General features: G+C 44.2%; 4 protein-coding genes and 1 pseudogene across 5 annotated transcripts; 4 read left to right on the forward strand and 1 right to left on the reverse strand.

The window, feature by feature from the left end:
* Positions 1-9,597: 9,597 nt before the first annotated feature.
* On the forward strand, positions 9,598-216,846 carry Sik3 (SIK family kinase 3). Of its 2 annotated transcripts, XM_048417531.3 has the most exons (25): positions 9,598-9,885; positions 114,296-114,412; positions 117,591-117,654; positions 142,531-142,692; positions 166,936-167,060; positions 167,536-167,659; positions 186,567-186,685; positions 187,183-187,293; positions 187,537-187,680; positions 187,933-188,010; positions 188,137-188,246; positions 190,332-190,485; positions 190,742-190,897; positions 194,357-194,427; positions 196,598-196,741; positions 200,367-200,517; positions 201,121-201,246; positions 201,563-201,648; positions 202,064-202,173; positions 202,974-203,313; positions 204,085-204,980; positions 212,078-212,241; positions 212,894-213,026; positions 213,761-213,931; positions 214,714-216,846. In XM_048417531.3, the coding sequence occupies exons 1-24, from the start codon at positions 9,613-9,615 to the stop codon at positions 213,916-213,918; spliced, it is 4,116 nt and encodes a 1,371-aa protein (XP_048273488.2). In that variant the 5' UTR covers positions 9,598-9,612; the 3' UTR covers positions 213,919-213,931; positions 214,714-216,846. The 2 variants fall into 2 exon arrangements, with proteins under 2 accessions (XP_048273488.2, XP_048273489.2); XM_048417532.3 differs by lacking the exon at positions 196,598-196,741.
* Positions 147,970-149,105, forward strand: LOC148122335 (POU domain, class 5, transcription factor 1 pseudogene; annotated as a pseudogene).
* Positions 216,847-221,306: 4,460 nt separating the features above from the next.
* Apoa1 (apolipoprotein A1) lies at positions 221,307-223,120 on the forward strand. The gene is made up of 4 exons (XM_048417095.3): positions 221,307-221,401; positions 221,597-221,658; positions 221,833-221,989; positions 222,461-223,120. Exons 2-4 carry the CDS (start codon positions 221,616-221,618, stop codon positions 223,056-223,058), a joined length of 798 nt encoding a protein of 265 aa, XP_048273052.3. The 5' UTR covers positions 221,307-221,401; positions 221,597-221,615; the 3' UTR covers positions 223,059-223,120.
* A 2,677-nt stretch (positions 223,121-225,797) lies between these two features.
* Apoc3 (apolipoprotein C3) lies at positions 225,798-227,961 on the reverse strand. Its single transcript, XM_048417096.2, has 4 exons — positions 227,863-227,961; positions 227,270-227,337; positions 227,028-227,151; positions 225,798-226,086 (listed from the first exon to the last, which is right to left on the reverse strand). Exons 2-4 carry the CDS (start codon positions 227,322-227,324, stop codon positions 225,966-225,968), a joined length of 300 nt encoding a protein of 99 aa, XP_048273053.1. The 5' UTR covers positions 227,325-227,337; positions 227,863-227,961; the 3' UTR covers positions 225,798-225,965.
* A 5,070-nt stretch (positions 227,962-233,031) lies between these two features.
* Apoa4 (apolipoprotein A4) lies at positions 233,032-235,420 on the forward strand. Its single transcript, XM_048417373.3, has 3 exons — positions 233,032-233,189; positions 233,463-233,589; positions 234,267-235,420. Exons 1-3 carry the CDS (start codon positions 233,141-233,143, stop codon positions 235,255-235,257), a joined length of 1,167 nt encoding a protein of 388 aa, XP_048273330.2. The 5' UTR covers positions 233,032-233,140; the 3' UTR covers positions 235,258-235,420.
* Positions 235,421-258,852: the final 23,432 nt, after the last annotated feature.

Consider the following 258,852-nt stretch of genomic DNA (forward strand, 5'->3'; position numbering starts at 1 on the left):
GCTGAGTTAGACCCTTGTAACCCACCTAAAGGTGGAAGGAGAGAACACAAAGTTGTCTTCTGACCTACAGACTAACCGACAGACACATGCATGCACACATGCACGCACACATACATGCACGCACACATGCATACACGCACACATGCACACATGCATACATGCACCCAAGCACACATGCACCCAAATACATTAAATTTCGAAGTAATTAAGATTTTAAAACTAAATGTTTTAATTAAAAAATATTTATTGGGGCTGAGGAGATAGCTAAGTTGGTAAAGCACTTGTCGTGCAAATTTGAGAACTAGAGTTCAAATCACCAGATCCATGTAAATGTGGGGTAGATGTGGTGCCCACCTTTAATTCCAGTGCTCGGGATGCTGAACTAGGGAATCTTCAGTCCAAGCTGACCATATAAACTGTGAAGCTCGAGATTCAAGAAAGCCCCGGGGGCTGGAGAGATGGCTCAGTGGTTAAGAGCACTGACTGCTCTTCCAAAGGATCTGTTCAATTCCCAGCACCCACATGGCAGCTCAAAACTGTCTGAAGATCCATTTGCAGGGGATCTGACACCTTCACACCAATGCATATTAAATAAACCATAAAAAATGTTGATGCAGGGTAGAGAGCAACTGAGGAGGATGCCCTAGTTAATCTGGTTCTGAACTGACAAAATGCTTGAGCTAATGAGAAGGGAAAACCAGTGAATATATACCTTAAAGGAGAGGCAAAACTTCAGACAATGCAAGTTCAAGAGTAGGCCATGACAGCAGGCCTTGCTAAGGAGCCTGCAGCTGGGTGGAGAAGGGTGGAGTGAGTAGGAAAATTGAAACTGAAAGCTGAGGCTGGGGCCTGGCTGCAGGGTAATGCGAGTGAGCTGACCTGAAACTTCGGACTCTGCCAAACAAGGAATTCACAAATACTTGATGTCTGGAAGTCAGTAGAGTGAAACTCAGTTGCTAAGGTTGATTTAAAATCTGAGGGCAGTAGAGCAGTGGTGGTGGCAGCATATGCCTCTAATCTCAGCACTCTGGAGAGGCAGGTAGATCTCTGTAAGTTCGAGGTCAACCTGGTCTACAAAGTGAGTTCCAGGACAGCTAGCGCTACATAAAGAAACCCTGTCTTGAGTAAATAAAATAATAATAATAATAATAATAATAATAATACCTGAGAACTGCATGTTTGATATCTACCTGGGGTGGGTTTCTATGATCTAGGTTCTTTGCAATAGGGCTGCACCTTCTCAGGATTTTAAGCTAGGCAAGGCTGTTAAGGATTCTAGAGCACCCTCAGCACAGGGTTCATTGATGAAGTCTCAGCATACCCTACGCTTGCAGTAAAGTTTTTAAAGTACATTTTTTAATATGGTTCACTTATTTTTATGTGCATGATGTTCTGCCTGCATGTATATCTGTGTCAGATGCCCTGAAAATAAACTTATAGTTGTGAACTGTCATGTGGGCACTGGGAATTGAACCCAAATTCTCTTGGAGAATAGCCAGTGCTCTTAACCACTGAGCCATCTCTCTAGCCCTTGCTTTGTTTGTTTGAGACAGCATCTCATTGTGTAGCTCTGACTGACCTGGAACTCACTATGTTGACCAGGCTGGTCTTGAACTCACAGAGATCCACTTGCCTCTGTCTCTGAGTGCTGAGATGGCCACCAAGCCCCACTCAGTTTTCCCTTTTTGATGCATTCTTGCACCTAGTATGTTTGCATATGTGGAAGTCAGGGGACAACTTTCAAAGGAGGTTCTCTCCTCCTACCACATGGATCCCAGGGCCTTCCTTAGTTCCTCAGACTGGACGGTTGAAGCCTTTACTGCCTGAGCTCACACCTTTAATTGAACGCAAATTTTAATTCGATTGGACTGAAAATGTGACAGAACTATTGCCTAACACCTATAAAATCCTGGGTTCCAGCCCTAATAAGGCAAAACAGCAATAAAACTCTCAAGAACAGATGCTTAGAGTCGGACAGGCCTTTAATCCCAGCATTCAGGAGGCAGAGGCAGGCATATTTCTGTGACTCAGAGGCCATCGTGGTCTACAGAGTGAGTTCCAGGACAAGCACCAAAGCTACACAGGGGAACCCTGTCTGGAAAAACAAAACAAAATAAATAAATAAATAAGTAAATAAAAATCAAAAAAAGACGTTTACTAAGTAATAAAAAGAAGCCAGGCAGGATGGCTCACACCTGTAATTCCAGCATTAGAGAGACTAGGGAAGGAGCAATGCTTGAGCCAGACAGCCCTACAGAGTAGGAGCTAAACGAAACAGGAAGTGCTGGAGAGATGGTTCCACAGTGAAGAGTGCTCTTTCAGAGATCCCAAGTCTGTTTTCCATCATCCATACGGGCGTTCTACAACTGCTTGTAACTCCAGCTCTAGGAAATCCGATGCCTTCTTCTGGCTCCCACAGGCCTCGAACTCACAGAGATTTAGCAGCCTCCACCTCCTGAATTCTGGGATTAAAGAGGTGAACTCCCATGTACCCTGAATTCAGGTTCTTATGCTTGTGCGGCAAGCGCTTTACCCATTATCCGTCTCCCTATTAGCCACTGTACTTTCTTTCGGGCCACAAAGAAATTCTGCTTCCTGCAGCCAGCTCCAGTTGGATTGCATCTTTCTGGGCTTGTGGTTTTCAATTGCCTGAAATTTAAATAGAAAGAACTAGACGGCCCTAGTAAAGCAGAAAAGGGTAACACGTGTACTTCAGGCTTCTACCAGCAGGTGTCTCTGCAGACAAGGGAGAGGAGTCCTTTGCTTTTCCAGTTTTACTGGGGCCTGACAAGTAGCCAAGAGACATAGCTCAGCTCTTGCAGAAGCTGGTCCCAGCAGCAGAAAATGTGCTTGGCCATCAGCTGGAAACGCTGGTAGAAGACCTGAGTAACAGCCGCGCGGTGCAAGAAGCCGAGCATCAGGCTTAAGCGGGAAAACAGGCGAAGATTTGAACAGGAATACTTGGGATCCAGAGGCAATTCCCAGGCAGGTACTGTGCACTGGAGACACTTGGCTAGTACAGAGGTGAAGAGAACTAGGTGCAGAGCCAGAGACACAAAGGAAAACTCCCAATATGCCTTTATTTTCTGTGAAATGTCCTGATTTCCTAGAATCTTAGGTACGCTTTTATATTTAAGAAAAAGGATCTAAATATGCAAGTCTTTAGCTGGGCATGGTGGCACACACCTGTGATCCCAGCACTTGGAAGGCAAGAGGATTAGAAAGTTAAAGTCATCTTGGCTACTTAGTAAGTTCAAGGAGAATCTGGGCTATGTAAGACCTCGCCTCAAACAAACCAATAAACCCTCCCAAAAGACTGGGGACATGTCTCATTCAGCAAAGTACTTGATATATAAGAATACCAGCCAGGCCTGAGTTTGTTCCTGTAAGAACCCACTTGGCAGTGTACAGTTGTAATTCTAATTCCGGGGAAGCAGAGACAAATAGAGTACCCATGGCTTGTTGGTCAGCCAGTCTAGATAAATCAGCAAGCTCCAGGGTTTCCAAGAGACCCTGTGTCTCATACAACAAGGCAGAGGGAGAGACTGAAGAAGGTAACTAACAATGCCCTCTGGCCTCTACACATAAATGTGCACACAACAATACACAGTAAATAAACAAATAATAAAACAAAACCAATATGCCCAAACTTCTCCAGGACTGGTGGGACAAGCTTGCACTTCTCGAATTCAGGAGGATAGTAAACTTGAGGCTAGCCTCAGGTATATACCAAGACACCCTGTTTCAAAAAGCCAAAAACAAGCCCTGGGTGACAATGAGTGCCTTTAACCCCAGCACTCTACTCTGGAGGCAGAGATGGGAGGATCTTTGTAAATTCATGACCAGCCTGGTCTACAAAGTCAGTTCCAGGTCAGTCATGGCTAAATAGTGAGGCCTTGTTTCAAAACAAAAACATACACAAAGCCCAAAACAAAATAAAAAACATTAAAATATTAAGTATTATTAAGTAGTTACACTTTTCATTTGGGCAAAAGAGGAGAATTACAAAGGATAGAAAAGTTGTAGTTTTTTTTGTTTTGTTTTGTTTTGTTTTGTTTTGTTTTTTCCTGGAAACAGGGTTTCTCAGTAACTATGTAGCCAGTCCTGGAACATGCTCTGTAGACCAGACTGGTCTTGAACTCACAGAGCTTCACCTGCCTCTGCCCCTGAGTGTGGGAATTAAAGCTGTGCACCACCACCCAGGTCTGCTTCCAGTCCTGCCCAAGGTTCAACCAGTCCTGCTTCAACTTTCAGACTGGGTGTCACTGTGCCCTACAGGTTTTCTAAGTTTTCATGTGATTGCATTAGTATTCAGGCTCAGTATCTTCCTCTAGTAAATGAATAAACCAACCTTTGGGGGTTTCCTTGCTGGTGGTTGTTTTTGCAGTGCTGGGAGTATATACAGATCCAGGCCCTTACAAATGCAAACGCAGTCTCCTCACTGAGGAACATTCCACCTCCCAACTTTTGTTTTTTATAGAATATCATGGAGTATTCAGTAGGTAAAAAAAATCTATCCAGGCAACTTTTTCCCACAAACATGTATGTACCTTATGCTGAGGTTTCCTCATTGATCTACTCTCAAATGTTTATGCTATAAAACCTTTTCTTAAAGTCAGGCATAGTAGCCCAGGTAGTAAGTTCCTTGTTTCAAAATTAGCAGAGTAAAAACACAGCAATGTTGGGTTTGAGAGATGGACTTCCTGAATAAAGTGTACATGTCAACTATCTGTTACCGCGTCAGCTGTTCTCAGAGGTGTCCAGCGACTGGACCCTCCTAAGGTCCCAGAGATCTGAAAATCTATGAGGCAATATGGTGAGGATACACAGAGGCTAAGTGTATCTTTAAAAATGGCCAAGCAAGATAGGTGTGGTGGGGGTAGCCCTTACAGAGGAGCTGGGTTTTTTTTCCTAGCATGCACATGGTTGTGGCTCATAACCATCTGCAACCCCAGTTCCAGGAGACCCAATGCCGTTTTCTAGCTTCTGCAGGCACATAGGGTCCATATACACACTTGCAGGCAAATACTCATAATATTTTAAAATCATATATATACTGTCTGCAGGATCTTACTACGTAATGTAGGCCGGCCCAGAACATATGGCAACGCCTCCTGTCTCAGCTTCCCAAGTGCTTATGGACCACTCCATTCTTGGCACAGGTCCTCAGATTTTGTACCATTTATAGAAGGCAAACGTCTTTTCTTTTTGAGATGCCATGAATTGAACTTTGGATCTCATATATGCTAGGCAAGCACTCTATCACAGAGTTATATTCCTGTCCCTCAATTTTTTCAGTTACATTTGTTCTTTTATTTATTTGTTTGCTTGTGTGTTTGTGTGTGTCCTCCTCTGTAAGCCATGGTACACATGGAGGTCATCAAACAACTTGCAGGAGGAGTTGGTGCTCTCCTTCCACCATATGGATCCCAGGATCAAATAGGTATCATCAGGCTTGCCAGCAAGCACCTTTACCCCTGGGCCATCTCCATGGCCCCCTTCATGATTTTATTATCTATGTATATAAACTTGTGCACCTCGGGAGCATATGTATACCATTATTATATACATACCATGGCGCAGGGTGAGGCCAGAGGACAACTTTTAGGAGGTAGTTCTCTGCTTTCACCCTGCTGAGGCAGTATAGCTCTTAAAATTACCGGCCCTTGAGCTTCCAGTGGCCCGCCTGTCTCCGTCTATTATTTCACTATAGGAGTGTTGGGATTACAGGTTCGTGTCGCCACATCTGGCTCATGCACATGGGTTGCTGGTATGAAACTTGGGTCGTGAGGTTAGCACGGCATGAACTTTTCACCTGGTGAGCCAATGAGCCATCTCACAGGCTTTCATCTGTTCTACCATCTTTCTGTTTTATCATCTCCATCAAGAGTGCCTTGGTTTGGGCTTTTCAGGTTTTGACAACCAGACAGAATGACATCACATTGGGGAAAGCTTCATTTTTGTCCTTGAATGTACCTTTGTTGTTTCAGAAAATGAGTAGTTGGATATAGTGGCTGATTATGGCTATTTCTTTACTCTACTATTAAATGCCATTCATGTCTCTGGGATTTCAGCAACCCAAGTTCTTCCTCTACAAAAAGCAGGGATACCCCTACTGCGACAATTCAGGAGGGCAGTGATGTTCTCTCCTAGTGAAGAACACCCTGGGGGTGTTTTATAAGCAAAGCTGTCACAGGCCCTTCACTGAGCGGTATTGTCTGCTGCTCAGATACTTCTGATGCCCCTGTCTTGCTTCTAGGAACCCTCAACCCCTCTTCTCCATTGCTGTTTCAATCAGTGTTCACTTTACTATAACAAATACACAGGACACTCAGCTTCTAAAGAGAAGAGCTTGCTATGGCCCTGTTTCTATTGGGCCCATGTCAAGGAAGGATAACATGGAGGAAGCACATGGCAGAGCAAAACTCTTCACTTCATGGCTAGAAAGCAAAACAAAGAGCGAGGGAGGCTAATTTTCTAATCCCACAATTCCTTCTAAAGGCTTGCTTTCTGATCACCTAAAGCCCTCCTGCCAGGTCCCACCACATAATAAAGTTTCCACAATCTCTCAATAAAGCCAAGTTGGGGACCAAGCCTTTAACATATGAGCCTTTAGGGGTACATTCCAAATGAAAACTTCTATACTAGGTTGAATGCTAACTCAGTCACGCTGACATAAGAAAGACATTTTTCCTCTTGGCTTCTTCCCTCATAAGGATTATAACAATCGGGGAAAGAAGCCCCAGACACAGGCTCAGGAGTTTGATTCCACTTCTTGCACTTTCTTGCTTTGTGACCTTGGACAATTCCCTAACTCCCCTAAATCCCTCCATTTCTCCTTTCCTTATCTTCAGAATTCAGATTATAATATAATGTCTCTCCAGAGGTTGTCGTGAGGCGTTTTCTTTTCCTTTCTTTTGTTCTGAGACAGGGTTTCTCTGTGTAGTCCTGGAACTTGCATGGGCCTTGAAGTTAGAGGTCCGTCTGCCTCTGCCTCTCAAGTGCTAGAATTAAAGGTGTGTACCCCCACTGCCCCACTTGTTGTGAGTCTTAAGTGATTTCATATGTGTATACTGTGCAATTCAGTGCCTGGCAAATTGTCATTCTTCTTCTGTGGTGTTAAGGATTGAACCCAGGTCTCTGAGCATACCAAACATGTATTCTACCACAGCAATGTTAGCTCAGTCTTTGGTACTCAATAGTCTTCATCTAAACTATTTTTATTTTTCTTTGGTCACCTTTGATGAATTTGTTCATGACTTCAGTTTTTTTATTTTCTTCTCACCTACCTTCTGGTCCCATTCCACAAAGGTAATGGACATACATGACACAGTATCTGGCTATCCTACACTCACTGCTAGGGAACCAGCGAGATAGGTCCCTTTGGAAACTAAAGCAATGCTCCATTTTTTTCTAGGACCCCTCAATGCTTTCTTGGTGGGGGCAGGGGTTGTGGGGTGGAATTGAGATGGGGTGGCAGGGGTGGGAGGGTGGGAAGAATATAAGAATTAGAATAGGATGAGGCTGGGGATGCAGCTCGGTTGGTAAGGCCGATTGCATGGTAGAGTATGCACAAAGCCCTGAGTTTGATAACCAGCACCAGGTAAACAGTCAAACAGGTATATACCTGTGAACCCAGCACTTGGGAGGTGTAAACAGGGAGAGTCACCCATTCAAGATTGTCCTTGGTCACACAGGGAGTCTGAAGTTACCTTGTGCTAAATGAGACCTTGCTTAGCTGGGCATGGTGGCCGAAGGCCTTTCATTTCTGAGACAGAGGCAGGTGATCTTTGTGAGATTGAGGTCAGCCTCGTCTACATACCCAAAGGCACAAACACTGACAAGAGTGGTTTCAGTACCAATTCTCAGGCTTCAAGAGAGAAAAACTGTTTATCTTGGCTTCACCAGCACAGCTACCCCTGCCCCGGAGGAGATAATTCATTCTAGGTCTAGATCCTAGAGTTATTGGCTTTGCTAGAGGCAAGTAAGGACCATGAAGTGGTAAGGGTGGCTGGCCACACCCATTCATTCATCTGGGATTGAGTGATCTCACTTGATGAATAGGTTTAAGCTGCTAAGAAGCAAGGTCTACTTCATCCTGTCCTTATTTGCTTGTAAAGGAGCCAATTAGTGTTAATTGTGTTGGCAATTTGAAACAGCCACCAGGGAACTGATCCAAGTCAATTGTGGGCTGGCCCCTCCATCCCATCCTAGTCCCAGCCATTACTCATGTTGGGCGGGGAATCAGAGCATTAGGAGATGTCCTCTGGTCAGAGAGAGTAAGTACGCATCTCCCTTCTCACATACCCAGGGACCTGGATGTCAGTTTTAACTATTGCACAGGCAGTGACTTGATAATACTCCTGTGCCTTGGCGAGAGTGAGGGTAGATGAGCAGTGAATACATGGGACACACTTTAACAGAGGAATGTTCACAGCCTTCCCTCCTTTCCTAACAGGCCAAAGGCTATCTCTCGCCTTTATAGCCCAATTTCCTATCTCCACCAGAGGCAGCTAAATCAATCTACTTAATAAGGAAGGAGGAGGGGGAGGCTTGGGAACAGCCCAGGATGTGGAATGTCAGATAACTGGAGGGAAGAAAGAGGGATATGAGTTTTATTGCTGGGGTTATTAATTTGATCATCTTTAATGTCCTTGGAGAGTCATTAGTAGGGATGGAATTTATATTATTTACTTATTTTGCTTAACGGAGTGCTCATCTTTAAACATGACATGGCTCTTGAGGCAATGAGCATCAGCACCTCACCGGTACTGGCCCGACGAGAGAAAAGGAGTGCAGAAATTCTGACAAACATTGCTATAAAACTGTTCCGAGACGGGGTGGGGGTGGGTGGGGGAGGGAGGTGCAGGAAAGAAAATGACGTACCTTTTCTGGCCCTCACCCACCCAACGACTGGAATGCTTGTTTGGGCTAGGTTTATCGTCCTTGAATATGCAAACTCTAACTTCCCCATTCTTCTGTGTTCGCTGACTAGTAGGTTGTACAAGGTGAACTGGGTTTTGTAAGAGTTTTGCTGAACAATTCCCCTGTCTTGCTACCAACTTGGTTACAGTTGCTTAAATACTGTAGCTATTCCTGCCTCTGTGGCCTCCAGGGCTAAAGTGGGACAAGGCTGGTATTTTTGGTGATGAGGAAATCCTTTTAAGGGAGGTTTGGTGGTGACTGAACTGGGACACAGGTCAGAGCAGGGATCCCATCAACGAAGCAGGGGCAGTGAGGGGTTCTGGTTCTGGGGTGTTTCACCCCGTATCCCAACCTCGCTGGACGCGGCGGAAGCTTAGAAGTTGCTGCAGACCCTCTACCTTTTCACTGTCCGTTCTCCAGAGGGGGGCACTCGGGAGCCGGCGCCTCAAGAACAGGGACCCACGCGGGAAGGTCGAGTTCGCCCGGTGAGGTCACGGTTACCATGGCTCCGGGCAGTGACGCGCGTCCGCACGTGACGCGCGGTTGCCATGGCGCCGGGCGCCCGGCGGCGCGGGAGCCCCGCCTCCCGGAGTGACGTCTGTCGGCAACCCCCCTCTTTCGGCCCCCCCGCGCCCCCTCCCCCCCGGCCGGCTCCCCGCGGCCCCGGAGGTTTCACTGCACAACAAGATGGCGGCGGCGGCGGCGAGCGGAGCTGGCGGGGTAGCCGTGGCCGGAGCAGGGGGAGCGGGGCCGGCCGGCCGCCTGCTGCCTCCGCCCGCCACGGGGCCCCCGGCAGCCCCCGCCGCTGTGCCCCCGGCCGCCGGCCAGCCGCGTCCCGCAGCCCCGGCCTCCCGCGGGCCAATGCCCGCTCGCATCGGCTACTACGAGATCGACCGCACCATCGGCAAGGGCAACTTCGCTGTGGTCAAGCGGGCCACGCACCTCGTCACCAAGGCCAAGGTAGTGGCTTCAGGGACCGCGCGACTGCGGGCTGCGCTGCCCCGGGGGGCGTTGCAGGGCGACCGGGCCAGGGGACTACGTGATTCCCGGGGACTCGGGTCAGGGTCAGCAGTGGTGGCGGCTGGAGAAGGCAGGGACCTCACAACGGAGCGGGCCGGGGGTGGGGGAGAGCTGGGCTGCTGGGCACCTAAGGGGTCCTCGGGGCTGTGCGCAGGGTGCTAGGGGGTGACTGGAAAGGAGGCGTTGGAACTCTCAGGGGGCCGGCGGACTGCACACCAGGAAGACTCCGGAACCAGCAATTAGGAAACCATCAGAGAATGAGGGCAGGGGCATATGAAATGTAGACCACAGGATGGGGGAGACGTTCAGCTGGCCACCTCAGGTTTCCCAGTGGCTGCGGGACGTCTGGGGCACGAACTGAGGGTATGCAGTGGGTGCAAGATACGAAGGACCTGGCACCTAAGGCAGAGATAGGAATCCACGTTTGATTATTTAAGACTGATAGATGGTGTCAGTTGGAAGCCTGAGGAGCAGCACACTTGATTATTGGAGGAGGCAGTGAAGAAAACGGGGAAATACGGGGGGAAATGGAAGGGACCCATGAACAGATGTTCCAAGGATCTGGGTTTCTGGTGGCATTAGCTAACCAAGGGTTAAACAATTTAGGATAGATGGTTTGTTGATTATTTTTTTGTTGTCAGAGGGTCTGGAATTGTGGGCTTTGTAGAGCCCAGGGTGGGTTTTTCGGTAGGGATTGACACTAAAGAATTATACTCATTTGGGCCCTTTGGTTCCCAAGGGATTTGAGGAGCTGTAGTAGTGAAATTGGCCAAGGTCAATTAGGAAGCCATGTATGTATATACATAAAATATTTTTCTAACGAAACAGAGGGAGCACTTTTACATAGCCTTCTTCATCGAGAGCACCGAGGAATTCCTTTAGTTTTGATGGAACCCACAAAGCCCATTTGAGTTCCCAATTATCCTTTGCTCAATACGTCACTTGAATGGATACTTTTAATGGAGTCATTCATTATATTTAAAACAATAGCTCGAGTTTTTCTTCAGCCTGGCTAATGAAAAACCTTTACAGCTCCTGCCGTTTCCTACCCAAGCCACACCAGTTCCCCTCACCTCCTCGCCCTAGCCGCTGGTTATCCTCGCCTACCTTGTTTTGGCTTTTATGGTAGTCACTCCCTATCTGGGCCTTGTCTCCTGCTTATGTGCAACCTGAAGTTCCTTCCCTGGCCTCTCTTCTCTGTCAAAGACGACTTAGGGGCCCTTCTTCCTAGGGTGGCTGTGGAGGAGTGATTGGTCAGTTTCACTTCCTCTGGTGGGACCCCTGCAAGCCTTTTTTGTCAGTTTTTACGAGAGGGCCTCAAGTCTTCCGAGCCAAGTGACATACTCAAGTGGGCCTCTCCTGTTGCAATCCCTCAGGCCGGCAGCTGGAGTTTGAGGCTGCTTCTCCTTACCCTCTACAGTGTGTGAAGTCCTGTTTACTGTTGACCAAACCAAGCTTGTGTTTACAAACAATATGCCTCCGTCCTTGTCCTTGTTGCCTCTCCTTTCCCCTCTGCTTCTGTGATTATTTTGCCCTGACCTCTGGGAAATGGACTCCACAAACATAATTGGTTGTCTGGCTATGTTTTCTATGATTTAAAGAATTTTGAATCTTCCAGCTCTTAGATATACCAAAATATTGATTTAAAAAAAATCTATGACAGGCTGGGTTGAGTGTCTTATAAACGTAATTGCAAACAGTTGATTCTTGGCTTTATATATAAAAGGGACATTTCTGTCTTCAGTAGTCAGCAATGCTAGTGCCTAATTATGGTTGGTCTGGCTGCTTTCTAGTGTGTGTGTGTGTGTGTGTGTGTGTGTGTGTAGAGTTTTTTCTCTGAGACCTTGGTATCCTTTAGGACTGCAGCCTTTACAGCACTGACTTGTTTATGGACGGGTGTCACTGTTTATGTTGGTTTTTATCTTTGATCGTTTGTGGTGTGCAGTTATGCAATTGCTATGTATGGAAATATTCAGACTCGAGTGAGGCTGAAATGGCCAGGACAATGAGTTGCATGTGTGGGAGAGAGCACGCCAGCGTCTGTTTGTGCTTCTGTAGCAGTGTGCAGTGTCCTAGCTCCAGTTCCAAGCGCCCTATCTTTTTGCTACTTAAATGACTCTGACGACATGAGTGAAGCTCAATTCACAAGGAGCTGTCATGTGCTCAGTGTGAACCGTGGCATATTTTGGCCTGCTCCCTGCTTATCTGGATTCATTTTGGAAGGGGTCCTTTGACACTGACAGCTGAGATGTGCCCAACAACTGCTGGCATGCAGTGTGATGGCCTAGTAAGGCCATCGTTTGGTTATATAATGGCAGGGAAGGTGCCTAGGTACTAGAAGTTGCGGGAGCTGCTGCGTCTGTTATTCAGGGCAATAGACTTTTCTCCCTATGTCCTACAACGTAAATCTGCAGTCAGGTCAAATGGAGGCAGATGATTGTTTTTCTTCCCCATCTCTTTCTACAATAGGTTATTCCCTCCACCCCTTTAAAGGTGTATGAATTTTTTCCCCCTTTCTGTCTCTTTTCCTCCTTTTTGTCACTGAATGGTCTGGGTTTTTCTTCTAATGCTGGATAAAAGTCAGACCCAGATAATTTCGACAATGCCTGTGTTGGTAGGAGAGGTTAGGCAATAGGCATTTTCTGTATATCAGAGAACTATTTATGACTCCCCTCTTCCTACGTGACCCTTTCCGAGGACTAAGAAGCTAAAGCAAACTTCATTTATTGACTAAGCTACTGCACTCTGTCCAACAATAAGAGAAGCTGGCCCCTGTCCAAACCCTCTGTTAACTCAAACTGCCCGGAGTAAGACCCAGGGGCGAAGAGAAGAATGTTGAGAAAAGGAGCTCTCTTCCTATGTGCGTGTGGTACCTTTGTAGTGTGGCTTCCAGGGGCTGAGACTTGGTGCTGGCAGCACTGCAGTGTTTTGAGCGCCACTGCAGAAGGGCTCACGGGAACGACAGGCTTGGTCAGCGGCTCACCCTGTCTTCCTTTGTCCTACCTGCTTTGATTTCCTTTTTTTTTTTTTTCTTTTTTGAGGCGCATAGCCCAAGGTTCTCTGTTCTTTCGTAGAACACTATAAAGTATTAAGAGGATTTGTTTGTTTGTTTGAAATAATTTTTTCCGCTCTCCCATTACTTATAGTCTGTTTCCTGTGCCTAATTGTACCTTCAAGCTAGTTGGATGGCTGGAACAAAGAATAGATAGCTAAATTCTGTGTGTATTTAAAAACTACACATGACTTGGAAAGCGTTTGGCCAAAATGTTATTTCAGCATGTATCCTTCAGTTGCCTGTCACTGGTTCTTGGTAAGAGCATCAGCTTTGCCCAAAACTGCCTGGTTTGAATGCTCTGCTGTTTAACGCAGGGCTGTGCTGGGCCTGAATACTGACCGGCTAAACCTCTTTGTGCTTGGATTTCTTCATCTGCAATGGGATGGCAGGATCACTCACCACACCAGTTTGAGTGTTGGGAAGATTAACTGCTATGTGTAATGCTGTCCATGCAGTGTTTGGCCCTTAAGAAATAGGTAAGAAATGTCGTCATCGTTCTCAGCGGGCACTACAGTCAGTAAGACAAGGCTGACTAGTCCCGGGAAGAGCTCCTGACCCCAAATGCCATTGGTTCTGGATAGGTAAACACAAGCTGCATGCTATGCTTTCGTGCAAGATGTCTGCTACTATTTCAAGTGTTGCTTTAAAGTTCCTCAGTGTAACACTCTGGAGTCCAAACTGGTCTGAAACTCTTGGTGATTGACCCTCTTGCCTCAGGCTCCCTGGTGTTGGGGTTATAGGTATGAACCACCACATTGGGCTATGAAATTTATTCAGAATATTTTTTCATTGCGCTTTGTTTTGATTTTATTTACTTTTATTTTTATTTATTTATTTTTTTGTTGTTTGAGACAGGGTTTCTCTGTGTCCTGAAACTAGCTCTTATAGACCAGGCTGACCTTGAGCTCACAGAGATCCACCTGCCTCAGTCTCCCAAGTGTTGAGATTAAAGCACGTGCCACCACCACCCGGCTAAAGCATTGGCTTTTCTTTTTTCCTTTGGAACATCTCAAAATATTTATTTATTAGAGTGCTGGGGATTGAACACTGTTACACAAGTAATTGCAGCACAGAGTATGTCCTCAGCCTTTTTGTTTTCCCCAGATTCTTTCTGTAGCTCAGGCTGGCCAGGAACTCACTGTGTAGTCCACAGAGGCCTTGAATTTGAAAGCTCTCCTGCTGCAGTTTCTCCTGTGTCGGATTATAGGTGTGCGCTCCCACACATGATTTTTTCTTTTCTTACTTTTAAAATTATTTTCAAATTAACTAATTAATGTGTGCCGGTGTTTTGGTGGCATGGTTATCTCTGCACCACCTGCTACTGATGCCCCTGGAGGCCAGAAGAAGACATTAGATCCCCTGGAACTATTGTAAGCCGCCAACCTTATGGGTGTTGGGAATCAAACCCTGGTTCCCTGGAAGAGTTTCCTGTGCTCTTAACCACTGAGCCATCTCTATAACTATATGATTATTTTTATTTTTTTGAAGCATGGTCCTATGTAGCCCAGTGTGGCCTCCAATTCACCATCCTCCTGTCTTCTTTGGAGTGTTGGGATTACATGAAGCCCTTCACCTGGCTCAAATTTTCATTGTTTTTTGTAATTAATTTTTGTCATACTGATGATGGAACAGGTTTCTGGGTTTTGTTTGTTTTTTTGCATGTCATCTTTCTTCAGAGATTCACTTAAATTCTATGGAGAATATGGAAAATGTTCCTACACGTTTGTAGCTGGCTGTAGTGACACACGCCTATAATCCCAGCACTTGGGAGGCTGAGGCCTCTAGAGGATCATGAGTTTGAACCAAGTTCAGGTTGGCCCTCCAACCCAGGACCTCATGTATATCAGGCAAGTATTCTACCATTGAGGATATATCCTCAGCTTAGGATTTTAAAATGTTAATGTGTCACAGAGAAAACGTTTTCCCCTAAGTCTTCAAAGGCCAAATTTTGCCTTTAAAGAAGAGTTAAATGAAGCATGCTTGTGCATGTGCCCTTTAGGAAGTGGGAGCAGGGCCACTAGTAAATATAAGAAGAAAGACACTGAAACCAACTTTTGCATGCCATACGTGAGATGGTAGTTGCATCCCTAGACAGTCTAGAGGTGACTGCTGAAGGGTGACTAGGTTCATTTTGGTCTCCGTGTAGTGGGGTTCCTCCTTTGCTTGAGCCTTTGTGAGTTGCTAAGGCCAATTAGGACTAGTCTTTGCAGAGCCAGAGCACCAGGATTCCACTTTCAGCATCAAAGATGTTTATTTTAACATTCTGACTTTGGTGCCAACTCCCTAGAAAGTCAGAGATCTGGCTCAAGCCAGAGGCGCCCAGACCAGTTGTCTCTGGGCCAGAAGTGCTGGTTCGTTTCCTAAGCATCAGTCTGGCTAGTGTTTTTTGGTGCATGGCATAAAAGAGAACAAAGTCAATGCTTTGAAAATAAAAAGAAATGTTCTTTATTCATAAGAGGCTCTGAAGTTGTAAAAGGTACCTAAGACATTTCTGCTAAGAGTGAAATCTTCCCCATACCCATTCACTCATTCATGCAGGTTGTTTGATGGACTCTAGCTTTATAATACACTACTTAAAAAGGGGCACACACACACACACACACACACACACACCACACAAACAAACAAAAACTCACCTTTATCTTGGAACTTACTTTCATTTCTTTATTTTGAAGCAAAGTCTTGCTATGTAGACTGGCTTTCCTTAAACTCATAGAGATCAGTTTGCCTCCAGTGCTGGGATTAAAGGCATGCTCAACCACACTTAGATAGAATTTATTTTCAAATAGACGGAGATAGATAAGAGCCCTGAAAAACAATAAACAGATAAAAACATCAGTACCAAGGAGAAAATGAATGAGCTGGAGACTAGGGGAAGGATGCAGCTTCAGGTAGGCCATAGAAAACAAGATGGTACTTCAGCTGGCATGGGGAAAATTCAACTTTGAAAGACTGAGAAGACAGAGCATTGTAACTGAACAAGAGGAATGTCAAGGCAAAGACCCTGGAGACAGAAAGGACCACCCAAAGATCAAATCTGAGGCACGTGTCTAGGAGTTTGGTGGTAGGGATGAGTTTAGACAGGGAGACAGACCTGGTTCTACAGGTCTTCTCCTAAGCATTATGAAATTGGTGATGACCAGGAGTTGACATCAGATTGCAGCATAGCCGAGCACAGATAACTTTTGGTTGATGTAGTTTCAAAATCCCATGATGATTATTTTATGACTAAGAGAGAGAAAAAAAATGTCGTGTCATGCTGTTTATTTTTTGAGGCAGTGAAGGTTGTCAAATTTAACAGCATAGATTCTTTCCCTCTATTAGAGAATGTCATACATTTTGCGTACTAAACATATCAGCCAACAAATCCTTGTTGAATTTATTGGGCACAGAGAGGACTTCTAGATGTTCCATTCAAATTCATTTCTACTGTCCAGAAAGACACAACAGAATTTAGAGTCCCGGTTAAAAAAATGTTTACTCAATATGTGTTGGGGGTGGGTCATGCATGTCATTGCACATGTGTAGAGGGCAGAGGACACTTGCAGGAGTTGGTTCTTCCTCTCTTTGCACCTTTTGAGCCCTGGGAATTGAACTTGGGTCCTCAAACTCTCTGGCCCTGAGTCTCATTTAAAGCACTGTGCATTAAATTCATGGTTGTGTTCTGTAACTTTTTCCCTTTCCCACTTTCCTAGAGTGCTACAGCCACTTCGAAGGATGCTGGAATTAGAATCTAGATATTCCAGACTTCTCAACTCATAGAAAATAGTGCCTTTACACTATGAACATTTGCTTTTTGATTAGCAGAATAACACATACATACCAACCAAAGTTGAAGATGTTTACTTTATGATAGCAAGTCCTCCAAAGTGAGATATCATGAAACATTTCCAAGCCGGAAGGTTAACCTTGCCAACATGGTCCACACCAGTCTCGTCATCCTGCCACTTTGGCATCCCAGCTTCCTGCCTGCAGTCCTCTGCTGATTTGTCTTTAAATCTCACTCAGTCTTCAGTGCCTCTTCTTTTTTGTTTGTTTTCCAAGACAGGGTTTCTCTGTGTAACAGTCCTGGCTGTCCTGGAACTCACTCTGTAGACTAGGCTTGCCTTAAACTCAGAGATCCTCCTGCCTCTGCCTCCCGAGTTCTGGGATTAAAGGTGTGAGCACCACTGCCCAGCTCAATGCCCACTATTCATGACAGATGCAAAGGAAATCAAAATGAGAAGGACACAGATGTAGAAGGATGACCACAGTCGTGTGTACAAAGTAGTTTTCTTGTGTCACTGTATGGAGTGCACTTCTAGGGAGCACAGCCAGCTCTGCTCAGGTTGGCTTGGTCCTCCTGTGAAGGAGACTTTCTTGGATGATCGTTCCTCACTGGCCAGACCATTCCCAGTGGCCATACACCACCTTACAACTAGATACATACTTGCCCTGGTGATATGGGTAAGGGCAAGAGAACTATTTATCTATGTTTTTAATTTGGTTCTTATTTCATGCCTGAGCTGTACCTGTTCTCTGTGAGACTGTCCCTCACCCATCAGGTGGTTCCCTGGCCTCTCCTAATGCAGAATAACTCCCTTCCTGGTGTACTGGTAGAATTGAAGTGTCCTGTGGATGACTTATGATAGCATCCAGAGGCTGAAAATTATATATAGTCTCCTGGGCTTTTGTCCTTGCATAATAAATCATTGCTAAATAAATAGCCAAGGCAATGTCACTGTGAAGCCTCAGCAGTCTATGATGAATGACTGGAAAGGCCTGTGTTTAGATCTGTTCAGAGTAGAATCCTATCAGCTACCACAGAACTGTTGGATGAGCCTTCATGAAGTTATTTTAGTAACATACTCAGTTCAGCAAGCGTGTGACCCATGGTAGACAAGGACTCTACCTCTCAAAATGAAGCTTTCAAAGAGGTAGGAATCAGCTGGATGCGGTGCTACACACCTGTAATCCTAGTGCTTTGGAGTTGGAGGTGGGGAGATTATCAGTTTGAGGTCAGCCTCCCCTAGTGGAATACAGGCTAATCCAGATGACATGAGACCATTTCTAAAAGAAAAAAAAAAGAAGTAGGGATTAGATTATGAGTACTTTACCACATTTCCCAGAGAATTAATAGGAAAGAGGAGAGACCCCTTTGCCTTTTGCCTCTTTAGATTGTCTATGTGGGCAGGGCTTACTCAGATGGGGAATTTTGGCTAGTTAGTTCAAGTTAAATTTAGGTTTTGATTTAGAAGTTCTGCCCAGTTTCAGCTCTAGCACCTGCTTGACAGCCTTGTGTCCTTTCTTACAGCTCCCCACACATGTGAATGTTTAGGTTCCCATGCTTCTCCTTACCTCTTCCTCTCTCCTCTCCCTCCTCCCCCTCCTCTCCTCCCCCCCTCCTTCCTTCCTTTTTTTTCTTGAGAGACAGGTTCTCACTATATAGCCCCATGTCATTAAGAGAACTGGCCAGTCAGATACATACCCTCCTGATACAGGTGAGGACTAACAGAACCATTTATCTGGCGGTCCTTTTAATTTGACTCTAATCTCTGCTCTGAGGGCTATCTGTACATGCTCTCCCGCACTGTCCTCACCTATTAGGTGACAACCCTGTATACACATTCACTATGTAGGCCAGGTTGCCCTAGACTTGTAGTGATCTGCTTAAGCTTCCTTCTCCTGAGTACTGGGATTATAGGTCTGACCACCCATGTATTTATAGGTGTTGGGGACTGAATCCAAGACTTCACACATGCTAGACAAACATTCAACACACTGACCTATATCTTCTGCCCCTTTTTTGTTTGTTTGTTTGTTTTGAGACGGGTTTTTGCAATGTAGCCTTGACTGGCCTTCAATTTTTGACAGTCCTCAGGTACCCTAGTGCTGGAATTACAGGTAGGTCACCATGCACATTTTTTGAAAATCTCGCAGACCATTGGTTATTCATATATTGGCTCATTAATTAATTCTTTCTATCCATCTACCCACTCACCCATCCATCAAGAAACCCTGTCTCAAAACAAGAATGGGGCTGGAGAAATGGCTCAATGGTTAAGAATGCTTCCTTCTCTTCCAGAGGACTTGAGTTTGGTCCCTAGCACCCACATCAGGTGGCTTACAACTATTTGTAACTCCAGCTCCAGGGGATCTGTAACCTTCTGACACTTTCACAGGCACCATCACACCTTTGTATGTTTACACAGACACACATGTATAAATACAAATAATAAAAATAAAACATTGCAAAAATTAAAAATGAAGTTGGAGAGTGATAGAAGACACCTAGTGTTGATTTCTGGTCACCCATATGCATGTATGAGTGTACACACATGCATACCTTCCCATACACACATGTGTGCATGCCTGCACTTGTAGAACTGGATGATATAAGCATATCCAGTGAGGTGAAATCTTCTGCTTACATCCCTATAGTTTCTTTAAAGAAAAAATTGTTTGCTAGGTGGTGATTGCACACGCCTTTAATCCCAGCGCTCAGGAGACAAAGGCAGGTGGATATCTGTAAATTCTAGGCCAGCCAGATCTACAAAGTGAGTTCCAGGACAGCCAGGGTTACACAGAGAAAAAATAAGATTACATTTTATTTACTATTTGTGTGTGTAAGTGAGAGGACAACTTGGGAGTTGGATCTTCCCTACCATATGGGTTCTGGGACAGGAACTTGGGTCATCAGGTACCTGCACCTAATGCACCATCTTGCTGGCTTCTCTGCAATTTCTTAATTGTGTTTCATAAAGATTTATAAAGGTTTGTTGGATCAGTTTAAGTGCTAGCTGCTGATTATTTCTTGCAGTGTTCAACATACTTGATATTTTTTTGTTTTATTTTTCGGTTTTTTGAGACAGGGTTTCTCTGTATGTCTTTAGCTGTTCTGTAACTCACCTGTAGACCAGGCTGGCCTCGAACTCACAGAGATCCACTTGCCTCTGCCTCCCGAGTACTGGGACTAAAGGCAAAAATCATTGTTTTTAAGGTAAAAAAGACAAATGTCTAACTTCTATTGTTTGATAGAGTGGTACAGTTTAATCATTTAATATGATTATATACCTAGTGCTTGTAGCCGGACTCTTTTGTTGGAACTGTTGGCTCCCCAATAACGACATGTAGGCTTATTATTAATTATGAAAGCTCAGACAATAGCATAGGCTTGTTTTTTTCTTTTTTCTTTCGTTTTTTGTTTGTTTGTTTTGTTTTGTTTTGTATTTTGAGACAAGTTTTTTAAGTGTAGCCTTGGCTGTCCTGGAACTTGCTCTGTAGACTAGGCTGGCTTCAGACTCACAGAGATCTACCTGCCTCTTCCTCCTGAGTGCTGGAATTAATAGGCGTGTGCCATTACCCCCCAGCTATTTTAATTTTTTTAAAGTTATGAATTACATTTATGGTGTGTGTATATGTGTGCATGTTCTTGTTAAAATCTCCTTTTAACCTGTGATCCTGGGGATGGGTTGTGGATTGGCAGGCTTAGTTCAAGTACCCTTGATGTTCAGCCATGTATCTGGCCTTTGGGTCGCCCAGAGTGTTGAACGCATGTTATCCCCCTGCATCCAGCCTCCTGATAGCTGGCACTGTAGGCATATGGCACCACTCCACCCAGAATTCCTTGTCTCCTGTGATCAAATCTGGGCTTTGCGAATGCTTGGCTAACACCACCACTGAGCAGCATCTCCAGCCCCACAGCCCCTCATGATAAATGGAAAACTCTTTCCAATCCAAGCCTCATCGGGCTTACTTCCCTTAGCTTACACCCCAAATATGGTCAGTATGGTCAGCCAGTGCCTTCAGCTTTCCCCTTCTGCTTTGAGGAGCTTCTCTTCCTTTGAAGACACCACACTGTCAGGCTGTGGGCTCTTCCTGAAAGAACTTCAGACTTCTTGTTCTTTGCTTTATAACTACGTGATCCAATTTAAAAAAAAAAAAAACCCCTCAATTTTCCATCACTAGCCAGTGATCTTCATGAGTTACTTTAATTGGGCTTAATGTATTAACTCAACGGGTATCCCATGTGACATCTGTATGGAAAAAAGTAACAGCTATTGGTACAAGAAGTTAGATTTTATTCTTCTCAGAGTAAACAAGGGGTTAAGTTAAAGGAGCATTTGAATCTAATGGAGGAAGGAAGAGAAGCCAAATTAGGCGATAAATTCCTTACCTCAACCACACTGTCTATTTTTACTGCCTCTCCTCTACCACCTTTTCCTTTCTTTCCTGTTCATAAAAATAACATTGTGTTCATAGAACAACTTTGGGAAAATTCAGGAAATTATGAAGAAGCAGACAGGAAAATGTCATCCATAATCCTGCCACCCAGAGGCGGTAGGTATTGATACTGTGAAGTTCTCTTGCCAGCCTGTGCAGGGAGAACCAGTGAGGGGCCTACTTATGCTGCCGTTCTTCTGCCTCTCTGCCGCTCTGCACTGTCAGTACCGTCGTAACATTAGTTTTAATATCGTTCTGGTGATGTGACCACTGTTTTTGTGACGTTTTGTTTTTTTGAGTCTTTTTCGCAATTGAAAATTTTTCACTAAGCCGGACGGTGGTGGTGCACACCTTTAATCCCAGTACTCGGGAGGCAGAGGCAGGCAGAGACAGGCAGAGCTCTGTGAGTTCGAGGCCAGCCTGGTCTACAAGAGCTAGTGCCAGGACAGGCTCCAAAGTTACAGAGGAACCCTGTCTCGAAAAACCAGAAAAAAAAAAGAAAAAAAGAAAAGTTTTCATTTCATAAATAATCTGTGGCAATGGCTATGGAATCTGAATGTTCGGTGTGTGTGTGTGTGTGTGTGTGTGTGTGTGTGTGTATTTTTTGGTGTTTTGAGACAGGGTTTCTCTGTAGCTTTGGAGTCTGTCCTGCAGTTTGCTCTGTAGACCAGGCTGGCCTCGAACTCACAGAGCTCCCCCTGCCTCTGCCTCCTAAGTGCTGGGATTAAAGGTGAACGCCACCACTGCCTGGCATATTTTTAGATCTTTTGTTGTAGATAGATTGTTAAAAGTGAAATTACTGTGCCAGAGGGCACACATGTTTGTGAGACACTGGATACTTATATTGCCACATTGCTTTTCAGAAAGATTGCACCAGGGTTAGCCTCACCAGCAGTGGTGATTAGGGCCCTGCCAGTTGGCAACACTGTCACACTCGCAGGCTGCCCCAGCTGGCCCTCTGACTGTGTCGGCATGGGGTCTCACGCACCTGCAGATGTGCTGTTTAGAAGAGAGGTCAGCTGCCTTATAAGCGGCCTTTCTCTGAGCCAGCCTTGTATACCTAACCTTTCCCTGGCTGCCTTTGACTCATCCTTCTGTCCCTTCCACTCACAAAGGGACATAAGAAACTATTGAAGGAGAAAGAGAGGTTCACAGAGGCGAGCTGTTTGTTGATCACCTGAACGTTTTTGTTCTTTGTTACTTATTTATTTACTTTTGAGATAAGTTCCTATTGTGTAGCCTAGGCTGACCTCAAACCTAAACTCTCCTGCCTTAGCCTATAGGTGTGGGCCACTGTATTCATCTTTGACTCATGTATTATTATTATTTTTTTTATACTCACTTGTTTGGAATTAGGTATGAATAGAATCCATATGTTGTCATTAATGTGTTTCTCCCCCTCCTCCCCCGTCTGTGTAGTATGGGGACCAAATCCAGAACCTTTCAAATGCAAGCAAGTGCTCTACCACTGAGCTACAAACTCAGCCACTGGTGTCACGAGTTAAAAAAAGTGCTTAAAAATATTTATTCTATTTGTATATATGTTCAGGCGCCCATAGAGGTGAGGAGAGGATGTCAGAGTTCTTGGTCACAGAGCCATCCAATGTAGGTGCTGGGATCTGAGCCCCGGTCCTCTGGTAGAGCAGTAAGCACTCCTAACCACTGAGCATCTCTCCAGACCAAGTGCTTTTTTTGTTTAAACCTCTGTAGTTTTCCTTGCCTCCTTTTTTTCTTTGAAGCAGGTTTAAAAAACACATTGACTATCTTTGAAAAACCAATAAATAAATAAAACAAATGAAACAAAACCAAAACACATTGACTAATATTTGACTGTAGGGTCAATGAATTTTTTTTCTTTTTTTGCCCTGGTTGGTATTCCTTCATCTTTCCATTAAGCACACCTATAATTTATTATTTCCAATTTTGCTTGGCCTTTTTTTTTTTTGAAGCAAAACTTAGGGGTTGTTAAAGGGGTATGAGTTAACTTCTTGATTTTTATGGTCTTTCTCCAGTCTCTTGCCTATGTCTCATCCATATCTAATTTGACTTTATTAAAATTTTTCAAGTTGAATGCTTAGTTTTCACAGAAGCTTGTCTATTTTTTCTTTGTAATTTTCAACAGTTTACGTGGTATTTAATTAAATCACATCATTATAATGAATGGGACCTGTGGGTGGGTGTGTGACTCAGTGAGAGCATGTATGTCCATCATGTGTGAGGCCGTGGCTTCCACCCCAGCACAGGAGAAAGAATAACAGTCAAGCCTGTAGGCTTCAATGTCAGCAGAAGTGCCCAGTTATACAAGGTTGTAGCTGATGGCTGGGGACAGTGCATGTTGTGGCCTCAGTTGTTGTACAGAGAAAGGGAAGCATCATTTAGTTTGTCATGTAATCATCTGAGATAGATTTTTCTTTAACTAGTGAGCACCTTTATTGCCCAGATTGTAATAAATATAAGATGATTGTGTCTTTCATGAAATAATTATTGAACTTAAGAAGTCAACACAGCATGCACAATAATGGGTTTCATTATAGCATTTTCATATACCCATGTGCTTTTATTTGAATCAACTTAAAATTATAAATAAGCTAAAGCTGCTAGGAGTTTGAGGACAAAGTATTTTACAGATTCTTACTATCCTTTATACTTTGGGGTGGTATTTTTGTCCACTTATGTTAGTGAATTTTGTCCACTTATGTGCGTGAATTGAACGGAATTTGATAATGGGCCATGGTGTTAAAAAACTGGAAAGGAAACAGCCCGAAGACTCTAGATGAAAAGGTTTACATCCGTTCACTGTCAGTGTAGTGTTCCATGGAACAAGTTGACATTTTCATGCAGTGACTTGTTTTCTGTCTCTGGCAGGCAGTCTTCTTTGGATGCCATGGGAAACAGAATTGTTTTTATTGTGGAAGGCAGGAGCAGAGCTTGTGTTTCTTTGGATGGCTTGGGCACCTGCAGGATTTCTTACTTCTGTCTCTGCTTCCTGCCTCCCTCCTGTTGTCCTTTCCTTCTGTCAAAATGTTCCGATGTTACATAAGCAATATTCTGACAATACATGAGGCTTTCAGTAGCTCCTTTTTTTAAAAACCTGTGAAATAACGTTTTTAGTGATTGTGTGTTCTTGGCTTCCTTTCCACTTCTGACTCAACAGCTGCAGTTATCTTAGCCGGATGGGTAGTTGTATGTGGCCGTGATCTTTGTGTCCCCGTCAGCTGCAGAATTAGGGCTTTTACATATTGTACCTAAATAGCTTCTGTGAATGTAGTAATTCTGGGAGGCAATTAAATGTTGAGATGGTATTTTCGGATCTCTTTAAAGAACATTACAATGCTGAGGAAGAAAATCACTTGTTGGAAGCTTGTTGCTCATGAGCCTCTGACATGTAGGCGAGGAGCCAGAGACTGGAGCCCCCTGCTCCTGTGAGTTCATTGTCTTCCTTTTGAGTCAGCAGCTACAGCCAGGGCCCGGCTCTAATTACACCATCAGTGGAAGGTGGATGGCTACACTGAGTCACAGTCTTGACTGTGTGTCAATGGTTGTTAACGTTTGAGGCCACAAATTCATTTTTGGAGACCCACTACAGTCTTTTTTCTAAAAAGACTTTTTTGGTGTGTGGTAGTGCCATGGGCTTTGATATGTGTGAAGGTCACAGGACACCTTTCAGGAATTGGTTCTCTTTTCACCGTGAGGGTCTCAGGGATCAAACTCAGATCCTTAAGATTAGCTGCAATCACCTCTACCCATTGAGTCATCTTGCCAGCTCTAGATTTTAAAATTCACATTTCAGTTGTGTTTAATCTCTCTCTCTCTCTCTCTCCCTCCCTCCCTCCCTCCCTTTCTTCTTCCCTCCTTCCCTCCCTCCATCCTCCTACTCCTTTTACAAAACAGGGTTTTTCTGTGTAGCCCTGGCTGTTCTGGAACTTACTGTGTAGACCTGCCTCTGCTTTCCAAGTGCTGGTATTAAAGGTGTGTGCCACTACCACCAGGTTCTCTCTTTCTTAAACTAGTACCATACTTTCTGTTTTTCAAGTTCTTTGGTGGTGGGGGACACACACACCTGTTTAGCTTGTCTGAGTCGCCTAAGAATATATGTGGTAACACACAGCACTGGTGGGTATTAGGATGTGTTTTCAGCTCCGCTTGTCACTATGTGGAGGCTGACCTTGGAAAAACCACATAACTTGGCGGAGCTTCCACTCCTCTGCTTCTTCAGGTACGGTTCACACACAACATAACTCATCCAGTTTAAATTTTAAAACATAGTCACAGTTGTGCAGCCATCACCAGTACACATTTAGAACTTTTTTTATTTTTAAAAGAAGAATCACACACCTCAGGTCACTGTTCATTTCTTCGACTTCTTTCCCTCAGCTTTAAGGAACTACCAGTCAACTCTGTAGATCTGTCTGTTCTGGGCATTTCATGTAAGTGGAATCATATGATTCTTTGTGGTTTTTTTTTTTTTATCTGACCTTTTTCATGTAGCACAGTTTTTTCAAGGTTGAGCCACCTAGCCTTTTCTGGAATTTCATTTCTTTTCATGGCTGAATAACAATCCTCTGTATAGATACGCCACATTCTGTTTATCTTTCTACGGATTGCATGTTGTGATGTTTTTACTTTTCTTTTCTTTTCTTTTTTTTCTGAGACAGGATTTCTCTGTGTAACAACCCTGGCTCTCCTGGAGCTTGCTTTGTAGACCAGGCTGGCCTCGAACTCATAGAGAGCCACCTGCCTCTGCCTCCCGAGTGCTAGGATTAAAGGCGTGTGCCACCACTGCCTGGTGATGTTTTTACTTTTTAACCTGTTATAAATAATGCTATTGTGAAAGCGGAGTGGCTGACCCCTTTACATTCCCACCAGCGGTTGCTAAGGGTCCTGGTTTCTCCCCATGTAAGTGTAGTCTCTCGCCTTGGTTCTAGTCATTTGCTGGGTATGAGGTGGCGTCTCATTGTGCTGTGGATGTGCGTGCTTCATGACTAATGGCATGAAGCATCTGTTCACATTTGAAGGAAGGTTTTGTGTGACTGCTTTGGAGAAATGTCAGTTTACATCCCTTTCCCGTTGTCTTCCTTGTTGAGTTACACAAGTTCTTCTTTTTAAAAAATCTTTATTTTTTGTTGTCGCTTTGGAAAGAGTCTTGGCATGTAGCCCAAGCTGGTTGCAAACGCATGATGCTCCTGCCTTAGTCTCTCCATTGCTGGGGTTACAGACATGTACTATGCATGCTGTATTTGGCTTATGAATTCTTTGTATGTTCTAGATACATATTCTGTATCAAATTTTTATTTTTGGTTTTTCAAGACAAGGTTTCTCTGTAGCTTTGGAGCCTGTCCTGGAACTAGCTCTTGTAGGCCAGGCTGGCCTCGAACTCACAGAGCTCTGCTTGCCTCTGCCTCCCGAGTGCTGGGATTAAAGGTGTGCACCACCACCGCCCCGGCCTCTGTTTTTCAAGACGAGTTTCTCTGTGTAGTCCTAGCTGTCCTGGAATTCTTTCTTTTCTTTCTTTTTTTGGGGGGGGGCTTTTTTGAGACAGTCTCAGTCACTACACTCCATCTTTTCCTTTTTGATTCAAAAGCATCCTTAGTCAGGGCTGACACTCGGAGTAGAGCTCTCCTGGCACACATTACCCCAAATTCAGTCCCCAGTTCTGTCCAGGTAAAAAGAAGGAGCATGTTGTTACAAGTCCCCACCCTCACTGAGTCTGTGTTCTTTGCTTGTTTTGATAATGTTAAGTTTAAAAGGACACTTGGTGGGCTGTTTTAAGCATTCTTAAATATAGTATACCACTGGGTAAGAAGTACCATAATTTTCCTTAGTAATACTTTTTGTTGCTGTTGCTTAGGAGACGCTACTTAACGTTCTCATTAAACATTAATCTATTCTGAGTCAGCCTATACAATAGAAATGATTTTGGGGATGTTACTTGCTGAAGAAGTTTTCTTAAAAATTGTGTGTGTGTGTGTGTGTGCTTGCTCAGGCGTGCTCGTGCACTTAAATTTTTAAAATGAAATTTTGTGTATTTCATTTTATGGGTATGGATGTTTTACGTGGATGTATGTTTGTGCCCATGTGTGTGCCTAGTGCCAATGTAAGCCAGAAGAGAGTGTCATAGCCTAGACCTGGAGATACATACAGTTGTGAGCTGGCATGTAGGTGCTGGGAATGAAACTCAGGTCCTCTTGAAGAACAGCCACGTGCTCCTACTGTTGTGCCATTTCTCTAGCCCCTTGTGCCATAATTTAGGAAAAGTGGCACCCGAGAGAAAGACACCATGTGACAGAGCTCATGTGGAGAGTTTTTTTTTATTATTATTAATTAGGGAAAAGGAATGGAAAGAGGATGGAGGGGAGAGGGAAGACCAGCCTTTGGGGACAGGAGCATCAGGAGAGGAGAGAGGGAGAGAGAAAAATACAGATAGGGAGGGAGGGAGAGAGAGAGAGAGAGAGAGAGAGAGAGAGAGAGAGAGAGAGAGAGAGAGAGACAGGAGATGGGAGGTACTCTTAGTGGCCGCAGCTGTGGATGTATCCTGTCAGGACCTCAAGGGCAGGCCAGTACAGATGCCTAAATTCTAACACCCTTCTCTTAAATTTTTATTTTTCACAGTTTCCTACATCTGTGCATGTGTGTGTGTGTGTGTGTGTGTGTGTGTGTGCATGCACGCTGCTCTATTTTTCTGTTGCTGTCCTCTCTTGCTGTCTCCCCCTGACTAAACCCTTTTTTTCTTTATCACAAGTTCCTCTCCTGTTCTCATGTCCTTTTTGTTAGTATTTCTCTGGCCCACTGCATTTAACTGGGGTACTTATAGGAGCTTGGGTGAGGGGTTATTTACTGGAGCAAGCACAATTTACCATTGGCTACATCATGGAGGAATGTGACCTCTGGCAACCATTAACTGTCAATAGCTCTTGGGGGAGGGGTAAGCCTCCCCAACCCACGATGGAATCTTGATGGGCTCAACCTTGTACAGCTCTTGTACAGGTAGCCACTGCTACTGTGAGGTCATTGTCCAAAGGAGAGTGTTTCACACCACTTCTTATTCTTGGTTCTTACATTCTTCTTCCTCTTCTGCCGTGTTTCTTGAGCCTTGGAGGGGATGGTATAGACGTCCCATTTATGACTGAGCACTGTACGGTCACTTCTTCTCCGTACTTTGACCACTTGTGAGCTTCTGCCATAACAGTCACTCACTTCAAAGGGAAGATTCTGTGACCCAAGGCTGAGAATTGCCCTAACCTGTGGGCATAAACTTAAATGTTTAGAAGGCAGTGTGACACTGTGCCCGTGTAGCTGAGGAGTAGCTGTCCATCTCCCTCCCAGTGCCTACCAACTTCCAGCATGGGCTTTTGCTCAGTCTACCATTCTAGGAGTGAATTTTTATGCAGTGGCTGATAACCTCCTCAACAGTCATGCCATTATTGTACCAGTGTGCATATCTTGTGTGGCAGCTTGAACTGTAGTTTGTAGGGTTCACAGCTGGTTAAAACAGTTAATGATTTTCCTCCAGCAGCCTTTTGGTTTCTGAAGAATTTTCTGTAATATGCTTAGTTCTAGCTTCATTTACTTTCATTTGTTGTTTGTTTGAGACAAGGTTTTTTTATAGACCAGGCTGGTCTTTAACTCACCTTCAAGCTATGGATGACCCTGAACTTCTGATCTTCCTGATTTTCTAGCCTCTTAAGTACTGGGACTACAGTATGTACCACACTCAGTTTTTGTGGTGCTGGGGATTGAACCCATTGTGCATAGGCAAGCATTCTACCAAGTGAGCTACAGCCCTAACTTCTAGCTGGTAACCAATTGTCTTTAAAAACTACCAACAGTGAGAGTAGAGAGGTGGCTGGACAGCTAAGATTCAGTTTCTAGGTGGGTGTGGTGGTACACACCTTTGGTCCCAGCTCTCAGGAGGCAAAGGCAGACAGGTCACTGTGAGTTCAAGGCCAGCCTGGCTTACGTAGCGAGTTCTAGGGCAGCTTGGGCTACGTTGTGAGACCCTGTCTTGAAAAAGAAAAGAGGGGCTGGAGAGATGGCTCAGTGATTAAGAGCACTAACTGTTCTTCCAGAAGACTGGGTTCAATTCTCAGCACCCACATGACAGCTAAGGTCTGTCTGTAACTCCAAGATGTGACACCTTCACACAGAGATGCATGCAGACAAAACTCCAATGCAAATCAATGAGAATAAATGAATTATTAAAGAAAAGAAAAGAAAATCCAATTTCTAGCACCCACATAGGGTGTCTCCTCTAATTGTATCTGGAGCTTCAGGGATCTTACCTTCTCTGGCATATGGCACCTGTGCTCATGCGCACACACAGCTCCACACAAACATAATGTTAAATCATGCATAGAAAGAAATAAAATTAGTCAAACAAAAAACAGCCTTTCATTACCTTGGGAACTTATAGAAGAAAAATATTTTTTTCATTAATTCTTTTTCATTTTTAAAAATCATTTATTTTCATTTTATGTGCATTGGTGTTTTGCTTATGTATATGTCTGCATGAGGGCATCAGATCCCCTGGAACTAGAGTTAGAGACAGTTGTGAGCTACCTGCCCTGTGGGTGCTGGGAGTTGAACCCTGGTTCTCTGGAAGAACAGCCAGTGCTCTAAATTGCTGAGGCATCTTACTAGCCCCCCCTTTTTTTTAATGAAGAGAGAGAGGTTGGGAGGGGGAGACAGGAAAAGCATTAAGATAATTGTAATGGTACCTCATTGTCTACAGGAGAGGTGGCCGAAAGTTCATCACTATATAATGTTATACAGGGATGGGCAGTTGGTGAATGCTGTATTCCCAGCAGGAGGATCGCTGTAAGTTCAAGCCCAGCCTGGTCTGTGTCTTGAGTTCCATGTCAGCAGAGGCTATATAGTGAGTCCCTGTCTCTTCCCCTCACCTCTCTTAAGAAAGTTCCATGATTCAGTTTAGTGACCTTGATTTTCCACCTTGTGCATGAGACATGGTTTTGGAGTGATTCATTGCGTAGATTCTGGTGGAGTTCAGAAAACACTGCTGAAAAAAATATCACATTTTCTTTGGTGTAGTCTCTTCTCTGTAAAACATTAGAAATTCCTAAACTGTGAACTAGAGCATTCTCTTGAATTCTTCTTGTGGTATCTTCCTCATGCCGAGGCCAATTTCAGGGTTCCATTAGTGAGGTTAGAGGCAAAACTGGTTACTGAGAGTCTAAAGAACAGAGCTGATTGAAAGTGGCATGCTTTTTGTGATAGCATTCTTGGTTTCTTTTTGATTGGAATGTTCTAGAGTGCTTCCACGCTGTTCCATTAATTCTTTTTTTTCTACTTCTTTTTTATTTTATTGATATTTATTAAGCTCTACATTTTTCTCTGCTCCCCTCCATGCCTCTCCTCTCTCTCCTTCAATCCTCCCCCAAGGTCCCCATGCTCCCAATTTACTCAGGAGATCTTGTCTTTTTCTACTTCCCATGTAGATTATATCTATGTAAGTCTCTCTTAGTGTCCGCATTATTATCTAAGTTCTCTGGGATTGTGGTTTGTAGGCTGGCTTTCTTTGCTTTATGTTCAAAAACCACCTATGAGTGAGTACATGTGATAATTGTCTTTCTGTGTCTGGATTACTTCATTCAAAATAATGTTTTCTAACTCCATCCATTTTCCTGCAAAATTCAAGCTGTTGTTATTTTTTTCTGCTGTGTAGTACTTCATCGTGTAAATGTACCATATTTTTCTTAACCATTCTTCAAATTGAGGGGCTTTTAGGTTGTTTCTAGGATCTGGCTATGACAAACAAAGCTGATATGAACATAGTTGAGCATATGTCCTTGTGGCACAATTGAGCATCCTTTGGATATATACCCAAAAGTGGTATTACTGGGTCTTGAGGAAGGTTGTTTCCTAATTTTCTGAGAAATAGCCACATTGACATCCAAAGGGGTTGTACCAGCTTGCGTTCCCACCAGCAATGCAGAAGTGTTCCCTTTTCCCCACAACCTCTCCAGCATAAGTTGTCATCAGTGTTTTTGATCTTAGCCATTCTTACAGGTATAAGATGGAATCTCAGAGTTGTTTTGATTTGCATTTCTTTGATGGTTAAGGATGTTGAACATTTTCTTAAGTGTCTTTCAGCCATTTTAGATTCCCCTGTTGAGAGTTCTTTGTTTAGGTCTGTATTCCATTTTTTAAAATTGGATTATGTGATGCTTTGGTGTCCAATTTCTTGAGTTCTTTGTATATTTTGGAGATCAGGCCTCTGTCTGATGTGAGGTTAGTGAAGATCTTTTCCTATTCTGTAGGCTGTCGTTTTGTCTCGTTGACCATGTCCTTTGCGTTACAGAAGCTTTTCAATTTCAGGAGGTCCCATTTATTGTTTCTCTCAGTGTCTGTGCTGCTGGGGTTATATTTAGGAAATGTTCTCCTGTGTCAATGAGTTCAAGTGTACTTCCCACTTTCTCTTCTATAAGGTTCAGTGTGGCTGGCTTTATGTTGAGGTTTTTGTTCCATTTGGACTTGAGTTTTGTGCATGATGATAGATATGGATCTATTTTCATTTTTTTACATGTTGATATCCAGTTATGCCAGCACCACTTGTTAAATATGCTTTTTTTCCCATTTGATATTTTTTGCTTCTTTATCAAATATCAGGTGTTTGAAGATGTGTGAATTAATATCCGGGTCTTCTATTTGGTTCCATTGGTCCTCCTGTCTGTTCTGATGCCAGTACCAGGCTGGTTTCAGTACTGTAGCTCTGTAGTAGAGTTTGAAGTCAGGGATTGTGATGCCTTCAGAAGTTCTTTTATTGCCCAGGATTGTTTTGGCTATCCTGGGTTTTTTGCTTTTCCAAATGAAGTTGAGTACTGTTCTTTCGAGGTCTTTGAAGAATTTTGCTGGGATTTTGCTGGACATTGCATTAAATCTGTCGTTCCATTAATTCTAAAATAACCTAAAATTTACAAGTGTATTTCTGCATGAGTCCTCATTTTCTTTAAAAACAGCAACAAGTTTTGACTAACTTTCAGACTTTTTCTTAATAAGCCTAACCTTGGATTTCAGAATCATTAAAGGAAAAAAATAACTCAAGTAGGTTTGCTTGGGACCCTTAGTCTCCACCCGGGAGTTAATTAAGTGCTACTGAAAATAACCCTGGAATAAAGAGTTTTTATGTGGCAGTCTTCCTTTGCAGCTCTGTGGGGAGAGAATGGACCTCCTTTTCTTGCAGTTTTCAGTTTTTCTCAAAGGTCGTAACTACGAGACCTTTAGGTAGTTCTGTCCCAAGCACACCAGTGAGCAGAGATGTTGGGAGGTGTTAGTTACCTCCTGTTGATTTGTCACCCTTGAGATTTACTGTGCTTGCAAAACACCTGTCTGCACTGGAGCTCTACTGCATGGCCAGCGTTTGTGCTCGTTCCAGAAAAACAGATACTTGTTGGGACAGTAGAAAAGGAGAAAGAAGAACCAGCAAATTTCTATATGCTTTCATGGAAGAGGCTTTCCAATTAGAAAGCTTTCGTAGGCTTAACCTTCTTGCCCTAAAGTAACCCAGTGTTTCATTATGTATTCCATTGAGGTTTTGGAACTCAGTGCCAGAAAGGGAGAGGACTAAGGTTGGATGTGAAAGGAATATTCAGAGGATGAAGCCCAGCGTCAACAAAGTGCTGCTTCATAGGCTTGTTCCAAAAATAACCCGCTTACCATAGGGGAGCCAGAGGTGCCGTGGCTGCCCTGAGTGGTGTTTCAGGTCCTGGGGGTGTCACTTCACTGTGATTAGAGCTGCTGCAAGCAGTGTTATTTAAAATTTATGTTTGGAGAATGTTGCTTTTGGAAATTAGAAAAAAATATTTAGTCTTATTTTATTTGTATAAGTGTTTGTATGTGTGTCTCTACCACTTGCATGTCTGGTGCCTATTGGAGGCCAGAAGAGGGTGTCTGATCCCCTGAAATTACAGATGGTTGTGAGCCATCATGTGGGTGCTAAGAACTGAATCATGATCCTCTGCAAGAGCCTCTGGTGCTCTTATCTAGTAAGCAAATTCTCCAACCCCTGCCTTGGGAACTTTTATTTACCCCCATGCAAAAGTTATTCAGCAAAGTTTGGAGGCATGTCCTGCCAGATTGGAGGAGATTCTCTCTAAATGAGGAAGTGCTTTGGATTATATGTATCCAATCCTTGAAGTTCAAGTTAAAAGTTTACCTCTGTCTTGTAGTCTTTGTGATTAAGTGGTAGAATTCCCTATTTTGTTTAGAAAAGTTAGCATTGGATGCAACCTCCTATGCCCTGAAGGTAGGAAGTGTTATAGTTCAGAGGCCCCTGCTAACTAAGCTCTAAGAGTTATAAATAACATTGAGTGTGGAAATGCATCACACACAGACACATAATTAGCAAGTCAGGAAGCTTGACTAGAAGAAATAAATTAACTGCAGTCACTTGATGGAGTGAGATCATGGAAGGGAACATAGTTTGCTTTGGGTGGTTGTAAGTGTGATGTTGAAGCTGACCCAGGAAATGAGTTGTCGGATATACTGTCATCCTCACTACTGGCTCAGCCCATTTCTCAGGCATGTAGTTGTACAAAGAGATGATTTCCTACGTCGTTTATGGAAATAAGGGTTCAAAGGTTTAAAGGGAGAAGTGTCCTGCCTGCGTTCCTCGAAGCCCTCCAGAGTCAGTGGATTTCCAGCATCAGTGTCTTAAGTGTGTTGATTTTTATCCTTTTTATTTCAAACAAAACAAAAAACACCTGCTGTCCTGGAACTCACTATGTAGATTTTTTTTTTCCCCAAGACAGGGTTTCTTGGTAGCTTTGGTGCCTGCCCTGGAACTAGCTCTTGTAGACTAGGCTGGCTTCGAACTCACAGAGATCCGCCTGCCTCTGCCTCCTGAGTGCTGGGATTAAAGGCATGTGCTGCCCGGCTATATGAGAAGGTAGGCATTGAACCTGGGTGAGGTGAGCTGGAAAAGGGAGGGATGCACCTGTCATCCTAGAAATCAGGGTCCTGCCTGCTAAGGGTGAGGAGGCTGGGCATCAGCCTGGAATGGGATGCAAAGATATGTGGGCTTGGAAGAACTTCAAGGCTCCGCTGCTGCCTGGGAGTACAGAGTATGTTAAGCCAAAACTTGGAGGCTCTTGAGAAATCTGGGAATTTCAGCCCTCCCTAGAAGACTCCAGGCCAAATAGTATTCAAGATTTGTCCAGGGAATGCATTTGGCCTGAGGCCACAAGCGAGGAATTCAGTTCACAGTGAAAACACTTAGAAGCCCCAAGGTTAGGGAGGAGATGATAATGTGCTAATAATAAGGCTTGGTTGTCCTGTTAGTTAGGGCCTCAAAACAGAGCCTTTTCCTCTCGAGACCTCTTGGATTCTACAAGAGTAGATAACTCACCTTTCAACAGGGGTCTAGAGATGAAGAAATAAGCTGATTCTTGCTCTCGTTATACAGTTAATACTATTTGGAAGCCTGGTCATCAGCGTTAGTACCGTCTGCCAAGTCCCAGTCCGTTCTTTGCACTAGTTCCTCAACATACAGAGTGAGAGTGTCTGGTTTCTGTGGACAGAAGCAGGAGTTGAGTTCTACCTTGTTCAGATCTTTGTGTGTTTTAAGTAGGAGAGCTGAGAGACATAAGTGTGTCTGTAGGACTCTAAGCTCTTGCTTGCTCTCTTACTGATGTTAGGTAGTGGATGCCAGAGCTGAGCACTGGAATTCCAGTTTCATCTGGACCTAACCAGAATCTCACCACTGTTCTTTATAAAGGCATATTGTGTAGCCAGACAGCTTGTCTGCTGTGCATGATTTGAACTGAAAGATTAAAAGAAACACCAAGGAGGTGCTGAATATGTATATAGTATAGGGTAGGGCTAGTGAGATGGATTAGTGGTAAATGAACACACCACCAAGCCCAACAATCCGAGTTCAAGCCCCAGGAACCTGTATGAGAGGAGAGAACCAGCTGTTGCCTGCAACTTGCCCTCTGACTTCCACTTGTGTTGTGACATGAACATGCCTATGCACGTGCAAACATACACATGTGCTCTCTCTCTTTCTCTCTCTCTCTCTACATAATACATGCACGCACGCGCCTACACACACACACACACACACACACACACACACACACGTTTTTTTTCAAGACAGGGGTTTTTCTGTAACAGTCCTGACTGTCCTGGAAATCACTTTGAAGGCTGCCCTCGAACAAACTTAGAGATCCGCCTGCCTGTCCCTCCTCAGTGGTGGGACTAAAGGCATGGACTATCACTGCCAAGATAAAAAGGTCAAATATTTTTAAAAGGTTTGGCTTTAACAGAAGTTTAGTTCTGTCCCCAAGTCCTTCTGCATAGAGGTTATACAGCTCTCCTGAAGTGGTGGTAGTGTGAACCCTGACTTTTCGATTTAGGAGGTGTTAGCACACATGGAAATGTATACTCATAACCATGAATTCTTCCCCATTCTGAAGTTTCAGGAAGGGTCTTTTTGACTTAGCATATTTTGACAGCATATTTAAGATCAAAATGTTAGATGCCTCTCAACTTTTCTACTCCAATCTTAGCATTGCCGTGCAATCTTGAATACTTTTGGGCAACATCTTTGATGCACTTTCAAGGACCACTATAGGGAGTGTTAATATGGGAGGTTGATGTTTTGATGAAATAATCACTTGGAAACTGATTCAGCATTAGTCATAGGCTTTTCTGCTAGGTTACATTCTCCTGTCTCTTGCCTTAATTGTTGCAATTGTGTCTAAGCCATTTAATTACACAACCACCAAAGAGATGACTGACCTTAGCGATAACCCATCCCATCCCCGCTGGCAGGTAGTAAACACAGTCATCTGTATTAGCTCTGGTTCTCTGGAGGAATGATGCCCAGTAACATTGCAAAGATGAATGACCACGTCAGGAAAATGCTGTTTACACTTCTAATTAGTGTGGCAATATAGGGAGGGCCTGTCAGAGCATTTGCTGCTCTTTTAGAGGACCCGAGTTCCTTTCCCATATTGTGGCTTACAACCATCTGTGATTCCAGTTCCCGGGGATCTGATACTGTACTCTTCTGGCCTCCATGAGCATCAGGCACACACAGGGTGCACAGACATGTGTGAAGTCAAAACACTCATAGACAAAATAAAAAACATAAATCTTGATAAAAGTGGCAAAGTATTAATGGAATCAAATTGGGGGGAAAAAGTGGCAAAGTAAAATTAGTGACAGTAGAACCTAAGGGATTTCTGGACATAATCATTTAATTTTCATTGTTGTGGGTTTTTTTTTTGTTGTTGTTTTTGTTTGAGACAAAGTTTTCTATGTAGCTTTGGAACCTACAAAGTTCTGTCCTAGAACTTGCTGTTATAGACCAGGCTGGCCTCGAACTCACAGAGATCCGCCTGCCTCTGCCTCCCATTTCTGGGATTAAAGGTGTGTGCCTCCACTGCCCAGCTCATTATTGTTTTTGAGACAGGGTTTCACTGTGTAGCCCAGGTTCACCTGAGCTTGAGGTCTTCTTGCCTAGGCCTCCGAAGTTCTGGGTTACAAGTGTATGTCATGCTTCTGGCTCTCTGCCACACACCTGAGTGTCATTGTATTCCAGACACTGCCTGACATTAGGGTCAAGGAAAGAGGCACAGTCTCTGCTCTCTAGAGCTTCAAGTCCATCCAGTGAGTGCCTCCTGTCTCAACTGTCCCTTCGACTCCAAGTCTGTTCTTCATATGCTGTAGCCCCTCCCACTTTTCCCTCCCTCTCTTAATCTTTTTTCATAATTATTTTCTACTAATTATTTTATTCATGTGCATTTGTGTGTCTGTGTGTGTCTGTCTGCACATATGTGTGGATAGGTGTCCTTTGTCCTTGGGAGATGGTTTTCTGAGCCTCTGGAGCTGGAGGTATAGACAGTTGTGAGCTGCTGACGTGGTCCTCTGTAAGAAAAGCAAGTGCTCTGCTGGCGGGACCATTCTTGAGCCCCTCCTAATAGTTTTTCTATCCTTCCCTTTAACTTACTTACCGCTTGCTGACTCTTGCTTTTTATGGACTGAACTACTCTAAACCTGATTAACACAGTTCAGTGCTTATTTGTCAAATGTCGTTTTATTTTACCAACTTGAGCAAAAATTCCTCAAGGGCAGAGGTTGTTTCTTGTTGTCCTCTTTAGTGCTAAACTCAAGGAAGTGGGTAATTAGTAGAAAGGTTCCCCTTCAGTCTTCCTGCTGAAATCCTGTGGTTACTAGCTCCAGGGGCTTAGATGTAGTGATGAGATTGTATCTGTCAAAGAATTCCTTCTCGGGGCTGAAAATGTACTATAGTGGTAAACTTTGTGCTTAGTTGTACAAGGCCCTAGGTCCAGTTCCCCAGTACCCAGAGTAATTCCAGAAAACCTTCCCTTCACTTGCTCACCTGTTCATGTATGCTGGGAACAAAGGGGAATGACTCTGTTGATCCATGCATGCTATCCACATTTATGTTATTCTTTAGTGATCGTTTTATTTGAGGTGATTATTCCCTAGTTTCTGAACTCATTCCTCTTGTGACTAAGACAAAATAGAACTACAGTAGTGGCGTATGTCTTTAATCTCACCACTGGGAAGACATAGGCAGTCAGATTTCTGTGAGTTCAAAGCCAGCCTGAGCTACACAGTGAGACCTTGTGTCTCCCACCCCCAAATTATATATATGAAGAGGAAGAAAAACATTAATGTTGAACTCTTAGTAATTTGCTTTGATTTCTTTTGGCTTGTATAACCATCACTATGCATTAGTTCATGAATGTCTTAAAAACAAATAACTTTCTTCAAATGGGAGACTGACAGATGTACAAACATGAAGTGAAATGTTGAACTTCCCAGTGTGATTTCCATGCCCATGATGTTAGGGATGAAAGCCTCTGAGTAGCAAATGAATGTGGCAGCGTGAGTGTGGAGGAAGCAGCCATGTGACTGGAGCACGTGCTCTTTGGAATGTGTCAAAAACTCTTGTGGAATAGCACACAGCAGTTCTGGGAGTGTGATGGGTGTTTTCTTTAATTAGAAGGAAGAGGATGCCCTTTGACTCACACCTAGGAATTTCACTAAGTGTGTATGAAATCTAAGGGGTGAGACACCCGGAACAGGAAGAAAGGAAAGTACTTCCACCCGCAGTAATCTTAAATTGTGATTTGAACCAGTTCCTAAAAACTTACCTGATAACTCCCTGACATTTTGGGAAATCTAACATTGACTAGATACCTGGTTTCCTGTTTCAGTGGGATAATACTGTTACAGTGAAAAGATGAAGCACTACCATTTAGAAGTATATACTGAGGTGTATGGAGGACAGGCTGTCTTGGATGATGAAGGAAGTGGTCAGGAGTAAAGCTAGGATCGGTCATGCACTTATTGATAATGGGCTGAGTAGGCTGATTACTAGAGAAGACTCATTCTGTGTAGCCCTGGCTGTCCTGGAACTTGCTTTGTAGACCAGCCTGGCTTCTAATTCAGAGATCTATCTGTCTTTGCTTCCTGAGTGCTGGGACTAAGGTGTGTGCCACCACCGCCTGGCATGTTATTTTATCTTATTTAGTACCCATGTAGTAAGAGGCCGCTTGTTTGTTCCCGGCTGCAGCCCCGAAATAACTGCATAGAAACTGTATTAATTAAATCATTGCTTGACCTATTAACTCTAGCTTCTTATTGGCTAGCTCTTACATTTTAATTTAACCCATTTCTATTAATCTATGTATATCACATGGCTGTGGCTTACCGGCAAGGTTCCGTCTGGCGTCTGTCTCTGGCAGGGCTACATGGCGTCTCCTGACTCCACCTTCTTTCTCCCCGCCATTCACTCCAGTTTTCTCCACCTAGCTCTGTTCTGCCCTGCCTTAGGTTCACAGCAGTTTCTTTATTCATTAACTAATGAAAGCAACACAGATACAGAAGGACTTCACACACACACACACACACACACACACACACACACACACACACGTTCCATAAAAGAACAAAAAGACAGTGCTGGGCAGTGGTGGCGCACGCCTTTAATCCTAGCACTCAGGAGGCAGAAGCAGGTGGAGTTCTATGAGTTTGAGGCCAGCCTGGTCTACAGAGTGAGTTCCAGGACAGGCAAGACTATACAGAGAAACCCTGTCTCTTAAAACCAAAACCAAATCGAACCAAAATAAAATAAAAAAAAAACCCAAAACAACAAAACAAACCCCCAAAACAACAGCAAAAGAACAGAACAAAAAACACAAGAAAGGCCATGTAGACAAGATATTCAGAAACTTGTCACATAGAATCCTCCATTTTCTTCCTTTCTCTAGATGGGGCTGTTACTAATTTTTACCTCAGACTAGTCCCTTTTTTCTCTAGGAATTGTGGAACCAGTAGCAAGATGGAAGACAAGTTGAACAGTGGAGGAGACTTTAGCCAATAGCAGAAGCAGGAGTTCACTCCAATCTAAGCTTTTCCATTTTTTTCCTGTTAGAGGACAGATGAATGAATAGATAGTAAAGGAATTTTTTTTTTTTTTAGTAGTTCTTTCCTGGGGTCACTATGGCAGTTGTCACTTGTCCTGACACCAGAGTCTGTGCTGTTGTGCATGCCGATGACATTGCAGTGGCGATAGAGGCTGTCTGGGGTCACTTTGCACCTATCTGACATCCACCAGTTATGGCTAGCCTGCCTCAAGAGGGGCTTCCAGCCTGTGAACATCTTGTTCCCACAAACAAAGTAAAGATTAGGTAGATATTTAGCCAGGTCAGCTAGGAACTGTGGGTCACAACCCACATAACTGGATTTGGGAACTGTGAGACATGGAATACAAGGGTTTCAGAATCAAAAGCATAATGAATCAGAGTCAATTCTACTAGAACTGTTTCCTGAGGACTCGAGTGCAGCCCTGGGTCAGAAAGCAGTGTACATCTGTGAACCCTCTAGAAACAGCTCAGCTAAGATTTGGGACTACTCTATACACGATCTTCTGCTCTCATAGAAACACTATAGTTTTATTAGAGAAAACAAAGGCAGTCTTTTCCTCAGTGTGCATAAACTTAGTGTATCTTTGTCTTGTATTGTGTCAGAGTGTATGCTTTTAAAAGTTGCTCTTTGGGGCCTGGAGATACCTTAGCAGTTAAGAGCATTGGCAGCTCTTCCAGAGGATGTGGATTCAATTCCCAGCACCCACGTTGGCAGCTCACAACTGCCTGTAACTGCAGTTTCAAGGGATCTGACACCTTCATACAGACATACATGCAGGTAAAACACAAATGCACATGAAATAAAAATAAATTATAAAAATTGTTCTTTGAGTTGCTGATTTGTGCTTCATTTAAAAAAAATAAAAACAAACAAACAGAATACTGGGCAACAAAATATTGTGTGTGTTGGTACCTGGCACAAACCTTTAATCCCAGCACTCAAGAGACAGAGACCAGCAGATGTCTGAGTTCAAGGCCAGTTTGGTCTACAGAGTTAGTTTCAGGTTAGCCAGGGATATGCAAAATAACCCTGTCTCAAACAAAACATAACAAAACAAAAACAAACAAGCAAACAGAAATGCTAGATATGGCTCAGCAGTTCAGAGCATGTGATTTAGGTCCCAGACTCTGAGCGTCACGTTTGGCAACACATGGCCTTACAAAATGAGCCATCCTGCTGATCTAAGAGAGAACATTTTGGTTTAGAAATAAGTGTTTTTATTGGGCTTCTAGAGATTATTTTTAAATAGTCCTAGAGATTATTATTATTTTTTTTCTAGAGATTATTTTTAAATAAAATATGAGAATTGGACTTTTGACAGTAATTTGGGCACAGATAGATTTGAAAGGCCATAGAGAGCACTTGTTTCCAAGCCTGGTTAATGGTGAATCAATCCCACACCAGTTATATTTTAAAGGGGTATTTATTTTGGGGGTAAAACTTACATATACCATAAACTGTCAGGAAGGGAGCCTAGTCGCTGGAGCAGGAGCCGGGAGCAGGAGCCGGAACCAAGCACCGGAACCAAGAGGCTGAGCCGAGCTTGCCCTTCTTTTAAAGCGAAATATGCCACACCCCAGTGGGCTGGTATTTCAGCAGCTATTGGCTGACGGAGTAGAAAGCCCTCCGGCAACACTGTGGGCTCGTGCTTCAGCGACTATTGGCTGAAGCAGCGGAAAGTACTCCCGCAGCACCTGGTGTCTTGAGTTTAATTCTGGGGATCCACATGGTGTTAGGAAAGAATAGAATACCCACATCTGACCACACTAAAATCAATAAGTGTAATTTTAACCAAAGGGTGGGAGATTTAGACTGGTGGGCTGTACAGTTTACTGTGGCTGGGATGGAGTCTGCTCAGGAAGGACATGAATGGCTGAGGCATTCTGACTTGGTCAGCCATTTTGACTCTGTTGTATAGTCTCAGTGATGTGTTTCAGTATATAGAAGACATAACTTGACTGTAGTCTTTAGGTTCTTTTAAACAGATTACCTCTGTAGTGTCTGAACTGGTTCCTCTGGAACTAGAACTAATGTTTCTGTTGTGAAAACAGAGGTGGGGACTGAGGCACTCAGAGGTTTTGAACTGAAAGCTTGATGGAGTCAGCAGGAGATCTGGGCTCAAATGAGACTGGGCTCTGAGCTTCTCTTAACTTTCCTTATCTTCCATATTGCTGATCTTAAGTATTTCTTGCTTTATTTTCCTTTCTTTTTTGTTCTCTCTCTCTCTCTCTCTCTCTCTCTCTCTCTCTCTCTCTCTTTGGTTTTTTGATACAGAGTTTCTTGGCAGCTTTGGAGCCTGTCCTGGAACTTGCTCTGCAGACCAGGCTGGCCTCAAACTCACAGAGATCCGCCTGCCTCTCTGCCTCCCGAGTGCTGGGATTAAACGCTTGGGCAACCACCACCCAGCTCTTGCTTTCTTATCGTTCTCCCTTCCTGACCAGGGCATATGCATTTCCCTTTACCTTTATTGTTTTGGGGCTATGCGCTTTAATTCTTCCTGCGTCAGTCTCTCAAGTGCTAGGATTGCAGATGTGTGCCATCATGCCTGACTATTTTAATATTCTTAATTTGATTGGTATAATTTGCATCAATAGAATTGAACTATGTTAAGTATATAAACTGATACTTTATAAACATACAGGTTCATTTAATGACCACATCTCGAGATATAGAACAATTATTACCAAAAGTTTTATGTCATTTTTATTCATTCCCAGTGTGCTCCATTGCCAGAAAGTATGCGTTGCTGTTTTCCTAGATTAGTTTGTCTTCTAGAATTTCTTCCAGCTCTCTGTGCTCACGATTCCTTCATCGTTGGCATTTGTATGGAAGTTTTGTTTTACTGCTGAGTGCTGTTAGGGAGTGTAGATGTAGCCGGCTCCACTTATCTGCTCACCTTCTGATGAGCATTTGGATTCTTTCTCGTCTCCTGCTCTCCCGAATGAAGCTGCCTTGAACGCAACTAGTCCTGTACCGAAGTGTATTCCCCTTTTTTCAGCTTAGTCTCTTTCTCCTAGGAAAATATCTTAGAGGGGGATGGGCAGATCATATATTTGATAGGTTTATGCTACACTTTAAAGAAGCTGTTGCCAGGTGTGGTGGTGCACGCCGTTAGTCTCAGCCCTGGGGAGGCAGAGGCAGGTGAGTTCGAACTCTGAGTTTGAAGCCACAGATCTAGAGTTCCAGGGCAGCTAGGGCTGTTACACAGAGGAGGAAAGAAAGGAAGGAAGAAAGGAAGGAAGGAAGGAAGGAAGGAAGGAAGGAAGGAAGGAAGGAAGAAAGGAAAAAAGAAAAAAAAACCCTGCCATTTTATATTGTTTCTCATGACAGGCTCTGGTACACAAAATTCCTGTCCATACTTGATGATGTTTTAATTTTTTAAAATTTTTACATGTATTCACTCATGTGCGTGCATGAGGGTGGGCTGGATTGTGCATGTATGTGTGCCATGGAGAGTGTGTGGATATCAGAGGATAACTTGCGAGAGTCAATTCTCATTTTCCAAGACACATGGTGTCTGGTGGGGGGTGTCAAACTCGGATTCTCAGCACTCATGTGTCAGCTTACAACTATGAAACTTCAATTCTAGAGGATTCCATGCCCTCTTCTGGTCTCTGTGAGCCCCAGGCATTCACAGGCCAATACTCAAACACATGTAACAAAAATAAGTAAAAAAAAAAAAAAAAAAAAAAGGCGGAGCTCTTCCCATCCACAGGTTCACAGGCTGTCAGAAACTCAGGAAGCAGAGATGAATGCAAGCTTTGTGCTTTCTGGGAGACGTGCATGGCCACAGATGTTACTGGTGCCGGGGGTGAAGAATAGAAGAGCTATGTGATCAGAATCAAGGTTTTTTTCCATGGAGTGGGGTGTGTTGACTCATAGCTGACTGTACCCTCTGTTGGATGAGGGGCATGCCTGTGATAGACCAAATTGAAGAGAGTGCAGGTCTGTTTGGGGCGCACCGTGGATGCCAAGTTCAGCAGTTTTGACTTAGTTATTGTAAAATTGTTTTTATTAATAATAAAAGTAAAACAGAAAAGGGAGTATTTCTGGATCAACAGATACTTCTGTGCCTCATTGTCTGGGGCCCAAAAGAGCCAGCAGTATGTGTAAACGTTTAGACTGTCAACAGAAGACAGTGTCTGCCGATTGTCAGAAAGCAAAGACAGGACGCCCAGGGTCAGAGCCTGTTACACAAATGCTGTGACTCTGAGGAAGGAACCTACTAAGAAAGATAAGGGGTAAGCTGTGATACGTTGTAATTTTGGGACAAACTGCCAGGAACAGATTGCCAGGAGATAGAGTCTGTCCACCTTGAGAGTTTCTATGTCCAGTCAAAACCATGCTCTGTAAGAATAACAAGGAAATGACCAGACCTCGAGAAAGGATTGGCTCATGGGATTTTTGAAGAGGGGGAAAAAAAAAGTCCGGTATGCAAGAGCATCAGTGTGCGTTCAAGGCTAGTCTGCTACACAGAGGCCCTGTGTCAAATATTGAAACCATATCAATGCAGAACTATAATTCCAGGTTATGCCAGTGTTTTATCAGGAGCAGAGAAGTGTGATCTGGGGTTAATTTTGAATTGCTCCGAAAGGCAAACTGTCCTGTGGAGGAACAGGGAACTGCAGAGCTAAATCTCTGTTACAAAGATCGCTTTGAGTCGGCAATCTCAGAATAAAGGAAAGGATTAAGAATGGAAGGAAGGGCTGGAGAGATGGCGCAGAGGTTAAGTATTGTGTCTGCTCTTACAGAAGATCTGAGTTCTATTCCCGGCATCCATGTCTGATGGCTCACAATTGCCTGTAACTCCAGGGGTTACAGAAGAGGGTACGCCCTCTTCTGAGCTCTGTGGGTACCTTCAGTCACATGTATATACTCACATACAGACACACATACATATAATTAAAAAATTAATAAAATGAAACTTGAGAAAAAAGATAGGAAGGAAGCAATAATAAAAAAAGGAAAATTTAGAAAAAAAAGATTAAATTTGGCATTTTTTTATTTCTGGGTGCACAGTATGCTGCTAGGTTATGCTGCTGTCCCTCAAATGTTATTCAACAATTCCTTGGTCCTTACTGATAATTATATTCAGGGCTACTTTGGTTCTTAGCAGTGATCCCAATATCACAAATATTGAAGGACTTTGACTTAGTTTTAGTTGTCTTTCTCTTGATCACTCTGAAATCTTTTAAAAAGAGTCTGTACCTTTAAAAAAATTTTATTAGTAGCTGTTCGCTGTGGCACATACGTTTAATCCGAGCACTCAGGAGGCAGAGACCAGCCTGGTCTGCAGAGAAAGTTCCAGGACAGATAGGGCTGTTAACACAGAGAAATACTGCCTTGAAAAAATAAACAAAAATTTATTACATTATTACTTATATGTACGTGGGTTTATAAGTCAGAGGGCAACTTGTAGGTGTCAGTTCTCTTTGTCCACCATAAGGATCCTAGGGGTGGAACTTTGGTCATCAGGCCTGGTGGCAAGTGCCTTTATCCTGTGAGCCACCTTGCTGGCCCCCTAATCAATGGATTTTGAGATAAGATCTCACTGTGTAGTACAGGCTGACCCTGAACTCACAGAGGTCTGCCTGCCTGTGCCCTGCATGGGATTATAGGTAGACACCACCATAGCCCAGCCAGTCCATGAATATTCAATGCTGTTCTCCTATAGACTTACCTTTCCTAGATTTTTCTGTTCTATACTTAGCTAGCATGTAATAAGGCATCAATGTATCCAAAGAGATGTTTTTTTCCTGATTTAATGTGAGCTGTGAAGTGTCCAATTTGTTATTAGTGGTATTACAAAATTGTCTTTGTCTTTCAAGATGAGACACTGTGTGTTTGATTGTTTTTCCAGACAGGGTTTCTCTGTGCAACCCTGGCTGTCCTGGAACTCACTCAATAGACCAGGCTAGCCTTAAACTCCTGGTGCTGGGATTAATGGTATGTGCCACCACTGCCTGGCCACATTTCCTTTTTGTTTGTTTGTTTATTTATTTATTTATTCATTCATTCATTCATTCATTTATTTATTTTTTAAGGCAGCCTTACTATGTAGCCTTTACTAGTCTGGAACTTTCTCTGTAGACTAGGTTGGCCTTTAACACATAGAGAGCTTCCTGCCTCTGCTTCTTCAGTGCTTGGATTAAAAGCATGCATCATCACCCTGGGCCCAAAATGAGACATTTTAAGAAAGTTCTTGTGGGCTGAGGGTGTGGCTTAGCAGTAGAGTGCTTGCCTACTGTGTTCAAAGCTCAGCTCATCTCAGTACTACAGGCAAAAAAAAAAAAAGTGCAAAATTACCATTTGTCCTCCAAAACCCTTTATTAATTAATTTGTAATTAATTATATGAAAATATTGGGAATGAGATGTCACACATGCACATGCAATAAATAAATACTTACAGAGAGGAATGGGTACTTCAACAACTAGAGACTTTTACTTGCCGCTTTACTGAAGTCACCGTGTGCTGACATTCTGAGGATAGTGTTGGGCAGACCTCTGTGTGCCACCCTGTGTTGACTGAGAAGCCAAATCCCCTGCTGCACAGTCCTGCAATCCGTTAGAACAGCAGGTTTTCAAAGCACACAGTATAGGAATTTGTCATCGTCTTTTCTGAGTCACCAAACTTTAGTAGCCTGACCTCATGAAAGGAACAAAAAGCCAAATTACAGTCACGTTATGTTTCTGTTATTAATCTTGCTTTACATGTTTTAGTTCTAGGAACTTCAGTAATTCCCATGTTGGTGTAGGGAATTAAATTGTGTGTGTGTGTGTGTGTGTGTGTGTGTGTGTGTGTGTGTGTGATCAGTATCAGAGAGACAGACAGACATAATACAGAGGAAGATTCTTGGGCTGCCCTGAAACTATGTAACTCCAGCTGTGTGAAACCCATAAGAGTCCTCTAAAGTATAGGCCTTCTTGAGGCAATACAGGATTGTTCATACTTAATGATTTTGGTTTAGTCAAAAGTGACAAATGGCTCAAAATTTTTTTTTCCAGTTTAGTGACTGAGAAATGATTCAGAATTGAAACTGAAATGAATTTTTAAGTTGCTATATTTCCTTTAGTGACTATTAAACAGTTGCTATCTGTTATTGTCAAGTGTATTTTGGACATATGGGCTCCATTTTGGGCCAATATTTTGTGTTATGTTGTTAAATATCTTGACAGGTTTAGTTAGTTTACTCTTGAATTGGGACTGGCCATTGGAATCTGAATCTGGTGGTCCATTTGGAAAGGACAAAGTTGACATATTTTTATTTTAAGAATTCTTAGGAAAATTTTGATAACACGAGAATATATTTTCTAAATGTCATAATATTTGGGGTCAAGTAATTCCAAGAAGAAGCCTTTGAAGCACATGTTTCATTCTGAGGATGTACTGCTACTGAATATTAGCCTTTTTGTTTTGCTGAAAATGTAATCTACATTATGCTTATATGTATGCATATACTATAGCACTAAGGATTTATCTTTTTAAATTAAAGGCAAATAAGACATTATGGAAAGTGTTGAGTTTGTAAACAGTCATTAACAAAGGAAAAACAAGCAGCTTCCTTTCCTAGAGTTAACTGCTATTAGCAGTTTGACTTGCAGTTCTCCATATTTTTGTGGTATACACAAACTATAAATTATTTATAATAGATTTCTGGGGATCTGTCTATCTATCTATCTATCTATCTATCTATCTATCTATCTATCTATCTATCTATCTACCTACCTACCTACCTACCTACCTACCTACTTACCTACCTACCTATCTGTGGTTTGTCGGGACAGGGTTTCTCTCTGTAGCCTTGGTGTCCTGGAACTCCTCCGTAGAGCAGGCTGGATGAATCTGTTGCTGCTGAAATTAAAGCCATATTCTGCAACTGCCTGACATTTGGGGTTTTATTTTATTCTGGTGCTTTTTTTGAAATTGTCTCTTCTAATGTGTATCTAAAAATCTGCTTTGTTTTTCATCCCCATTTTTCTGTTAGCTTTAAAAGGAAAGAAAGAAATAAAGGTGGTGCGCATCTTCCTTCCTTCCTTCCTTTTTTCCTTTCTTTCCTCCTAACAATGCCATGACCGTCATCCCCAGTGGACAGTGAGGGAATAGAAAGTTGCAGAACTCCATACTGTGCCCCACTTAGCAGAGGGGCCACACCAAGCCCAAGTGCATCTGCGTTTTTATCCTCTCAAGTACACTGTCTTGCTGATAGCAGTTTGCTCTTCTCTAACTCCAGTGGTAATGACTTTAATGCCGGCTTGGATGGCTTAATCCTCCTGTACTCACATTCTGATATCATACAGAACAGTTTCACTGTTGTGAAAAATCCCCTGAGTTTTACTTATTCATTTCTTCTTCTTCCTCAGCCCTGACAACTGCTGATCTTACTGTCCTCAACGTTGACTTTAGCAGAATATCATACTGGAATTCTCTAGAATACAGCCTTTCTAGATAGGCTTGGGCTTGGTGAGACACATGGAAGTCCCCCTGCATTTCCTATTAACGCTGTAGGCAGCTCCTTCTTGGCATCTGCGTCCCATTCTACAGATGCTCCCCACATTATTTTCCATCTGCTTACCTAAGGCCTTCAGGTTTGCTTCCAGACTTTATCAGTTGTGAATGAAACTGTAAAGATTAGTGTATAAATGTTTGACTGGATGTAGCTTTTCAGCTTCTTTGAATAAATACTGTGAATAAATTCTGAGGACACAGTTGCTGCTGGGCCCTATGATAAATGGATGGTTAGTTGTGTGATGCCTGCTGGTTTCTTTTTTTCTTTTTGTGGTTTTTTTTCGAGACAGAATTTCTTTGTAGCTCTTTGGAGTTTGTCCTGGAACTAGCTCTTGTAGACCTGACTGGCCTCGAACTCACAGAGATCCACCTGCCTCTGCCTCCTGAGTGCTGGGATTAAAGGCACGAGCCACCACCGCTTGGCTACCTGCTGATTTCTTACGAGAAAGGCTGTGCCATCTTCCATCCCCACCAGCAACATCCATCCTTCTGCCTCCTGCCTCCTCATCTTCGCCAGCATTTCCTATCGCCCATGCTTCGGGTTTTGGCCTTTCTCACTTGCCTGTAGTGATACTTCAGCTTTAATCTGCAGTTAGCATGTAGCATGCCGTATGTATTTAGTGTTTGTTGATGTATCTGTTTAAATGTTTTGCCCATTTTTGTGACTCAGGCTGGCCTCATATTCATGATCTTCAGCTCCTAGCATGCACCACCATGCCTAGGCCTTTCTTTCATCCACGCTTCTTCTAGTTCTTGTTCTCAATTCGCTCACCCTCCACTTTGCCTCCCTCTTTTTTTCCTTCTCCGTGTGTGTGTGTGTGTGTGTGTGTGCCATTTGTGTGCCATGGCTGCTGTGAGGAAGTCAGGGAACTATGGGAGTCAAGTTTTCTCCTTTACCATGTGGGTTCTGGGGGTTGAACTCAGGTCACCAAACTTGACAGCAAACATCTTTATAGCTGAGGTACCTTTAGGATCTCATTTGTAAATTGAGGGTTTTTTTTGTTTTGTTTTTATTATTTAGTTTTAAGATGCTTTTGTTTAGTTTTGTGAATACCAGTCTTTCCTCAAATAGGTAATGTGGAAACTTTTTCTCCTGACCTGGGGTTTGTCTAGCCTTAGTTTTTATCATTAATGTGATGTTTGCTTTTTAGTTGTGGCAAATGATCCTCAGGTGTGATGGTTAGTGTTAATTGTAAATTTGACAGAATGTAGAATTGATCACCTGGGAAACAGGCCTCTGGGCATGCCCTTGGGGGATTGCCCTGGCTATGTTAATTGACAGGAGAGATCCCTCTTGACTGTGGAATATTATTTCGTAGGCAAGGGGCCTGGACTGTGTAAGATGGAGAAACTGATCCACCGCGGGCAGCTGCTTCTAGCTCCTGCTGCCCTGCCATCCCTACTAGGACCGAGTACAGCCTGAGTCAGGAGCTAGGATCATCCCTTTCTCCCTTTAGCTCTTTTTGTCAGGGTGATTTTTCCATGGGAACAGGAAAAGAAACTAAGACATCAATTAAGGACAAGGTGACAAACTCCCTCTGGAGTCTGTATGGAGGACCAGGAGTTGAAGCCGAGTTAGACAATACATAATGAGACGAGAGAAGGGAGAGTAGGAAGGAACTTCTTTATTGGATTTTGTATCAGCTTTAGTTAAGCATGGCTGGGCTCAGAGACGTTCTTGAACATTATTTGCTGTGAGGGTGGGGGTTGCTTTTTTCTTAAGTAGTATTTCAGTTTTTGTTTGTTTGTTTGCTTTCACAAGACAGGGTTTCTCTGTGTAACAGCTCTAGCTGTCCTGGAACTTGTTTTGTAGATCAGGCTGGCCTCGAACTCACAGAGATCCGCCTGCCTCTGCCTTCCATGTGCTGGGATTAAAGGTGTAAGCCACCACTGGCCAGCTAATACATCCAGTTTTATTCTGGGCACTTTCAAAACATTTCTATGATGTCATATTTAAGAATGTAATGAAGCTGTGTGTAGGGACATATGCCCTTAATCTCAGCACTTCAGAGGCAGAGGCAGGCAGATCTCTGTGAGTTCAAGGCCAGCCTGGTCTACAGAGCAAGTTTTAGGACAGTTAGGACTGTTACACAGAGAAAACCTGTCTCAAAAAACCAAAAACCAAAACAAAACAAACAAAATAATGTAACGAAAATGGACTTCTTATCCTTGTAAGTGTTTTCCTCTCCCATCCTTGGTCCCGTTTGTCTTTGGTGTCTGTGGGCATCACTTGCCAATCCTGATACCATTCTGACATGATCTTTTATTTTTCCTTTTAGGCTTTTGAGCCAGAGTTTCTGTGTAGGTTAATAGCCCAGGCTACACTTGGTCCCCCAGTCCTTCTCCAGATTGCTGAGGTTACAGGTGTTCCATATGGTTGCAGGTCTTTCCCATGTGCTGCCCCTGACTTGATCATTTTTGTCTAAGCCATATCTTCCAGTTTCTCTCCAGTAATTTATTCTCAAACTCTACCCCAGAAAGAAAAACACTACGAGCACCCACATAGTAGTGTACAGCCACCTGAAACTGTTGAGTGTGGTGACACAGCCCTTTAATCCCAGCATTTGGGAGGCAGAGACAGGTGGATCTCTGAGTTTAAGGCCAGCCTTGTCTACAGAGGGAGTTCTAGGACAGAAAAACCCTATCTCGGAAAACCAAAACCAAATCAAACCAACCCTCCCCCCAAGAAAAAAAATGGGGAAAAGAAAAGACAAAGAAAAACATGTACATTGTACTCTAAATGCCTCTTCCTGCCTTTTAGTTCTGCCATTTCCTAGTATAATCTCAGATTTCACTGGAGCCTGAATTTTGCCTGACTCCCAGTTCGTGACATTCTTCTTGACATGACTCTGCCACATATGGACACCATGGTTGGTCATTCTCAGTAAGCCATGAGTGTCCTCATGCTCCTGCATCATTGTCTTTGTTCTGCTCTCTTACACGCCATGCAGATCTCCAGCTGTGGATGAACAATGCCGCCCTTTTTCTGTGTCCCCCCTCTAGGCTCAAAGAAATGATTTAATCATATTAATTTGTCTATTACTAATTCATGATCTCTCGCCACATCTGTGCTTGTTATTCTCTTTAGGAGTCTTCTCATTTGTCTGAAGTTGATTTCATTTCATTTTTGTCTCACCAGAATGACTGTTTTTTCCATATCTATACCTTTTTGGGGGGGGGATTGTGTCATCTCTCTTGGTCACAGCTGGCTTCACATTTTAGCAGACCCTAAAAAATGAAAAAATAAAAGAAAAAGAGAACCACTCTATATTGTTTCTTGTATGATACCCTTCACTGTCCAGATGGAAAGATATGCTTAACAGTTTCATTAGATCTTCCAGCCTGTTCTTCCTCTTAATGCCTCAGTTTCCCTGGTATTTCCTGCATCCTTGACATGCCATACTCATTTTCTGCTTAGGGCCTTGCATATATTCTCTCTGCTGGACATGCTTTCTCTTCTCGTTGTCGATTTGTGTTTGATTTCATTTTTGGAACTTAGGTGTCAGTTTCTCAATTAGTGTTTTCTCTATTTCCATTTGCTTCAAGACAGAATCCACTCCTTTGAAATAATCGTGAAGTGAGCAAGAACAACTGCAAACATTTGAATGTTTACTTTGTGCCTGTGATTGTGCAAAGTACTTGCACAGAGAGCCTTAGCAAGCTTTTGTGGCTACTGAATGAGTTGGCATCTGTGAATAATAATTGGATTTAAAATGCTCTCATTTTATAAATGACGTCATTGGAACAAAGAATGTGACGTCCCTTGTCCAGGCACACAGCTGTTTGGTGGCAGAGTTGGGATTTGAACCCAATCATTCAAATTGCAGAGTGTACATGTTCTGTACTGTCCTGGTGATTGTAATTGTCATCTGTTTCTGCTGTTGTTACTGCCTCCCTTTCTTAGTAGGCTTTAAGCCTTTGAGGTCTGCAGTTATCTTGTATATTTTGACTCTCCAGTGCCTGGACAGGCTGTGGGAGTTCATGTTGCTGGATAAATCACATCTTCCCATTCTGCTTCTTTAAGAGGACTTCCAGTGTGAATTTCCCTGTTTGCCTTTCTCCTGCTTCCAAAGTCCCTTGGGTTGAAATCCCTTATGTATTTTAAAATATGCCCCTTCGCTGTTTACCTTTACAAGTGTGGTGTATGTACTTTGGAAGTAAGAACAGGTAGTATATGCACTCGCTTTTCTTCATCTTTCACTTGTTGGAGGTAACAACTTTTAGCAGCTAAGTGTCAAAAACTTCAGTGAGCACTTAAAAGGAGAGTATATATACAAAGGAGAGTATATGTAATACACACACCGTTCTGACTGTGTTCTCAGGAACCTAACATGGGGCCTTGAGTATGCTAGGCAAAATGCTTTCTACCACTGAGCTGCTCCCCAGCTAAGTTTTTATTTTTCATAAAGAAATTAAAGCATGATATTTACACCATTTTGCTAGAGAAATGAGGTAAAGGCACATAGGATCCTTTGCTGTTTTTTGTTTTTATTTTTGGCAAAGTAGCCCCGACCGGCCTGGAACTGGATGTGTAGTCCATATCTACATGTCGTCATCCTGACTGGCTTTCAACTTCAGAGATCCGCCTGCCTCACTCTCCCGAGTGTTGGGATTAAAGGCATGGGCCACTATGCCTTGTTCCATTAAATTTTTTTATTACATTGATTGATTGATTGTGTCCCTTCTTCCATCATGATGGGTAAGGGGTGCTCCCAGGGAATAAACGTAGGTTATCCTATTTTAATTGAATTTGGGTTATTCAGCCATACTAGGAAGGCATTTCCAGCCCTTAGGCTAAGCTCTCTTCTCTTAAAGTCTTACTCTATTTGGAACCTACCAACAGTCCCTTTAACTTCAAGTTTTTCCTTTGCCTGATTCCTTCCTTCCTTCCTTCCTTCCTTCCTTCCTTCCTTCCTTCCTTCCTTCCTTCCTTCCTTCCTTTCTTTGCTTTTTTTTGAGACAGAGTTTCTCAGTAGATATGGAGCCTGTCCTGGTACTTGCTCAGTAGACCAGGTTGGCCTCAAACTCACTAATATCTGCCTGTCTCTGCCTCTTGTGTGCTAGGATTAAAGGCATGAGACACCACTGCCCAGCTGGACTTCTATCTTATCACGCCTCTTCCCTTTTCAGGTGTGGCCTGTATTTTTAAGTGACTGCAGACTTAAAATTTAAATTTTAAGTCTTTTAAATGACTTTTAAATTCAAGAAACAGATTGAAATTGGCAGTATTTGTGATTCCATATTCTAATGGGTGGGTGGAGTCAAGGATGAACGTCAGAAGCCCCGCCCCCTCCTTTCTTCCTTTTATTCGCCATAGTCATTTCATGAGTACCATGGTGGCATCGGAGTTTGAAAGTTCAGCTGGATTCAGACCCTGACTCTTCCTCCAATTCCGTCTTTTCTCTCTATCCTCCATCCAAACCGGAAAGACTAGCTTTTGAATGGGATTGCATTAGTTTCTGTTTGAGAGACAAGGGCTGATTCACTTCACCTCTCTTGGTGTTTCTCTTTGTTCCTCTATAAGAATGAGGATCCTGGTACTCACTCACTTCAGGATTGTGTGGACTAAATGAAAACTGGGTATGTAAAACTTTTAACACAGTCGCTTTGGTAGCAAGCTCTTAATAAGTTCTGCTAGGAAGAATAGTAGTGATATTGTGGTTATATTATAATTTTGTGTCTTTCATCTCTCGTGACACCCACACAGAGTATTCAACTGCCTGTCAGAGCTCATTTGGGCAGTGCCTTCATCTTAGCTTACTCCTTGTGTTTCATAACCTTGAGTAAAACTACTTAATGTTCTTTAAACCTCACTGTTCCCATATTTGACGTGATGATAATGAAATTTACCTTATCAATGAAACAACACAATTTTTATAAAAGAATTTATCGGGCTGGAGAGATGGCTCAGAGGTTAAGAGCACTGGCTGCTATTCCAAAGGTCCTGAGTTCAATTCCCAGCAACCACATGGTGGCTCACAACCATCTGTAATGGAGTCTGGTGCCCTCTTCTGGCCTGCAGGCATACACACAGACAGAATATTGTATACATAATAAATAAATAAATAAATAAATAAATAAATAAATAATAAAAAAAAGAATTTATCATAGAATCTGAATGCATAGATAGCTTAATATTTTAAAATATCAACTCCTGTTATTGTTAGTATTGTCATTATTCCTCCAAATATTTTATATTTATTGGCTTTAAATTTTTTGTACTGTATATATTGATCATATACTTTACTCTTCTCCAATTTCCTCTTCTTAGCTCCTTCCTACTTCTCTACCTATCCAACTTCATGTTCTTTCCTTTTCTATCAAAATAAACCAACCAAAAACTAAACAAAAGCAAAAAACCACACAAAAACATCGAGTCCAATTTGTGTTGGCCAGCTGCTCCAGAGCATGAGACCTGTTGTGGAGTGTGGTTGATAACACCCAGTGTTCCTTCATTAGACAAAGCTGGGTGCCATCTCCCAGCAGGTTGTCAGGTGCAAATATCTTCTTGGTTAGGGGTGGGACTTTGTGTCTACTTCTTCTGTTCAGTGCTGGGACCTTACTTGTCCTGAGCCTGTGCAAGTCCTGTGTGTGCTGCTGTAGTCTCTGCATCAGCCCCACTGTGTCTGGAAGATGCCATCCACCACCTCCAACTCTTACAGTCTCTCTGCCGCCTCTTTCACACAGGCCCCTGAGCTTGAGGGGAGAAGGTGTGATAAAGACAGCACATTTAGGACCTTCTGCGCCATAGTCTGTCACTTATTGCACACTGTACAGTTGTGGGTGTCTCTGTTAATTACCATCAGCAACAAGAAGAAGCTTCTTTGATGTGGGTTGGGTGGTGCCCTGCTCTGTGGGGATAGAAATATGTTATTAGGAGTCATTTTATTGCTATGTTCATTTAACAGAATAATTGTAGTAGTTTCCTCCCTTGGGCCCATGGTCTATCTAGTCTCAGGTTCTTAGCCATTTTATCAGTGTCAGGTATGGGTTGCATCTTATAGAGTGGGTCTCTTAAATCCAACCAAAGAAGTGTTTGGTTACTTCCATAATATTGGTGCCACTATTGTACCAAGCATATCTTATTTATTTATTTATTTATTTTAATTTTTTTTTTTTGAGACAGCGTTTCTCTGTAGCTTTGGAGCCTGTCGTGGAACTAGCTCTTGTAGACCAGGCTGGTCTCGAACTCACAGAGATCCAGATGCCTGCCTCTGCCTCCCGAATGCTGGGATTAAAGGTGTGTGCCACCACTGCCTGGCTGTACCAAGTGTATCTTGCAGGCAGGTCACTCACTGCTTTAGCTCACAGGATTTACAGCTAGGTGATATTGTTGATTATTTTTCTTTTGGTAGCATGCAAAGAATACTCCAGCATTATGAATCTTCCAGTGGGGTGAAACTCCTACTTGGGTGCAATAGCCTGTGATGTTTGGGGGTGATTTCTATGGGATCCTTTTGGCCAACAATTCAACAATGATAACCCATTCCTGACACTGGAGAATTTACTTGATGGCATATGTTGTCTTATTGGGACATTGTCTCCCTCATTATATGGCTCCACATAAATTCCTTTCATATATTTTAGGAAACTTGTAGAGTAGTAGTTTTCCTTCCATATGGCTTTCAAAAGGCCCTTAGTGTCTGCTGTCCCACCCCTGTCTTCCTTCCTTTAGCCTACCCTCCCTTCCTGTTTCCCATTTAATTTAATCTTCCTATTCTTGTTCATAACACTACATTTCTTGTTCCTTAGAAGATAATCCCCATTCCCCTTGTCCTTTATTAGCTCCCTAATATCTGGATATTTTGAGTGAAACGCACCTATCTAAAGCTTAAACGTTAACGTCCACATGTAAGAGGAAACATACTGTGTTTGTCCTTCTGGGTCAAGGTTACCTCATTCAGGATGACTGCTTCTAGCTCCATCCACTTACCTGCAAATTTCACACTTTCATTTTTAGTAGCCAGATCATATTGCATTATGCAAATAACCTACATTTTCATTCTCCGTTCATTGTTATTGGACATAAAAACTGTGTACAATGCCTGGCTATTACGAATAGAACAACAGTGAACACAGATGAGCTAATATCTCTGTAGTAAGATGTTGAGTCTTTTCCTATTTTCAGATTTTTACTTTATATTTGGAGTGTTTTTGCCTGTATGTCTTCCTGTGCATCATGTGTATGTAGTGCCTATGGAGTCTACAGGAGGCATCCGATTCTCAAACTCGAGACACAGATGAGGGTGCTGGGAATTGAATCTCGGTCTTCTGGAAGCTCACCCAGTGCTCTTAACCCCTGAGCCATCTCTCCAGACCTCTTTGTGCTTTTCTGAGTGCTGATGCTGAACCAGTCTAATGATAAGTGCGCAGCCTTCTGCCCCAAGTGCCTTGCCTGGCTGGGTAATTCTGATCATCTTGGTGGGTCTTAAAATACGCTACCCACTCTCTTATCTTTTCATGCCTAGCTGCCCTCTGAGACAACAGTAGGTAGCAGCTGCTGGGTAATTAAAGCAGTGTGGAGTCTGGAGTCAGACTGCCGTGGTGAGTAGTGCAGATGCAGCTACAACACTTGGACAGAACTCCTTAACTTCCTTGCCTCAGTACTTTTCTACACAAAGCAAGTCAGCTGGGTGTGGTGTGCCCCTCCTCCCAAATTAGAATACTAGTATTCAGAAGGTAGAGACAGCAGCATCTAGAGCCCACAGTCATCCTCAGCCATACAGTAAGTTCAAAGTCAACCTCCACGATATCTGAAAAAAACAAAGCTAGAAAATGGGTATTGCCTATCTCGTGAGAATTGAAACACGTTTTTAAAAGGGCCTGCTATGCCAATCTCAGAGCCCTTCTTAGAAACCTTTGTGACAGCACTTGCCACCCTGAATTCCATAGGATCTTTCTGAATATATTTTCCCAGTGGACTATGGCAGCACCGAGTTTACCTGCTAAATCATCTTGCTGGCCCTTCAATGTTATTCTTCTAAACCTACTGAAGATTGCAATCTAAAGAGCTTTTCTTTCTTTAGGAATTCTGTAAAGAACTATCTTTTTAAGGACTTCTGTGCTTGTGTGTGATTTGGGGTATTGGTCTGTAGCCTAGGCTGGCCCTGAATGCTGGAGTTCTGACTGCCTTCACACCCAGTAAGGACAGATATTTCTTTATCATTATCATAGTACACAGCTCAGAATGAGTACCAGACACAGGCTTTTAGTAAAGGATTGCAGGGTATTAAGTCATTAAGCCCCTGTGGTCTGGTTTTACTGCCAACACTTTACACCACACTATGCTTGGCCTATTGCGGTAATAACTGGCCTTTCTGCCTTGAGGTCTTTCCATCCTGTCTATCTTGTCTCCTGATCCTATGTTAGTCTACTGAAGTCCTGCTTTGATTTTTCTCATGCATTATAAAACAAAGTGCTCTATGAGCACTCTGCTATGCTGGGTGAGTTCTGAATTGCTTGCTTAGCTTGGCATTCTGGGGTTCTGTCAAGTTCTCTGGAGAGCAGAACCAACAACACACACTCACACACACGCATATAGAACACATACTTACGCACATAAACACAGAACACATATAAACACACATACAGTTTATTCTGGGAAGTGGCTCACATGGTTCTGGAGCCTTCTTTCACCCCCCCCCCCCCCATGCTAGGCCCGTTGCTGAGACTGGGTCTTATTTGGCATGCTGATTGGAATGCTAATCTGTTCTAGAAACAGTTGTGTAGGAAATGATGCTTTGCCTGCTCTCTGGGCATTTCTCAGCTCACTCGAGCCCACACGTAAAACTGAATTTAAAGGCCTCCTGCAGTCTGGTTCCAGGTGCCTTTCCTACTCTATTTTCCAGTGTCCTCGAGTGAACAGTGTGAGTTAACTGGACTGGTTGTGATTTCTTCAATGTGAATTGCGTTTTATTTTTGGACCTTCCTAGGATAGTTTCCTTTTTAAAATGATTTTCTCTCTTCTTGTTCTCTGTTTTAAAGATGGTTCTCGCTGTGTAGCCCTGTCTGGCCTCGAACTCACTGTGTGTAGGCCAGGTTCACCTCACATTTGCAGAAATCTGCCTGCCTTTGCCTCCCCAGTGCTGGGGTTAAGGTGTGCACCATCATGTCTAACCTAAGTTTCTCTTTTAATATTCATTTTTCATAATTATAGAATCAAAGGAAATTTCAGAATCCATATATAGTGTTCTGTGTGCCCTTGCTCCAGGTCTCCAGTAGTGGCATTTTATATGATTATTGTATAATATTCATCTTAAAGCTCCATTTTTGGTGTGCATGTCTGCTTGTAATCCCAGCATTAAGGAGGTTGATACAGAAGGACCAAGATCAAGACCAGCTTGGCTTTGTATACTCTATAGAGAAAAATATAAACCAATCAAAGAAAAAAATTGGACTCCATTATGAAGAATATTTTTGTGGTGAAAAAAATCTATTCTCTTTCCCTTCTCTTTTCTGCTTCTCCCTTCTCCTTCCCATTGGGTTGGATTTGTTGACTGCTTGGACAACACTCATATGGACTCATGTCTGTTAGCCTTGTTAGTGTGTTGATCAGTCTGGGTAATATGTATGGTGTCTGATCTTTAAAGGTAAGGGCTATGGCTAAATCACCAGAAGGCTGACATTAACTGGCCTTCAGCAGAATTTTAAAAGAGGTGTTTGCAAGAGTGGACTGAGGAGTGTGTGATGTCATCTAGTAGTGGAGGGGATACAGCTTCATACAGGTATGTTGGTTATTGCATCTCGTATGTATTCCATTTCTGTTAATGCTGATGTTCTTCATAAAATAAGTCAGTAACAACCAGGCATAGTGGTACATACATGCTTCTAATTCCATATCTCAAGAAACTAAGGCAAGGGGCTAGAGAAATGCCTCACAGGTTAAGAGCAATGGCTGCTTTTTCAGAGGACCTGGGTTCAGTTCCCAGCACCCACATGGCAGCTCACAGCTGTCTGTAACTAGTTTCAGGAGATCTGATACACTCCCACAGATATACATGCAAGCAAAACACCAATAAAATAAACAAATAATTAAACCTGCAATTCAGGGCAAAACTGGGCTAGAGGGAGACCCCGCCTTAGAAACAACAACAGCAAAAGAAGGGAAGAAAGAAAAATTCCAGAACACATTTAAGGCCTGGGGATGTAGCTCAGTGATAGTGCTCGCCCTGCACGTGTGAGGTCTTGGATTTGATCCTCAGCATTCCTAGAGACAAAAAAGACAACAAAGGCTTGAGGAAAAAGCCCGGCGTTTTTGTTTTTGTTTTAGCTTCTAGAGATTGAGCCAGGGCCTTGTTTCCTATGAGGTGCTGTATGCACTGACCCATATTGCTATCCTTCAAAGTTTGGTTTTGTTTTGTTTTGTTTTTTGTTTTTAATGAGTGGAGGCTAGGTCTTTTAAGGAGAATATAGAAGTTAAAGTGTATTCTTCTGTATATTTCTAGTGGGAGGGTGAACTGATTTCATCCACTCTGGAAAAAATTACCAAGTCCTTAAGAAAATACACAGTTGCTATTGATCTAACAGCTCCACTCTTAAGGATAAATGAAGAAATTAAAAACCTCTAAAGGATGGTTATATACTTTGTGAGTCCTGTCTAAATGTATTTGGGAGCAGAGATACACACACACACACATCCCATTCTATCTTACACACTCAGCACAAGATTTATTTTTTTTTAAATTTCAGAACACATCTCTAGGCATGATGGACTGTGAATGGAAGGCTTCCAAGTGAACCACGTGAGGGAAGGGCTGGTCGGGGACTCAGGCTGATTTAAGGCTGGTGATAGTTCAGAGCCTATAGCTCCACTGGGCGCAGTTGAGGTGGAGAATCAAAGATGGAATAAGTGTGCACACATCTGCTCGCACATGGGGTAATCTAACTGTGGAAAAGATCTTTGTATGTGTTACACACCTTCTGCCAACTTACCCTCTGCAAGAAGGTATTTAGGGAATGGATAGAATCAACTTTCACCAAATATTTTAAGTGTTAAGTGTTGAAATTTCTAAGAAACACATCATTTTACAGGTAAATTTGGTAACTCAGGTAAATCATGAAATATGTTAAAGAAAGCAGGTTCTGACACTGCAGCGAGTAGGCCAGAAGTCCTGGCATTGGTCCTGGGAACACTCTTCATAGATCTTTCTCGGCAGATATCTGAGAAATATGTGGGTCTAATGATGAACTACAGAGGAAATGTTAGCAGACTTTTCATCTGTAGAGCTAAATATTTGTGACTTTTTAAGTTTGGCCTTTTTTTTCTTTTCTTTTTCTTTTCTTTTTTTTACCACTAGACCACGTGGGAGCCTTTGTTTCTATATAAACTATTTTTAACAAGATTTTATTTCATGCCCATGAGTGTTTTCACTCCATGTATGTATGTGCACACATGTGCCTCGTGTCCTAGAATAGAAGATGATGTGAAACCCCCTAGAACTGGAAGTGTAGATGGTTGTGAAACACATGGGTACTGGGAACCGCGCTCCCAGCATCTACAGGAGTGCTAAGAGCTCTTAACCACGGAGCTGTCTCTGTGGCCTACCTTTGCTCTGTAGCTCAGGTGACCCTAGGCTCCCAAGTCCTGGATCACAAGTGTGTGCCACCATGCCCAAACAACTTTTCCAAGGTAATTCAATGTGGTTTTAGTTATCAAAATTTATAACAATTTGCATTGACCTTATATAATATTAATAGCAACAACAATAACTCAATCTAAAATAAATACTTTAAATAAAAAATAATGTTTAGTTTCATTACAGGAAAGTTGGATTGAAATTTATTTAAAATTAAATACTTGCTTGTTTTTGTGGTGTTGGGGAACAAGTCCCTGTGCCAAAGTAAGCGCATTACCACTGAGCTACATGACCAACCCCTAAAACTAAATACTTTGAAAGAAATAGAATAGAAATACAACTTCTGGGGAAAAGATACAACACAGTCATAGTTTTTAACAGTTTGACATAAACCCAATGTAGCTAGGAAGAGAGAACCTCCATTGAGGAAATTGCTTCCATTAGATTGGCCAGTGGGGGGCACGTTTGTGGGGCATTGTCTGGATTTCTGGCTGATGTGGGAGGGCCACCCCTGCGTAGGTGGTTCTGACAGTGTAAGGAAAATAGCTGATGCTAGTAATGTGGCTCACTTGGTAAAGTCCTTGCCATATATGCTCTTGAGACTCTGGGTTTGATCCCCAAGAAAGATAGAGCAAGTTGGTAAGCAACATTTCTCCATGGCCTCTGCTTTAGTTCCTGTGTTGAGCTCCTAAAATGACACTCTCACTGCTCAACTTTTACCCTGAAGTGTAAGATGAAATGAACCCTTTCCTCTACAAGTTGCATTTGGTCATTTTTACCATGGCAACCAAAGGCTAACTAAGACAAGCTATTAATGTTGAAAGGTGAGTGGGGAAAATGAATACCAGAGGTTAGTGGATATCAGATTGCCCATGTTCAGATTTCATTGAATTCTTGCTGTGATAGCATTTAATTAAAATTATTGATAGTTTTCCTTTTTTTAAATTTGTTTTTTTTTTTATTTTAAAAGCAAAGGATCTCGTGTTTAATGGAAGATGGTCTGTAGCTCCTTCCCCATCCTCCTTTCCCTTCCCTTCCTCCTCCTCCTTTTTGTGCAATTCATACCTCCTTCTTTTTGCTTCTCAAATGCTGAATTGCAGACCAGTATCACTACACTTTTTTTATTTCTGAAGCTTATTGCTGAGTAGCCCAAACTGGTCTTGGACTTAATGATTTTCTTTCCTGCTGGGAATACTGAAGAATGCCTCTGTGTTGGGTGTGATGTTAATTTTAAAGGGGTTATACACTGATGTGGAAAGGAAACTGTATCTTTTGTACCAGTTTAAGCTCTTGGAGAAGAACTGTAGAATATTAACCCCAAAATATTCATAGCACCACCACACTTGATTTAGGGTGAAGAATATATGCCCTCAGGTAGCTCCTGCATTGAGTGGTAAAGTGAAAATACATATCACGTGGCTCACATAAAGCCTTTATTGTCTCCCACGATTTTGCTGCTTGCTTCACATGGGCATTCTGCCGCAGTGTTGTGTCATGCTTGGTAAATGACCCTTGACTGTGACTTAGTGCCTGTTACCACAAAGCCTATTGTGAAGAACAGAGAGGGATTGTATGTTCTGAAAGACAGATAGATGGAGGGGAAAGTGCCCCTACACTTGGACTAGTGAATAGTGGGGCTCTCTTGTTGTCTGGGGCTGTGGTCATGACAGGAGACTGTCAGAACACCCCAGTTCTCATCTCTCCCTCTTATTCTGATGTGTGACCTTAACCAAATTACTTAATACTTTTGAATTGTAGTTCCCTTGCATTAGAAAAATTGTTGGTTTTAATTTTGGAGACAGAGCCTCACTATATAGTCCTGACTGCCCTGGAGTTCATTATGTAGAACTGACCTCAAACTGCCTGCCTCTGCCTCCTGAGTGCTAGGATAAAAGGTGTGTGCCACTAAGCCAGGCAGATTTGATTTTTCCTAAGAGAAGTTTATATGGTTTTAAACTTGTGAGATTTGGAATCCAGTTTGATTGGTTTTGGTGTGTGTGTGTTTACATGGACTGGTTTTAGCAAGAACAGGTGGCAACTTTAGGGGACAGATACCGGAGTCATGGGGCAGGCTGCTTAAGGCAGCATGCATAGACTAGTTCAGTTTCTTAGAAGATCTGGCATGATCAAGCCTCTCCTTTTTAATGGGGGCTGTGGAGGGAATTTTCACTTGCTGTTTGGAAAATTAGACAAATTTTACAATAGAATTAGTGACTAAGAACCCTGATTTTAGCTTCTTACCAGCACCTCCAGTAAAAGCCATCTGCGAGGTTCTAGTAGGAGATTAAAACGGCTTATGGGTTACAGAGCTCCCGGCTGTGGATTTTATAGGGTTGAGGTGGAATTCAGAACTGTTGCCTTTTACTCTTGTCTGGGACTGGGCTTTATGGAGCTCAAGGGAAACTCCCTGCTCAGCTCCACGAGGGTGGCTTTCCTGGAGGCTTAGCAGGCTCCAGCTCGGAAAGTGATACTCTTGTAGTACAAGAATAACCACAAGTGCGTGTGGACTTGGGAGGCCAGGAAGGGGGTTGCCACATGTCACTCTCGTTGTCCACTGCTCCTTGGCTGCTGAACAGACATTTTTCCTGCCAGGAAGCAGTTTTTGGTTGTAGATTGACAGTCCTTTCCAAACTGATTTTGGACAGAAGGCTTTGCTTCTGATCTGTCTTTGGAGCTTCAGAAGAGCCAAGGTGGGCAGAGTCCACATGTGGGCACCTCACATGGCCAGCTGTCACCTTTGGAACCAGAACTCCTCTGTTAAGTTTCTTATCAAACACTATCTTATTGTTTGAGGACAGGAAAGGTAGCTGAGTGACTCTTGTGACTGATTTACAGATAACATTTTTTCTCTATATCCTCACTATCAGGTCACTTTCTTACTTTTTTTTTTTAAGACAGGGACTAACTACTGTTGCTCTGGTTGGCCTGGAACTTGCTGAGACCAGGCTGTCCTTAAACTCAGAGCTTCACCTGCCTCTGCCTCTCAAGTGCTGGTGTTGCATTAGAGGTGTGAGCCACCACATCTGGCTGACTTGACTGACTTGCCTTCTTTTTTTAAAAAAAGTCTTTTACTTAGTGTATGGAATAATAACTTTCATGACAACTTTTTTTTTGCTTTTTTTCTTTTAACTTTTCTATGCATCATGATAACTTTTAAAAACATGTCATTGTGCCATTCTTTACCTTCTTTATATGTTAGTATAAACATATACACGTTTGTTTTATGTGTATATATATATTATACATATATATGTAAATCTGTGTATGTGGTGTGATCATGTGCCATAGTACATGTGTGGAGCATATAGGACAATTTATTGTATTCAGTTCTTTCCTGCCATCATATGTGTTCCAGGGCTCAAATCCAGGTCACCAGGCTTGGTGGCAAGCACCTTTCCCCACTGAGCCATTTTGCTGACCCCAAAACCTAAATCTGGCTGTAACATTTTTTGGGTGTATGTTTGGAATTGAATGTAGGGCCTTGAGCACCTGACCTACCAAGATCCTAAGTTTTTTTTTCTGTATTTATTATAATTTATTTATTTGTATGTGTATAGTAGTTTTACCTGCATGTATGTCTGCACATTACATGTGTTCCTGTTGTCCACGGAAGTCAGAAGAGGGCATCAGGTCCTCTGAACTGGGATAAGAGTCATGTGGATGGTGGGAGTCAAACCCGAGTCCTTTTGGAAGGACATCTGATGTTCTTAGTCACTGAGGCATCTCTCTAGCCCAAACATCCTGACTTAAAGATGTATTTTTATTTTATGTATGTGAGTGTTTTGCTTGTATGTGTGTATGTGCACCACATGTGTGCTTGTTATCCACAGGGACCAGAAAAGGGAACCCAGGACCTCTTCAGGAGCAGAAAATGCTCTTAACTGCTGAACCAACCTCACCCCTCTTTGAAACAGGGTCTTACTATACAGACCTGGCTGGCTTGGACCACTCAATGTAAAGTTGGCTGGTCTCCAATTCAGAGACCATATGCCACTGTCTCCCAGTGCTGGGACTAAAGGTGTGAGCTATCATTCTCGGCCCTTTTCTTTTTGTTTCTGTTTTGTGTTTTTGGAACGGGTCTTTGTGTGGCCTGGAACTCCTCTGTAGACCAGGCTGACCTCAAAACTCACAGAGCCATGCAGCACCAATGCCAGACTTCTTTCCCTCCCTCGTCCCTCCCTCTCCCTCTCTCTCTCTCTCTGTCTGTCTCTGTCTCTGTCTGTCTCTGTCTCTGTCTCTCTCTCGCGCGCACACACACACACACACACACACACACACGAGAGAGAGAGAGAGAGAGAGAGAGAGAGAGAGAGAGAGAGGGAGAGGGAGATTTCACTCTGTGGCCCTACAGGCTTGGGACTCACTGTGTAGCTCAGACTGGCCTCCACGTTATTGTGCTCCTCCCACTTCAGCTTTCTCAGTGCTGGGTTTACAGGTGCGAGCTAGCACGTCACATGACTTTCCCCCCAGGTGATTAAAATGTGGTGTGAAGAGGTTTATCTCTCTGTGACCAACCTTCGACTCTTTTGATTCCAAGGAAGGAACACTGTTTCCTGGCCGATTTCATTGGGTTGCATACATCCAGTCTCAAGTCAGCAGTTTACTTGTTGCTTAGTAGTGTGTCTTGGCTTGTCTAAATGAGTCATAATTAAGATTTAGTCACTGGGACTCAAATCTTGCCTATGCAGGACTTGGCAATATAGGGATACTGTGCTTTGCTATAGGTAGAATTAGGATGGGACCGGCCTGTTGCTCTACTGAGATGGGCTTTTAGAAGCAGTTTGATAGATTTCTTCATCACTTTCCTGCTCCCCAGATTTATAAAACAGGGATAAAACTAGGTGCTGTGGCATAGGGCCAGTGATCTGGATCTTAGTGGAGCCAAGAGATTTTACCTGTTCAGTCTTCAGCTATAGAGAGGCCCTCTGAGCTACGGGAGGGACCTTGCCTCAAAACAAAGCAAAGAAAGCAAATTAGCAAAGAAAGGATCCCAGGACTGAGACTCCTCAGGCATCTGTTGGTGGTGTTGTTTGTCATTTGACAACAGCATTGCTAAAAGCTAGATTCAGAGCCTGTGGCTGCTTTTCCATCCCAGTGATTGATATTTTCAAAGCTTGCTATCCTCATTTGACTTAAGTATTTTATCGAGCCAGAAGTCTTGTACTATGAAAGTAACCTTCAAGTCAATTAAATAATAATTAGGAACCGGTGTGCCCGGCCGGGCTCTAAACTCTGGGGATTGCAAGGGGACAGCAACAGTTTTTCCATTTTCCTCTGTTTCACATGATAGAGCTGGCTATGGAAAGCAGACATGATAGAATTATAAAGTATGATGGAAGGTCAGGAGAATATAGCTTGGGTTTGGTGGCCAAGGTAGAGACAGGCTCTCTTTGTAGCCTTGACTGTCCTGGGACTCCCTGTGTAGACTGGCTGTTCTCCTGCTTGTGCCTCCCAAGTACTGAGATTAAAGGCGTGCCCCGCCATGCTCTGCACTGGATTTCTGTATTTTGAAAATTTCTCTTAAACCTCACTCAAGTGGAGAGAAGTTGAGGACTAATCTTTAACTTTATTTGGCAAACTATAGATTGTAATGTTGACCTGGAGAAAGAGTTGCCATGTAGAGATGGGCAGTTTTACTCCTAGAATTGGAGCTCTCTGTCCTTCCTCTCTGAAGCTGCTTCCTAACTAGTTGGTGAGGTGGCGGGAAAGCGCTTTGCTGAATCAGAAACCATTTCTCCATAGGTCGAAGAGACCGATGAAGTAACTAGTTTATAATTTGAATGTGGAGATTGTTTTAGGAACCCTCTGGGCCTGTCTTAGTTCTGAAAGGGGGAGAAAAGATTTACTGTTGTAAGGGGCACATAAACATAGCTCTCTGACAGTAGCTTTTGATTTTATTGGCTCAACAAATATAATTATTGCACAATACATAATCTTCTGCTGTGGTAGCTAATGAGGTACAAAGCTGCATAATTACAGCTACACTTATTTTCCTTATAGAATCTGGCGGCCACTAAGTAAACAATTTAAAGAATTTATCTTAATTAGCTTAGTTATATGCCGTCATTGACTGAGTCTTCTATTTTTCTTCACATTGCTGCCCTTCACATCTTAGCTGAACAGAGGGATATTAATTCTTTTGAGCCAGGGCTTCTTCTTCTGGCACTCTAGCTGCCTGGCTTTCCTTACCCAGGGTCCTTAAGGAGCTGAGCTCTGCGTGTGAGTTGCTAACTGAAAGCCTCAGGCAGTCAGGGTGGAGGAAGGAGCCATCAGGGGCAAAGCTTCTCAGAGGTGCGCTGTGAATTGTATCTCTTCATTTTATCCTTCTTTGTTAATGATGCCCGGATTCTTGGTTGTGGTACTGAGTTTTGGCAAAGGCCTGTACTATGTGTCAACTTGTAATACATGTCCCAACATTTTAATGCTGGACAAGTAGATGGTGGGTGGGCGAGACACCATTCTGGCCTTTAACTGTGTTCCCTTTCTAACCTGCTAACCTTGTTAGTGTATTTCATATTTCAGCTGGTAGCGTCAAAAGAGCACAAATGAGAATGTCCAGGACCTGTCTGTAGACGGGCTTCAGCTTTAGGAGTCGGGGTGGCTGTTGGGAACATGTCGGTGTAGTGGAAAAGGCGCATGGTGGATGGGCAGAGTGGACAGGGTTTGCATATTGATGACTTGCATGTGTGCCTCTGTCATCCCTAATGGCAGTGACTAGCAGCTCAGAAGGGCAGGTCACAGGCTCAAGACAGTAGAACTAAAGATGTGAGTACTTAGGACGTAAGTGGATGCTTGAGAGGATGGCCAGTGGTAGGAGGAAAAGAGAATAAAAGATGGCAAACTAGAAGGAGAAAGAAAAAAAATGTAGGGTGAGGGTAAGTAAAGTCAAGAGAAATATTTGGGTTACTTTCGATGATAAAACCAGAACTGTATTGTTGGAGAGCAGCCTGGGAAAGTCAAAGCAACTCTCAGGGTCTCACAGTGAGTACAGGCTGGTCTAGAACTCTGGGCAGCCCCATGCCTTAGCCTCCTGAGTGCTGTGTGCCGCCATACCTTCCTGTCACTATTCTCACAGTGGGGTTTTCTCTATTTTCTCATTTCTGTGTAGTATGTAGTCATTCTAACCTAGATTTTAAAGGATCTGTCGAACTGCCCAGTATACACCATGAAGATTATAGTTAATAATAGATTTTATTTAGGGGTTTTGATAGGTGTTTTTGCCAAAAGGGGAGTTGATGTGTGAGATGATGGCTATGTCTACTGTATGTCAAGCTCATGCTGATGTACTTTAAGTATGCCTTACAGAGAAACCATAAAGAGAGCGAGAGAGAGACAGAGACAGAGACAGAGAAGAGCTGGGTGTGGTAATCCCAGCACTTGAGAGGTTTGGGCAGGAACCCAAAGTCAGCCTGGATACTTAGTAAAACTGTTTTAAACAAAAGATGTGACTATGACATTAAGATCCAAACTATCTGAATATTCGAATTTCTTACAATATGGCCCTAATCTTATTTTAATTTAAAATTTTTTATTAGTGTATGTGTTTACTTATTTGTTTGTACACTGTATGTGTGGATACTCACTGTACTGGGCTTTTTGGGGGCCACCAACCAGGTCTCAAATTGTGACACAGAGACTTATTAGTTATGTCATCTACGTTTCATGTTGGGGCTTTTTACCTTTCTTTCTGTGTATCTTACTTTCACTGCTTCTTGTGCTGGCTGGAGGCTGCCTGACTTCCGGTCCCAGGCGTCTCCTTCCTTCTCTCCTTGTCTTCCTCTCGTTCATCTTGAGCCTAGATTTCTCCTCCTGTTTGTGCTTTCTGCCGGCCATCTCTACCTATCCCTCTCCTGCTTAGCCATTGGCCATTCAGCTTTTTGTTAGACTGATTGGTGCCGTAGGCAGGCAGGGTGAAGCAAAGGCAGCACATCTTTTCATAATTCAACACACACTCTTACATTGTTAAACAAATGCAGCATAAACAAATGTAACACATCTTTGCTAGGTAAAATAATATATATCCCGCAACAACTCACAGAGGCCAAAAGAGGGCGTTGAATCCGTGGAACTGGAGTTACAGGTAGTTGTGAGCTGCCGTGTAGATGCTGGGAACCACACCTGAGTTCTCTACAAAGGCAGCCAGTGCACTTATTCCCTTTCCTACATTGTTTAGTTTCATTCACCACCACTCTTCCACAGTAAATAATTCTTCACTTCAGCTGAGTTTTAATATTCTGTACTCAGTTTCCCCCTACCTACTTATGGTCTGTCCACCTCATGTGTACCTTTCCTAGGAGATCTGTCTTGATCTCTTTACCCAAAGTAACATTTCCTCCTTGGCTACTTTTTGTGTCATCATCTCCGGACATGGCAGTGTTAAGACTGACAGATGGGCTATGGTTATTCATACACACGTCAGTGGTTCAGAAGAGAGGCAGTGCACTGTTACACCCAGCTCCTGGATCAACTGTTGGCTCACATGGGAATGTCAGTAGCTTGCATTTCTGTGTACTCACTTTTTTAGTGTCCTTGTGAGAATTAAATCAGGTTACCTTGTAAAGTACCTACTGTCTATTAAGAACTCAACAAACAGATCTCTGAGTTCAAGGCCAGCCTGGTTTAAAGAGCCAGGACTAGGATAGCCAGGGCTACACAGAGAAACCCTGTCTCGAATCCCCTTCCCCAAAAGAACTCAACAAATGTTACTCATTACAATAGAATATATTTAATGTAGAATTACTCTTTTAAAGTAACCCTTTAAAATATGACATTTAGGTTTTAGTTAGCTAAATTTTATACACACACACACACACACACACACACACACACCTTTCTTTTTCATTCTGTTAACAATACTTTAAAATATTTATTCTCATGGGTTTTTGGTTGTTGTTGTTGTTGTTTTGTTTTTTGAGACAGGGTTTCTCTGTGTAACTTTGGAACCTTTTCTGGAACTCTCTTTATAGACCAGACTGGTCTTGAGCCCACAGAGTGCCTCTGCCTACTGGTGCTGGAATCAAAAGTGTGTGCCACCACTGCCTGACTTATCTTTATAATTTTTAATTGGGGTGTGTGTGTGTCTGTGTGTCTGTGCACAAGCAGGCTCCCACAGAGGCCAAAGGAGGGCTTTGGGTTTCCTGGAGCTGGAATTAAAGGTGGTTATATGCTGCCTGATGATGCTGGAAGCTGGACTTGAGTGCTCTGCAAGAGTAGCTGGTGCTCTCAGCAGATGAGCCATCCCTCCAGCCCCAGTTCACAGTATTTTAAAGATCTTCCAATTTATAGAAGAAGGTCACTCACTGTTCTGTTTCACATAGCTAACAAATTAGCACCAGATTGGAGCCCAAAGCTCCAGGTTCCATTTTTTTTTTTCTGTTGAGCCACTTAGGCAGCACTTAGCTGCAGCTACTGGGGTCACTGGTTTTCATGCTTTCCTTACCTCTGTGGAAAAGCAAACAACTTATGAGTCGGTACCTTTTAAAATATCTTGGGGGGGAAAAAGTCAAAATATTGCTGTTTTAAATGAGTGTATTGAAAACAATAATCCAAGTTAAAATCATAGTGTGAGAACAGGAAGTATTTATGTTTGTGTGTTCTGAGACAGGGTTTCTCTGTAGCCCTGGCTGTCCTGGTACTAGCTCTGTAGACCAGGCTGACCTCAGACTCAGAGATCTGCCTGCTTCTGTCTCCCAAGTGCTGGGATTAAAGGTGTGCACAGCCACTGCCCAACTAAGCATTTATATTTACAATGTTACACACATCATCTCCCATAGCCAGCTGCTTTCTGTAGAGCTGGTCCTGGATAACTGCACATTTATGGACTTTATTTTGGATGTTTGTAGTGAAGATAGATGGTGGGTATCTTTTAATGGACCACGGAGTGTTTATTTTATAAAGTACACCTTTTGTTTCCTTAGTTGTAAAGATGATGACGATGATGATTATATTATGTGTACCATGGCACTCGTGTCCACATTCATACATACTTAGTTCTTTCAAGGACTTCTGCGATCCTGAGAGCACTTCCTTTCAGTGGGCTCAGTGTAACTCTGAGCTTTGATTTGTCTATAGGAAAGAGGTGTAGGATTAGTAGCAACTATGAGAGGAGTCATGCAAATGGAGAGTCTTGGAGTTACTTATTTTGGATTAGAGCCAGGTTTGTGATTTGGGCATAAATTATCAGAGTTGGTGTTCTGTAAAAGTTTGAATGATTCTTTGTTTGGTTGAGTGGGTTCAGCTAAGGCCAAGAAAACATGCAGGCTGCTTGGATGCAGGGAGTAGCTTGCCTTCAGATCCAGAAGATCAAGAATACCATAAGGTGAGACCGAAGACAGGTCATCTGTTTCTTAAGATCTTTTATGTGCATTGATGTTTTGCCATGGGTGTCAGGTTCCCTGGAACTGGAATTACAGACGGTTGTGAGCTGCCATGTGGGTGCTGGGAATTGAACCTGGGTTCTCTGAAAGAGTAGTCAGTGCTCTTAATCACTGAACCGTATCTTGAGCTTTGCTTTTTTAAAAATTTATTTATTTGTATATTATGTACATTGGTGTTTTGCCTTCATCTATGTCTGTGTGAGGGTGTTGGATCCCCTGGAACAGGAGATAAAGACAGTTGTGAGCTGTCTTGTGGGTGCTGGGAATGGATCCTGGGTCCTCTGGCAGAGCTTTCGGTGATCTTAACTATTGAACCATCTCTCTAGCCCACAGCCATATGTTTTTAAAAAGATCGTCTAATATGTAAATTCACGTATCTTGTATGCATGATTCTGGGTGAGGTTTCTTCTTGCTGTGGACTCAGGAATCAGACTAAACAGTCTTTTGTCCCAGAGCACACAGCAAACAGAGACAGCAGAAAACTCAGAACTTGTGAAGTGCTGCACTACTATGGTTTCCTGATGTGTTCACATTTGAAAACCCAGGTGGAATCAGAGGAGGGGTGATCTGATCTATGTAGGAATTGACCTGATTGTTGGCAAGGAGCCCGAAAAGCCTTTGAGTCTGATTACAGGCTCTGTGGTGCTTCGGTTGGTCTGTATGTTTTTGTGCTTGCACACATGTTTCTGTTGGTTTGTGTGCTTGTGCACATGCTTCTGTTGGTTTCTGTGTATGCACACGCACATGCTTCTGTTGGTTTGTGTGTTTGTGCATGCGCACATGTGCTTCTGTTGCTAGACTGTCATCTTTTTTTCTTGCTTTGAAAGATGCCTCTTCATCTGGGCAATTACCCCACTTACGCAAGAAACTGATTCTGAGCTAGATGTTGTTTTGTTTAACTAGAACATCCATCCATTAGACATTCCGTTTACAGCTGGTCCTAGCTGAGGCACTGAGGTTTGCTTTCCTCAGTTTAGATCTTAATGCTCCCTTGCTTGCTATTTGGGAGTGGCTGGAATTTTTCATCTTATTCATATTTATTGCTTAATGATGAGGAAAGGAGTCAGATTCAGATCCTTTGCCAGCAGCCTTTTCAGAGAGTCAGACAGGGAAGGCAGGACACAGATCCATCCCCCCACTCATCCCTGGCATCTGTCTAAGTTGCTGCCTACCTTTAGTGAAGTTTTCTAGGTTTATTGTGGTCCTTGGTGATGGCTCTCTGCTTGGAATTCAAACATCCTCATTTCCCCGTGAGTCATGTGGCTCTTAATCTTGCTTTGCTTTGCTATCTCTGTGGTTGACTTTTATTGTTAATGTAAGCTGCTTGAGAGCAAGGCTTATTGTTAGTGTGTTATACAGATTATTCAGTAGGTTTATTTGGGCAAGCTTCCTTGTCTGTTTAATGGCTTGAGGACAACTTTAGACTCTAAAGTTCAGAACATTTTATAAGAACTTAGAATTTCAGATTTTTCAGGCATTGTCTTTTGGTTGGCCTTGAAAAGGTACGGCTTTCCTGTTGTTTCTTCATTGGTTAGACCAGGAACCCAGGAACCCAGGAACCATCTAAATTTGTAACTTTAGTTACAAATTTGTTCCTATTTTTATTGTGTGTGTGGTGGGGGTATGTAGAATGGGAATAACAATGTTCTGTACTGAGGTTTGAGTTCTACCACTACTTTTAGTTGTTGTTGTTGGTTTTAAGTTATGATCTCACTGTGTAGCCCTGACTGTCCTGGAACTCCTGTATCATCAGGCTGACTTCGGAACGCAGAGATGTTGCCATGTTGCCTGCCTCTGTCCCCCCCGCCCCCCCCCCCCCCCCCCCCGAGTGCTAGTCTGTTTGGATGCTCACCTTCCTAGAACTGGATAGGGGAGTGGGGGGGACCTTGGACTTTCCACAGGGTAGGGAACCCTGACTGCTCTCTGGACTGGAGAGGGAAGGGGAGAGGGAATGGAGGGGGGGAGGAAATGGGAGGGGGGATGTCTGATCCTGCTTTCACCTCCCTAGTTCTGGGATTATAGGCATGGGTTGCTGGGCTAGTTTTATGGTACTGGCAGTAAAAACCTAGGGCTTTGTACAAGCACTCTATCAATTTACTTTTTCCTTTTCTTATGTTCTGAAAGAATGCGTCTTGGACTCTAGGCAAATGCATATGTTATACACATGAGTTAGTTGGCCTGGCGAAGTGCACCTGTATTCACAGCCCTTGGGGAGCCCGTGCGGGATTACTTGCCCCAGCAATTTTGGACCAACCTGGACAACTTAATGAGACCCTGTCTAAAACAAAACAAAAAAAATCTAAAGATGCCTTTAATCCCGGCCACCATTTGGTTGGCTAGCCTGCACTACGAAGTGAGACCCTGTCTTAAGCAAATAAATAAACAAAAGCTCTCAGATGAACTTTTAAAATTGAGCCTTATTTCCCATTCCATGAAATAGTGCTGTCTCATGTACAACAGCAGTAGCATATTGCCATGTTGACTGCACTAAACAGTGCCGGGCATGGGTAGAAACTACTTTGAGGTCGAAAATGCAGCATCTGTGCCAAGAGCTTCTGTGGAAGACACTGAGCCACAGCCCAGCAGGCGCATCAGCAGAGTGCTCTCGGCACAGAACCTCCTGGTTAGGTAGGTAGAGACATTTATCTTTAGTTTTGAAAATTCTCTATTTTGAGGCCTTAAAAGGTATCTATTAGATATAAAAGATTGTGGCTAAATGGAGTGTACAGAGTATTCAATAACCTAGAGGCTCTTCAGCCTTTGGTATGTATATATTTAACACTTTATGCGTTAATATTAGTGGTGAGATAGTCAACCTAATGAATATTTCTAATAAACAGATTTTAATGTTATATCTTCTTACTGTTTGAAAAAAAAACATATGGGTTCATCCCCCAAACTGAAAATAATAAAATGCTGCTTAAAAAACCTCAAAAATGTTATGTGGAATAAAAGTAGGCAGACACCAAAATAGTAGCTAATTACTCACCCCCCTGAACTGTAGAACAGGCAGAATTAACTGGCGGCACATATCTCTGTGTCCGTGGGTAGAATTGAGTGAAAGACTATAAGAGGAAAATATCTTCACCTTGATTAGAGAACCGGTCACGTGGGTTCACACATCAATAAAAATACATCAAATGATGTGCTAGCATATACATCTTATTATATGCATATCTTCCTACCTATTCTATGTCATAAAATAACCCAGTGATGAAATTTTCTTAGTTTCATATTACCTGGAAGGAGACTGGGCCCAAGTTCACAAACCAGTACTTGTTTTAAGTCAAGGGTCTGTGATTCATAGAGCTGGTCAGCTTATACTGGTTGTATTCTGTACATACATTCAAAACTTAAGTATTTTGGCGGGGGTTACCACTGTAAATACTTTTTTTTTTTTTTGAGACGGGGTTTCTTTGGAGCTTTGAAGCCTGTCTTGGAACTAGTTCTTGTAGACCAGGCTAGTCTGAAACTCACAGAAATCTGCCTGCCTCTGCTTCCTGAGTGCTGGGATCAAAGCACCATGGAACCTGGTGCTTACTACTAGGTGGATTAGTTGATTGGCAAATGTAGGTATCTTCACGAATCTGCCATGCCCTGGTCCTGGGTTACAGGCTTGGTTATGTGGATTCTGGGGGGTCTGAAATCAGGTCCTTTGCCAACTGAGCTACCTTATCAGCCCTGGGGTTCAACCTTCTGTGAATTCGCTTCCAGATTTATAATAGGGATCTACAAAACCTTACAGCTGACATCATATTTATTGACAAAAGTCTAAATGATTTTTTTTTCTCTAGGATTGGGATTGAAACCAGGATGCCTATATGTGTTTTTTTGTTTGTTCCTTTGGTTTTTCCAGATATGGTTTCTCTGTGTAGCCCTGCCCGTCCTGGAACTCATTCTGTAGATCTATCTGACTAGCCTTGAACTCACAGAGATCTGCCTGTGTCTGATTTCCCTAGTGGGGCTGGAGAGATGGCTCAGCAGTTAAGAGCATTGCCTGCTGTTCCAAAGGTCCTGAGTTCAACAACCACTTGGTGGCTCACAACCATCTGTAATGAGATCTGGTCTTTGAGGAAGAGACCTGGTCAGTTGTTCTCATCAACTTAGACCGTGAAACCCAATATGGACAAGTTCAACAGAACCACCATATACGGGCTGCCCATACATGCCTCAGCATTGCCAGGGCATAAATTTAATTTTCTTTTTCTGCTTCCCGAGTGCTGGGATCAGAGGCATGCACCACCACTGCCTGGCCAGCAGTAGAATTTTTGAGTAGAACTTGTTTGTATAATACCTTCTAAGGCGCACTTTTATTATATTCTCAAAGGGATATAGTATTCACCTGAAAGTGTCTGTTATTCACTGCCGAGATAGTCACTAATCATTTCTCTCGCCCCCAACTCATATTTTACTTACTTATTTATTTTCACTATAGGGTCTCTCTGTTTAGCACAGACTGCTGCTCTGTTGAGATAGAGTCCTGTTGTGTTACCCCAGCTGGCCTCAATTTCATCTTTCTTTCTCAGCCTCCCAAGTATTTGGAATTACAGACAGGTACCACTTTGTCAGACTTGAAATGATTGCTTTTCCCCCAGATGACCTTTGACAAAGGTGAAAAGCGACCTGATAAAGGGAAAATTGTTTCATGAACAAATGACGGAGCAGCAGCTGGACATTCGTAGGTAGAAGCATGAGTTTTAAGCTAAGCTTCACATCTTACATCTAAAATCAACTCAAAATAGACCACAGATTTAAATGTAAACTGTCAAGCTAAAAATTTCTGGGAAAAGAAAGTAGGAGAAAATTTTTTGGAAACTGGAGCTAGGCAAAGGATTCTTAGAATTGACACCAAAAAAATCATGATCCACAAAAGAAAAAAGTGATACCACGTTTCAGAAAACTAAAACCCTTTGCTCTGTTGAAAACAGTGCTGATGTGCGAAAGCCGAGGTCGGAGTGTCAGGAGATTGAGGACAGCCTGGGCTACATGACAAAGCCAGGTCAACATGGCTACAGGCCCCTGTTACAAACTACGTGCTAAAATGGCAAAATTCTCCACACTGTGAGAGGAAGAACTTGCCAAGTGGATGTTCAATAAAAGCAGTGCAGCCGGCCACTGTGCCTGTGGGTTCCTGATCCAGAGAAACTGAAGATAACTTAATATTGAGGATGTATGCAGGGCACATGTAAATATACCATGTTGGATAAGGGACTTGAATGTTTTGGATTTTGGTAGGGGATAAAATGTTCTTCCATCAGTGTCCTGCAATTAGACAGGGTTTGCTGCCTCTAGAATAAAAAATTCCAAGCTCCAAGTAAGAAAACCCTAATAAGCTAGTTAGAAACTGGCAAAAGTGAAGAGATGCTTTACCTAAGAGCCTATACAGGTGGCCCAGAGCTGGGGAGGGAAAGTGGTGTGTGCACATAGTTACATTTCATAACTGTGAGAGGACAGCTGCAAACACACAGAGCCGAATGAGATACCAGTACCTGTCATTTATTGTATTTTGTGTTTGCCTGGCTGCCTTTGTGTGCAGTGTGTAAGAGAGTGTTGCTATGTTTGCAGACGAGCTTGTCTGTGCAAGTGCATGTGGAGGCCAGAGGCTGGGTCTCCTGCTCTGTTGTTTTCCACTCTGTGTTTTGAGGGGAGGGCTCTCCTTGAAGCCTGAGCTGGCTGTTTTGGCTAGACTTGCTGGCCGGCAAGCCCCAAGATTGCTGTCTTCATGTCTCCCAGAGCTGGTGCTACACATGAATGGTTGTTGGAGATCCAAACTCAAGTCTGCATGCTTGTGCATTATCACTTGATCCACTAAGCCATCTTTCTAGTCCCTATATTTTTATCTTATAAGTTTAACTGGGTATGCTGGGTTTTAGTTCAACATTGTAAGCACTTTATATGTCACTTAAAATTACCTATGAATATAATTTTTAAACAGCTCATAATCTTTACTGTGTGGCCTTACTATAATTTATTTAAATATTTCTATTGTGTATTTAAGGCTTTTCTCTTTTGTAACTGTCATAAATAATGTTCTGATATGAATAATTTTCGATATAAGGTCACTGTCAGGGCTCCTGGATGTTTTAAACAGGTCGTGAGATGTGAAGTAACTGTTCACAGACACAGTATCCCAGAGGCTTTGCATTAACTGTGGCATCACAGTCAGGTTCAGAGAAACTCTCAGTTTACATGACGTGGGGAAAGTATGTGTATGTGTTGTTGGGAGGGGAATGGGGAGGCCTGCAGTGCTTGCTTCCACCCTGACTTCTAGGTGTGACTCTCCTCTGTATCCTCTAGTCTGTTCCGTGGCATCAGCCTCCTTATTCTGTGAACGTTTGGGTTCTCTGTGCCTCTTTCCTCAGCCTTGTATATGTGTCTGTATTCTTCTCCTGGTAATCAGAATGGGCCATTCATCTTCAACTACATTGCATATTTAATCTCTTATTTCTTCAGAATTTTAGAGCCCATTTTCATATTACCTATTAGACACCTTTGCCCTAAGCCGCATGTCACAAACTAACCTGAGTGATGTTTACCAACTTGTCCTGAGGACTACATGACCTTTCTGTGTTTGAAGCAGAAAGTCTGTGTGGTAGCCTACATTTTCCTTTGGATTTTGCTCAGCACTTCTTGTCAGTTACCATGTGTTAAGATTCTATTTTCAAAATAGCACCCTAATTTGTTACCTCCCACTTATCACTGTTTGTGACTTCGGCCCCCACATTTCATGGACTACTGCGTTGGAGTCTAACTGGTGTGCCTATTTCTGGTTGCACAGCCCTATTTTATCTCGCCCACTAAAGCCAGCTTGTATTTTTGAATCCTAGATTTTAGCATTTTACTCACACTCACTATCCGATAGCGCATGGGAAAGAAAGCCTGCTATCCTTAGCATAGAGGTTATGCGCCTGGACTCTGTTGGCTCTTGCTATACATTGCCCATCTCTACCGTGCCAGGGGTGGCTGCCGGTTGTGCCAAAGCGGTTTCCCCCGGATGGCAGGTGTTTCTTTTCTGCTCATCCCAGGTGTCCACTTGGCAGATCTCTATCACATTCAATCTCCTATGACACTGTAACCACCGGTGGAAAGAAGCCCCCCACTGTAAGAGTGCCTCACCCTGTCCCCACTTCCTTACCTCCCTGTCACAGTTAAAGCGTCCCTGACCACTATGCTAGATTATAATGCACCTTCTCAGACCACCTAAAGCAGGAACTGTGTATGCTTTTTATTGCCTCTGGGATTGGAAATGGTATTTAATAAACATGTCTTGGTATTTAACAAACATGTCTTGAGTAGATGAAGGAGGAATCAATCTCAGGGTGAAAATCAAGGAAGAGGTTGACTTTGAGGCCAAGTTCAGGAGTGAAAGCCATAGGAATGGAATTTGAATCCTCTCACAGCTCCTTGTCTGCCCAGCTTTAGACAGCCATTGCGTCCTCTAAATGCAGGTGCTAGAAGTAGTAAAGGCAGCAGCACTAAGAATAGCAGGTGCCTTTGAAATAGCAAATGCCCATACATTTTAGTTTCTATTACAAGTATTGAGAAGGATCCTGGATGCACAGTGTAATTGGAGATTTCTGTCCTGCCCACCAGTTCCCGAATAACCATGCAGAGGCTTAATATTACAAACATTAAATGCTTGGTCAATGACTCAGGCTTATTATTAGCTAGTTCTTACGTTTAAATTAACTCATATTTTTTTTATTAAAGATCAACACAGGATTAACTCATTTTTTTTTTTATCTATCTTTGCCACATGGTTTGTGGCTTGTTACCTCAGTTTTTTACATGTCTTGCTTCCTCCATGACTTGCTGCCATCTCTCAGACTCGGCCCTTCTTCTGTATCTCTGCTTGGCTTTCCTGCCTGGTTTGATCCTGCCTTGCCATAGACCAAAGCAGCTTTACGTTTATTAACCAATGTGAGCAACACATATTCACAGCATACAGAAAGACATCTCACAGAAGTGCAGGCTACGCATGTGCAATGCATTTTTCACTGAAGTAGGAGGATGACTTGAAGCTTTGAGTAGACATGACCATCAGTTGCAAAGTTAACTTATTTGACTTTGTGATACCTTGGCTGCATTATTGACTGGTTGCTTTAGTGTTGCCTTATCACATGTCCAGACAGTGAAGATAGGTCAGACTGAGTCACTTTGAGACAAATAGTCCATAATTCTTACTTATGGTTTGTGATGTGAGATTTCCAGGGTGATGAAGCATGCAGCTGTGAACAGAGTTCCATGTTATTTCCCAATGTGGCTTGGCTTTTCGAGCTATTCCTGGTGACAAACCTTGTTTTCTATATTCTCTCTGTAAAGATGTATAGTTAGCAGCGGTGACTAATATGTTTTCAAGAAATGCCGCTATAACCTTTAAGTCTCATGAGTGGGATTGAGCTAAGAGCTGTGGCCTTTGCATTGCATCTGGTGACTGTGTTCCCAGCAAGTGAATCACATCAGGACTATACATGGACTGAGAGAAACAAGTTTTCATAGAAACTGCTCTGAAACCAAATCACAGCGGCAGTGTCTTCCAAAAGCTTTCCATTAGTTCTGGCAGTGCTTTGAGTATGTCTTTCCCCTCACCATTTGTACTGAATTTTAATGATATTTTCCCCATTCCCCCCCCCCCATGGAGGTATTAAATTTTATTGTTTTGCCATGCCCTTTGGATGAGTGGAACTGCCAAGATGCATCTTAGGTTGTTGAAAAGGGCAGCAGTCTGGGCCATATTGGCCCTCCAGACTTCTCCTTAATTAAAAAAAAATTACTTTATTTATTTATTGTGTGTGGGTGATCTTGTGCCAGGATGTGTGCATAGAGGTCAGGAGGGCAGTTAGGGATGGTTAAATCTGTCCTGTCGTGTGGGTCTCAGGGGTTCAACTCAAGCAGGCAGGCTTGAGAGCAGGTGCCTTTACTCACTGAGCCGTCTTGCTGGCCCTGACTATCTTCACTTCTCCTTTCATGCAGAGATATGTCAATTCACATCCTTTTCAAATATGTTTTGTAGGTTAACCTGTGTTTCCACAATTTTGTATTTGCTTTTGAGCTAGATGTTCAGTAGTGTATTACCTTGAAATATTTTATTACATTTATTTAATTTAATTTTTAAATGTGTGTGTGTCTATATGTCTCTCTATGTGTGTGTCTATATGTCTCTGTGTGTGTGTGTGTGTTTGTTTGTGTATGGTACAAGGCATGAATGTGGAGGTCAGAGGACAACATGCAGGAACTGGCTCTCCTGTCCACTATTTGGGTTACAGGAAGTCAGTCCATCAGGTTTGGTAGTAAGCAGCTTAGTTATTTTGCTGGTGCACGTTATTTTGTTTTTATTATTTTATTTTTATTTTGTGTGTGTGTGTGTGTGTCTGTGATTGTGTGAGTGTGCATACATATGTGCATGTAGTATAGCATATGTGTGAGGGTCAGAGTTGATTTCTTCCTTCTACCATGTGGTCTTGGGAATGGAATTCAGGTCATTAGACTCAGTAACAAGGCCTTTGTGCTGCAGAATATTTTTAGTGGTTAAGGATTATTCATGGGAGCCGGGCGATGGTGGTGCACACTTTTAATCTCAGCACTCAGGAGGCAGAGGCAGGTGGATGTGAGTTTAAGGCCAGCCTGTTCCATAAGAGCTAGTTCCAGGACAGGCTCCAAAGCTATATAGAAACCCTGTCTCGAAAAACAAAAAGCAAACAAAAAAATTGTTCATGGGGAGCTGGGTGCCTCCCGAGTGCTAGGATTAAAGGTGTGTGCCACCACTGCCTGACTGCATTTATTTATTTATTTCCCTCACTGAACACGTTCAGCTTCATATTATGTATGCAGTGTTCTGCCTGCAGAGTAGAAGAAGGCACCAGATCTTATTATAGATGCTTGTGAACCATCATGTGTTTGTTGGGACTTGAACACAGGACCTCTGGAAGAGCAGCCAGTGCTCTTAACGTTTGAGCCATCTCTTCATTCCCCTAGGTTGTGCATTCATAAAATATTACTACTATACTAACTAGGTTTTTCTATGGTTGTGATAAAAAGCAGCTTGGGAGGATAGAGCCGCTGTCTCACTAAGGGAAGTCAAGGCAGGAACCTAGAAGTAGGAAAGCAGACTGTAGAAGAATGCTGTTTACTGACTTGCTCCTCTTGGCTGCACCTGTCTCCCCCTCCTCTTTTCCCTCCTTCCTTCCCTCCCTCCCTTCCTCCCTCCCTCCCTTCCTCCCTCCCTCCCTTCCTCCCTCCCTCCCTCCCTCCCTCCCTCCTTCCTTCCCTCCTTATTTCCTATTTTGTATTTTGAGACAGGGTCTTAATATGCAGTCCTGGAGGGCCTGAAACTCTCTAAGTAGTTGAAGCCCATCTAGGACTAACAGAAAGCCACCTGACTCTGCCTCCTGAGTGCTGGGTTAAAGGCATGTGCTACTATGCCTATCAGCCTGCCTTCTTATAGCCCAAGGATGGCATTTTCTTTAGTGAACTGGATCCTCTCACATCAATCATCAATCAAAAAAATGCCCCACAGGCTTGCTCAATCTAGGAGGTCATTTTCTCCATTGAGCTCCCCTCTTCCAGGTGACAATAGCTTGTGTCAGGTTGATGGAAAACTAGCAAGCACAACAACCTTAATTTTGGTTATGTTACCAGATGACCTTTTTTGCAGATGTAAATTATGCCAGGTGTTGTGGCATACTCTTGTAATCCTAGGACCTGAGAGGATGAAGCAGTAGGCTCCCTGCCAGTCTGGGCTATGTATTGAGTACCAAATCAGCTAAGGTTACTCAACAAATCTTGTTTCCATTTAAGATTTAGAATTAGTATGAAAATAGGAAATCTCTTGGCATGCCTATGAGTAGTTTTCTTGATTACTTAATTTGGGAGGGAAGACGCACCCTAAACGTGGATGGTATCATTCTATGGGTTTGTTTTGACTAAAAAGGAGAAAGGTGAATACCATCCCTCATCTCTTTTCTTCTTTGCTATGGATAAGATGTGGCCAGTTGGCTCCTACTCCTTCCATGATGGACTGTATCCTTGGAACTGTGAGCCAGAGCAAACCCCTCCTTTCTGAAGTTCCTTTTGTCAGGTATTTTGTCTCGAGACAAGTAACTAATACCAATAGTTTGTTTTGCCCAAGCGGATACTTGCAGTTTTGCTTGTTGAATAATGCGTGTTCACAGGCAGTACAATTGTCTATACTCCCCGCAGGCTCCTCTTTCTACTCAGTGGAGGCTGGGAAAACCTTACGGCCGTTTAACTCTTGAAGAATAATTTAGTGCACAGATGTTGGAAGTGCAAGAGTAGACTTTGTTGATTTATCTCAAAGGTCTGGCTATTAAATATCTTAGACTCCTGTACTTTTTAGGTAGTAAAATAGATCCCAGGAAATGTATACAGTTAAGAGCCTTGGTGAGTCCTTCCAGCTACCACTGTAATCAAGACAGCGAAAATTCCCTTCATTCACTAAGTTCCTTTGTGCCTCTTTCCAGTCAACCCCAGATTCCTTTACTTATATAATAAAATGATCAGGCCTGATGATATAAATAATATACCATCAAGCTTATTTTATTTATTTTTTTATTTTTTGAGACAGGATTTCTCTGTAGCTTTGGAGCCTGTCCTGGAACTAGCTCTTGTAGAACAGGCTGGTCTTGAAGTCACAGAGATTCACCTGCCTCTGCCTCCCGAGTGCTGGGATTAAAGGCGTGCCCCACCACCACTTGACCATCAAGCTTATTTAAAGTATTCTTTTTTGATATACTGGTCTGTTAGCTTGAGCAGAACGTGCTCCAATAAGTAAAATTTTGATACTGGTTGGTGAAGATACTGGTAAGCAAAGCAGCCCCATCCTCTCAGCTCTGTGGTAGAGTGCTGCCCCAGTTAGTGCCTCAGCAGTGCCAACAGACCAGGACAGACCTGTCATCCCTTCTGTGAAAAATCAAGAGGCATCCTGTAACTAAGTCATCAATAGGTGTTGCCTTTTAATTTTTAAAAATTTTTATTTTATGTGTATGGGTGTGTTGCCTGCATTTATATCTGTGTACCATATGTGTGCCTGGTGCTTGGAAATGTCAGAAGAAGGTATCACATCCCTGGGAATGGAGTTACAGATGATTGTGAGCCACCATATCGGTTATGGGAATTGAACCACTGAGCCATCTCTCCGTCTTTTCAGTGGTTAGAATACTAAGTAGTAGGCGGAGAACATGTCGGACTAGTCAGGTCCTCACTTTTTGACCCCTCAGGCTACATCTCTGTGTGCTGAGCATCTCTTACCTCACCAGGCTGCTATGGGCTTTGGTTAATGTTTGCAGAGGTGTGTAAAGAGTGTTCTGTTCCTGTGCTCTGACCACAGCAACTGAACAAATCTGTACTAAGTGCTGACCTTTGGTCAATGCCACTCTTTCTCTGTGGACTTGTAATTCTGTTTTTCACTTGTACAAATAATTCTGAAGACTTAATGCTTGTTTTCCTCCTTGCATCTTAGGAGTTGTCTCTTTTGGTAGAAAACTACTCAGATACCACTTGACCATCCAGGTACTTTTAAAGATGTGTTCTTGGTGGGAACCGTCTCTGTTGGCTCTTATACTTACCTTTCTGAACGTACAAATACACACTTTGATGTAGCTCACTAATCACAATCTTGTTTGGGAGCTTGTTATTTCTTCTCCTTTGTGTGTGTGTGTGTGTGTGTGTGTGTGTGTGTGTGTGTGTGTGTTTTGTTTAGGCTAGTTATTGATGTGGCTGAGGTGGGGCCTTTCTTGGGGGAAAGTACAGCTTTGAGCTACATTCCCTGTCAGGGAGAAATGATGCACCCCTTCCCCCGTGACTCATTAATATCAGTAACTTGTGTTATTCTTTTTCCTGTGAGGAAAGACTCAAGGGCAAAGGCTGATTTGTTTACTGCTCAGGTTTGTTTTAGTGATTTCTGGGCCTTGGATGCAGGGTCTTGCACACACAGGCAAACAATACCACTGGGTGGTATTTCCAGCCCCAGCCTCCATGCCTTCTTTTCTTGTGTTTTTGTAGACAATCTCAGGTAACTCGGGCTGGCCTTAACCTGCTGTGGAGCTGAGGATAACCTTGAACTCTTATCCTCCTGTCCTGAGTGATGAGGTTACAGATGTGAACCATACATCCAGCTGTAATTACTAAGAAAAACTTCTTGATATATACGGGGACTCCTTTAATCCTTGAAATACCAGAGGGTTACTAGCATTTTGAAGCTAACCTGGGCTCATTAGTAATATTTTGTCTCAAAAAACCAAAACACAACATAAGCAAATAATTTTATTTTATTTTATTTTTTTTGATTTTTCTAGACAGGGTTTCTCTGTAGCTTTGGAGCCTGTCCTGGAACTAGCTCTTGTAGCCCAGGATGGCCTCAAACTCACAGAGATCCGCCTGCCTCTGCCTCCCCAGTGCTGGGATTAAAGGCGTGTGCCACCACTGCCCGACAGACAAATAATTTTAAAAGAAATCTCCTTTTGTAATATTAAACAGAGTATTTATTAATATTACCCATGCACATTTAGAAAAAAAATTATTAGGGAAGAGTCAGTCACTAGCCTTCCAGGTAAAGCCTAAAACCCCATTACCAGTATGACAGGTTAGTAAGTGTTACTGACTGGTATTGGGGAGGTGTCTTGAGGAAGCAAGGTCTCAGTAAAATGATACAAATGAGTCCATAGGAATGGAAATATAACATGAAACCCCACAGGCTACACCTAGTCCTTGTGTTGTACCGGGGAAATGGAACTTACATAATGCCTTATGTAAGATCACTAATCTATCATTATCACTGCATTTGGACTTGTTTGGGGCTTCTGTGTAGTTGCTTCAGTCGGTTGGAGAGGTAAATCCCAGATTCATAACAAAATAGTATCCCCCTCTCTTTTATTTTGTGCCAGGGTCTCACTGTTGCTCAGGATGGCCTTGTTTTAGGGCCGTCTTCTTTCAGCCCCACCCCACCCCAGTGCTGGTATTACAGACATGTACCACCACCCCTGGCTTTTCCTTTATTCTTTGAAAGGATTTTCAAAGGGATAGAAAACCCAGTTCCAGTTTTTGCAGCCTGTTGTTTATCTTATGTTGCTGGCGTCTCAGTGTTGCTTTGTGACCCTAGTGGTTTATAGTATTCACTGTTAGTTACTGTTTGATTAATCCAGACCTAAGAATGAACTGCCAAACTTGTCTCAAATATTCCTCTGTCTTCTTTTGCATAAAAGGACGTTGACATCTGGTTTAGTATGAGTTCTTCCTTACATTGGTTTTATCCTTTCCCTTCCCGAAATCTCTCTCCGAGCTTCAGCTATTAAAGCGTAATGCTATTCGCTTGGAAAATGTCACTGCCAGTAGATGTCATTATCATTTAGAAAGTTCTGTAACTGTAGTATTTGCTGTTGGCTTCTCCAGCGTCAAACCTTACCGATTAATTTTTAACAAAATGAGAATTAATGAGAATTTGACAGAGGGACTGAAACCTTTCTTTTGCAATCTGATAAGAACAAATTGACTTTTAAGTTTAAATATTGGCAGAAGAGGTGGTTTTGGTTTCTAATGAGTTCTGTTAGTTGAATAAGCTCTGTTAAATTATGAGATATTTGTTTTGAATTTACTTAGCATTTATTTGTTCCTAGAACAGCTACTTGCCCTCATGACCTTGAGTGGGTCACTTCTCTTGGGATTTCATTTTTTCTTCTTTGTAAAGTTACAGCTTGCACTGTGATGTCCGGTCTCCAGCCCATTTCTGAAGTTCTCAGACGTGTTTGTTTCACACTCCAGCTTTGGTTATGCAGATCCACTCTGTGCCATAGGACTTTAGCGTTTCTCTTGACTGCTTCTCTGGCAACATTTGCTGACTTGTGGTGCGGGGGTGGGAGGGATATTTTTCCTGCTCCATCACATTACTGCTAAGGTGTCTTTTAAGATGAATATGATTAGTCCCAGGTATCGAACAATTTTAATCTAGTGCTCAGTGCTGGTTTAGCATGCATGGGTCCTTGCTGTAACCCCAGCAGGGAGGTCAACTTAGAATGAAGTGGACAGTATTTTCAGAGTGGCATGTTAAGGCTAGAGAGGTGGCTCAGTGGGTAGAATGCCCAGATACTTAGCATCCACTTAAAGAGCCCAGTGTGGTAGTGTTTGTAATCCCAGGGCTGAGAGGACGAGGCAGATGGGCACAGGCAGGTCATGTACTCACTAGCCAGCCTGTCTAGCCAAAACAGCAAGTTCCAGGTTTAGTGAGAGACCCCATGAATCATTAAAGTAAAAAGCAATAGAAGACAGTTGGTGTAAACCTCCACCTGTGCCTGCATGGGGCAACCATCTATGGACAGGTATGTATGCATACTCTCAAACAGCACTCATGCATGTGCGCGCACACACATATACACGTACACACATATTCAGTGACACTGTTGTTTTTATTTGGAATTTTATTTTTTCTCATATTTCTTCATATTTTATCACAGTTTAGGGGTTGTTATGGTTTAGCTGTGAAGCCCTCTGCTGCCCCCCAAAAGTTCATGTGTTGTTGGCTCAGTTCCTAGCTCAGTCTTGTTTAGCAGCGTACAAAGATAAATCATAGTGCTCTGATGTAGTCAGTGGATGAATCCATTGATGGATTCACTATTAATGGAAAGTTGGAAGCCAGTGGCAACTGGCGGGGGTGGGGGTGGGGGTCTGCTTGGAGGATGGACTGCTGCATGATTTTGAAGAAGGTATGTCTTGTTAAGCAGCCTTTCTCCCTGGCTGCTTTGCTCTGCCACGTTTTCCTGCCGCCATGTTATGCTCACCACAGGCCACAGCATTGGGGCCAGCTGACATGGGAGAAACCTTTGAAACCTCGAGCCTAAATACATCTTTCCTCTTTCAACTGCTTCCTCAGCTGTTTTGTCCCAGCAGAAGGAAAACGAGCAACACAAGAGTTACTTTGGACGTTTTAAATAAAAAGCATATTCTCACATCCCACGGTGTTTTCTCTGTCTTCTTCACCTTACCTAAAACAGTAGTGCATAATGCTTGCTTAGTAATGCTGTGTGTTTTGTGTTATCTTCTTGTGAAGTGCTCTTACATGCATTTCGTAATCTAAACCTCATTGTGAGCTATCTAGACGGTTTCTCGCTCTGACAGCTGAAGAAACAGATTTGGAGAGATTAATTTTGCTAAGGCTAAGTATCTAAACCAGGAAATCTATACTGCCCCTTCATATACAGAATTTCTAGGTTCTTCCTCTTTTAATTGTAAAGAAGCCGCATAATCAATTTGTTTCCCCCTAGAATGGTGACATACTCTCCTTCTTCTTCCCCCTCACTCCTCTCTTTTAAAACTTGATAAGGGTCTTGTTGTATTGCTCAGGGTGGCCTGGAGCTCCTGAGCAGAGGATCGTCTTGTCCCAGTCTCTGCAGTAGAGGTCTACAGGCACATAGCACCAGACCTGACCCTACTTTTTTTTTTTGTAAATTGTAACAGCCAGGCGTGGTGACTGGGAACTGTGGTTCTAACACTTGTGAGGCTGAAACTCTGTTTGGAAAACAAACGAAACCCCACAAAACTCACCTTGAGCATTTTGCTTGTTGTTTGTTTTGTTTTGTTGATTTATATAATCTTATTTTACTTTTGAAGCAGGGTCCCCTGTATTCCACCTAGCCTCCTTAGCTGAGGCTGGCTTTGAACCCCTGGTACTCGTGCTTGCCCTTACCTCCCAAGTGCTGGGATAGCAGGAGAGCACTGCTACTGCTGTATACTGAGTATACTCAGCCTCTCCCTCCTTCTCCTTCCTGTCTTACCCCCACCTCTCTGTTTCACAACAGCACATCTGTTACTTTTCAGAGTCATAACACAGTATGAAATTTGGATCAGAGAGCCCTCAATTGGAATTGTAGCATTTAAATTGACCAAAGCCTCGTGTTTCTCAGCTATGATGGTTGGCTACTACCCATCTATTGGGGTCTTTATGAAAATGAAACTAGGGAGAGAAAGCCTAGCTCACACATGCATACTAGTGTATTTCCTCTGGCAGTCGTGGGCTTACCCGTCTCTTAGTTCTGCTTACTTTGGAGTAAGTCCAAATTTCATAGTAGTCATTCAGGACTTTTCTTCAGTTAGGGTTTTGTTTTTGTTTTTGTTTTTTTTCTTTTAAACCACGTATTTACCTCCCTCCCTACTTTAACTAATTAAATCATTTGACATTAATTAAACAATAATTTAAATGTAATTAATTAGCATTTGGCACTTCTGAGGATTGAGCCTTGGGCATATTAGTTGAGCAGTTCTCAGAACCAATTTTTTTTTTTTTTGCCAGATACCGTTTTTATCACATTTTCCAAAACTGATGCCCTAATGACTGAAGTTAATGAAATACAGTGTACATCTTTTTAGAGTGGAGGATAAAAATACCTTGGTTATACAGAACTCTTACTCCAAATTCACCTAAGACCAAATTTCTAGAAAAACAATAGTACTCACCTCTGCAAGCCCCTGTGACACACCATAGTGTCATCGGGGCCATGGATTGGTAGCTTTGAAGCCTGTGCAAGGGTTCCTTGTCACACACAAGCACTTTGATGGAGTGTCCCTTGAAGAGTGATTTTTGGTAGAGAGCTCATTGATTTAACTCCATCCTAAGGCATATAGCAGAGGCTTCTCTTGCCAAGAAGTTTTGATCCTTTTGCATAGTGGAAAAGCTGTGGCTCATATATGAGCTCATGTGCCAGTGGGCACACCGTGAGTTAACTGGTGACAGTGGTGAATTGTGTGGGAGATAACCCAACAATTTCCATTTCCAGATTATTTTTTTTCTTTTCTCTTTTTTTGATTTTTTGAGACAGGGTTTCTCTATAGCTTTGGAGCCTGTGCTGGAACTAGCTCTTGTAGACCAGGCTGGCCCCAAACTTACATAGATCTGCCTGACTCTACCTCTCGAGTGCTGGGATTAAAGGTGTGCGCCACTACCGCCTGGCCATTCCAGATTCTTTCTGTTTATCATTAGGATTTCTCTGTCACTGATGGCTTGGCTAGGAAATGAGCTCACTTTCCTTTGTGGCATCTGTGTAATACTCCACAAGATTAATATGTGACAAGGGCTTTCCTGTGAAACTTGCTATTTTCTTTAAAATTGAATAGCTCATCTTCTGGCGTTTTGTTACCTATGGCTATTTAAGAGGGAAGGATAAAATGTTGCCTGTATTCAGTGTTAGTCTGCGGAAATCCCACTTTCCCCTCACACTTAGTTATTCTGATTGGTGTGTGTTTGTGAGTTCTGCTCTCACACTGTGCTCCATGCCACTTCCTGCTTGCGCTCCTTACCCTTCTTCAACAGTAGAGAGAAAGCTCTGAGAAGTTTGGTCTTGAGGAGGTCCTGATGAGTTTTAAGTCCTGGCCTAAGGCTGCCACAGCGCCCATTCAACTTACCTGGATTTTGTTTTGGGTTTGATGCAGAATCTGTCTCTCTAGGCCAGGGCTATGGCCCATAAGCAAATGACCACTGAAGCCACTTCTTTCCCTGCACTTTATAAAACTTAGTTAGTTTCAGACCTCTCCTTAAGCCTCCATGGAGAGTGTGATATGTTTCCTTGCAGCTATAGTAGTGTCTATTATTGGGTCAGCCTTCATTTTCCTTTGTATGGAGTGTGTAACATGCCAGGTATCCTGTCTCATTCCATCTTTCCTGGACTTGACTTGTTGCTTATGTAAATAGTATATTCCATAGTACTTACTGTTATTAAAAGCAGCGACTAATAGTAATATAATTAAGATCTTTGGTATGAATCAAATACTGTGAATTAGATGCTATTCTGTTTTAGAGATGAGTAAGTGAGTAGAGATAATGGTTAAAACCCAAACTTGAGTCAATAAGAGGCATGATTAGATTCAAACCCGTGGGCCAGACTTGAAGCTGAAAGTCTGAAAGACACAGACTTGCTGAACCGTTCAAGATTCTGTTTAAGAGTTGTTCAGGGTTGGCCCTCCTAGGGCTCCTTACTGCTCTGTGTAACCTACAGTTCAATTCTGAACCACTTGATGCCTAGTTTTCCATTCAAAAATTTTAATAAGGGCAGCAATTCTTACAATGGACATAAGAGAGTTAGGGCCAGAGTTGTAGGAGTCCGTCCCTTGAAAATGAATCCCCTCTGTGATGGAGACTGTGTCAGAGGACTGACGAGAAGTGCAAAGCTGGAGCTGGGAAACAGCTCAGCCTGTGCAGTGCTCGCTGTGCAGGCATGAAGACCTGATTCACATATCCAGCACCCTTGTGAAAAGCTGAGGAGAGGGTGGGGAAGCTGGAGGGGCAGGGACAAGAGGATTCCTGAGGCTTGCTAGCCAACTAATCTAGACAATTGGTGAGATGTAGATTCAATGAGAGAGTGGTGGTTTGAAAGAAAATGGCTCCCAAAGGGAGTGGCACTGTTGGAAGGTGCGGCTTTATTGGAGTAGGTGGGGCCTTGTTGGAGAAATTGAGTCACTGTGGAGGTGGGTTTTGAGATCTCATATATGTCTTAAGCCACACCCACTATCTTGGATCACTTCCTGCTGCCTGTAATGTAGGACTCTAGGCTTCTCCAGCATTGTGCTCGCCTGCTTGCTGCCATGTCCTGCTATGATGATAACGCACTAAACCTCTGAAAATGAAAGCTACCCCAACTAAATGTTTTCCTTTACTAGAGTCTCCGTGGTCATGGTGCCTCTTCACAACAGAAGAAACCCTGAGACAGAGACCCAGTCTCAGGAACTGAGAGGAGCCTAGAGTAGAGGATGATACTTGGGCTTCCACACACGTGACACTCACGCACATATACTCACAACACATACACTTCATACACAAAGGGAAATTGAAAACTAGAAATTATGGGGCATTGTGGGAAAAGCATTCTAAAATATGATCAAATTATTATAGGCATGTGAAATTCTCTAGAGATTCTCATTTCTTTCCTTTTTTTTTTTCTTTTCCTTTTTTGGTATTTTGAGACAAAGTTTCTCTGTGTAGCCCTGGCTGTCCTGGAACTAGCTCTGTAAATTAGGCTGGCCTCAAACTCACAGAGATACACCTGCCTCTGCCTCCCGAGTGCTGGGATTAAAGGGGTTCGCCATCATCACCTGGCAGAAACTCTGATTTGTAAGAAATGCTGTCAGTACTACAGAAAGCATATTTCACTGGTGTCCATCACTCTTCTTTCTCTAAGATATAGCTGTTTTTTGAAATGTTCTTGGGGACTTATTTGTAAGCTGTGACCCTTGAAAAACAGGACTAGCTGACCTCACAACACCATCAACCCTGTGTTCAGTACCACCACAGCATCGAAAATCTCATCCACACTTACTCTGTGGCTGTGACTTCTGGTCAGCCCCATGCCAGGGATTTCATTTCCTTTGTTGCCCTAAGAATCCGCGCAGTTTCTGAACATAGCTCTGGCAGGCTGTGAACTTGTGGCTTCACCTCGTGTGCTCTCAGGTTTCCTTGAGCAAAGGGCCGCTCATGTGATAAGACTTGGAAATAGGTTTCTTGTTTGTTTGTTTGAGACAGGGTCTCATATAGCCAAGGTTGGCTTTGAATTTACTGTGTAACAAGGATGATCTTATCCTTCTGCCTCCACCTCATAAGTACTGGGATTATATTTGTGCGTCACTACACCAGGCAGAAAATAGGATCTTAAAGCTAAGAATTTTAGTAACAAATTTCCGTAATGTAAGGACAGTAGGCATTTTCATCTTGTCTCCTTGCTTACAAGCTTGAAGATTTATTTGTTTTATTTTTTTTTTATTTTAAATTTGATACCAGGTCTGTCGCCCAGGTTGACCGTGAATAGTGGTCCTGCTTCTGCCTCCTGAATGCTGGGTATGTACAACCGTGTCTGACTCAAGCTAAAGCCTTTCATTTGGGCATGTGTACTTTTTTTTTCTTAAACCCATTTAATTATGCAGCCAGAGCAGAGTTCCAGTTCGCTAGGATACCGTTAGGCTCATGCCTGTGTGGAGGGGCATGTGCACTTGGGCTATGGCCTGGCTTCTCCCTGCCTGCTGTAGAAAGGGTTGTATTGATGATGGCTTAAGAATTGATCATACTTTCTGAGGTGCATTAGCATCTCTAAGTGATCTTGCTTACCGCGGTGGCCTACTAGTCATTGTGTTTGTCTTACATGTGATGGAGTGGCAGGGTAGGTGTGGAGACTGTTAGATTCATTAGGAGAGTCAATGTTTGGAGAGCAGTGAAATCACTCAGTCACCTCGGGCTGCAGCTATAGGTCAGAGATGAAGTGCTCACCTCTCATTTCTCAACCTGCATCCCCCATCCTCCCAGGACTTTAGTTATGAGCATTGCACTCAGGCATTCATTAATTTTACTAACTTTAGTCATTAATTTGAAAAGGCTGAGAGTTTATGCCTTGGTTTCACAGGATGACAAAGACACAGTTGCTTGCCTCGGGAAGCTTACAGACGTGACAAGCATAGGCAGTTCCCACTTTGCATTTTTGAGAGTTCGTAGGTCTTAATCCAGATGGCAAAAGAACCTTTTTAGGAAAGAAAGGTAGGGAGAAGTGAGTGAGCTGTGCACAGCTGTATAGGATGTAGGATTGGGATTTGGGGGAGTTGAGACAGTGCTTCTGGGCATGACTAGGGGAGGTGAAGGAAGAACCCTAACTTTGTCTTGTTCTGAGTGGCTAGATTGTGGAGGAAAAGATGCAGGTGAGAGAACTGAAGATTCAGGTTTGGTTCGTAGAACTTACAAGGTGGTTCACAGTCAGCTGTAACTCCTGTTCTAGGGAATCTGACAGCGCCTTCTGGTCTCTGTAGGCTCCTGTTTGTACACGGTGCACATAAACTCTTGTAGGTACTTATACACATACATAAAAACAGTGAACAGAGAAGAGTCTGTATGGATGGTCCTAATGAGGATAAAGAGATACTTGATAGAGTTCCTCATTAGAGGACAATGAGGTGGGATGGAAGAACTAACTTTGTTTTGAATATTTATGTTAATCGTTCATCATTATTTAAAATAATATGTACAGTTTTAAAAATAACAATGCAGTGTGTGTGTGTGTGTGTGTGTGTGTGTGTGCGTGAGCATACGTGCGTAGATGTGCATGTATGCCAGAACACATATGTGGAGGTCAGAGAACAACTGTTGAGATTTAGTTCTCTTTCTACCATGGACTCTAGGGTTTGAACACAAGTCATTGGGTTTATTTGCTGCCTCACTGGCCCTGTGCCTTATAGTGTATATAATATAATATAATATAATATAATATAATATAATATAATATAATATAATATATATTCTGTGGGCAGGAGTTAGCACTGTTGGAACTGTGAAACATATCTGGTGTAATTCATATAGAGAAAAGAGCCAATGAGATAGGACTAGAGAAGTCAAAGGGATATGAAAGGTTATGGTTCTAAACTGAAGTCGTTACAGATCATGATTAATCTAGGAATAGGACTGGACAACACATAGAATTGAAGGTAAAGGCTCTTGGTAGTAAGGTCAATTATGTGTTAGAAATTGCCTGGAAAGAAGGTTGTAGTTAGGGTGGGAAAACATAGCTGATTCCAAATTACTCCTTATATATTGAATAATGACCTGGAAGTTATTAGTTAGGACATTGATTTGCATAGTAGTGTAGTTAAATGTCATGAGCATCAGAGGAGAGAAAGGTTTGCCTGTTCTTCTGTCTCCAGGTTGAACTTCAGAGGAGGGGTAACAGTAATCCCATACATATAGGCCCTTGTTTAGTTGAGCTACGTTGAGATCTGTGAGCACTGTTTTGTAGGTGGATCTCGCCAACAACTCTCGGGAGAAGGTCATTCTGGCTTTCTTTATGGGTTGTGCTTTTGGAAACTTTTTTTTTTTTTTTTGGAAACTTGTTGTGGTTTCTTCATGTTACTTTAACCTGGTGTCTACGACCAATGATCTCATTGAGCTGGTTATCTGCCCCCAGCTATACTGGCTAGCATTAGTGAACAAACACATTAATAGCCTTTAAGAAATGCATTCATTAAAAACCAGGCTGTCACTTTGGAGCTGGCATTAGCAGTGTCTGTAGGAGTTGGGCAAGTTGGGAAAAAAGATCTCAAGTCTGAGAGCTACTCTGCTTCCAGGTTGTTTGGGGGGAAGGAACAAGAGATGAATTGGTTGTGATTTAATGGGACCTGATATTAATTTTATAAGGTATGTCACTTTAATATGATGGTTCATCATTAATGTTTTAGTAATCTGACAGTATTAGGGAGAGTTGATAGTCTCCCTGTTTTATTATTTCTTGGCTCTATGACAGAACTATGCATTAAAATGCACTTAAGAATTTTAAAAGGGAAGTCTAAGAGAGTAGTTAAAAAGCAAACAAATCCCAAGTGGGTTGAGCTGACTTAGAAACTCTAATAACATGCAGCTAATTGCAGATAGATCTTATTAGAAGGTGCTGCCAGCGTGCCTGTATAAGCCTCTTCACTGGGCCAGACTGTAGTGCTGTTATCTAACTCAGTATTAAGTTTGGTAAAAGATAGCAGAATATGTCATTTCACTGTGGGCTTTCTGTTTTTTATGTAAGACTATAAAAATTCAGTGATTAGGCCTTTGAGCCAAATGTCGTCTGATACTAAATTCTAACAACAGTAAAAAAAAATACACATCTAACACACACCTAGTTAGATAGCATAATACTGCTAGACATCTAATGTTAGGTAATGTACCTTATTTGCATATTATTCATAATCCAAAAAAGTCAGTTATGGTCACATTTTACTTTTTTATTTGCCAAAGGGACAAATTTTATTTTTTAGAAAGATAATAGCATGTGTGTAGACTAGGTGGGCCTTTCTTTTTTGTTTGCTTGCTTGCTTGGGAGATAGGGTCTTGGCTATGTGGCTCCAGCCTGACTAACCTCACTGATTAGCCAACCATGGCTGGCTTTGAACTCACAAAAGTCCTCCTGAGTGCTGGGATTATAATTGTGAGCTACCACATCTGGCTTCCTTTTTTTTTTTTTTTCTTTTGCAGAATGGGTAAATCCAGGGTCTGACTCCGTGCTGGGCAAGCACAATCCCCCAGTAGATATGCCCAGTATAGGTGTAGTTTCAATGTAAACTGATTTAGTAGTGACATTTTAAAATGTATCAACAACCTGATGAATACAATCTTTATTCTTAGTTTTATTTCTAAGAGTTTGTTTAATAGAAATAAGTCAAAACAAGAATATAGCCATGAGGATTTTTATTGCAACATTTTTTTTAAAGGGGTATAGAGGAAAGAAAAAAAATCCAGTCTTAGTGTTACATTGTGGAATGTTTTTTCAGTGTTACAAGAAAGTATTTAAAGACTTTGGAAGCTAAACTATGTATTTTCTGTGGTAAAAAAACCACATTCTATAATGGTATGTGTATACAGCATAGCTTCAGTTTTGTGTGGGTAGATAAATACATAAGGAAAAAAGCCAGACATCTTCAAGGGTTAGGTGCTGGCATGTCGGTGTAGTTGGAGAGGCTGGGGTGATGTGGAAGAAAGCTTTGAACCAGCCTGAAATGGACTGCTGACCGAAGTCTCCATGGCCATTCACTATGAATGGAAAAATAATACTCTTAAAAAGATTCATGTTTTACAAATTTTCTATAATATGGACACATTTTCTTTTTTTAAAAATAATTTATTTAACTTTATGTGCATTGATGTAAAGGTGTCAGATCCCCTGAAACTGGAGTTACAGACAGTTGTGAGCTGCCATGTGGGTGCTGGGAATTGAACTTGGGTCCTCTGGAAGAGCAGCCAAGTGCTCTTGACCACTGAGCCATCTCTCCAGTCTCCTGCATTTTCTTATAATTAAAAAAAAATACTGGTTTTTGGAATTGAAGAATTGCCTTACTTGTTGCTGTTGCACAGGACCCGGGTTCAATTCCCTTTAAATGTGAAAGAACATTCATAAACATTATTTGGGAATATGGGCGTAGTTTGTCGCTTGACTAATTGCCACACATGGATCAGTCTGCTGGTTATCTGCTTGCCTGTGTTTGGTTTGCCCAGCCAGTGGATTGCTTGCCCCTTCCAGCCCTAGATAAGTTGCCTGACAGCACACCTCTGCCTGCTGCAGGACTAGTTAGTTGTCAGCAGTCAAACTCAGGGCAAGGCAAGGCTGTCTGAGTAGCGAAGATATCCCGTAGAAGCAACTTAATAATTAATAATGGCTACTGACCACCTCCTCAGAATCTAGTTTCCTTAAAGTTTGCTCTTCAGATGGTTGTACAGTTGCTTGGTGGATTTGGTACTGGCCAAAGAGGCTTTAGTTTTGTTTACATTTTTTTCTTAACTGTGTCAGGAACAGAGCAGGCATCTTATTTAATCGTTCTTTGACAAGCGTGGAGGGATGCTGTATTTTTGTCCTGTTTGACTGTTTCTTCTTCTTCTTCTTCTTCTTCTTCTTCTTCTTCTTCTTCTTCTTCTTCTTCTTCTTCTTCTTCTTCTTCTTCTTCTTCTTCTTCTTCTTCCTCTTCCTCTTCCTCTTCCTCTTCCTCTTCCTCCTCCTCCTCCTCCTCCTCCTCCTCCTCCTCCTCCTCCTCCTCCTCCTCCTCCTCCTCCTCCTCCTCCTCTTCTTCTTCTTCTTCTTCTTCTTCTTCTTCTTCTTCCTCTTCTTTTTTGAGACAGAGTTTCTCTATCTAGCCCTATCTTTTCTGGAACTCATTCTGTAGACCAGACTGACCTTGAACCCACAAAGATCTACCTGCCTCTGCCTCTGGAGTGTTGGGGTTAAAGGCATCCGCTACTACCACCTGGTTTGACTTGTTTCTTTTTATGTTTTGAGAAAATTTGTCTGAGTTATTAATATTTTCTTGATCATAAAATTACAGCTATATTTAAGATTGTCTTGTTTTTATTTTCTTTATATTTATTGTATGTAATGAAGACATAATAGAGAACAAAAGATAATCTTCTGTACTTATTAAAAAAACCACACACATACGCAAACATTTCTCATTTTGAATTTTTTGGTATACTTATTATTTATTTTTCAAAACAAGGGCTGGCATTGTATCTCAGAGTGGCCTAGAGCCTGTTCTGTAACTCATCTCAAACTTGTGGTATTCTTCCTGCTTCAGTATTACAGACATGGGTCAACATGCCCGACTTATTCTTTAGTTTTATTTTTGCAAACAAGCAAGCATATAACATTATCTATGTGCATAGCATTTTGACAGACGCTGGATAATTATTTAGGCAAGAAAACATTCTCTGCTCTGAAGGACAGTATTGCTTTATAGACCATATTATCAACAAGAATGGTTTCTATATATATACTGTTAAACATCTTATTTGTTCCCATTTAAATTCTCAGCAGATGTAGGCTCCCTACAAAAAGTAATACACAAAAACTCATATTCAAATTCTGTGTTTTTGCTGTCAGAGTGATCTTGGATTTGTGATTTGCCCCATGGCCACTCTGATTTCAATGTGTGTACTGCATTTAAAAAAGGCAGTTGTTGACAGTCAGTGTGCCCTGGGTTTCTTTGTTGTTGAGGACAACTGGTCTTCTCGCTGTGTCTTCCTACATGAGGGATAGCAGTATGCTCTTCAATAACATTTTAGAGGTTTTCCTCTAATTATTTTTCTCTTATTCCTCACTGTTTGGTTTCTTAGGCAACGTGGCCTCCTTCAGCGTTTGCTGACGTCTGTGCAGCCTCTCTCCTGCTCCATTCCCACCTTTTCTTGAGCATTTCCCCCTTCCTCTGCCGCTTTAGAAGAACACCAAAGAAACAGAATGTTTTCTTAAATATGTGCTCTGTCCACCACTTAGAAGGACAGGACAGAAAGAAAGCGCTTTCAGAGGCTAAGACCCTGGCCTTTTTGGTCATTTATAGTAGAGTTTTAACCAGAAAGAGTTTGTGTTCTCTCCCTCTCTCCCTTCTCCTTCCCTTCCTCCCCCTCCCTCTCCCCTCTCTCCTCTCTCTCAACTCTTTTCCTCCCCCTTTCCCACTCCACTCTCTTCTCTCTTCCCAACCCCTTACTCCCTTCTATCCCCCACCACTACCACCACCCAGCAGGTTTCTCAAGTGGCCTGTGCTGACCTTGAGGCTTGCCTTGAACTCTATCCTCCTGTTTCTGTCTGTCTGGTGCTAAATAAGAGCACAGGTTATGCCACCACAGCTGGTTGCTCGGGTTCTTTCTTTTCACAGGTTACTAGGTGTAGACAGTGGGAGCTACTGTGGAGCAAAGTCAAGCCGACGTGACCTCAATCTGTCATTTATCTATATGTCTGTTTATCTCTCAGGCTACTCTGAAATTTTACTGAAATTTCTGTTTTTAAAACTTATGTCAGGTTGGCAGGATGGTTCAGCAGGTTGAAGTACTTGCCACCAAGCTTGATGACCTGTGTCAAGTGATCGAATATTTTCTTTGTGGCACACACACACACACACACACACACACACACACACACACACACACCCCTAAATGTTTTTGAGACTCGTGTCTGTGGATGCATTTCTACTCCTGTGCTCCTGTCTGGAAGTCTCCCCTCTAGGTTTCTTTAGTGAATTCGGTTCCCCAGCTTCTGGCAATTTTTGAGAGGGAAGGTGATTACTTCAGGTGTGTCTTTGAAGGGGGTGACTGGTCCCTGGTATCCTGGTATCCTGTCTGCCATATGCTCCCAGCACCATGATGCCCAGGCCTGTGTGGTGGAGCAGCTAGAAACCCTCCCTCGTTTCATCATTCTCTCAGTTACTTTGGTTACAGCCAGGTGAAAGTGATAATAAGGACTCATGAGACTTCCTGAATTCCTTTGGCTTCACTCTAGTCCCAGCTACTGTCCTGGCTGGAGATAGCCCTTTCTGTTACCTCATGCATAGCCCTTTTAATTTTTGTTATTTAGTATTAGACATACATTATTTGTACACTATTGAGACAGGGTCTCTTGCTTTGTAACCAAGAGAGGCTCAGACTCATAATCCTCCTGCCTTAGCCTCTTGAGTGCTAGTATTGTAGATGTAACGGTAAGCCTAGCCTTACCTCATTTTTATAATGTCTTTCCCCACACCCCACTTCGAGTTTCTGACCTTTCTGAATATTTTCTTTTAAAAATTATCATAATCACATTACCATTGAAATTAATTTTTATATATTAGGATATTGCTGACTTTTTTTTGTTCATTCTGGAATATCAATTTATTCTGAGCTAGGTTTTATTTGGTCCCTTATTGTTGTAGTTTCATGATCAATGTCATTCATGAAGCAAAGGGCTCAGTTTTGAGGAAGTTATTTATAAGAAACTTTCTGATTTGAGTATTTCATGGCTCTGTGTTGAGGTAATATTTTTAATGCATTCTATAAGTTTAGTGAGAATTGTCCCACCTAAGCCAGAGATGGGTTTTGGGAGTATAGCTGAATGTCTGTTGCTATTTGTCTCAGCACACTATGTCCTCTACATAATGATTCTTTGACATCTTCAGCTAGAGAACAAACTCTTAACATCTTAATAATCATGCTCAAAAGTACACATTCTTTACTCCGGTTGAGATGGTTTACAAGGATCTCTCTCTGCACTTTAGTTTGTTGCTATGCTAGTTTTATTGCATATTTTCTCTCCTAAAAATAGATGATCTTTATCCAAACCGTAGTTTTTATAAATATTTGCATGTCAAGCAACATTTTTTCCTACAACATGGATTTTGTTTGGTGGGTTTTGTTAGAGACGCCAACCGAGCTCCTACTCAATGTTTATTCTCCTCTCTACCTCTGCCCAAGCAAGGATCCAGTGCACTGTCTTATCCATCTGCTGTGGCTCTGCTGAGGGGCTATCTTTCTGTTTACTTTTGCTGGGTGGAACTGACCAATGCTGTTATTGTTATCTTCAACACAAGTTCAACCTTAGCTCTTACCATGTGTGTCCGCAATGGGCTACTCTTTATAATGATATTACAAATATGTTTCTCTTAGGTGCTGGTCAGGAGTTTGTGTGAGCTAGTTCAGATGGATAAATTGGGGGTAGCTGGGAAAGATGGTAAAGTTCCTCCTGCACAAACATAAGGACTTGAGTTCGCTGTCTCCCACCATCACATGGGTTCTGGCAGCAGACACCTTTACTTGTTGAACCATCTCACTGGCTCCATCTTAACCACTTTTAATTGTATGCTTCAGAATGTTATGTAAATTCATATTGTGTAATCAAGGTCCAGAACTTTTTTCATCTTGCAAAACAGAAACTGTCCTTCCATCAGAAAGCTCCATCCTCCCTCCCTGGCCACTGACAACGGCCATTGTGTTTTGTTTCTGTGAGTTTAACTGGCAGTTAGAAAAACAATTGTACATCTAGCATCTGTCAGTCATTTATTTTTGAAAACTTTTGTCTTTATTACAGGTCAGATTTTTGAACTTGAGAGGAGAGAAATCCAGTAAAACCAGTAGTCACACTTTTTAGTTGGACGAATGTTTGTAGTCACCAGCCTTAAATGGGAGCAGATAGGAGGAGGTTGACAGCAGCTAGTGACTAATTCTAAGGGCATTTCTTACATGCCTGCAGATGGAGGAAACACCTACTTCTTGGGTTAAAGAGACAAGATGAATCTTAGTGTATGAAGATACACACACAGAGCGACAAAGAGACAGAGAGATAGAAACAGAGATGGGGTTAGTGGACAGAGTTCTTTATGTAGATTTTCAATTTTTTTTTCAGTTTTAGGTATAAAGCTGGGTCATCTTTGAAAGTTAGAGGTCTGAGTGTGCTTGGATGGCTTAAAGAGGGTGACAAGCTGGCACAGTAACAGCTGAGGCATGGAGAGTGCCATCAGCCTCAAGCCAGTCAGGGCTAGTTAGAAAAACCTTATCTCAAATAAATTAAAAAGAAAACAAAAGTGACAGACTTTGGAATTTCCAGAAAATAGGGTAGCGATGTAGCCAGGTGTGTGTATAATTGCAATGCCGATGACAGTGTTAACTATAACAATAATAACAGCAGCAGCAGGAACAGCCGGTCCACCTTCTCTGTGGACCACTGACTGGTGTGTGTGCCACTTTGTGTCTTTAGCTTCACCACAACCTCATGGAAGTGGTTGTTAAACTGGTGAGAAAACAAGTTGTGGACTTGGGACTCCAATTTCATTCTTTTAGCTAATGTCTGGGCCTTTTTCTCTTCCTGTCCTGTGAATGCCATTTAGACTTGCCCACTTGACTATTGCAAAGGAGAATTTAGGATATATTTTTAAAAAACAACAGAAAGGGTGAAGAATGGACAGAAAAGGCTTTATATATCTAAAATGTTAATAAGACAACAACAACAAAATAAAAACTAACATTTTTTTCCTCCTGTCAGAGATGACCGGTGGCTTCAGTAGGTTTCTTGAGCGAACGAAATAAGCACAGGACACTCAGACCAGTTATGACCTTAACTGTCCAAACACTTGACCGAAATTATAGGCTGAATTTTTCCCTAAAACCTGTGTATGGAACACTACATCAGGGTTCCCATAGTCTTTAGTTTCCATTCAGGGGAAGGTGGAAACCATTTATCCATAGTTCTATTTGTTGACCATGACTGTGTTATAATATGTATATTTATAACCAGTGGCTTCTCTTTAATAACTCTTTACTACTAATTTAAATACATGTGTGCTTCAGAAATAAGGCTTCTTAGTATCATACATCTAGGCTTATTTTCTGGTTTGTTATTATGTAGCATATGTGAAGGTTCTTTTCTGAGAAATGTTTATAAAGCAGATGGAGTCACAGTGAGCTTCCCTACTGACCAGCGTCCTTATGTCCCGATAGACAGTCACAGTGAGCCTCCACCCTGACCAGCGTCCTCATGTCCCGATAGAGAGTCACAGTGAGCTTCCCTACTGACCAGCGTCCTTATGTTCCGATAGACAGCCACAGTGAGCCTCCACCCTGACCAGCGTCCTTATGTCTCAACAGACAACAGGCACCTTGTTGATTTACAAGTTAACTCCATTAGTGAGATCAGTTAATTTCTAGGCTGTCATTGGCTTATTTGAAGGCCCTTTACCTATGAGGGAGTGCATTGCTGTTTGTGGATTAGGTTCCCATTATCTTAACTGCACAGTGAGCACTGGCTACTTCTTCCAGGCTTAACCCTTTCAAGCAGGTGGTGTCTTACCAAGTTAAATGTCCCATAGATTTTCATTTTTCCTTTCCTCTTTTCCCTCACTGTCTTATCTTTTTTCTTCCTTTCTTTTATTATTATTATTAATTATTTTTTTTCAAGATAGGATTTCTCTGTAACAGCACTGACTGTCCTGCAACTTACTCTGTAGATCAGCCTGGCCTCGAACTCAGAGATCCTGCCTTTGCCTCCTGAGTGCAGGGATTAAAGGCATGCACTACTATCACCTGACATTATTATTATTATTATTATTATTATTATTATTATTATTATTATTTTGTTGGTTTGAAACAGGGTCCCACTATGGAGCTCTGGCTGACCTAGAATTTATTATGGAGACCAAGATGACCCTTAAGTCATTATGTAGCTGAGAATGACCATGAACTTAGGATCCTCTTGCCTCTCTCTGAAGTACAAGGGTTAAAGTTGTTCATCACCACCCCAGCTTGCACTTGTTTTTGACTTTGTTGTGATGTCTGTCATCTTGTCTTTAGCACAGAGAAACTAAATATAGGGCAGGAAAGATGACTCAGAGGGTAAGAGTACTAGTTGCTCTTCCAGAGGACCTGGGTTTAATTCTCAGCACCCACATGACAACTCTCAACCATCTGTAACTCTAGTTCCAGGGGATCTGATGCCCTCTTCTGACTTCATCAGACACCAGGCTTGCATGTGGTGCACAGACATGCAGACACAATACTCATACACATCAAATAATAAAATAATTAAAAAGTAATTATTAGGTATAATGTGAAATACAGTATAGTCAAATCTCATTAGCACCTAAAAACAAAACTGTCATGCAATGGAAACTTGTTCCAGACTGTGTGCATGTACAGACTCTTCTAAAAAGATACTTTTGAAGTTTTGCTATGGAGACAGATTGAGAGTAGATGAGAAGACGTTTCTTTAGGTCCCCCTTTCAGAGAGCAGTCCCTGGTTCTTGGGAGTCGGTGCCCACAGAGGTCCTAGGCTAGGAGAGTATGGCAAGGTGAAGCTTTCTTAAGTTTTGTATACAAAGCTAATAACTTTTTAGAATCCTGAGAAGAAACTGCAGATTTCATCATGGCACTGGTATTTTGTTGCTATAGAGTGAAGGATGATCTCATAGGATTTGAAAGCCTGCCCTGGGATGTGTGTGACACATGCCCTTTTTCTGGTTTCTTTTTCTTTGACAGCACAAGACACTTTTGAAACTGTCCATATCCTAAACTAGTGAATCCAGATCAGCACACACAATACCATGTTTCCCCAACCGCATACTTTGCTGAGCTTTCTGATCTGGGTTCCAGAGTTTATACAGAGCAAATTCTAACATCTGTCAAATTCTGTTGGGATGCGGAAGGGAGTAGAATAGTCTGGAATCTGGAAGGCATGCTGCCTTTACGGTAAATTGCAGTTGGGAATTTGCTTGCATGTGGATTTTCCCTTCGTGCACCACTGTGATATTTAGCGGGCTAGGCTGGAAAGGTCACTCTACAGGAGATGGAGAACACTGCGTGGCCTGTTCTGTTGTTTCCTGCTAGTGCCAGCTAGTAGCCATAACCTCCGTTTCTCCTGTGGGCTATGGGTTTGGCTGTTGACCTTTAGGAATATAGTGATTTCTATCCGTAACTTTCAGCATGCGGAAGAGATCATGGTTGATTGCATATAAACGTCTTCAGTAAGCCGGGCAGTGGTGGCGCATGCCTTTAGTCAACCAGCACTCGGGAGGCAGAGGTAGGTGAGTTTCTGTGAGTTCTAGGACAGCCTGGTCTACAGAGCTAGTTCCAAGATAGCCAAGGCTACCAAAGGAACCCCATCTTGAAAAACAAAAAACAAAAACAAACAAAATCCTCTGGTAAAATAATTAGATTTTTTTCCCTTTATATCATCTTCGCTGAATAGGAAACATGCTAACCCACAAGTTCAAGTTAAGTAGTTGGAACCATAGAAATTAGGTATCTTTACCTTTCTCATCTTGAAACGAACAAGACTTAGTTTGTTGACTGATTTTTAGGTCAGAAGTTGAGACACCGTCTTTGCTTGTCTGCAGCTGATTAAGACCTTTAGCTCAAGACACCCTTTTTTTTCCGTATGGTAATTTGAGACCAGGGAATTAGACACAGACCTGACCTACTTTGGAAGAACCGGAGGACAAAGAAAACTCAAACTTGCTTCATATTTTGGTTGAAAAGCAGAGGTTTGGGAATCGGAGGATCAGAGTTTCCTGCGTCTTTTCTCTTTCAGGATTCCAACCAGTCTAGTCTGCCCCCCTCCACGCACTGGAAGTTCCCTTGCATGTGCTGCTTGTAGATGAAGCCCTTGCGTGTTTGCTCATCTGGAACGACTGGCTGTTTTCCCAATGGCAACTCTGGCTTTGAAACGATGAGGGTGAAAGAACATTTTAAAATGTTCTTATTGTTCATTATTCTTTTTTAATGTGTTCACTTGTATGAATAAGTCAATCTTTTTTTAAAGAAGCAGTTGGGACAAAAGCATACACCATTCATTATACATATTAATGAATCAATTAGAATAGTAGTCACCCAGTTGACTGCTGTGGTTGCCTAGGAATTGTGATTCTGTTTCCCCCCAGTTTGATTATTTATCTAATCATAATTTTATTATTAACAAGTTTTTTGTTGTTGCTTTTTTGAGATCAGCTTTCTCTGTGTCTGTCCTGGAACTTACTATGGATACCAGGCTGGCCTTGAACTCAGAGAGGTCTCCTTGCTTCTGCCTTTTGAATCACAGGTGTGATTACAAGTTTGAGATAACCTCTAGCTTTACTTGCCATTTTCAATAGGGTATCTCTGGTAGTCCTGTTTGGCCTTGAACTTATTCAACTCTGTAGTGTTAGCCCCTGAGTAGTTGTGTTACAGACTGTATCATCACATTTGTTCCCTGTAATAATTAGTTGGCTGACTGATTTAGGAAGTACTTGGAATTGAATCCTTTTACTTACAAATGCTAGTCAAGTGCCCTACCTCTGAGCTCCTATTCCTTGAATATACCTCTCTTGATTATGTCTCTAGACGTCAGAAATAGTAAGTTTCTCTGGCGATGTGTGAGCGTTTAACCTGCGTGTGTTTATGTGTCCTCTGTATGAGGGCATCTGATCCCCAGGATCTGGAGTTACAGATGATGGCGAGTAGTTAGATGGATCCTGGGAACAGAACCCAGGCCCTCTGCAAACGCTCTTAATCACTGAGCCATCTCTTCAGCCCCCTACTACTTTGTTTCTGTGGGGGTTACCTGTTGTCTGTCACTCTTCTAACCCAGTACCTACATAAATGCATATTATAGGTTTGACAATGAACTAAGAGTCCTATTTGATTTAAAACTAGCATTGTCATAAAATATAAGGAAGGACATAATTCTTTATTGATTCTTTGGAAATTTCACATCATGTGCCCCAATTCCACTCACCTCTCAGTTGCTTCACATCTGCACCTTATTGATAATTCTCTTTAAGTTAAGTCTTTGGTGCTTCTTTAGCAGCTGTCTGAGATTCTAGCCTTAGACTTTAGTGGAAGCCAGCTTTTGAAAGGTGTGTAGTCTGCTAAGGGAAAGCCTTCGATGCTAACTGCTATATTACACATTCAGTTTATGTACCTGTTTCCACTGTGATGTGATTCTATCTAATTATATAATAGTGTTACCACTTAGCAGGTTTCTCTGTGGAAGTGGTTTTTTTTTCCTTTTATCTCTGTGTCCTTTCTTATCTTTAAAATAAATATCAGAAAATTGAGAATTAATTAATTAATGTTTCCTGGATTTTCCAGGAATTCACTTAGGTTACGTAAATGGCACCATTCTCTGCATGCAATGCTAATATTTGTTTTGGGATGAAGTTAACTTTACTTGAAAAACTTGATTATGAAAAACTGGGGGGAATGCAGAATGTTCTCCCATAGCGTTACGCTTTTGCTGGAGTTCTAGAAGTTCATTGTCAGCCGGCTGTGGTAGTACACAGCCGTGAGAAGGAGAACTGCCTAGAAGGTGGTTGTTGCCTGTTCATCATGGGCTCAAGGAGGCCAGCTTTTCAGTTCTCGGCTGCACAGGACCAGCCCAGTCTCACAGCCATCCAGATGGGGAGCGTGTGGTTACACAGCGTTCTACTTTAGCATTTACGTGTGCATGCTGTGAGACCTCCAGAAATGAGGAGGGTAATTGGGAAATACCTACAAAAAAAAAAAATAAGAAGGAGTTTAAAAGTTTTCAGACTGTTTTTGTATTTCCTTGGTTCACTGAGACTGGTGTCCTTGTATGCAGGCTGTGATCTTAGGTCTTGGAGTATATTAATTAATATATCGAGAGGGTTTAACATGTGAGCCATTGTTTGATTCTCCAAGAGGAGCCTTGCTGTTGTATGGTTGCCAGGATAGCTGTCCAGTATGACAAATCACCACAGGGTAGGTTTAAGAAAATTAAGTCATGATGGTTGGGTTTAAGCAGCTTTCAGCTAGACTGTAAGAAACCCGCGTTCCAGGTACTGTATCTTACCTCCTGAACAGGGTCTGGGCTCTTTGACTAAGGCCATCCTCGGGAGGAGCGTGGCCCTTCTGTGAGTGTGTTACTTTTACCTATGAGTTGGCACTCCAGGAAGAGTAGCATGTATTTCATTAAGATTTACCTTGAACTTTCTGCCTCCCCCCCAACCTCATTTCAGAGCACACCGCCAAGTTCTCCACATGCTTAATCTTTCTTCTTTGGGGCTAAAGTTGAATCTCTTAGCTCATTTTCCCACTGTGACATTAAATTTTTCTTTGACCTGAAAGCATCTTCTTGTTTTTCTTTCATTTTGGAGTCTCCTTAACACTGGCTCTTTTCCTCATGCCCCTCTCGTGCGCACTGTGCTTGGGCTGCCACTTGGAACCGATAGGACTTCTTTACCACCTCATCTCACGTTTACCCTCCCTCTACTTCCTCATCCTTAACCTTTCTCTCTCTGCGAAGATCTCTTGGAAAGGGGTCCAGACTCAGTGATAGAGCCCTTGCTTTGCAGGCAGGAGGCCCTGGGCTCTATCTAAGTACCTTCTGTTGGCCTTCCACTCTTCTTTAGTCCCCTTCCCCCTTCTCTGCGTTAGGGCTGCAGAATGCCCTGGTTCTCCACCAATGAACCACGTCAGCCAGGACATCTGTGCCAGCAGCGCCCGAGCCCTTGAATTGAGCCTTTGATGCCTGCCAGCCTAAACATCTCCCTTCAAGACTCTCACTGCTTGTTAATCTAAAGTAAATACCAGAAGATGGAAAATTGGATTCTGATAATTACCTGTCCTTCATTTTTATTGTCAGCTCCATCTTTTCTTCTACTCACTTCTTTTTAAAAATATCTTTTTGTCCAGACCATTTAAATGGTAAGCCCGCAAACCACGGGTTATTTTATGTCTACACACTATGAGCGTACAGCACATTGTTGGTACTTTGTAAATACTGGTTAACCACAGTAATACTTGTGTCAGTGTGCCTGAGCGAGTCACCTGTAATAGTGAGGATAATTGTAGGGCTCAGCCTTCTGAAATGTTGAATGGTAACCTACAGGAAAGATTGGAACTGAATAATAATTTTCTTTTTATCTTTGAAGTTTTCCCTTCACTGCTTTGAGTTTTGAGTAATCACCAAAATTTTTCCTTTGTTTCAGATACCACTTATTAATTATGCCTAAGCTACTATATTCCAGCTTATGAATGCTTCCAAAAATAAGTTTCATGGTATATTTGACCACTTTGAATAAATTCCCTATTCACTATCGTACAGAAATCCTAAATGAATGTATTATTTTGGATTTACCATTCAGGAAAGTCCGGTAACATATAGAAGAATGGAAACTCCGCTGTGTACCTGTAAATGCTGTATGTTTTAGAGAACAGCTAACCCCATCCTTTATAGTTCTTTGAAAGCTGCCTTCTCCTAGTGGGCCATGTTGAGTCCTCCCGTGTGGAACTGGCTCATACTCTCGCACCCCCGCTAGTAAGCTTGCCAGCTGCACATTTTCCAAGAAGCAGTTGTGACGAGTGCGTAAAATGATGGAAGAGTCATTTCTGTTTAGATGTTCAGCTTTCCTTTACCGCACTTCTTGAATTGTCTATTTGTATAAAACTAAAATATGGACTTCAGTTAAGAAGTTGGTTTGAGTACAGAGGTTAGACTTGTCCCAGAAATGTGGCCAGCCTATATCCTGACTCTGGCCATGTGACACAGTATTAATCATGGCCACTTAGTGCCTGCCAGGTTTGGCTTAAGACTTCAGCTTGTTAAGTTTCTGGTTTCTTTAAGTTGTTTCCCCAGTGGTCTCTCCATTTTGTAGTTGGGTTGAAGAGAAATCTTTGTTTCTTCTTCATCAAGGCTGATTAGAAAGGTTTTTACAATTCCTTTTCTAGGCCGGTAGCCCCAAATTGTATCTATAAAGAATTAAGCCTTAACCAGGGAAAAAGTGACTAGTTTTCCCGTTTCTCCAAAGACGGATCTGTTCCAGATGTGCAGAGGAGCGATGAATCTCCTGTGTCTATGCCGTAGTGTTAGTTCTCGGCTGACCAGGGGCTAGCAGGGCTTCCAAGATGCTGTCCTTGGGTCTCCAGGAAAAAAATGTCTTCATAAAAATCCCTTCTTTTCATTTTTCAGTCTTATCCTACACAATTATAAAATGAAAATTTCCAGAGAATACTGTCCTGTAATTAGCTGTTTGTGCCCATGGTTAAGGGAATATGTGCTTATACACACGTCTTTTAAATGTTGGTCTTAATCTCTGGTTTTAATTTGATGTCTAAGTGAATAGACACAGTATATTACGTATATAACAAAGCTTCTTTGAAGTTTGGCAATAATTTTTTCCCTTTTGGCAATAACACTATTCCTGTCTCATTTGGAGAGAGGGTCTCACTATGTAGCCCTGGCTGGCCTAGAACTCATTATGTAGAGCAGGCTGGACTCAGGCTTGCAATGATCCTTCTGTCTCTGCTTTCTTAGTGCTGGGATTATAGATGTGCACCGCTGTGCCTGGCTTCTCTCAGTGATTTAAATCCTGAGACCTGAAAGCTTGAGAGCTGCTGTTTTAGGGTGCCCCTTCATTCTCTCTGGAAACTCTTAGAATGGCCGCCAAGGAATGTGCACAGTGCATCACAGCCAGATAGATACTCAGCAGACATGAGCGGGTAGGATCCGAATCTAGAAACCCCCCAAAGCAGCGTTTGAACACTGACTGCCTTGGACCTTAGGCCAACTCTCTGTGACATGGATAGTGGAATCTCTTGGAAATTGTTTTAGTAGAATGTCTCCTATAGATTAATTAGCATTTTATATCATCTAGACTAGTGTAGCCACTAGAATGGGGAGTGTATAGTATATTTAAATTGTTCTCCTCCTGTCTTTTCTTGTGATATAGGAAATTGCACCAGGGCCTTGTTTTTGTCACACAAACCTTCTGCCATTGGGCTGTATTCCCAGACCTCCTTATAATTTTTATTTTGAGAAAGAGCCTCACTAATTTTTTTTTTTTTGAGAAAGGGCCCATGGAATTGTGATCCTCCTGGCTCAGTCTTCCAAGTAGCTGGAATTGCATGCCTATGGTGTACTAAGCTTGGCAATAGTCATGTTTCTCAAAAGTTAAAAGAAACAAGTAAATTTGAGCTGTATATTCTATTTAACTTAATATCTAAAGTCTTATTGCCACATGTAATAGATTGGTGAGTTTCCCGTCCTTTGGTAATGATAATGTGATAAATGATATATATTTTGTATCTCCACTGTATGCACTGGCCACGTTCAAATGATGTGTAGCCACATGTGGCTGGTGACTTCTGTACAGGGTTTAAACAGAGCTAGACCACTCAGTAATTCTAGAGCTGAGCTGAGAACAAACTAGAGTAGATTTGTCCTAAAAACAGACAAAAAAAAAATTGCTTCCGTGTTAATACGAAAACATGGGTCCACCGAGAAAATTCTCAATGGCAGAAATTCACCTCCCTGAGTTTTAAGACACTAAAATAAGAGAAACAACTTTTTCCCTTTAAAAAAATTCCCCTCTCTAGAGCATGGATGCTCCTCTTAGAAGCATCCCTGCCCCCACCTCCAGCTATGCCTGCATCTGCAGACTGGTCTGAGGGACCACACTTTCTCTTTGTGGAGGAAGTTTTGAGCTTTCCTCCGACATGATGTTTTTTTGTCGTAGCAATTCACTGAAACCCCCACCAGGGGTTTTTGCTGGGGAATGTGATGGGAAAAGTTTTTCCTGGCTCATTGGTTTGCACTCTGCCACCATATCTTCCCTCAGAGTGTGCTGTCCGAATATGCAAGAGAATGAATTGCTCAGGGGAAGAAACCACTAGGTTTTTTTCCGTCTTCATTCTGTATGCACATTACTGTGTTGCAAAACTGAGGTAAGAGTTAAGGCGTCTGTGGTTTCAGAAGTGAGAACAAGGCAGTAATGGCTCCCCCTCTAGAGTGAGTATGAAAGCTCTGACTTGGGCATGAGCTGAATTTAATTTTTTTTCTTACCAGATGTCAATTTAAAAAGAATTCGTTGAAGGGAAATATGTTGCAGAGGGAAAATTTTCACAATCTGTATCTATTTAGCAACATATTTGATGTGGTGCCATGTTCAATTAATATTAGAGTGTCAATCCACAAAGTCATATTCTTTGCAAGAGAAGAGGGTTCTGCGTAGAACAGGCTGACCTAGGGAAGACACAGCATTGTGCTCTGTGTCAGCTTTCCTTCGCGTTAATAGTTTTCACGTGCACATGTGAGCGTATGACTTACAGACATCCGGCTCCAGTCTCGAAAATCATACTTTGAGCTTTTGGAGACATCGCTCAGCAGTTAAGAGCACTGACTGCTCTTTCAATTCCCAAGGTTTTCAGGACTCAGGTCCAATTCCCAGCGCCTACAGAGCGGCTCACAGCCATCTGTAACTGTCATTATGAGGATCCAACTCCCTCTTTTGGTGTCCAGAGCATTGGCACACACATGGTGCACAGACATGCATCCAGACAAAACACCCATGTGTGTGTGTGTGTGTGTGTGTGTGTATTGTATGTATATTGTATGTATGTGTGTATGTATACACACACACACACACACACACACTATACTCTTTGGAAATTTGTCTGGTTACCTGCAGCTTTACTTTTGTTATAGACACAATAAAGCAGTTCATGTGTACTTTAAGTTAAATTATGTAGCGCCCAATAATCTGTAGCTGTGAGAAATCCTTGTTCATTATACTGTTCAGGTATCTCCAAATAATCCTGCTTGTGTGCCAGCCCCTGCTCTCTGACTTCTTGTTCTTCTGTTGTTCCTCCTCCTGCTGTTTAGAACCCTTCCTTTTCCAGCTTGCAGCTAGGACTGTTCTTGTGGCTCAGGAACATGTTGGGACAAGCAGGTTTGCCATTGTCCAGCAATCCTTGAGTGCTCCAGGGCTGGTGCTCCTTAGTAAGGAGGATCAGGAGAGCCAGGCCTGATGTGAAGTGCACAGTGCTCTCTGAGGCACAGCCCTCAGGTTAGGCCTTGCTGTGTCTTCCATCCTGTGGTTCAGAGTGACTTTCCTGAATGGAATTCATTTTCCCCCAGCTCTGTTCCTTTTATATTCTTTCCACATCAGCTGGCAGCAGGTCAGGCAGTTCTGAATATTGCCCACAGATTGTTAGCTAGTTTACTTTTTGGCCCTTGGCTTGTCCTTTGACGAAGAAATTGATGTTTTAGATTCAGAATTATGTTGCTTAGTGAAGCCAGTTTAATCCATGACTTGGAATGCTCAAACTTTAATAAGGCTAGATTTCAGAAATTTTGAAATAACCTCACTACCTATATACAGTAGGTTTTCTTTACCCCCTCCCCCCATTTATCTGTAGATGATAGATTTCAAGACCAAGAGGGGGTACCTGGAGCCTTCTTCCTTACTAATATAGTGTAGAGAATTTATGTAACTATACTCTTTATCTTGAAATCTGATTGTATTGTAGGTTTTCTTATTTATTTATTTGTTTGTTTGTTTGTTTATTTATTTATTTATAGACAGGGTTTCTCTGTAGCTTTGGAGCCTGTCCTGAAACTAGCTTTTGTAGACCAGGCTGGCCTTGAACACACAGAGATCTGCCTGCCCCTGCCTCCAAGTACTGGACTTAGAGGCATGCACCACCACCACCCAGCTTGTTTGTTTCTTGAGACAGTTTTACTGTATAGCCTAGGCTGACCTCACTCTCCCAGTCCTCTTGCCTGAGCAGGATTATAGGCGTGTACCATCATGTCAGGTTCTTTCTAATTAAGGCAAGAAAGTGAAGGAAGTACCTTCCTACTGCCCTTTGTTATGTCAGAACTGCTGGGTCGCTAGCATTGCTGCTCTTATATTTTGGGGCACTTGGATCAGTAAAACAAGGGCTGCCTGAGCCTGAGCAGAGCGGTGCTGCAGCAGCCAATCTGATAACTGAGTTGGTGACAGAGTAATAGGGGGGTGGCATGTACAGCATTATGTACTGTGTGGAGAGATGATTTATGCCCCAGGCAGGACAGAGCTCGTTGTGCATAACTCCTCAAGCATGGTAGAGTGTCGTGTGGTTTAAAACCCATGCATTGTTTATTTCTGTACTTTTCTGTTTACTATTTCGAGATTGTAGTTAGTTGGTACCTGAAGCTAGAGAGCATGAAACTGGGGTTCGGTTGGTTGGTGCCAATTTCGTCTATGTCTGTCATGCGTCAGGCACTCTTAAGCAGGTTGCATGCATGACCTTAGTTAACTCCTAGCAGCCTTTCAGAGAAGTTTCTACTCCTGTGCCCACATTTTACAGAGCCAGAGCTACAAGAACTAAAATAACTTGCTCGATGTTCCCAACTTTTTAATTCAAGCAACTTGGCATCTTTTTGTTCTTGCTTGTGATCCTATATCCAGCACTGGGCAAAGCTTCACCTTTTGGTGTTTCATGGAGTCTTTGTCTTGCTCGTTTCCCTGAGGAGCAGAGAGAATTTGACACTGTGAAGGTATTCTCTAAAAGAGGAACTGTTTGTCATGATACTGTTCGGTGAGCTGCCCAGGAGATCTGCTCTGCCAGAGGCAGACCCTGGGCCAGTTGGTGGAGTTATACCTGTGATTTGGCACAGTAACCAGTAGACATCCTGCCAGTGGCCAAAAGTCATACTTCTCAGGACTTAGAGATGGAAAGAGCTGCCAGGATTGTGAGTGATTCTGTTCCTCCATGTTAAAGACCCCACCACCACCTCCTACATTGTTTGTAGGTACAATGGAGAAAGACCTCTCAAAACATTGAAAAAAATTTAGTGGATTGAAACAAAGTGTGCCATCTTTCATCCCACCTTCTAATGTCTATTCTGTGTCACATGGTGAAGTCACTCATAGCATTTCACTCATATCAGGGGCTGATGTATAGGATTGCCTTTAAGACCAGCTTTAGCTACATTGCAAGACTGTCTCAAGAAACTATGTGTTGCCCAGTGTCTTCAGAATATTGGGTCAGTTATTAAAAGTGGTTGTACTGGGATGTTTGGGGGTTATAGAAGATCTTCAGCCCCATATGGTGTTTAATGTTATGGATTTCTCTCCAAAGACAGGCCACGTGGACCCGCCATACACTTGTTAACGACTGAATGTTGGGCTCGCTACTTACTCTCTGTGCCTTAGTTTCCATATTAATAGAAGAAGGTTCACAGTCATGTGAGTGTCGTGAGACTTAGGGGCCTTGTACATGTAAGGCAGTACAAGCTCTGACTAGCAGGTACAGCTGCTGCCACCAGCACCCTGTTTGGCCTCCTCCTGGTGGCCCTTTACCTACATCTCAGACCTATCACACATGCTTATCATAAGAAGTCCCGCCCGCTGCTCATGGAAGCGTAATTTGAGCCAGCCATGGCCATATCTCTGTAGTAATGAGTGTTCTGTCCTGGGCTTTTACTGTGCAGGCTGTTTAAGAATTGCAGAAGACACATCAGTTCTTGGAGTCTTTGAGATCAACTTGCTTGGAATCCATATCCTGTCTTCTGAAAAGAATTAGACTGTTTTCTTCCTTGACATCCTGCAGACACATTGCTAGCAGTTTGTGTTTTATTATTTATTTAATGACTTAAAGTGGATTTAGTTTTCTTGAATAAACTACTTTTAATAACGCTGCCATACATTTTCTTCCTCTGTTGCCAGGTTGCTATTAAAATCATAGATAAGACCCAGCTGGATGAAGAAAACTTGAAGAAGATTTTCCGGGAAGTTCAGATCATGAAGATGCTTTGCCATCCACATATCATCAGGCTTTACCAGGTAGGAGGCCCGCAGCCACAGAGCCAGGACAGCCTACTGGTCCAGGGCTGCTGTTGAGAAGATGTGGGTGCAGGGAATGGCTGCCATTTTATTCTGCTTGTATGGTCATCTTAGCATCACCCCACCCTTTGTTCCTTGCTCAGTTCTTAGTAGCCTCATTGTTCCCCTGGTTGTTTCCCCTTTCAGGTCTTTTGTGTCTGCCCTTTGATTCTCCCCAAGTGTTATGCAGAGTGAGCCTAAGGGTGAAGTTTCCTTATTTGTATCAGAGTTCTTCAAGCAGCATGGAAACTCAAAGGGAACAGAGAACACATTATCTGCTCATGTGATTATTTAAATGCCAGCTTAAAATTATGAATTATGGTGGTGAAGGATATCTCAAAAATGACTTCTTGTCTTAATCAAAACCCCCATCTTCTCTTTTCTAGAAAGTACTGGGCTTAGTTCTCCAAGCCATCCTTAATTGTTTTTGATAATCTGGAGGTAAACACCATGTCATGGAAGAACTTTCTGTTGCAGTTTTCTTATCTTCCTAAGAAACAAGCCTGCCTTGTGCCATCGTCAAAATGACTTGCTCGCTTTACGGCAAAAGCGTTGAATCTATTGAATGGAATTTCAGACAGATGAGAAAAGGAGGACTTTGCCTTAGTGAAGAGATATTTTGGGGGAGAGGATGGGGTGTTTCAGTTTGCAGTGCGTTGTGTGCATGCAGCCAGCCCTGCTCATAGCTCTGCAGCTGAGCAGTCATCTCCAGAGCTGAGGGAAGTGGCCACCCACTCACTGTGTGCGTTGTTGTTAGTCTGCAGTAGACGCTTCCTGACTCAGACATGTATAAGGCTGGAGAAGCACACCGCCGGCACAATGGGCAGATGTGCATAGCCTGCTGATTTTTATGGAAAAGAAAACATAAAGTGAGGCATGTGTGGTTAAGCCAGCAGCTGTAGGCCTCCTCTCTGGCATCAGCTGCTCTCATGATGAAATGAGTTCAGTTGTCAGACCTGTTGAAATGTATCTTAGTAAACTATGTTGGGCAACAGCAACCTTTCTTAAGAAGCAAGTTAAAGACCTCCATGATGCTGTGACTTGCACAGTGAGTGGTCGGCGTCTTACCCTTGGCTCTCTGCCTGTCTTGATGGAGTAAATAAATTTTAGTGTTTTCACCCTTTGTTTATTTTGTTTTGCTTGTTTTGTAATACAGCCTTATTCTGTAGCTCAAGTTAGTCTCTAACTCACATCTGCAGAGTTAGCAAATGTGCATAACTTACAGGAGACACAGTTTTGAATTCCTGAGAAGTTAATAGTATAAGAAGATTTGTACCTAATGAGAGCTAAGAAAAAGGACAAATATAAAGAAAACACATAATACTATAGGCAGGGTTTTCTTGTCTAGCAGCCACTCTCAAACACACTGAGGCTTATATAAATTATAAATGCTCGGCCAATAGCTCAGACTTATTACTAATTAGCTCTTAAAACTTAACCCATTTCTTTTAATCTTTGTGCTGCCCTGAGACTTGTAGCTTTTACCCCATCCCATTTTGTATGTCCAACTCCTTCTGTGCCTTTGACTCCTGACTCCGGATACTTCCTCCTCCCATCATTCTCAGTTTGGCTTTCCCACCTAACTTTATCCTATTCAACTATTGACCATTCAGCTTGTTTATTAAACCAATCAAAGCGACATAAATTCACACACAGTGTACAGAAGTATTATTCCACAGCACAGTATAATACTTTTTTTCCTGAACACCTGCAATATATTTAATATAGGACATTTTTTGTCATGTAAGTGAATTACAGAGACAGGTCTCATAAACAATGGGTTGATACCGCCAATTTTAAAGACTTTTGTAAAAAGGACACAGGCTGTTTTACTGGAAAATGAATTTAATATGTATTCATTCATATAATGGAGTTTTATAGAACTATTAAAAAGAAGGGATAGACCCAGGCTTGGCGTCACGTGTCTGTAGTCACAATACTTGGGAGGCTAATGTAGGAGGGTCACAAGTTCAAGGCCAGGCTGCACTATGCAGTAAGTTCTAGGCTAGGCTGATCTGTGTAGTAAGGCCCACTCTCAAAAAACCCCTCCAACCAACCAACAAATGACACACATACACACACAAAACAAGATATGTGTGTGCTCCTTATATATATATATATATATATATATATATATATATATATATGTCATGTTAATGTGTACAGATAAAAAAGCCACCAGCAAGCAATATAATTAATAAATTACAATATAATAAAGGTGTAGGTCTATTGTGTAACCTATGGCTACATCATCAGTATGGCCAAAGTAACTGAGGAACTAAATTTATTTTAATTTTAGTTAATTTTAATATAGAAACTGAAGCAGTCTAAAAAATTTTAAAGATCATTGAAATGATAATGTTTGTGGCCATATTGGTGTAAACTATGAAAGTTACTTCCTGCTTTTCTTTTAAATTGTGGCCAATTAGATTTACTCGGTGGCCACAGCTCACTTGTGTTCACCTGACATCCTTAGGAGAGGTGCCCAGTGCTGAGTGCCTTGGAAGAGTGAGATGAAGACAGGAATTAGAAGCTCCAGGCTTTCTGTTTATGCACTGGGTACTTAAAATGTTTACACTGATCCTGGCATAGGTTCATATATGACCTAAAAGAGTCTGGCAAAGAGGAAAATAACACTATGCATTTTTAAAAAGTAGCAAATAGAGACTGGACAAAGCATAAGTGAATGGGTTCATTATTGAAAGGTTTGGCATTTTTATGGGATCCCCCTACTTTGAATAAATGGTGCATGGAAAGGAAAGTTGACATTTCCATTTAAAAATCAAGTCCTGTGTGGTTTCCGGGCGGTCCTTAATGAGTCCCAGTGTTTTCCCTAGGACTCTTGCCCTGGCTTGGGGGTGGGGAAGGAGCGCTCAAGCTGCATACAAGTGATGGTGAAATTGAACTGTTTTTCGGTTCTTAACAGCTTCGGCTTATGGATCAGTGACCCGGGGACCAAGAGGATTATGCCTCTGAGGCAGTAAATGTCTCCTGAGTTTCAGGACCTGCAGAATCCCAATTTTCCTTGGTCACAATAGTGCCTGTGCGCTCCCCACTGTGCAGTTCCCTGTAAAGCATTGGTTCTCTTCCTGGTCCTGTCTGTCACCTGTGTCACTGTCACTTTCCTGCCTTTGTACAGGTCATGGAGACTGAGCGGATGATTTATCTGGTGACAGAATATGCTAGCGGAGGGGAAATATTTGGTAAGTACATTCATTGCATCCTTTAAACAACTCTTGAGCACACTCTGCAAACCTAAAACAGCTGTCCTGTGCCTCTGTCATTTGCTCAGCTGCCCCTTGATGCTGCCCGTCAGCATCGTCACTGTAATTTCAGGGTGTTTTTAGTCAGCCAGTTAAATCTCTCCACTGATTTGTTTCTTTAGCAAAGGTGTTTTGTTTGCTCTAGTTGGACGGTAACAGTTGAGAGAAAAGATCACAAAACCAAACATTCCTGCTGATCATGTGACGGAGGCTCATTCCTGTTGCCATGCTGTAGCTGAAGTTGCCAGGGGTGATGAGACCCCACCTTTGTGGGGGCCCCTGGTGTGAGGAAGCACCCTGCATTCCTAAGCCTTGTTTAAATATAACCTTGAAACCTGTCCCTTGCTGTGTACACAGTCCCAATGGTTCTGATCACTTGGTGGGTTTGCCTCTTTTAACTTCTGTTTCTTGTTACACTTGACCTTAGAGGGATTTTGTTCTGGGCAAATCTGGCTTGCAATTGGTAAAAACTGAAGAAAGAATTCTCTGTGGTTACAGTGATAAACGCTGCCAAGTAGAGGTGAAGGGCAAACTTCCAAACTTAAATTCTTATGTCCTTTATAAGAACCAATACTAATTTAAAATACATTTAAATGTATAGTATTACTTTTAAAATAAGCATTATTATTAATTAGAGACTATATGGTGTGTTTGTGTGTGCATGTTCAGAAACAAATGCTAAACTTAACGCAGCAGTTTCAGCATATGTGTGCGTATGCTAAACTTAATTCAGCAAATTAAGCATTTGAAGGGATGGGCCAGAAATGGTGGTACAAATCTTTAATTTCAGCACTCTGAATGCAAAGATGGGGGTTATAGACTCTTTGTGGGAATGCAGCTCAATGCATGAGCAAGCAGAATATACTTTTGGTATTTTTAAACGGAAATATCATGTAATTATTGTTACAACATACCATATAATTATATGAGTAACTATATTATTAATTGACACTATTAGTATTAGTGTGTGTTTGTAGGTGTATGCATGCCATGGCACGTGTGTGGAGGTCAGAGTACAGCTTGTAGGAGTTCCTTCTTGCCTTCCACCTGGTTTTGTGGCAGAGTCTCTTCTCTACTACTTTCCTGTCTCCCAGGCTGGCTGTCCCGTAAGCTTCTGGTCATTCTCTGGTCTCTGCCTCCCACCTCAGTGTAGACACACTGAGGTTACAGACACCACAGCACCCCACTTGTTACACCGCTCCAGGTCTGAACTCTGTTCATCAGGCTGTCAAGACAAGCTCTTATCCACCAAGCCACCTCGGTGCCTATTAGTAGACTTTTTAATGATCCAGTTGAAGAAGAAAATGATGTATTACCCAGAGAGATCACTAAATCCGCACACGGACTAGTGCTGGAGAGAGAACAGCTTGCCTAGCCTGTGCCAAGGCCTGGGTTTGATTACTAGAGCTACAAACCCCAAACCAGACAAAAAAGGAGACTACACAAGGGTAAAGTGTCTCATGGCTCTGATTTTCTAAGTATCTGTGTAAAGATGAGTGAAGAGGCCTTTAGTGGAGAAGTGGGTTGTTGAGGCCTGGAGGTGTGGTTCAGTGACAGCATGTTTGTCGGGCTTGTATGAGACCCTGAATTCCATCTCAGCATAGGTGAAGATGGGGGCTGGTGGTGATGGTGGTGTGGGGTTGCTGCTTATTTGCTTGTCTGCTTGAGGCGAGGCACCAAATAATTCTTGGACTCAGTCCCAAGATCTCCAAAGGATGAGGTCTTCAGTTGTGAAGATGAAATTGGGACTAATGGTATGGCATAATTTTAAGTCCTGCATGTAAGTCCTGAGGTTTGACTTCCAGAACTGGGAGGTGGGGGCGAATGTAATGAGCCAGCATGGAGTGAGCCCTGGCATATGCTCTCTTTTACCTTTATGGTAAAGACCACATGGGAGATGACTTGTGGTATGAGTTCATACAGAATTCTCATCTACTGCCAAATGAAACTGATGAGAAATATTTTTAAAAGTCTACAGTATCCAATGGACAAGCAGGGAATGAAGAAACGTTTATTCAAGAACATCTATGAAAATTCAGTAAGAAACAAGAGTTTGATGCATACACACAGACTCAGTGAGGTGAAGATACATTCCATTCTAGACATCCAGCCAGGTCTGAGTCTAGACAGATAGCTGTCTTCCCAGGAAGAGGTAGATTCCATTCTAGACCTTCAGTTGGGTCTTAGTCTGGACAGGTGACTGTCCTGTAGGAGGAAATAGATTCCAGACTAGACGACTAGCTGGGTCTTAGTTTGGACAGCTGGCTGTCTTCCCAGGCGGAGCAGAACATTTGCATTTGCCACCTTTTCTGTTGCCCGTTGGGGAAGCTGTGTCCTGAAGGATGCAGTTGAAGTAGGGGCTCCCATGTCTAGAAAAGCACATTTCTCCTTTGGGTCCTAAGACTTGTTCTCTTCCAGGTGAGTCAAGCTGAGATCCCGTCAGGCTGCCTCCCATTTTCCTTTTATAGAACGTGCAGCTCTCAGAATATGATTGTCCCTGAGAAGTTTGCCATTGACCCCCATATCTAGCATGTAGTGGCTGTTTTGTGTGCCAATTTGACACAAGCTAGAGTCATCAGAGAAAGGAGCCTCAGCTGGGGAAATGCCTCCATGAGATCCACTGTAAGTCATTTTCTCATTTAATGATCAATGGGGGAGGGCCCAACCCATTGCGGGTGGTATCAGCTCTGGACAGGTGACCCTGGGTTCAATAAGAAAGCAGGCTGAATGAGCTATGGGAAGCTAGCCAGTAAGCATTACCCCTCCATGGCCTCTGTATCAGCTCCTGCCTCCAGGACCTGCCCTGTTTGAGTTCTTGTCCTGACTTCCTTCAGTGATGAACAGTAAGCCAAATAAACTCCTTCCTCCCCAATTTGCTTTTTGGTCATGGTGTCTTCCTTGCAGGAATAGAAACCCTAACTAAGTCATAGCTCAAGTCACTAACTCAGAGGTTTCCCTGGGGAAGAAAACCAGACCATAATGCAGATAGATCCCAAAGCCTTCTCAAAGGACCTGCCCTCATTCAAGTGAGAGAGGTGTTCAAGTGTCAGTGACAGCAGGGGTCAGGCACCTGAGAGGAGATTCATGACATGGCCTCAGCTGTCAGCATGATGGGCACAGAAGAATCCCACAGAATAAGACTTCTCGAAAGAACTTTTCTGCTGGGTAGTGGTGGCACACACCTTTTTAATCCTAGCACGTGGGAGGCAGAGGCAGGCAGATCTCTGTGAGTTCAAGGCCAGTCTGGTCTACAAGAGCTAGTTCCAGGACTGGCTCCATAGCTACAGAGAAAACCAGTCTCGGGGGGTGGGGTGGGAAAGAGCTTTCCTAAGTTAGGAATTTTATTTATTTATTTATTTTTTTGTGTGTGTGTTTTTAAAAAGGATTGATCAGAAAGTTTTCCTTCAAAGTCAGAATTTGATTGTTTTGTTTATAGAGCAACTCATGCCCCAGAACATTGTTTAAAACAATAAAGTAATCAGCTAAGAATTAGTAGAGTTTAACAGCTGGGGGTGGTTAAGAAAAGAGTTGTAGAGCACTCAGTCCAAACCACTGAGATTCCCAGATACACTGAAGCTGCTTCTCCCGGAAGAGATGACCCAAATCTGAAGAGAATGAAGGAGCCAACTCCAGGTGATAGAAAGGAAGAAAGAGCAGTTAAGAAGCCTGAAGGGGAGGTGCTACAATATGTCTTCTAGAATGCCACTATTCAACCAAAACAACAAAGATGAAGAAACCCAAAAGCATACACAATCATTGGACAAAATGCAGACTACTGAATGGCTGTTAGACTGATCACATGTTAGATTTACCAAAAGAAAAACTTTTAGAGAAACATTATAAAGATCTCCACAGAAATAGAGGACTTCACAATTGAGGTAGCAATTGTAAATGAAGGTATATTGTCTCTTCAGATAGAGTATACCAAAAGGAGACATTATTTTAAAAAGACATAAAAATTATGGGGCTGGGAAATAAATAAACCATTAGAAAGGTTCAACAACAGATTTAAACTGTCAGAAAGAAGGAAGAGATTGAAGGACAGGTCAGTAAGTTTGTCCACATTGAAGCACAGAGATGAGAAGGATGAACTAAAGCAGCCCCAAGAGTTGAAGATAGTAAGTAAGGAGCTTCCTGTGTGCACAGTGGGAGGAGACAGTAGGGAGCTTCCTGTGTGCACAGTGGGAGGAGACAGTAGGGAGCTTCCTATGTGCACAGTGGGAGGAGACAGTAGGGAGCTTCCTGTGTGCACAGTGGGAGTATCAGGAGGGCCTAGAGGATAGAGGTGGAAACTGTAAGAAAAGATGGTTGTAAACCTAGCAGATGTTTCAAAAACAGTAGCTGGAGGCCGCTTGTTTGTTCCTGGCTGCCCAGACTTGAAATAACCATACAAAAATTGTATTAATTAAATCACTGCTTGGCCTATTAGCTCTAGCTTCTTATTGGCTATCTCTTACATTTTAATTTAACCCATTTCTATTAATCTGTGTGTCATCACATGGCTGTGACTTACCGGCAAGGTTCCAGTTCTATTGTACCTGGCTGCAGCTACATGGTGTTTTTCGACTCTGCCTTCTTTCTCCCAGCATTCAGTTTTCCCTGCCTAGCTCTGTTCTGCTAAGCCATTGACTAAAAGCAACTTCTTTATTCATTAACCAATAAAAGCAACACCATTTCCCCTTTTCTGTTCAAATAAAAAGGAAAGTTTTATCTTTAAATAGTAAAATTACATATAACAAGAAAGGTAACAAGCCAAGATTTACAGTTACAATATTTATATCTACTTTATCGTTTATCATAACCAAAGAAAACTATAATTATAACTATTTATTCTTCAACTTCATCAAAGACTCCATAATGATATAATATTACCTAAGTTAATAGGAAGTACATTGTAAGCAAGTTCCAAAACTCTTGAATTGACAAAGACATTTTACTGCCTGGGCAGTCACCCAAAGTTCTTCTGTACCTTTGGGACATCATCTTCAGCATACTGGGCCATAGTATACAGCAGACTTTTCCATGAAGCAGGAAATATCAAAGACAGTTCTGCCTGTATTGGCAGTTTGTCAGTCACTTTTGTGTCCTGCAGAATGTCTAGAAGACTCTTTCATGAAACAGGAACCCCAAACGACTGTCTCACCTTCTTTAGGCAGCTTTAACAGTCATTTTTCTATGGGTTCTGCAAGTTCGTTCAAGCAGTTCAGGCAAGAGTAGTTTCTTCCCCAAATGGCTAACCAACTCTATAAGGAGCCTCTTCAATGCCCATTTTCCTCTTGAAGTAATTGGTGCTGCCAGGAGAAGATGTGTCTCATGTTATGAAAAGTCTAAGTTCTTAAAACATTTTAAATGCCATATTCTGAAGGTCTCTGAAAGATTTGAAGAATACTTATATAACAGAAATATATCTCTATATATCTAGAAAAACCTAACTAACTTGACTAGAAACTTGACTGTTATAGATGACTTTCTATTAACCTATATTTCTTAATTATGCATTGCATTTTTAAATGAGCTGCATAAACACCTTAATCAAGAGCAGAAATATACATATAACAAAATTGATTTTAGTTTTGTATTAGTAGATCAAGGTCCATACCAATGCAAATCTCTATAGCATATCTGCCTTTAAATGCAAACACTCATTTATAAACAATATTTGGGAATTTGTGGTAGTTCTCTCCAAACTGCTTCCTGCTTTGTGTTGGGTGAAGTAATTTTTGTGGGTGTTCACAGTGATCTTTCAGGGAGTCTTGGTTCATCGAACCACATTAGTCTGGAAGAAATCCATAGATTCTCATCTTCTGTAGAAACAAAAGAAGAACCTCTTTTCCAAAGCAACATATCCTTAGACCCATATTTTTAAATCAGACACCTTTAAGGTATATATGGTGGTTTAGCTTAGCAGCTTGCACAATGAAATGTCTCTCTGTATTTAGCTCCTTCACAATCAAAAAATTCAAAGAAAACACAATAATATACATATCCAGACTCTCTGTGTATATTCCATCTTTACATGACATAGTTTTCTTTATTTCTTTAATCTGTGACTATCTGTACTCTGTCTCTTTATTATTGTCTTGTCTTTGAATTATATGACTCCTGAGGAAGGAACAACAGCTGCTAAAAGACATTTGATTACAAATGTTGCTAGATTAATAGAACATATATATTTTGAAAATGCTATGACTTCAAAATTTTAAGTCAAAAGATAATGTTACTTTGGAGAAATGATTTTGCTTTAGTTTCCATAGGAAATGAGATGCTATGGATTCATTCTAGGTTAAGAAAAATCAGGTTTGATCAAGGAAGAGCCCCTGAAGAGTCTCTGATAGGAGTGGATGTTCCAGATGATCCAACATTTCAGAGGACCCCTTTTGGAGTTTTGTCTGAGTCCTACATCCAGAAAAGTTTCAAGAATGCCGGCTAAGATGATCAAGTCTCATAGGATACTCCAGTCAGGACATGACCATAATTCTCAATTTTCTTTAGGCCCCCATAAGGTGATCAGCACCCCCAGTCAGCAGAAAGTAGCTTAGAAAACTATGCCCACGTACCTGAAAAATGGATTGTAGATGTCTTTCATTGTTTAGAGTGTTGGTTACAAGTTGTTATGGATAATGGTCTGGAAAAAAGCTAAACAAAGTTAGATTCAGAATTCATATTTAGAAGAAAAGGGGGGAGGGAGTGCTGTGGGACAATGGTCTTGTACTCTGTAAAGATTTGTTACTTGTATTTTAATAAAATGCTGATTGACCAGTAGCTAGGCAGGAAGTACATGTGGGACAACCAGGCAGGAAGTATAGGTGGGGTGACCAGAGTAGGAGAATTTTGAGAAGAGGAAAGACTCAGTCTGCAGTCCTAACCCAGACACAGAGGAAACAAGAAGAGAATGCCTCGCTGATAAAAGGTACCAAGCCACATGGCTAACACAGACAAGGATTATGGACTAATTTAAAATTTAAGAAAGAGTTAATAAGAAGCCTGAGCTAATAGGCCTACCAGTTTATAATTAATGTAGGTGTCTGTGTGTTTCTTTGGGACTGAACAGCTGCAGAACCAGGCAGGACAGAAACCTCAGTCAACAACCCACATGTTTAAGAACCTCACAGATTCCAAGTATTGGCTAAATACAGAGGCCCACAAATAGAAACATCACAGGGAGAACTAACTGGTATAGTCAAACACAGGGAGGAAACATGGAAGGAAAATGACACCTCCTTAAAGAAAAGCCCTATATGGAAAACAACTGACTGTCCAGCAGAGATGGTAGCACTCACAGTGCACTGGAGGTAATGTTCAAATAAAAATCTGTCTACCAAATCCCACTATCCTACAAAATCGTTGTAGCACCGAACTGAGCCCCCCAAGATCCAAACGAGGAGCAAAAGGAGGAAGAAAATGACGAAGGACTGCGAGGGATACTATCACCCACTGATACAAGGGGTCGGATCTAATGAGAGTTTACCAAGGCCAGATGGACCGTGACTGAACGAGCATGTGATCCAACCAGATTCTCTGAATGTGGCTGGCCTGCAGTCTTTCCGAGAAGCCATTGACAATGACACTGGGACTGGTTTCCTCTGCATATACTGGATTTTTGGGATCCAGTCTGTTTGGATGCTCACCTTCCTGGACCTGGAGTGAGGGGGGAGGAACTTGGACTTCCCACAGGGCAGGAGACCCTGACTTCCCTAGGGGACAAAGAGGGAGGAGGAGAGGGAGGGGGGGGAGTGGGAGGGCGTTGGGAGGAGGGGCGTAAATGGAAACTTTTTATAATTTAATAAAATTACAAAAAAAAAAAAGAAGGAAAAATATTTTTCCAAGTGGCAAAAACCCAGAGAAACTGTGCTAATAGGTTCACCTTCCAAAGATAGGAACCAATGAAGGACAGTCTTTAGGCTGAAAGCAAGTTTTTCTAGATGATCATTTAAGTCTACCCACAAAATTAAGATAGGAAAGAAAAACTAACCTAACAGCAGAGGTAATTTTGTGGTTATACAAGAAGAGATACATATGTTTTTTTTTCTCTTGATGTATTTAAAAGGCTGGTGTATGAAATGCCATGCTGATGATATAGCTACTTGTCAACACAGCTACAGCATGCATATACAAGTGTAAGCACAAGGGAGGTGTGAGGAGAAAACCTCATTTGCTTACGGGATCACTGCAAATGGCTAAGTAGTACATCCAGAGATACACTGTTATACTGCCTTATTTGGTTTACAATATTAACTGAATAATGCTAGAGATAAGGATAGTAGTAGTGTTGTAAAGGAGCCACGGACATGAGCGCTAAGCCTCCATTCCTGCACAGCTTGTGTGCATGTGTGTAGTAAGGCTAGTGTTTGAGACGTAGAACTGTGAAGGACAGCGAGAAGGCAGTGTGAGCAGGAAGCAGAGCCACTGGGTGAGTGTGCTATGTGCACCTTGCGTTTCTTATTGTCTCCCTCCAAGGAACCGACTTTTGCTGCAGTCCTTTATTTCAAGAAGGTTTGAATATTTGAATAGATAGCTCCACCCTCTAGAACTCAAACAAGCGTTTTGTTAGCCAGGCTATCTGGCTGGTATCTCAGTGTTGAGGAGACTGAGGCAGCGAGATTCAATTCCTGGTCAGCTTAGAACCTGTCTCAAAAAACAAGCAAGCAAACAAACAAAAGTGTAGGCAAGCAGGGGTTAGGAGTCTGCTGCCTGTTACTGTAAAAGATCAGACCTGAGTTCTAAGCCTAGTGTTTCTCTCCCAGTACTGCACACAGATATGTATGTGCAGAGGCACCGTACTTGTAGTGTCCCTTGGGAACTGGGACTTTGGAACTAAAACAGGTTGGCTTTCTGATATTTGCTGTGTCCTAAGTCCAAAAGCCTTTGTCTCTGACCAGAAGAGATGAGGGATCCCATGCCTTCTGTCAGCACCTATGCAGCTAAAATGGTCAGCTTTCATGTAAGGTAAAATCTCAGACCCTCTGAATATAAGAAGCAAGTAAGCATTTGTTCTTTTTATTGTTATTATTATTATTATTATTAACTTAAACAGAACACTTGACTAGAGGTCAGGGTTGAAGTTACAGTATTGAGGAAGATATGTCTGACAGTAACTTAATGAAAACTGTAATGTGTACAGAAGGTTTCATGGGGATAGGTAGGCCGTGACTGAAATATGAGCATAGTTGTAAGGAAGTGCCTGTGGTGGGAGAAGTGGACGATACATATGGTTCTGGCTAGGTTTTTTAGGTAGGGGATTATGAAATCAGGTACTCATGCCATCTGCTGGCTTTGGATGGGTCATATGCAAAGAATTAAGCGTATGGTGTGTTTCAAGCTGGAGAAAGTAAAATTAGCTGCTGTGACAAATGAGGAAGATAGTCATCAAGTAGTTAAAAGAGTCAGTTATGGGGGTTGGAGAGATGGCTCAGAGGTTAAGAGCACTGACTGTTCTTCCAGAGGTCCTGAGTTCAGTTCCCAGCAGCATTGTGGTTCACAGCTGCCTAGAATGAGATCTGGTGCCTTCTTCTGGTGTGCAGGCATACATGCAGGCAGAACACTATATACATAATAGATAAATGAATCTTTTAAAAAAAAGTTGATTGAAGATCCTATATGTTGAAAGCCATGACTTAATATTCCTCTGTAGAAAACTGAGTAATTGGCACTTAATTACCTGTGTAAATGGGATAGGACAGATGCATAGGGGTTTAGTGTCAGAGGTAGACTAGCAAGCAAAGACAACTCCACACTGTGGCCACGGGGGTGGGCTATTTGCCGAGCTCAGAGGGAGCTCCCCAGATATTGGGGTAGAAGAAAGCAACCTAGTCAGTCTCACTAGCTGTGTGGGCACTGAGCTTGGCTGGGGAACTGGAGACTGCATGGCATTTGGCATCTCTGCTGGTGCAGTCTTCTTGCCCAGGTCATTCTGCAGTTTGCTCTCCAAGTTGATTCCTACTAGGGCTTAGAACACATAACCCCATCTCTAGGATCCTCACCTAATATTTTCCTCCTCCTTAGAATCTCAGCTCCTACATTTGGCTGTCCAGTGTGCTCCACTGTGAGACCTTCATATTACCCCCATTTCTTTCTGAAACTCTCCTTTCCCACTTCTCTCTCTCATTTGTTTCAGAATCTTCCCTGCCTTACTTCCTTAGAGTAAAGGAACTTTATCCAAACTTCATTTGTTCCCATGGCCTACTCTTCTGTATCTCAGTTTTGCTTTAATTTTCTTCTTGATTCTTATAACCAATTGACATTCATCCATATTCTCAGTCATACATTTACTCCTTAAGATACAGCTTTTTTTTTTTTAATGCTCTCTATGTGTATATGCATGTGTATGTGAATACCGTGGCTGCATATGGAGGTCAGAAGCAACTTTATGGAATCTTTTTTCCCCTTCGACCTTTATGTGGGTTTCAGGGATTGAACTCAGGTCATCAGGTTCCACAACCTACTGAGCTATCTAACTGACCTTCATTTGCTTACACCAGTACTTAACAAAATGTCTCTCCCCCCACTTTTTTTTTTGAGACAGAGTTTCTCTGTGTAACAGTCCTGGCAGTCCTGGAACTCACTCTGTAGACCAGGCTGGCCTTGAATTCACAGAGATCCAACTGCTTCTGCCTCCCTAGTGCTGGGATTAAAGGCATGAGCCACCACTGGCCAGCCCCAAACATATCCTGACAGTAAGGATTTAGTCTTTTTATTTGTGGTTCTAGAGATTCAACATAGGGCCTTATACATGTTCGTGAGTGATAGGCTTCTGAGCCATATTCCAAGCCAGGATTTTGTAATTTTTGATCCTTGTCAAATTTCAGAATAGTTTCCACAGACACTACATGCCCAACAACTCCTTATTGAATGAAAGAAGAATAAGTGAATGAAAATAGATTGACAGTATTACCATCCTGCCTTGCTTTGTTTAAAGCAGTGTCTAAGAGATAGCAGATATTCCCAGTCAAGCAAAGAATTGTCATGTTTTTCTATTCATTTAGTTATGTGAATGTTGGACTTAGAGGCTAACCGGGTTTTGTATTTTCTAGTTGGGTGTACAGAAAAAAAGGAAGCATATTAGAAGTTTGACTTAGAAGCAATGGAATGGGTTATTGAGTGTATGTTGCTTGCTCATTTAGCTGACTTACTAAAATGAATCTAGCACGGCATTGTAAAAGGGGGGCCATATTAGTCCACTTCAGTCTAATCTTCCAAACCGTACTGAAAAGCTGTTTTTGAAGATCACTAAACTCATATCCAAACTTCCCCAGTATGGTTTCTTGAGACACATTTCCTTAAACTTCCCATTTGAGGTCATGTGCTATTAAACTAAGTCAAGCTCGTTGGGTGCCAGGAGAACTCATAGGTATTTAAGGCAAATTACTAACTCAAGAGTAGTCTGCTGAAATGTAAATGATTTATTAGGAACACTCTCACTGTCTTAAGATAACACTTCCCAAATGGTGACAACTTGCACGAATCCCAGAATTTTCACAATCCAATTTATTTATGCAATGGAGCATTCACAGACAGCCAGTAGGGCAGGCAGTGGAAAAGATCAAATCAATAACCATTGTATTCTGTATAATAAAGTCAGTGTTCCCTTGAGGACTTCTATTATCTCATAGATTTCCAGGGATATTGGCATAGGCATCTGAGCACATACTATGTACCAGCTTGCTGTCATTTTTTTTTAAAAAAACGTGTTATTCTAGCCACATTCTTTATAAACAAAAATATTTTTCCATGAAATTATTGATTCTTTTATATTCTAAAGACTAGCTCTTTGCTAAGTTTTTACAATGTATGCAAATAACCACACCATTGAGTTTATCTGATTACTGTGAATCAATTATTCTCAGTTACTCTATATTTTTATTTTCTTAATAACATACCTAGCTAGTTTATATTTGTAATCTGTCCAAGAAGCTTGGGGAACCCAGTGTGCTTTGACAATATGTCACTTAGAAGTCATCACAGTTTCCCGATCAAGATGTTCTTTGTATCAAGTGTGCATGGGCACACACAGAGGCCAGAGGTGCATGTTGGCTGTTTTCCTTCCTCTCTACCCTCTCTTTTGAAATAAGGTCTCTCACTGGACCTGGAACTCACCAATTCAGCAGGACTAGGTGGCTAGTGAGCGCCAAAGTTCTCTGTCTCCACCTTCCCAGGGGTAGGAGTACAGGCATGTACCAAACCCAACATTTTTCAGGGGTACCGAGGACTTGAACTTGGGTATCATGCTTGCACATCAATCATTTTACTGACTGAGCCATATCTTCAACACCTATTTGTGCATTTTGAGAAGGTCTCTTTAAAGATTTATATATTTATTATTTATACAGTGTTCTGTCTGCATGTATACCTGCAGAGCAGAAGAGGGCACCAGATCCCATTATAGATGATTGTGAGCCACCACGTGGTTGCTGGGAATTGAACTCAGGACCTCTGGAAGAACACCCAGTGCTCTTAACCTCTAAGCCATCTCTCCAGTCCCATAAAAAGATATTTAATCATAATCTTTAGAAATATTTGACTTTTTATTGTTAAAGTTTTCAAGACGGGGTTTCTCTATAGCTTTGAACCTGTCCTGGAATTAACTCTTGTAGACAAAGCTGACCTTGAACTCATAGTGATCCGCCTGCCTCTGCCATCTGAGTGCTGGTATTAAAGGCATGTGCCACCACTGCCCAGCTAGAATACTTGATTTCTAAAAAGGGATTTTAATTTTGTATTTTAAATTAATGCATCACATCTCAGTATATCTTTCAACTTCGATGTCCTGAAGGTATTTCAGTTAGCATTCCATTTTTTTAAAAGTATATAAAGTATTTAGTGCACAGAATTATTTTGGCCATTTTCAATACTGTTATTTATGGGAGTGTTGCACTGTCATCTGTAACCTTTGTATTCTGTAGAATGGAAACTCTCTAGCTACTAATCAGTGACTTCCTACTTGCCTTCCCACCTCCAAAGTGTCACTCTTCCTTTTGATTTGAGTTCAACTACTCTAGGGACATTAAGTAAATGGATCACACAGTATTTGTTCTTTCTGGTCCAGCTTATCTCGCTTAGCGTGATGTCCATGTGTCAGAATCACCAGCGACACATTTTGTCTGTCCATGTAATGCTGGACCCTTGAGTTTCCACAGTTTGGCCCGGTGTGATGCTGTTACTAGTGAACACAGATATACAAGTGGAAATCCCTTTTTCTGTAAGCATTTTCAACTACATATGAGGGAGAAGAATCCCGTGATAAACCTGATGGCCTCATCACCAAGTTTTGACAGTTATCGGCATTTACTGATTGTGTTTCCTTTTTCCCAACTCTTCTACCTTTTCAATTTTAAATACTTTAAACCAAATTCAAGTAGTATGCTATTTTACTCATATATCCTTAGTGTTTTTCTTATATGTAAGGGTTTTTAAACAACTTAATCATAATACCTATCTTAAGGTACTAATACTGTTTGCTTTTTGTTTCCGTTTTTGAGACAGGCTCACCCTATAGCCCAGACTAGCCTTTTTTATTTTTAAATATTTATTTATTATGTGTACAACATTCCTTCCATGTGTGCCTACAGGCCAGAAGAGGGCACCAGATATTATTATAGATGGTTGTGAGCCACCATGTGATTGCTGGGAATTGAACTCAGGACCTCTGGAAAAGCAGTCAGTGCTCTTAACCACTGAGCCATCTCTCCAGCCCCATTTTTTTTCTGATTTTTGATAAGCGATCGATTATTGATCTATCGATTTATCAATTGCTTTTAGAGCCAGGCGGAACTCGAACCCGGGTCAGACTAGCCTTGAACACTGAAATCTTTTTCCTCAGTCTCCCAAATGCAGGCATGTTCTTTCACACTTGGCTCCTAATAACTTCTTAAGATATTTTACAGTTTTAGACTAGATTTATTATATATCTTCCCCTCCACCATGTGAATATGGACCTGGGACTCCAGTCACTAGGCCTGACAGCAAGCTCCTCCCCCTGCTGACCATCTTGCTGGTTCTGTAACTTCACTGGGTGCTGGGCAGGAAGGGCAGTCCCTGCACTGATTCTGAACTGTTACCTGTGGTGGTGTACTTTGTTCTGTCAGGCCATTAAGTTGCAGGTTTGCCATCTTTAACCTTAAAGGGTGGTTCCTTTTTTATTTTGTCCTTACTCTTGCGGGGAGCCCTTACTCCAAGGGTCTAGTTTTCTGCACTATTCCCCAAAGCTGCTCCTTTTAACTTGAACTCCAGGATCTTCTGTGGACTGTGGAACTTCTGAATGGTCTTGGCTTTCTCAGGCTCCTGGCAATTGCTCTAACCAACTCCACCTCCTAGTCTCACTTTGTGCTTGTATAGTTAGGGACTTGACCAACGACCTGAGTAGAATTTCCATGCTGATTAAAAAAAAAAATGTTTGTTTGTTTTTGAGACAGGGTCTCCTTCTGTAGCTCAGGGAAGCCTCAGACCCGCTGTCTTTCTGCCTCTGACCCCAGTGCTGCTATTGCAGGTGTGCATCAGAACGCCCGATTCTTTGCCAGTTTTTATATTCTTTTCCAATTTTCTTTCCCTTTGCTCTTTTGTATTAGTACTTTCCTTGTTTCTGTAACAAAATCCTCGAGAAGCAGCAACTCGAGAAAGGTCTATTTTGATTTACATTGCATCATGGCAAGGAGTGGGTGACAGGCACGGCCACTGTCACATTGCATCCAGAGTCAGTAGGCAAATAGTGCCCAATGCTGGTGCACATGGCCCTCTGTAGTTAGGCTGGACTTTCCACTTATATCTATAAAACCCTTTTCACACATGCCCAGAGATTTGTCTGCCAGTAATCCCAGAGTCTGTCAATTTGATAATTGATGTCCATGTCATCTTGATATCCAAACATAGCACTTTTAAGCCATAACCTTCTATGCCTTCACCCTATAGATTCATGGCCATTCATAGTATCACATATTCAGCCCAACTTCTTCATAGTCTTTGTAACAGTTCCTACACTGTTGGAAAGTTCAAAGTCCTAGTGTCATATAAGACTCAAGGCAGCCTCTTGACCATACACCGTATACAATCATAAACAAGGTACACACCTCCAATACACAGTAGCACAGAAGGAACAGTTCGGGTCCAAAAGAAAAGAATGAAACATAGCACAGGACAACTGGATTAAAGCAAGACCAAAACCCGGTAGGGAAAACACGAAATCTTAAAGCTCAATGACCTGTGTCAGGGGCTCATGATCGGATTGCCTGAGCTCCAAAGGGCATGAGTAACAGACCTTCCGCTGTTCTACATGTACCACACATAGCCTTTCCCCTGGGTTGACTCTTCTAGCCTTCCCCAGTGGACTTGAATGTGTCTGTGCTTTAGCCCACTGAGGTTTCATTCTTTCTGTCCCTCACCTATCTCCTTTTTCTCTCTTCTCTACCACCAAACTACATCCCTATCCTGTGTCATTATTCTCTTGTTGTACAAGAGAATTATTCCACTTAGGAACCTTATCAGCTTTCAAACTGTGAACCCCCCAGTCCTGTGTCTTTCATGCCTGAAAAATAAGTACTACGTAGATAATGCTACCAGTGTCTGCTGCCGTCTCAAAATGGAGCCTACCCCCTTTTTACCACAGCTGTATTAACTTCGGTGTGCTAATAACCCTGGAGAAACACTCCCCAGAGTTCTCTTTCAAGGAGCAGGAGTCCCTTCGGTGATATACTCAGCTGAGTCTCTTTTCTTTCGTTTTAGTTTTCTTTTAGTCTCATTGCAGAATACCATAATAGTGTTCATCTCTTTAACAATCCTAAAACCTTGCCTTTTCTGTAAGGTCAAACTCACCACTCCTTTCTTCTCAAAGTGCAAATTTTCTTTCTTTCTGCTTTGCTTTTTGATATTTCTCTCTTAGTAGACCTGGATAAGAGCTGTAGAAGTAGCCATATCACAGCCTGGATACTGTCCTAAATTGAAATTTCCTCTGCCAAGTGAATTAGTTCATTGCTCTTTCTCGACACACAGAGGATATAGCCAAATTCCCTGCCAGGATACTACACAAATAATGGCCTTTAGCTCAGTTTCTAATCGAGTTCTTATTCTGGTCTGAAGCTCAGGAGCCAGGTATGGTCTTCTGTTTGTCTTTATAATTTGGTCATCCAAACTCCCATCATAATGACCCATGAAGCCTGTTTATACCATGCTAGGTCTTGATACATAACTATCTTACTTGTGTTTTATATAATCTATAATCCCCTCTCTGCTTGCCACACAGCGTTTGTTTGTTTGTTTTCCTGTGTAGTCTGTTGCTTAAGAAGCCGGGCTGACTTATAAAATGTCCAGATCCTGAATTTGGTTGATCATGTCTATTTTGTCATACAACATAATCTCATAGCTCTCCGTTCTTGTAAAGTGCCACTTATAGTTACAGTTTGGTAAAATATAGGTTTAATTCCCTTATCTAAAGGAGAGGCAGGAATTCTTCACACTTCTTTCATCACTTCACTTTAGGTATTGCATAAGGACTGGTTTTCCACTTTCAGTGATACTCAGAAAACCTGTAGGTTTAGGTATGTTCCTCTAATCCCTTTCTTACAGAATTTAAGTATGTTCCTGTAATTCCTTTCTTACAGGATTTAAGTATGTTCCTGTAATTCCTTTCTTGCAAGCTTTAGGTATGTTCCTATATTCTCCTTCTAACAGGGTTTTCTCTTGATTTTGTCCAGTTGTTCAAGTTGTACCTCTTACATGATCACCTAGAGACACGGTTTCATGTAAAGAAAGTAGAGGTTGATTCTAGGTCCTAACATTCCTGAGCTGAGGTTGAAATAGGGCAATCAGGAATTTGTGGCTAGACTGGGTCACATAGCAAGCTTGATTTCAAATTGTCATGGGCTACAGTAGTACGACCCTGTCTCAAAAGAAAATTCACCTCCAAAGTTGCAAACTGGCACTGCTTCTTTCATGCTTTCTACATTTATTAAAGAACTTTCTTTTCTCCTTCCTTCCTTCCTTCCTTCCTTCCTTCCTTCCTTCCTTCCTTCCTTCCTTCCTTCCTTTCTTTCGAGACAGGATTTCTCTGTAGCTTTGGAGCATATCTTGGAACTAGCTCTTGTAGACCAGGCTGGCCTCAAACTCACAAACTCTGACTCTGCCTCCCAAGTGCTGGGATTAAAGGCGTGTGCCACCACCGCCCGGCTAAAGAACCTTCTTTTAAAACCTATTTAGAAACTGAAGCAAATTTTATATATGAGAGATCATATATCAAATTTCAAACAAGTTGGCACCCAGCAATCTCCAGTGGGGTGCACTGTGGCTGATTTTATTTCTTTTCTAATAAAACTATGACTCTTTGGACTTGAATGTGTCTGTGTGCTTTAGCCCACTGAGGTTTCATTCTTTCTGTCCCTCACCTATCTTCCTTTCTCTCTTCTCTACCACCAAACTACATCCCTATCCTGTGTTATTATTCTCTTGCTGTACAAATTATTCCCCTTAGGAACCTTATCATCTTGACGTCTCAATATCGTCTTTGCTTTCAAATAAGATCTCAGACTTGTCTTGAACACTACTTCTCTTGGATTTAGAATCAAGCATTCCATGTCTAAAGCAGAGTACACTTGAAGAAATATAATTTATTAACACTGATTTCCCCATCCCTCCTACACAAACAGAAACAGCACACTGCATGATTTTTTTTTTTTTAAAAAGAAAAGGTGTCATTCCAATTACCTGACCTTTGCTGATACAATGGGGCAACGTGAGAGACCTCTGTTTCTTCTCCAGGAGAGCCTGACTCAGATTGTTGAAAGGCCTTTGGAACATAAGGTGCCCTATCACAAGCCTCCTGGCCTTGCACTCTGGAGATACTTTTTAAGGAACCCTGTAAAAATCAGTCATTCTTAGCTGGGTGGTGGTGGTACACGCCTTTAATCCTAGCACTTGGGAGGCAGAGACAGGCGGATCTCTGTGAGTTTGAGGCCAGCCTGGTCTACAAAGTCCAGGACAGCTAGGACTGTTGTACAGAGAAACCCTGCCTCGGTCGTTCTTTATCCTTCAATGTAAATGGGCTTGATATCAAAAGATTAGCATTTTAAAAGAACATAAAATGCCCTCTGTTTACAAACCCTGCTTAGTGGCAAATGAGTTAAAAGTGAATTTTTAAAAAATTAATGTAGCCTGGCCTCTGGGTTGGTGGGTTCTACATCCACAGATTGAGAGTACTGAAAAGTTACATTTGTGTCGGTTAATATTTGTCTTGTCATTGTTCTCTAAGTAAGATACACACACACACACACACACACACACACACACACACACACACACATATGAAATGCTTCACATGTGCCAGATACTGTATCAAGTGTGAGAAGTAGTAATGAACATAGAATACACAGATAGGTAGTTAGAAGATAATAAAGTAAGAAAAGCATTAGGCGGGGGTGGGGCAACAGTGGGCAGTTGGGTCTTGTGCTGCTCTTGGTGGGGGAGGGGCCAGAGTTCAATTCTCAGCACTCACATTGTATCTCATAACCTTCTGTAACTCCAGTTCAGGGGATCTGTGCCCTCTTTTGGCTTGTGTGGGCAGCAGGCATGTACACGGGACATAGATAAGCATGCCAATAAAATACCCAAACATTAAAACAAAATCAAAAAGGCAGTCAAGCGAATCCTGTGGAAATTCACATGTTACTGGGAAAAAGAAAGGAAAGAGCAGAGGTCCTGAGGCAAGAGTACTGCTTCTGTGCTTGGCCAGGACAGTGCAGTGCAGGAAAACCGTGGGGTGGTAGAATATTTCTGTGTCTTTTGGAGCCAGGAGGAAAGACAGGCTTATTTACACCTGTGTGCATCTGTGTAGACATTCTCATTGAGAAGTAACTTCTCAGAACGAATTTGCCACAAGTAGTCCTGCATCTTGATTACAGCGGGAACACTGCACATCTGCACGTGTGGTAACACAGAACTGTGCTTGTCATGCCCGTGCCGAAGTCTGGGCTCTGCCGCTGTTCTAAAATGATGTAAGGTGTAGTCACTGGGGGAGACAGTAGAAGGTACAGGAGACTTGTTCAGAGAACGGATGCAGGGAGCCTGGAGCAGAACTGCAGATAATACTTAGGAGTAAACCAGAAGAGCTCAATAGTCTGGGAGCTGGATGGTAACTGTTCAGTCCAGATTGTCCTCTAGAAGGGCTGGAGGCAGGAGTGAAGAATAGCTGGATTCTGGGTACTTTTGGGGGTAGAGTTAGGAGATTGTGCTGATGGGTTGGAAGAAGAAACACAAGAGCACAGAAGTTCTTGATCTAGACCACTAGCAAGGGAGAGACTGTCAGAGGCACCTATAGCATACCACAAAGTCTGCTGTGTGTGAGATGGGCGTTTTTGCCAGGAAACAGAGCAACAAACCGGCTTCCTCTACCCTAAAGCAGCCTAACCTTCAAGTTAGAGGACAATAGGATAGCAGAGCTCTCTCTCTCTCTCTCTCTCTCTCTCTCTCTCTCTCTCTCTCTCTCATTAACCTGCTTGTGGGCAGCTTGAGTTATTTTGGCCTGCCCTGGCTCCTTTGGAAAGAAGCATTTGTTTGATAAACAGGAAGTCGTTTCCATGGGTGTAGGAAGAAGAAATGATAGAACCAAGTGGCAAAGTAAAGAGCTGCTGATTGTGGTTAGCCTGGAATGGGCAGACATGTTTCAGGTAGCCATATGAGACCAGCCGAGGATACCTGCCCCCTGGCTGGGCTGGGCTCACCTTTCATCCCGCGGAATGCAGTTTCTGCCCAATGCTTGACCTACAGTGGTTTCCATCAACTCCAAATGGTAGACAAATGGAGACAGTCTGCACGGCATGGAAAAGTGACTTATTTTAAGAAATGTTAGCTCCCTGTCACTGTCCCGGTAGTGGCATGCCTCTAAGACTCCACTGAAGCTGGTCTGGGCAAGCAAAGACCGTCCACCCGACTGTGTGTGTTTTTGTTCTTTGAAAGGTTAGAACCTGAATATACCACAAGGTATCCCGCCTCCTCCTATCCCAGTAGACGGGAACAAAATTAGAGTGGATTCTGAGGCAGGTCTATGTGCTAGTGCTGGAGTGGTTTTTGAGCCACAGAATTCATTCATTATTCTGTCACCTCTCGGCGGGTGTGTGAGCCTCAGAGTGTCACTAGCTTTTGAAAAAACGTTCTCGGGGAAGAGCAGATGACATGTAAAGAAGTTCAGTGCCAGATGACCTAGGATGATTGTCAGGTGCGGAAGAGAACTTGGATTCCACATGGAGACTCACCCCACTTTGGGTTTTAGCTGGCTGAAGCTGCATTGCAGTAGAAGAGAACTTTAAATCAGCCCCACATTTCAATAATAAGTGATAAATGAGTGGTGGAAAGGGCCCGCATGACTGGCTTTACATAGCAGGTGTCTCCTTGATGTCTGACTAGGCGGGAGGCAGGGAAAGAATATAGACTGTCGCTAGGGTCCTGGGAACAGTTGAGACCAGTGATTCTATAGAACTGATATTGGTAGCAAAGATGTAGGAGACCTAGCTCACCAAAGGCCTGGAGGAAGTACAATGGCTCTTCTGAGTCCCGTTTAGCTAGAATCCTAACAAAGATCAGATTGTGTTTTTCTTTGACTGTTGAGTGGATTCAGAACCCGCTGTGTGAAAGTACCCCAGTGTTGATTCAGACGCGGTGACTATACGTAAGTGCAGGCTGGGCTGCTACTCTGAATTTCTCCACTAGAGGTTAAATAGCCCATCTGGACTTGAGTTTTTGCTTCCTGCCTACTGCGCATATAGGAATATAAAGCAGCCGTTTGTCAGCAGGCCACTGAAAGGCAGATTTCTGCAGGGGCTGAAACTGCAGCCTGTTGGTTTCCTGGCACACCCGCCTGACCTTAGACTGCGAGCAAAGCTAACGGGTGGGGGATCTAGTGTATGAAAATAAAAACTGAGGCAAAGGTGTGAGTGAGCCTGAGCCCCTAAGACAGCGCTGGAGGCGAAGAGCACAGAGCAGCAGCAAGGAGCAGCGTGGGTGCCAAGTGCTGGACCGGGAGGAACGCCTATTGTGCCTACCGAAAACTGCTTGCAGAAGCGATATTCAGTGACACCCGCAGCCGCAGGAATAGTGTGAGGATGCTGGTAGTTGCAGTTCTGTGTGGTGTGTATCTCAGTCTGCCTGGTGTGCTGCCACTAATACCTTCTACCCAGGACCCTGAACAACGATGTTGGTGTGTAGAGTAGTCAGTCGTATGCAGTGTCACAGACGCTGCAGAACCTGGAGCTCCATTAACAACATGCTTCAATATTCCCTGCATGGTGCTGAGCGAACCTGCAAAACACATAAAAATGTATTTTAAAATGTCTGAAAATTCAAGTTTTGTCATATGTGATAACTCTTAAAGTACAAGCTTATCCTCAAATGCAGGAGCTCTTCCCTGGTCCTGGCCTGTGAAAGTTGACTCCATTTAGCAGGCTGGAGCTGGGGTTTTGGCAGGGTAAATGTTTTGTTCAGGGATAACCAATGTGTCGTTGTGAAGATAAAGCAGAGCTAGGCTGCATTCTACCAGCTGGTCTTGACAGCAATTCTGAGAACTTTCCAATCATTTTAGAAAAATAAAGTACTTAGATATTTATAAAAAGTTTTTTTTTTAATGAAAGAAAATCACTTATTTTGGAAATCACAGAATTAATCATTCTATCATGTTAAAGAAGCTTTGATGTGTTTTGGTAATTAATGTTTACTGCCAGACGAGTGTCTCTTGGGCATTTTAATTAGTGGGTGGCTTGGCCAGATGAGCTTCTCTGATGGTAACCCTTCAGAGGAGTTTATTCTTATGTTTCTCAAGAAGAGCAGTCTCCTCAGAGCTCTTTAATTAGACCAAGTTTAGCAACTAAACATATTATTAGAATAATTAGGCCTCTCTTAGGGAAGGGGGGGGCAGGGAACAGGTACTGTTAGAGAGTGATCGCTTAAAATCTAGTGTCCTGCCTCTGATGGGGGTCCAGTTCCAGAGCAGCTTGTGTTATGTTGCTGTCCTCAAGTCTGGGACTTTGTCTTGGTGGTTAAGAGTTCCCCTGTGGTTCTCACTAGAAGCCTAAACACACCTGAGTATAGCCATTCTATACTCCATCCATCCATTCTGTCTCCATCTTGGGGACTTCTTGTTCTCCCTCCCCTCACCGCTACCCTCATTAAATTGTAAGTAACTATGGTGTTTTTGTTTGTTTGTTTGTTTGTTTATTTGCTTTTAGTTTTTAGAGACAGGGTTTCTCTGTTTAACAGTCCTGAATGTCCTGGAACTCACTTTGTAGACTATACTAGCATCAAATTCACAGAGATCATCCTGCCTCTGCCTCCAGAGTGATGGGATTAAAGGTGTGCCCAGCAACTGTGGTTGATTTTTAAGGGGAAAGCTTTCAGGATCTTGTAAGTGAGGCATTATAACAGGTCTTTCCAAGTTGTTTGTCTATTTTTAGTGATGTCAGAGTCTTCCTTGGCAACCTAGGTTGGTCTCCAAAAAGATGCCCCTACCTCAGCCTCCCAAGAACTAGAATGATAGGCTTTTTTGCCACTCTCGGTTTGAGGGATCTTTCTTAGTAATTTGTGTATTTACAATAATGTGTGTGCACGTCAGTTTGTGCATGAATGTGCACGTGCATCATGTTTACACTCTAGAATATGTCCCTTGCTGTCAGAACCCAATTTGTATTCTGTCAGAAATTGTCATGTAGATGGGTTGTAGGTTGCTTCGCACTTCTCCCTGGCCCTTGGTTGTCTCCTCTGTGCTCTTGGTCTTTGTAGTGACCATCGCTAGTAGTACTTTACCCTAGATTTCATTTTCATATAAGTTTAAAAAAATAAATATTGCTAGTCATGCGGGTGAGATGTCACCAAAATAATTGGGTGATTTCAGTGAACTATTAATGAGTGGTCATATGTATACCTATATTGCTTAATTTTGTACTTTTTTTATTATCTCAGGATACATAAAGCTAACATTCTTTTTCAGCTGGATCATTTGGTTAAAGGACTTTTCACAGAAGGTCATTAGAAGTGTCCATCAGAATATGCTGTTGCATTTCTTCAAGATTTATTTTATTTTAATGTATGTGAGTATGTGTGTGTGTGTGTCTCTGTGTGTGTGAGTGTGTTTGTCTATGTGAGCATGTCTGTGTGAGTGTGTGTGTATCTGTGTGAATATATGCCATGTAAGTGTGGGTACCCAGGTAACCAGATGAGGTGTAAATTCCCCCATAGCTAGAGTTCCCTCATAGCTGTGAATGGTCCAATGTGAGCACTGGGAATTGAACCTGGGTCATTGGCAAGCAGTATACACTTGGGTTTAAAGGCCTGTGCCACCATGCCCAGCCATGATGCCATGATACACTCTTTTTTTTTAATATTTATTTATTATGTATGTGTGTGCCTGCAGGCCAGAAGAGGGCACCAGACCTTACCAGACCTCATTACAGATGGTTGTGAGCCACCATGTGGTTGCCAGGAATTGAACTCAGGACCTTTGGAAGAGCAAGCAATGCTCTTAACCCTGAGCCTTCTCTCCAGCCCCCCATGATACACTCTTAACTGCTGAGACCAACTCTCTAGTCCCACGATTGACGTTTAATCCGGGCAGCTGTCATGATGTGCAACTAGGTTAAAGTGTGCTCCATTGGCACAGTATCAGCCTAGTGCCTTACTCTGTAGGAAAGTTCTTCTAAAACTTGCTGCAGTGATTATGGGGCAGGCAGATGGCTTTTCAGTCCTGAGGACAGCCACAGATTTTTTTTTGTTGTTTGCTTTCCCCTATATTCTAGCAGCTCGACTATTGATCATTTTTCTTGATAGAAACCTCTTGGTTTTCAGTTAATATTTTCTGTAAAAATTAGTATCATAGTTCTAAGAATAGCAAACTCAGATATAAAGATGTATATACATTGGTAAGTGACCAAAGGATGTCAAATTATAGAACTTTAAGAAAGTAGATGTCTCTGGGTGGTGTTGGCACATGCCTTTAATTCCAGGGAGTCAGAGGCAGGTGGATCTCTGTGTGTTCGAGGCCAGCCTGGTCTACAGAGTGAATTCCAGGACAGCTAGGGCAGACAGAGAAACCATGTCTCGAAAAAACAGAAAAGAAATAAAAGAAAAGGAAAAAAAAAGTGTATGTCAGCCTGGGCAGAGCCCTGCAGAAAGCCAGTCTCCTGCTTTGCGTGTACTCTGTTCTGAGATATCTATTGCTATGACTCTGCTTTTTGACATACTCTTCAAACACAGGAAATGCTTTTGATGCTTATCTTCATGCGTGTTTGTGTACATGTAATCTTTTGCAGAGGGGTTGTGAGAAGGAAGATGCTCAGTGTTACAATTCTTGAATAATAGCACTAAGCCCTGAGAACACTTCTTTCTTATGGTGGCGCATGTGTACTCTACTCACCCTCATCACAATAGGCTCAGGCTTAGATTGGTTTGGGTTTTTATTATTGGTGAGTTTTTATGGATGTGCACAGGAATGTGCATTGTTCTCCTTCAGCTCTGTTCAGGTTTTATTTATTGTTTTGTTTTATATTTATTGGGTGTGGTGTGGGCCCGTGTGTATGTGTACCACATGCATACCTGGTACTCATGAAGGTCAGAAAGAAGGCATCAGGTCTCCTAGAATTGGAGTCATAGAGCTGTAGCCACCATGGGCGCTGGGAACTGAACCTGAGCCTCTGCAAGAGCAGCCACAGCTCTTAACCACTGCAGTCTCTCCAGCCCCTCTGTTCTCTATTAAACTCTGTTATCAGATGGGTGCTTCACTTGCCTCCTAAACTGCCTGGGGACGGGGGTCTATGACATCATCTTGGGTAGGTACTGACTCTCTCTTGTTCACCACAGACCACCTGGTGGCCCATGGAAGAATGGCAGAGAAGGAAGCTCGGCGGAAGTTCAAGCAGATTGTCACAGCTGTGTATTTTTGTCACTGTCGGAATATCGTTCATCGTGATTTAAAAGCTGAAAATTTGCTTCTGGATGCCAATCTGAATATCAAAATAGCAGGTGAGGTGTGTGCTGAATGTGTGTGGTAAAGACAGGATGGAGGAGCTCCTCAGTCAAAGTTCTTAAGGCAAGGGGAGAGAGCTTCTTGTTTAAAAGAAGCATGGTGAAAGTAGGGGCAATTTAGACTCTTAAAAAAAAATTAGAACATGAGCCAGGTGGTTGTGGCACATGCCTTTAATCCCAGCACTTGGGAGACTGAGCAGGCAGACGAATCTCTGAGTTCAAAGCCAACGTATTCTACAGAGTTGGTTGTGGGACATTCAAAACTACACAGAGAAACCCCACCTTGAAAAACAAACAACCTCCTCCCTGAAAAAATAAAATTAGAACTGGGTACTAAACTCCGGTTTGTGCATGCTGAGGATACCACTGAGCTACACTCCCACCCCAAACTTTGCTTTAATAGCCTGAAAACTAGTAAACTTACAAAGCACATTTAAAAAATATAGTATTTGCAGGAACTCTCTAGAAAGAAAGGAAGAGGTAGTATTTCAAATTCTGTTACTTTGCTGTGTCTTTTGTAACCAATGAATTCTTTGTAATTAGAAAGGTAAACTACTAAATTGATGTTCTCAGCTTCTCTTGCAAAGGTTGATGTGTACCACCATGGATGTAGAACATGCTTACTCTACAGGCTGTATTCTGTAAGAGTTTCATAAAATAGATCTTACAATGCCCCCAAAGCATAATATAATGTTTATTTAAAGCTGCTTTATCTATTAAAATGTGAAAAGGTGGTTTAGGACCTATTGAGATTTTTCTCAGTATTTTCTCCTCCCACATATATATAAATTCTTGCATCCAGATCTCACTTTAAATCCACTAAGGGTGTTCCTTAGCAATTTAACCTCTGGTTTTCAGTCCAGCCTTTTATTTCATATCCACTAGTCTGCCCGTCTCTTCTCCACGTTTCTCTCTCAGTGGCTCACACTTGTTGCGCTGATTGACCAGCATTTGCCTGACAGATGCAAGCGCATCTCCCACTGGCTTGAAGAATGGGAGTGCACAGCAGCCATACATAGAAAAATGGCATTTTTGTTCTTTGACTGTTTGTAGTATTACATTGTATGTCCCTTATCTCCCAGAGGAAAACCAGAGTGTCTCATGCTGAAAACTGAAGTATTGTTAGAATATAATCACCAGAAGAGCCAAGGACTCAAAAGCTGTTCTCAGATTTCCTGCAAAGAATTCAGATTTCTATCTTGTTCCAGGTCAAAGTACCCGAGCAAGCTGTGGCCCTTCTGTCTCTTAGGCATAGACATACCTGTTCTGTTCCAATGTCACCTATCTCTGTCCTTTTCTCAGACTGGTAGTTGTGCTCTTGTTCAGAACTTTACATAGTATGTCACTGTTGAGCCGGCCACGACATAGCAAGCAAGAATCAAAGGTTCTCTTTAGTGCAAGACTAAGCCGGGCACTCTCAATCACCCTGCCTCAGACTGTCAAGGACGTTATTAGCATAAAACCGTGCCTTTCTTTGTTTTTATGTCATTTGTGGCCATTCTGAACCCTCTTTTGTAATTACTTTATGTAGCTTCATTGAAATTAATTGTTGATAAAACCTACCAGGCTCACAGAACTCAGATGAATGATACGTGGGAGACCAAGGCAGGGGGACCTTAAGTTTGAGGGCAGCTTGGGATGCATAGCAAGACTCATCCTGAAAAGGTAAAGTGCAACAGGCTTACTGTCAGGGAAACAAATTAGCACAGACTTCATGGTACAATGTACCGTGTACAATGGTTTTCTAAGTCAGTTCTGGAAGTCAGTAGTTCAAAACATGCCTTTCAAGGCTAACATCTAGGTTTGAGCTGAGCAAACCTGGGTCCCGGAGGACCTAAAGGGAAAACCCAGATTCTTGCCGTTTTACCTTGTAGAGACAACCTGCCCCGTCTTCACGGCACTCACCCATCATGCTTCTGTTGTCGTGACTTTGGTCCTCCTAATTTGTCATCACATCAGGTCCTAATAGATGATCCAAGACCACCTCTGAAGTTTGCAGCTTTTATTTTGGTCATTTGCACACAAAGCTCCTTTTACCCTATAATACAATGCATTCACAAGTGTGAAGTTTAGGAACGGAGATGTGTTTGGAGGACATGATTCGGGCTCTCAGTGTCATCCCCAGGGGCTTTGTTATTACAATAGTTTAAAACCCCTCTTTATTTTACTTTATAGTTTCATTCTGTATAATGACCTAAGGTTAAGGTATGTTTGTTTGTTTTGTGTATTTTTTATGCTTCCTTGGTTTGTGATTCTCAGTTAGATCCACTCTGATTAAGGTATGGAAAACTCCTGTGTCATTTAGTTTTTCCATCGAGAAACTGAGACTAAAACCTGAGGTCACTGGTAACTGAAACTGGAAATTACTGAAATATTAGGGCAAGGTGATTTAAATTTTTTTTAAAAAAAGTAATTAAAACAATTTTGAGGAGTCGCAGTGAAAGTCTGTTGTTGAACACTGCTGGGGTGTTGGCAGCCAGCCTTACACAATCTCTCTCTGTGTTTTAAAACATATACTTTGGCACAATTTTAAAGTTCATTTTAAGTGTTTACAGTTTTCTTTGTTTTCAGAGCAAAACAAAGAAAAGTTGGGACTCCAGCTCACGTTCTGCTACAGTGTTTAATGTTTTTCTTTGAGTGATTGATCTTGCATTCTTTCTTCTGCATGCCCTTATTATGTGGTTTCTCAGTCATTGCTTGAGCTTTTTTTTTTTTTTTGCACATATATTAGAATTCTCGTTTGTACCTGCCACATCTTCCTTGACTTAATAGGTGACTGTGAGAAAAGCCTTTAGTAGAAGCCAAGTAGAGCATGACTAAATGGGTTAGGTGCTTTTGATAGGATGTGATTGCTAAGAAATGAAATCAACTATAATCTTAAGAGATTAGAGCTACAGTCTTTTCAGTGGTCATTTCTGATACCGTATTGGAAGCTCTAGGAGGAAGCCACTGTGGTTGAAAGACTCGTACAAGAGAGAAAATGAGTTGTCTGTTTTGGCGTGTGTGTGTAAAGAGTCTTTTTATATAGCTCAGACTGACCCCTCCCTCAAGAGCCTCAGATTTCAGTCTCCTAGAAAGCTTTTATCATAGATGTATGCCACCATCTCTACCTGGACAAAAAACATTTGGTTCATTTTGTTAAGATGTTTTATTAGTCCTGGGGAGGGGTACACCTATAATCTTAACCACTAGGAAGGCTAAGGTAGGAGGATTTTGAGTTTGAGGCCAGCCTGGGCAACTTATTAAGACCTTATCTCTAAAAATAAAAAGGTTGGGAATTGTTGAGCTACAGAATGCTGATATAGCATAAATTGGGTTCTGGGTTCAATCCTTGGTACCAACAAAAAGTATCCCCAGTATTTAGCAGCTCATCTTTAAACCATTTATGTTAAGGAGCAACTTAATTTGAAACTAATAAAATTCCAATTAAGAAATGTAAAAAATTAACATTTTTATGCCAATATCTAAGTGGTTTTGGTTTTAAAGCATTCTGGTGGGTCAGCTGCTCAAGGTACTTGTTGACCTGAGTTCCATCCCCAGGACCCATATGGTGGAGGGAGAAAGCTGATCCTGGAAAGTTGTTCTCTGATCTCCACACACATTACACATGTGTTGCCCACCACAATAAAAAAGATAATTATAAAAAAATTTGGGGGCAGGTCTTATTGTCTGGTCCTTGCTCTATGTAGATCAGACTGATCTTGAGCCCACAGATATCTGCCTGCCTCAGCCTCTTGAGCAGCGCCATGCCTAACTACATATATACATATACACAGACACAAATTTATATATATACATATATATACACATATTTACATACACACACACACACACACACACACATAGTTTTTTGAGACAGGGTTTCTCTGTGTTGCCCTGGGTGTCCTGGAACTCACAATGTAGACCAGGATGGCCATGAACTCAGAGATCCTCCTGCTTCTTCCTCCCTAGTGCTGGGATTAAAGGTGTGCACCACCACCATCCACTCTAAAACTTTTTTAAGCGTAAATCATCTGGACATAGTTGTTCATATCTATAACTGTTACATTTGGATGCATAGACAGAAAGCTTGCAGTGAATTCAAGGCTAGCCTTAACCACGTAGTGAATTCCAGGCCATCCAAGATTACAGAATGGGATTCTATCTCAAATAAATAAGTAAGCTTGTGTTCATTATAGAAGATGAGTAAGTTTTTCTGATTTTCTTTGTATTTTCCATTTTTGAATCAATTACTATGGTAATCCATTTTTCGTAGTTGCCACTATAACTACTAAAGGTATCCTAAGTGTCCATACTAGTCTAGTGCTGGCCCTAGTGAAGATTATGGTCCCTTGGTGTGAAGGTGGACTCATGGATAGCTAACAGAAGAGTCAAGCATGGCTTCATACTTCCTAGTTTTTTCTACATCTATTTCCAGAGAGAAGAAAGATTCACTATATGTTGTTTTCTTCCTGGTTTTAGAATTTAAGAATTCTTCTTAATGGCAGTAACAAACCTGTCTCCCGTAGACTCTCTTCAGTGGTGTTTGTTGTCAGTGGCTCCTAGGTAGGCTGCGGCACCTTCAGGCAGAGTTACAGAATCTGGAGCTAAGGATGTGTCTGTCGGGTTAGCTGGGGCCTTGCCCATTGTTTCCAAAGGCTCCTGTTCAGGTTGCTCAGAACCAGACGGGATGTGAAAGGTGACTCCTGCCCACAAGGGTCTGAGGTTCCCTAGGGCCCCAACACTCAGCAGAATCAGAATTGTGCTGCACAGAGCCTTCCACGTGTGTCACTGAATGCTTTCATACATGTAAATACAGTATATTTGACAAACTTTAGTACCCCGTCATCTTCCAGAGGTCTTAACTTCCAAAATGAATTTCTTAGGCAATGCGTCCATGCAGACTTCTGAGTGGATTCTTAGCCTTGAACCCTCTGTTTTTCATGATTTAGATGACAGACAGACAGGCAGACAGAAGGTAACATACCTTGCCTTTCAACACTCAGCCCACATCCTTGGCTGATAGTGTTTAATTGCTTCAGCTTCAGGTAAAGTTCCTGTGAGAAAGACGTCCCATTAGACACACTGTGACATCTTGCCCCATTAATGATGTGTTGTAATCACCATACACTTTGAAAGGCTGAAGTTTATAAAATTCCAGCACACTGAGAATTTACAGGATCTCAAAGTGCATTCTGTTTGCTGACCCATGCCACCTCATTAGCACATACCTACTGTGGAGAAGAACCTCAATAATCAGACCCCTGGCTTGGGATGCCCACCTTCCCCATGGCCATGGCCAGACACCTGCCTTCAGACTTTGCCTTCTCATCCCTGCCAGGGGTGATAGATCAGGAGGGCTTAGGCCAAGATGGGTGGATCCTTGAACATGGCTAAGTTTCCAAGGCCCTTCAAGAGGGCCTGGAATTGGGTTACAGGTTGGGCCAAGCTTGGAGATATTAGGGCTCTCCTCATGTTCTCCGCCATATGACATCTGTGAAGGAGTAACAATACTGTGGACCTCAAGTTGGACTGGGCGTAATACCACAAGTTGGCTTAAAGACTCTAGCCCAAGGGCCATGCAGGAGCCAGAATGGGGAGCAACTCAAAGGGGGCTCCTCTGGGTCCTGTCCTGTCCACTTCAGTACTGTAAAGTTGAGGAGGTGGAATCAAGTCCTGAGAGCCCCCAGGGTGTGAAAGCCCTGCAGAGGGAATTAGAACAGTTTGCCAAGCCCCCGAAGCAGAAGAGGATCACCTTGGCATGCACCCAGGCTGACATGGGGCTCACCCTAGATGTTCTCTTTGGAAAGGTGTTCACTAGGTGACCATCTCCTGCTTTGAGGTCCTGTAGCTCAGTTTCAAGAACATGTGTAAGCTGCGGCCCCTGCTGGAGAAGTGGTTGGAGGAAGCTGAGAACTTTCAGGAGGAGTACAAAGAAGAGACCCTGATATAGCCCCACAAGAAAAAGCAGAGAAGCATCAAGAATTGCATGAGGGAACCTGGGGAACATGTTTCTGCAGTGCCTGAATCCCATCCTGTGGCAGATGAGCATCATCGCCAAGCATCTCGGGCTGCAGAAGGATGTGGTCCCACTGTGGTTCTGTAACCAGCACCATAAGGGCAAGTGATCAAACATTGACTGTTCCCAACGAGAGGAGTAGGAGGCTGCAGGATCTCCTTTCCCAGGGGTCCGACGTCCTTTCCTCTGCCACCAGAGGCCCATTTTGGTGTCCTAGGCTACAGGAGCCCTTGCTTCTTAGGTCCCTTTTACTGAGGATGAAGCCTTTCCCTCAGTTTCCATCATTGCTTTGGATTCTTCCATGGCATCAGACTGTGGCACCAGCCCTGTGCAGAGATGGGGTGAACAGAGGGAAGGGGAAGGAGGTAGACTGAGAGAACGTGGAGGCTTTGCTACCATGGCCTTGAGGTGAAGTTCTTCATTTCCTGAGGAGGGATTGAGAGCAGGGGGTGAGGGCACAGGAAGTATATGGGGGGTCGATGGAAGGTGAGGTTCAGTGATGCCGTTCATCATGAGCCCGTCATTCATCTTCTTGTTTTTACATAAAGAAGCCTGGGACATAGTAAAGAAAAGAAAAATAAGACCCCCAGTACCATTATTGATTCAGATTTCAATACCCTACTCAAGATGTAGCATTTGAGGTAAGACTTGAAGGATGGTGGAATCAACAGGGTAGAGGAGAACCTTCCAGAGGCTCAGTTAGTGAATGTGGATGAAGTGTAGGCACTGAGATCCTGGGGATGCAGCAGCAGATGAAACTGTCGCTTTCACTGTCATCCTGGTGAGGAGGGACACAAAGCTGTTAGTAAGGGCTGTGAAAGATGCAGTCCCAGTACTATGACCGAATGATCTGTGGGAGAGAGACTGCTTTCGTCAGGACAGGCAAGGCCCTCCAAGCTGAAGGAAGACAGTGCAAAAGGTAAAAGAGAAGAGAAGTGTAATGAAAGAGGCCAGCATGGCTAGAGGTGAAAAGAGCCAGCATGGAGGGAGTTATGGTGACAGAAGTGGCAAGGGCCAGGTGCACATGGCCAGAGGTGGGGTTTTATTTTGGGTCCCCTGGGAAGTGAGGTATAGGTGTGGTAGAATGTGCAAGGTGCATTTGCAAACAAGCCATAGATGAGTCGCGTGATCCAGAATCAAGAGAGAATCTGCCTCAGAATCAAGGCAGATGGAAAGAACCAACTCCCAACAGTTCTGATCTCCACACATGTGTCTCCGCACAGGTGGATACACTGGACATGTACAGTACATTTCTTAAAAGATATAGGAACCATGTATAAGAACTAGATTTTCCCTCCACTGGAGTTTGAAAGTGCTTGACTATTAAGACTTAATAAGATAACGTCCGGGTGGATAGAGAGAAAGGTTGGGGAGCAAAGGCAGGAAGGTAATAGGGGCCGTTTAAAAATGCTGCAGATGGTAGGGTCCTGCATGAGGATGGTGACAGCAGACACAGGAAAGTAGGAAGGGTGACAAACATGGGGGAAGCAAGGAGAATTTCTAGGACAGCAGCAGTTGACGGAGCCATCAGGAAGGAACTTCCCATCAAATATTTTATTGGAATAGAAATTATGTTTAGCCATCAACAGTAAACATAAATTTCTTTGTAGCATTCTTGTTTAGTGGTTGATACATTGCTACTTTAGAGCAATTTAAGTCTTGTTTCCAAAGATTAAGTAGTGAGATTTCTATGTTTTTAAAAAATCTATATCTAAGAAAAACATTAAACAGAGCTGGCTTACTCCCTAAAGAAAAGTGCTTTCAAATTTCAGACGTAATGAGAATGTTTTGAAAATTGTGGAAACTTATTTTCTTTATCCTAAGGAAGTTGGAAACTTTTCCCTTTAAATGTCGACTCCCAGAGTGGGCTCCACGAGACAGTTTCCACTCCCATGTTATTGTTTTAGTTGGCAGTCAGGAGACGGCAAGGACCTCCAGGGTAGCTACAGAAAAGTCAGCCCTTTGCAAGGGTTCCAGAGTGCATAGGTTTGAGGGACAGTGGAAAGTTGGGACCTCAGGGCAGTGAGAGTGGCATTTTTTAAAAAGTGGGAAATCAAAACAGTTTTTTTGTCCACTGACCTTTTGCAGTCCATCAGAAAATCTGAGACACCATTAAGAAAGACGAGGTGGGAGACCTGGTTTCTGAGACTGTTGGACTATGCTGGGATCCGAGAGAAATCTCATGCAGTCTTCACCAATCAGTCCATTCTTGACTCCCTACCCAGAACTCTTTATTGAGCTAGCTCTCACACCTTCAAGGCAGACGGGCAGTAAGCAGGGAACCAGAGAAGATGATTATGGCCTCTTAAATTCAGGTCATAATTGAACCTAACTTTTGCTGTGTCCCTCGGATGGCATGTGACACTCGTGTAGAAAGTGCTGAGTAACCCTGTTTTGTGTTAAGTGGTTAGAAAGTTGGGAACCAGAGACATGACTCACGGACTAAGAACACTTGCCATGCAGCCATGAGGACTAGTGTAGCATGAGGGCCGGCTTGTTGGGGTTTCTGTCCTGCCCAGTACCCCACAGCGGGCAAGTTCCAAAGAAAATCAATCACACAGAGATCTCTATGTTATAAAGCTAATTGGCCCATTAGGTCAGGCTACTTATTAGCTCTTATAACTTATGTTACCCCATTATCCTTATCTATGTTAGCCACATGGCTTGGTACCTTTTTCAGTTGTCAGCTTACATGTTGCCTCTTTGGTGATCTGCGCAGGAGTGGCAGAGGGAGTTTCCTCCTCCCTAGCCTTATCCTATTCTCATTGCCCCGCCTCTACTTCCTTTCTGGTTGACCCACCTATACTTCCTGCCTGGCCAATCAGCGTTTTATTAAAATACATGATTGACAGAACACAGACAATTCTCCCACACCAGACTAGAGTAGGGATCCCAGCACTATGTGACAGACCTGGCTAACCCGGTAACTCCAACTCTGAGGAGTCACTCTTGGCTCCCCACAAGTACACAGATGCATGAATATTCCTACATATATGCACACAACAGATGTAAACTAATTTTAAAGAATAATACAAATAATAGTAGAAGAATCTGAAAAAAAGTATCTCTTCTGGTAACCAGAGAGATGGCCTAGAGGTTAAGCGTGTGTACTGCTCTTGCAGATGGCCCAAGTTTGGTTGCCAGCACTCGATTTGGGTAGTTTACTGCTGTCTACAACTCTAGCCCCAGGGAATCTGAAACCCTCTTCTGGCCTCTGAGGGCACTACACTCACCATGCACATGTCCCCACAGAAGTACATACATGTATATAAGTAAATTTTAAATTAAAATTGTCTCTCCCGAATCTCACTCCTAAGACTAAAACCCTATAAATCAAATATCAATATTGTTTTATTCAAAAGGTAATATATATGTGTGTGTGTGTGTGTGTGTGTTTATTTTGTATGAAAAGATTCTAAAGTTAAAATGGAAACATTTTTGTCAGTTGTAGTTCTGTGTTGTAAGTGAGCGGTCAAGAATGACCGCACTTATAAGGATTCACAGAAGCTACTCGGCCAGTGCAGAAGCTGCCTTGTCAGATCTTTCCTTGTGGTCTCCACACGGCAGAAGGAAAAGAGCTCAGCCTGCTGGGGTGTGTAAGGAGTGATGGGATGCCTGAAAAGACCTCTTTTACACAAATCTTAATCCCATGCTTCGGGCTGTGTTCTACTCCATGTTGTGTCTATAGTAGCTTTGATATTAAAATTATCAACAGCTTAATGTAGGAGAAAGTTCACGTTCCAACAAGATGCATTCTGGTTAGCCTGCAGGTTTTGTGCTCCTGAGGATGTGTAGACATACACATTGGAGAAGCAGAAGATAATTTCTTCCGCAGCTGCAGAGTCATTTTATACAAACCTCTGGTTCATGTACTTTACACCTGTTCCTTTCTTGAGCCTTTGGGGTTTCTGTGCTGGTATCTATTAATGAATGACCCTTATTTGGGAGATAGTTGGAAAATGAGGGAAAGAGGGGTCTAGAATAGAAAAAGAGAAGGATGCAGAAGGCTGCAAAAACATGGAAACTTTTGCTTTGAGACCTTGGACAAAAACAAGAAGCTGTGGATGGAAGTCTGGGCATTACCTTTGCCTCCTCTGCCCTGGCTGAGGAGCCTGAGCTGAGGGTAGGGTAGGATACTCATGTGCTTATGTGTGTGTGTGTGTCCCTATCCAGGAAGAACAGCTCCAGCTTTCAAATTACTTTGTCTCTGGGACCACAGTGGACACTATAAGTCAGTAAGGATGTGAGCACTTCCCAGCCAACAGAGACATACTTTTGCTCCCCATCAGATGCAAACCCACGTGAATAGGTCAAATAAAAACTGTTGCTTCATAGTCTAGATAATACAGATAGCTAAGACAAAGAAAATTTCAGGCTTACTAATGTTGAAGAAACTGAAAGTTTTGAAATTTTTAAGCAATCAAATGATAAACTGAAAGAAAATTGGAGACACTTAGCTGTAATTTCTAACTCACGCTGTTTTGCAAAAGCATTGATAATTTGTCTGTTCAATGTGTTGCTTATTTTATTAGAGGATATAAATACTACAGGGTCTTTCCTAGGTCTATCCAAGACCATGTTTTGCTGATTCTTTCACAGAAGCACACTCCACAGCTACAGTTGATGTTGGGAAAGGGTTTGCATGCCCTTCACTCTATGTCAAAGATATCTGTAGTATATTGCATGAAATTTGCAAGACACTTAAAATTAAAGGGATGATGGACATTTTGGGATGTGTGTACTTGCACTTACATTCATGCTTGCATGCACACACTTATACAAATAATAAAATAATTTAAGACTAAAAAGATGTTAGCGGGCATAGTGCCATACATCTTTAATCGCAGCTTGGGATGCAGAGGCAGGAGGGCAGCTAGAGCTATGTAGAGAACTGACTCAGAGTAACAGCAGCAACAACAATAACAAAAAATAAGAGAATGTAAAAGTAAAAAGGTGTATGAGATTGCTTTCTCAGAAAGTCCCTATTAGACCAGAATCTGGTTCTCATTATGAGTTTAGAAATATACTTTTTTCAGTTCTCTTAAAGATCATAAGAGAGCAAATATAATATTTCTGTCTGTTTACTCAGTGTCAAACAGAAAAGACCAGTTTGTTAATGGTAGGCCTGGGCATTTTGTTTTTGTTTTAAAAGTGCCCTGAGCTATGTGGTCCTTGGCTCTTCGCTCAGGCTGCACAAAGCCCACCATTAATTTGACACCTCCAACAGCATACAGGAGCCTTTCTGAGCCAGTGATTTCCCAGTCTTCAGGTCTCAGTGCTCCTAGAGATTCATATCTCAGAAGTTAATAGTAAAGGGTGGGGGCTATAGCTCAGTGGTAGAGCGTCTGTCTGTCTAGCATGTTCAGGGTACTGGGTTTGACACTTGGCACACAAAGACCCTATAGGAGAGGAAAAGGAGAGAAAGGAAGAGGGAGGTCAGGCACACGCTTATAATCCCAGCTTGGGAAATGGAAACTGTTGAGGACATCATTTGCTACATAACCAAGACCAGCCTGGGATAAATGAGAATCTATCTCAACCCCACACTCCTCCTAGATCCCCCCTCCCCCGAAATTATAGTGATTTCTCTCACCTTTTCTATTTTTTAGGCGTTAATAAATGGAGTAGTTCTTTAGATCTTTCTAAATGCAGTTATTGGAGTACCTCTGAGTGTAATTTGACTGTGTCTGCCGTTGGGCAGGGGGCTAATGATCAGATTTATCTCTCAACCCATCCATTGCTCAGTTAGGCAGTTGACTGCCATAATCATTTTCATCGGGAGTTAGATATTCCTTTATTCCTTGTAGTTTGTTAAATTTATATGTTCTGGACCCCTGGACTATATAAGGAACGAGTAACACTAATGTTGAAATTCAAATTAATGAGAGTGAAAGGATAATTATGCAATGCTTCAAGTTATACTTTGTCAAATTTATGAATCACCTTGCTTATCACAGTTATTATATAACACATCAAGACATGATTCTAAGGTTCAGAAGCCGATTTTTTTTAAAAAAAATATTTATTTGTTTATTATGTATACCACATTCCTTCCATGGATGCTTGCATGCCAGGAGAGGGCACCAGATCTCATTATAGATGACTGTGAGCCACCATGTGGTTGCTGGGAATTGAACTCAGAACCTCTGGAAGAACAGTCAGTGCTCTTAACCAGTGAGCCATCTCTCCAGCCCCCGATTTTTTTTTTTGATATTTATTTATTTTGCAGCATTCTGTCTACATGTATGCTGCAGGCCAGAAGAGGGCACCAGATCTCATTACAGATGGTTGTGAGCCACCACGTGGTTGCTGGGACTTGAACTTAGGACCTCTGGAAGAGCAGGCAGTGCTCTTAACCACTGAGCCATCTCTCCAGCTCCCAGAAGCCGAATTTTTAAAAACTTTGTATAGACAGACAAACATACATACACGATACAGATGTGCTGCATTCAAATTTTATATATTCATATCCATGTATTTGTAAATGTACATGCTGTGGTGGTGCATCCACAGTGTATAGTAAATAATTACAACAATGGCCCTAAGCTTGATAATCCATTTTATCACTTGAAAAAAACAGAACATGAAAATAATTCAAATAAACTGATTTGGTGGTTCAGGTTCAAATACATCCATCCACTCTACACCCCAGCTCATTAAAAGATTTACCTATTTTAACTAATTAATTTCAGTGCATATGTAACTTCTAAAATAAGCAGAATATATCAAATAGAAATGAATATTTTCCCTAAGTGTGTTAGTGTGGGCGCTGCTAGTGTGGGCACTATTAGTGGTGACTTTACTCTGTCCTGAACTTGATGAAGAAGGACTTTTCAACTACTTACTTTGCCTTTGTGAAACAGTGGCTAGCCTCAAACTCAAGATCCTGTTATCTCAGTCTCTGGAACTAAACATGTCTCCCACTATACCAAGCTCTTTTAAATCAACTATTTTGTTTCTTGAGGAAGAGGTAGAAGAATTGAGACAGATTTCTATGTACTAAAGGCAGGCCTAAACTATTTTATCATAAACAATAGAATTTTTTAAAAAATTTCCTTCTCGGGAGGTTTTAAGACAATACTTTGTGGATTTTTTTTTTTTACACTTTTTCTTATTGACCTTATTGATCTCTACATTTTTCTCTGTTCCCCTCCCTGCCTCTCTCCTCCCCATTAACCCCCTCCCACGGTCCCCATGCTCCCAATTTACTCAGGAGATCTTGTTTTTCTACTTCCCATGTAGATTACTTTGTTTTAAAAGGAGTTTGTCCCTGGGTGTGGTAGCCCACTGGTGAAACTGAGGCACTTGGCCTGCAGAGGCAGAAGACTGACGCCTGCACAAGACTGACTGAAGGCCAAGGCCAGCCTGGTGTGGGTCCCAGGGTATTGGGTGCGAGGCTGGAGCTCACAGGATGGGAGGGAGGGCTGACTCCCACAGGTTGTCCTCTGGCTCGCACGCACATAACAGACATGCGTTGTCCACACCCAATCCAGCGAACCAGATAGATGTTTTTAAATGTTGGAAAAAGAAAAGAACAAAAAGGAATGTGAGTCAAAAGAGTTGAAGAATACTGGTTTCTTGTACAATTTAATGTAAAGGAGTTTCCCTTATATTCTAATCTAACGAGAATCTTATTTTTATTGGTCACATTAGAAATTTTCTTTCTTTTTTTCTTTTTTTCTTTTTTCTTTCTTTTTTGGGAGAAGGGGTGGGTCTTGTTTGTTTGTTGGTTTTTTTGAGATAGGGTTTTTCTGTATAGTCCTGGATGTCCTGGAACTTACTCTGTGGAGCAGGCTGGCCTTGAGCTCAGAGATCTGCCTTTCTCTGCCTCCATAGTGCTGGGATCAAAGGTACCTGCTACCACTGCCTGCCTAGCTCTTCTCTCCACCCCTTCTTCCCTCTCTCCCCCTCCCCCCTTTGTTTTGAAACAGGTCTCACTCTGTAGTCCAGACTGGTCTGGCCTCAAACCTGTAGCAATCCTCCTAGCCTTGCCTCCCATGTGGTAGGATTGTAATCATGCGCCAGTAGGTTTTATTGATAAAACCGTTAAGGAAGTCACACTTGTCTCTCACATACGATTGCCTTCTGAAGGTTGCTGATGGCACAATTCTCTAGTCGTTATTTGTCTCACCCACAGTCTAGTTTACAGACGTTAAGGACCATGTATGTCCTATCCATATTGTTCTGAGAACACAGTAGTAGAGCATCAGACATAGGAAGTATTACCACATATATCTCTCAGGGTTACAACTTTGATGACTCCAGTCATGTGAATTATGTTTATCTTTTAGCTTTGGCCTAAGAAAAACATTTTTTTTAAACTCACAGGCCATACCTTAGAGCTAGAAAAATGCCCTTCCACTTTCCTTTCTCCAAATGTAGACTCTTTCTTATCAAGTCATGTCCAATTTATTGTTATGTGTGTTCATGATGTGTGTGTATGGGTGTGCATGCCAGTGCAAACTTGCAGAGGTCAAAGGACAGCTTTGTTGAGTTGAGTTCTCTCCTACCTTTCCATAGTTCTCAGGGATCAAACTCAAATAATCAGACTTGGATGCTCACCCACCAAGAGCTGTCTTGCTAGCCCCATATGTCTAATTTTTGTGTGTGTTTGCTTAGCTGGTTGGGGTTTTGTTGTTGTTTGGAGACAGGATCTCACTAAGTAGCCATGGCTAGCCTCCAACTCATAGAGAGTCACTTCCCTCTGCTTCCTGGGTGCTGAGACTAAAGGCATATGCTATCACGCCTGGTCCCTGACTTTTCATTTGAAAACTACTATATTTAAATACTATGTTTCCACTTGGTATCATTAATTTCTGTTTAAACTTTAAAGAGGTCTTTCTCCATTGTGCCCTGTGAAAGGTACAGTAAAACTTTGAGTTATACGCTAACCTGCCAGTCTGAGGAGCTCGCTGAGTGATGGACCTTTATGGCTCTAATTTGTTATGATTTAGCATTGTGACCATGATACTGCGCCTTACTGTTTCTAACAGTTCCAGTGGCTCTTGTCTTCTTTTATCTCAAGTATCTAATTACAGCCCCTTTTCATCTACTCACTACCGAGTTTAACATGGAGACTGACATTGGCAAGGCTTTTCAATTTTGCTTTCTTATGAGGTGAGTTGGGTAGTGTCATCTGTGTTAGAGTAGAGGAGATTGGCTTATTCCTCCCAAAATAATGAATTTGGTGATTCCACCTGCTAGTGTATCTTGGGAAACCCCAGTAAGCTCTTCACTGTAAATGTCAATGTAATATCGGCCCAAATCCCCCAAAATAGGATAATGACTGAGTTTTAAATTTTCCCCTGAGGGATTTCCCCTGAACGTGTTTTCGGGTTGCCAGTCTCTAGTCACCATCACTTCTTTATTAGCTTCTATTCAGGAAGTTCAGCCAGGGGTTGGAGCAATTGCTAAATACCAAGGACTTCCCAAAAGTTGTCTTCATGGTGAACTCATACTATGATTCCTGGGAGATGTCAGACTCGCCCTTCCTCAGCTGTGCTCCTGAGAGCCACACAGCCTACTGCTGTTTTCTTCCTCAAAACAAACAAGAAAACAAACAATAATAACAACAATAAAAATAATCACAAAGCCTTGAGTTACATGGCTTATAGAATTAGTTCCCTTTCTGTGATGTGTTCCATTTTAACAGTCTATGGTACACCCTAGTTCTTATTTATGTATTTCTTGTACTCATTTTGGTCTTTGTTTTGTTTTGTTTTGGTTTACTTTTGAGTCATTTCCAGCAAGCACACCCCACTTTCCCTGTAAGTTCATTGAGAAATCAAACAAGGGCCAGATTAATTCTGCTTTGGGGTGCTTGTCCCTCGTTGCAATCGTGGCCCTCAGAAGCTTTCAGATTTGACAGAATGAAGGATCTTGTCATAGTGCTTCCTAGTGAGGTTGGTCACTTAGAGATGTGCGTATGTTCCCAGTTTGCGCTGTCCTTCTGCTCCGCCTCTCAGCTGTTCACTTATATATTATAGCAGGAAGGGAGGCCTAGGCCTCCAAAAGGCTTGGCTGTCAATTACACCACACCGTACTGCTTTGTGCACGCTGAGAACATTGGAGCTGGTGGGAGGTTATGCCTCATCTGTTTACATCTGCTTTGGATTGTTCCTTGGTCAACCAGAAAAGAAGTCAAGGCTATTGCTCTGAAGTGGTGGACCAAACAAGAAAATTTGCTTCTAGAATTGTCCTGATTTTTAAATTAGTGCCACCAGCTCTGCTCTTTTCTTTACCACATTTCACATACCCAGCTAATGATGCGCTTATTTTTAGGATACAGTATCGCTACCTTATATAGCTGCAGGCTGCTCATCTTGCCTAGAACAAAGAGTTTTCAAGGCTCTAAATCAATAGCAACCTCTGGTATTTAAACCCTCATAGATGATGAGCATAGGGTTCAAATTAGTCTTCTGCTTTGCATTATGAGAAAAGAACTACATTACCATTTCAGCCTGCAGACAAATGCTAACCAACTGGGTGTTGGGAGCTGGAAAAGAGACTTAGCAAATTATGTTGAGTTATTCACGGGTGGAGAAATAAATGGCCATAGGCCACATAAGAAGACTGCTCCACCCATATTGCTTCTGCTGTGTGGGGTGAGTATCTAACTTATGCAATTTTCTTTGTGTGTGCCCACATGCACGTGTGCATATTCATGTGTGGGCACATGTAACTCAGAAGATATCATTGATCATTGTTTAAGTGCTGTCCCACTGGCCACTTTGGACACAGGGTCTTTTACTGGTACCTAGGCCTCCCTGATTAAGCAGCATTGCCTGACCAGCAGCTTCTGAATCCATCTGTCTCCCTGTCCCCAGCACTGGAGTGAGAAATCTTTGTCACCACGCTCAGCGATGAGGATCTAACTCAGGTCCTCATGCTTGCGTGGTCATCATCTGACTGACTGACCTCACCAGCCCTTCTTTTTTTTTTTTCTGTTATGACTTTGGTTTCTTTGGTAAACTTTTATGACATTTATCACTTTGGGTTGACTCTGCAGGCCATAAATCTTTTCCCATTGCTGGTAGGTAAATAATAAAGAATGTCATCTCTCTTTTTTTATTATTTTTATTGAGCTACACATTTTCCCCACTCCCCCTTCCTTCCTCTCCTCTTCCCTCCTACTCTCCCCCTTCCCCCCAAGAATGTCATCTTTTTAAGTTGACACTAGCTAGTATCAGTTGTCTGCAAAGAACTGCTGGGTGTTTCCATTTATTGTTCAAGATGATGTTTTAAGTTGGGCATAGGGCACGCACATGTAATCTCAGCCTTTGGGAGACTAAGGCAGGCGGATTGAAAATTGGCCAACCTGGTCTCAACATTCCACCCAAAAGGTGATATTTTAACATCCCACCAAAAGGTTTTGTATGTATGTATGTATGTATGCATGCATGCATATGTATCTGTATGTGTGTGTGAACATAATTAACTACCAATTGATGTACACATGTCTTTGGAAATCTAAGTCAAAGATTTCTGAACATTATAGATGTGATCTTCCCTTTAAGATGCCCTTCATTCAGAAATTATTTCTTCCTATGGCATGGTTTTGATACATAATCTACATATGTACAAATACTTCTTCTCCCTTTATATCAAGTATCTTCTCCAGGATAGGAAGCAATGAGTACATGCCTGCTGCCTAGGCAAAGGGGGTGACTGCTGGTTGGTACAGGGCTTCTTTCTGTGATAAAATACTCTGAAATTGGCTTTGGTTACCCAATACACCTTAATTAGAGGAAATTATAAAATATCTTCTTTATATTCCTTGTTAAGGCTGTTGGGGGAATAAGAACAGTTTGAGAGTGACGCTGTGGTGAGAATGTATCAAGAACCAAAGGTTATAGTTCATTATAACCAAAGTCCCTTTATCTTGTCTTACAGAACTTCTCAAGGCAGAGTAGGGGGGAAGGGAAGCAGAGGCCCACAGAGCCCAGCATTTACAGCTGAGAACCTCTCACCTAGTGCTGTGTGCACTCGGGGGCAAGGAGAATTCTTACTCAAGCCTCGTGGGAGATCCAGGACAGTCCCTGACTGCTTACACTTACTCGCAAGCTAGCTGAGTGCTCTGCCCCTGACTGTGTCCCCTCCGGCCCATTCAGTTTCCAGCCACTTTCCCCCCTTTGCCTCCCCAGATCAACTATCTTCATTTTTTTTTAAGTTTTGTGTGTATGATATGTGGTGTATATTTGGTTTCTGCATGCATATGTGTGCACCTGCACTTGGAGGCTACAGGACATCAGATGTCCTATGCTATCCCTCTGCATTTTATTCTCTGAAAGCAGGGTTTCTTGCTGAATTTGCAGCTGGCAGTCAGCCAGCCCTAGCTCCTCCTCCTTAGCATGTGCATGTTGACTACACTCAGCCTTTTAGTGAGCGCTTCAGATTGAAACTCAGGTTTATACAGGAAGCTCTCTTACATGCTGAGTTGTCTTGCGAGCCCCCTACTTCTTTTCCGAGCCATCCCTGTGATCACGCCCCTTGTGCTTTGGTTTATCTCTAGGAATTATCGCATTGCTGTGCGACGCTGGAAGTCTTCCATGTATTCATGTTGAATGAATGAGTAAAGAGATGGAGGAATTTACTTAGAGTCTTGTAATGGAAGTGTTAGGAGTATGAAACATTAGTAAATAAATAATGAGGAGCAGTAGAAACAAGAGCCATTCCAAAGCTGGAATTCATGAAGCGCCTATTGAATAGAAATAATGACTTTGTAGGTTCAGAGAGGCAGAGCAAACATGATCTCTGAGGCTTTTTGCTGTTATTAAATCTACTGTTTGGGTGTTTCCGACCCAAGCCAGTGAGAATCCATTCTTGTTTTACTTTGCTTTATTTTTTGTTATGAGATATTTCAGTTGTCTGTACTATAAACTGTAAAAGCTGCTCACCCACTTCTCCCTACCCCTGCTTTCTACCACACATCCCAGTGTCTCCTCGCTGCTTTGCTAAACTGCCAACAGTATTCAGAAATAGCCTTCTGCTTGAAGTGTGTATGAAAGTGCCCACGAAGGTAAGCAGCTAAGAGAAACTAGAGCAGATACTTTCTCCAGCTCATTTTTTCAACTCCTCAAGTATTTATTAGAGGGAGCTGAGTTTTCAAGAGGAGTTCCAATGTTCCTGTGTGTTAATAATTTGAGGTTTCTCTTGCACGGATAATTTAAATCTTTAAAAACAACTTATGTTAAAGTTAAATGCACGTTGAACTAGTCAGACTTCTGGCTTACCAGCATGCATGGCAGTGCCGAAGAGGACTGGGGTGAAGAGCTGCAGAGCAGGCAGTATACTATACTCTAAAGGAAACTTTGGTTTACAGTAACAATATGTCAGGAGGAGTGTGGACCTGGGCCTGCTAGCTTTGGTACTTAAACTGCAGTTAAGTCCTCTTTTATGGTATGACCAAAGATGCCACATTGCGAGTCTCATTTGTGATGCCAGCGAGCGTTCTGCTGCTGAGCCCAGTCCTCTTTTACTTTTTGTTCTGACCTCACTGAGCAACCCAGGCTGGCCTCAAACTTGAGGTTCTCCTGCCTTAGCCTTCAATTATCTGGGGTTACAGGCTTGTGCCAGCAGTCTGGTTTTGTTAAGATTTTTAGCATCTTATCCTTACTAGCTTATAAAGAAAGAGTCTGGACAATGTTCACTCTTTGCAGACTGTGATGTTTGTTTCAGAAGTTGGATATTAGAAAGATTTGAGCTGTTTTCTTCTAGTCCTAGCACTCAGAAGGCCAAGACAGGAGGACCGTGAATTGGAGGCCAGCCTGGGCTACATAATAGTGAGACCTTTTCTCCAAAAAGTGGATCAGTTGGGAGAACTTTCAACTGATTGTTTCATTCATAAGAAGCATTTGTTGTTTGTTTTGGGATATAATACAACTATGGAGTCTGGGATGGCCCTGGAACTCACAATGTAGACCAATCTGACCTCAAATTCACATATTTCTATCTGCTTCTGTCTCGAGAGGAATTACAGGCATGAGACACCATGCCAGGTCATAAGCAGTATTCTTACACAATCACTATGCTTAAAGACATTGTAGGTACCAGGAAGGAGTCAGAAAAAAAATAAATAACTTTTTTAAATGGTTTTTAAAAATATGAGTGCTTATATTTATGTCATTTCTCTCCCACCTCTCACCTCTTTAACCCCTTTCAGGAGCCCCCACTCCTCTTCCAGTTTATCACCTCTTTAATTGTTAATGGTGAGAGTGTGCGTGCATCATGTGTGTTGTTCTGACTACTTGATATTGTAATCTATGGTGTATTCTATGGGGCCTCATCCCTGTGGAAGGGAAGCCTGACTCTTCCTCTCTTGGCAGCTGTTTATTGCCTGTAGCTCTTCTTCTAGAGGCAGGGCCTGTGAGAGTCCCTCTTTTCGAGCTGGAATGTCAACTGGTGTTGTCATTGTACAAGCCTTGTTCAGGCAGCTCTAATAAATAGTTCTTAAGGAACTTGAGAGAAACAGAATAGATTTCTCCAAGAGAAGCAAAGTGTTTTAAAAGCTGAATTACACATACACAGACACACCCCTAAAACAAGAAGTAAAGAGAAAGTCATGGGAGTACAGAAAAGTTAGGGGATGTAAGAGATTTTGCAAAGAGGTATTTATTTCTAATGATGTTTTGTTTCTCCCGCTGTAATGAGTTGAATCAGGCCCTGGGCCCCCAAGCCCCTTGTGATGAGTCAGTTATCTTCAGCACCTTGGGTGAGGTGGATAGGAGGTAGAAGTTCTGGTATGTAGCCCATTGAATCATCAGTGTGAGAAGGCACCAGCAACCGTGTTCAGGAGAGGGCTGTCAGTGATTTTACTTAATTTACTTCTGTGAGCCTTTCTCAGGTTTCTGCTGTGCGTTAAAAACACTGTGCAGAGACAAGAACAAATAAAACCATCCCTTTCTGTCAGTAATCAGCAGAGGGCTTGAACACAGTAATATACAAAGCACAGAATAAGGCGGAGTAGTGGAGTAGTGGCTGGAATGTAGGAGAATAAACAAAAGGCTATGACAACCCAGAGGAAGCCATTGTCATGATATTTTCTGCTGGAAATCAGTTACAGCTTCATACAGGAAGTGATATTTGACTGGGCCTTGGAAATGAATGCATTTTAAAGGTGGGAAAGATAAGTACTGGTCTGGCACAGACAGGAAGTAGTAAAGAGAAAGATGTGTAAACACAGGATGTGAGCCCTTAGTAATGGAGTCTAGTCAGAGGTAAGTTGGAGAGCTATGTAGGGTAGTAGGGCTGGCTGTGATGGACCTTAATGACAGTGCTGTAATAAAGACTGTTCTATAAGCAGAAGAGAGCCACCTTTTTTTTTTTTCCTTTTCTGTTTTTTTATGCAAGGTGGAAATCGGATCTGATTTTGTGTGACTGAGCTCTGAGTGAACAGCCCAGAGGGAAGTTAAGTGACATAGGTAGGAAGCATAGTGAGTCTTATCAGAGATGAGAAGGGCATGTGGAAGATGGTAGGTAGGAATGGGGTCTGGAAAGATGGCTAAGCAATCCAGAACACTTGCTGCTCCTGAGGACCAGAGTTCAAATCCCTGCACATATGTCAACTCACAAAACGCCTAAAATTCCAGCTTCAAGGGATCTATTTCTCTTTTGCTGGCCTTCATGAGCACCTACACAAACATGTGTGCATATACCCATATCCCACACACATAAATTTAAAAAAAAAATCCTAGAGATGGAAACAAAACGGGAAAGGTGTTCAAGATACACAAGACAGAGGTTCTGAGTGCTATCCAACTCAGAGGGAAAAGGAGAGAGGAGCTAAGGATGATGCCAGTGTCTTTAGTAACAGAAGGGACCACTATTAGTGAGCCCTGGGAGCATCACTGGAAGAGCAGATTTGATAATTAGAAAACAGTCTCTTTCCAAGCAGGTTCTGGGGAATCCAGGACAGGAACTTAAGACTCAGAAGGGAAGTGAGATGAGACACTGCGGGACGTGGAAAGTCAGCCCCGAGAGGCAGCCAAAGCCAACAGGTCCTCACTGGCAAACTCCTCTCTGGCTAGATAGAAAGAAGGAGTACAGAGGGCAAAAGGAGATTTACCTTCCAACAGGACAATAAGGATGTGGGAGAGGGAAAAGAGGCTCCAGGTTAGTAGGTATCTAGCTTTCAAGTTGCTAGGGGTACAGGGAATGTGGTGTGCCTGGGGCAAGAGATAGTTCAGCCTATCACGGAGGCTGTCCAGAAATCAAAATATTTATATGCTATGGTCTTTATCTTTGGATAAAGCCAGCAAGCCAGCCACTCGTTCATTTATTTGCTTTTTTGAGACAGGGTTTCTCTGTGTAGCCCTGACTGTCCTGGAATTCGCTCTGTAAAAACTCAAGAGATCTATCTACCTCTGCCTCCCAAGTGCTGGGATTGAAGGCGTGCTCCACCACCGCCAAAGCCTGCCATTTTTACCTGGTATTTTAGCATTGTTCCCAAAGACTGGTTCCTTCTACTCCTTAGACTAATGAGAATAGGAGAAAATAATGAAAGTGGGCTGTTAAAACAGAGTTGTTAAAATGTAAATGTTCTTTGTTCAGTTTATAAATAAGTTGCATTTTCTTCATTTTGAATATATCACCTCAATAATAACAATGCCACATTGTCTAGTTTTTAAGTGGCCATATGTATATTTGTAAAAAAGCATATGAAAACTCGGAGTCCAATTGAGAAGGCGCCCATGTGTTTCAAGTGCCTTGTGTTTCAAGTGTTTCAGTTGGTGGGCTCCAGCAAATCAGATGTGGCGCCTGTCCAAAACCAGAATGAAAAAATAATGGTGAAAACAGAAATGGAAGTTTAACTAATATACATACATATACATATGTATATACACATATACACATATACATATACATATACATACACACACACACACACACACACACACACACATATATATATAAAACCTTGTCTCGGTGCTACTGCTGTGGACTACCAAGCTATGTAGAAAAGGGACAGAAGTGGGTGCTTCACAGGAAGCTGACTAGTTAACCAGTCTTGCTCAAACCATGGTCTGTTGACCATTATCTCAGCAGTCACTGGTGCTTTGTAGCATAAATGTGCCTCTTGTTATAGGATATATTTCCAGACAACCTGTCTTTCTCTAGAAGAGAAACTCAGTCTGTAGGACAGATGCCAAATGGAGGGAGACGAGGCTTTCAGCTGCTCTTAGTGGCCCTCTAGTGAACAACCAGTGCTTTCATCTGGGTGCGGCACCTCGCACCTGTAATCCCAGTACCCAAGAGAGGGAGGCAGGAAGAGTCCCTAGTTCAAGGCCCCAGACTGGTCTGTATGGACAGCCATAGGCAAGCAAAGGCTGTACACTGAGAACCTGCTTCAAAAAGGGGGGGGGAAGGTCAAAGCTTTTTGTATCAGTGAGGCTGGGGGTGAAAGGCAAGGTACATTAGCTCAGGACCCCTCAAGACAACGTTCTCAGCACAAAGGAGATTTATTTACCCCAGATGAATGGAGAGCAGGGAATAACAGATGAGGACAGAAATTAGAGGGAGAAGGGAGAAAGGAACAAGGGAAATGGGGCCGCGGATGTTTGTCCTGGAGTGACAAAGAATAACCTCTGGATAGAGAGGAGACAGACGTGACCCATAGGAAAATGGCAGTTTATAAAGGTACAAGTGGAAACCCTGCGTTAGGATGATATATTTCATTTTAATTGGGCATACTAATTAGGTGAGCCCAAGGGGGCTTTCAATTGTTGGACTTCAAAACTTTGATAGCTGGACCTTGGTAGTCAACCTCAGGAGGAGGAAGTGGCCAAATAAGGGAGTAGGCCTTGGTGGCTAGCTTTAGGAATGTAATCTAACATTTTCTTAGCAAGGCAGAGGGAATGGGAGAGAAGGGCAAGGCCTGCAGACCCATGCTTGCCAAGCTTGAGCTAGCCAGAGTTCCTTCAGGGGGTGTAGTTCAGTGTAGAGTCATTACTCCACCCTGCCTTCAGTGAGGACCTGTGTTCTATGTCCAGTACAATTAGAAAAGTTTTCTAGCATGGGTCTCCCCTCCCTGCGCCTCCGCTATTTGACCTCTGTTCCTTTCCCCAGCCCACACACGTGAGGCAGGCGCTGCACCTGACTCATCCCCTAGTTCCATTGAGCTCAGGTAATGTGCTGCTTACTTCCTAGATTTGCTTTTCAGCTCGGTGACATGGCCTGTGCTCTGCTGACCAGATGCTAGTGTTTGCTGGGTTGCTGACTCGAATGTTGTCCATTTGCTTTTCTAGACTTCGGCTTCAGCAATCTCTTCACCCCCGGCCAGCTGCTGAAGACGTGGTGTGGCAGCCCGCCCTATGCTGCGCCAGAACTCTTTGAAGGGAAGGAGTATGATGGGCCCAAAGTGGACATCTGGGTAAGTACTGCTCCGTCTTGCCACCCTGTTCCCCTTTCTAGATGACAGCTGTCCTGCTAGAAGACACACAGTGCCCTGTGTGAGTGGAAAGCACCTTCACGTGTCCTTGCAAACCCCCAGTCCATGCACAGCCTCTCCCCCAGTTCTTGACTCACGTGAGCCTTGGATTTCAATGACTTGCTTTGCTTCTGCAGAAGAACCCTGTAAGGGCCTGAGCAAATGATGCCTGTGCAAAAAACAGGGATTATTCTTTCTGAGAGGCTGGGTTCTGAGAAACGTTGGAGATCTCACCCAAAATTCAGGTCTGGAAGCAAAGAAGGCTGTTAACTGCTCTGCAGACTATTGACCTTTATAATGGCCCATATTATATTATAAAGAAAGAACAAAAAGTTGGTTCCATCATTCTCACATACACTCCAATGGCCTCTTTTGCTTCCTCTGATGCAATTAACTGTTCTCTCTGTTTGGGATGCAGAGTCTTGGAGTTGTCCTCTATGTGCTTGTGTGTGGTGCCCTGCCATTTGATGGGAGCACACTGCAGAATCTGCGGGCCCGGGTGCTGAGTGGAAAGTTTCGCATCCCTTTTTTTATGTCCACAGGTAAGGGAGTTGCCAGCACAAAGCTTGTAACTGGATTCATGGATATAATGTCAGAAGTGTGGTTATAATGGGTAAATGGCCATTTGACTGCTTTCTAAGCTACAGTTTGCCCTAGTTCCTATGAGAGGCAGGGTTCCATAGGAGCAAAATAAGCAACTAGCTTTGGTTCAGGGAGCCTTCCCTGTGCTTTAATCTGAGCTCTGCTTAGTACCAGTTTGTCTGAGTGTTCATTTTCTCAGTCTGTAAGTTGACTGAGAGTTTTGTGTGGTCCCTGACTATACGGATTAGATTAATTGATGTGTATCAGTCAGTGGTCCCATCACTTAGGAGAGGTGGGATCAACACTTGTCTTTGAACTGTCCTCCCCACACCATTTCACTGAAGTACAGGAGCTCCTTTGTTGGGCGTGGATACCCAGGACAAAGCAGACTTTGCTTCTTAGTCTTTGTGTGGTCTCATTTCCTAGTTCTATCTGTAGTCTACCTTCAGATTCAAATTGCTTTATAAAATCCGTTTAAGTAGGTGGGCAGAGGATAATTAGCTTTTGGAAAAGTTTAACACTGAAAACAGACACTGGAAACCTACATTTTTATAGTTGCTTTATAACTCAGAACCTGTGTGGGTTTGGCTTTGATTGGGGGTTGGGGGTGTTTGTTTGGTTTGGGTTTTTTCTTCTTCTTCACCATTTGCATGCACATTAAGAGGTCATGTTTGAGCCACTGTGGAAAGTGGTGCCCTTTGTCTAGCTACTTCCTCTGAAGGAAAGCATGCACACCTTTAGAAGAAGTAGGTGGAATGTGGGCTAGCTTTAACTGAGTCATCTCAGAATTGGTGGCTTGGGAGGTGGTGTGCTGGGTAATGATAAATGCTCCCGGAAGATGAAGTAGACATCTTTAGGAGGGTGGGTGGGTAATCATTCAAAAGATGCAGTTGGGAAGGAAGATGCAAGATCACAGCCTGAAGGCTTCAGGGAGGTAGCAACTTAGGGTATGCCCGAAAGAACTCAAGATGAAGACAGAAGTCAGAGAGTTGAGGAAGCTTATTTTAGGGCCTCATCAGCAGATATAAAGACTTTTTTGCTTTTACTCTTTGGTGGAAGGGGGAGAATTAGAGACTTTTAACAGAAGAATCATATGGTCTACCCTATGAGAATTTCTTCTACATTTTTATTATGAAAAATTTCAAACACATTGAAGAGATTATGTAGTAGTGTTTAAAGGCACTACACTCTTGTTTGAAGGAGATTGTAGTGCAGTGCTGTGCAGTGCAGTGCAGTGCTATGTGTTATGCTTTGCTGTGTACTGTAATGAATTGCTGTGTAGCATAATGCAATGCAGTGCTATGTAGTGTAATACATTTCTGTGAAGTGCTGTGTAATGCAGTACTGTGCCGTGCTGTGCAATGCATTGCCGTGCAGTACTGTAATGCAGTGCAGTATTATGTATTGTTTTCTGGCTGTGTAGTATAATGCCCTGCTGTGTAGTGTAGTACAGTACTGTTGTGCTTTGCTGTGTAGTGTAATGCAGTGTAGTACAGTGTAGAATGGAGTACTGTATAGTATAATACAGTATAATGCAGAGCTGTATAGTAGGGATGCAGTGCTGTGCAATGCAGTACAAGCTCAGTGAAGGTAGCAAAGGAACCTGGATGGTAGGAGACTTAGAAGAAGTACACATGCGTCCTGCGGGTATCTGTTCCCCGACTGAGGAATAGAGGGGTTGGGGAAACACTGCTGCATACTGCATGGCAGGCATGTTGAATGCATTTTACAAATACTAGCTTTCTTCAGTATTAAGAGCTATGTAAGGTTGTTGCCCCCATTTTACAAATGATGCTAAGGCCAGGAGAGGGTAAGCAGTTGTCTCTAGATAACACAGCTATTAAGTGACTGAACTAGTATTTAAAACCAGGCAGTCTGTCTGTCTGTCTCCAATCATGTTTGGTATTGGATTTTATGTAAAGAAAAAAATAATTGTAGGTAACTCCAAGGGTTTTTTTTTCCCTTTATTTTTACCTGAGCATCAGAAAGAATGAGGATAACTAGGGGGAAAATAGTTAAAATTTTGTAGAGATAGTTTTAGAAATGTCAAATTTGAGGCGCCTATTAGCCATCTAATTGATGCCAGCAGTTGATTTTAGAATGATTACTAACCAAGAATGTCTGTTTGAGAACCATCAATGTATATGTTTAATGCTACCAGATGAGCTAGCTCTCTTCTCTGGACAGGGAAGAGATGCCAAGAATTTTTGAGATTAACAAAGTGAATAGGGGTCAGCAGAATGGTTAACGTGGAAAGCCAGAGTCTGTTTGTCTTGAAGACAAGCGAAGATGTTCCAGGAAAGAGGGAGTGGGATGCCATGGGATGCTGTAGGAGGCTGAGGCAGTGGGCAGAGCACTGACGGTGGAACTGAGAAGAGTGGAGATCATTGGTGAGGTTTTGGAGCAGCAGGAGCAGGCACTCAGATGGTGTGTGCATAACAGGAGAGGAGCAGAAGGAACAGACAAGGACCAAGCCTTGACTTTTTCTAGTTTGACTGTACAGTGATACAAGCAGAGAAATGTGCAGTGGGTGGCTCTAGGCGTAGCTACAGTTCCTCATTGTCTTGGTGACTGCCCAATAGTACTTGGTATTTTACCATTCCCTACTAGAAAAAAAAAAAGAACAGTTTTATGTTCACAGTAGAATTGAACTGAAGGGATAGGAGATGCCCATATGCCCTCTGCCCCACTTCCCCACAGCCTCCCTACTACCAGTACCCGCCCCACTCTGCCACACGCACACACACACACAAGATTGGTATGCTAGTTACCCTTGACATACAAAAAAAATTCCTGTCACTCAGAGCCTGTAGTTTACATTAGAGTTCCCTGTGGGAGTTGTGAGTTCCTGGGTTGTGACAAGTACATAAAGACATTTATCCACCACGATCATGTCATACAGAGCAGCTCCACTACCAAGATGGTCCTGTATGCTTCTCCTGTTCCTCCTTCTTCCTCTCTCTCCCAACTGGCAACATTGCCTCCATACCTTTTTACTTTTCCAGAATATGATATGATTGGAAACACTGTGTGGCTTTTTGCATTGACCTTTCCATTAGGAACATGTACAGGCAAATAAGGTCTGTTGTATCTTTTGTATTATCTCCCTTTCGTGCTGAATAATACTCGCTTGTTTGGCTATACTTCAGTCTATCCTTTTGCCCACTGGTGCGTGTCTTGACAGTTATAACTAAGGTTGCTGTGATGTCCTTTGCAGTTTTTGTATGATACACATTTTCAGTTCACGTGAGTAAATACCACAGAGCATGACTATGAGGCCATATGGTAAGGGCCTGTTTAGATCTGTAATAGACCACCAAACTGCCTTCAAGAGAGCTTTGGTGTGTTGGGAATGAGAGTTCTTACTGCTGCATGCCTCGCCAGCTTTTGCCTGTTTAGTGTTGGGCGTGTCTCCTCTCACAGATGTACGGTGTCTCTTGTTTTAATTTGTAGCTCTGGGTAGCTCTGGGGTCTGTGATTGTGAGCGTCTTTTCATTTGCTTATTTACTATCTCTACATCTTCCTTAAGGTGTTGCATCAGGTCTTCATTTTTTTTCTCTCCCCAGCGAAGTCTCAAAGTGTTTCCCAGGCTGCCTTTGAAGAGCTTAAGCAATCCTTCTGCCTCAGTCTCCCAAGGATCTGGAATTGCTCATTTTTTTATGCTAGGGTTTTCACTGTTTTCAAAGTACGTTTTTCTTGCAGCTTCTGAGACCATGCTCTCTGTCCCCTGAGTGTGCTGTCTTGGTTGTCTCTGCCAGATTTCTCATTCTCAGTTCATCCTTTGTATCTCCACTTGTTCACATAATCTTCTGAGCCATCTTATTTACTGCCATGGTTTCACTGATCACTGATAAGAGCAGCCCCCAGTTAACAGTCTAGCTCCAAGTTCTCTCCTGAGGTCTAGGGCTACATATTCAGCCATTTGTGGTGCTGAGAATTGAACCCAGGGCCTTATGTTAGACAAACACTCTACTTCTGGCCTTCAAGCTTTTGTAGTCCAGTGTCTTCCCTTTTATATCTTGAAGTCATGTCATTGGAACAGTTTCCAAAATGATCTTCATTCCCTATTCTCAAATTTGCTTGGTTTGGTGTCCGCTGTCCTAGTGAATTCTGTCCCCTTCTGCAGCGTGGCAGAAAAAAGTCTTGATTGTCCTCTTACCACCGCCATAGCCAATTGGGTACCCAAGGCTGTACGGTTAATCCCCATTCCTGTAGCCACTTGTGGAGAACTTGCTGCCATCTTCCTTTTCTTGCCTAAATTAGACAGTGGTCAAATCTGTGAATTCTTAGTTTCAGCCATGTCTATTATTCTCCATGTTGTTGCATGAGGAACCTTTGCAGACACAAATAATAACAAGCTACACCATAAACACATGCTTCCTATGTGTGCACAAACACAAATCTGATCATATCATTTTGTAGTTTAAAATGTCTCAATGGTTTACCATTGCCTTAAAGTTTACTCCTAATATGTCTAAAGCACTGAATTTCAGGCATTTTTACTAGAACCATAACGTAAATATACTTCATACTATAACCCAGAACACACATATACACATGTAAAAAGAGTGACATGTACTATTTTGTGACAGAGTCTTACTCTGTAGCCCTGACTGATTTTAAGCTCAAGTCCCCTCTACCCTGTCTCATGGGCGCTGGAGTTACAGGCTTGTCACCAGCCCCACCCCAAGAGGTCCCTGCTCCTGTGCTGGTGATCAGACTTAGGGCTTCACCCAATTAGCCAGTATTGCCAGGCACCCTGACAGCATTTTTAAAGGGCAAAGCCTACTTTACCTATGGGCATCACACCCCAATATATTTTATTCTTTCCCTTAGATTCCCCTTCCTTTGCTAAACCCCGACTCCTAGCTACAACCTGTTATCCATTTTCTGATTCCTTGACATCATCTTTTCTGGAACAAATCCCTCTGTCCTCAATACTTCCTTCTTTCCAGACTCCTTTCCTCTCACGCTTGTGATGTAGAATCTAGTAAGAAGTTTGGTAAATTACAAAGAATACAGAGGCTGGGAGGTAGCTGTTAGTGAAGCGTTTACCTCACAAGACGAAGACCTGAGTTCAATCCTCAGAACCCACTTAAGAGTATTGGGTGCAGTGGCACATGCTTGTCATTCAACAGTTGGGAGGTGGAGGTGGGAGCATCCTTTGGGCTTTCTGTCCAGCCAGTCTAGCTCACTTGAGCTCTAAACCAGTGGGAGACCCTGTCTCAAAAAAGATGGGTGGTATTTCTGAGGATGATACCCAAGACTGTCCTCTGATCTACACATACATACTAAAGAGAAGACTCTAGGTATTTTTTCTTTATTTTTCATCTTTCTGAACTTAGTTTTACTATGACATTTGCCAAACTACATTGAAAGTAGTTCTTTTCATTATATGCCTTCCACACCAGACTCAGAACTTAGGGTATATGCTGACAAAACACCTTTCCCAAGCCCTCCTATGGTCCAAGAACTTTCATTTATTTTAAGGTTAAAGTCAGCCCAGGTGTGGTGGCTCACACCTTTCACCCCAGCCCTCAGAAGCAAGTGGATCTCTGTTAGTTCCAAGCTAGCATGGTTTATATAATGAGTGAGACCTTGTCTCAAAAAAGAACAGTAAAAGAAAAAGCAGAAGTTCACACATTTGGAACTCCCCATGGAGCACTCACCCCTCCAACCCATTCTGTTGTTCTGACCTCAGGTCCTAGGCTTTAGTCATAAGAAGGTCCTTGTCATTCTCTGACTCAACAAGCATGCTCCCCTTCCCTCAGGTGGGCCCTCCCAGCCTTCCCCTGACCCCCCACCACCCCTAGCTTTCCCAATCCGGTTTGTCTCACACTTGTCACAGCTCCCCAAGCTGTTGTCTTCCTCTCACCTCCCACTTCACTGTCAGCTGACAGCGTAAGCATTTAGATTTTGTTCACTGCTGTATTCCCCAGGCCTTGGGATAGTGTGAGTTCTAGTAGACACACATAAAGATGCTTTAAGGGCAGGAGTCATTGCACAGGTTTGTTAAAATTCAGCTACAAAAGCCCTTCCAAAGGGAATACTCTTACTCATACAATATCAAGAGATTACATTGCACTTGCTTATAATACCAGCAATTGGGAGGTGGAAGCAGGAGACTCAGCAGTTGAAGCTCATCTTTAGTTACTTAGTGAGTTGGAAGCCCTCCCAGGCCACGAGTGAGCCTGTTTCACTACTCCACTGGCAAACACACAAAAAAGTACATTCCTGCAAGGCTTTAAGAGTTTATAAAATATTTTTTTACGTTTCCTCTGCTTTCAACTATGCAGCTATACTCTGGAATTGTTACCATGTATTATTTCATTGCTTGCTGGTGTAGTTTAGAGAAATGAGTTGCCATATTAAAGCCACACAGATCATCGTCGCATTGCCACCCCTCAGATGCTCACTTCCAGTGTCCAGAATGTCTCCTGTGAGGGGTTTGGAGCTCCTTTGTCCTCCACCCCAGCCTGTCACACCGTGGCGAATGTTCTTGCTCAATCAGGCCTCCCCAAAACTGCTTGCCGAGAATAACTCCTGGCAAGTAACTGCTGAAACCACACTCTTAGTAAGTTATCATGAAAACTGGAAGACTCTGGAGACAGCAATGTGGTTGTCTTAAATATTGACACTCTTTAATCTCGGAGAGGAAATTCCTTGAGTAGAATAAAAGGCTCTGTAAGATTACGTGCAGAAAATGAGAAATGAACCAGTGTAGGAAATGAGTTGACAATTGCTGTCTTACTGTGTGATCATTCTTGTCCTTGGCAATATGCATGTTCTTGACTCTCTCCCGTACCATAGGCCTGAATCCCAAGACCCATCAGAGGCTGGTGCTGCCCATATGATGAGGCCCAGAAGGAAATGAAATCATAGGTGTTCTTGTCTTCTAAGCATTTCTTCTGAGCATACTTCTTCAAGTATGTAGTTCAGGTTCAGTAGAAGGAAGCTGAGAATCTGGCCCTGGGTTCTCTTTCTGTCTCTGGTCATCGTTGTAACTCATTAGACCCTGCCTGCGCTGGCTCTTTTTGTGGAGGTCAGAGCTGTGGGGTCTACAGTCACTCTCTGTTTCTGTCACTGTTCCCTAGAGGACAGTGTGGCTGAGGAAAGTTTCTACTCTGGCTGTCACCAACTTGAGCTGAGCTTACTGTTGTCTGTGGAACAGATCTAGAAACTCCAGCAGAGCTGGGATGGTTCTCTGCATTAACATAGGAGGCACTGAGAAGACCCTCTCCTCTGCCCTTTTCTGGCCCAGTTGGATTCCAGAGTATCTCCAGCTGTGTGGGAGTCTAGGCTCTGCAGATGGACACTGTTAGTTCAAGAACTTGGAAGTTTCCTTTCTGCCAGTAACTTTGGGATGAAGTTGTCTTCACACAATGGTCGAAGCTGGTTAGACACAAGTGTTCTTCTCTGGGTGTCCTGAGATCAACGATCATATACTGTTAAGTGACATTTGTTCTAGATGGAGTGATTTTCTACCACCTAGTATATTATGGACACATCTTCTCCCTAAGCTCTAGGACAGCAAGCTGGACTGCATTTTATAGAGCCACAGCCTAGCACCTCTTGGCAGGACATACATACATTCCAGTCAATGTTTTGAAAGAAATATGGAAGAAATCACAATGCCCCACATGGTGGCACACACCTTTAAGCAAGCACTTAGAAGGCAGAGGCAAGCAGATCTCTGTGAGTTTGAGTTCAGCCTGTTCTACATAGCAAATTCCAAGACAGCCAGAGCTACATAATAGAGACCCTGTCTCAGTGTCCCACTCCCCATAAAAGGAAACGTTAAGAAAGAAAGATGGTCTATACTTACCTATAGAATGTTCCTTAGACTCGATTGTATTATTAAACTGGTAGGTAGCTCATTAAAGGTCAGGGTCACACAGTAAACCAATTGGTTTTCTATTTCTTTATTATTGTGTAGATGTCTAGATCAAGTGACTGCTTCTGCTTAGTTTGAAAAACGTGTTTTGAGCCAGCTGGCTCAGGCCTGTCATCCCAGCACTCAGGAGGCTGAAGCAGAGGAACACAAGTGAGTTTGAAGCCAACATGGGCTAAATAGTAACTTGGAGGCCAGACTGGGATCCATAACGAGACCATCTCACAGAGGGACAACAAAGAAACCTGTTTTGTTGAACCATAAAGCTGACTCTGAGTCTCTGTTACGTCACGTTTGGTGCAGGCCAGTGTTTTTGGGATGAAGCTTCTTGGATTAGCCCAGAGCTCATCAATCGGGTAACCTCTTAGCCTTAGTCACATACTGGTTAGAGGGGGACTCGGTTTCCTGAACTTAGGTAAAATGAGGCCTGGTTTGGCTGTGTAGGCTTCATCTGACTCCGCCCACTGATGGAAGCCAACGACTTAATCATTTGATTGCTAGATTCTCTCCCTAATACTACATTTTAAAACCATGGCCATCTGCTTTGCCTTCTCCTATTAAATACCACCTATGAGCAAACATAGTCAGATCATTTACTTAACAGAAGGAAAATTAATTTACTGTGAAGAAACTGTACTGATGCTGAGTGCATTGAGATCTCTTGTGGGCAATATTTTTGAGTCCTTATTGATTAGGCTTCATTGGCACTTAATTAGCTGTAATATTGCATAAACATTTTATCACTGGGAATGCAAGACCCCGATTACATAATGCCTCTGGTGGAGAATATGGCCTGCAGTTACTTCAGAAAGCTTCCACTTAAGGAAAGTAGTTCTGCCTCATCAGCTTACTCATCAGGAACCACACAGTGTCTCCCTGGGTGAAAAGCACTTTGTGGAGAGGACTGGGGCTGGGCATGGACGTCTCTTGCTCGACAGGCTGTACAGAAGGGCACCTCTCTATCTAGGGAGAAAAACCCACAGTGCTTTGGTTTCCATTCACATAGGGAATACATCTCATGCCAGAGAGCTGGGTGTGGTGCCACACACCTGGAATTGCAGCTCTTGGAAGACAGAGGCAGGAGAATTACAAGCCACCCTCAGTTATATGTCCTGTTCAGAGCCAACCTATGATGTATGAGAACCGTTTCAAAAACAGAACAAAACTAGACCTGCTTTTCAGAGTGAAGTAGTCCTCGTACCATTCCCATGAGTCTAGAAACCCGGGGACAAGGTGCTGATAGTGGTATGCTTATTTCCCTCTCAACTGAACTATTTTCTGGGTTACAGAAGCCTTATATAGAAAAACAAAGAAAGAAAATTCTAACTAGAAGCTTGACTCCAGAGGTTGGGCAATAACTAACGTTGGGTTCCTGTATATTAGACACTGTTGACTTAACTACCTAATGCTCAGTGGGCTCACTCTATCCAGGAGATATGCTGAGTAATGGGTCATTTGATTGTTACAGAAATGAAGGCTTAGCAAAACTGGGGATGTCTTCACTTAGTAAGTGCCAGACCTAAGCCGTGAACTCTAGCAGTCTAACTTCAGAGAGCACTAACCATTCTCAGTTCTATTTAGTTGTTACATGCATACCTGGCAAGTTAGTCAGAGTATCAGGAGAGTCCTGTAGTGGATATCAAAGAAAGCGTTAAGGGGGGGGGGGGGGCATGAGGTGGCTCTGAAGTAAATGCACTTGTCACCAGGCCTGACAGTTTGAGTTCATTCTGCAAGACCCAGTAGGTCGTGGGAGCAAAGAAACTACCACCACCACCACCAACCAGCTGTCCTATTATTTAACAGAGAGAGAGAGAGAGAGAGAGAGAGAGAGAGAGAGAGAGAGAGAGAGAGAGAGAGAGCGCTTTAAATACTTAATTAGTAGGTACTGGGTATTAGGCTCTAGGGTAAAATTGAGCCAGGATTCTGCCCACTGGAGTAGTAAGAGCAGTGTCTGTCCCCTTCCGCACGTGAGCTAGAGCATGGGCAACCTCTTGCAAACAGTGTAACCAGCGGGGTCTTCTCAGAGTTGGCGTTACAGCTAAGTTGGGGCATTTCTAGCCTTTAACCAGGATCTCCTAATTTCTGAATCTTAATTCTGTCAGCAGCCCAACTTCCTGAACAAACTGATGGAGCAGGCGGTAAACAGCAGGAGTGTGTGTGTGTGTGTGTGGGGGGGGTGGTTCAGTGGCAAAGCGCTTGCCTGGCGATGGGCTAGGCCTGGGCTCTCCACCTGCATTACTGACCCCACCATACCCGCACAAGAAACGAGACAAGGGGGAGAAAGAAAAGCAGGGGGATTGAAGAAATAGGTGTTATTTACCTAATTCATTGAGATATATTGATCAAAAGCCTCCTTGCTGTCTCCTCAGGCTGGCAGTCGGCCTCCACCTTCAGTTCCATCTTGACTGCTTCCCTACAGCTTCTGTGTTCAGTCATTAAAGTGATGTCACAATTTCGTGAATTCTCTTTCTGTAGAATATTGTGCTCACACTTACAGAAACCAATGATGAGGATTTATGTTTAATGCGGTAACTTTCCCATGCAGCCTAAACGCTGCTGCTGTGTGCAGTTGGGTATTAATAAATGCTTATTGACGTAAGAAAATGAAGGTAATCTTTGACTTTTCAAAAAAATGAAAGGGAAGAAAAGAATTCCACATATTGTCTTAATATTATAATATCCCTTTAGAGTTTTTAAAGTTTTTTTTAATATTTTGTATGTTTTTGTTGTTGTTTGGGGTTTTTTTCCCCTATATGTATGTGTATGCACTACATGCATACCTGGAGCCCTTGGAGGCCAGAAGAGGGCATCAGATCCCCTGGAACTGGAGTTATGGGTGGTTGTGAGCTGCCACGTGGGTGCTGGAAACAGAGCTTAGATCCTTTGCGTGAGCAGCTAGTGCTCTCAACCGCTAAGCCATCACTTGTTTTTAATGAATCAAATTTTAATACATTCACTGCTGACTTAGGTCACTACAGAAAGTCTGAGATTACAAATACTACTTTAAATAACCAGTCCTTGATCTTTGGATTTAGAAATGTGTGTACATTTCTATTTGGGCAATAGAAAATATAAGTTTAAACTGTAAACTTGGTATGGTGGCCTGTCTGTAATCCCAGGTTTGGGGGACGGTGGGGACACTGCGTGCACATGATGTACAGACAAATGCATAGATAGAAAATAGTAAATTTTTTTAAAAAATAATAATGGTTAGTAATAAAAGTATTCAAAGTTTTTAGCATTGTGTGTATATGTGTGTGTGTGTGTGTTCAAAGGACCACTTTTGGGAATTGGCTCTGTCCTTCAACTGTGGGCTCTGGGGGATTAAATTCACACCCTCAGGCACTTATTTTTGTTTGTTTGTTTTGAGACAGGGTTTCTCTGTGTAGCCCTGGCTGTTCTGGAACTCACTCTGTAGACCAGGCTGGCCTTGAACTCACAGAGGTCCTCTGGCCTCTGCCTCCCGAGAGCTGGATTAAAGGTGTGTGCCACCATGCCCAGCTAGTATTAGGTACCCATTGCAACCTTGTGACTCCTGCCTTGGGTCAGGCTTCATCTCTCACCCTTTGCTCTCACTGGTCTGTGCCTGGCACACTGAATATAAAACGTCTTGTTTGAAGGCTGGTTTCCTCCTTTGCTTAGATTTTAAAAGAGGGACCCTGTCAAATAGATTGCCCTGCTACTGCCAGTTGGCAGTGATAGAGTTTCCTCAGCAGAGTAGCAAAAGTCAGGTCTTGGGCTCATTCCACAGCCAAGTGGAGATTTCTAGCTCCAGTCAGCTTATTACCAAAAGGTGTCTTGGTAAAAAACCAAAACCCAGAACTACTTTTTAAATTGATTTAGCTTTTTGGTTATTTTTAAAGAGATCATGACAGACTTTATTTTCTTTTCATAGACAAAAATACTGCAAAACCAGGTATTGTGGTGTATGTTTGTAACCCCACCACCTGGAGGGCAGAGGCAGGAAGCCGGCAAGTTCAGTGCCATCCTGGGTTTCATTGTGAGAAATCGAAGACAGGACAAGGGGGTAGGGAAGAGACAGAGAAAATGGGGGTGGGGATTGTGAGAGAATATGAGAATGTTTTATCTGTGGTTTTCTGTTCTGAAAAGGCAGTCAGCATTAATGAGGCTCTCTGAGTCACAAATATCTGTAAGTCCGGAACATATAATGTACCATAGAGTCCTATAGCTACGTGGTTCCATGCTGAAGTCCCTACAGCCCTCTGCTCAGCTCTCCCAGTTCTGATCCCTGGCCCGGACGAAGGGACAGACAGCATGAGTCATGGTGTGCCCACTTGGATCTGGTCCCTGAAATGTAGTTTAACTGTTTCAAGTTCTAAACGTTGTTCATTGTCCACAGAAATGGGTGTTTTAGAGGTTTGACTACCAATTAATTTTTGTTCCTATTTTGGATTTTGAGATTTAGAAAAATAGAGCTCTCTGAAGTTTGAATTGCTATAAAAGCAATCCATCACTAAGAAGTAAACATTGTTAAAAAACATGCTAAAATTATCGAAAATACAGACTTCAGAGCTGAACGCTTGGGAGTCCACTTTGAGCATATGTTTTGTTGACTGAAAAGACACCTTCCACACACTTCAAGGAAGCATGGATCTCCTGGGTAATTGCTTCTTGTACTCTTCCAATGCCCTCTGGCATCCAGATGTCTTCCCTCCACCAGCTCAACAAAGCTGTACGTGTCGGAATCTGTGACTTCATTTCTTTGAGACTGTTCCTCTGCAGCAGACTGGAGAGCCGGGCTTTGCCAGGCCCCATACTTTGGCACCACATGAGAGGTTTAAGGACGCTTGGTTTTCTTTCACGGGGTCAGCCCAGAGGTCCCAACAGCTCTACTCTCTTGGTCTGATGCCATGCATGATTGACAATGCCTTTTGCCATAGCCCTCTGCCATGGTCTCCATGTTCTGCAGTCACCAGAGTTCAGTCTTCGGTATCAGCTGTAACCCTAACTACTAAAATCATTAACAGGCTGAACCTCCACTCCCTTTTGTGTCCTTGTTCCCAACATCTCACTCACCTGCTTGTCGTGAAAACCCATAGATTTCTGACCATTGGTTTCAGCTGCTCTGTTTAGAGCCTGCTTGTGACTGACTGGTGAAGCAGACTTTGGGGATCACATAGCATGTCATCTGCTGGATAAGAGAAACATTTTCATTTGTTTTTCTAAAGATATGTCGGCTGCTACCTCAAAACTAACAATGGTTTTTGTTAGTTTGTTTGGTTGATTTTTTTTTTGAGACCGAGTTTCTCTGTGTAGCCCAGGCTATCCTAGAACTCAGTCTTTAAACCAGGCTAGCCTTGAAATCAGATCATCTGACTCTGTGTATGTAGTGCTGGGATTAAAAGTCCACCACTGTCCAGCAACTAATAATGTATTTTTAAAAATAGTATCTACTTTAAGAATTCTCTAGGTGGTTCATTGAGTAAAGATTTAGGCCCTTGCCACACAAGCCTGGTAATTCAAGTTTGTTTCCTAGACTACCCTCCCCTCCTTTAAAGGTAGAAGAGAATTGAAATTTCAAATTGCCTTCTGTCCTAGGTTTTTCATTGCTGTGAAGAGACACCATGGCCAGGAGAACTCTTATAAAGGAAAACATTTCATTGGGGTGGCTCAGTTACAGAGGCTCAGTCTTTATCATCATAGTAGGAGCATGTTGGTGTGCAGGCAGATGGTAGCTGAGAGTCCTACATGTTGCAGGCAACAGGAAGTCAGCAGAGACACTGAGCATAGGAAACCTCAAAGCTCATCCCCATAGTGGCAAACTTCTTCCAACAAGGCCACACCTCCTAATAGTGCCACTTCCTATGAGATTATGGGGCCAGTTACATTCAAAATACCACATCCTCTGACCTCTACACATGTACACGCATGCTTGCATACACAATAATAATAAGATATATACAACCTCAGAAATTCAAATGCTTAGGAGACTGAGGCAGGAGGATCATGGGTTCAAGATTAGCTTGGATCTGGTTTATCTAAAAAACCGAACAACAACAATAATGAACAAACATTCCCTTTTATTATCTGGTCAAGTTTCTTAATTTCTCTGATTTTCAATTTTGTATAAAATGGAGATAATAGTAATAGATGTTGAAGTGCAGGCTGAGTGCTTAAGGAATTTAACAATCTGCCTATCACAAATATTTGATACATGCTAATATTGTCAGATAATATTTCTAAATGAGCCACCCTATTGACTTTTTGTCTCCCTCTTTCCTGTTTTGACCCCGCATAGCAGCACACCTAAATCTTTAGTAGAATAATGGTTTTCTAGCAATTCCAGCTTGAAAACCTGGGGATTACTATTCTATTTTGCTCATTAGGTATTTGCTATTTTTTGTTTTTTGCTTATTTTGGAATTTTATTTGTTTTGAGACAGTCTCACTCTGTAGTCTAGTTTGTCGTAGAACTCTCAGAACTGGTCACTTAGCCCAGGCTGGTCTCAATTGTGTTGTTGTCCATATGTCAGTCTCAAAATGTTAGAGATAAAGGTGTAAGTCATTGCCTTTCAAGTTTGTTGTTGTTTGGTTTGGGGACAATACACACTACATACCATAGACTGGGACTATATGTCTCCACAACCGCAGCTAGCGTCTTAGGACATTAGAGTTGTTAACAAGGTTTGTCACAGTCACTTGAGCTGTGTTCCTTATACCTGCCATTTTGGGGATCCAATTCATATTGGGTGCTTTGGTGATGTCAGTGAAACACGGTTCTGAAAGGTACAGTTGACATCTTCAGCTGTTCCATTCTTCCTCAAACATAAGCCCACGAGTCTTTCAATGACGTCCTAAATGCCAACCTCTTGATAGAGGTTTCTGCGTCATAGACAGACCATTCCTTTATCTCTGTTAAAGAGTTTTCAGCATTGGAATTCGGTGACTAAGGAGTTCATCATATCCCCTTGTTACCCAGAATCAGTGATCTGTAAAATAAGTAAAAGTAGCTGTGACCTAGGGACGACCTTGCCTGCACTGTATGCCCCACTTCGCTAAGAGCCCTCTCAGATCGCTCATCTATGCCTGTGGGCACTGTACTGCCCCCACTCCCACCCACTTCCCTAGGAGCCTGCTCATATCACTTGTCTGTGCCGCTCGTCAGCACTGATCATCAGAAAACCCTTCCTGCATTGGATTGTGATTTACTATCGCTCCACGTTCAGATCTTTGGACAACAGAGTCTGTCCACAGCCTTGTCTGTGGGACATCCCTCAGGTACTTCAACAACAGCCCAGAATGTCCTTCCTGCCCACATCTGTCTTTCTCCATGATAAATAAACCTCATAAATTCTTAAATTATTTCATTTATTCTTCTGTCATGGAAATTAGATGAAACTTTAATGAATTTTGTCTTTAATGAATATAGAGGGCTTTTTTACACACACGCTTCCTTCCATGGTATCCCTCTCAAACCAAACCCTTTCAGCCTCCTTGAGAAAATTCTCTTCAAGAAAAAGATGTTTCTTGAACATCTCAGATAAAGTTACACACAGTCTTCATTCCGGTTTTAGGGCCATTTGGAAATCCGTTCCTCAGTCATCCACTGCCCGTTGTTAGCGCTGCTTGTGCTGCACAGTAGTCCTCTAGTTAGCATTCCGTGGGAGACCTGAGTTCCGCAGACCTGTAGTGATTTTGCCGAAGAGACTGCTTGGTCTTGTGTGTGTGGCAGACAAGAGCATTCTTGGTAGGGTTTGGGGTTGCTGTCATTCTAGCATGAGCAGTAGAACACTCTATTGTTGTGACCCACAGTGCCTGGGTCTCAGCAGCAAAGGCTATACCCTCTGGGAGGGGACAAGCGATGAGCCACTTTGCACAGTCAAGCACTTGCTGGCATCTGGAAGGGCTGACAGCTCACCCCTTTGCTCTAATTCATTTTCCAGTTGAGTGTCCTCTGGTTGTAGTTTTAGATCTAGGAGCAATCGTTGCCTTCATTTTCACCCTCTTTCCATATTTTATGTCGAAACGTGTGTTCAGATCCCATCTGAATTCAATTTCATGAGCTATATGACACCAAGAAAATGTGGCTTGATGCTGAGTTCAGCCATGCTTCACCTTCTGCAACAGATTAAAGTGCCAGGCTTCGGCGTCTGACCTCTGCCAGTTTCTGATCAGCACCCTTGTCCTTGTGCCAATGGCATAAAGCAACAAGTGGTCCCTAATCTGAGGTCTGGAGACACCTAGGGAATCTATGTAAACTTTTTTTTATTCCTTGAACAATCAAAACTTAATGCAAGTTTATGTGCATAAATTTTTGTGAACTTTTTTTCTGGTGAGTCTTTCTTAGGATAAATAGGTTTCAAAATCCTGGAATTGAGATTTGCATTAGGACTTATGACGGGTTCTGTTTTCATTTGTTGTTGTTTAAGAAAATTGCCTAGAAAAGGAAGTTTTAAAGCAAGTCTTATAAACATTATTTGGCCTTGGTGTCTGATGTCCTGCACTAAGTTTTCTGTGGGAAGACCAAAGGAAGACCGTAGACTGCCATCTAGAGGCCTGAACGTCAGTGTCACAGCTCCCAAGGCAAACCCTTGCCTCCCTGCACTGAGGTTCTTAGCTTAATGCAACTTTGTGAATTAAGAACACCTTTTTTCTCCTAAATGATCACAGACCATAAACCTGAATCTCATGGGTGCTACGGTGCGGGGCCTAGCCTTGCTGCTCTGGACATAAGTTTAGAATGCAGAGACCATTGTCTTTCAGATCTGAGCTGCATTTGGATACACCTTTGCTCATAAAGCAAAAACAATTTGATATTTTATTTAGCATCTTAGTTAGATTTTTGGAGCTATGATACATTAAAAATCAAGAGTGATTCTTTTAAATTACTCTTAGTATATCTTTCATGACAGTGATGTTACCAAAAATGCTATAGAAATTGCAGAGTTGAATTTGTTCTGAAGAAAGAGATGAACTAGAACTTACATCCGCCTGAAGATGGATTACAGGGTAGTCAAGAGCACAGCCTTGTGGTAGCTGAGTGCACTAACTTTTTAAAATCTCATTTCTTCCATTTTCAAATGGGGCTCTTTACAGTACCTAATCTAGGATTGTTGTGAAGATTAAATGAAATAAAAAGCATTTTGTGATACAGTCTTGTCTGATTAAGGTGAATATTCAATGAATGTTTATTCATATTTTCAGTATATATTCAGTTCCTATTAGATATAATAATCATTTTTGGTACTGGAGAGTCCATAGTGCCTGTGACAGTAGAAAAGACACCTGCCTCGCACTGTGACGAAGGCAGTAAACAAGGACAAGCATGAACTATGAGTCCCTCAGTCATCCATGTAAAGAAAGCCAAGTGAAACAGTGAAGAGCAACTGTGCCTGTGCCAGAGGTCAGGGAGGAGCTTCTGAGGATGTGGTGGTTAAGCTCTTACCTGTATGACAGGAACTGCCATGAGAAGGCCTGAGGAGTCAGTTTTCCTGAGGAGGAGCAAGCATAGAGGCTGGACAGTGGAAGGAACTGCTTATGTGGGAAATCAAATAGGACCTTGGAGGCCCAGGACTTTGGATGTTTATTCTGGTGATCATGGGAAGAAATTATTAAGAGTTGCTAAGAAGTTATTGTTATTATTTAAGTAGACTTATTAAGTAGACCGCTTAGGAACCTTTTCTGACTGTCTGAGCAAGCAGTGATGGTTTGGCTGAAGGACTGGTGGTGTTCAGGTCGATGGACCCCCATTGGCTCTGTGGGATTGAGGCAGCATAGCAGCTGTGATTAAAGGCACCAGGTAAAGGGCTGGGAAGCTGATTCATTGGATAAAGTGCAAGTATTAGACCTTAGTTTGGATCCCTAGCAACCACATAAAAGTAAGCATGGAGGTACACACCTGTAACCCCAACACTGATGATGGAGATGTAAAGATCTCAGGAGTCCACCGGCCAGCTCATCTAGCTGAATTGATGTTCCTCAGGTTTATGAGAGACTCTGTCTCCAAAAATAAGGTAGAAACAATTGAGGAAGACATCCTAGCATTGCCCTCTGACTTACATGCTTACTCACATAGTACCTGCACAGATGTACACACATGCAGGTGGACAGCCAGACTTTCAGTTTGAATCTGACTTGAAAACTATGTGACTGTGGACTCTGTACTTAATCTGGGCCATTTCTAAAGTGGAAAGGATGCTAGTACACTACTCTTAGGATTATGTGAGACTGAGATAGTAACTGTAAAGTGCTGGGAAGAAGACCTTACCATTGCCTCCCACCTTCCCCATAACTGCCGCTCCCACATTGGCATCAGAACTTCTCATCTGTAAGATGAGAAACTTTTTAAAGGGCATGACTTTGATTTCAAAGGTTTTTGATTTTGAACCCTTTGTTCTTTCTCCAGTATAACCTGGAGTACGCATTCCCAGGGAGAAACACTGATTGGCTGAATCTCTGTAAGCTCCACTTTATGTTCACGTATTTAATTCACGTCAAGGCCAGCCATGTCACAGCTTGTGACAGGTAGCCTATGCACACCCCCCTCTCCATGTCCCCTGTATCATGAGAAACTCCAGATCTCCTAACTTTTGAAGAGTCACACTGCACACCTAACCCAAAGTTATTAATATACACATGAGATGATTAATATATGCTGGAGATGACCAATTTGAAAACTTCTAAGATGTTAAGTCTCTGTAGAAGGCATTCTAGTCTTCATTCTATTACAGGGAGGCATGCATTATAAAATAGAGTTTATGCATTAGCCCCAGATTTTTCTCCTCAGACTTAGTGGAGGAGCTGACCAGACTTCCCCATCTGAATTTCTTTTTCTTCTCTCTTTGCCCATTTCCATCTGGAGTAAGCAATGAAGTAGGTAAGGATGGAGGCAGAAGGGAAACATAACTAGAAGCAGGGAGCCTGAGAATCTACCTGCTGCTCTTGCTTCTTCTAGCTCCTCAGCTCCACCAGTGCCCCCCCTCACCAGACTGAAGGCAGGCTGTTTGTCTGTTGCAGAATGTGAGCACTTGATCCGCCACATGCTGGTTTTAGACCCAAACAAGCGCCTCTCAATGGAGCAGATCTGCAGGCACAAGTGGATGAAGCTGGGGGATGCGGATCCCAACTTCGAGAGGGTGAGCTGGGCCCCTTGCCTCAGAGAACTTAAATTGCCCAAGACCTGAAGAAATGAACACTAGGAACCAACTGCTTTGTAAAACTGAAGTGGATATAAATTCAGCAGGAAGCTGCAAGAGCCAACTCAACTGTGGGGACTAGTGACACTGGTTCCTTACCATTCGTCCCTCAATCATATTTTCCTTTTGACTTCTGAGACAGTATAGCCCTAGTTCCTGCCACCAGAATACCTCTCTTGTCTGAGTGTGCTCATTTCAACAGCTTCTGTAGCATATTGCTGCTTCCTTTATGATCATTCCACATACCCCAGGAGCTCAGGAAACAGGAGATTCTTGTCAGCTCCTAACTGATTGCCAGAGCTGTCTTGCTTAGATTTTGTATGAGACCCAGAGGATCCTCAGCAAGGGGGCATAAAACAGCCTAGTCAATATGTATCACCTGCCATGTTGATGTAGTTAATTGAGGACTGGACAAATTGTATCTTTCCATGTTACAGTTAATAGCTGAATGCCAGCAGCTGAAGGAAGAAAGACAGACAGATGCACTCAATGATGATGTCCTCATGGCCATGGAAGACATGGGACTGGACAGGGAGCGGACACTTCAGGTACCTAGGAAGAAGTGGAGAGCAAATAAAACAAGCAGCCTTTCCTCTTGCCTGCCTTTCCTGCATTATCTTCTTCCTGAGCACTTGGGTCTTTCTGCTTTTATCCTTTTCTTCTTCCTTTGTCCTTCCTGGTCTGGGAAGGAAGGAAGAAGCTGCTGTGGAGTCTGCAGATGTTATTGGAGAATGTGGTCATTGGTACGGCATCTCATTGGGGTTTTCACTCTTTCCCCTTCTCTTTGGTAGTCGTTAAGTTCAGAGGCCTATGATCACTATAGTGCAATCTACAGCCTGCTGTGCGATCGACATAAGAGACATAAAACTCTGCGCCTCGGAGCTCTTCCTAGCATGCCCAGAGCCATGACGTTTCAAGCTCCAGTCAATATCCAGGTGGGCAGTGTCTTCAGTGGCCTAGGTGGGGATAACTTATACCAGGGTATGGGTGGCAATCAAGACTGCATTGAACATAACCCTAGCCTTTGGGGATCTGATGCAGAAGAATGATGAGTTCAAGACTAGCCTGGGCTACACAGAAAAGCCGTATATATCTTAAAAAGAGAGGTGAGGGGAGAGGCTAATTTGAAAGCTGTTATTTCTTCTAGTGTCTCAAGTCTTTGTTTATCCATATGTACTGCTTTCCAGACGGAGCAGACCGGCACTGCCGTGAACCTTAGTGTCCCCCAAGTTCAGCTGATCAACCCAGAGAACCAAATTATAGAGGCAAGTAACCACAACTGATCACCGTCAATTGAAACCACTTTTCTTCCCAGAGTCACAGTTCCTTTCCTTCCTTCTTGTTTCTAGTTACTTTTTATTTCTGATCAGTTGTGTTTCCCTCCACCTCAGCCTGATGGGACAGTGAACTTGGACAGCGATGAAGGTGAAGAACCTTCTCCTGAAGCCTTGGTTCGTTATTTGTCAATGAGAAGGCACACAGTTGGAGTGGCTGACCCACGGTAAGTACGTGGTCAGCATCCTGTCCAGTGCTAAGGCACTCTGCCTTTGAGTGCCTCCTATGGCACATTTTCTCCTACTTCATGATCTAAATAAGTAACCAAGACACATTTTTAACACATCAGGGATCATGGTAGACCATTGCCAATTTGACTAGTTAAAGTTTCCCTGTATCTGGTTGCTCTTAGCAGCCATTGCGCCATGGTGAAGAGTATGATAGAATATTTGTCCATGACGGTGGAGTTCTTCTGATGTAAGCCATCTATAAGTACTCCTTAAAATTCAGCCAAGCTTAGCAAAATGTGGTACCCACCTTTAGTCCCAGCACTCAGGAGGCAAAGGCAGGAGGATCTCTCAGTTTGATGCCAACCTAGTCTATATATCAAGTTCCAAGTTCCAGAATATAGAAAGAGACCCTGTCTCAATCAATCAATCAATTAATCAGCCAACTTTCAAAGTTTTAGAGATGTTGTCCGCCCATGTTCTATGTCAACAGTCTCCTACGAAGGGAAGATAGTGATGTGGCATAATTTATATATGTGAACAGTTAACCATTAAGTAAACAGTGGTGGGGACAGAGCTCAGCAGCAGAGGCATTTTCCTGACATAGGCAAGGTCCCAGGGTTCAGTCTCTTGCTCTGCTCCCAGAATGAACAAGAGTCCCAAAACACATTTCCCGAAGTGTTCCTCAAAATCTTCCTGTCACAATGTTCCCTGAGGCCTTCATGTTGGGCAAATGGACTAAGGGCTAACTCATCCCATTTCTGCCCTGCAATTGAGGCATGTCAGCATGAACAACTGCCCATCTCGTTGCTGAATGTTTTCTTAAATTGAGCAGTGAAGAGAAGGTTGTAGCAAGCCTTCTCCTGAGAGTTCAGCTCAGGGCAGAGCTGTCTCTCTTATAAATGTCTCTCCTCTGAGTGAATCTCAGAAGCAACGCCCAGGCCTGGTGGTTTGCTTCTTTTATGTTCCTTGTTCTCGGCTTGTGATCAAACGAGCAATTGAAGGAACATTTTGGTTCCACAAAATGTGTTACCACAGAGGGGTGGAGTCCTGAGTCGTGATTAGTGGAAATATCTCTTATTTAAAGTCTGCTGGGCATGACAGCCCTGAACAGCCAGTACTTATCTGTCCTGTCAGCACTGACAGTGGTAATTGCATTCTTTCCCTGGTGAATCAGTTGCTACTTCAGGCAACCATTGTCTTAGCGGATGGCCTGTGCTCTCTAGAAAGTTGTTGTTCGCCTCCAGGCTTTAAAAGCCTGGGCTGGAGCAGTGCCAGTGTCTCCTCTGTTGGTTTTTGAGAGGATCAATGAAGAGTAGCAATCGCCAATAACTTGGAGTAAATGACAGACTGAAATTCCACATAGCAGACTTCTGTTTTGCTTTAGAATCTTATACAGAAATAGAAATTTCGGAGAAAAGTAAAGTGGAGAACTTGACTTTGCCCAATGGGTAGTGGGGAAGGTGTTTCCCCTGCAAGCATAGAGACCTGAGTTTAGATTCCAGCAGCCATGGAAAATTCAACCTCTGTAGTAACTTCTACTCTGTGGGGTGGAGACAAGCGGATCCACAGAGCTCAGGGCCAGCCTGACAAGTCAGTGAGCTCCAGGTTCAGTGAGAGACCCTGTCTTTAAAAAAAAATACAGAACATAATAGAGGAAAACAACTCACCTTTGGCTTCCACACTCATGTACATACATATGTTTGGATACCTGCACACATATTTACTGTCTTACACACATGTAGAGTATATATGCATACACATATATGCACATACAAAAAGGATAGAAAAGGCTGGGCAATGGTAGTTCAGGCCTTTGATCCCAGCACTCGGGAGACAGAGACAGGCGGATCTCTGTGAATCTGAGGTCAGCCTGGTCTACAAAGTGAGTTCCATGACAGCCAGGGCTACACAGAGAAACCCTGTCTTTAAAAAAGAAAAGAGAGAGAAACTGAGAGAGACAGACAGACAGACAGAGATAAGCAGGCAGCAGACAAAGTAACTGTGCTGGGTATAGTGGTAGCATCATTTCAGAGACTTAAATACTTGAGGAACCACACTTCTCTTTTCCTGTTTCCTGTCAGCACGGAAGTTATGGAAGATCTGCAGAAGCTCCTGCCTGGCTTTCCTGGAGTGAACCCACAGGCTCCATTCCTGCAGGTGGCCCCTAACATGAACTTCATGCACAACCTGTTACCCATGCAGAGTCTGCAGCCAACTGGACAGCTTGAGTACAAGGTACATGGCTGTGGAAAGGGCCTGCTCATAGGAAACAAGCTTGCTCTTCCCTCGGGAGGCTTTAAAAGGACTGTCCTTAGTATCCAAGGGTTTCCTCAGCGAGGGGTGTTCCCTTTTGTAAACAGCTCTGGCAATGGGAGAGTTCTTGAGTTCTGTTCACCATCAGAGGATCCTCTAACTGGTGTAGATGAGGGTGGTGCTGTTTGCTCCCAGACTGTACTATCTCACCACTGTATCCTGCCTACCCTCCTGGCAGGAGCAGTCTCTATTACAACCGCCCACACTACAGCTGCTGAATGGAATGGGGCCCCTTGGCCGGAGAGCATCAGACGGAGGAGCCAACATCCAACTGCATGCCCAGCAGCTGCTAAAGCGCCCACGGGGACCCTCCCCACTTGTCACCATGACACCAGTGAGTAGCAGCACATAGCCTGACTTTCTCAGAGGTTTTCCACAAGAAGGCTGTGAGCCTGGGGCTGGACCCAGCTAAAATACTAAATTTCCTCTCTAACTTACAGTGTTCTGTGTGTTCTGCTGACTTCCTCCTCTTCCACAGCAGGTCACATACAGACAACTCAGAGGACGTCCCCCACAGAAGGCGGTTCAAGTGGGCAGTGCACTCTAGAACGACTGGCTTTTTAAATTCTGTCTTACAAAGATTAGTTGACAGGAGCGTGCACATGCCACAGTGCACACATAGAGGTCCAAGGGCAACTTCTGGGAGTCAGTTCTCTCTGCCTTCGCCTGGGGTCCACGGTTGAACTTAGGTCTTCAGGTTTGCACAGCAAGTGCTTACCTGCCCAGCCAGCTCACCAGCCTGTGGGATTAATCACTTTAGACGAGCTTTCAAAATTAGCCTCTCACCCGCTCTCCTTGAGCACCACCTCACATTTTTGGCACAACCTCAGTGCTTATATGACTATATCATGACTCTAGCTTCAGTCACATCATTATTGTATGGCGGTGACATGTTGGCTTCTGTTTATTTCTTGATTATTTTTCTGTCATAGTTCCATCGAATTGGATATTACCTCCATAGCCCTCATGAGCTCTTTAGAGCAGTACTGCTTATAATCACAGCCATTGGTGACTTCTGCTCTCCTTTGATCCATTGTAGATCAATACTTTGTAAATCACCCCACTAACTTGTCAGGAAAGCACCTGGAAGCTCACTCTGGAATTCTGTGCTTTCCTTTTCATGGGTTTGGTCACAGAGCGCTGTGAGCCTATGGGCCCCACTTTCAGAAGCACTGCAGTTGAGAAAACAGTTCCACAGCAGAAACAGCGTGTTGTTTATGATGTCAAAGACAAGTTTAGCCCATATGAAATATTTGACTAGTAAAAAAGTGGGCAAAACTATGTAACCCCAGCACTTGGGAGGCAGGCACATGAGGGTCATTGCAAGTTTGCAGCTAACCTAGTATACATAGTGAGTCCCAGGCTAACCAGGGCTAAGATACAGACTCAAAATAATAATAATAAAATAAGCATGCGGGATTAAATGCCAAAGTGAATGACATGTTCTTAGGTTTTCGGTGTCACTATTGTTCGGGAGGGATCAGAATCAGCAGTGTGGGAAGTGGGGTGACTTAACTCTGTCCACTGGAGTTGTTGCTGCCAAGGTCCCTTACAAGCTCATGTTGATAAATCCAGTGGGCATTTTTAATCTTTATCTTTTTGGCTGTCCCAACTCTATTTGTCATTGGTGACCTTTCCTTCCCCCTTGGCTCATGCAGCACCACCCTGGAGTTCCCTCTGCCTTCCAGTCTCCCTTTCAGTTCCTGTCTGCTCAGCTGGGACTGACCTGAGGCCCATTTCCCATTCTTTCTTGTCTCCTCTTTGGATGAGCCTATGTGCTCCCATAATTCCACCTGCCATCTGGTTCTCACTCAGAGTGTTCTCCCGAGATCTACACATGTATGTGGGATTGTCTCCACCAGAGGGCTAGTGGCTACCACACAAGTACTCACAACTTGAATGCGACAGTTCCAAAACTTACCTTAGCCCGGTGTCATTGTCTTTCCCTTCAGTGACTGTGACTGTCCTGGTGCCTACACAAGCTAGGAACATGATTTTTTTTTCTTAATCTTTATACAGTTTTTGGTATTCCTACTATCAGTTATCTAATGTCTATGAATTAAATAGCCTGCCTCTCTCCATCTCTGCCCCCTTTCCTTAAGTCATGGTCACCAGTCACCTGGATTAACACAGTGAGCTCCCAGATGATACTTGGCTGGCTTCCTGGTTTCCACTGGCAGCCTCTTCCACCCTGCAACTAAAGAGACCTCACTTTTCCAAACACAGATCCTATAACACTGTGCCCCTGCTTTAAATCCTATAGTGATTCACCACTGCCTGTCCCAAAATACATTTGTATGAGCTTCAAGGCCATTTATAAATGTCCTTCCTCTGCCTCAACTATAGCCTCTTCCTGTCTGTTTACTCCGCCCTTAGAACTAAAGGATGTGAAGCTTCAAATGTTGGAATCATTTTAAAAGATTTGTTTTGTTTTGTAATTAACCCAGTTTTTAAGAAAATATTTAACTTTTTCTTTCTCTTTATTGTTTTTATTGAACAATTTATTTTTCTCCACTCTCCTCCTTTCCTCTCCCCTCCCCTTCTGCCCACTTCCCATGTAGACTAGATCCATGTATGTCTCTCTTAGAGTTCTCTTTGTTGTCTAGGTTCTCCAAGGTTATGAATTGTAGGTTGGTTTTCTTTGCTTTATGTCTAAAAACCACTTATGAGTGAGCACATATGATATTTGTCTTTCTGCGTCTGGATTACCTCACTCAATATGATGTTTTCTAGATCTATCCATTTGCCTGCTAATTTCAAGATGTCATTATTTTTTTCTGCTGTGTAGTACTCCATTGTGTAAATGTAAAGAAAATATTTTAAATTAATGTGGAGGGGGAGGCGGGGGCACCAGAGGTCAGAGGTGTAGAAGCCTTTGGAGTTTGAGTTACAAGTCACCCAGTGTGGGTGCTGGGAACCAAACTCTGCAAGAGCAGTACCTGCTCTTAACCACTAAGCCATCTCTCCAGCCCCATAATACAGTGTTTTTAAAGTGCCTTGTTTGGTCATTGAACTCATTTCTGATGATGCCTGAGGTATGGATGATGCTGATATGTGCCACTGGGCCAAGAATATTTTTTGAGGGTACACAGCATTCCTCTCTTCATGCAGAGGAGCCAGCAGCCCCTGTGATGTGTGTGTATGGCGCTTCTTATTTCATTCATGTTTTGGAGGGTAGTGAGTATTTTAAAGTATTGAATACAACTCTTTGTATGTTCTGTGACGATATACTTTCAAGCACCATGATGCTTCCCTGGAGTTCAAACGTCCAAACTTTGGGACTGACATTAATGTGAAGCCACAGTCAGTTCCTCAGCAATTTAAGTAGACAGTTTTTTTTTTTATTTATTCCAGGTCTTGGACACTTCTCTGAGCCTATGACCCATTTGCTCTTTGCCTGGTTGCTAGCTCCTGTGCACTCCCCAGGCCTCCAAAGCACCCCATAGAGGACTTGAGAGAACTTAATCATGCTCTTCTAATTGTTCATTTGTCTCTGTAAAACAAAGGCAGTGACTATAGTTGTAAATTCACAGTTTGTCTTTGTCTTATAGTAGGCCTTCAAGTGTTAGATGAACAGACAAGCAGATATAAGGGAAGAAATCCAAATTTCTATTACCTGAGCAAGCTAGAACTGGAAAACAAGATGAATGAAAGTTCTCTTTAACCCTTGTGTTCTAGAAAAGTCTTTGAAATAATAACATTAACAAGACCATGGGCCTCAGTCCAGTTATTAGAGTTCAAAGGCATCACAGAGTTAGCTGCTACCCTGAGCCTTCCTTTCCTGTCTCTGCAGGCAGTGCCAGCCGTTACCCCTGTGGATGAGGAGAGCTCGGATGGGGAGCCAGATCAGGAAGCTGTGCAGAGGTAATGTGACATCTGGCAGTGCTTGCAGAACGTCCTTGGGCAGGCTCCCCCTGCAACCAACGAAAGGTCACCTCTGCCCAAGGAGGTGGTACAGTGCAGCTTCGGCCCTTGTGTGGTCTCTTTGCTCAAGCCAGATGGCATGTTCCTCCCCACACGGAAGTAACAGAAGACTGCCCAGAAATCTCATTTCTATAAGCGCCATTGGAAGCCCCTTAAGTGACAGCAATAACCTTAAGAACATTTTTCACTCCTCCTTCCTCCCTTCCTTGTCCCCTGCCTTCATATTGCAACTCTGATAGTGTTCAGAAGGCATACAGCCTGCTCCTACCTGCCACGAACTGTTCACTGAAAAGGAGTTGGAGATCTGAGATGACAGTGATCCTTGCTAGTCTGGCCTTGGACCTCTGGCATGGACTCCTCCTTCCCAGGAGAATGAATGAATACCTCCTGTACTGTTTGCTGTGTGTTTCTTCTACTTCCTTGTACCAACAAAGAGATATTGGAAAAGAAAAAAAAATGGGGTGGGGTGGGATGCGGGCCAGAGACAGATGTAAATATCCATTGTCTGTAGAACCCTGTTGAGAGATGCCTAATTCACAGAGAACAGTAGTGACCATCAGGCATGCTGTGCTGTCCGTTGACCTCAGTTCCAGTAGCTATGGTCTTCAGCTCCATGCATGCCCCCTTGTGAAGTTGTCTTTCTTATTTTCTGGGGAGGGGTTTTCACCAGAATCCAGCATGTATTTTCCCAGAAACACAGGTGTTCTTCAAGATTATATGTTTTCCCTTGAGGGAAATTGAAATAAAATGGTTTTCATGGGCTCTTGGGGAAACGATGGGTGTTTTTAATCAATGGACATTAACCACTGATAGCTTTCTCTCGCAAGTTTGCATACAATGAATTACAGTCTGATAATGACTTTTAGCTTACATAGGCAATGTAGTTAGGAATAAATCAAGAACCTTCTGGTCATTGTCCAGGATTCTTCCTACACTCAGGAGGTCTATATAGGAGCTCCTGTCTAAAAAAGCTGGTTCTTTGCAGAAAAGAAAAGGAAACAAAACAAAGCAAAGCGCCCTAGTGAATAGGGGTGCCAGCTCGCTCCACAGCCTAGCCACAGGAGAAAAACTGTGTGACCACCTCACTCTGATGTTCTTGCTCCTGTGGTTTGCTGACAGAAGGGATACGAGGTTACAAATGAGCCCTGCTGGTGTGAAGAAACAAGAAAGTAGAGATTGTATTATGTACTGCCTTCCCTCCTTGGAAAGATGCAGTCATGGTTTATCTTTTTTGTCTTAGACGTCCTTCCTTGTCCCCTCCTTTCTCTTCCAACCAACATTGAAAGGCTAGAGTGCCCATCATTTTGTTCTGACAGAAGGGAATCATGCTTCTCTTATGTGTTCCCGAGACAATCAGAAGTGCTGAGGAAGCTGAACCAGACACAGGGCCTGGATCTTGTATGATGCTGACTCATGTGGGTCTGGAAGGTTTTTAGTGTGAAGGGATCATTGAGGCTGACTCCTGGGCACCTGACTCTTCCATTTTCTTACCTTGCTTCTTTACCTCCTAAAAACAGCTCTGAGTATCCCAAGTGCTTTATTCCTTCATCCTCTCAAGTTAGTCCTCTGGGTGTCCCATCAGCTTTTCTTGACCAGTGATTGGTCGCAGGACATGAGAGAGGAGCTTAGTTGTCCTCAGATAAGTCTATCTTCTTTGGCATGTAGTAAGGGCAGCACAAAACCCGAGGCCTCTGACACCGGGAGACATAAGTTGGCTCTTTCTGACTCCTCCCTTGAAACAGACCTTGGGTTCATTTTCTCTGACTTGTAGTTTGGAAATTTGGGGGAAAAAAATGATATGTAAAAAAATAACTTCTTCTATTGAATGGAATAAAGTAAGGAAATTGATCCAGTTGCCTTCGTGAGCTAGGCCTGCTTTTCCTCTCTTAAATGGCTACTCTCAAGCTCAAAACCCAGCCACTTCAGTGGTTAACTGGCTTCTGTTGGCCAGTTAGACATGCTTCACTTCCATCCTGTCGGGCTGCTTACCATGGAGATATTCTGGCGCCCCGCACTGTCCTACCGAGTGCTTCATACTAACTTCTGTTGCTTCTAGCATAGGAACATTCTTGTCTTTTTTACTATGAAATGTCCTCCCTGCTTGTTGCAGGTACTTGGCAAATAGGTCCAAAAGACACACACTGGCCATGACCAGCCCGACAGCTGAGATTCCACCGGACCTACAACGACAGCTAGGACAGCAGTCTTTCCGTCCCCGGGTCTGGCCTCCTCACCTGGTACCTGACCAGCATCGGTGAGTACATGGCAGTGTGAGCTTCCTTGAGGCTCATTGGACCAGCACCGTTATGACTAGTTTCCAGGTCATGGTGACTGGCTTTAACTAGAAGCCACCTGCCATCCCGAACTCACATCTTCTCAGCTCCCAGCACTAGGCAAGATACAAGGCAAAGGTTTTCTCTTAGATTCTGGAGCAATCCAAGGTCCTTCCATCCTATTTCCTTGCAGACCTGTTTATCATCTGCAGCTGATTTCTCTAGGCCTTCAAGGGAGTGATGCTCTCAGAAGACAACTCTAGAGATGAGGATACTGTAGCAGCATCTACAGGCCTGACTCTTAATAGTTCATCACCTTTGAAAGAATGGGCACTTCCTATGATGTTAGCCCTGAGCAGCAGGCTGGCTGTAGAGGGAGGAACATCCCTAATGAGTGGTAGAACAGGAGCGGAAAGTCATTCTTGGAAGGGTCTGACAGCAAAGTCTGCACTAGGCCTCTGTTATTCAGATCATTGCCTTGAAGAAGGGAAAACAAGCTTCCACCATCCTGACCAGGGAAACGTTTCCAAACCTAAGGTAGCCCAGAAGCAAGAGAGCCGAGGTGACTGTCTTCCGTGACTCCTTGGTGACTGAGTCTTAGCCAAGTCTGTTCTGATGCTATCTTCCACCCACAGGCCACATTTCCAAAGTCAGCAGCCATTGCTTGATCTGATCCTTCCAGTCTTCTTATGGGGGTAGTGAAGTGCACTTTCCCTTTGGGAAGGTTCTGAGGAAATTAGGTGTATTTGTGTGAGTGAACACTTGTGACCAGTCACACTGACCAGCTCCATACACTGTTCTCGTTGTGCTTCTCGTTCACTGGGCATCAGGAAATCAGCAGGGACAGGTGAACCCTGGACAGACAGGGACATAATTAGTGCCACATTGGCACTCTGGAAGAATGGAAGTAAGTTTCTATAAATGACTGTGAGCAGTTTTAGTCCTGTGAGGAGCAGAAGGAATGGAGGTTGCCATGTATAGTGGTGTTGGCACCGTCCCTCCGATGGAAACCCCTGGGGAAGTACACGTCAGTCACAGAGAGCTCCTCCCTGCTTGTTGGCTAGTGAGCTGCCCCTGCCCAGGCAGCTGGTAACTTAGGACTCTGCACTTGGACTTGCTCCTCGCCTCCTCTTCTAGACGTGTATTTGTCAGCCCTCCCCAGGCCTGTTGTGTAGGTTTATCCTTTGAGTATCTAGCTTTCCTCCTCTGTGCTCCTCAGCACTTTCCAGCCAGCCATCCTCACAGACCCGCTGTTATTCTACTGGCATTTGTCCTGACAAGGAGATCACCACAGCCTGCAGGTCCACCTGTGTGATGAGCGTTGTGCCCTCAGTCACTGCCAGGGCCTGACCTACGGCTCTGCTCTCTGTTTCCATGTCACATTCTTGGTAGTGGTACTGGATTTCTGGGGCCAAGATACACTGATTGAAAACCATTGTGTACCGCGGGGTACTTGTGTAAACCAAGAGTGTCTCGGTGGGGTCACCAAGCACAGGAGATTAAAGTTAGTTCAGGGGGAAAGAGAAGTGTTCAAAGACCATAAAACAAACAATGTGATATGGGTGGCCTGCCTGTGTCACTGAAATACTTTCATTTTCTGGAAAATGATTACAAGAACAGAATATATATCTATTCTTTGTGTTATACTAGGTGAAGTCTACCCTGGAGACAGAAGAGGGGCTGGTCAACATTTCCCCCCTGGAAGTGTGTGGTTTAAAAGTTAACACAAGACAGGTTCTGTCCAGTTGGGGGCTGCGTCTCTGTTTGAAGGGTATAGTGGAAATAGCAGCCCATATGAGGCTGTCCTGAGTGAACGTGGTTGCTATTGAAAATAAAGTCAAGCGTGCGTGACACTGCCCATGCCTCTGCAGTGGGCGGGTCCCTTGGAACCGCTCCCCTGAAGTTACTGAGCCGGGATGAGCTGGGGCCAGTCTCTTCGCAGCCTGAGTTTCCAGAAAGCTGTGCCACACACACCTGGAACCTGCGATGTTCTTGCTGTAACGGAAAGGCTGATTCTGTGCAGGAAGACTGCTCGAAGAACAGCTCCTGGTGACAGAAGCCTGTCCATTGCCTGAAGATTCTGAAAGTGTAGGAGTCGAATTTTAGGAGAAACAATACCGATGCTTTCTTTTAATTCATTCAAAGGATCTGCATGCAGTACAGACAGAACTTGCTTTGGAAAGCCGCCTTCCCGAATGCTGTTTCTGGATCGTGAAACCCATCCCCTACCCCGGGTTAATTTGTCTTTATGTTACTAGAGCAAATAGATGTTCATGCTCATTTCATAGCTCACCCCTGCTTAAAGCTTTGATGGAGTCAGAAGCAGAAGTACCATTAGTGAAGAGGGTGAGGGCTTTCACCTGTCATCCAAACTCTCTTGGCTTCGCTACCGTCATCGTTTCTCCTCAGCCCTTCCCTGTCTGCACTGTATTTGAACTTGCTTGTTCACCTGCTTCCTTGACTTTGGTGCTGCTTAAGTCTGAACTGGCAAGGTGACCAGTCGCCTCACCCATAGCTCAGTGTAATGTCATCTCTGCCCTAGACCTGCCCCCCTGCCCCTTTCCATCAGCTGTGGGGACGCCGCCTCTGCAGTCTTTAACCTGCTTATCTATCTCAGCTCATAAACATCTCTCTCTGGTTAGGTGACACACGTAGGTGTTAGCCAGCCTGGTGCCATCTTCAGGCTCCTTATCGATGGCTCCTCTTTCTCCCCATAAGACACTGGCTGTGTTCTGGTTGAGCAGTGGGGACTCCTCTGTCAGAAGGAGGGTGGGCAGGTGGGCTCTGTGTGGGCTTCTCACAGTGACAGGCCTCGCTCGCGTCTGTCCACAAGGTACGTGCAGGATCTTGAGGCCCACATTCCTGAGGAGTGTGCTGTCTCTATCCTGGGATCAGAAGTCCTATTTTCCCCAACCCCAGCCTCCACCCTCCCCTTTCCAGAACAGAACTGTGAGTTCCAGGCCAGACCTTTGGCCCCAGAGCTGACTTTGGTTCATTCATTCCAGCCACACATAGGTTACTCCTGGAGGAAACTCAGATCAAATGGTGAATTCTAAGTTTCTGAAGACACCAGATAGAGATCTGTTTTTTAAAACAGATTGTATAAAAATCTTGTATAAAAATAAGCCCCCCAAAATGTAACTATAATAGAAACTAATGTATGACTATAAAACCCAAAGCTCTAGCCAGGCAATGGTGGTGCACGCCTTTAATCCCCACACTCAGGAGGCAGAGGCAGGTGGATCTCTGTGAGTTTGAGGCCAGCCTGGTCTACAAGAGCTAGTGCCAGGACAGTTTGGGCTGTTATACAGAGAAAAAGAAAAAAACAAAAACCAGAACTCTGGTACAACCAGTCCTGGCTATACTGATGAATTACACCCAGCTCTAATGTGTAGTTACCAGATGTAATTGACCTAGGACCACACCAGACCTGGGAAGTAGACCTATGGTAAGTAGAGGTAGGAAATGTAGTCCTCTAAGGGGAACAGCCACCTCAGGAAATGACATGGGAATGCTGTCTCTGTAGTCATCTGGAACAGTGGTCCCTGTGTGATTGGTCAAAGCCCCCAAGTCCTAGCTACTAACTATCTCTTCCCATGTATTCAGCTCCACCTACAAGGACTCCAACACCCTGCACCTCCCTACGGAGCGTTTCTCTCCTGTGCGCCGGTTCTCAGATGGGGCTGCGAGCATCCAGGCCTTCAAAGCTCACCTGGAAAAAATGGGCACCAACAGCAGCATCAAACAGTTACAGCAGGTAATCCTATGGGGTAGCAGTGCCATGTCCGGGACCAGGACAGTAACTCTCTGTGCCTTCGTGTCAGCAACACTGAGGTGTTCTAGCTTAAAACAGTATAGCTTTGTAATGTGCCTTTCTCATATACTGCCTTCCCCAGGGTCAAACTTTCTTCCCTCATAATGAGACTAAAAATTTTCCATTGTCTCTGTAGTTCATTGGAAAGGCATTTCTGGGGAAGGTACTTCTAAGCAAGCTTGGCATTCCCCTTGCCACTGGGTCCTAGTGAACCCTGCTGCTGTACCTTGTTAGCACCAGGCATCATCTCCAGCTGGTAGGAAATCTGCTTCCAGGCTGCTGTGAAGGGCCACAAGATTCAAGTGGCGTGTGCTTTGTATTTGTATTTGATTCACACTGGATGCTCCCTCGTGCATTCAGTGTGTCCTTGGTGGCTCATGCTCATGGAGCAGAGTGTGAGAGGATCCCTGGCCAGGCCCATCAAGGGCACTGTTCTTCTGTGTCTCATTCTGCCCGTGAGACCTTGGGGGCAGATCTGCTGCTGCAGAGATCACTGCATGGGGTGGTCCTGGCTGTGTCCTGTCATCTCCACTGCTTTCCCTTCAGGAGTGTGAGCAGCTGCAGAAGATGTACGGGGGACAGATTGATGAGAGAACCCTGGAGAAGACCCAGCAGCAGCATATGCTGTACCAGCAGGAGCAGCACCACCAGATTCTCCAGCAGCAAATTCAAGTAGGCCCTCATCCACTCTGCCTTCTCCAGTGAGCTTGGAGTTTGCTTTCGGATTCATTAGCCTGCACATTGTGAAAAGGGCTCAGGGCAAAGTAGAGCGTGAGTTATGTTTATGGGCCACATGCGTGAGGAAAGGCAACTGAACCCTTTGATAGAGCACAGGAGCAAAAGTCAGTCACAGATAGTGCCTTCTGTCACCTCCCTTCCCAAGTCAGTCACAGATAGCGCCTTCTGTAGCTTCCGTTCCCAAGAGTAGCTCTGATGAATTTTACAGCTCATGATACTGGTTTCTCCCCCAACCCTTTTTATGTTTTAGGATTCTATTTGTCCTCCTCAGCCTTCCCCACCTCTTCAGGCTGCATGTGAAAATCAGCCAACCCTCCTCACCCACCAGCTCCAAAGGTAAACGACGCACTCCTACTGTCCCTAAGTCACTGCTTAGACAGCATGGCACCCAGGGCCAGACTCGTGGGAAAAACTGTCTGACTTGAGCATTCACTTTGGGAGAGTCTGGTGGGAAAACAGGACAGTGGGTTTAGAGTTGAAGGGGCTTTCTAAAATCCTGGCTATTTCCTTAGCCGTTTGAACAGAGTAAGCTAACATCCATTGCAGGCCAGGCCAGTGAGCACTGCCTTTGTGCCTGGAAAGACTGGCCGAATGAAATGTGAACAGCCTTCTGGTGGCCTGCTTCCACGATTGGCTTCCCCAAACTAAAAGATGTCTATTTGTGTGTATCGTGTGGCTAACTGTTGACTCCAGATGGCTCTGCCACCTCAGGAGGCTTATATATCTGTTCTCTCATTTTTTTTTTTTTAAGGTTAAGGATTCAACCTTCAAGCCCACCCCCCAACCACCCCAACAACCATCTCTTCAGGCAGCCAAGTAATAGTCCTCCGCCCGTCAACAGTGCCATGATTACATCTCACGGTGAGTGGAGGCAGCCGTCCAGATAGTTCCATTATGTGCTATGCAGGAAAAGATTTGGTCTTTTGCTTTGATTTGTTGGGGGTTTTTTTGTTTGTTTGTTTCTTGATTGTGAAACCTTGGGTAAATTTCTTAACTTCTGTGTACCTGTGCTTTCTCAGTAACAACTGTAATAATAACAAAATTTAATAAATATACGTAAATTTAATAAATATACATAAATTGGGATAGTAACCAATATAATAGTCCTTAATACAGGTTAACCATTATTAATATAGCTACTAAAACCCTCTCCAGTATTCCTGCTGGGTGTGATTCTTCAGAGACTAGCACACAGTTAGTTCCTTGTCTGTCTCCTTGGCATTCTGGAAGAGCATTGGAATTGCTTCTAGGTTCTTCTACTCAAGGTAGAGTCTTTGAATCAGAGCTGGATCTTGGGTTCTGTCTTGGAACTGCCAGATGAGAATGTGCAATTTAACCACTTTTCAGGGTTGCTCGTGTCTGTTCACATTTGGGAAGCACTGCTTACACCTCTGCTACTCAAAACCCAGCTGTAGACCCACTCTTAGGGAATAAGTTGGAAATACAAATTCCTGGAGATTCCACCTCACCTACTGAATCCTATACAATTCTATGGCAGGACCGTGTGAGTGAGATCACTTCTCTGCCAGTTGTTGGCATTGTCTTATATAGTGAGGTGTAAGAAGGCTGTTCGAGATGCTGTCTGCTGTGAGTCTCCTCCTGGGCTCCCTTACTCCCAGCTGGCAGGTGACCTGGGCACCCTGCTGTCCCTCTCTCTGCAGGTGCTACAGCTCCCTCCCAGTTTCAAGGCTTACCCTCCCATGGTGCAATGTTTCAGCAGCAGCCTGAGAACTCTTCCCCACCTCCCAGTGTGGCACTAACCTGCTTGGGCATGCAGCAGCCTAGCCAGTCACAGCCGGTGACTATCCAGCTGCAGGAGCCGGTTGACATGCTCAGCAACATGGCAGGGACAGCTGCAGGCTCTCCGGGGCGGGGTATTGCCGTCAGCCCCAGTGCCAGTCAGATCCAGATGCAGCACCGTAACAACCTAATGGCTAACTTCAGCTATGGGCACCGGCCCTTGTCCAAGCAGCTGAGCGCTGACAGCGCAGAGGCCCACAGGTAAGCACCTCAGTGTTGCCCAGCCCTGTGTAGGTGAGCTGGAGAGGAAGAAGCCCCTAAGCAGAGTGAATGAGAAGGAACAAGTCTGAGGAGCCCATGCTCTGTGTCACCCTTTGTAAAAGCAGCATGGTGGAATCAAGATGAGCTTGTAAACTGTTCACGAACAAAACTATTAATGAGACAGGAGAAAAATGGCAGCGTGCCCTCCTGATGACCCGCAAGAAAGGGAGTAGAAGGTCTGTCAGAGGGATGTAGGAAGGTCTCCGCTCCCTAGGGTATTTGTCCAGGGTCTTTCCTTCTCTGTCGTTCTCTTGGAGACTGCTACTGTGAACAGCTCAGATTGTTTTTTAAGGAAGGCTAGATAAGCCCGAGCGCCTAGCTTTGCGGGTGGAGTGCCGGGTTGCCATGCACAAGCCCCAGCACCACGTAAGCCAGGTGTGCCAACCATACTCAGAACCCCAGCACTCTAGAGGTAGAGGCAGGAGAATCAGGAGTTGAAGGTCCTCCTCGGCTGCGTGGCAAGTTAGAGGCTAGCCTGGGCTGCATGAGACCTCAAGAAACAAACCAAGGCTGGACTGTTGCTTTCAAGATTGCTGCTTCCATGCCCAGTGGCATAAGTCTGTTCAAAGACCTGGATAAACAAACAGCAGTGACATTCCAGCCCAGGTCTGCACCGTGGGGTCTCTGTGCTGATGAAGGCAGTGACTGTCCCCGGGGAAGCTGCTGTAGTTATTACTCATGCCTGGTACTCACTCCCTTTTGTGTCTGCAGCTTGAACGTGAATCGATTCTCTCCTGCTAACTACGACCAGGCGCATTTAAACCCCCATCTGTTTTCGGACCAGTCCCGGGGGTCCCCCAGCAGCTACAGCCCTTCAGCAGGAGTGGGGTTCCCTTCAACTCAAGCCCTGAAAGTCCCTCCACTCGACCAGTTCCCCACTTTCCCTCCCAGCGCACATCAGCAGCCCCCACACTATACCACGTCAGCACTACAGCAGGCCCTGCTCTCCCCTACACCGCCAGACTATACCAGACACCAGCAGGTTCCCCACATCCTTCAAGGACTGCTCTCTCCCCGACATTCACTCACCGGCCACTCGGACATTCGGCTGCCTCCAGCAGAGTTTGCACAGCTCATTAAAAGACAGCAACAGCATCGACAGCAACAGCAGCAACAGCAGCAGCAGCAGCAAGAATACCATGAATTGTTCAGGCACATGAACCAAGGGGATGCTGGGAGCCTAGCTCCTAGCCTGGGGGGACAGAGTGTGACAGAGCGCCAGGCTTTATCTTATCAAAATGCTGACTCCTACCACCATCACCACCACGCCAGCCCTCAGCATCTCCTACAGATCAGAGCACAGGAATGCGTCTCTCAGGGCCCCTCGCCCACCTCCACACATGGGTACGCCCACCAGCCGCCACTAATGCATTCGGAGAGCATGGAAGAGGACTGCTTGTGTGAGGGAGCCAAGGCAGGCTTCGCAGACAAGAGCTCAAGCACAATGACCAAAGGTTGCCATGACAGCCCTCTGCTCTTGAGTACCGGTGGGCCTGGGGACCCTGAGTCTTTGCTGGGAACTGTGAGTCAGGCCCGGGAGCTGGGGATCCATCCCTATGGACACCAGCCAGCTGCCACATTCAGCAGAAACAAGGTGCCCAGCCGAGGTAAGAGTCCCCTCAGAATAAAAGCCTTGGGCAAGTCTTCCCTAATTTGAGTGTGCAGGGGCATTAGCTTGTACTCTGTGCTGCTAAGGGGGTGGGGAGCCCTGAGAAGACCCTCAGGACCATTTGGGGAAAGTGGAGCACATAGGAAGTGGCTGTTGGTGGGTCGCTTACAAAATAAAGGGATAGAAGTAGACAGAGCCCAGGACACGCCTGCTCACACCACGGTGTCGTGGGATCCGCAGATGCCTGACGGTCATCAGAAAGCTGCTGCAGTAGAGACAACTAGCAGCATTGAGGAAATGTATAAACTGTGGGGCTGAGAGTCAGCTCCAGCCCTGGCCTCACCCTGTCCTGACTGTGAGAGCCCTAGACTTTGGTTCTGGTCGTCCTCTTCTGTGACAGAGAAGCACAATCAACAGTGGCCCTCTGTAGCGTTCTGTGGTGGTTCAGGCGTTTGTGTTTATACGTTCTGCTCATGTGAGAAAGAGTGCACTTGATAACGGAAAGTGAGGTGTAAACTGTATTAGGGAGGGATGCCTTCTCTGTCATCTGAGATGAAGGTTAGCATGCAATGTTTCCCTAGCAAGACCAGGAACACTGTCCCGCTGTGGCAGCCTTTCGTTTCACCCATCCTCACCACAACTGTGAAGGTAATGAAGATGGTAGAGATGGACTTAACCAGAGCCTGCACTCTGAGCATTTCTTCCATCGTTCCCTCCCTGAGCTGCCTGCATCTCCACCCTGTCCTTTAAAGGCAGCACACACAGCTCAGCTCTGAGACCAGGTAAATCCTGCAGGGCGGAGCAGGTCGGGAAACCTTGAGCTGAAATAGGTTATGTGAAGACTTGGTAGCCTCAGATGCACTTGTCATATGCTCAGAGAAGAGGCAAATGTGTTGTATAAAAGACAATTAAATCCTAACCTCTGGAGCAGATCATGTCACCCAACCTAGAGGTCTGTCCTCCACATACATGTTATGTTCTCTGGTGGCCGTATTTAGGGTGGGACTTTCAGAACAGATCATATGTACAATTAGAGTCCCCTAGCAGTGTTGGGGGCTGGGACAGACCACAGGCAGAAACAAACCCATCAGATGGAAGGAAGGATTTGACTTATCAAAATGTATGTTATGGAGCTGAACCTAGATAAGGGTAGAAATCACAGCAAATTTTAGCTCCCTAGGGGAAATTGTCACAGGAAACTGACAGCATAGGCTACCTGAGCAGCCTGGAAACTTCCTGTCGCTGGGTGTGTTCTAGATGAGGTGAACGGCATTGGACATCCTGTGGAAGGAATCCACATGAGGAGAGCTTCTGAGAGTTAGCTTGCTACACCTGCATCTTGCAGTTCATTCTGTGATTCCTTCTTGCTGTGGAGCAAAACCCAGGGCCTCACACACACTGATCAGCTCTGCCCCTCAACTGTACCTGGCCCATATTTTAGTCAGTGCAGTGGTCCGTTATCATCTTACCAGTAAAGCAGCCAGGACTTAAGGGGTTGATAACTTACCTCTGGGTCAGAGCAGACAAATAGCACTGTCACTCGGTCACCACCCCGACAGATTCTTGAACATGTTCTATGTACAGGTTACTGAAGAAGGGATATGACTGGAGGGAATGGAGCCCCTTCCCCAGACCCCCATTGCTATGTGTTTAAATCCCTTTGAGTGCTGTTCTTCCAGAGACATGTCCTCTGATTCCTCTTCCCCTTTTCTACTGTGTGATGCCTGTGTTCAGGAAGGATGGAGAGGCCTCACTCACCACTGTCTTCAATTGTCAGAAAGGCCTCTTTAGCTACTTCCTGGCCACAGTAGGCTGGACATGGTCGGGGCTCACATTGCGGCAGCACCCGAGAGGGAGAGGCCAGCTCTGTAGAAGAATAGGGAGGTGTTCTAGAAGCTGGGTAGCACATGGACAGAGAGGATTCTATCCTTTGGGCTTGGGGTAGAAACACAGGTGACAGTGTCTTAGAGCCATCTGCACCCAAGCTTGCTTAGCTTGGCCTGCAGCACAGAGAGGAATCAGGAGAAGCTAAGGGGAAGGTTTTCTAAGAGGCAGGGTTTTGTCAGTCAGAACAACTTCAGTGATGTCCCGGCTGCTGGCTGGTCCCCGTCAGGTCTCTCTTCCCAGACAGAGGCGTCAGTTCAGGTCCATGCTGCATGTTATAGTTACTTTGTCATCAGATCTGCCCTCCCTAGCTGACCAACCCGTTGCTCCCCTTTCCTTCCTCCCTGTCTGTCCACCACTGTCAACCGTCACTGTCACTATCCCCTACAAATATTTTTGTTGACCTTGAAGAGTCAAGGCAGATGTATAACCCTCCTGGTTTCAGTTCAAAGTTGTCCTGTCCCTACAGCCTTACCTCCAGTTTTTCTCTGCGTGACTCTTACCCTATGGGTCCTGTTTATCACTGACCTTTCCCCCCTGACCTTTGACATTAGTCTTACTCCTACCTGTCTGCTGTCGTAGCACAGATGAGTTGTCCTCCTTTCTAACGTGTGTCCCCAGTAAAGCCACAGGGCCCAGAAGGGTGAGAAAATGCAGTGGAGGCATTAATGATTCAGTGCAACCCAATGTGTGCAGCTGCAGTTGCTTCAGAACCCCTTGGTGTGTGTGTGTGTGTGGTGGGGGTACGCCTGTGTGTTCAAAGTGGTTCTCTCCGGAGGAGCCCTGCTGTTCTTGATGACTCCGGGCCTCCTCAGTAAGCACACTTCTGTTTGTTCTTCTGCTGGTGAGGGATACTGAGCTAAATGAAGTGCTTGTAGAACCCCTCTGCTCTGCGCTTGGTGCTTTTGACTCAGTTCACCGTTTCCTTACCACACCCACCCTGAAGAAGTGTCTGTTAAGATCCCATTTCAGAAGCCAGGCTGTGGTGGCGCACACTTTTAATCCCAGCACTTATGAGGCAGAGTATCTCCAAATTAAGGCCAGCCTAGTCTACAGAGTGAGCTCCAAGACAACCATAACTACATGGAGAAACCATGTCTTAAAACACCCCACCCTCCAAAAAAAAAAAAAAATCCCATTTCAGTAGAAGCTGTCTTGGCCTAACCCTGTATGCCGATACAATCCTCAATCTTCCATTCCTTTCTCTTTCTCCACCAGCCCTCTTTTTAAAGACAGGGTGTCACTGTGTAACCTAGGCTGACTTTAAACTCATGATCCTCCCAATTGAGCTTCCCAAGTACTGGGATTACAGGATTATGCTATCACACCTGTCTACGTTTTCAGTTTATCAATGAAATTTTAGAACGGGTGAGAGGGCCCAGTGGGTGAAGCACTCACCATCCAAGCCTGGCAACCTGAGTGTGGTCCCAGAACCCATTTAAAAGTAGACGATAAATAGCTCCAAAAATGTTATCCTCTGACCTCCACACATGTCCCCTGGTACCCACACACATGTTATACACATACACAATCATAATAAAGAATAAAGAAATTTTGTAGCTCATTTGTCATGGCTTTTGCAAAGAAAGGGTTCTAACAGTCTGCTCCATCAGACCACAGGAAGTGCAAGACCCTCACCCTTGTCACCCTGTTTGGAACCTGGTGATTCTTGAATGCTGCTCCATCTCGGGGGAGTTGCAGGAGAGAAGTTGAATACAGGTTACCAAGCTGGTATTGTGGGGTGTGGGAGGGAAAGCCTGCCCTCAGGGAGCGTCTGTTCGTGAAGAGCTGGATCAGAAGTGGTGTGGAGTGTGTGTGTGTGTGTGTGCGCACACACACACACGTGTGCTACACACAGTTCACAAGGGTGTGTGTGTGTGTGGCACACACGTGTGCTACATACAGTTCACAAGCGCAGAGCTTTGGATGTATTAGTATATCTCAAGGTTGGATGTGCAAAGCTAACTGATGTTAGTCTAGGAAACTTCGATGCCTTCATACCTGTGTCGGTGGTTTCCTGTTCCCTGAATGTCTGTTTGCCACCAGCCAGTAGAAGGCCAGTCTGGGCAAGGCACTGAACACATACTTTGCCAAAAATGTTTTGCAAATGTCCCAGGTTTCAGGGCTAACTGCACTCTGCTGCTGACAGTCTCATTGTCGTCACCTGAGACGTGAAAATCAGGTGCCTCCCCCTCCTGCAGTGTTACAGGAGCTGACTCTGTAAGTAAATACAGTAGCACAAGCCAGCTTGTACAGCTCAGAAAACCACATCCTCTTCTCTGAGCTCAGCTGGCTTCAGGCCTTGCAAAGGGCAAAGTGCTGACAGCCTTGAAGGAATTAAGATGTTGCCCCTTAGAGCCTTTAAGAGGTAGGCAAACACACCGTTCTTCATTTACTCTTAAATCCCAGTAAATAGGAAGGACGAGTCAACATTGACAGATTCAACAGTTACGCAAGCTGCCCCAAAGTCCCCCGGGTGTGGGGGTGTGCTTTGAATCCCTTTGTGCATTTTATCCCTTACTTGTTCAGACAGTCACCTCACCCTCTGTACCCCTCTGGTTATTGGAAGGCATGGTCCCTGCTTTATCTATATGCCCTTCTATGAGCCTGCCTGTCCTTCCAACTCCTGAACTGGCATAAAGGGTGCCAGAGACTCTTGTCCCTTGGTCAGCGGGTTGGTCTTTTTACAGCCGCTGATCAGCAGGTCTCATCGAAGGACTTTGCGGCTCAGCACTCTTCCTAAACTGGCTCCTTTACCTGTGGAGTCCTCAGTGTTTATTTTATCACACATCTTCCACTTGTGTCAGGATTTTGGAGTCCTTATCTGTCAGATAAGGGACCTTAAGGGTAAAGGGGTGGCTGCCTGGCTGCCATGTTTTGTGTACTCTAGTAGTGATAGGCCTTGACCCTGGCTTGTTCTGCCTCATTCTTGGCCCTTCTATTCTTTTCTTTATGCCAGTGCTAGCTCCCTGTCGCTGTGAAAGAATGCCTGGTAACACCGGCTTATGAGGAGGAAAGCTTTGTCAGAGGTTTCAGATTTGTCCCCATTGCTTTGGGACCTGTATTGAGATGACACATAACAAGGCATGGCATGTAACAAAACTACACCCCATTCTACCTGGGAAACAGAGAGAAAACAATGGCAGTGGGGCGGGGGTGGGGGGTGGGCGGGTGTCCCAAATCCTAGTCAAGGACACATCCCAGCATCCTAACTTTTAAACACTTGCTTTCATTTGTATTTATTTTGTGCAGTGCATGTAGGTGTGTTATGTTCCATAGCCGTCATGGGGAAGTCAGAGGACAGACAACATGTAGGAGTCTGTTCTCTCCTTTACCCTGTGGTCCCAGGTATGGAACTCAGGTCATCAGGCTTAATACAAGCACCTCTACCCACGGAGCCATCTTGCCACCTTGAGAGAGGGAGACAGAGAGACAGGAGTGTGTGTGTGTGTGTGTGTGTGTGCTGCTGAGCTGTGTTCTCAGCCCTGGATCTGGTGTAGAATCACATTTGTTTCTCCCAGACCAAAGGTTAGCAGCCTGTGTACCCCACAGAAGCAGACATCTGGGATGATCGGCTGCCTGGCTAGAGTTTCCTTCCCCCTCCTCAGGAAGCAAGGAAGCTAGAGTCAAGCTGGGTCTTTCCCTCCCAGAGGTGTGCTAGTGGCTACTGTGCCACTGATGGGGCGGGGGGGGGCGCTAAGCTGGGCACCCAAGGAAGCTGGTCAACTGATTTGCCAAGTGATGGCTCTTACGTCCCGGTGGCATTTTCAGGCCTGTGAGCTTCACTCAGGAAGCCAGGCGGGAGAGCTACGAGCAGGAAAGCAGAAGCCCACAGAACTTCCAAAGGGCTGGGCGGGCTCTTGGATTCGGAGAAGCCTCATTTCTCAGATCTAAAAAGCCCCAAAGGGGGAAAGGGAACTTAACAAACAGGAAAACACACACACACGCAGAAGCTTCTGGAAGAAAGGCACTGAAGAGCCAGGACTGATTGCTTTTACCTTTGCCTCCTGCTCCTGATTAATAACAGTCCTTAAAACCTCTGAACAAGGTCCAGTGAGATGGCTCAGCAGGAAAAACCCTGCTGACCTGGTTTGAGCCTTGCAACCTACAACCTCCACAAGTCAGAGCGTGTGTGCACCCATGTGGACACAACTACTAATTTTTTTAGTGCTTTAAAAATTAGATTTAAAAATCTTTGAACAAGAGCTGAGGTGTAGCACTACATGTAGCACACACATGTACACATAGACTCATGCATATGTACTATGTACATATAACACACACATGCACCCATACAAAAATAGTAACAGATTTTTAAAAAAGACTAGTGCAGTCTATAGGGTGGTAACTAGTGGTTAGGAATGATCTAGGCAAGAGATAATAGGCCTTGACTGGAGGTAGGAAGTCTGGGGCCTGAAGTGTCCACTATTGAATGAGTGGCTTCTGTAGACTTCTTGCTACTGTGAGACTGGGACAAAGGAATCAAGAGCTTATCCCTTAAAGATTAGTGAAATGAGGAACCAAAACAAAGGTGTCTAGAGGAGTAACAGGTTCTGCGGAAGTTGATGAGTTTGAAATTTGACATAAATGTTACTTACTAGTTAGATATCCAAGGAAAAAGTTGGATCTGTAGGTCTGGAACATAAGAAAACATTTCAGTAATTCTTTCTGTATTTATTTAGTGTGTGTGTGTGCATGAGCACACATGTGAATCCTGTCTCTTACTAGGTGGGTTCTGGGGATTGAACTGGGGTCATCAAGCTTGATGGCAAGTTCCTCTCTCCACTGAACAGAGTCTTGCTGGTTCTTTACACAGACTCAGTGTAGTTCAAGCCATGGACCTGAATGATGGCAAAATAGCCATGAGGAGTGAGGTCAAGCACAGCTGTGTGCAAGCACTTTACGCAAGGTGAAGGAGCCGTGAGCAGTGTCAGAAGTGGCCGTGAGAACAGGAGAGACTGGGGTGGTGCTAAGGCAGAAGTTGTGTCCATGAGATACAGTCTGGAAGCCCTGGCAGCTCTGGGTTCTCCCTCTGATGTAGGAGCAAACACAAGCTAAGCCAGGTCCAGCGCCTCTAACACCAGTGCCAGCTGGCTGGCATTGGCAGTTGGGCAATTGTGGTTCTCCTCTCAATCGTCTCTTGCAAGGGGCTACATGGGAGTTGGCATCACTGATTGACACCTGTTCACCCTGTTGTGCTGTGTTTCCTAGAGTCTGTCATAGGGAACTGCATGGATAGAAGTTCTCCAGGACAAGCAATGGAGCTGCCAGATCACAATGGGCTTGGGTATCCATCGCGGCCCTCAGTCAGTGAGCCTCTCAGGTCCCGGACCCTCCAGAGACACCACACGATCCAGAACAGCGACGATGCATACGTATGTTGGCCCCTGCTGAGAGGTGGGATGGTGCCAATCTGAACTTTAAAGTAGAGCTTCCCCTTCCACCATCTTCTCAGAGTCCAGCCCTCTGCGGGCTGTGGGACATTTCTTTGATTCTTCGTAACAGACAAGCCTTAACTCTGGTGACATCCCAGGATAATCTTTCATCCAAATGTTAGACTTAGGAATCAAATGAGCTGACATCTGGGGTCTTAACCTCTCCCAGAAATCTTGGCCCAGGCCCCACTATGAACCCTCAGTTCTTTTTCTGGCAACTGTTTGGCTGTCTTTGTCTTTTTTGAGCATTGACCTGTCATTGCACCGCCTGTCAACTGGAACACAGCAGCCATGGTGCTCCAAGGTGCCAGCCACCAGCCAGTCATTTGTGGCTATTCAAATGTGACTATGTTAAAGTCACACAAAATTTCAAATTTAGTTCTTATATCATATGCCCTTTACATGCCCAGCAGCCGCCGTGTCACACAGGAACTCAAGAACAGGGCTGTCACCTCAGAACGCAGCTGGCAGCCCTGTGCTGTACAGGAAGGGCGTTTTGGAGTGGTAGCCCAGGACACGCTTTGCCTGAGCTACTGTGGAAGGAACAGGGGTTCCCTGAGAGTGGCAGCCTCACTCCTCCTGTTCCCTGCAGGTGCAGCTGGATACCTTGCCAGGAATGAGCCTGGTGGCAGGAAAGGCACTAAGTTCCGCCCGAATGGCGGACGCGGTTCTCAGTCAGTCTTCACTCATGGGCAGCCAGCAGTTTCAGGATGGGGAAGATGAAGGTAAGACCTGGGGCACCCCTGGGCAGTTCCCCAGGGGACTGCTCCAGACCTCTGTGGAAACAGTGTACTGTGTGAAGAGCCACACACAGTGTCGCTCCCCCCCACATCCCCAAGAGTGTGTATGTAAGGGACTCTGGCTTCTGTCAGCACAGGGCCATTGCAGTCCAAGCTGCATCCGGAGGCACCTTCAGTAATAGCTCTCTTTCTGTATCTCCTCAGAGGGCCTCATTCCCTAGTCGAGTGTTTCTGTTTCTCTATGGAGCCAAAGCAAGAGAACATAAATAGAGGCCTGGTGATAGACAGGTGATAGACGTTCCTAAGCTTTGCCGGCAGTCTTGACCTTCCTGGTCCCAAGTCCTTATCTGTGAAGACATCAAGATACACGGCCTACCTTGTGTCTTGAGGGGTACTGGCCTCCTGTGGGTAGAGTGCAATGCCCAGGAAAGAGTGTCCTGGCCTGGCTCCTTGTGGGCACTCACTACAGTCCTCCTTCCCACCAACTCTAAGAAAAGGCCCCAGAGGGGTTTCTCATCTTCTCCCCCATATGTCAATTGCTCAAGAGCGTGGTAAAGAGGAGGGAAGGTGGTCAGGAAGGGTCCCTTGCGTCTGAAGGGCCTGCTGTTGCCTGAGTCTGGATGGGAATCAGTCTGGGTTTGCTAGGCGGGTGCCTTCTCTCTCTTGTCCCACTTACTTCCCTCCCTCACCTGTCTCGCATGTTCTTTTTGGTCTTGCAGAATGTGGGGTGAGTCTGGGAGGTCACGAGCACCCAGGCCTGAGTGATGGCAGCCAGCATTTGAACTCCTCTCGCTATCCATCCACGTGTGTTACAGACATCCTGCTCAGCCACAAGCACCCCGAGGTCTCCTTCAGCATGGAGCAGGCTGGCGTGTAGCAGGATATGGAGAGTGAGTGCCACCTTGGCCAGGGCCCAGGCAGCCCCGTGGCCCAGTGCCAGCCCTGATCCCTTCAGCACGTCCATTCCATTCAAGTGTCACTCTTTCCCTGCAGCCTCCCATCTGCCTGCTGTGTTCATTAAGAACTATGTTAGTTTTTATCATAGAGCAAAGGTACATGGCCCACCTTGTGTTGTAGATGCTATGTCCCTTCTGAGATCCAGTGAGCTATAGCTGCAAAGGACAGAAGCCGGTGACCTTTGGCCAGCACACTAAGAAAGAGCTAATCTTTATGCTCCATCCTGAAGTGCGAAACACAACAAAGAACAGATCCAGCCAGGCTCCTTTCATTCATTGTTGTTGTTTTGGCGTTTTGGTGCTGGGCATAGAACCTAGGACTAGGCAAGTACTCTACCACAGAACTCCAGCTGCAGCCCCAGGTGGACTTGGTAAGGAGTAGACAAAGGATATATAGTCTGAAACCCATGCTGAAAAGTCAGCGGGCCAATGGGCACTTCTGGCTTAACAGAGGTTGCGTGGAGGGTTCAAGTAGCTCTATTTGTACAGAAACAGAAAGACCTGAGGAAAGTGAAGCATGGCCAGAGGCATGGCAGAGCCTCAGTGTGGCAGGGCTCATGCAATGACACCTAAAAACTTCACCAAAGACCTTCAGGCATGTGGCTTGCTGATAGAACACATGCATAGCACATACAGAATCTTGAGTTCCATCCCCAGTGCCATTAGAAAGAGGGAGGAGTGCACTCCTTCAGAGTAGCCCTGTGTCTGCTTCACAGGTCTGTGTACAGCTCGAGGAGGAGGAGGCTGATTGTGAACCAACAGTGTCCAGCAGCGTCGCACCACTGTGCCATCCGTGTCAAGGCCAGAACAGTGCAGCCCCTTTCCCCACACTGGGCACCAGTAGGCCGTCGTTTGGGTTACGAGGGGCTTTTGCCATGCTTGCTTGTATGACCAAGGCACCAAGGAAATAAACAAGAAATCCGTGTGCTCCGTCTTCCGTGAACCGACATCTGGTGTGCTTGAATTGAGTTTCTGGTGTTTGGAGGTTTGCTTGTATTTTGTTTTGGGAATTTTCCTTTGGAGGTGATTTTCTTCTCTTCCTTCCCCACCCCTCCTTCCCTAGGCTAGTTCGTTCTCTCTCCCTCCCTCCCTCCCTCTCTCCCTCCCTCCTTCCCTCCCTCCCTCTTGGTTTTGTTTTTCCCTTTCCATTTCTGAGGCAGAGGAGCCAGTGGTTAGTATTCAGGGACTGAACATCAGGACCCTCCCTTCTGCAGCCTCCATCCCAGACCAGGCTCACACTCTCTGCTCCAGTCTGCTAGGAACAAGTGCCAGACCAGAGCTCAGTGACTGAGAGTGAGTGTGTAAAAGAGAAAAAGAAACCCGAGTCTGGAACCTGGCACGGTCTCCTGCTGGGCTTCACTAGAACTGTATCTGGCCCAGCAGAATTCCATCTGAACCCATTGTAGGCTGAATGGCCTGTTGCTGAAGGTTGCCAACCAGGATGCTCAGTGTGGGCCCCCAGTGTGGCTCAGCTCCCCTCTAGCCACCATCTAGCTGGCTCCCCCATGAGTGAACACCCAGCAGGGGTGCACTGTACTGTTTGTGTGGCCTCCATTCTTATTCTCTGCTGCGTTGTAAAAAGGACCCTTGGTCCAGTCATGTGTGCATATATATGAGTGTGCATATATGCCTTTCCCTTTCAGCCTCTGCCACAGACAAGAATAGGAGGTTGTGCGGAGTCCCTTAACTTTCCCCTCTCCCTAGCATCCTCGGCCCCTACATCTTAATTCTTGATCATGTAGGAATTGTTTTTGGTAAATGTTGATATTATTGTTATTGTTATTATTAATAAAGACAAAAGTAATTTTTGTTTAAAAGAGAAATGTTTAACCAGATTCTGTGCTATTGAACTGTGGCTTGCACCTTCTGTTGAAGCGTTTTCCTTGGCATTAACATTGTGAGCCACTCTTCTGTGCCATTGATGGATGCAGTGGCCCCCCCTTCCCCACCTGAAGCAGCACATACGCAATAGCTACTAGTGTTTGTGTCATTACCTTTCTCTCTCTGCTGATAGAACCAAAGTCTCCTCAGCAGCCTGGGGGCCAAGTGAGGTCTTGTTCTCTCCTGGTTCTCAAAACCAGTGAGGAATGGTCCCTGTTCTGACTCTTAACCCTCGTTTCTGAGAGCCAGAGCTCTCCAGCCTCTGCATTTGCACAGAAGAAAGCAGTTGCCTAGCATGGTATCTGGATGTTGCCAGCAGGGTCCCCACACAACTTACCCTTCTCCACTGACACCGGCAGCTTGCTTCCGAGCCCACTGTCCCTGGAATTGTTTTCAATGCAAGAGCTTTGCTAGGGACCCGTTCCATGGTCCCATATCCTCCGATCTCCCATCCACTTCATGGGGTCACCAATTACCCACCAGAAGTCTGACTTCCCAAGAAAGCTTGAAGAGCCATTGTTGACTTCTATGCTCAGTCCAACTCTGATGTCCCGGGCGCGCCCTGCTGCTCCGCATGCTGGGCTGACCTGTTTACATGGTACTGGATTGATGGAAGAACAGACGCCACCCTCCAGAGCCACCCAGATGAAAGCCAGTGAGCCTATTAACCGTGCCATGTTGCAAAATATTTTCAAGATCACCATTGCTTTATATTGTAGTAACCAATATGCGCAATATATGTTGAATGTATATGAATATACTTTGCTATTTCTGTTCTTTGAAAATGTAAGAAGTATTTTTTCTTTCTCATTTCTGTTAAACTTTAAAAAAAAAAAAAAAAGGCTTAAAACATTCTCCAGCTTCAAGTTGCTAAGACATTTTGTCCTTGTTTGTGTGGGACATTTACAACTTAGTAACTTGGTTGGACAGTAGGAGGTTGTGGAAATAAAATCCTTATTATGTTCTAACACTGATATGCTATTTGCCTGACAGTTCAGAGTCTAGCTGGGGGAACCACATGGGGTAGGGATGGAGGGACGCAGGTGTCTGGAGAAATCCCCAGGCTTAGGGTGGGGCTCTGAGCAACACTCCTGTCTTCTTGCCTTCTGAGCCTGGCAAATCAGCCTCATCTGTGTCCCAGACAGCAACATGGACTCTAACCTCTCAGCAGGGACACATTTGTGTTTGCAGAATTGGGTAGAAAATGGATTCCTTGGGGTGCTCAGGAAGGAGAGCCTTGAGTTGACCCTGGCTGGAATCTTTATGGGGTGACCTCAGCTAGCTGGATGATATGATATCAAGCATAGGACAGAGAGGGGTTTTTCCTATTATTTTCCTCTGTCCGTGCCCGGATTCCAGTACAGGGCAGAATTTCCAACAGGTCCCAGGCACGGCTGAGAGGGTCAGGTCTTGTGAGGAGAAAGCTCAATGACTGTGAATATCGGGCATTTAGAAAGAATGAGAGGCTGGAAGGATGGCTCAGTGGTTAAGAGCACCAACTTCCTGAAACTCACTCCACCTAGAACTCCAGTTCCAAGGGTTCTGACACTCCACAGACACCAGTACACAGATGGCGTACACTCATACAGATAAAAATCTTTCAGAGAGGGGCACATGGGAAAGCCTTTGAGCCCCAAATTGCAGTGGAATTGTTCAGAGGAGAGGGTGCCATCTCTGGCGAGCTCCTGGAAGTCCTGAAGCTGGGCACACTGCTGCTAGAGGCAAGCTGGGTTTGGAGCTGGTAATGGGCCTTAAGGACTCCCAAGAAGTCAGTACACCTTTTGCCACAGGTGCTTCTGGCAGCATCACCAGGTGCCTTCAGCTAGAGGTAGGGTGGGTATCCAGGGCAGCAGGATTCACTCTCCTGGCTCAGGGAAGGGGGCCTCCTGGCTGACTTTGTTCTGGCGCCAGGCCCCACCCACTCAACCACAAAATCCTTAAGTCTCCTGAGCAGGAGACAGAAGCAATATGCAGAGTTGGTGACAGTACCCTCACTGTAAGAGGGTTGTCCATCAGGAAACCTTGGGGATCCAGCCTGCTTAGGGAGACCCTCCCCAGCCCGAGCTCCCCATCCCTACTAGCACCATCTCTTATCAGGTACATGTTTCTAGAAGCGGCTGGCACCAGTGAAGGCCTGTGCCTTCCTATAACCCTTTGCCAGTCTGGGAGCCTTTAGTGTACCAATGTCATTCATCCAATAAATGTTTGGCAAGTCTCTGGTGCCAGGCCCAGCAAGGACAGAGTCACTGCACTGCCCTGTACAGATAATCAGCTGTGTTGAGACAGAAGTTGTGAAATGGGCTACATTCATGACTCCTGAAGCTGCCAGCACTCCCACAAGTGTTAGGGGATCCCAGCTCTTGCCCAGTTCAGAAGTCAGTGTGGAGGCTCCCGAGATGAGGGAGTGGTGGTGGTGGTAGAACCCATAATGATGGCACTGTCTCCACTCCCTGGACCAGCCCTGGGCACCCAACACCTCACAGTGGCCAACCCTAGTCTCAATCTAGGATGACCCCATTTTATTGTTGATCTGCCCAGAAGGACTTCCTGTCTAGAAGGACTTCCTGTCCAGAAAGGCAATGTTTAGACTGGCTTATGCCAAATGTCCTGTGATAAAGTGACAGACACTAGCAAGGAAGTGTGATGGGGACGGGGGAAGAAAATGAGCGTGGTATGTACACCTGGAACCTTAGCACAGGAAGCCAAGGCAGATTACCCCAAGTATGAGAGCAGCCTGGGCTACATACCAAGACAGGAGCACGTTTAATACGCGGTAACAGGTTGTCCCAGAGTTCTGTACTCTGATGTCTTGGATCCCAATCCCTGAGCCACAATGTCCCTGAAAAGAATATGAAGGCTTCGGAAGTCAGAAGCCACCATCCGAGAACTAGAAGCCAGGCCTGATTCATGGCCCCACCGGCACCATCTCAAGGCTGAGGAGCAATAAAGGCCTTAGCAGCTCTGAGCTGCAGTTTTCTGACAGGTAAATTACTAAGGGAGAAAGCTGACCTCCAGCCTAATGGGATGTCTCAAAGTAACTGGAAGTGAGTTGATGACCACGGAACTGAGCATATATTAGCTCAATGAGTTAGCAACCATGATTTCAGTAATGAGCCAAAGAGAAAGACAAGACTGCAGGGCAGGCTGGAGGCCAACAGGTAAGCTGCTCAGATTCCTGCCCCACCCCCAGACATATCTAAGAAGCTGCCCCTCAAAGGGGCAGCTTTCATCATTCTCTCAAGCAGGCCACCTCCCTCTGCATGCCCCCACAGACATGGTTTGGTCCTGGGAAAGGTGTCTTGCATCACAGCACCTACAAACCAGGCACTCGCCTTGTCCCGTTTCTTCTGCCAGCAGCTGGGGGTCACAGGCTTTAGCCTATAATGCAAATGTGTTCATGGCGGTGAAATGGAACACTTGCCATTTGCTGCTGGTTACCTTTCAACAGTTTTGTGCACATGTTCAAGTCTCATGGTTTACACAACACAACTATCTCAAGCTCTGGAGATAGCTCAAGTTCATGGTTTAAACTTCTGAACTTCTAAACACACAGCAGAGTGATGTTCCTTCTGAAAACTTAGGAGTTTTCATTCAGAAAAATGTGCACCTTGGCTTCCCCCAGCATCCATGGATGGTCAGCCGGTACCCCTTGGCTCATCATCGCTGCCAGCACTCACATTGCTCTACCCCTTGCTTCCGTTCTCAAAATTTTTCCTTGGCTTTGGCCCTCCAGCCTCCTCTTGCATGTTGAAAGGCCCTTGTGATTACTGTGCCCTCTGGATATTCCAGGCTGCCTTTCAGCTCAAGTCCCTTAGTCACATTTTCCATGTTAGGCAACAGACAGCGGTTCCTGGCATCAGGAAGTGCACAGCATCTCCATCCTGTCATTGTGCTTCCCACACGGTGACTGGGATCATAACGAAGGCATGGCGTGTTCTGTCATTATCTTCACTTAGCAGATAAGAAGCCCAGGGATGGGAGGTTATGTAACTCATCCAGGTCACCTGGAGAATACATAGCAAAGCCCAGGTTGAAACCAAGGTTCTTTCTGGTTCCAGAGCCTCCTAGGATGGGAGCGGCTGGAACCCAGCCACTCCCAGAGCTGGAAGAGACTCCTGGCCGATTTCTAGAGAGTTGGGGAGTTTCCTAGGAAGATGGACAGAGCACATGCCTTCCCTGAGTCCCAAGTGCAAAGACCTGGGCTCAAGGTCCATCCCTGCCCTGCCTCTAAGGCTGAGAGATGTGGGACACAGCAAATTCCTCCCACTCTTGCCAACTAATTCCTCATCTAGAAGCAACTTCATAGGCGAGGTCTGAACAGATGATCTCAAAAGTTCCTCTTAGCTTGGTAATGCACAGGTTCCATTATGCGGTTTCATGGATGATCTGGGCTTTTTAAGATAGTCTCATGTATCTCAGACTAACCTCAAAACTTGCTATGTAGCCAAGGCTGGTTTTGAAACCTCGTGCAAGGATTGAATACATGAGTCACCATGCTCAGCCTCCCATACCCAGCTTCCCAGCTCTCCCGTACTGGGGATGGAGCCTAGGCCCTCACCACTCTGGGGAGGCTATGGTAATTGAACTACATCAGCCCCTTTTGGTGGTCATGGTAAATGGTAAGGTTGTCTTTGGAGTGGAGGCTGGGTAACATCTACACATAACAAAACCTCGGCAGTCTGAGATAAAACAGTAGTAGATGCCTTGTCTAGCATGTGCACGGCCTTGGTTTCCATCCCCAGCAAAACACACACACACACACTTTAAAGCTAGGCTTGGTGCCATATTCTAGCGCTTGAAGGATGAGGCAGGACATCTTGGGTTGGAGGTAGGCTTGAGCTACAAAGAAAGACCTTGTCTCCAAAAAGAAGAAAAGCAGGGGGGAGAAAGGAGGAGAGGAGAAAGGAGCTGACAATTCCATGCTGGTCTCATGTCTTCTGAAGTGTCAGAGGGGTCTTCACCCTTAGTCTGGGACCCTGAACCCCTCTGCATTTCACCCATGAAGTAATTCACCATGAGGCAATTTCATGGCACCTCAGCTGTTCTTGGATTTAGGGATGGGAGGCCTCTCAGGCACGTGGCATCTGCAGAGATGCATACCCTACCTGGGGGGCCAGGATGAGGTGAAAGGATCAACTCCTTTGGAGAGGGAGTGTGAGTGCTGGAGCCCGAAGTTCCCTAACCCCCACCCTGCTCCCCACATAGAAGTACAGGAAAAGGATGGTTGGCTGCCTTAACCCTGAGAACCCCCTGAGTGTGCAGCCACTCCACTGCCGCCCTCACCTGAACCCTTGATCTCAGCTCTGCAGCCCCCGCAGCTTCCTGTTTGCCCACTCTGTTTGCCCAGCCTCAGGAACGCAACTGATCCTTGAACTCTTAAGTTCCACATCGTCAGGACAAGTAAGCAGAGAGAGGGCCAGGGTTGGGCTTATCAGTCTTCCAGCCCAGCTCCTGCCTACGACATAAATAGGCCAGGGGAGAAGAGCTGGGCACTCACTCCAAGACTTGGAGAGCTCCAGGGAGGTAAGTGAGACTGGCTACCTGCCCTAGGCTGCTCTGGCTCCCTAGTGCCTCCCAAGGGATGTTCCACTCTGTGGGTATCTGGGACCTCTTCCCACTCTAGACCTTTATTCTTCCACTGGCTTGAATGTGGGGTGCAAGTGTGGGGCTCCTACATGACAGGGGCTCCCCTTCAGCCCAGCAATTCTATTTCTTCAGGTCACCCACACCCTTCAGGATGAAAGCCGTGGTGCTGGCCGTGGCTGTGCTCTTCCTGACGGGTAGGTACCTCCAACCTAGGGAAGCAACAGTTGGAGTGGAGTGGGCTTCTGCTTAGGCCCCCATGGCCTACCTTTCTGGGCAGAGAACAGAATTCTCTCTGGTCTCCTTCCTGACTCTTCAGCTCAGACCCCAGCCCAGAGCTAGCCTGACATAGGTCTCCCCTCCATCTCCAGGGAGCCAGGCTCGGCACTTCTGGCAGCAAGATGAGCCACCCCAGAGCCCTTGGGACAGAGTGAAGGATTTCACCACTATGTATGTGGATGCCATCAAAGACAGCGGCAGAGACTATGTGTCCCAGTTTGAAACCTCCGCCTTGGGCAAACAGCTGAAGTAAGAAAGGACCCAGCCTGGGACCTTGGAGCAGGGCAAAGGTTGTCCGTCTAGGGTGGGCAAAGAGGCCTGTGAGAAGATGCTGTAACTTGCCTGGCCAAATCTTCACCTGCTAGCCTACCATTTGGGCACGATGGCAGGTTCCAATGGAGCATTAGGGATGGGGATTCACCTGGGTGGTGGGTAACCACAGCCCCTCTTTCTGCCTATGAATGCAAAATTCCCTTCCCCTGGGTAACCCTCAGTACTGATCAGGCAGCACAAAAAGGGAACTGGCCTGGCAACAGGCACCAATCCCCATCTGTGTCCTTGGTACCTCAGGCCATGTGTACAGAAGGATGTGAAAGCAGGGGTAGGGAGTTAGAAGGGCGCTTGCACGTTAGGAAACAGGTGGCACCCAGGACTGCCCCCAGAGCCTGGGGCAGTGCAGGATGCCTGGGGCCATCGCTCAGCTGCTCTCTCTTCCTCCAGCCTGAATCTCCTGGAGAACTGGGACACCCTGGGCTCAACCGTGGGTCGCCTGCAGGAACAGCTGGGCCCAGTGACTCAGGAGTTCTGGGATAAACTGGAAAAGGACACAGATTGGCTGAGGCAGGAGATGAACAAGGACCTGGAAGATGTGAAGACGAAGGTGCAGCCTTATCTGGAACAATTCCAGAGCAAGTGGCAGGAGGAGATGGCTCTCTACCGCCAGAAAGTGGAGCCTCTGGGCATCGAGCTGCGTGAGGGCGCGCGCCAGAAGATGCAGGAGCTGCAGGAGAAGCTGGCCCCTGTGGGCGAGGATCTTCGTGACCGCATGCGCCAGCACGTTGACACTCTGCGCACAAAGTTGGCGCCCTACAGCGACCAGATGCGCGACCGCCTGGCTGAGCGCCTGACCCAACTCAAGGACAGCGCCACCCTGGCTGACTACCACACCAAGGCCGCCGAACACCTGAAGACGTTCAGCGAGAAGGCCAAACCCGCTCTGGAGGACCTGCGCCAGGGCGTGATGCCGGTGCTGGAGAGCTTCAGGGTCAGATTAATGAGTATGATCGACGAAGCCAGCAAGAAGCTGAGCGCCCAGTGAGGAGCCCACCTCCGCTCCCCACCCCTGCATTAGCTTTCTTAGAATAAATCTTTCCAAAAGTGGGATGGCTTCTTTCTTTGGGGGACACAGGGAGATCGCTAAAGGGACATTCAAAGATGTGGGTACGAGGTACTGCAATGGGGATTCCTTTATACAGAACTCCTCAGTTTTCCAAGCTCATTCAAGCTGGGCACAAGGCTGATTAAGAGTGTGAGACTGACTCCCTGTCCTAAGAAGGCTCGGAGGGAAATAGATGGCCAGGCAAAGTAACAGGGAGCCCCTTGAAAAGTGCTCCCACAGAGGCTCAAACCACTAGTGCTGAGGCCCAGATTGGGAGTGACTGGGAACAGAACTGGCTTTGAAAGGACAGGTTTCCTCTGCCAGAGTGTTTCCAGGTGGGGTCTATCTGGGCAGACGATGGGTGAGCATCTTCCACTCCCTAGAGCCAGGATCACTCAATTAGCCAAAGAGACTGGAATTATTGGACAAGGGCAAATAAAATGCCTAGAACTTAACCCTCTCTCATGAACGAACTCCAAACCCCTCAACAAACTTCTCTTTTTCTTTCGCTCCGGCAAGACTCCCACGCAGTCATTACCCCCTCCTCCCCCTCAGAAACCGGCTGGCTGTGAAAGGCAGCGGTCACAGTGGCTTTAGCCACTCTACCTGCCAGCTGAGCTAAAACCCTTCGTGGTGCTGATCCCCACGTTTATTAGAGAGGCCTTCACATCCATCTCCAAATCGCGAATGTCCATGTCTGCTGGGGAGGCTGATGCTGAAGTTAGTCACTGTGTGGTGCACCTTCAATCCCAACACTCAAGAGGCAGAGGAGGATCTCTGTGAGTTCGAGGCCAAACTGATCTACAGAGAACCAGGACAGCCAGGGCAACATGGAGAAACCCTGTCTTGAAAAACAAAACAAACTTTTATTACAGTGGACTAGTAAGATGGCTGGCTCACAAAGTAGAGGCAACTGCCACCAAGCCCGAGAACTTGAATTCAGTACTTGGGAGTCACCCCCCCACACACACACACACAAATATAAATAAGTGTAATTTAAAGTTTTACTATATTTATTTAGTATGTGTGGATTTTCATGTGCCACAGAACACATGTGGCACTCAGAGGACAACGTACAGGAGTTCTCTTTGTCCACCATGTGGGTCCCAAAGACCGAGCTCAGGTCACCAGGATTAGCGTAGCAAATGCCTCTGCCACTTGAGCCATCTTGCCAGGCCTTGTTTAGTTACTTATTTATTCATTTCCTCCTGAGACAGTGTCTCGGGCAGACCAGACTGGCCTCAAACTCATTCTGCAGCCAACGATGCTCTTTAACTTCTCATCTTCCTGCCTCCATCTCCCAAGTGCTGGGTACAGGGGTACAGGGCTGTACCACCACGCCAAGTTTATGTAGTGCTGGGGTTCAAACCCAGAGCTTTGTGCTTGCCAGGCAGGCCTTCTACCAACTCAGCTACAAACCAAGCCCGGGTTATTCATTATTTAGACCAGCCTGCTGTGGGTGCACACAATTACTTAAAAAAAAAATTTTTTTTTTAAGTGTAACCAAGTACTCAGGTTCATGCAGGTGAGGGTGTATGCACATTCTCACAGGAACAACCTTTCTCTCACTCAACTGGCCCCTCTTCATCCTTGTGTTAGGTACGCAGGTGGTCTTCACACATCCGGGGAGTTCCTCTCCCTCCTCTCAAGGCTCCATTCCCATCCCCGGTGTATCTTCATGAACCCCTGGATGAAGGGATGGGCTTTAAACCCCTAATCACACAGAGCGACAACAGGTATCAAGCCAGGTTTGGGCGGGAAGGCTTCCAGATGTGGACACTGAGACCGCCAGCTCTGGGCGGTCAGGAAGAGAAGCCCCTGTTGGATTTCCAGAGAGAATGCAGTCCAGGCAGCTGGCTGTGCCAGTGCTGTCCAGAAAGGAACCCCCAACACCTGGCAGAGGCTTTCCCCATGACAACGAAGTGGAAAATGGATGGCTGGCCCTGCAGTGTGCTTGCTCTTGACCCAGGGCAATCCCTGTCACCTCTCTGAACACTGGTCGTTGATTCTACAGTGTGGGCGACCTGTTTTGTGACCCTGGATCTCTCTGAAGTCAGTGCGTTGGGGTGGTGGGAATATAGTAAACAACCTGCTGGGATTCACAGGACATTGGGTCTCCATGCCAGTCTAAGAGGTCAGGCAGTTTGGCTATCACAGTGAGGGCTGTTTACCAGGCGCCTGGACTGCACAGACACTGCTTCTCGTGCTTTTGAACACTATTATTTCATCTTCATAACAAGCCTGCTGTGGAGGGGGCGGATCGTGCTCCACTCCATAGGAAATGGAGGCAGCCGTGATGTGGTGGGGTCAAGCCTTAGTCAACCAGCCTCGCACCTCGCTTCCTTCCTCTCAGGTTGCTTACTGGCACCAGGGAGCCTGGACCACGCAAACCAGTTACACAGGCTTCATGATCACATCTGACCTCAACTCTGAAGATGACATTAAAGTGCCAGCTAGACGGTATCCCTACTCAAGACACATTGTCTCTCCACTTGACAGTTTGTCACAGGCAGTAATTGCAAATCTCTCACCTACACACATCAAGGCAAGCAGGTAAACAGAACTAGTCCGACTTACAAAGGAAGAACTGCCCCGGAGACAACTAAAGAGGCGGAGGAGGCACAGCCCAGGTCCGCTCATTCCCCTGCCCAGACATCATGGTCTGTGGGACACCCCCACTCATGACAGCTTCTCATCCAGCTTTATTAGGAGCAGCCTGCTTAGGTGAGGTCTGGGGAGGGGTGAAAACATTAGAATACTTTTCCTTCCAAGCAACTTTCAGGGGACACCCAGCATGCCCAGAGGCAAACAGGATGGACATACAGGTACATTTGGAATATAGAGGTCTCAAGGCTCAGCAGCTGGGGTTGGTTGGGCCTTGAGGGTAGAATCCCAGAGGCCGGAGAACTTGTCAGTAAAGGTGCTCCAGTAATCTTTCAGGGAGCTGAGGCCACCGTCCATCCAACCCCTGGGGGTTAAAGCAATAAGAGGCATCCATCAAGGTCCATGTGAAAGGTTCCCCTGCAGGCCGCTAGAACCACAGAACCCGATTGGCTCCCCAAGCCATCAGCACCACCTCACCTAGCACCACCCCGGAAATGCCTGCAGCTAACTCCCAGGGCAGAAGAGAGGGCAAAAGTGGTGGAGGGTCAGCCTAATGTAGGGTTCTCCATTTACCCTGGTTGGACCAGATCTTCGTGGTTGTCCCACCCCACCCTAATCAAACCCCTTTCAGGCCTGAGGGTAGGTTGATGCTTAAGGTCAGCCTGTCTTTGTGGTCAATGCAAATAGTGTCCTGAAGGTGTCCCGTTGCTGACTCTGCACGTGTGGGGCAGAGGGGGACAACCTCTCATTTGAAAAATTACTGGAGGGCCCGTGAGCTGTGCAATCTAGCCAGGCCACCTAACTTCTCGGAGTCAGTTTTCTCCTCTGCAAAGTTGGGGAAATAATACCCTCTCCACAGCCCGTTCTGGGGACAGTGAACATTTGTCAACATCTTTTGCTGCGTAGGTCATTATCAAATGTCAGTCAAAGCCATGGACCAGCGGGCAGGGGTGAGGACTGGACCCACAGTAGGCAGATGTCTAACACAGATTGGACCAGGGGCAGAGCCCTGAAACACAGGCTGAAACTAGAGCAGGTGCCTCCCCAAGCGAGCCTCTAGCCCCATGCTTGGAGATGGAAATGTGCAGCAAGGGCTCTGTGCACCTTAGGCTGCTCCAAGGAGAAGCAAATGAGGCAGAAGAAGGCTGCTTGATCTGCTTCTCACCTCAGCCACAGTACCCAGCAAAGGCCCCACAAAGGAGGCTCAGAGAGGCCCAGGCGGGAACCGCAGCCTCTGTGTGGGAGTCTCAAGACAAGGGCAGGGGGAGCGGGGAGGAAACAGGGGAAGAGCACCGGTAGGCATACCTGGCCTGCACAGCCATCTCAGACTCCTGCACACTGGTTAGTGCATCATGTACCTTCTTGGCGGCCTGTTCCATGTAGCCCTGCATAGAGCCCAGCAGCAAGGACCCTTCTACCTCATCAGCTCCTGTAAAACAGCAGAGTTGAGCCGTGCCAGCCCACAGCTCCTACGCAGCCACACTCATCAGGGCAGGGTCCCCAGGCCGGCTCTCATAGAAACCCCAGCCCCAATCCCCAAAACTCACGAGCAGATGCCAGGAGCGCCAAGAGGGCCACGATGAGGAGCGTCCGGGGCTGCATGGCTCCTATGCACCTGCAGGAAATTGTCTTGTGAGAGGATACTGTGGGAGGATTCACCTTCCCCGGAGACTGCCATGGTCCCTGGGGTGAATCCCAAGCCCTTCTCCTACTGATATCTTCTCTCAGACAGGGAACTATAGGAGATCCAGGTCCCAGGATAAGGCAGCAGGTTGGGTGTAGAAACCCTTCACAGAATGGAACATCTGCCCATTCTCTGCCCTGATGTGCTGGGTGACATCAGGTTTCTGTCCCTCCCTAGACCTCAGTGTTTCTGTCTGGGGTAGCCATGAATATCAAAGGCTCTGGGCGTGCTGAGCAAGCGACAATGTTCCAGTCAGCTCTGCCACTACCCAGTGCAGGGCTTTTGGTCCAGTGGCCTCCCCTTCCTCAGCTTCTAGCCCTCCCCCACCCACCAGGAACTCAAGGGTGGAGGCTACTCATGGATTCCAAGCCTTTCATAGGCTACCTGGCTGGCTGGCAAAGGCTTCCTTGGCTCTCTGTCCCCTCCCTCCCTTCCTGTCCTCCCCAAGGGCATTACCTGGAGTAGCTAGTTTCTTCTAGGGATAAACTGATCAGGCAAGCGGGAGGGCCCTGACCTGTTTTATATTGTCCCCAGGATGGGACAGCGGGCACAGAAGGCCCAGTGAGCTGGCCAAAGGTCACCTGCTGAGCAGTTTAGACTAGAGCCTGAGGCAGGGAGGCCATGCAGCCAGCTGCCAGAAGAATTGAGAAATCCCTGTGAGATTGCCTACGCTATTTAGCTCCACCTCCACAGCCAAAGACTCGGTTACTAGCTTCCCCCATGAGGCTGGTGAGATGGAGAAAGGCTTAGAAGACAAGCCTCCAGCCTCAGACTGGCTTTAGTCCTTCACATTGACCTTCCAGACCCTTCTCTCCCGCACAACCCAGACAACAGCCTGGAGCCAGTGACAGGCCTCTGCAGAAGCCACTTGGAGGCTTAGGGTAGAAAGGAATGGGGAGTCTGGTACAGTCACAGATCAGCAATAGCAGGATTCGGGTGGGAGGTGGCAAGGGGAAGGTCACATGCCCCCCCCCCCCGCCCAGACCTCCACCAAAAGCCTCTGCCCACCACTGTGTTCCCAGAAGTCCCCTCTGCTGTACCCGGGCAGGGGTTGGTGAGTGAAGGGCAAAGATCATGCTAAACTCAGAGGTTGTCCCTCCCTCTGCCATGTGCCCCATCTTGCCCTCTGGACCCATTGATAGCATCCTGAGATGGGAACATGGCTCATGGCTAGATGATATCTGACCCCCACATAACTCCTGACTGTCGGGGCAGCAAGGTATGGAAAGTCCATTCACAAAGAAGGCGAAGGTCAAGGAGGTGTTGGAGGGCAGACAGCTGCCCAGGAGGGACCTCAGACTTCTTGAAACTAAGATGTCCCCTGAGCTAGTACTGAGAACCACAGCCCCGGCAGGCAGCATTGGAGGACATTGCCTTTTGGATGTGAAGAAAGACCTTGGAGTCAAGAAATTCTAGGTTTAAATGATACCTTTGGGACTTGGGAAATAGGCCAGTTGGGCAAAATGCTCATCTTGCAAGCGCAAATACCTTAGTTCGGTCCCCAGTCGCCATGTAAAACATAGGTGTGGTGGTATCCACGTGTAATCCCGGCACTGGGGGCAAGGAGATAGGTGGCAGACAGGTAGCCAGCTACCTGGAGCTGATGGTCAGCCAGTCTATCCCCTTCAGTGCGTCCCAGATACCACCGAGAGACCCCGTCTCTGAAGCAAGGTGAACAGCTCTCGAAGAATGTCGGAGACTACCAGCTGGCTTCCACGGGCGTGCACGTCACATGTGTGTATGCACCTGCACACACACACACAAACATAGCTGATGACTTTGACACTGACTCACATGGTTTCTGCACAGAAAGGTAACACCTCTGAGCCTCTGTTTACCCTGCTAATGGGGACAGAACGAAGATTTCCCAGAGTGTGGAGAAACGCACAGCAGCTGGCTCAGGGAAGGACTGACTCGCAATCTTTCCACCTCCTAAGCACGGACAGCTACGCCAGAGATGGGAAGAGGTACTACAGAAATGGGACGTTTAGCAGTCAGCGTCCTGTCTGCACGAGAGCAGGGCCTGAGAAAGGAGCCTGGCTTTCCTAATCCTTATCTTTTCCTGAGACTTGAAACGCAGTCTACCAGAAATCCAATCTTTTGACATAAGACTGTTTCTAGGGAGACTGGGATAGCGTTTGCTTATGAATCCAGAAACAGGTAGGGCGGTCCTGGGTTGGAATCAGCCTGGACTACGTACTGTGACCCCGTCTCAAAGCAAAATAAACAATAGTTTGTTTTCTGTTAAAATGTAAGTTTGTCCAAATCCTGTGACTTAGACATTGCTAACTCCATTTTATGGCTAAAAACCAAAGGCCCAGTCAGGCAGAGGCCTACTTGGTGCATAACACCCAGCCATGGAAAAAGCTGGGTCCCAGCACCTGAGCTGATCCTCAGCAGCCGTTTCTACCTCAGTTTCCTCTAAGAAAAGCCCTTGGTGACAGCCAGGATGGAAGGGAAGTGAGGAGAGGTACCAGGATCAGGCACTGTGTGCGGTGGCAGGAGCTGCGTGGCTCAGGCCTCTTCTTGTCTCTTGCCCCGAGGCAAAGGGCACAGCGGGACTCAGATCCCAACCTGGGGTATGGTACCAGGTTCTTGGCCCTGAGAATGCTGTGACAGGCCCACTGGGTCCTTTTTCACTTGGAGGGAGGTCTGGGAAGCCTGCTATCTTCACTGCACAGAACATGCCTCCGAATCAAAGAAAGCCCAAAGGTGCTGGCCGAGAGCCCCAACCATGTGATACTGAGCTGCATGGTAGGCGGACCCCACACAGCTGGGCTGCAGGGTATCCTGGGGCCTGGGACTGAGCCTCTTTCAGAGTAGTTGTGTCCTCTCAGCCATCCAGCTTGGGCCTCAGAAGGCCTCTTGGTGGCTTTCTGGCCTAGAATCCTCTGCAGAGAGGACTGTACTTGACTTACAGACCCAGGCCCAGGGAGGAACCAGCAGTGGTTGGGTATCTTACTTTTCCTCTCCTCTCGCTATGATACAGCATCTTGGCAAACACAAATCGAGGATTTGTCCTGGCTCACTGGTGGGGAAGTCTTGGTGGCAGGAGTTTAGAGCAACGGGTCACAACCAAAAACCAAGAGCTGTGAAATCCTAGCCCTCAGCTCAGCTTGGCTATCTATCTCCATTCTGTGCAGTCTGGGATCTTCACACAGTGACGCCCTCTCCCAGGCGGTTCAAGGCTCTGCCCAATTGACAGTTAACATTAACCGTCGCAGTGGGGAAGAAGTCTTGAAGCTTGGCCTGAGGATGGCCCTCAGGAGCGACTGCCAGTCTCCTGTCTGGCTAAGAGCAGCCTGGGTAATGAGAGTCCCAGGGCTCTGCTCTGACCCTAGATGGGCAGATTTAAGGGTGGCTAGAGATGACGGATAGCTGTCAGCCTCACTGGCCATGAGCTCTGGATGAACGCAGGCAAACAGATGGAGGGGCAGAGATGTGAGTGCCAAGACCCCTTGACCCTCTGTGCCCATGTCCCCTCACTGTTGCAGCTGGCTGCAAGGTGAGTCTGTTCACCAACAGCTGAGATATGGGTTCTCACTTTGCCCCGCCCCGTGTAAATTACTTGCAGATGCATATGGAATAAGCCCTCGTCTTGGAGAAGTCTCATGTCTGTTTTGTCAGGAGGCAGTACACCCTCTGTGCTAGGGCCAGTACATACATGAGGGCTGGGCGCACATGTATGTCTGTCCCAGTCTCTTAGCTCAGAGCCAAGTTCTGTGTCCACAGACAACTTGGATATCCATGCATATCTGCCAATCAATCACTGGCAGCCACTCTTGAACAAGCTTAAGTAACGTAGGTCTTCTCAGAGAGGGTACAAACGGTCAGCTACCTCTGGACCTGTCCCATGCTGGTGGCACCTGGTACTCAGACTGCAAGGCCAGGAGGTGGAGCTGCAGCTGAGTCGTCCCATGTGACTCGTTCCCATCAGTTCTGACCTTTGGGCCCAGCACAGGCTGGACCAGACCTGATTCGGCAGAGCCAACTGGAGACCAATGAGTCAGTGGGAAAGAGAGATAGGCAAAACATGGCTAATATTCAATGAGCACCTACTGTGTGCTGGATTATCTCACATCATCTTTTACAACTAAGGCTCAGAGGAGTCATGAGACTCGTCAAAGGCCACACGGTCCAGACTGCGTAGAATTCAGATGTAAACCCCGTCAGACTCCAGAGCCTGAACTCAGGAAACAGTGAGAGGCGACAAGATGACTCAGTGGGTTAAGTCATCAAACTTGATGACATTCTCAAGTCGTCCTCTGACCCCCACACATGTATTGTGACGCAGGCATACCCGCCCCCACCAAATAGAAGTTAAAAAAAAGAAACTCACTAAGCATGGCTGCTTTAGGAAGGAGCTCACCCCTGGCCATTTGAGTACGCATTGCAGTATAATGGGGACTCAGCAGGGGAGGGCAGCTGTCTTCAGTCCCATGAGACAAGCCAATCAGGACACATTTAAAAAAACGGGTGGCAATGTAGCAAAGCAAACTTGGCACAATTGTGGTCTCTTCTGATGGTTCTTGTTTCACGAATATCTTGTGGACAGCCGTCAATGGGACAGGATGATGGGTGTCACCGCAGTCCTGGGTGTGGCCCATGGAGGCCCCACACTCACCACAGCCTGCAACCTTTCCTCTGGATGTCCCCTGCAACTGTATGTGTGGACACATTTGGAGTCTCAGCGGGAGACCAAAAACTCACTTTCCACAGCAGCATCTGTCACCTTCTGTTGGTGGCCATTCTGTGTGACTATTGAGTGTGGCTGGGACATTGGGACAGCAATCGAGCCTTAGTCAGCCTCACCGTCTCAATGTTGCCTCTAGTCCACTTGGTGACCCTCTGAGGGAAAGGGAGACTCTCCCTCTGCCACTCTCTAGAGAGGGTCAGGTTCTCTCCCACCTTCCCAGCTCTGATCCACGGAAGATCACCATCAGTAGTCTCAGCACTTACTCTGGGCTAAGCCCCTTGCCCATTTCACAAGTACTGTATAATTTAATGTAACAAATTATACCTTGTCCAGAGGAGAAACTGAGGCGGGGGACTTCAGATAACTAGACTGAGGTGATTCAGCTTGACAGTCATGGGACATAAAGCACACATATGCTTAACCCCTCCAGTCCTGGGTTCTGACCCTTCCCTGACCAAGGGTTGTCACAGATACCTAGGTATCTCACTGCCTGCTGCAGCCCTGAATGGGCCTGGTGTCTTGTCCATAGCTGATATTCTGAGACAGAGTTTGGGTTGGTGACAGTCCAGAGAGGGCCCGTCTCACTGTGGCAGAAAGAGGAGACCTGGACCTTGTTCCCCAAGCCTGGCACAAACCCAGAGCTGCCAATGGGGCCTCTGGGGCCTCAGTCCTGCTCAGGGACACCCCTTGTCTCCCAGGCTGGTTTCTCCTGAAGTTCCCAGCTACCATTCCCAGACTCCTGAACAGGGTGGGGCCAACCCAACAAGGCCGCTTCCCCCTGCTGCTTGTGTTCCGTCAGCTTCCACGTTGTCTTCTTAGGGTCACTAAAGTCCAAGAGGCCTCCTGGGAAGGTGTGTCACCTTCCAACGTGGAGTTACACACTGGGGAGGAGGCGGGGAGAGAGGGCTGGAGGGGCTTTAAATGTGTGGCTGGCTTTGCCTGCAGTCAGTTCCGCAGCGACACAGGTGAACTGTTTCTTCTCACTGCCGGAAACATCCAGTGTAGCCAAGACTGTTGCAGCCCAGCGAGAAGCCCAGGATGTTCCTGAAGGCTGTGGTGCTGACCCTGGCCCTGGTGGCTATCACCGGTAAGTGGACACAGCTCTTTAGCCGCTGCTGTGTACGAGAGGCAGCGTGGAAAGGCAGCTCTAGAACTAGAGGACAACTGAGGGGGGCCTTGGGTTTGCCCAGCTGCTCCTACAAGAACAGGCTCTTATTGGCACCGGGGCTCTCTGGGTTAACCCAGAGATGGAGAAATGGGTTGGGCTACCCCAACTCCGGCATCATCCAGCTCAGAGCTGAGGCAAGGGTCCAGAAGAGGGATGTACGCTGTTCATGACTTGCGGCTGTTCTCTGCCCAGGCACCCAGGCTGAGGTCAATGAGGACCAGGTGGCCACTGTAGTGTGGGACTACTTCACTCAGCTAAGCAACAATGCCAAGGAGGCTATGGAAAAACTCCAGAAGTCAGACATTACCCAACAGCTCAAGTAAGTGGGATCAGTCTGCAAAGCCAGGCTTTCTTGAAGGAGACTTGAGAGATGGGCCACCAGCACTTGGGATCCTTCCTTCCTCATCAGGGGAGTCTGGCCTCTCTGGACCTAGATCTCCCTGTAAACAGGGAAGTTGGACCCAGGGATCCATCCCTATAGTATCTTCCTAAGTGTGCTAAGTTTGGTAAATAGCCAAATCCCATTGCAAGCTCATGGTAAAAGGAGAAAGGAGACATGTCCCGTGAGGTGGGATTTCTAGAAACATGGGTGCCTTGCAGCCAGGGGAAGGGAGGTTGGGATGTCTGCGGATGCTCTGATCACGTGCCAGGACATCAGACCTTGTGCCACTGAAGACGGACAGTTGCACAATGTGACCCTGGGCTGGGAGGTGGGGGGAGTTAAAGTCCAGTCCTGTTCTGTTCTTTAATCACAAGGAAAGGAGTCACGTGATGGGTAGATAAGGGTGCCGACGCCAAGCAGAAGTCTTGCAGATAATAATCCAAAGGAACACTAATCCTAGTAGATTTCCTGAATGCATGACCTACCCCAGGGAGGGCCACAGGGACAAGATGGAGGTCTCAGTTTCCATGGACACACTCCTGACCTAGGCAGGTGTATAAAGCAGAGTCTCTATTGCCAAGCATAATGGGGCTTCTCTCCACCTTTCCCCGAAGCACCCTCTTCCAGGACAAACTTGGGAACGTGAATACATATGCCGATGACCTGCAAAAGAAGCTGGTTCCCTTTGCTGTAGAACTCGGTGAGCGCCTGGCCAAGGATACAGAGAGGGTAAAGGAAGAGATTCGAAAGGAACTAGAGGACCTACGTGACCGCATGATGCCCCACGCCAACACCGTGAGCCAGACATTCGGGGAAAATGTGCAGAAGTTGCAGCAGCACCTTGGTCCCTATGCGGAGGGACTGAAAACCCAGGTCAACACCCAGGCACAGGAGCTGAAGCGCCAGCTGACCCCCTACATGCAGCGCATGCAGACCACACTGCGGGAGAATGTGGACAGCCTGCAGGCCTCAATGACGCCCTTCGCCAACGAGTTCAAGGACAAGTTTAACCAGAACGTGGAAGAGCTCAAGGGGCGCCTAACCCCCCGCGCCAGCGAGCTGAAGGCTACGATCGACCAGAACCTGCAGGAACTGCGCAACAGCCTGGCCCCCCTCGCCGAGGGGATGCAGGAGAAGCTCAACCACCAGCTCGAGGGCCTGGCTTTCCAGATGAAGAAGAATGCCGAGGAGCTTCAGACCAAGGTCTCCACCAACATCGACCAGCTGCAGAAGAAACTGACCCCACTGGTGGAAGACGTGCACAACAAGCTGAAGGGCAACACCGAGGGGCTGCAGAAGTCTCTGGAAGACTTGAACAGCCAGCTGGACCAGCAGGTGGAGGAGTTCCGACGCGCCGTGGAGCCCCTGGGGGAGACGTTCAACAAGGCCCTGGTGCAGCAGATGGAGCAGTTCAGGCAGCAGCTGGGCTCCAGTTCGGGGGACGTGCAAAGCCACTTGAGCTTCCTGGAGAAGAACCTGAGGGAAAAAGTCAGCTCCTTTATGAGCAGCCTGGAAAAAAAGGAGAACCCAGACCAGCCCCTGGCCCTCCCCGTCCCCGAGCAGGCCCAGGAGCCCAACCCCAACCCCAGCCCCGTGGAGAGCTGACCTGTCCCTGGTGCCCACAACGCATTCCAGCAGCAGACACCTGCCCTGCCCCACCCCCTGTCTGCCAGTCTGTCCCTAAGCACGCCTTGTACCTGCTCGAGGACACTTGTCCTGCAGAAGGTGATGTCTCATCTAACTACTCAATAAAGCAACTGAGAAATTAGCCCTCGTTGGTTGCCATGTGATTCCTTGGGGGCTGGCCTGAGGTGGGGACAAGAACAATGCTGGCCCAAGCTGAGCAGCATCCGGCAGGGACAGGGTGGCACCGTGGGGGGACCTATCTGAGGCTCAGGGATTGGTGTGACAGAGAGGACAGAGAGGAGAAGGCAGAAAAGATGTCAGTCTATCAGGAAACAAAGCACACACCCCATTTACAGTCTTTTAGCCACCAGGCAGTTAACAAAGGCCCTGGAGGTTCTAATCAAACTTCCAAGCACCAGACAAGCCAGAACAGCTTTGGTGGCATTGTGTGCCTGGAGACCGGGTTTCGTGTTGACAGGGACCCCAAGAGAACAGCAAGACAGTTCACCGCACAGCAAGTGCCTTCTTGCAGGGCTTGTGTCCTTGGACTTATTTATGTAAAAGTAAACCACCCTCCTCTATCCCACTGCAAAGTGTAAATTTCTCCGCCTGTTGGCTAAACCTGTTGACTCCAGAGCGGTGTGACAGATACCACAGGATGCGAAGGAGTCTGGGTAGAAGAGGCGTTGGAGCACACAGAGAGCCCTGACACGCTCAGCTCAGCAGCCTCTTGATGGACGGTCCCTCTGTCACAATGCTTGTGGCTGCTGGCCTAAAGGGTGGACCCGAGCAATTTCTTGGGCACAACCAGGCACGGCAGTTGCAGTCTCTGGAATGAATAATTTCTCTCTGCCCTTGGAGACCCAAGGAGGGAGTCTCAGAGTAGAGTCAGTCCAGGGTTTCCTCCCAACGTACGTCACAAACTGTCTGCTGCCTCCGGCTCAGGTCTTTAAGTCACACCCCTGCTCCTCAGAATGGGAAAAGTCACCCTGCAATGCTCTAGAATGGACTGAAACATGCTGGGGGTAGCCCCAGCTGCCCTGGCCTCCTCTTCCTCCGCTCCCAAGGCTTCTTCAGTGTGTCAGCAGTTCAGGTCTGGGTTTGAATCTTGGCTTCCCAGGTGCCTGCTGGGTGATTTGGGGGCAGGTGACAGTTTTTTTTTTTTTGAAAGGAAAAATGAGGAGGCTTGGGTCAGAGTTGTTCAAAAAGCCTGATGCTGTACCAAGCCAGGCACTTACTCCAACCTCAAGTGCAGTATAAACACTCAATGAGCAGAGTGTACTGTGCTGCTATAGTGTAGAGGACACCCCGGAAATGTCCTCTTCTGCTCAGCTCCCTAGCCTCCAGGTGCAGGCCACTAAACCCTCAAATCTCCCCGGCCCTTTCTAACCAGATGCTCAGGTCAAACTGTCACAGCTACTTCCACCCCTGACACTAGCGGGAACGACACGGGTGAGCACATTTTGCTGGGAGACCTGGCTCCAGGAGGCTTGCTGACCGGCTACAAGAGGCTTTCTCAGAGTGCCAAGGTCCAAACAGGACCAGAATAAAGGCTAAGTTGGTTTGCAAGCTGGTTTGGAAACTTTTGCTCTCCCCTGTAGGTCTTCTAGATGAGTTCTGCCTCTCAAAGCCCCTGAGTCTCCCAGACCCTTGTTCATACTACAAATCCTGAGTGGGACCCCTGAGTTTTTTCCTGCTGTCTCCAGGACTGCCCCACTCACTCCCAGGGTCCTACTATAGTCCTAGTTTCCCTGAATGAGATACACTCGCTTGCTTTCTCCTGAGCCAGGATGTCACTCCTGGTCTTCAGTCTCTTAGGTCCCAGACCTGGCATTCACTTCCTGGTTACAGCATTGCTTTTGGCTGCTTTAATACTCTGGATGTTCCTGTCCCCTCAAACTCATGTGTTGAAATGAACTCACTGTGGGGTGTGTGTGTGTGTGTGTGTGTGTGTGTGTGTGTGTGCGCGCGCGCGCGGGTGCGTGAGAACCTCTGCTTCTCAAGAGCACCATTTGTTTCCTTTGAGATAGGGTCTCTCATTAGCCTGGAGCCCATCAATTAGGGCAGGAAGGCTGGACAGAGATCCCCAAGGACCCGCTTGTCTAGGCCTTCCTGAAATGAATGTGTTTCAACCACCAATATAATGATTTTGGGCTCATGCTTTTAATTTTAGCACCCAGAAAACAGAGGCAGGTGAATTTCTGTGTGTTCCAGGCCAACCTGGTTTTCGTAGCGAATTCCAGGTCAGCCAGGGCTACACAGTGAGACCTGTCTCAAACAAAAACAATTAAACAAAAAGACGATGACGATATTAGGTTGGTCTATTTTGCCTCCTATCATTCAGTTTGGGGCTGGGTCTCTCCAGGATTAAACAGTTATATTCGGAGTTAGCTTTAGAGTTTTCTGCCCGTTGCCATGAAACCATCACAAATGTTTTAAATTCACTATGACCCCTGTGTCCTATGAAGAAAACACCCACAAAGATTCAGCTGGCTCACAGTGAGAAACGGCGATCAAAGACTTGCACAACTCCATCCTCAACCTAGTACCAAGTTTCCCGTCCCTTGCCAGTGGGGGAAGCAGACCCAGGAGCAAAGGGATCTTGTGGGAGACCACCTGTGGCTTCCTCAGGAGGGAAAGGGCCAGGCTATCTCTGTCAGTGCAAAGATACACACAGGCAAATTTGAGAAAATATTGCTGTCTTAAAGGAGGTCAAGAGACGTAGGAAGGGCTGGGTCCTTCTGAGAACGCTCAAATAGAAAACAGTCATTGTCAAGGGGCTATTTAGGCATAATCTTATACTCTCTTCTTTTAGTAAAAACTACGTTTAGTTGTGTGTGTGTGTGTGTGTGTGTGTGTGTGTGTGTGTGTGTGCAAGTGCATGGACTTGCACATGTGCTGGGAATCTCTCCCAAACTTGTCCCTGGTGATCTCTAAGGAATGTGTGTGGTTTGGATAGATATGAATGGCTTCTCTATACCTTTATGCTTTGATTTGACCCAAAGAAGCTCTAACGAGTCTGTTATTCCCGTATGCTGTAGAAACCTCAGGTATTAGATGAAATATAATTACTTGAAAGAATGTAGCTAGAATTTTGGGGAGTTAGAGTAGATTAATAGATGCCTTACCCCTGGTTTTTAGAAATTTGAAATAAAATGTAATATGTTTTAATTTAGAAAAAAATAAGAGAGCTGGGCAGGTGAATCTCTGTGATTTTGAGGCCAGCCTGGTCTAAAGAGTTCTAGGACAGCCAGGGCCACACAAAGAAACCATGTCTCGAAGAAAAAAAAAACCAATAAAGAAAAACAACAATAACAACAAACAGGATTGGAATTCTTCCTTATGAGAGGGACCCGTGGAGAGCTGTCTTCACCCCAAAGGTCAAACGTAGCTAGACAGCACCATCTCTGTACCAGGAGGTGGTCCTCACTAGATACCTGATTGCTGGAATCTGTACTTGGAGTATCCAGTCTCTAGGACTGTGGAAGAAAAACGTGTGGGTTTAAGGGGGAAAAAATGAAAACTGGGCTTATACGAGCATTATTATTGTGAGATTTGTGCTCTCATGAGTCTCCTAATCTGTTGTGTTTTGTTAGCAGGCTGGACGGGTCTCTCACAACAGCTGCCTAACTTCTGAATGGGCCTACTTTGGCTGGGGAATTCCCCTTCGAGGAAGCTTTTGTTTCTGTTTTTGTTTTTTGTTTTGTTTTTTTTCCTTTTAACTGGGGCCTCATGTACCCCGAGCTGATCTCAAATCTGACGTGTAGTCAAAGATGACCTTGAATTTCTGCCCCTCCTGGCTCCTTCAGCCAAACGCTAGAATTCCAAGTGTGCACCATCGGCCCCGCCAGGCACTCTGGTGAGTTTTAGTTTTTAATTCTCTTATTTATACATTTACCTATTTATTTATTTTCTGTGTGTATGTGGACACAGACACATGTGAATGTACGCAGATGGGTACGTGTGTGCGTGCTCCTGCCATGATATGTAGAGGTCTGAGAACAACTTTCAGGTGTTCACCAGGCAGGACCTGGGCTTGGTGATCAGACCTGACAGCAAGCACCTTTACTGTCTGAGCCATCTCCTCAGCCCTCTGGTGAGTTTTGAGGGAGCACACCTGCGACTCCTAATATAGATGCCAAGAATAGCTGCCTCTTACAGCCCAGGAGCAGGCCTGTAATCCTACTATTAGGAGGCTGAGGCAGGAGGATTATGTGTTTGGGGCCTTGCTGGGCTTCACAGTGGAACTCTATATGAACAGAAGGAGTGAGGGGAAAGGGAGAAGGGAGGGAGGGTGAAGGGAAGGAGGGGGAGGAAGGAAGGGGGAAGGAGCAGTATAACTCTCTCCACTGGTCTGGTTTATGGTGGCAGTGCCTATGTTTCCCCCCTACTTTTCCTGTTCTTTTTTTTTTTTTTCCAAGTTTTGGATAAATTTAAAAAACAAAAGCAAAAAACAACAAACTAGTTTAATCAATTCAATTTTGGCTCAAGTCTTCAGCACAAGGTCCATGGCTTACCCCACACACCTGCCCAGTGTTTTTGGGGAGTCTCATGTGCCTTGGCCTTTGGAAACCACAGCCTCTTCCCTGTCTGCACCAGTCATACTGAGCAGGACACGGTCCTCAGTAGATTGGTATGTTCCTCGAGGAAAGACCTTCCTCTTTGCTCTAAGACAGTGACTTGGCTTAGCCTCCTCTGGCCCAGTTAGGCCTAGATCATCTCTAGCAAACAAGACACGGGACAAATGAAAAGCAACCTCTGGGCTTGGGAGACCAGTCCCATTTTCCATGTTCAGGCATGCACTGACTCCTGCTCTTAAGTTTTCAATGAGGTCCTGAGTTCAAGGGGGGAAAAGTCCCGATATGGGTCTGGGGAACTTTGTATTTTATTTATTAACTTTGCAGGTGCTGTGTGTGTCTGATCTGCCTGCCCGTACCTTTTGCGTTCGGGATTACAGATTTGAGTCGCTGTGCCTTGTTTATCTAGTGCGGGACACTGAACTCAGCCTTGTGTATGCTAGGCAGTCACTCTATCGACTGAGCCACATTCCCAGCCCTGTTACTACATTTTGAAATAGTGCAATGGTCTGGCTTATGTAGTCCAGGTTAGCCTTGAATTTCTGACCCTCTTGTATCAGCCCTAAATGCTGGGATTATAAGAATACTTCACCAAACTCAAATTAAGTTTCTATTTATGAAAATATATCCCAAAGATTTTAAGTTAAAAATAGGTTGACAATTACACAACTCTATTGCTACACTTTGGATTTGAGGTATTCCTCAAATGACCCCCTGGTAAGATCTGATTATTATATATATATATAGCCCATGGCACTACTGGGGGAAGCGAGTAGAATCTTTAGGATGGGACGCAGTGCGTGAGTCGCTGGAGGAATCATAGTTCTTGAAAGCGACAGAGGTAGCCCGTCCCTTCTGCTCTCCTTCTTTGCTTCCCTGCCATACAAGGTAAGTATCTTCCTTCAGATACCCTCTTGCTGTGATGTACTGTCTTGCCACAGGTCCAAAAGTAGGCTAACTGGCCTTGGCACCTCTGAGACCCTTAACCAAAATAAACATTTTTTTCTTGTTAGGCTGATTTCTTTTGGGTGTTTGTACAGGCAACAGAAAGCTGATAAACACAGTCTGTGTTTGTATGTGACAGTCCAAGGCAGTGAAGAGGCTCTTGGGACCTTGACATTCATCAGAGAGCATGCTGGGTGTTGAAGCTGGGTGTTGAAGCTGGGTGTTGAAGGCCCTGAAGAATGGCAGGAAGATTTGAAGCACTCTTCCATGTGTGAGTTCTCTGACCAGGCCTTTGGAAAGTATGGAGGGAGGGGGTTGAAGGAGGGAAAACAAATTGAAAGAGAAGGCTAACTGCCCTTCCATGACGGCCAATGAGAAATGTCCAGCAGCAAGGGTTGTGGCACTATCTTGGGGTGACGGAGATAATTCTCATTGCTGACTAATGTGAGGTGGTTTTGAAAGACAATTATCTATACTTAATGGGTTGTGTGATCCTTAGACTGTGACGTCAGTGACGAAGAGAAGAGGCAAAGGCAGTTAGTTCCACAAAGGGTGGAATTGGAATTTGAACCTGGGGGAGGGGGCAAACTTTTCTGTTAGCTGCCCAGCTGTGATGGCAAAACCCTCACGGATAAGTAGGGATGCTCCCACACAAGGGGCAGGTTGGATCCTGCCTCATCGTGTTCCAAGTGCAGAATCAGGCTTCCGCAGGAGTAAGGAGTAAGGCAGTCAAAGGAGCCAGTCCCAGGACTCCTGAGGAGGAAGGGGTTTCCATTTTTATTTTATAAATTTCTAGAACATTGGATTTCTTTTTTAAAAAAAAGATTTATTTTTATTTTCTGTGCATGAGTGTTTTGCTTGCATATATGTGTATGAACCATGTGTAGTGCATGCTTGGTACCCACAGAGGTTAGACGAGGGCATCGAATACCCTGGGACTGGAGCGACAGACAGTTGTGAGGTACCCTGTGGGTGCTGGAATTGCGTCCAGGTCCTTTGCAAAACAACAAGTGCTGGTAACCATTGAACGGCTTTGGAATCTAAAAAATGAAATTTTGTACTACTTTTTTTTTTTGAGACAGGGTCTCTCTACATACCCCTGGCTGTTGTGGAACTCACTATGTAGACCAGGTTGGCCTCAAACTCACAGAGATCTATCTGCCTCTGCCTCCCAAGTGCTGAGAGTAAAGGAAAGCCTGGCCTTATACTACTTTTTATTTGGGGGAAATATTTAAAGTGACATTTACCATTTCAACCATTTTAAGCAGTGCTGTTCAGAGACCTTGCTGTATTTCCAATGCTGTGCAATCACCAGCATCTTTTCCCATGAATCTTCTAGTTGCCCTATGGTACAGAACTGTCTTCCGAGCCAAACTCCCACCATCTTCAGGAGTTTGGGAGGGCCTCCTGGCAAAAGTTGAGTACAGCTGGTCTTGTTGACTATTTACTTTGCTTCACAGAAGGAAGAGGCTAAGGAGGGTCATGGAAACCTGACCTGAGTATCCCATCACCCCTCCTAACCAGTCACAAGCAATTCTGCCCTAATCGCATGTGGTCTTGGGAGAGGGGCTGGAGGATATAGGTAGGGAAAGATAAGCATAGGAGGTTCTGTCTACACAGTCACTGGGAAGTCACTGTCCCTGCTGGGTGTTTTATGTCACCTGTGATCTTGCCAGGAACCTCTTCATCGCTGTGTAAGTAAGCCCAGGAAACGTACTGGTTCCACAGTGAACTTTGGAATCATACCTTTGGTTTGTCCTTGGACCTTAGGCAGAGGCGCAGATGTTTGTGTTTTCCCCAGGGAAAGAATTGTGACAGCACACTCCAAACAGAAAACTCATTCCTGAACTAAGCCATTGTGAACACGGGGATGGACTCAGGGATTCGGGGGTACCCTCCTCCATTCCAGTCCCTGCTCCTTGTGCTTTTGGCTGTGTGTCCAGGGGGATCACATGGTGATTCTATGCTTAACTTTTTAAAAAGATTTCTCTCTCTCTCTCTCCCACCCCCTTGTGTGTGTGTGTGTGTGTATGTGTGCATACTGTGTGCAGTTGCACACACCTATGCATGTGCCTGGAGGTCAGAAGAGGGCCTTGCTGTCCCCTCTGTCACTCACCACTTCTGTTGAGGGAGGGTCACTCCCTGAACCTGGGTTTCCATTTTTTCCTTGGCTATCCTGAAAGAGAGTAAGCCCCAGGGATCTTCCTGTCACCGACCTGGACAGTAGGCACTGATAGTTCTCTGTGTGCTTCACCAGTCCAAGTTGTTGGTCACACCCCCTGTAACTCCCGAGTTCAAGGATCAGCAGGCCTCTGAGAAGAACAACGGGGTCACTACCCTTGGAGTCTCTGGAGTCCCCAGTGGCCCTGTTCAGATGCCCTCCTGCACCCACACAGATCTTGCTGCTTTTGAGAGGTTGTCCTGGCAGGGTCAAAATCAGCTCCTGTCTGGGATGTCCTGTCCTTCTGCTGTTGGCATGGGACATCCATTGTCCCCAGGGGAAAAGTTCAAGGCTGCTCTGCAAAGAGAGAAACAAGTCTGAGGTCCACCAGGGATGTCTGTGTCTGGGAATGAAGAGGGTGGGGTCCTGATTGTCCTGCCATGGGTGACCAGCAACTGACCTGGGGCTGTCTGCGTCTGGAAATGAAGAGAGTGGGGTCCTGGTTGTCCTGCCATGGGTGACAAGCAGCTGATGACAGAGGGGAACATTAGAGACCCCAGAATTTCCAGGACACAGAGGGAGGAAGTTCTAAGATGTGGGTTAGTGCTCTGGGGATTAAAGACCGGAAACCTAGAGCCAAATACGATGTAGGATGGCGGACACCATCCGGTGTCCCTGATCATAACTGCAGATCCCCACTAGAAGGTGCTCAATAAACATTTATTCAAGTAGTAACTGACGCTTGGCAAATCCTTTTATTGCTAAGCCTTATGGTCATACACGTTCATCACATCAAAATAACACCCAGTTGTTTCTCAAGGGGCTTATGCTGTTTCGTCTCCTCTAGCCACGGGTGGTCCCTGCAATCCTTGGTACTGGTATTCACACCTCATGTGGTCTCTCTCCTACTGAAACAGGCTGACCTGTGTGATCAAGGAGCTGTCGTGGAGGACAGAACGTACGTTCCTGAAGTAGGGTGTAGAGGGTACTGTCGCTCCCTGGTTGTTTCTCTGGGACCACCACTCTCAGGAAGAGAGTCACCGCGTCTGAGGAGACTCCAGCAGTCAGAGGGAGTTCCCTGTAGGGATGAATGGAAACACTGTCCCAACAGCTAGCAGTGATGTGCTAGCCACGTATGTGACCTGCCTTGGAAACAGACCACACCGCCATGCCCCCAGCCTCAGTCAGTCCAGCCTTTAAAAGGTGATTGCTCTTGCTTGCAGCCTCCTGACAGGTCCACATAAATGACGAGACAAGACTGAGAAGAGACGAGGCTGAAGAGAGAGCTGATAAAGTGGCTTGCCAGGCAAGCTGGAGGACCTGTGTTTGATTCTCCGAACCACGACAACACACACACACACACACACACACACACACACACACACACACACAGCCAGGCAGGCCTAGTGGTACACACATGTAATCCCAGCACTGGGGAGACAAAGGTAGGTAGATCCCTGGGGTTCGCTGGCTAGTCAGCCCAGCCTAATCAAAAATCAAAATGAAGCTGAAGTTTTCTCTGTCCAGATGCTGCATTTCAGACTTTCCTTCCTGGGGCCCATAGCTTCTGTATTTGTACCTCTGCACAGTCTCTCCACAGAGATTCTTTCGTGGAACCCCCAACCTTCACAGAGAATATCAAGCTGGTTGGGGTCTGCACTTCACAATCGTTTCTGGGTGAAGGATCTTGGATTCTGTTCTCCCCAGTTGCTCTGGTGTGTGTGTGTGTGTGTGTGTGTGTGTGTGTGTGTGTGTGTGTATTCATTTAGTCTGTTTGTGTCTGTGGTTTTTGTTTGTTTGTTTGTTTGTTTTTCTTCTGAGACACGCCTTGTCTCTGTGTGTCAGGCTGGCCTTGAACTTGCGATGTAGCTGAGGATGGCCTTGGACTCTTGAACCCCTATTTCCACTGTCCAAGTTTTGGAACTGCAACCGTGTACTGACCGTGGCTCTACATGCTCATGTATTTATTATGACACATGTGGCTGATGACTCAGAGTGTTTGAGAAGGGCAAAGCTGCTCCTAATCCATAGCAGGTACAGCATCACCCAGCAGGTGTTCTACTGGAATTCCTTAGCCCTTTGACAACCTAACGTGGTGAACAAGCTGGAGCTTACCTTTCCCATTGCCAGCTTAGGACCAGCACTCTCAGGTCTGCTAAATTTGTGGGAACTGGTTCACTTCCTTCATAATTCCCCCCAAAAAAGTTGCTGTGGTTTATTCTTCCCTATTCCTGTCCTTTTGAGTCTAAATAATTTCTGTAAAATGATCTCTTTTCTGTTTTTTAGGAGAGGTTTAGCCCCAAATAAAAGCAGGTACATATACTCTGTTAGCCATTTCTGCACAGATGTCTACAGAAGTGACCTGGACAGATTGCCAAAGGCTTTGCTGTGTGTCCCTCCATTGGCATGGAAGCCACTGGTGCCAGACACCAGGGAGGGCTGAAGTGCTGTGGCAAAGGGTCCATGGGCAGGGATGACCTTGTCCACATTCTTCCAGCTACACTTACAGTCTGGGAGAGAATCATGACATACATGAGTGGACCATAGAGTGTCCACTGTAGTCTTATTTATAGCATATTTTATTATTTTTAAAGTTTTTATTTATATGTATGTGTGTACCTCTGTGTGTATGTATATACTCTACATAAGTGCAGTTATCCCAAGAAGCCAGAAGAGGGCGCTGAATCTCCTGTTACAATTGTTCTCTCTCTAGCCCTATCTATAATTCTAAAACTTGGAAACAATGCAGTAAGAGGAAAATGCTTAACCCCAAACTTGAATATCCAGAACACAAACTCTATGCCCCCAGACAGTGACCTTTTATGGTGGTACTTTGTAGTGAACCCAGGGCTTCTTGTCTGATGAACAAACACTCCACCAAATGAGCTACACCCCCAGCTCTATGATTCTGGAGACCCTCTATACAGAGGCCAATGGACGATCGGGGCAGTGCCCCTAATCTCAATTCTTCCAGAGGCTAAGGTGGGAGGGTCCCTTGAACCCAAGCATTGGAGTCGAACTTGACAACATTGTCAAAACTTGTCTTAAAAATAAATAACAATGTGCCACACATGCATAATGGTGGCACATGACTTTATTCGCAGCACTCAGAGCTCTGTGAATTTGAAGCCATCCTGATCTACAGAGCGAGTTCCATGTCAACAGGGCTACATGTTGAAATCTTGTCCAAATAAATAAAAAAAACCAAATAAACACCCTCTGAGCTGTTTTTCTTCACGGTTTTTGGTGAAGCTCTGTCCCTTGAATCTGGCATGACTCCTTTCTGATGATAATTATGTAAGTGGCTGAACCCCTTCTCAGGGAAACCTGGAGCCAGTGTGACGGCCAGCTCCTGTACCTTTGGCCTCTTATTGCCTCCGTGACTACGGGTTTTGCTTTGTTTTGTTGTTGCTCATGATCCTCTGCTATTTTGTTATCCTCTCTGGTCTCAGGTTCACTTTTTTCTTCCCCCTGCCATGGTCTCCACGTCACCATCTCAGCATTCATTTCCAGTAGTCGTGGGTCTCTGATGGTGCAGAGGGGTCCTCTCTAAACACAGGCTGAGCAAATAAATACCATTTATCTTGTTTGGCACATCGACACGGTGTTTACTCACTATGCTGAGTACATCTGCGGTATCAATCCACGTCAGTGGCTCCACCCAGCATTGCGCCATGAACAAGGGTCACCGACATACACATCAGGCTGACAGCACTTCACAGACCCTGTGGACCATGGTCTCAGAGAGTAGACAGGTCATAGAGGCATTCCTGAGGCCTGAGGACTTAGTGTCCTAGTTGTAGCTAGATCTGGTTCTGACTACAAAGGGGTCAGGAGAGGAGAAACATGGAGCAGGGTATGGACAGAAGGACAGCCCACTCTCAGAGGTGACAGGATAGTAGCACCTTGACTTGGCTGTGTATCCCCTGGCTGGCCCTGCGCTTCTCTTCCTGTATTCACTTGAGACACCATGTGTCCCCAACAGCCTTCTCCCTTGAATGATAAACATCATGGGACAAGGGGAGGGGACCTGGCTTCCTCGTGAGCGCTGGCTTCTCCCGCTGGGAAGTGTAGCTGGTTCAGCTCTTGTTTTGGATAGGAACTGGGTTCTTGGACATTAGAGGCCATAGACCTGGAATTGGCCCAGGGCAGGACCTTGCGACATCTCTTTGAACCTGGATTGTCTGTAAAGAGAAACGTCTGCCTTGGAGTGTTGATTAGTGCTAGAGATGCAGTTTATACTGTGCATGGAGGGTGTTCTGTGAAGGAGACCATCTATTAGCTTTCTCCAACCTTCCTGGGCCCAGGCTCAGGAAGACCCAGGCCTCCTTCCCCACTGCGACTTGCCACTCTAGCTGACTGTCTTTTCCCTGGCACACTGACTGGGGGGTGTGTTTTATTTTTCTCCCACATATGACAGAGCAGCAGTTCTCGGCCTGTGGGGTGCGACACCTACAGGGACTGAGCGACCCTTTCCCAGGAGTCATCTGAGACAATCAGAAAACAGATGTTTACACCATCATTCCTAACAGTGGCAAAATTACAGTTATGAAGTGACCAACAGAAATACTCTCATGATGGGGGTCACTCCAACACAAGGAGCTGTATTGAAGGACCACAGCGTTAGGAAGACTGAGAGCCACCATCCTAGTAAGAGTCTATTCCTTTGCCAACTCCATGTTTGTCTCCGACCTTTTCTCTTACTGATCTGTAGTGGCCTCTTTTTCAACCAGGGTTTACTCTTCTGTGTATTTTTGTGCAGCCACAGTGACACGCAGCATTGTCTCACATTTGATAATCAGGCAGCTGAAATTCCCTTGTCCATATCCTCCAATAGCTTGCCGGTCTCCCTCTTTCATTGTTTGGGGCATGATTCCCTGTTGACACATAGGCACCACGTCTGTTCATCCTTATCAGTTGCGTACTGCTCCAGTTAAGGAGTAATATACTTGTCCATCTGTGCATGAAGAATGTTTAAGTGGCTTTTGAAAAAAAAATTCTGGTTTTATTTATTTATTTTTTTTATGTGTATTTGTGTGTGTCTGTCTGTTTGTGTCTATGTATGTGTGTGTGTCTGTGTCTATGTATGTTCTGTGTCTCTGTGTACATGCCTGTGTCTGTGTGTGTGTCTGTGTGTGTGTCTGTGTCTCTGTGTGCATCTGTCTGCGTCTCTGTGTGTGTATGTGTGTGTCTGCCTGTGTCTGTGTGTGTATGTGTGTGTGTCTGTGCATGTGTGTGTGTCTGTGTGTGTCTGTGCATGTGTGTGTGTCTGTGTGTGTGTCTGTGCATGTGTGTGTGTCTGTGCATGTGTCTGTGCATGTGTGTGTGTCTGTGTGTGTGTCTGTGTGTGTGTCTGTGCATGTGTGTGTGTCTGTGTGTGTGTCTGTGTGTGGATTATGTGTAGCTTGAAGACGGCTTTCTAAGATGCTACAGTAAAGCATTGCTTTCCTGGGCTGGAGAGATGGCTCAGGGCAACAGCACATACCGCACTTGCAGAGAAATAAGTTTGGATCCCAGCAGGGCAACTCATAGTAACAGGCAGTAACTCCAGCTCCAGGTGATCTGATGCTCTCCTCTGCTCACCGAAGGCATCTGCACTCACGTGATAAACACACATATATAGACACAATTTAGAATAATAGCATAGGGATTGGAGAGCTGGCCCAGCAGCTAATGCCCTTGGCACGCTTGCAGAGGGCCCAGGTTCAGTTTTCAGCACGCAGATGGTGGTTTGGAACCATCCATAACTCCAGGGGGTCCAATACTCTCTTTTGGCCTCTGCAGTTTCCAGATGCATACACAGTGCACTTACACACATACAGGCAGAATACTCACACACATAAAATAAAAGTGAATATATCTTGCCAGACATGGTTCTGCACATCTTTAATCCCAGTACTCAGTGGGTTGGAGAGATGGCTCAGTGGTTAAGAGCACTGACTGCTTGACCTGAAACAGCGAACTCCACAGGAGCAGTTCTAGGGGAGCAACTGCTGTGCGAGTGGGCCAGAGCCAGAGCCCCCTGCAGGTCTGGGCATGAGTCTGGAACCTTTGAGGGAGTAGGCCTGAGCCAGGTCCTTTGTTGGTCAGGGCACACCCAAGTCTGGGACCTCCAAGGGAGAAAATCAGAGCCAGAGACCTTTGCAGGACAAATCCCAAGCCAGGGACCTCCAAAGGAGCAGATCCAGGCCAGGGACATTTACAGAAACAGGTCTGGGCTGGCAACCTAGACCAGAGCAGGCCTGAGACAGCAAACTCCACAGGAGCAGAACAAATCCCTGGAGCACTGAGCAACCAAGGAACACAGAGTGACCAACAGAGTAACTGGAACTGTGGCACTGACTGTACCACGAGGAACAACCATCTGAGCCTTGTATTCACTGGCACCTAGAAGATTAATCACCAGAGTCGCAGACAGCACCAACCACACCAGAGGAAAAGATGAGTAGACAAGGTAAGAACACAGGCAACACCACAAAGAGCAACACAACACCAGTAAAATCTAGAGACCCTACAATAGCAAGACTTGAACAAACAAATATAGATGAAGCAGAAGGAAATGACCTAAAAAATAGCTTCAGGAGAATGTTTGAGACTCTTAAAGAGGAAATGAGAAATTCCCTCAAAGAAATGGAGGAAAAAACAAAACAAAAAATTGGAAGATATCAGCAAATCCCTTAAAGAAAACCAAGAAAAAGCAATCAAACAAATGAAAGAAACTATTCAAGACTTGAAAACTGAAATAGAGACAATAAAGGAAACAGAAGCTGAGTGAATTATAGAAATAGAAATCATGAGAAAATGATCGGGAACCACAAATGCAAGCATAAACAGCAGAATACAAGAGATGGAAGAGAGAATCTCAAGTGCTGAAGATACAATAGAGGAAATAGACTTATAAGTCATAGAGAACATTAAGTCTAACAAGCTTAACAAAAAATATCCAGGAAATAGGGGGCACCATGAAAAGACCAAAGCTAAGAATGATAGGTATAGAAGAAGGAAAAAAAGTTCAACTCAAAAGCACAGAAAATATGCTTAACAAAATCATAGAAGAAAACTTTCCCAACCTTAAGAAAGATATGCCTATGAAAATACAAGAAGCATACAGAACACCAAATAGACTGAATTTAAAAAAGTCCCCTCATCACATAATAATCAAAACATAAAACATACAAACAAAATAATATTAAGAGCTGCAAAGGAAAAAAGGCCAAGTAACATATAAAGGCAGCTCTATCAGATTTACACCTGACTTCTCATTGGAGACAATGAAAGCCAGAAGGGCGTGGTCAAGCGTTATGCAGACACTAAGAGACTACGGATGCCAGCCAGACTACTATACCCAGGAAAACTTTCAATTACCATAGAAGGACAAAACAGGATATTTCATGACAGAACCAGATTTAACCAATACGTAGCCACAAACCCAGACCCACACAAAATGCTAGAAGGAAAACTCCAACCCAAGGAAGTTGGCTACATCAACAAAAACAGACAATTGATGATGTCACAGTAGCAAATCCCAAAGAAGGGAAAAACACACAAATTAACATCACCAACAACGAAAACTAAATTAACAGGTGATGACAATCACTGGTCATAAATATCCCTTAATATAAATGTACTCAACTCACCTATAAAAAGACACAGGCTAACGGATTGGATACAAAAACAGAACCCATCCTTCTGCTGCATACAAGAAGTACACATCAACCTCAAAAATAGACATTGCCTCAGTGTAAGGGGTTGGGGAAAAATTCCAATCAAACAAACTGGCGTAGCTATCCTAATATATAACAAAATAGAGCTCAAAGTCAAATAGATCAAAAGAGACAAAGAAGCACACTTCATATTAGTCCCAGGAAAAATGCATCAAGAGGAAATCTCAATACTGAACATCTATGCCCCAAATACAAGAGCACCCTCATATGTAAAAGAAATACTTCTAAAGCTTAAATCATACATTAAACCCCACAAACTAATAGTGGGAGACTGTAACACTCCACTCTCACCACTGGACAGACCAGTCAAACAAAAAAAGTAACAGAGAAATAAAGGAACTAACAGATGTTATGATTCAAATGGACTTAACAGACATCTATAGAATATTCCATCCGAACAGAAAAGAATATACCTTCTTCTCAGCACCTCATGGAACTTTCTCAAGACTGACCACATACTCGGAAACAAAACAAATCTCAACAGATACAAAAAATTGTAATGACTTCATGTATCTTATCAAATCACAATGGTTTAAAACTACAAGTCAACAGGAATACTAATTCCAGAAAGCCCACAAACACATGGATATTAAACAATGCTCACCTGAATCATCAATGGGTCAAGGAAGACATAAAGGGAGAAATTAAAGAATTCCTAAAATTCAGTGAAAATGACCACACAATATACCCAAATTTATGGGACACAGTGAAAGCAGTGTTAAGAGGAAAGTTCATAGCACTAAATGCCTACATAAAGAAGCTGGAAAAATTCCTCACTAGTGAATTAACAGAACATTTGAAAACTTTAGAACAAAAAGAAGCAAACACACCCAAGAGAACTAGACAGCAGGAAACAATTAAATTGAGAGTTGAAATTAACAAAATAGAAACAAAGAAAACAATACAAAGAATCAATGAGACAAAGAGTGGGTTCTTCAAGAAAATCAACAAAATAGAAAAACCTTTATCCAAACTAACCAAAAGGCAGAGAGAGAATGTCCAAATTAACAAAATCAGAAATAAAAAGGGGACTATAACAACAGACATGGAGGAAATCCAGAGAATTACCAGGTCATAATTCAAAAACCTGTACTCCACAAAATTGGAAAGCTTAAAGAAAATGGACAACTTTCTGGATAAATATTTCTTGCCAAAATTAAATCAAGACCAGATAAACAAATTAAACAGATCTTTAACTACTGAAGAAATAGAAATAGTCATCAAAAGTCTCCCAACCCAAAAAAAAAAAGAAAGAAAAAAAAAGCACAGGACCAGATGGTTTCCACTCAAAATTCTACAAGATTTTCAAGGAAGAACTAATACCAATACTCCTCAAATTGTTCTACACAAGAGAAACAAAAGGAAAACTATCAAACTCTTTTTATGAGGCTACAATTACCCTATACCCAAACCACAGAAAGACATTCCTAAGAAAGAGAACAGCAGACCAATCTCACTCATAAACATTGATGCAAAAATACTCAATAAAATACTGCAAATCAAATCCAAGACCACATCAGAACCATCATCCACCATGATCAAGTTGGCTTTGTCCCAAAGATGCAGGGATGGTTCAACATATGAAAATCTGTCAACATAATTCATCATATAAACTGAAAAATAAAAAAACACATGATCATCTCATTAGATGCCGAAAAGGCGTTTAACAAAATACAACATCCATTCATGATAAAGATCTTGGAGAGGGCAGGAATACAAGGACCATACCTAAACATAATAAAGGCAATATACAGAAAGTCAACAGCCAACATCAAACTAAATGGAGAGAAACAGCGATCTCACTAAAATCAACAACAAGACAAGGCTGTCCACTCTCTTCGTATCTATTCAATATAGTTCTTGAAGTCCTCGCTAGAGCAATAAGACACCAAAAGATCAAAGGGATACAAATCGGAAAAGCAGAAGTGAAACTCTTACTATTTTCTGATGATATGATAATTTACATAAGTGACCCCAAAAATTCTACCAAGGAACTTCTACAACTCATAAACACTTTCAGTAATATAGCAGGATACAAGATTAACTCAAAAAAATCAGTAGTCCTCCTGTACACAGATGATAAATGGGCTGACAAAGAAATCAGAGAAACATCACACTTTTCAATAGCTACAAATAGTATAAAATATCTCGAAGTAACTCTGACCAAACAAGTGAAAGACTTGTATGACAAGAACTTTAAATTTTTAGAGAAAAGAAATTGAAGAAGACACCAGAAAGTGGAAAGATCTCCCATGCTCTTGGGTAGGTAGAATTAACATAGCAAAAATGGCAATCTTACCAAAAGCAATGCCCATCAAAATCCCAGCAAAATTCTTCACAGACCTTGAAAGAACAGTACTCAACTCAGCTTCATATGGAAAAGCAAAAAAAAAAAAAAAAAAAAAAAATCAGGATAACCAAAATAATCCTGTACAATAAAAGAACTTCTGGAGGCATTACCTGACTTCAAACTCTATTATTACAGAGCTACAGTACTGAAAACAGCCTGATATTGGCATAAAAACAGACAGAAGGGCCGGGTGGTGGTGGCGCATGCCTTTGGTCCCAGCACTCTGGAGGCAGAGGCAGGTGGACCTTTGCGAGTTCCAGGCCAGCCTGGTCTACAAGAGCTAACTCCAGGACAGGTTCCAAAGCTACAGAGAAACCCTGTCTCAAAAAACCAAAAATAAATAAATAAAAAGTTAAAAAAAAAACAGACAAGGGGACCAATGGAAGCAAATCAAAGACCCAGATATTAATCCACACACTTGTGAACACGTGATTTTTGACAAAGAAGCAAAAAATATCAAATGGAAAAAAGAAAGCATATTTAACAAATGGTGCTGGCATAATTGGATATCAGCATGTAGAAGAATGAAAATAGATCCATATCTATTACCATGCACAAAACTCAAGTCCAAATGGATCAAAGACCTCAACATAAAGCTAGCCACACTGAACCTCATAGAAGAGAAAGTGGGAAGTACACTTGAACACATTAGCACAGGAGACTGCTTCCTAAATATAACCCTAGTAGCACAGACATTGAGAGAAACAAGTAATAAATGGGACCTCCTGAAACTGAAAAACTTCTGTAAAGCAAAGGACATGGTCAGCAAGACAAAACAGCACACAGAATGGAGAAAGATCTTCACCAATCCCACATCAGACAGAGGTCTGATCTCCAAAATATACAAAGAACTCAAGAAATTGGACATCAAAAGAACACATAATCCAATTTAAAAAATGGAGTCCAGACTTAAACAGAGAACTCTCAACAGAGGAATCTAAAATGGCTGAAAGACACTTAAGGAAATGCTCAACATCCTTAGTCATCACAGAAATGCAAATAAAAACAACTCTGAGATTCCATCTTACACCTGTAAAAATGATCAAGACCAAAATCACCGATGACAACTTGTACTGGAGAGGATGTGGGGTAAAGGGAACACTTCTGCATTGCTGGTGGGAATGCAAGTTGGTATAGCCCCTCTGGATGTCAGTGTGGCGATTTCTCAGAAAATTAGGAAAGAACCTTCCTCAAGATCCAGCAATACCACTTTTGGGTATATATCCAAAGGTTGCTCAACCAGACCACAAGGACATGTGCTCAACTATGTTCATAGCAGCTTTGTTTGTCATAGTCAGAACCTGGAAACAACCTAAATGCCCCTCGACGGAAGAATGGATAAGGAAAATGTGGTATATTTACACAATGGAGTACTACACAGCAGAAAAAAGAGACAAGATCTCCTGAGTAAACTGGGAGCATGGGGAACTTGGGAGAGGGTTGAAGGGGAAGGGAGAATCAGGGAGGGGAGCAGAGAAAAATGCAGAGCTCAATAAAAATCAATTACAATTATATTATAAAATCAAAAAAAGGGGGGGGAGTACTGACTACTCTTCCAAAGGACCTGGTTCTCTTCCCAGCACCCTTAGTTCAGCTCATGACTGTCTGTAACTCCAGTTCCAGAGAACCTGACACCCATAGCAAAACACCAATGCACATAAAATAAAATTTAAAAAAGGAAGAAAAGACTAGTATTTGTTGCAGGGCAGTGGTTGCACATGCGTTTAATCCTAGCACCTGGGTAGCAGAGGCAGGTGGGTCTCAATGAGTTCAAGACCAGCCTAGTCTACAGAGTGAGTGAGTGAGGCAGAGCCACATGAAATACTGTCTCAAATAAATAAAAAGTATTCAAAAACACAAAGATGCATATTTTTAAAATAGATAAATCATTTTAAAAAGTCTTATTTCTCACAGATCCTAGAGTTAGGTACTAGTATTGCTGTCAGTTTACAAACAAGGAGACTGAGACGTGGAGCAATGAAATAACTAAGTCTGAAGACCTGAGGCATTCTGGCGTTCTAACCTCGCAGTACCACTCTGTGACCTCAATTTACGTAATCTGGCTGTGTTTCAAGGGGGATTTTTACCAAATCGCTGCATTTTCTATTGATCATGGCATTTCTTCGCTTCTTATATTCACCAGCATGATGTCCTTTTACCACATTGTCTTTCTACTTTAATCAAAGTTTTAGTTTTGAAACAGAGTTATATATCACAGGGTGATCTTGAACTCACAACCTAGCAGAGAAGACCTTGAGATCCTGACTCTCCTGCCTCCACTTGTCAAGTTTGAGTACTATAGACATACACCAGCATGCCCAGTTTATGTAGTGCGAGAATTCAAATCCAAGGGCTTGTACCTACTAGGCAAGTTCTTGACAACCGAGCTACACCTGTGACCTGTTAGAGCGCTTTTATTTGGGTTGTTCTTTAATCTTTGAGCGTACGTGTGTGTACATATGTGCATATTCGTGTTTGTGAGTGAGGGTGCACATGTGCCACATACAAGTAGAAGTCAAAGAACAACCTCAGTTGTTGGTCTTTGTTTCCATCTTGCCTGTGACAGGGTCTCTAGTTGTTTGCTGCTGAGGACTCCGGGCTAGCTGACCGGTGAACTTCCGGGCAATCTTGGCCTCCCATCTCATCACAGCAGTGTTGGGATTACAGATGTGTGTGCTGCCCCAGGTTTAGGAGTGTTTGGGGCATCCGAACTCAGGTTTTCATGTTTATCCACCTGAGTCATCTCCCCAGGCCGATTTTCTTTTTCATTGCTCTGATCAAATACCCAGGAAACAGTCTAGGGAAGGGAGTATTGATTTTGGCTCCTGTTCCCAGAGATTTCAGTGCATGGTCAGCTGGTTCCGTGTCTCTGGGACTTTGATTGAGTAGACAGAGCATTACGGAAAAAGGGCATGTTGGGCAAAGCTGCTCACCCCAGCGCAGCCAAGAAGTAGAAAGACAAAGGAATTAAGGACAAAGTGTACCCTCAACAGGAGGCACACCCCAGTGACCTACTCCCTCCAACTAGATCTCATATCCCAAAGATTACAAACCACCAAGGATTGATCCATCAATTAGGTTAGAACACTTGTGACCTGGCTACTTCCCAGAAGCCCCACCCCTATAACCGCTGTACATTGACTGGGAACAAGGCCTACAATGCATGAGTTTCGGGAAACCTTTTCATATGCGAGCTGCACCGTCTACCTCTGCCCTCCCAAAGGCCATATCCATCTCATAATACAAAAGGTATTTAGCATACTTCTTTCTCCTCTTCCTTTTGTTTGTGTTTTGAAACATGATTAATCTGTGTAGCCCTGGCTGTCCTAGAACTCACTCTGTAGACCAAGATAGCCTCAAACTCTCAGAGATCCATCTGGAGAACTGGGATTAAAGGTGGGCGCCACCACCCAGCAGCATATTTCTTTATTTTTTTCAGTTAAAATTTTTCTATGGACTTTTATTGAGGTCTACATTTTTCTCTGCTCCCCTCCTTACTTCTCCCCTCCCCTTCTGTCCTCTCCCATGGTTCCCATGGTCCCAATTTACTCAGGAGATCTTGTCTTTTTCTACTTTCCAAGTACATTACATTCATGTGTGTCTCTCTTAGGGTCCTCATTGTTATCTAGGTTCTCTGGGATTGTGATTTGTGGGCTGGTTTCCTTTGCTTTATGTTTAAAAACCACTTACGAGTGAGTACATGTGATAATTGTCTTTCTGGGTCTGGGTTACCTCACTCAATATGATGTTTTCTAGCTCCATCAATTTTCCTGCAAATTTCAAGATGCCGTTTTTTTTTTTCTGCTGTGTAGTACTCCATTGTGTAAATATACCATATTTTCCTTATCCATTCTTCCGTCGAGGGGCATTTAGGTTGTTTCCAGGTTCTGGCTATGACAAACAAAGCTGCTATGAACGTAGTTGAGCACATGTCCTTGTGGTCTGGTTGAGCATCCTTTGGATATTTACCCAAAAATGGTATTGCTGGGTCTTGAGGAAGGTTCTTTCCTAATTTTCTGAGAAATCGCCACACTGACATCCAGAGGGGCTGTACCAGCTTGCATTCCCACCAGCAATGCAGAAGTGTTCCCTTTGCCCCACATCCTCTCCAGTATAAGTTGTCTTCAGTGATTTTGGTCTTGGTCATTCTTACAGGTGTAAGATGGAATCTCAGAGTTGTTTTGATTTGCATTTCTGTGATGACTAAGGATGTTGAGAATTTCCTTATGTTTCTTTATGTTGCAAGGAGGCTGCTTGTTTCGTTCCCGGTTGCTTAGCCTTGAAATAATCACACAGAAGCTAGAGCTAAAGGGCCAAGCAGTAATTTAATTAATATAGATTCCCACTCTTTCCGCTTCTGTTGCGAGTCTCATTATAAATCGGAATAAAAGCCTGAGTGCTGCGCCATCTCAAACCTCAGATAAACTCAGATGGTTCAGATAAACTGGACCATCACCGAAAACTCAGCTTCACAGGGTGTGGACCAAATGCAGTCAAGTTCTGTACCAGGATGGGTGACACAAACGGTCTCTGGACCAACCCCAACCACATCCTGTTCTCACCTGCAACCCCACGACTTTGTAAAGTCTGCACCCTTGCCAACAGGTTCCATCAGGATACCCCATGAGCTCCACTTACACCATCCTAGGATTTCTATAGCCTGCTTCTCCAAACTGTTTCAAAGCTCTTCCCATAAAGCCGGATGTGTCTGAGCCACACGGTCAGGAGGAGTCACAGCAATGCTCTTACCTCTGTTCCTCTTCAGGAACAATTTTATGTGTTTTAAAAGTGTGGGTTTTAACAGAAAAATCATTTAACATCATTTAAGGAGTCAGACAGTTCTCTGCCCCTACGCATGCACACACCCCGTGTTTACACAAACACTCTTGTATCCTATACTCACCATACACACATTCACACTCATACACACTCACACACCTTTTCTGTTTCTTTTCTTCTTCCTGCCTCTTAATTTAAATCACAGTTCTTTTTTAAAATATCATCATCAGTGTTTGTGTTATCATAATTATGTGCATGGCCTCATAGCTCATTCGGCTATAACTTGAAGTGTGTGTGATGTGTAGCACGTTTACATGAGTTGGCCGTGTTGCGTGTGTGTGCAGGTGTGTGCAGGCCAGAGGTTGCTCTCAGATGTATCTCACTTGATAGATCTCAGCTTTCTTTGCTGTAGCAGGTTTCTGGCTGAATTTGGAGCCCGCCAATTCACTGAGTCAAGCTAGCCGGCTTGTCCCCAGAACCCCATCTTCTCCTCTGAGGGCTGAGGTTACAGGTGCTCACCCAGCTTTTACCTGAGTTCTGAACTCCAGTCCTCCTGCTTGTACAGAAAGCACTTTCTCTACCAAGCCATCTCCCCAGCCCCGGGACTATTTCTTTCTGTTGTTGTTTGGAGACAGAGTCTCACCGTGGAGACCCTGAGTGGTCTTGAACTCACTGTGTAGAACTGCCAGCTGGCCTGGGAGTCATAGAGATCCATCTTCCTCTGCTTCCTAAGTGTGGGAATTAAAGGCATGTGCCACAGTCCTGGCCAGAATTGTTTATTTTTTTTATGCTGATTCTCCACCCCCACCCCGTGTCATTACTAATTGGCTTTTGCTGTGGTTTATTTGACTTTTCTATGAGATTTAATACTTAACTCCTAATTCCCAAACAGTTGTATGAATCTGGAGTGCAGGGAGCAGGGTGCAAGTCCAGAACAGAAGGAAAAACAGCTATGCCAGGTATCTGACTATCACCAGATGCATGGGAAGACCTTCAGGAAACCCTTCACACTGGTGGAAGAGAAAAGCAGGCAGATCC

Source organism: Myodes glareolus, chromosome 4 (genome assembly GCF_982192425.1).
Source record: "Myodes glareolus chromosome 4, mMyoGla1.1, whole genome shotgun sequence".
NCBI classification, from domain to species: Eukaryota; Metazoa; Chordata; class Mammalia; order Rodentia; family Cricetidae; genus Myodes; species Myodes glareolus.

Excerpts from the sequence above, each read along its gene's own strand:
- Apoc3 (XM_048417096.2), bottom strand. The coding sequence starts at position 227,324 with ATGCAGCCCCGGACGCTCCTCATCGTGGCCCTCTTGGCGCTCCTGGCA. Across the intron at positions 227,152-227,269 it reads GGCGCTCCTGGCATCTGCTC|GAGCTGATGAGGTAGAAGGG; the intron begins GTGAGTTTTGGG and ends GCTGTTTTACAG. Across the intron at positions 226,087-227,027 it reads GAGATGGCTGTGCAGGCCAG|GGGTTGGATGGACGGTGGCC; the intron begins GTATGCCTACCG and ends TTTAACCCCCAG.
- Apoa1 (XM_048417095.3), top strand. The coding sequence starts at position 221,616 with ATGAAAGCCGTGGTGCTGGCCGTGGCTGTGCTCTTCCTGACGG. Across the intron at positions 221,659-221,832 it reads GGCTGTGCTCTTCCTGACGG|GGAGCCAGGCTCGGCACTTC; the intron begins GTAGGTACCTCC and ends CTCCATCTCCAG. Across the intron at positions 221,990-222,460 it reads GCCTTGGGCAAACAGCTGAA|CCTGAATCTCCTGGAGAACT; the intron begins GTAAGAAAGGAC and ends CTCTTCCTCCAG.
- Apoa4 (XM_048417373.3), top strand. The coding sequence starts at position 233,141 with ATGTTCCTGAAGGCTGTGGTGCTGACCCTGGCCCTGGTGGCTATCACC. Across the intron at positions 233,190-233,462 it reads GGCCCTGGTGGCTATCACCG|GCACCCAGGCTGAGGTCAAT; the intron begins GTAAGTGGACAC and ends TTCTCTGCCCAG. Across the intron at positions 233,590-234,266 it reads GACATTACCCAACAGCTCAA|CACCCTCTTCCAGGACAAAC; the intron begins GTAAGTGGGATC and ends CTTTCCCCGAAG.
- Sik3 (XM_048417531.3), top strand. The coding sequence starts at position 9,613 with ATGGCGGCGGCGGCGGCGAGCGGAGCTGGCGGGGTAGCCGTGGCCGGA. Across the intron at positions 9,886-114,295 it reads ACCTCGTCACCAAGGCCAAG|GTTGCTATTAAAATCATAGA; the intron begins GTAGTGGCTTCA and ends CTCTGTTGCCAG. Across the intron at positions 212,242-212,893 it reads AGAACAGCGACGATGCATAC|GTGCAGCTGGATACCTTGCC; the intron begins GTATGTTGGCCC and ends TGTTCCCTGCAG.